The 247321-nt window shown below is 45.3% G+C and overlaps 3 protein-coding genes across 9 annotated transcripts; 1 reads left to right on the top strand and 2 right to left on the bottom strand.

Annotated features, from left to right (window-relative positions):
• Positions 1-16259: 16259 nt before the first annotated feature.
• FBXO10 (F-box protein 10) lies at positions 16260-73351 on the bottom strand. Of its 2 annotated transcripts, none has more exons than XM_046023763.1 (11): positions 73245-73351; positions 41808-42398; positions 38047-38880; positions 33444-33593; positions 31055-31191; positions 26856-26926; positions 24932-25084; positions 23500-23769; positions 21530-21843; positions 20257-20438; positions 16260-18109 (listed from the first exon to the last, which is right to left on the bottom strand). In XM_046023763.1, exons 2-11 carry the CDS (start codon positions 42390-42392, stop codon positions 17935-17937), a joined length of 2871 nt encoding a protein of 956 aa, XP_045879719.1. In that variant the 5' UTR covers positions 42393-42398; positions 73245-73351; the 3' UTR covers positions 16260-17934. The 2 variants fall into 2 exon arrangements, with proteins under 2 accessions (XP_045879719.1, XP_045879718.1); XM_046023762.1 differs by lacking the exon at positions 73245-73351 and adding an exon at positions 70322-70403.
• Positions 73352-85404: 12053 nt separating this feature from the next.
• TOMM5 (translocase of outer mitochondrial membrane 5) lies at positions 85405-90386 on the bottom strand. Its single transcript, XM_046021891.1, has 2 exons — positions 90180-90386; positions 85405-86039 (listed from the first exon to the last, which is right to left on the bottom strand). Exons 1-2 carry the CDS (start codon positions 90298-90300, stop codon positions 86005-86007), a joined length of 156 nt encoding a protein of 51 aa, XP_045877847.1. The 5' UTR covers positions 90301-90386; the 3' UTR covers positions 85405-86004.
• Positions 90387-101253: 10867 nt separating this feature from the next.
• Positions 101254-245239, top strand: FRMPD1 (FERM and PDZ domain containing 1). 6 transcript variants are annotated; one of them, XM_046021775.1, is made up of 17 exons: positions 152452-152527; positions 152793-152992; positions 196184-196288; positions 209527-209684; positions 210590-210692; positions 213617-213662; positions 221652-221759; positions 225281-225376; positions 229633-229758; positions 230613-230732; positions 231547-231683; positions 232982-233108; positions 233252-233347; positions 235285-235467; positions 236320-236467; positions 238384-239187; positions 242731-245239. In XM_046021775.1, the coding sequence occupies exons 3-17, from the start codon at positions 196188-196190 to the stop codon at positions 245109-245111; spliced, it is 4734 nt and encodes a 1577-aa protein (XP_045877731.1). In that variant the 5' UTR covers positions 152452-152527; positions 152793-152992; positions 196184-196187; the 3' UTR covers positions 245112-245239. The 6 variants fall into 6 exon arrangements, with proteins under 6 accessions (XP_045877732.1, XP_045877733.1, XP_045877731.1 ...); XM_046021776.1 differs by lacking the exons at positions 152452-152527; positions 152793-152992 and adding an exon at positions 101254-101430; XM_046021777.1 differs by lacking the exon at positions 152793-152992 and having other exon boundaries at positions 152447-152527.
• The last annotated feature ends 2082 nt before the right edge of the window (positions 245240-247321 follow it).

Below are 247321 nucleotides of genomic sequence, written 5' to 3'. Positions count from 1 at the left end.
AAACTTCACATGTTCAGTGGGCCCATGCTGTTCAAGAGTCAGCTGTAATTTCATGGTTTTCTACCAGGCACATGTATTACTTCTGTAATCCGCAGGGGTAAATGAGTTTTATTTAAGAAGAAGAGAGAAGCTACTGGAGGGTATTGTTGCAGCCTCAGGGCATTGAGAGCAAGATGGGCACATCGTTTATCTTGCAAATGTGAGGCGGGTAGTGTTCATAAGGAAGAGTGATCTTGGGTCCCTTTGTGTGAGTGGATTTATAGACGTGAAAGCTTTGGGGGAAGGAAATAGTTTTTTTCTCCCCTGAACTTTCTCGAGTGCTTAAAAAATGGGGTCCCAAGGAAGACCACCTTGTGAAATCTGTCTTGCTCTTCTGCCTGGTTTCACTCCTGCGCTCTGGCAACCCCAGATAACGGGTCAGAAACCGGCCCGGCATCACTGGGATCGAGGTCCCCATCAGCCCCAGGTAAGGGGTTCAGGGAGAGGCACGTGCATCAGGCGCTTTCTGTTGGGAAGGTTTATGTGGAGGCCAATCTGGCAGCACCTTATCCTGGGGACGTAACATTAGTCTGCAGAAAAAGAGATCAGAGCTGGGTAGAGTCTCTTTAAATAATAATAGTGATGCCTTTTGCCACACATCTCCAAAGAGCTCGGAGCAGTGCAGACATTACCTCATCATTAATTTTCAGTGTTCTTGGGTGAGAAGCTGATGGCAAGTATTATGGTCTCCATTTGGGGCAGAACGTAGCAAACGCTTCAGATAGTGGAGCTGAAGTCAGGAGTGGTTCTGACCAGACACTGACTGATAAAAAGATTCGAGATATTTTGGGGCATATTCTCCTACAGTTGTTGTACATTTCACACACATGAACTTGCCTTCCCGCATTTTGCTCCACGACATAGAGGGTCTACTGTGAGCAGGGTGCAGTGCTGAGCACTGTGGTTGGAGGTGAAGTTTAAACTCCTTATTCCCATGCTTTAGGCCTTCAGTGTTAGGGCTTCTACCTGCCAGTCCCACCCTAAGTCCCTCAACCCTTGGTCTCCCACATTCCTCTTCTAGTCTTCAGGGTCGCCTTGTGCCTTCTCCACTTCTATGCCCTTTCTGTGCCCTTCTCCCTAGCCCTGCTGGTGTCCCTGTCCTATCCTTCATGGCCTGTCCCCTGCCCCACAAAGCCTGCCCTGACACCACCCCACTGTATCCACAGCCGGACATGAGCTCCAACAGCAAACATCGCCAGCCCTTCTGCTGTGGCCCTTCCTAATCTCTCCTTGGTATTTTAGTGATTTCCTGCTCGACGACATTCATGACTGGACCAGGGATGATCTGGTCCATCCTTGTGTCTCTCTCAGTGACTTGCCCCCATTAGATATGCAAGTACTCATTGGACAAAGGAGTGAAACTGGCGGGGTGGGGGAGGTGCAGAGGACCAGGGGCACTGAAGGAACCCCGCTGGCCCTGCCTCCTCCTCTGGTGCTGATCCCTGAGGCTCCTGGTGGCCTAGAGGCCTGTTCTGTCCTCTCAGCACCCACACGCTGTTCCACCCCATCCTTATGGTTGAAGGTCATTCTCTCCATGGCATTCTGGAGAAACAGGAGAAAAGAGAGACATGAGGTAGTCTCGATCTTCGTGGACCTCGGTTGTGCAAGGCCTCCTCCCGCTGGGAGGGCTCTCTCCAGAGCCTTCTCCATTCCTAGCCAGCTCCAGGCTGGGACCGCTCCACCTGCGGCAGGCCATTTAATCTTCCTGTGGTGTCATTCCCCCATCTGTTGAGGGGGGATAATGTGTTTGAGGGTGACCTACCTCCGCAGGAGGCTTATCGACTTAATGCGGAGCTGTTCACTTTAACCCGAGGCGGCTGGGCAGACCCTGCAGGCCAGCCGGTGTGGACTCAGTACTGCAGCCTCGCAGTGGCCCGTGGCTGCCTTGGGACACCACGGATGTCACGTTCTCTGTGGCCCGTGGCCCAGCGGCAGTCAGGTTGCTGTCAGCGACGTGTAGGCTCTCCTCCCTGGGCTGGTTCAGGTGGCCGAGGTGGGGAGATGAGAGTGGCATCTGGAGGGCTTCTGGGGCTCTGCTGCTGAAGGGGGAGAGGCCAGACCCCCGTCGGGGGCACAGCTGGGGCTGCCCAGGATCCGCGGGAGAGTGGGTGACGGGCCACTGGGAGACCCTCCGACTTGTCCGTGTGGCCCAGTGATTTGCTTTACTTGGGTTCATTGACAAGAGATTGGAAGGTCATTGGAGACTCACCTTGTGGCTATGATCTCCTGGAAGGGCCTTTTCTCTTTAAAAGGAGCCCGCTGGGAGGCCCAGGAGCAGTGTGGGCAAGAGGGGAGGTGCCAGTGCCGGTGAGAGCGACCGATTTCTCTCCTTGGACAACTCCCCTCAGCTCTGCTCCACTGGTAAGTTGTGTTCTCCTTCTGGAACACGTCCTGCTTTCTGTAGATTATTCTCAGTAAGGGAGCTGGGCTTTTAAAAATTGTAGCGTTTTAAAAATTAAGTTTGTGATTCCAGTCACCATACAGTGCTGTATGAGTTTCAGGTGTGCAATAGAGTGACTCAGCACTTCCCTTCACCACCCTGGGCCCTCCTTAATCCCCGTCACCTGTGTCACCGTCCCCCTCCCCTCTCTGGAAACCATCGTTTTGTGGTCTATAAGAGTCTGTTCTTGGTTTCTCTTTTTTTCTTTGCTTATTTGTTTTGTTCCTTAAATTCTTAAACTTCTTTAATTCTTAAATATGAATAGAATTAGATGGTATTTGTCTTTATCTGATTTATTTCACTTAGCCCATACTTTGTAGCTCCATCCACATCATTGCGAATGGCAAGATTTCACTGGTTTTATGGGTGAGTAATATTACTAACTGTAGTATTTTTCCTATATATTTTAAAATCTGTTTCCATGGTATATTCTTGAGCTCTTATTCTGTGAAAACTGTTTAAGTGAAGGTTCTTTCAGTTTTTATAATTGCAACAATTTATTGCAATTATCTTCTCCAGCTTAACTTAATTATTTCTCATGTTTTCAGTTTCCAAATTGCGGTATCTTTGAGCATTTTTTATAGAAATGCATAATATTAAGTTTTAGAACTAAAATGCCAACAGGGTTTCAAATTGACAAGATCATAGGATGTAAGACCTGGCCCTGGACATCATTTAGGCTGAGCCTCTCTGAAGTTTTGATGGGCAGTGATGTTCAGAGGGTAACGAGCGCTCATGGTTACCCATAACCAGTGACAGAATCAGGACTCGAACCCCGGTCTAACTTCCTTGTCCGTGACTCTCCAGTCTACCCTATAGGATTTAGTGTCTGAATTACAAGTGAGAATGAAAAATCACGTTATGATTTTGCTTTTCCATGTGCCTTAATCTGATTAAAAATGAGTTATTTAGCTTCAGAAATGCCTGTCTTGGGGAACCAGGTGGTGGGTATTAGGGAGGGCACGTATTGCATGGAGCACTGGGTGTGGTGCAAAAACAATGAATACTGTTACGCTGAAAATAAATAAAAAAAAAAAAAACAGATTAAAAAAAAAAGAAGAAATGCCTGTGTCGTGTACCACAGTTGGTCCTCCTACCTGGATTCATTTGCCCACCTAGAACGAAGATCCTTAAAGTGTAGTCCCGATCAGCATTACCTGGAGCTTGGTAGAAATGCAGAAGCTGAGCCCCACCCCAACCTACAGACACAGAAACTCCAGGCCTAGGGCCCACCTGTGTTGTAACAAGCCCGAAGCCCCTTGGTAAAGTCAGAACCCCTGCCTGGCAGGACTTAAACCCGCCCCCTCCTCCGCCCCCCCCCCCCCCCCCCCCCCCCCCGTGACTAGTGCAGGGATGTGGGGGGCTCTTGTGGATTTCACGCTGTCCTCACTGAAGCAGGAGTTTCTCTCTGCTGCTGCCAGGTTTTTTTGTTTGTTTTTGCTTTTTTTGGTTTTTGTGGGGTTTTTTTGGTTTTGGGGTTTTTTTTTGCTGCTGCCAGTTTTTGCTGTACGTTCCCCCAGATCCCCTCTGCTTCCTTCCTTCTGCACAACCCACAGGCACAGGCTCACCCACACATACCCTGCAGGAGTGAAAGATCTGTGGGTAAATAATGATAGTAAATAGGAGATTTCAGTAGAAACGGGTTTGTTGACCAAACGTCCCAAATACTGGATGGAGTTCGAACGTTTCCTACTTGCTAGCCCTCTAAGCACCCTGATAAATTTGGCTGCTGCTGACCATATTGTACTATTTTTCTGCCATTTGTTACTTTAGTGCCTTCTGTTTGCATGACATATGTTTGGTGTGAGGGGAAAATGTATTTGGGTTTAGAGTTTACCAGGAGGTAGAGAGTATGTTCAGAAATAGCGGCAAGACAAGCCAGCTGGGGATAAATACATGAGAATCATCTGTAGTGAAAGGATGTGGAAGCCTAGAGATGGCGGGCAGGTGTGGTAGAGGGCATCGTGGAAGACTTCATGGAGGAGGTAGCATTGGAGTGAGTCCCACAGGGAGGCGGAGGTTTGACGTGGGGAGTTTGGGGGTGGGTAAAGGACATTCTGGGCAGAGGTGGGAAAAGATAAAGGCATGGCAGGGGTTCTCAGTCCATTTTTTGGGACCAGGGGTTATTTGAAAGTGATTCGAAGGAAATGAGGCTGTTCAAGTAGGTCAGTGCCAAAAGGAGAAAGATCTTCAAACACCCACTCAGGAGTTTGTTCTTTATCCTGAAGGCAATGGGGAGCCATTGAAGGGTTTTGAATGAGGGCAAAGCATGAGCAGAGCTGTGCTTTTAGTAACATTAATCTGTCATCAGAGTATGAGTTAGGAGGTGAAAGGGAAGTGGGGAGGCTTTGTTTTTATTTTCCAACTGTTTTGGGGCAGTATGTTGATACATTGAACCATCATCTTAATGTTTAATTAGGAGGTAATTGCTTTTCTTATGGTGGTCATTGGATTTTGATATAAGCTTCCAGGGCCTAGATTATTGTCCAGGGGAACACAGTTCTAACTCCATAATGAGGAATCTGCAAGAAAATAGAAAAGGCTTAATGGAAGGGCTTTATAGAAACTTCCAGAACTAACTCCTTCCTTCCTTGTTTTTGTTTCTAACATTTCTTTCAAACAAAAAGTTTGTATGCATTTTACGCAGTAATGGCCTGGTAATGTCAGGTCACATAAAATCTAAACAGCAAGCACCTGCAGTGTAGCTCGCGCTGCTCCTTCCTCCCCTGCCTCCAAAGCTGTCTTCCCTCAGTCGTGGACTGATTTTGTCAAAGCACCTGAACCTCGCTCATTTCCCAAGGATCTGCCTTCTTCCGGTGGCGGCTCCAGTGGGAATAGTTGTAGCAGACTGGGATGTCGTGAAGTTACAGAGGTGTCGTGATTTCTAGTATTTGTCGTGTAGGAAGACTCTGTTGCTGGTTTCAGAAGGGCGGTGTTTCTGGGGCCTGGGCTTTGGCTGGTCTGCTCCGTTGGTTTCAGTCATTGAGCCAGTATTCATGAAACATCGATTAAATACTGAAGACTCCTGGTGACTCAGACCCCCCAGGCCCTGCTCGCAAGGATGTTCCATTCCTGCAAGGGATATACATAAATAGTCAAAGGTAGTTTTGAGAGAGGGAAACTATGGACAAGCAGACAAGCCATGGAGGCAAGAGCTTACTTACACATGACAGTGACATGGGCAAAGCCTCAGTGGCAAGAACAAAAGGGAAGAGGGTCCACAGGGCTGGAGCTCCCTGGGAGGTGGAGCGCAGGGAGCTGGAGGACAGTAAAGAGGCTGGAGAGCCGAGTGGGGCAGCCTTGAAGGTCTCTAAAATGCACCAATCTGTGAAATTAGTAGCTACCATTTAGAGAATCCTTCTCACCAGGCACTGTTGTAAGTGGTTTCCATGCATTAACTCAGTCCTCACAACAAGCTTGTTCCCCACTGGGAAGACCAAGGTACCGAAGGGTTGAGGAATAGATCTAGTAAGTGAGAGAGCGGCGATCTGAGCCAGCAGGACTGGCTCCAGAGTTGCACTGCAGACCCTAGTCAGTTATCCTGAAAGTTACAGGGTGACATCATAGGGTTTGAGACAGCAGCAGAATTGCATCTTAGAAAAATTGTGTGGGACACCTGGGTGGCTTCATTGGTTAAAGTAGCCACCTCTTGGTTTAGGCTCAGGTCATGATCTCAGGGTCCTGGGTTCTAGTCCCGAGTCAGCCTCCTGCTCAGTGGGGAGTCTGCCCGAGGATTCTTTCTTTCTCCTCCTCTGCCCCTTCCTCATTCATGCTTGCTTGCTCGCTCTCTCTCTCTGAAATAAATAAATCTTTTAAAAAAATATTTATTATTTGACAGAGAGCACAAGTGGGCAGAGAGGCAGGCAGAGAGAGGGAGAAGCAGGCTCCCCACCGAGCAGAGAGCCCAATGCGGGGCTCCATCCCAAGACTCTGGGATCATGACCTGAGCAGAAGGCAGAGGCTTAACCCGCTGAGCCACCCAGGTGCCCCTGAAATAAATCTTAAAAAGAGATTGTGCTGTGGTGTGGAGATGACTTGGCAGGAGAACAAGACGGAAGCAGGGAGAGCAGGTGCTCCGTGACCCATGTAAGAGACCACGTAAGAGCCTGAATGCGTGTGATGGCAGCAGAGGTGGCCGAGGTGGAAATGCAGGAGATGTGGGGGTCACACAGCAGGGGCTGGAGAGTGGTTGGGTTTGGAAGGACAGTACAAAGGCTCTCAGACCAACAATGCCCTGGTTCCGGGCTGGGGAAGTGGGATGCTCACCATGAACATGATCAACATGTTCATCCTGTTCTGATGTCGGTGCCACAGAGGCGCCCCAAAGTGGGCTGGTTCGTGACCGTCCCAGGAGAACCGACCAGACCTCTGAGCTCTCTGCCAGACGGAGCATGGAGCCGAGGTGCAGACCTTCGACCCCTTCCAGGTCTGCAGAAGGGAGAGGAGGAAGTAGAGAGGGAAGGGGCAGGGCTGCTGGGGGATGCGGGCTCACCCGGTGCCATTCCCATGGGAGCCTGTGTTCTGTGCTTGGGGCTTTGATTCTCTTCTTAGAGACTCTCTGATCCCAAGACAGGTGTCATTGTGTGCAAACAGTAATAATGAAGATTTTTAAGAAAATGTGTCATTACTGCCCATAGCCAGCATCCAGATCAAAGTTGTTTTGTGTCTCCTGCCTGCTCTGCCCAGCGTCACTTTACAGTTGTGCCCAGAGCGTAGATGTGACTTTATCGCCGGTGGTTCACACCTGACATTAAAGTAACTGCTGTTTCTGGAATGTTTTACAGTTTCTTGACGTTTTTTGGTGCGTCATCCTCCAGAATGAGCCGTGACTTACCCATTCTCTGTAGTCAGTGTTTAGTTTCTCGTCCTTCGAGATGGTGCCTCACTGAGCTCCTGTGGCCTCGGCTTTTCCTCCCTTCCTTCGGCAGAATTCCAGCCATGGCAGTTTCCCTGTCCTTTCAGAGAGGGATGACCCCAACTGTGCACTTCCATATGCAGACAGGGCCAGAAGACAGAAGGCTTCTCTGGTTTCTGGGCTCTGGGGTTTCAGAGCTGGGGTGGCACTCACTGACCGTCGTCGGCACCGCTGCCAATGGCTGCCATCCCCCAACAGCTGATGCCGTTTCCTGAGTGGTTTGCTTTAAGGCGGGCAGTTGTACAGGAGAGAGAAGAGGGTTCTGGGCAGAATGCTTAATTAGGGCTTAATTAAGCCCGCCAGAGTGGCCTGTTGTACCCTCACGCAGGATCCCGTGGGGCAGGTGGCACCTGGTGCTCTGGGCTGTGTGACAGCCATCAGCCGTTCCCAAGCCCTGGGTGGTGATGGGCAGGATACACGCCATCCCACTGGTGGGCAGGAGCTGTTCCATAGGCTCCCCAGAACATTCTAGATGTCCTTGTCTCGTGGGCCCCACCCTCTGCCTGGTCCTGGCTGGGAATTACTTATCTGGGTGTCTCATGGGCTCTGTCACAGCCGGGACTGTCTGATGAACCTGTCTCTTGACTGCAGCCAGCACAGGCCTACCCGCAGGCGGTGCTGGATGAATCAAAGGAAAGGCTTTGATTCGGGACCCGATCCCTTGCCTGGCTGTGCAGATCCTGCAGACGAGAGTCTGAAGACCCAGGACTAGACTTGCAGAGCCTGGGGCCCCCAGTCCACGGCCAGAGCCGGCTCTGTGGGAGGATGTGAGACCTCTCCAGCCAGGACACAGCCCCGTGTCGCAGGTGGCAGAGGCTGGAGCTCTGTGGATCGGATGGGGCCCAGCTCTGGAAGCTGTTCTGTTTCTGGGCTGCACCCTGTGTCAGCTGATGGATTTGGGATCCTGCCTTCCTAGGAGCAGCGGTGGGCGCCCTGGGTCTGAATTTCCCAGGCAGGGTACTTGCTGTGGGTTTCGATTTGGGGGCCTGCGCTCTCAAACGTGCCCAGAAGCTACTCAGGGTTGGTTGGCGTGTAAGGATATTTGATGACTCGGTGGATAGTGAAAAACAAGTCTGGGCTTGGAGTTTAAGCTCCACCTTTTTGTGAATTATGTCCAGGTGGTTGTCAAGAGAATTTTTCTGAACCAGAGGAGGGCATTTGCAAAAACCGACAGGTCTACGGGGAGGGAAAGAGCTTCATACTGAATGTCAAGGGTGCACCAAAGACTGTGGGATCTGATGATGTCTGAGCTGGAAAGGCCCTCCCTGGGATGGAGCCCTCCCTGGATCCTCTGTGGCTGTGCGGCAGCAGGGGACAGCTGTTATCATCACCAGAGTCCTAGTCGCCAAGTGTGTGGCCCCTTTCAGGGTGGATCTCTTGGCTGTCTTGGCTGTGTTTGGCATGGGTTGGTCACATTCTTTTGGTAAAATAGATACATGTAAACTTCACCTTTAAAAAACCATTTAAGGGGGCGCCTGGGTGGCTCAGTGGATTAAGCCGCTGCCTTCGGCTCGGGTCATGATCCCAGGGTCCTGGGATCGAGCCCCGCATCAGGCTCTCTGCTCCGCAGGGAGCCTGCTTCCTCCTCTCTCTCTGTCTGCCTCTCTGCCTACTTGTAATCTCTCTCTCTGTCAAATAAATAAATAAAATCTTTAAAAAAAAATAAAATAAAAAATAAAAAACCATTTAAGAATGCTCCGTTCAGGGGCATGAAGTATGTTCACAATGTTGTGCCACCATCACCGCGATCTGGTTCCTGAACTTTCTCATCACCCCAAAGCAAACTCTGTACCCGTTAAGCAGAAACACCCTGTTCCATCCTCCCCTGAGTCCCTGGCAGCCAGTCATCTGTGTTCTGTCCCTGTGGGCTTGCCTAGATGTTCCATGTGAACAGAATCACACAGCCTGTCGCCCTCTGTGTGGCTTCTTCCACTTAGTCTACGTGTTTGAGGTTCATCTGGTCACGCGACCGTATACCTGACCTTTGAACAACGTGGGAGTTCGGGGTGCCCACCCCCTGTGCAGTCTAAAGCCAGCCCCTCCCAAACTTCTGACATCCTACTGTTGATTCAAAGCCCAAACAGCTGATTGACACATATCTTGTGAACACACAATGTATGTATTATGTAGCGTACTCTCACAGTAAAGTAAGCAAGAGAAAAAATGTTATCATTAAAATCGTATTAAAGCACATTTAAAATACTGCACTGTATTTACTGAAAAAAAAAAAAAATACATACGAGTGGACCCGTGCAGCTCAGACCCAGGTTATTTAAGGCTTGACTGTGTACATAGTAGGAACCTGATTTGTACCTAGTATCCTAACAGCAAGGCAATCTGGAAATCAGTGTGGCTTCCCAGCCTCTAGTGACAGGAAGGGCCCCCCAGGAGATGGCAATGAACACTGACTGTCACCTAATCTTATCTGCCATTGGGGCGACAGGGACGTCCGTGTCTGGAGGGGCGCTGTAAGGAGCAGGAACAAGCCTAGGGAGACAGGTACGGGGCTAGCACTCAAAGTGACATCTTCAGGGTGCATTTGAGGCAGTGGGAGTGGCCGAGGTCTGTGCTCTATAACACTGACAGCCAGGGAGCCAGAACCAGGACCCAAAGGAAGAGAAAATTCAGTTCTTTCCAAAAATGCAATGGGAAGAAGTTCACACAGCAGCTGGGCCCACCACGAAAGAAGACTTGGTGGAGATGAGTCTTGGAATAATTCATTCGGGACAGGTTGTCATTGAATTTCTTTGTGCTCTGGGATTGGTTAGCGGGCTGCTTCTGAGCCGAGGTCATGCCTCCTGCACGTGTTTTCCAGGCTCTGTTCTGGTCTGTGTCATTTGTGTCTGATCCTGGGTAGGGGCATCAATACATCCTTTGTCTCCCTCCAACAGAGGTGTGAGCAGGAGATCGAAATACCTTGTTTTCCTTTAAACAGTGGTGAAAATCAAGTATGTGACTGTGCATCAGAAAAGAGAATATCCTGATCTGCCTCTGGGAAGAGAACTCCTGGTGGGCTCATAGGGTAGAACGTGTTTCCGTGAATACTTGTAGATTCTGATGGGTGTGACGCCGTGAGACTTTATTTCCAGGAATGATGGCATCACGGCACGTGAGCAGGACTCTGAACTACCTCTGTGCCGGTGGGGAGGCAGCCTGTCTTCAGTCGCTCCCACAGAGGTGTGGGACTGACAGCAAATGTCTAGGACGGCAAATATATCCTCGTGTGGGCCGACCACAGGGGGACCTTGCCAAATGCAGGGGGTGTGTTCTCGGGGGTTGATGCTGTTAATAGTGATGAGGTCAGAGAAGTTATATTTAACACACTTACAGGGGCCCTGACCTGGAAAGAGCTAATTAGATAAAATTCTTCAAAGTGTCCCCGTTAGGGATGCCTGGGTGGCTCAGTCATTAAGCATCTGACTTCAGCTCAGGTCATGATCCCAGGATCCTGGGATCGAGCCCTGCATCAGGCTCCCTGCTCAGCGAGAAGCCTGCTTCTCCCTCTCCCACTCGCCCTGCTTGTGTTCCCTTTCTCACTGTATCTCTCTGTCACATAAATAAATAAAATCCTAAAAAACAAAAACCAAGGCACCTGGGTGGCTCAGTGGGTTAAGCCTCTGCCTTCGGCTGAGGTCATGATCTCAGGGTCCTGGGATCGAGCCCCGCATCGGGCTCTCTGCTCAGTGGGGAGCCTGCTTCCTCCTCTCTCTCTGCCTGCCTCTCTGCCTACTTGTGATCTTTCTCTGTGTGTCAAATAAGTAAATAAATAACATCTAAAAAACAAAACAAAAACAAAGTGTCCCCTTTTAAAAACTTTTATTTTTACATAATGTCCTGATTAGAAAACAGTTGCAAGAATGGTACAAAGAACTGTATATCCTTTACCCAGATTCTGCCACTGTTGATGTGTTGTCCCATTTATTATTTGCTTTATACATTTATGTATTTCTTTTTGAGCCGTTTGAGGAAATTTGAGAATAGCATCCTACCCTTTTCCCTGTCAGATCCGCCATGTGTTGTGTCTTTTTTTTTTTTTTAAAGATTTTATTTATCCATTTGACAGACAGAAATCACAAGAGAGGCAGGCAGAGAGAGAGGAAGGGAAGCAGGCTCCCCGCTGAGCAGAGAGCCCAATGCGGGACTCGATCCCAGGACCCCGAGATCATGACCTGAGCCGAAGGCAGCGGTTTAACCCACTGAGCCACCCAGGCACCCCTGTGTTGTGTCTTAAGAACGAGGACTTTCTGTTTCATGACCACGGCACATTCATCAATAGCAGGAAACAACAATGACCCCAAACTAGTGCCCAGTCCTGCAGTTTGTCTTCAGTTCTTGCCCATCACACGTGTCTGGTCTTGTCTAACCTCTCTGACACCGTTCCTTGGCCTTTGCTTTCTTGACCTTGATGTTTGAAGACTAAGGTCAGTTATCGTGTGGGGTGTCCCTCAAGTTGGGTTTGTCTGGGGTTTCCTTGCGTTTAGATTCAGGATGTACATTTTTGGCAGGAAAACCAGACATGCTGCTGTGTTCCAGGGGTGTGGTATCCCTGGAGAGGCACATGCTGTTTGTCCTGTACTTGTGGTGTGAACTTTTGTGACTTGTTTGTGTTCTCTCCATCACGAAGTCACCATGAGTTTTAGCCTCCATAGAGGATTCTTGGTGAATCAATTACCAGGATGGTTGCAAAATATTTTTTCTTATACAGAGGAAACCTTCTTTTCTCTCCTGTTAAAATAGTTTTTGTTCATTCAGTGATCAAGATAGACTTAGATTCTCATTTTAGTTTATGAACGTTGGTACTATTATTTAGTTTGATGTTCAGATTGTACCACACTTGGCCATTCTTAGTTCCTTCAAACTAGCTCCTGTAACCCCATCATTTTGAGGGTCCTTACTTTCTGGCCCAAGATTTTCCAGCCATCTTCTACTTTTCCTGCTTTAACCCTGGAATCAGCCTTCTAGCCAAGGAAGCCAAAAAGATAACACGAACGATGGGTCAAAACCAGGAAGTGAAACACCATCCTGACAATTAGACAGGATCTTTAGCCGCGCTCAGGCAAGAATAGTGTTCAAAGCAGATGCTGACAGCTGTGTTGTTGTGAGTTGCTGAGACTGCACCAGGAGGGCCATGCTAGGCTCAACTTCACTTAAAAACAATGCTAATCACATGGGCGCCTGGGTGGCTCAGTGGGTTAAGCCGCTGCCTTCGGCTCAGGTCGTGATCTCAGGGTCCTGGGATCGAGTCCCACATCGGGCTCCTCTGCTCGGCAGGGAGCCTGCTTCCTCCTCTCTCTCTGCCTGCCTCTCTGCCTGCTTGTGATCTCTCTCTGTCAAATAAATAAATAAAATATTTAAAAAAAAAAAAAAAAACCAATGCTAATCACGGTGGGTTGGTTCTGGAGCCCCATGGCCGTAATTGCACCTTGCAAAATTCTGGATAAGGGAGAAAGAGCTAATGGGATGAGCATGTTCGAATCAGGAGAAACTGCTTAGGGCTGGAACAGGTCTATCAGGGCCCATGGGAGCCTACTATGAGGTACCATTTGGAGAAGAGGCTTTCTTTATGTTGGAAGGAATGGGCCCCAGGATGCTGAGGACCAGGTAGGGTCATGTGCTATTCTAAGACACAATGCTGGCTCGTGTCTAGTCTGGCCACACCATGTCTACCACACCCTGTACTCAGGACCTCCTTGGGCCACTTGGGTAGGGGCCTCAACAGGATTTGGAGACCTGGACGAAGCTGTGTTGCTCTTTGTTGTGCTTGTACACTCACACCAGTAGGCATCAATGTCTGGGCCTGATTGGCCAGCAGGAAAGGCCAGGGAAGCCACAGTTTAAGCGGTTTGGGTGTGTGTAGGGGGCAGCTGAGACCTACTAGGCACTGGGCCAGGGTTAAGCCTTCACCTGGGACAACCCAGTGGAGGGGGACCCTTATTACCGCAGTCTGAAAGCAGATGACCTAGGGAAACACAGTACCCTTGGAGAATCCTATCTTCAGATCTGTAATTGCTACCCAGAGAGCTGGGAGATCCATCCTGAGATGCAGGACAGGACTCCTCCACTCCACCTTCGGGCTCTCCCAGACACAGCCAAAGCACCGGAGTGGGTCTCGAGCAATAACCAGGGCGGTCGATGGTCTGCACAGTGGCACATACGAGAGGAGGCCAGGAGCCGGGCAGCCCCAGCAGGCACGCAGAGAAGACGGTCCTCCAGAGGCTCCAGAAGGTAGAGACGCTGGGAGTGGGGGTGGGTTTATTTCTTCATCCATCCCTCCATTCATTCATCCATCTACCCACATATCCAACACTTAGTGAGTCTTGGTGTGTGCTGGGCGTAGAGGGTCAATAGGGCTTGATTTCACAGGGCATGGGGTAGGGGATCAGACAAATCAACCGATTTTTGCAGTATGGAGAGTTCAGTGCCATCATGGGGTAACGTGGGGAGGGGCGGACTACTGAGATTTGAAGGGATCAGGAACGGACTGATAATGAAGTAAGATCCTGAAATATGGGTAGGGTTTAGCCAGGGAGATAGATTTTGGCTCACTTGAGGGGACAAAAAAATTAGAACAGGTTCTTTTGGGCAGGTGTGGGCTGCTGCGTGGGATGGCCAGCCCTGCCCACTCGTGCAGGCTGCTGCAGGGCAGGCTCACTCCCACACTGCTCTCCCCGCCCCCCTGCCCCACGGAAGAGCAAAGATGGGTGTCCCACCACCAAATCGCTTGGGAGGAGTTGGCACCATGTGTGTCTCTGCTGTTCTTTTTTTTGTTGCCAAAGCTTTAGCTAATAGCCCTATCCACCCCTCTCCTGCCTATAAGCTCTGAACATTCGGCAGTGTACTTTTTCCTGCTGGGCCTTAGCAAGCATTACCATTCAGAGCCTTAGTTCTTTCTATAAAAAAATAGGGCAATGACCTCACCCAGTCGGCATTTGGCATGCTGTTGATATTTGATTTTTTTTTGAAAGATTTTATTTATTTGACACACAGAGATCACAAGTAGGCAGAGAGGCAGGCAGAGAGAGGGGGAAGCAGGCTCCCCACTGAGCAGGGAGCCCAATGTGCTCGATCCCAGGACCCTGGGATCATGACCTGAGCCGAAGGCAGAGGCTTTAACCCAAGTGAGCCACCCAGGCGCCCCGATATTTGATATTTCAATGCATCAAAATACACGAGGTTTTGCTGGTTAGGCAGTAACATATTTCCCCCAAATGTCTGGTTTCCATGGAGGGTTTTTTTTTTTTTTTTAATTTTATTTACTTATAGATTGATTTTCTGCTTGGATGATCTGTTACTGATGTGTTAAGATCTCCTACAATTAATGTATTCATATCAATATGACTATTTTGATTAACAGTTGGCTTATGTAGTTGGCTGCTCCCATTATTTACAATTGTTAGATCTTCTTGGTGGATAGTCAATTAAGAATGACGTAGTGTCCTTCTGTATATCTGACTACAGTCTTTAGCTTAAAATCTAATTTGTCTGATATGAGAATCGCTACCCCAGCTTTCTTTTGAGGCCTGTTGACATGAAAGATGCTTCTCCATCCCTTTACTTTCAGTTTGGATGTAACTTTAGTTCCAAATGGGTCTCTTGTAGACAGCATATGGACGGGTCCTGTCGTTTTATCCAGTCTGCGACCCTGTGCCGCTTCACGGGAGCATTTAGGCTATTCACAGTGAGAGTGATTATTGAGAGATAAGTTTTTACTGGTGTCATGTTGCCTGTGAAGTCCTTGTTTCTATAGATTGTCTCTGTAAATTTCTGTCCTTGGTCACTCTTGGATTCTTCTTTTATAGAACTCCCCTGCCTTAATATTTCTTGCAGTGCCAGCTTGGTGGTCACATACTCTTTTAAACCTTGCCAGTCTTGGAAGCTCTTTACATCTCCATGCATTTTGAATGTCAGCCTTGCTGGATGAAGTATTCTTGGCTGCATGTTCTTCTCACTTAGTGCCCTGAATATGTCTTGCCAGCCCTTTCTGGCTTGCCAGGTTTCTGTTAAGATTTTACTTACTTATTGAGAGAGAGTGAGAGAGAAGGTCAGAGGGAGGACAGACTCCCCGCGGAGCTGGGAGCCTGATGCTGGACTCGATCCCGAAACTCCAGGATCACGACTGGAGCTGAAGGCAGTTGCCCTCCACAAAGGTTTATTTGCTTGTGGATTACATTTTCATTTTAATTGTTTTATATGTGTATTAGAAAACAGTAACTTTGCATTTAATAGTGATGTAAACATTTCTTTTTAGTTCAGCAAAGAAATTCTTGGCTAGGATCCTGGATGGGAAAAGGACATTAGGGAACAAGTACTTTAACTTCAGGTAATAACGAGTCCATATTGGTTGATTTTGACAGACACCACATGAGACTGTAAGATGGTAAAGCAGGGAAATGCAGGGTGGGGGAGGGTAATACGGGGACTCTGGACTACCTATCTGCTCACTTGCTATCTGCTCACTTGTTCTGTAAATCCAAAATTCTTCTAAAAAACAATTTAAAAAGAGGATTTGAAGAAAAATATTAAGTACTGCCTTTCTTCTTAGATGGCATGCAGATATGGGAAAAACAAGTTCATGATCTCAGAACGTTCTGTACGCTGTGAAGTCCTCTCCTCCAGGTACTGTTTCTGCTCATCTCCACACAGCCCACGGCGGGTGGGGGACTGCAGTGTGATCCCTGACACGTGGCCATCCAGATCCTGGGACCCAGAAGCATGGGCACAAGCTGAAGGGACAGGAGACTGTGGGCCTCTGTCTCCTTCAGACACAGGAGCAGCGCCTCGGGAAGGCCGAGCAGGTGCCTGCACCCAGCCGCCCAGGAACTCTAGCACGTACCCAGACCAAGAAAAGTCCCCTGAGAGGGCTTCTTTTAAAATATAGAACTTTATTTTGGTTGCAGAGATTTTCATAAGCATAAGTTCACAGAAGAGTCATTACAAAATAACAAAGGCAGCATTTTGTACAGCGACTCACATTAGGGCCACCAGAGAAGTGCAAAGGACCGTGCTGGGACAGTGGGGGGTCGGTGCTCATGTGCCCACAGTCCTCAGGGGGAAGCCGGTGCTTCTGGCTCCCTCCAGCCACCCCCCCCCCGCCACCCCCCCCCCCCCCCCCCCACTCAGGAAAGCAGCACCGAGGGCCTGGAAGAACCAGCCTGGGAAGCCACTGGCAAGGTGCACAACAGCGCCCCCCCAGCAGGCTGGTGAAGGCCCCGCATGAAAGGCCAAGTGGGAGGGGGGTTGTTCCCGCTGAGCCAGTCCTGCATTCAGTCCCAGTCCTCATGCAGGTTCCCTCTGAGCCCACCTGGCTCTGGAACCCTCACACATTCACAGTATGGTTCCGTAAAGCCCTTTGGGAGGCCCTTCCTCCCCTCCCTCAAGCTACTGACCCTAACCCAACCCTGGACTGGGAACCCTGATTCTACTCTCTGGGAGTTTACAGGCAGGTAGGTGGGACAGGGATGGACTTAGAAAACCCCGAAGCAAGGCAGAAAGTGCTCAGTACCTGAGAGGAGGGCAAAGAAAGGGCAACAGAGCCTCAGTGGGGGAAGAGCATGGTCACTGCAGGGAGGGGAGCTCTGTGGAGGCAATGTCTCCGCTAAACCTCAAAGACTAGGCAGGACGTGACATGTGCAGATGACGAGAAGAGCATGCCAAGAAGAGGACAGTGTGTGGGCCAAGGCACAGAGTGGGGAACCGTAGTGGGGTCAGTAAAGGCAGACAGTTATCCATGTAAGAACACGGATACAGAAGAGGGGCCCTGGACACCTCCGTCTCCACCAGTGTGGGGCCAAGAGGGGCAGCCGGTGCGGGGGTGCGCAGGACCCAAACCCTTGCACGGCAAGCCCTGAGCCAGCATCCCCGAGTGTGGGAGCTCCCTGAGGGCAGAGTGGAGTCTCCTGCGTCCCGTCCCCGCCCCGCCCAGCGCAGTGCCTGGGCTGCTCAAAGGAAGCCTGTGTTTTTAGCATGTCCCTTGTCATCTCTGGGGCAGCTCTTCCAGAGAGGCTCCCTCCCCCTCACAGTTCAAGTTCAACTCCTGCAGCCTCTGCAGACAGCCGGGAGGGTGTGGCCCAGCAGGGATCAAGAGAGGCCCGGGAAAGGGGACAATTCTAGGGCTCCTTCCACCTCACTAGGCTCACCTCCTCCCTCAGGAGTCAATCTGCTCTTCCCTGACTCGAGTCAGGGTTTGGTGTGTAAAACCACACTTCTCTGTCAGTCACACAGAAAGACGTGACCGAAGCTTTAGTATCAGTTTTCCCCAACCCTTCATCACCTCTATGAGAGCTCGAGTGACAGGAAGCCCACCAATCTGTTTCTTTTTCTCAGTCCCCAGGAAGTCTGGAAGCCTGTTTTCTCTGGGGTACGGTGAGTAGGAGGACCGAGAGGGGGCCAGGAGTCCCTCAGATGCTGCTTCTTCCATCCCAACGTTGCCTTTACCTCTCAGCTCAGCCGAACACCCATCGGAGCCCGAGCGCAGGGTATGGGGTTGCTGCTCTGGGAGTCTGGACAGCCCTCCGGCCACCCCACTCCATGGCTCCTGTCCTTACAGAATGGTGCAGAAGACGCTGCGGTTGCTGTGGTAACCACCTTCCACGCGGGCTGTGATCCTAGTTGCCATGGCTGTCCCCTTCTGCCCACTGTGGGCTGCAGAGGGACCTCGGAGAGAGCTCTCAAGGTGAGGCCGTGCCGGTGGGTTCACTAGACGCCACGTGTCAGACCTGGAGGTGCAAAAGGACAGTCCATGAACTGAGGGTCTGGGTCGTTTGCTGAATGCCCCACACAATCTCACCTCTGGTTCAGGATCACTGGATCCAGGTGTAGGTGGTGGGACACAAGGGTGACGCTAAGGGACAAAAGTCCTGGATTCTAGTTCCAGCTATACTTGCAATTCTGCACAAAAGCTTGGAGCAGTTCCCTCTAGAAGCCTGAATTTCCCCATCTGTCAGGATGTAGAGAACATCAATGACTTCTCTTTCATACCAAACCCCGCCCAAATGTATGACATGCATGTACACAGAAGCTTTATTCCTAATCACCCCGAACTGCTTACACACCCCTCCAGCTGGTGAGCGGACACACGGCGTGGCACAGCCGCATAATGGAATGCCACCTGGCAACAGAGAGGGACATGTGACACCATAGGCACATGTCAGGTACACTAGGGTAAGTGAGAGAAGCCAGACCAGAAAGACCATGTACTGTATGATTTTTTTTACACGACATTGTGGAGCCTGCAAATCTACAGGGGACAGAAGCTGGTGAGTTTCCAGTCCCCCAAGTTCTTATGGAGATTATGAAGGGTCAGGGAAAGCTTTGCTCAGGGCTTCCTGTCATCTGAGTTACAAGGAACAACCTCTTAACACCATATCGTATTTGCTTTAGCCAGTGGCAATGCCTTCTGTGCATTTTTATGACGATGTTGCAATGAGCAGGACTGTAAAGGCGTGGAGAGCTGGAAGCTGGCTGCTGTGGGTGAGCGAGAAGCCTGCAGGTGTGCTCCAAGAACTGCTGGCATCGGAGTGTGGTCGCAGCCAGGGAGCCTGGAAAGGAAAATTAGAGCCCAACAGTGCCTGGGGGATAATGGCCGGCTGACAGCTCTGCATTTCTGTATCCTGGGGTTCCCCAAAGGGCCAGGAGGAAGCAGACCTCAAGGAGTCCGCAATATGATCTGCTGGGATGTAGGTAAAGAAGATTAGAATTTCTATTTTTTTCCTACATCACAAGTTATGAATCTATAAAACATACATATATGATGTTTCCTCAAAAACTATTTTTACAGAAAGTGTATAATTAAAAAAGGAACAGAGAAAAAAAGGCTCCATCAGAGGTTTCTGACCATGGACGTGGCAGGACCAGAGCGGACAGCATAACCTGGCAGGATGCACAGGACAGCCCACGGAGGCAGGGCAGGGACACAAGGCAGGAAGCTGGCGCCACAGGACAGGGCCATCAGCGTGCAGGAGTGAGGCCTACAGCAATGGCCGCCTTGTGAACCAGTACGGCAGCGAAGCAAGCGGAACACAGTCCACCCACAGACCAGTGCGACAGCACCCCTGGCAGCAGGGCCACAGGTCGGGGTGATGGCAGTTGGGAAGAGGAGGAGACCTAGTAACTGACTGACTGAACTGAGATGTTAGGGAGAAGTTGGTCGCAGAGGTTTTGCTGCCAGAACAGAGGGATGGTGAGGTCACTGAAATGGGGGACAGGGAAGGGCAAGGAAGGTTGGGGCAGAAGAGGGTGAAGTCACTGTGCTACACCGAGGCAGAGGTATTAACAAGTGACAGCAGCAGTGACAGCAGTTAGCATTTCGGGACTGCCTCCAGCTGCCCGGGTCATGTGACCTGAGTTTCTCGCAATTCGGTGCTACACTGCAGACACTGCTAACTGCATTTTTTTTTTTTAAAGATTTTATTTATTTGACAGAGATCACAGGTAGGCAGAGAGGCAGGCAGAGAGAGAGAGGGAAGTAGGCTCCCTGCTGAGCAGAGAGCCCGACGCGGGGCTCGATCCCAGGACCCTGGGATCATGACCTGAGTGAAGGTAGAGGCTTTAACCCACTGAGCCACCCAGGTGTTCCATAACTGGTTTTATTAAGGCTCCAGGTGCCGAGTAACTTGCCCAAGGTTCTACAGCCAGTGACTGGCAGAGCTGAGATCTGCACACCCAGACCCCAGACTCTTAAAGCCTCTTCCCTCCCAGGGAGGCAGGTACAGGGCCTCAGCACCGGCCTGAATAACCCGACCAGGGCCAAGAGCTGGTTGGACTGCGGGGAGCAGGGGCTGCCACAGTCACGGGGCCTGGCTCCTCCTGTGACCTAACTGTGGTTCTGGAAGATGGGTGGTTCCAGCAGACGGCAGACACTTACTTTTTCTTGAACACCAAGAACTTGTTGTTTTGCAGGACACAGTCCCTGTTGTTGGAGATCTGCTGAAAGATGGTCTTGCTGGTCTTGCCCTGGAAGATGATGTTCTCCTGCACCAGGGCCTTGGCGCGGCCCCGCACTGCAATGCCGTAGGCCCGGAACGAATGGATCCGGTTCTTGATTACCTGGGAGAGACCGTCAGAGCTTGTCACACCTTGGGGACTCCCCGACTGGTGAGGGGGCCAGGTAAGGGAAACAGCAGTTCTAAAACAGAGTGGTAAGAGCATGCTGGGGCAGCACTGCTCCATGGGAGCTCAGGGATGGCGATCGAGATCAAGTGGGGAGAATCAGGGAAGGCTTTCTGAAGGGGGTAACAGGTAAGCTGCGGGAGCTTACCAGATGTAGAGCAGGGGACAGCTGTTCCAGAAAGAAGGAACAACATGCAAAGGCCTGGCACAGAGGGGAGGTTGTACCAGAGGCAAGGACCATTGGCAACCTGAGGCCCAGCGTGTCTCCCCCAACCCCCCTTCCTCTGCTTCCACAGTTTTCAGATGTAGAGCCAAGGAATTCTTTCCTCCTTGCCTAAGCCACTACTCAAGAAGCTGCAGAGCCAAAAAAAAAAAAAAAAAAAAAAAAAAGGCTTTGGGATGGTAATTTCACGAGTGCAGGGACTGAGTTGGTCCGGCTCAACACTGAAACCCTAGCACCCAGCGCAGTGCTTTGCAGACAATTCTGGGGGAGACAGGCAGAAGAGCAGGTGCAAAGCACTGTGGGAAGTGCTCTGTGAGGTGGGGGTGGGCATAAGCACCCCTGACGTCCAGAAAAGGGGTACCTCAGACAGCCTGGGGGAATTAGGGGAAGCTTCCTGAAGGAAGTGATAGCCCAGGTGCAGGACTGAGGAGAGAAGGGAAGAAGGGTATGCAGGGAATAGTGTGCACATAGGCTCTCCTCATTAAGCACCTACTGCATACTCAGTCCTGTGGGAGGCAGTTCTGTTAGTGGGAGGGCTGAAAGAGCTCTAAAACTGACCTGGAGACCACAAGATGCCCCCAGTGGCAGCCCCACCCCGGCTCTCTGCTGGTACCTCCTGTCCCTCCTTCAGGGCTCAGTCCACCTGCCCCCTCCCGTGGGAAGACCCACTTGTGTCTGGGCAGGAGGAAGGATGTCCCTGATGGTGCCGAGTGCTTTGGGTTTCTCAGTGGACAGAGTGTGAGGGCTGTCCTATGGTTGAGCCCTGTGCTGCCACCATGAGTCAGACACACGTACACATACACACCTTTGTGTCGGACCTGGGCAAGAGCTGCAGCCCGCTGCCCCGGTTGCCAATGATGTCATTTTCAATGACGACGCTGCTGTCACCCTTGGTGATGATGCCATGGCCTCTGTTGTCATAGATACCATTGCCCCGGAGCTCCACCTTGCACTGGGCCTCGACCTTGACCCCACTCTGGCGGTTGCAGGAGATGCTGTTGTTGGCTACGCGGGTGAGCTGGCTACTCTGAGCCACTGTGATACCTCTGTCCCCATTAGCATGGATCACGTTGGTGAGGACGTGCAGCGCCTCACTGCTCTGGACGTAGAGGCCTGAGGCTACGGGTAGAGGGGTCGGGAGTAGGGTCAGCCCTGACAACACCAGTCAGGAAAAACCTCCATGCAATTGTGCACCCCGGGAGAGAGGTGAGGAAGAAGAGGCACCCACACTCAGAACCAGCCCTTGGGAGTTCCATCTTTCAAGATGTAAGATAAACTGAGTAGGAGGAAACCCAGGAACATCAAGGAAGCTCTGTTCCTTCTGAACTAAGTGCTCAGTAAACAGGGAAGGGTGACACAAGACTCCCTGAGCTCAGGGGCTCATGAGACCCAGGCTCTCCTTCTCTGCTCACATGGGTCCCGTGTCACCATCTTACTGCTGTGCATACCTCCTGTGACGGGGTGCTCACCACCTGTTACATCTGCCCATTCCACCTCCACACAGAGCTACCAGCTGGACAGTTGCTCAGTTTTGTTTTGGGACATTTCCTTCACAAGGGAAATTCCATAATTTTTGAATAGAAAAATTTATGAGCTAAATATCTAAAATATGTTAGAAATTTTGGAAAGAGCATAGTGTTTGGGGTTGTATATACTTAGAGACACTACATACTTTTAGGAAAAAAAAAGTATAAAACTCAGCAGGTGTAGAGCCACATGACTTGGTCAGGAAGAGACAGCAGGGCAGGGGGATCCGGGGATGATGAGGAGAGGACTCCCCAGGGGTGACATCTGCACACCACAAGAGCAAGAGACACCAGCAGTGCAGGCCAACAGGGGCCACAATGGGCTGGGAGTCTGCAAGTTCCAGCCTCTTGGTGCCAGTGCCTGCTGCTTCTCCTGGCCTGGTGGGAAGGGCGAACATAAATCAAGGGTCTGTGAATTTATGTGGCTTTGCCTGTCCTACAGACAGCAGGGCCACATGGAGAAAGCCCTGAACTGGGAGGGGACAGAACTCATTTTCGGTTGGCTCCCACTCTCCTTGCCCTATGCTAGTCCCAGGGCGAGAGCTCGCCAGTGCCCAGGAGCCTCCTTTTAACAAGACTGCCTCCATCAGCTGCCACAGTAGTCCTGACGATCAGCCAGGTTTGGGGACCCTGGACTTAGATCAACTTCAGATGCTTCTTTTCTCCCCTCAACTCAATAAACACAGTATTTATCAGTTTTTATCCAGTTTAAGATAACCAGTGGATTTAAAACACACTTATTCTCGATATAAGAAAGAAAAATCGAAAAACCATGATACGCCATCAACTGCAAATGCATGTCCTTAGATGTTAAAATGTGGATAATGTATCTCAGAACGGATTAGAAACATGATGCCGGGTGTGGGATTCGGTGGGGCAGGGGTGCTGACAGGAGTGGGGTTTGGCTCCTTGTCTCACATTCAGAGCCTGTCAGAGTTGAAACAGCCACAGAAACAGATCCCCTCCCAGGACCTGTAAGTGCCAGCGGGATGAGAGATGAGGGTCAGGACAGAGGGCACATTCAGAGTGGGCTTTGAACTTCAAGTTCTTTGGGGTGTGTGGATAAGGGGAAAGGGAATTTCAGGGAAGATAAACAGCATGAGCTACGCGGGGCTGGGGTCAGGACAGAATGGATTTACGTTTAGGGAAGGGCTGGGGGAGTGGCTGAAAGTAGACCACAAAACGAGAAGAGCGCCTCCTAAGGCAGGCGATGGGAGCACGGAAGGCTCCGGAGCAGGCAGGCACTCACCTCCATTGTGATTAATACTGTTAGACTCAACAAGAGCTGTGGTGACCGGACGGCGCAGTGGGTCGTCATCCTTCTCCAGCTCTGTCTCCCAAAGGACGGCATCTCCGTCCTCGCTGAAGTTCTCCTGCGCCCCGTGCCCTCCAGGGAACTCCCCAGAACCATCCTTCTGGCTAAACACTGCCACTCCATACAGGCCATTGTAGCTGACGTGGTTGCTGGTGACGTGGGGCAGGCTGGATGACATCATCCACACGCCACAGCCCTTATTAGCTAGGACAGGGAAAGGAGCTGGTCACGGACACTGAGCCACAGAGAGGCAGCACCCAGTGTCTCCCCGACGGGAGAAGTACTGGCCTGGGAGACGGAGGCCCTGATGTGCTAACGGCCTCAGACAAGCTTCTTTATGGCTGGAGGCCTCTCCTTCATACAAGAGGAATAACAATCAGGTCAGTTTCACAACCAGGATCATTCCATAGGGTTTAAAAGTGCTTGGGGCACCTGGGTGGCTCAGTGGGTTAAAGCCTCTGCTTTGGCTCAGGTCATGATCCCAGGGTCCTAGGATCGAGCCCCGTATCGGGCTCTCTGCTCAGCAGAGAGCCTGCTTCTCCCTGCCCTCCCCCCTGCCTGACTCTCTGCTTACTTGTGATCTCTGTCAAATAAATAAAAAAAAGCTTTAAAAAAAAGTGCTCTGAGAACTGTGTAGGCCACACTTCCAGGTGGGAAGACACAAACCCAGATGGCCAGCGCCAAAGGATCCTCAGAGTTCATCCAGCACAACCCTGTCCTGCAGAGAGACGGAGGTGGCCTCCGTCTGAGTCCCAACCCTACCCCTTCCTAGCTGCGTAACCTTGAGCGGGTTACTGAGCCTCTCTGTGTCTCAGTTTCCTCATCTTTAAAATGGGGTTAATAACTGTATCTACCTCAGCAGGCAGTCACGACGACGGAACGTGCAGCCAAAGCACCTAGCCGAGAACCCACGCCAGCTCTCGTGACTATTAGATGCAGTCCAGAGAGTAAGGTTTGCTCAAAGGCACAGCATGAGTGAGAACAGTTTCCTTTCCAGGGCTATCCTAGTTCTCCATTAGATTTCTAGTTCTCGGGAGTAGAACAAAGGTAAGAGGTAGATGCCCACGTGTCAGAGCCTACTTGGCCCTGTCCTCACACAACCCCCACCTTTTGCTATTTTAAACCACGATGAAGCTCCCTGCTTGGCTGACCCGATGCGTCACAAGGGGGCTTAGGAGAGGCTTCTGCATTCTGAGAGGGGCTGTGTGTCTGTGGCCTGAAACTGACACTGTCCTTCAGGGCATCTTTGAGGCCCAGGGACAGGCAGAGACTTTCTCAGGACCCACTAGCTAGAGATGGAACCTGGGCTTCCTGCCTCCCTGTCTGGGCCGGACCGCAGACCCCACCCCCTGGGTACGTGCCTCACCATAGATGGTGTTTCCTTCTATCAGTCCTTTGCCTTCATCCCCCACGACCACACCGTCTGAGTAGCCAAAGCAGATGAGGTTGCTCCTGAGGACCGGGACTCCTCCGCGGCGAATGTCTACGCCTCCCCACTGGTTCTCACGGATGACATTTTCTATGGAGAGGCAGAAGAGAGGATCAAGACCAAGGGCCACCCACACTGGCCAGGAAGACGGGGACATGTGAGAGAAAGGACCTTCTGAGCCAGGACACCCAGGCTGCACTGTCAGCAGTCACCGCTCCGAATCTTGCCTGGTGTTTGACTCTTCAGGGACCTGAGAGCTATTGGCTTTCCTCAAGGGCAAGGTCTGTAACTATCTTGTGCTCTCTTATATCTCTAGGTTCCATTGTATCCAGTGGCCTTCAGGACCAATGACTAAAAATAAACTGGCTTTAGAGTCCCTGGACCAAGGCCAGGCAGGGTTGCCTGTCCTGGGGGCTGTTTCTGGGAGGGCTGAGGCAGACGCCAGCCATTTCCCCGACCAGCCTGGGGAGGCACGAGCTGGTCCTTCCCAGCCTCAGCTCTGGACTGACCACAGCTTTCCTCTCCTCTCCTCATCCACCACTTCTCTGGGAGTCACTAGTCGGGGGGCTTGTGCTGGGACCTTGATGCCCCTGGCACGATGGCTGGGCAGACTCTCAGGCTCTTGGGACTGGAGTGCAATGGCTCAGGAGACCCTGTGTGACTGGTCCCTTCCTGCCTCTGTGACCCCATCCCACCCCTTGCCCCTTTCACCATACCCAGTCACACGAGTGATCTTCCTGCTCCCCAGGTGTGCTGACGGTGTTCCACAGGCAGCCCTGCATGGAATTCTGACTCTCTTCCCAGGCTTTATCCCATCACTCAGGTCTGGCTCACATGTCACCTTCTCAGCTCAGGCCTGCCCTGACCACACAATCTTAAATACCCACATAGTCCCTCTATCACCTTATTTTAATTAATTTCAATAAATTACACATAGTTTACATATTATATATTTATAAATAATAAAATATATAAAATAGATTTATGTAAATATATAATAAAGTTAATTATAATCATTTAATCTCTAAAGCACTTATCACCCAGATATGTTTCTTTTGTGTGTGTATGTGTGTGGTTTTGTTTGTTTTCCCCTCCTAAAATGTCAGTTCCTGACAGCAGGAACCCAAGGCAGCAGTTTCATAGATTCTGTTTTGTTCACTGCTGTATCTCCAGCTCCTGCATACAGTGTGTGCTCAATAAATGTCTGATGAATGACGGACATGTGGGTGCAGTCAGAGGGATTCACTGGACCAGTCTCTTATGCCCCAGGTATGCCTATGCTCTGTGCGGAGCCTACGGTCATGTACCACACAGACCTGATCCTGGTCATAGAGAATTTGCTGCCGTACAGGAGAGGAGACTGACCTTACACAGACCACAAAGAAAGTAAGATGTCCTACAGAGCATGCCTGCTGGGTACAGTGAGTGTCTGTGTGTGCAACAGGAGGGCAGGGCAGGCTTCCCTGAGGAAGGGACATTTAGGCTGAGACCTGAAGGATGGGAAGAGTTAGCCCGGCAAGGGGAAATGGGTCTGGGGTTCCAGAGCAGGCACAAGTCCATAGAAAAGACAAGAGGAGGGGTTTGGTCTGTGTGTCCTAAGTGTTTCTGACAGTGTTATGTGAGCCATCCAGGGAGATCCTATAAGCAGTGGGCTTGGCAAAGAGCAGACAGACACCCCCTCCCTGGGACAAGTGGGGCCAGTGCATGGGGCCAGCGTCCCGAGTCCCAGACTGCTTGTTCACTATTCAGAGGCGGCGGCCAGTCTGTCAAGAAGAAGGACTAGCTGGGGGCAAGGCCAGGGATGTTGGCTTGGCTGCTGGTTGCTCAGCTGGCCACAGCTCTAGGCAGTTCCCACTCCTACCTGTGATGAGGCCTTTGCCATTCTCATTCACTGCTATGCCAGCTGCACGGCCCTTGAAAATGTGGTTCCCGCTAAAATGGAAGAAGAAAAAGAGAGTAAGGCCAGACCAATGTCATGTGTCAAAACCAATGCCTGCCCAAGGTGACTTCTCTTTTTTTAAAGGTTTTATTTATTTGTTTGACAGAGAGAGAGAGCACAAGTAGGCAGAGTGGCAGGCAGAGTGAGAGAGAGAAGCAGGCTCCCCGCTGAGCGGAGAGCGCAATGCGGGACTCGATCCCAGGACCCTGGGATCATGATCTGAGCCGAAGGCAGAGGCTTAACTGACTGAGCCACCCAGGCAACCCTAAGGTGACTTGTTTCTTTTGTGGCTTTCCCCAGATGACTCAAGTCCACGGGGGCATAAAGCATTTTCTCAAGTCCTAAAAGCCAGGCATTTAAAAAATCATCAGTTATCCTAGAGACAACCTGATCCGGAACTAAACTTACAACTAGGCTATACGAGCACAACGATATTCAGGTTTCTATGGCCTCTCCTGACTATCGCTCACATAAAAACACCAATTGAAACACAGGTCATTGTGGTGCACAGGCGACAAGTTGTGGTAGTGTCAAGACTAGGAGACTGTGTTAAGCTTCTCTGGGCATGATTTGTGTCCAAAGCCTGAATCTGTTCTCTGCGTATAGTGACCCTACCATCTTCTGTTTGTATCCAACAGCTACTCATGACCTTTTCCGTTACCTTAACCACCACCTCTATGCACCAAATGACAACATAAAATGATGACATGCCTTAAAAGAAGAAAAGGAGAATTTTTTAAAATGGGGTTTTAAGAATACTGGACAATGTGGGGGGGGGGGAAGAATAACAGATAATGTGTAACCAACATGAAATCTCATGGGCTGGGTTAGCCACATGAGGAAGATATAGGAAAACACGCTCCTGCTCCGAGAAACACACAGCCCTCACTGCCACGGAAAGGCCTTGTGAATGAAAAACCCAAGCATCTGAAGGACATGCACTGCTTCCCAGTCTCTGCAACTTGAGTTCCCTGTCTATTAAAATAAGGCCAGTCACACCCAGACATCAGCACAGTTGGGTTATCCCTGGAGAATACACATTTGCTCTTTGTTATTTTTACTGACAGGAATGCTGTGATCTCCTTTCTTCCTGGAAGGGTAGCTGCCTCCTGTCTTGGGAGGTAACCCTCCCAACTCCCGACATGTGGCTGAAGGATTTAGGTCCAAGAATTTACCTGGCTCTTTAGAGCCTGATACAGGGCCTGGCACCCCACAGAACTTCACTGAGTAGATTTAGCTAAGCTTTCCATTTCTTAGGGCAGAGTCCAAATGGTTTATGTCCTTGGGGAAAAATCCCAGCAAATTATGTTGATGCTGGGTAAGCCAAATGTCAACTATGCCCACACCATGCATTTGAGTTGAACAAGTGAAATCCTCTGCTAAAAACATCGCCATTTTTGCCCTTAGATCTGGAGTGTGCTTTGATCTGGTTACAATTCAATCAGCAGACGGTTACTGTGGGCTTCTGGAATTCATGGTCAGAGACTATCCCTAGGCTAGGGCACGCCTCATCCATATTTCTGCAAGCTGTGCCTTAGAAGCAAATGCACGGGCAGTGGGTTCTCACTATAACTCTCGCTTACCTTCAGAAAGACCCCATGGCCACTTGGAGAAACAGGTCTGTGTGTGTACACAGGGAGGACAAAATAAAGATAAAAGAGGTATCAGAAAATGTTTAGGAAAAGGGGACAGATGATTGTTCTAAGAACCAAGGATGGGATATGTACTGAGGATGAGCCCTTCTGAGCCCTGAGCTTCCTTGCAGCCAAAGCAAAAAGAGAAACACAAGAGGTTACACAACTCTCACAACTTTCACAGGCAAAGAAACTCCTGTAGTTCGCCTTATCCAGGCCACTTCAGGGATCGCAAACTTGATTCTGTACCCTCCCCCAGGCCCACACCTTCTATCACAAAAAAAAAATGTATTCTCTCAAAAAGATTCTGTTGTTCTTGTTGTTATTTTTTAAAAGTTCTCATTTTTACTTGTAAGTGCTCTCTATAACCAGGGTGGGGCTGGAGCTCACAGCTGCAAGGCTGAGATCACACTCTCCCACCACCCGCGCCAGCCAGGCGCCCCTCACACAGATTCTGTCTTAAAAACCAGGACACCAATCTGACTATAACCAGTCCTTACTCAAAATTCTTCAACTGTTACCAGCACCCACAAGGTCAAGTCCAAACCTCCCAGATTGGTGTAGGGCTGCTATAACAAATTACCACAAACGTAGTGCCTTAAAACAACACCAATTTATTACTTTCTTGTTTAGGAGGTCAGAAGTCCAAAATGGGTCCTACAGGGCTAAATCAAGGTATCAGCACACATGTGTTCCTTCTGGAAGGTCTAGGGGAATCCATTTCTTATCTTTTCCAGCTTTCTTGGCCTCTAGCCTCATCCCTCTGACTTCTGCTTCTGTTGTCACATTTCCTCCTCCCAGCTCATTCTCCTGCTTCCCTCTAGGGATCCTGAGGATTACACTGGGCCCACCTGGATAATCCATGATACTCTTCCAATTTCAAGGTCCTTGATGAACACATCTGCAACCTCTCTTTTACCACATAAGATCCCATGTTCATGGGCTCCACGGATCAGGAAATGGATGGATCTGGAGAGCCATTATGCTGCATATCCTACTTGATATCTGAGGTTCTGTGTTCCAGGAGGAGCCTGCTTTGTAGGCTGATCTACTCACCCCCCTGACATCTTGTGGAAGACACACATTTGTTCCCATTTTTCCAGGACACACGCTGAAGTTCACTGCCGCTGGGCCCAGAATACCATCTTCCTGGCCACAAAATCTGACTTACCCACAGCTCAGTGTCAGCTCCCCTCATGCCTTTCCCTGACTCGCCCAGCTGGAATCGTGCCGCTTCCTCTGGAACTTACACGAAGGCCTAGTGAAGCACCCATTTTGGTGAGTCTCTCCTCCTGGTCATTCGTACGTCTGTCTTCAGCTTGAGACTAAATTCTATGGAGGAGAGGCTGTTCTTACACACTACGTCACTATCCCCTTACTTCTTACACACTACGTCACTGTCCCCTTACATAGAGAGTAAACACTTAAATGTGTATTAAAGGAATAACACACGGACAAACACACACTCTTCAATAATGCAATGATGGAAAAAGGGCTCTGGGACCACTAACTGTTTTCAGCAAGCTGCTGTAACAGCAGTGAAATAGCTGCCTAACAGTACTAGGACTGGTCCAAAAAATAATGGAATGTCAGAACAATGGAATGTTCTGAAACTTTCCAAAACTGATGGAGTCCATGCAACAATATGGAAGAATGCGTATGGAATAATCAACGGGGAAAAAACCCACTTCGGAAAGTATTTGCTGCACACCTGAGCCAGTTATTTTCCTAGAGCAAGACCTAACACATCGTGTCAGACACGTTCTCAAGCCACAGTGGACAGTTAGCTAAGCCCTGAATCTGGTCTCTGCTGCCTTTGCTTGTGTGGTTTCCTTTAGTAGGAATGTCCACTCCCCATTTCCGTGATGGTCCATGTGCTACCCATATTTCAGAGTCCAACTCTCGTGCCCTCCTGGAAACGAGGCCATCCCACATCCCCAGGTAGAAGGATTCCCTCGATAGCATCTGTCACAGTCTGCCACATGCGAGAGCTCGGACGGCAGCTCCCTGGCGCCGGCGGTGCCCCTGCCCCTCACACCTACAGCTCGGTCACAGCATGCTTCCGTGCTGAGGCCAGATCTTAACAGAACATCCTAGGTGGCCACTTTCAACCCAACAGACTTGTCGGTCTGAAAGCTCAAACCTTTATGCCATCTCTATCTTAGAGTTATTTCTGGTCCCACGTGTCCCCCACGCTAGAGTAAGCTTTGGGGGAGGGGGGCACCTTCGTTATCATTATCAGGGGTGCTCAGTACTGTCTGCTGAATGGAATGGCTACACCATGAACTGGAAGGGAATGCAAACGAAAACACTTGTGTTACTACAGTGGGATGAGGTTGGAGTCTGGTCTTTGCTTGTTCTCCTAGACAGCCGTGTTCATAAACAGAAATGTTTTCAAATGGAGGAAAGCCAGGGAGCAGGAAAGAGAGAGATCAGAGAGAAAAGAAGGGACCACGGGTGAGGATGGCCTAGGTACAGCACACATACCTCACGACTGGATTTCCATGGTACAGGATATAAATGCCAGCCTCCTTATTTGAAAAGATTTGATTGTTCCGGATGATACCTTTCCCATTGCCGAGGACGACAATGCCAGAACGAAGGCCGTGGTGGATCTGGTTACACTGCAAGGGAACACGAGACAGCACAGAAGATAGATCAGACAAGTTGGCAAGAAGCTGAGTGCTCAACCGCCGCCCCCCAGCCAGGCCAGGGTGAACACACACTACAGAGAGGACAGTGCCACTGAAGACTCCTGGTTAGCGTGGGACTAAGTGAACGGACCATGCTGCTGGCTCCGGCACACACGCACAGCTGTAAGGGACAATCTAGACACAGGCGCCTTCACCACCCAGCCCCTTGCTCTGCACCCGCAAAGCATGCCACTGAACGCTGCTGAGCCTCCAGAGCACCCCCCACCAGCATCCCCTCCTCCCATCATCTGGCCAGCCTGGACAACCCCGGGGCCAGGGAGCCCGCCTCTCAGAGAAAGGCAGCACCCCACCACACGACAATGCCGACCACGTGTCATCCCAAGTGGGCCACCTTCAAGGAAGAGGGAGAGCCATTTCCTATGCCTCACTTCCCATTCAGGGAGCCTGTGGAAAGGTGCGGCTCTGGGAGCTGACTGTTCCACGGGGCATGAGATCACAGAAGGTGTATGCACTACAAAGACCCTTAGATTATTTCAAATATCTCTTTGTACGAATGGGGAAGCAGGCCCGGGGTCACAGAGTGTGCAGCAGAGCCAGATATGAGACTTAGCTTCCCAGTTACCTGCTTCTGCACAGGGACAAAATTTTTAGATCATAATAAATGATAACAAAATGCTTTCGCTCTGCTAATTTACAGCCTAAATACATTCCTATACTTAAACCAGGAAGTTAGCGGTTTCTCTTCCAAAACGATTTCACAAAAACATAGTTCTAGCTTGCTTGAAAATGTTCCACACCGTAAGCTCTCCTATTCTTATTCACTTTCCAGATTTTCTCCTGAAGGATTTGGCAGACTCACCCGGGCAACCACTGTCTAACAGAACTCCCTCACAGGGTTGGAAAGCTCGGAGAGGGAAGTGTAAGCAGTGGCATTTCCATCCTCCACACCCTTTCTCGAAGCCAGGACAGAAACAGAACGCCCCCTTCCCTCTGCTAAACCCGCCTGTCCCCTCTGTCCCTAGGAGGCAAGCTCCTCTCATCTCTCTGGCAACAGTGGCAATCATTTCCTCAGCCAAGGCTGTGCATCAGACGCCAGCTGCAAGGCAGAAGTGCGGTGAGAGGAGGGGCTGAAAGAGGACACCGGCTAGGCATGTCTTTAAATATAGTTGGGAATTTCCTTCATCTGCCCTTTGCAAGGGCAGTCTGATACAATGGGTCAAGAACATCAGCCCTGAGTCAGACCGACTGTCAGCTCTGTCATTCGTTGTATGATTTGGGGCAACATCCTTAGTCTCTTTGTGCCTCAGCGTCTTCATCTATAAGGTGGGGATAACAGCAATTCTACCACAAGGGTTGTGAAAAGATTAAGCCATAAATAAGTAAACATATACAAAGTGCTTAGAGCAGTACATGGCATACCATAAGCACTACGCATAGGGTGGCTATGATTTTTTCAAGCCCATGAGAAGTGGGACACATCTACTAGTTCCTAGAAAATGTGTCTCTCAGGGAAGCCCAGAGTAGAAAAAAGGGCTGTTCTCTCACATCACTGGCCCCATATTCTACCATCTTAAGTGGCTTTCGTGATAGTGTAAAATCAAACTCACATGACCTACCCATGAAACAAAGAATCTTCAGAACTAAGTATCTTAAATGTCCTTCTTAAAATGAAGAATGACCTCACTTGGTGCTTTACTTTTGATCCAGGTGTCTGGTGGGGTAGATGTATCTTTATTTTCATCAAACTCAAAAGCCAACCACAGCCTATCAGGGCTGAGAACGTGCTCTGTGCAATTTCCCTGTCTACCCAGTCCTGCTTCTTACTGACAAGGAGACTGCAGGGAGGTGACATATTCAAAGCCATTCCTAATACAGAAAGAGGGAGGCACAGAGTCACAAGGACACAAGAGAAAAATGTAGGAGCCACTTGCAAAGAGGAAGCAATATAAATTCAAGATAGCGGGGCAGCTGGGTGGCTCAGTCAGTTGAGCATCTGCTTCAGCTCAGGTCATGGTCCCAGAGTCCCGGCATCAGGCTCCCTGCGCTCCCTGCTCAGCGGGGAGTCTGCAACCCCCCTCTGACCCTCGCCCCTTTCGCGCTCTCTCAGATAAAGTCTTTAAAAATAAATAAGCTCAAGATGGCAACATTTATTTAAATAATCTTAGAAAAGGTTTGAGAACCAAGCGCCACTCTGAAAAGAGCATGAAGACAGAGAGAAGTACCAGTATGAGTGGGTTGGACTTCTTCCGGATGTCTACGCCTGCCTCCGCATTGTGGTAAATGTTGTTCCCAGCGATCAAGCCTCCGCCCTCCAAGCGAAGAAAGATGCCTGACGCTCGGCAGCGGTGAATGTCATTCCTGAGCATGACGATCTAAGCAGAAACGAGAAAGCCATTTGTTTTCTTGTCACAGGTTTTTTAAAAAACCACTTGGGGAACACTTGAGTCCTTTTCTTACCATCTGCTGTTCCGCCCGCAGGCAAGGACTGTCTCTTCCCACCTTGTGTGCTCCCAGGAGCAGAGGGAGCTCTGTGCCCTGCTTGGCTTTGCCCTGCAGGCTCCTTACCAACCACAGAGCTGTGTGTTTGTTTGTTTTTTAGTAAAACCTAGACTGAAGGTTGGTCTGTGCTCCGTATTCACAACTTGCGAGCAGAATAACTGAATGATGGGATGGAAGGAGCCCTCAGAGAAGATGGGATTTGGTGGTCTTCAAACTCTATGTGGATTAGGGTTACATGAAGATCTCCCCAGGTTCTAAGGGCACAGCTACAATGAATGAAATCAAGTTCCCACATGTGCCTTTGCTGAAATTCACGTGCCTGAGAAAGCACCTGAGAATAACCTCCTACCTTCTCTTCCACTTTGTAAGACAGAGTCCTACTCTTGTCCGTTCTGAACCTTTCTTGGGTGTATGATCCAGGGATGGAAAAACCACCGATACTCCAAACTACGGGACAATTAGGAGTACTGGTACAGGGAGGCCTCCCTTAAACAAAGTACCACAACCCAGCGCACAGCTCATTTAAGGGCATGTACTGCCACTTACATTTTCTTGCCCTATTTAATAAGCATATTAAAAATTCAGAATACATTTGTATTATTTTAAGCAACTGTGTAATCATAATAAAAATATATTACATTAGGATAAGCCGTGTGCTACTAACAAACGATAGATTACACTAGAATAAAAGACTGGGAGAGATAAAGTAGAACGGAAGTATGATTCAAGAGAAGCCTTCTGTTTAGGATAGAGAAAGATGGTAAGAGCATTCACTGCTCCCACACTTCCAAGAATAGAATCAGATAATGTACAACAGCACACACTTTCTGGAACCCATCAGAGAACTGAGGTGGCAGGACAACCAACGAGCCTGAAATCCAAGGACCACAGGCCCCTCCCGGGAGACGAGCTGTGAGCCCGTGCTCGCCTGCGTAGATGCAGGTGCCCCAGGAACCAGTAAGAATCCAGCCACGCGTCTTAGCGAACTGTTAAAGGCCAAGTGTGACCTAGAGTGAGGGTACGGAAACTCTGCAAGCAGGTGTGTCTCTTCACTTCTCCAGGGGGTCTTACTAGGTGCTCGCGGGGAAAGACTGGGGACAACCTCCCTCATGGTGCAGGCATGGGGAAAGTTAGCATAGCCACTGTGGAAAGAGCACTAAGGCCCCCTTCGAATTTTCTCCCAAACCTTCCTGCCAAACAAGGCTGAAGCAGCTGGGGGAAGGGCAGCAAACCCTGCCACTCTGAAGGGAAAGGAAAAAACCCCACCTCGGCCCTGATCATTAGAGGCCCCCTCATGCTGGAGGTGAGGGAGCTACTTCCAAGACTCACTAGACACAGCGCAGCGGTACAGGACAGCAAGCCTACCACCGGCGCAGAGCCACAACTGAAAGCAGTCTGCTGCCGGGGGGCAAGGCCATGGAGGCGGCCCTCTCTGAGGAGCAGAGCAAAGCCTCCTGGCAAACGGGCAGAAGGTGAAGAACATGAAACCTGTGGTAGGTGGAGGATAATGAAAGCAAAACCTAAACCAGCACAATTCTCACCAGACGGACCCCAAACCTGGTCCTCTGAAGGCCTGGCAAAAGAAGAGGTACGTTCATCTCCACACATAAACGCTCCTGACCTCAGTCTCTATACATGACACACAAAACAGCAAGAAAAACACCGGGTTTCTTTTTGGCGCCCGAAGCAACTGGACTCTTTCTGCCAGTCTTACTCTCCTAGGGATATTCTAGAGGGCAGGGATGGGTGGCTGCCCTCTGGCCACCAGATCAAGGCTTTGCTCCCAGGCAGGCCCATCACCCTCGCCCACAGATCCCTGCTTGTATGAAGGCCACTAAGCATATAGTTGCACCTGATGCTGGATACTGCAGAGATACATGAATTTTTAGTCAAAAATCCTGAATATCAGTTTCTTAGGTTCTTTGCTAGAGACTCACTAGGAATTTATAGGCTGCACAATTCCTGCCAAAAGCCCCCGGAGACAATAGTTTAAAAGGGCTACAAGTAAGGCTGTATAACTTTTCACTTCTCCTTTTCCATGACTCCCAACTACCATCTGCTCCCAAGTCTGCCTGGCATGGCATTTCCCTCCCCAAAGCTCCAGAACCAGGTAACCAGACAGCATCTCTGCTAGATTCTGGAAATCCCCCAAACTCAGCTTCTCTGTCTCCATACCCTAATCTCCTATGTTCCTGTTGTTGTCTCTGCCACACAGGCCAGAAACCTAGGCCTCATGCCTTTGACTGCTCCCTCCTAAAACCCTCGTTTCCACCTTTCCAGAATGTCCTGTCCCCTCCTCTCCATCTCTGGACCACGATTTTCCACTGCCTCTCACTGATCTTGCCCCCGGACTCATTCCCTCCATTCCGTCCCCCAGAAAGCTGACAGATGAGCTTTCCAAATACAGATCTGACCACAGTTCTCCTCTGCCTAAAAATCTGTGAGTTTCCCTTGCCTTCACGGCAAACTCCAGACTCTGTGGTGAGACGTCTGTGCCTCAGCTGGCTGACCCCTGCTGACTCCCCCGTCTCCTGCAGCAGCCCTCAGCTCATGCTGCGGCTGCGTGAATGTGTGGTGTCCTTTCCCTCGTGTGGCCTTCAGGCACCCCTCCGCTGTCTCACAGCCTCACCTTGCCCAGGCACTGCTCCTCCAGGAAACCTTTCCTTGAGGCTGGGCTCCTACACCACCCACGGCACCTCTCACACGGGACTGTAATAGCGCTTTTAAAAAATAAACAAAAACATCTGTTGAGCACTTGCTCTGTACCGGAAACACTTTATGTCTATGACCCCAGTTAATCCTTGCCGCTCCTTGGAAGCAGATTGTACCGTTTGTCCCAAGGACACACAGCTAACAAGGGGCAGAGCCAGAATTTGACTCAGAAGCCACACTCCTAGTAACTATGCAAGAGGGAAGACCCTCCTGGGGGCTCAGACCAGATCCTATCATAGTGGTACCCGAGGGCGAAACGGTCACCCGTCCTCTGATCTGACCGTTCTCTTTATTCTCCACATAGCACTCTGTTGTTCTTTCAGGGAAACACCTCCTCAGAACCTCTTTGGAAGAGGCTGGGCAAACACAATGAAATGTGATGGCTGTTAGCCGTTCCAGCCGCCGGAGATCTGCAAGCCTCCCGTGACACGGGTCCGACGCCCTGGAGCTTACTAAGCGCTTCACCAGTACTACGGCATTGGTCCCTCACAATGCCCCAGTGAGAGACGCAAGGCTGGGAGGCTTCTTTCCATTTTTACAGAAGAGAATGGTGATGCTTGTGGTGAGTTGGTGGAGAGGTAAGACTCAAACCCAGGAGATAGATCATGCTTTCTTCTAAAGGCCATGTCTTTCCTTCCAGAAGCCTTTCCTGTGTCGACTGTCCTGCAGCACCCCAAAGAGCCCGCAGGATCGTGACGGCACCAGCAGCAGCACAGACTACTCTCAGCATCAAGCCCCAGTGCCTCGCAAAGGGGCTTTCCAGGCCCAGGGCAAGGTGGGTTCTGCTCACCTCCCCTGCCTTATTTTCAACCACTCCTTCATCCTCAGCATACAGCTGCACACCCAGGCCCCAGCACAGAACGTTCTGGCTGCCTGGAATGCCCTCACTCCACATCCTCTCACCCCATGCACGCTATTGTCCTCGGCCGTCCTCTAACTCATCCCACAAAGCTCGGATACCTCTCCGGGAAGCTTCTCCAGTGTGGATCAAAACCCGTGATCATGTGCCCCTCAATTTTCTCTCATCCAGGCTCAAGAGCCCTTGTCCCTTCTACTAGGCCTTGGGGACACGTTTGAGAAGCATCATGACATAGTGAAAGGAGCTGGAAGACCTGGGTTCTAGTCCCCGTTCTGCCACTAACTTGCTATGTGACCCTGACTGAGTCATACTTCCCCTCTGGGCCTGTTTCTTTTTCTGTAAAATGGGTATTCATCCTTTCTTTTTCTTTTTAATAAACATATAAGAATCACTTATGGTTTGTCTCCCTCCCAATCCCATCTTGTTTCATTTATTCTTCTCCTATCCCCCTAACCCCCCATGCTGCATCTCCACGTGCTACAAAAGTTGGGTATTCATCCTTTTTTTTTTTTTTTTTATAAATATATAAGACTTCTCTGTAAAATGGGAAGAATAGTTTCTGCTCTGTCCAAATCAGATGACGGGTGGAAGGTAAGCATGTGTTGTAGAATGAAAAGAGGACTTAAAAACAGCAAAACAGCCCCACCAAAGCCTTCCTGTGTACAGCCATAGGAACCTTCTCTCATTAATCAAAATCATGTTCCGAGTGACCCAGGAAGGCCTCACGGTCTGTAGAGTAAACCTTAGGACGGCACCTTGCTGTTATGTATACATCGCACTGCGTAAGTCAGGTTCCGGAAGACGTTTCCTTCCATCTTGGCTCGGCCATAGGAGCAAACGAAGACGCCTCCCTTCCCGTCCCGGAAGAGGCACTTGCGGATGAGGCAGCCCTGCACAGAGCTGGCCAGTGCCATGGCCTCCTTGTCCTTCTGCAGCTCCTGCTGCAGTGAGTTCAGCACGAGGCAGCTGGGCAGCTGAATGGATGCCCCTGGAAGTGGTGGGCCGAGAAAGGAGCCCCCCAGTACAGGGCGTGGGCCCTGCACTTGGTAGGACAGTCTGTATGTGAGCTGGTCCTCGTCCTCATCCTCACCACTAGGACTTAGGCCTCCATCGCTGCTGTCTGGAGTCTGGGCCACCCTTTCCCCATCACTGCCCACCTCTGCCTCCTGTGAGCCAGCCTTGGAGCCTGGCTTTGGGGAGGTAGAAGCTGCGCTGGTTGGGCTTTGGCTGCCCTCAATGACAATGTCACAGGTCCTTGGGCTCCAAGCCTGGTCCCTGCTCTCCAGGTCTAGGGACATTAAAGAGTCCGAGTCCTCTGTGGGGAGAACGCTGGGGGAGGACTTGATAAGTCCTACTAGATACTTGTAGGCCCAGTTCTTGTCTGCAGACGGGTGGCCCTCAACAGTCACAGAGTTGTTTTCACTGCCCACAAATTCACAGTTTTCCAGGACGCACAGAGGCACATTGTGCAGGAAAACATGGGTGTTTTTGAAGGTGCAAAACTTCACTTGGCAGGTACCTGGGCCATGGACCTGGATGTGCCCATTCTCGAAGTTGCAGTTGTCAAACTGCACATGACCGGAGGTTGTCTGAGGAAAGACAAGAAAGAGAAAGCAGATGAAACAGGGAACAGAACTGTTTCGCTAGTCAGTGCTCTAACTGCGCTTTAAGGAGGGTGGAGCCTGGAGAGGCCATTCATCTGGCTGATCCTGCTCTCCTCCTCCCCAAGGGCATGTGTCAGCCCCCACACAGAGGGACAGGGACAGGAAGCTGCTCTGAATCAGAGGGAGGAGAATTTGGAGTTGCCTGCTTTTCCCTCCTTCTGATCCCAAAGGGACCGGAAATAAATACAGGCAGGAAAGTTCACGCTCTGCAACAGGGCCCTTCCTAAAGACCTCAAGTCTCAGGTAAATTCCCCCAGTATTCAATTAGTGTCTAGTGAGAATATAAGCTTTGAGGGGTGAAGATGGGGACAAGGGAAGAAGCTGAATGCTCAGAGGGATGCTGGGTGAGATGGAGTCAACACGGTAACACAGAAGGTGAACCAGCAGAGCAAGCATCGCTCAAGGGAGAGCAGGAAGGACAGGAACTGGCTGCAATTGAGCACAACTTTCCTGTGTCCCATGAAGGGTGAGGGAGTCCCGGTTTGGTGTCTTGGTTACATGAAGAAAGTGTGAGATCGTGAGGGGTCTCACCAGGTCTCACCTCTTCAGCACAACTTCCCTTCCCCACCCTCTCTCAGCTCTGCAGCACCCCACAGAACACCAGCTGGGCATCTGAACTCGGGACAGAGCCAGCAAGGAGCCTGAGAGCTGACAGAAGACAGACCACGAGGGGCTGAGCCCTACCTGGGCTGGGACAGGCAGGTGCGGAAGCCCAGCCACAGGTTCTGGGAGAGTCCAGCCTGTGTGGCAACTGGCCCATATGTGTCTGGGGGCGGGGCAGAACAAAGGAAGCAGGCTGTGTCCCTAAAGATGGGGACAAGGTATGCTGCCACAGCCGGGCAGTACTGAGCAGTAGGGAAGAGCGGCTCTGGAGTCTGGCTGTACAGGAGAACTCCCAGCTCGGCTTCTTTCAAGTGTGTTACTTCGGACAGGACTTCATCTCTCTGAGGCTGCTTGTATGCAATACGGGGCTGCCGGCTAACAGAGAGCGAGGAAGAGAGCCGGGTGACTGGACATTAGCTACTGGGACCTGGGGTCAGGGACACAGGGACAGCAGAGGCTCCGCTGAAGTGGGGAGGTGCTGAATCCCATGCACCACTCAGTCGAGCCCCTTAGCTCCCAAGCCTGGCTGAGAAGCCCAATTACTCTATATTCCTGAAAAAGAACTGTTTCCGGATCTCACCCTAAATTCCGTCAGAAGGATATGAACCATAAAACGAGGGTGTGTTTCCTGATCCCACTGAGTAATCCAGACACATCCACCCTGAACCATTTTTACATTCTCTAGCAGTAAGCACCCTGGAGAGCTCATCTTAACCCCTATAAGCTTCCTTATGGCTGACTTAATTTTTTCCTGCTGCAATTTAAATCCATTTTCCTCTTACTGGGTCCTCTTTATAGATGAACACCAGCTCTCTGGAGATGCAGAGCCATTGCTGGGGTTCTCCTCAGAAGTCCCTGAAAACCGCTGTGAAATCACCCTGGCCTTTGTGTTCTACAGGCAAGGTCATCCTAGCCCCTTGTCCTGTTTCCAGTTAAAAGATGGTCACGGACAGAGCACTACTATCTGCCAGGCCTCACCCCCTGAGCATCTGCGACTGTGCTTCTGAGCGAGGAGAGGAGGCTGAAACGAACATATTCCTCTAAGAGTGAATGTCCTAGGAAAAGCGAAGGGTCTTGAATCAAACTCTTCTTCAGGACCTGCAGACCAGCGCAGGAGTTGTTCATCAGTCCTTCTGAAACATTCTAGACCTAAAAAACAGGCTTTGAAGTTTCCAAGGAACCCAGCATTATGTTAATTTCAAAAGTACTTAGAATTTGAGTTCTAACCTCACTAGTTATCCACCTGAGAAAGTTACTTAGTGTCTCTGAGCTTCAGTGCCCCTGATCAGCGAAATGGGGATACCAAGTCTATTGTCTACCACCACTGTTTGTTGTGGGGAACAAAAGAAGTCACAGATAGAAAGTTGCCTAGATTATGAGTATAGGCTTGGGTCCTAGGTCTGTCCCTTACTAAGTCTGAGACCCGGGTATGTCACTTAATTGTGCCGAGCCTCAGTTTGCTCATCTAGAAAACCAGACGGCACGACCCCTCTCTCTCATGGCTGGAAAGCAGACACCAGGCACATGGTTAAGTGCACCGTGGTCATAGGATGATCATTACTAACCCGAGAGACCATGTGTTGTGACAGATAGTCATAGTGGCAATATACTTATTACGACAGGTTAGAAGTCCAGATGCTATAATGTTTCCAGGCAATGTAAAGCCGTAGACTATTCTGCTGGGATCTACCCACATGTCAATACATACTGGGCTTTGAATACATCTGTGCTCTGTGTTCCTAGAAGGTAAGTGTGGGCTGGTATTTCCTGACCCTCTCCCTAGTCACCCCTGGTAAAAGTCTGACCTTCCCTGACCTTCCTCCACAGGGTGGGGCCAACGGGCTAAAGGTCACTGGTCCTGCATAGCCTCCCCTGGCTTTGGCCGTCTCTGGGCATGAAGTGTTCTCTGCTTCCTGTCACCATGTGGCACACGTGTGGACCTGGATTTCCCACCTAGCTACTCCACCCGCGGACGGAGCCAGTTCGTCCAGTGTGGAAGGAAAGAAGTACAAAGCAGTTTCGGTCTTGAGTCCTTGGCTTATTTTTTAATACAGTTTTGCCAAAAATAAAGCAGAATGTTGATCATTACTGATCTCTTATCCATTTCTCAGCTGGTGCAGAACTCAGAGGAGTGTGTTATAGGAACAAGAACAAAACCCTCAATTCCAAAAAAAATGGGGTCATAAACCCACTGTGAAGAGGCCCAAGTCAGGCCCAGAGAGGCCACCCATCTGGATGCGGGCACCCACCTTAAACATGAAGGGGGAGAACCAGGCCGGCATGAAGACAAGGTTGCACAGGCGTGTGGTGGAGCAGTGCTGATCGATGCTGGCGAGCAGGGCCACCTCACCCAGCTTGCCGTGCCCTATGATCTCCACAGGCACCTTCAGGATGATTTCACCCTGCTCTTCGTACACACCTGGAAACAGCACGATTCGGTCATACAGGCTGGCCATGGCCAAGGCACTGCCCAGGCTGTCAAACTCATGGCCTGGCCCAACGCTCAGGGTACGGCGTTCCCTCCTCCGGCGAAATAGAGAAAAGCAGACGGAGGACTCCAAGTCCAAGGCGTTCTTGGTCCAGGTCTTGGAGGCAAGGTAATGCTGCTTGAAGGCCTCCCTCCAAGACTCGGGCTCCACGTCAGGCTGATTGGGCCAGTTGGGGTGGCGGCATTCGGTGCATCCCAAACACAGCTGCCGCCAGCGGGTGCTGTCGAGACTGAGGATCAGCTCATACCAGGCCCTGCACACCAGGCTGCAGCGGCCCAGGTCAGGCAGGTGCAGGTAGGCTAGGATCATGCGCCACAGCTCCAAGGGGAGGCCGCCGGCCTCCATGGTCACCTGGGAGACAGACACAAAACAACAGAGGTTTTTGCTGACCCTGCTTACAGCTCTCCTTTCTTAAAATATTCCCTGCCTTCTCCTGACCCCAAAGGTATGCAAGGGAACAAGGCTTAGCCAGTCATAGGACTCCAAGTTAGTCTACATTGAGAGAAGAATGAATCAGAGACAGTAACAGAGAAAAGGGCAGAAACAAGGGGCATCCCAGTTTCTCTTCAGCACTCCAGGTCATGGCTCCAGCCTCTGCCCAAAACTTAGCTTTAGCTTTGCCTTTTGAATTCCATCAGCTAGCTCCGTATTCTTGTGATAAATTCTTTTTGTTCAAGATGGCTTCTTTGAATTCCTGTTATTTAAACCTAGCCAAAGCCCTCTCATTTATGAGTGTCCATTTCCCCACCTAAACACAAGGGGACTATGTTAGATGACCTAGAGCAACTTCCAAGTCTGAAACCCTAGAAAGTCTCTAGATAAGTAGGAACTAAACTTGAAAATAGGCAGACTTCACAACAGACTGTAATCAAGTTGTGAACCTCTTCAAGCCCTTGGTTTTCCTCTCCATTTTATGAGCATGATGATCATACCTGTCAGCTATCTAGGCTCAGGAAGGATGGAAGCACAAATGTGTGACTATGTCTACAAGAATTCTGAGCTTCATCGTAACAGGTCTGGCTTTAACTCTACAGATTAGTATTAGGGTCTGGTATGTAGGTTTCTCTATAACGATCACCTAGTGAGACTTTCCGAAGTCCTTGACAGTGCTGAAGAAAAGCCACGCTCTGGACTGGTAAACATCACAGAACAAAGGCTGGGTTCCTGGTAGCTGTGACTTCCTCACACGAACACTGCTTTATTCACAGCAGTCTCCGTGATACCCGTGTCTCCCATTCTTCACCTCCTTCTTTAGCCATACCTTTTCAGGCTTTTTCAGAGAAAACTTGTGGGATAGAGCCCCAGGTCAGACTGTGTCCAGCAGGGAGTCAGCTTGAGATTCTGCCTCTCTCTCTGCCCCTCCCTTTCCCCGGGACACACAAACTTTCTCCAAAATAAATAAATGAATCTTAAAAAAAGAAAAAAAAAAGAAAACCTAAGAAAATATGCAACCTCAGGATGGGCAAAGATTTCTGAGAACACAAAAGGTACTAATCATAAAAGACAAAAAAATAATGAATTGGTCTCTCAAAATTAAAATTTTCTGCTCATCAAAAGATACCATTAAGAAAATGAAAAGGCATTTGAAAGAATGGGAGTAAATCTTTGCAATGTACATACATGTCAGAGGGCTTATATTCAGAATGTATCAAGAAATCCTACAGCTCAGTAATTTAAAAAATCCAACAAAAAATAGGCAAAGGTTTGAACAGAAACCTCACAAAAGAAAAACGAGCAGGCAACAAGTTAAAGAGATGTTCAACATCATTAGTATTCATTACCTGATTTGTATCAAAACCATAACGAGAGGGCTGTGTGTCACACTCACTACAATAGCTGAAACGAAGAACACTGAAAGCATCAAAGCATCGAGATGTGAAGCACCCAGAACCCTCAGACATTGCTGGTAGGAGCATAAAACACTACAATCACTTAGAAAACTGTTTGGTAGCTTCTTCTGCAATTAAACACACACCTATGCTATGATCCAGGAATTCCACTCCTAGGTATTTACCCAAGATAAATGAAAATGAACATCTACACAATGGTTTATATGAGAATGTTTACAGAGGCTTTATTCTTAATAGTAAAACAAACAAAAAATCTGAAACCACCCAAATGTCCATGGCCAGAAGAGCGGATAAATAAAGCATGGTGTACGCATGCAATGCTACATTATTCGGCAGTAAAAGTGGATGTACTACTGATATATATATAACAGACAGCTGAGCCACAACAATAATGTTAAGCAAAAGAAACCAGCTGCAGAAGACAACATATTGTATGATTCCATACAGGTGAAGTTCAAAAACAGACAAAATCATCTACACTGAGAAAAACGGGAACAGCACTTCAAGGGGTCACATGGTGAAGGAAACGTTTACATCTTCACTGCTGTGTTAGTCATACACATGCAAATATCTGAAAAAACTCACTGGACTGCATTGCTTCTGTTCTGTGCATCTTACTGTATGTAAACAGTATCTCAATTTACAAAATAGTATAGATTATCATGTCTCCAGGCCTGCTCTACATGTCCAAGTTAATGGCACCATCACCTCCCACCTTGCCACCCCAGTCAGTAACTAGGGAAACCTCCCTGATTTCTTCTCTACTTCTCTCCTGCTCTCTCCCAGATATTCTCTCACATTGTGTGTTTCCACCTCCTTAAGCACTCTCAAGTTAGTCCATTCCTCTCTCCTTTCTCTGTCATGGAGTTGTTTCTGGCCTCACCATCTTTGGTTTGGATTCTCAGCCGGTCTCCCTGCAACTAGTCCTGCCTCCTCCATCCAATCCACTTCACATCCAGCCACCAAGGGAAGCTTTCTAAAATGTAAATATGGGTACGCCACTTGTCAGTCTAGAATTCCTCAATAGCTCCCCATGGCTTCCAGGATAAAAGCTAGCACAGATGACAGCTATGAGCTGGTCTATTTCTCCAGTTTCATCACTAATCTTCCTCCCACCTACCATCACTCTCCCAGCACCTTGCTCACAGGGCCTTTCTTCATCCTCTCTCCTCAGACATCAAGGGCCACTTTTGGCCTCCCAGAGCTACCTGAGAATAGTTCTACCACAGCCTTCTTAAAGTGTGAATCAAAAAGAGTACATGGTGATTCGTATAGTGATTTGTTTTATAAGGAAAACATCCTGCTAACCACTATACTGAAATCGGAAAACAGAATTTTGTCAGCTACTCTAGAAGCCTCCCCAGTGCCCCATTCCAATTCTCCCCACAAAGATAAACATATTCCTGATTCCGTAGTATCACTTCCTTAGGTCTTTGTGGTTTCACCATCTAAGTATACATCTTTAGATTCTAGAGTTTTACTTTTGTCCTCAGGTTTTTAGCTCAATATGTGTTTGGTTCTCATTCCACCCACAGGGTCCCCTTCCATCCCTTTCTTTTCAAGTTGCCTGTTAAAGCTCCTCAAACATCTGACCAGTCTCCATCTGAATTTTGCTGACTGCATGCTTTCTCATGGGAGAGTTCAACTTGTTGCCCTGTCTTCTGTATTTTCTGCACATTGGCAGCTGGATCCAGAAGCTTGATCAGACTCAGGTGCAATCCCTTTAGCAAGGGCACAAGTGGTATTGCATGTTTTTATCATCAAATGTCCGTAAGTCTGGCTGTCTTTTTTTTTTTTTTTTTATGTTAGTGTCCTCTCAATACCTAGTGCTCAATACCTAGATCCATGAATTCCCTGGAGGTAACAAAATGGTGAGAATTCTAATTATATCATTTGATTTCTTTGGTGAAGAAATTATATTAGGAGATGCTTCTCCTCAAATACCATTTAGTTACCCCACTGTACCATACCCTTAGGAAAGGTCTCTTTCATTTTCCAGGTGTCAAGACAATGAATTGGTTCCATGCATCCATTATTCTTTGAAGGTAACCAATCTGTGTGTGTTTAAACTATTACGATGAATTCATGGATTTAAACCTATTTTACAGGTTTAAAGTCTTTGAAACTGCTATTCATACTGAAGCTCAAATTGAGACATCTTTGGCCTCAATTTGGTTCGTCATTTTGACACAACCTCAGTAATCTTTGATAGCGTCCTTGCCATGTGGTATGTCAAGATGTTCCTGACTCAGTTTTTATATTTCCTCCCCAGACATGGTATTAGACATTTCTCTAAGAAAGAAAAAATTTTTTAAGGTTTTATTTACTTATTTGTCAGAGAGAGAGAGAAAGTACAATGAGGGGGAGTGGCAGGCAGAGGGAAAGGGAGAAGCAGGCTACCTGCTTAGCGGGGAGCCTGATGTGGGGACTCCATCCTGGGACTCTGGGATCATGACCTGAGCTGAAGGCAGATGCTTAACCGACTGAAAGTAGATGCCTTACCCAGGCGTCCCTCTAAGAAATATTTTTAATTGAAATTTTTATTGAGGTAATTGTAGATAATTACAGATTCATATGCAGTTATAAGAAATAATATAGAGAAGGGCGCCTGGGCGGCTCAGTTGGTTGAACGACTGCCTTCAGCTCGGTCGTGATCCTGGAGTGCCGGGATCGAGTCCCGCATCGGGCTCCCGGCTCACTGGGAGTCTGCTTCTCCCTCTGACCTTCTCCTCGCTCATGCTCTCTCTCACTGTCTCTCTCTCTCTCAGATAAATAAATAAAATATTAAAAAAAAATAATATAGAGAAATCTCTTATGTACTTTCTCAGTTGCCCACAGTGGCAACACTTTCCAAAACTACAATCACAACCAGCATAGTGACATTGAGACAACCCACTACCTTATTTGGATTTCTTTAGTTTCACTTGGAGTCATTTTTGTGTCCGTTTGCATTACATTCTATACAATTTTATCACCTGTGTAGGTTTGGGTATCCATTACCACAGTCAAGGCACTAAAAAGCCCTGATACCACAAGATCCTTCATGGTTACTCTTTTATAATCACACCTACCATCCTGATGCCTCTTCCCTGTTCTTTACTTATATATTTTTTTAAAGATTGTATTTATTATTATTATTATTTGACAGAGGGAGACACAGCGAGAGAGGGAACACAAGTAGGGGGGAGTGGGAGAGGGATAACAGGCCAGGCTTCCCATGTTGCTGGGAGCTAGATATGGGGCTCTATCCCAGGACCCTGGGATCATGACCTGAGCTGAAGGCAGACGCTTAACCAACTGAGCCACCCAGGTGCCTCTCCTCTTCCCTGTTCTTAATCCTTTATAACCACTAATCTGTCTTCCATTTCTTTTCTTTTTTAAAGAGATCTTAGGGGCGCCTGGATGGCTCAGTGGGTTTAGGCTCTGCCTTGGGTCCAGGTCATGACCTCAGGGTCCTGGAATCGAGTCCTGCATCGAGCTCTCTGCTCAGCAGGGAGCCTGCTTCCTCCTCTCTCTCTCTCTGACTGCCTCTCTGCCTACTTGTGATCTGTCTGTCCAATAAATAAATAAAATCTTTAAAAAAAGATCTTATTTATTAATTTGTCAGAGACAGAAAGCACAAGCAGGCAGAGCGGCAGACAGAGGCAGAGAGAGAAGCAGGCTCCCTGCTGGGCAAGAAGCCCAATGAAGGACTCGATCCTGGGCTCGATCCCAGGACCCTGGGACCATGACCTGAGCCAAAGGCAGCCGCTTAATCAACTGAGCCACCCAGGCATCCCCTGTCTTCCATTTCTAAAACACTGTCACTTCCAAGATGTCACATAAATGGAATCATACAGTACATAATCTCCTGGGACTGGCTTTTTTTTTCACTCAGCATAGTTCCTTAGAGATTCATTCAAGTTGTGTGCATCACTAGTCCTTTTCTTTATAAAGCTGAAGAGCATTCCATGGTACAGATGCGCCACAGTATGCATCTGCAGAATCTTGACAAAGGCATTCCCACGTGCAATTCCAACCCGTATCAAAAATAGGATATTGCCATCACCCCAGAATATTCCCTCATGACTTTTCTGTCAATTCCTACCCCAAATCCCAAGGGGCAAACACTGTTGTGAATTTTCCAGCATATGTTAGTTTTGTTTGTTCCAGAATTTCATATAAATGGAAACATGCAGTATGTATTCTTTTGTGCTAAGGCTTCCTTCACTTAGTATTACCATTTTGAGATTCATCTATTTTGTGGCATGTATCAGTAGTTCATCCCTTTTTATTGCTGAGCAGTTATTTCATCGTATACTATATTGATGTATTGCAGGCTTAAAAAATCAGTTCTCCTACAGATGCAAGACTGAACTGTTTCCAACTTGGGGCTATTATGAATACTGCTGCTGGGAGTATTCTTACACAAATGCTTTGTGGACATATATTTCAATTATTGGACTTTCTAATACATCCTTTGCCAAATATATGCTCTGTGAATTTTCTCCCCGTCTGTAGCTTATCTTTTCATTTTCTTGATGGTGTCTTTTGATGAGAAGTTTTAAATATCGCTGAAGTCTAACTCACCTTTTTCAAATGACTGATCCCTTTTAACCGAGAAGTTTTTGCTAATTCCCTTGTTGTGAAGATATTCTCCTATATTTTCTTCTAAATGTCTTGTGGTTTAACTTTTATATTTTGATCTATGATCCATCATGAATTAATTTTTGTTATGGTATGAAGCAGTGGCTGAAATTAAGTTATTCCAGCACCATTTGTGGAAAAGAATCTCCTCTTCCCAGTTGGGTTGCTTTGGCGCCTTTGTTCAAAATTGAATGACAGTAGTGTGGGTCTATTTCTGGGTGATTTATTCGATTTCATGGATCTATTTGTTAATCCTTGTGCTGGCACCAAACTAGCACTACATTTCTGACACTTTTCCTTTCCTTTTATGAATTGTACTTCTGGTGTCAAGTCTAAGAACTCTACCTCATTCTGGATCCTGAAGACTTTCTCCTACATTTTTTTCTTAAAAGTTTTATAATTTTACATTTTACATGCAGGTCTGTGACCTCTTTTGAGTTAATTTTTGATTAAGGTACAAGGCTTAGTTTGAAGTTCATTTTGGGGGGCTTATGGTTGTTCAACAGTCCCAGCACCATTTTTGGAAAAGCCTATCCTTTCTCCATTGAATTGCTTTTGCACTTTTGTCAAAAATCAGTTGAGCACGGGGCGCCTGGGTGGCTCAGTGGGTTAAAGCCTCTGCCTTTCGCTCAGGTCATGATCCCAGGGTCCTGGGATCGAGCCCCGCATCAGGCTCTCTGCTTGGCAGGGAGCCTGCTTCCTCCTCTCTCTCTCTCTGCCTGCCTCTCTGCCTACTTGTGATCTCTGTCTGTCAAATAAATAAATAAAATCTTAAAAAAAAAATCAGTTGAGCGATAGTACTTGGCAAGATGGTGGAGGAGTAGGAGACCTAAATATCATCAGGTCTCAGGAGTTCAGCGAGATAGTTATCAAACCATTCTGAACACCTACAAACTCAACAGGAGATAGAAAAGAAGAAGAGCAGTAATTCTAGGAACAGAAAATCGACCACTTTCTGGAAGGTAGGATGGATGGAGAAGTGATTCCGAGGCAATGTATGAGAAGACAGACTGTTGGGGGGAGGGGTAGGCTCCTGGCGAGTGAGAGAGCTGCATAACACAAAATTAGAACTTTTAGAAGTGAGGGATGTTGTTCCAGAGGCTAAGCAGGGGGTGGAGCCCTCATGGGGACAATGTGGTCTCAGGACTCGTGGGGTCACAAAAAGACCAGAGGTGTCTGAGTATGGCAGAACTCCCAGGTATCGGAACAGGGAGGCCGGCTACAGAGACTGAGCCAAGGAGGGTCTCTCAGCTCGGGGTTACCTTAAACCATGATCTGAGGCAGAGTCGGGCCACTACTCTTTGAGCAGGGACACCCCAAGTGGCAGATCCAGAGAGACCCCCTCCTATTCCTCCAGGAGGAACGGCACGGGAGTGTGTGGCAGGAATCTGCTGGGTTTGGAGACTCCAAACAGGGCTGTGCGCCAGAGACAGAAACGCTTGGTCACAGGCCAGGTGAGCACGGAGTGTGGCCAGAGACCAGGGAGACAGGAGTGACTGACTGCTTTTTTCTGAGGGCACACTGAGGGGTGGGGCCCCGAGCTCTGGGCTCCTGTAAGGTGGGAGATTTGGAGGCCGCCATTTTCATTCCTGTCCTCCAAAGCTCTACGGAAAGCATTCAGGAGCAAAAGCTCTCGAGAATGAACCTGAGCATATTACTTAGCCTGGCCCCTGGCAAGGGCAGTGCAATTCTGCCTCCGGCAAAGACATCTGAGAATCACGTGGCAAGAGAACCCTCCCCAAGAAGATTAGCAAGAATATCCACACGAGACCAAGTTCACCAATCAATGAGAACTGCAGAACTCCAGAGTTAGGGGAAAGCAACGCATAGAATTCATGGCTTTCCCCCATGATTCTTTAGTCTTTCAAAGTTAAATTTTTTAAATTTTGTTTTCTTTTTCTTATTCTATTTTTAAAAACATTTCCTCTTTCCTATTTTAACATTTTTAAACTATTTTATCTTATCAATATCTTTTTAAAAATCTTTTTCATGGGGCGCCTGGGTGGCTCAGTGGGTTAAAGCCACTGCCTTCGGCTCAGGTCATGATCTCAGGGTCCTGGGATCGAGCCCCACATCAGACTCTCTGCTCAGCAGGGAGCCTGCTTCCCCCTCTCTCTCTGCCTGCCTCTCTGCCTACTTGTGATCTCTCTCTCTCTGTCAAATAAATAAATAAAATCTTAAAAAAAAAAGCTTTTTCATTGTTATGTCGTATTTTATCCCTTCATTGTACTTAACCTTATTTTTGTATAGATATAGGTTTTTTTTTTCCTTTAAAATTTTGGGATACAGTTTCTTCTAATAGATCAAAATATACCTGAAATCTAGGACATGGCTTTGTTTTAGTCTCCAGCCTGATCACATTTTTTTCCTTTTTTCAATCAACTTCTTATCAATTCCATTTTAAGGATCTTTTAAAATTTTCATCTTTACAGTCATATTCCATCCCTTCATCACGTTTACCCTTAATTTTGTATATATATAAATTTTTCTTTCTTTAAAATTTTGGGAGGTAGTTTCTTCTTACAGACCAAAATACACTCAAAATCAAGTGTGTGGCTCTGTTCTATTCACCAGTCTAAAATATATATATTTTTTCCTCCTTTTTTTCTTTTTCTTCCCCCTTTCTTCTCTTCCCAGTATTGGGTCTCTTCTGATTTGGTTAGTGTATATTTTTCTGGGCTTGTTGCTACCTTTTTAGTATTTTGTTCTCTCATTCATCTATTCTTATCTGGATAAAATCACAAGATGGAAAAACTCACCACAAACAAAAACAAAAACAAAAACAAAAACAAACAAACAAACCCCCCCCCCCCCCCAAAAAAAACCCAAGAGATAGTACCAACAGTTAGGGACCTAATCAATACAGACATTAGTAATATGTCAGAACTAGAGTTCAGAATGATGATTACCGAGGTGCTAGCTGGGCTCAAAAAAAGCATGGAAAATACTAGAGAATCCCCTTCAGCAGAAAAAAGATCCCTTTCTGGAGAAATAAAAGAACTGAAATCTAACTAAGTTGAAATAAAAAAAGGTATTAATGAGGTATGATGGAAAATGGAGGCTCTTACTGCTATGATAAATGAGGCAGAAGAGAGAATTAGTGATATAGAAGACCAAATGGTGGAGAATAAAGAAGCTGAGCAAGAGACAGACAAACAACTAATGGACCACAAGGGGATAATCTGAGAGATAAGGGATATCGTAAGATGAAACAATATTAGAATAATTGGGATCTCAGAAGAAGAAGAAAGAGAGAGGGGCAGAAGGTATACTGGAGTAAATTTTAGCAGAGGATTTCCCTAATTTGGTAAAGGGAACAAGAATCAAAATCCAGGAGGCACAGAGAACACCCCCTAAAAATCAATAAAAATAGGTCCACAACCCATCATCTAATAGTAAAACTTACAAGTCTCAGTGACAAAGAGAAACATCTTGAAAGCAGCTCAGGACAAGAGGTCTGTAACATACAACAGTAGAAATATTAGATTGGCAGCAGACCTATTCACAGAGACCCGGTAGGCTAGAAAGGATTGGCATGATACATTCAGAGCACTAAACGAGAAAAACATGCAGCCAAGAATCCTATATCCAGCCAGACTGTCATTGAAAATAGAAGAGAGATAAAAAGCTTCCAGGACAAACAGAAACTAAATGAATTTGCAAAGAGAAACCACCCCTACAGGATATATTGAAAGGAGTCCTCTAAGGAAAGAAAGAGCCTAAAAGTAACAGACCAGAAAGGAACATAGACAATATACAGTAACAGTCACCTTATAGGCAATGCAATGGTACTAAATTAATATCTTTCAATAGTTACCCTGAATGTAAATGAGCTAAATGCCCCAATCAAAAGATACGGGATATCAGAAGGGATTAAAAAAAATGACCCACTGATATGCTGTCTACAAGAAACTCATTTTTAGACCCAAAGACACCTCCAGATTTAAAGTGAGGGGGTGGAAAACAATTTATCATGCTAATGGACATCAAAAGAAAGCTGGGGTGGCAATCCTTATATCAGATAAATTAGATTTTTAAACCAAAGACCATAATAAGAGCTAGGGAAGGACACTATATCATACTTAAAGGGTCTGTCCAACAAGAAGATCTAAAAATTTTAAATATTTTTGCCCCTAACATGAGGGCAGCCAATTATAAACCAATTAATTAAAAAAAAAATCAAAGAAACACATCGACAATAATACAATAATAGTAGGGGACTTTAACACCCCCCTTGCTGAAATGGACAGATCATCTATGAAACAAAAGGCTTTAAATAACACACAGGATCAGATGGACATCACAGATATATTCAGAATATTTCATCTCAAAGCAACAGAATACACATTCTTCTCTAGTGCACATGGAACATTCTCCAGAACAGATCACATTCTGGGTCACAAACCAGGTCTCAACCAGTACCAAAAAACTGGGATCATTCCCTGCATATTTTCAGACCACAATGCTCTGAAACTACAACTCAATCACAAGAGGAAAGTTGGAAAGAACTCAAATACATGGAGACTAAAGAGCATCCTACTAAGAATGAATGGGTCAACCAGGAAATTAAAGAAGAATTTAAAAAATTCATAGAAACAAATGAAAATGAAAACACAACTGTTCAAAATCTTTGCGGCACAGCAAAGGCAGTCCTAAGAGGAAAATATATAGCAATACAAGCCTTTCTCAAGAAACAAGAAAGGCCTCTAGTACACGACCTAACTCTATACCTAAAGGAGCTGGAGAAAGAACAGCAAAGAAAGCCTAAACCCAGCAGAAGAGAAATAATAAAGATCAGAGCAGAAATCAATGAAATAGAAGCCAAAAGAAGAGTAGTAGAACAGATCAAAGAAACGAGGAGCTGGTTCTTTGAAATAATTAGTAAGATTGATAAGCTCCTGGCCAGATTTATCAAAAAGAAAAGAGAAAGGACCCAAATTAATAAAATCATGAATAAAAGAAGAGAGATCACAACCAACACCAAAGATATACAAACAACAATAAGAACATATTAGGAAGAACTATATACCAGCAAATTTGACAATCTGGAAGAAATGGAAGCAATCCTAGAGTCATATAAACTACCAAAACTCAACCAGGAAGAAATACAAAACCTGAACAGACCCATAACCATTAAGGAGATTAAAGCAGTCATTAAAAATCTCCCCCCAAAAAAACACAAGAGCTCAGGGCCAGAGAGCTTCCCAGGGGAATTTTACCAAACATTTAAAGAAGAATTGATACCTCTTCTCCTTAAACTGTTCAAAAAACTAGAAATAGAAGGAAAACTTGTAAACTAATTTTATGAGGCCAGCATTACCTTGATCCCCAAACTAGACAAAGACCCCATCAAAAAGGAGAATTACACTCCAATATCCTTGATAAACATGGATGCAAAAATTCTCACCAAAATACTAGCCAACAGGATCCAACAGTACATTAAAATGATTATTCACCATGACCAAGTGGGATTTATTCCTGGGCTGCAAGGTTGGCTCAACATCCGCAAATCAATCAATGTGATCAAACACATTAATAAAAGAAAGAACAAGAACCATATGATACTCTCAGCAGATGCTGAAAAAGCATTTGACAAAATGCTTTCTTGATCAAAACTCTTCGACAGTGTAGGGAAAGAGAGTACATACCTCATTATCATCAAAGCCATCTATGAAAAACCCACAGTGAATATCATTCTCAACAGGGAAAAACTGAGAGCTTTTCCCCTAAAGTAGGAACAAGGCGGGATGTCCACTATCACCACCGCTATTCAACATAGTACTAGAAGTCCCAGCCTCAGTAATCAGACAACAAAAAGAAATAAGAGGCATCTGAATAAGCAAAGAAGTCAAACTCTCACTCTTTGCAGATGATATGATACTTTAAATGGAAAACCCAAAAGGATCCAATCCAAAACTGCTAGAACTCATACAGGAATTCAGTAAAGTGTCAAGATATAAAATCAGTGCACAGGAATCAGTTGCATTTCCATACAACAACAGCAAGACAGAAGAAAGAGAAATTAAGGAGTCGATCCCATTTACAAGTGCACCCACAACCATAAAATACCTAGGAATAAATCTAACCAAAGAGGCAAAGAATCTGTACTCATTAAACTATAAAGTACTCATGAAAGGAATTGAGGAAGACACAAAGAAATGGGAAAATGTTCCATGCTCATGGATTGGAAGAATATCATGAAAATGTCTATGCTACCTAGAGCAATCTACATGTTTAATGCAATCCCTATAAAAATACCATCAACTTTTTTCAAAGAAATGTAACAAATAATCCTAAAATTTATATGGAACCAGAAAAGACCCCGACTAGCCAGAAGGATGTAGAAAAAGAAAACCAAAGTTGGTGGCATCACAATTCCAGACTTCAAGCTCTATTTCAAAGCTGTCATCATCAAGACAGTATGGTACTGGCACAAAAACAGACACATAGATCAATGGAACAGAATAGAGAGCCTGGAAATGGACCCTCAACTCTTTGGTCAACTAATCTTTGACAAAGCAGGAAAGAATGTCCAATGGAAAAAAGGCAACAAATGGTGTTGGGAAAATTGGACAGCCACATGCAGAAGAATGAAACTGGACCATTTCCTTACACCACACACAAAAAATAAACTCAAAATAGATGAAAGACCTCAATGTGAAACAGGAATCCATCAAAATCCTTGAGGAGAACACAAGCAGCAACCTCTTCGACCTCAGCCACAGCAACAGAAATATCGCCACAGGCAAGGCAAGCAAGGGCAAAAATGAACTACTGGGACTTCATCAAGATCAAAAGCTTTTGCAGAGCAAAGGAAACAGTCAACAAAACCAAAAGAGAACTAACAGAACGGGAAAAGATATTTGTAAATGACATATCAGATAAAGGGCTAGTATCCAAAATCTATAAAGAACTCACCAAACTCAACACCCAAAGAACAAATAACCTAATCAAGAAACAGGCAGAAGACATGAACAGACATTTCTGCAAAGAAGACATCCAGATGGTCAACAGACACATGAAAAAGTGCTCAACATAACTCGGCATAAGGGAAATACAAATCAAAGCCACAGTGAGATACCACCTCACACCAATGAGAATGGCTAAAATTAACCAGTCAGTAAATGACAGGTGTTGGAGAGGATGTGGAGAAGGGGGATCCCTCCTATACTGTTGGTGGGAATGCAAGCTGGTGCAGCCACTCTGGGAAACAGTAGGGAGGTTCCTCAAAAAGTTGAAAGTAGAGGGGCGCCTGGGTGGCTCAGTGGGTTAAAGCCTCTGCCTTCGGCTCAGGTCATGATCCCAGAGTCCTGGGATCGAGCCCTGCAACAGGCTCTCTGCTCCACGGGGAGCCTGCTTCCTTCTCTCTCTCTCTCTGCCTGCCTCTCTGCCTACTTGTGATCTCTGTCAAATTAATAAATAAAATCTTAAAAAAAAAAAAGTTGAAAATAGAGCTACCCTATGACCCAGCAATCGCACTACTGGGTATTTACCCTAAAGATACAAATGTAGTGATCCGAAGGAGAATGTGCACCCCAATGTTTAAAGCAGCAATGTCCACAATAGCCAAACTATGGAAAGAACCTAGATGTCCATCAACAGATGAATGGATAAAGAAGATGTGGTCACACACACACAATGGAATACTGTGCAGCCATCACCTCCCCCCAACCCCAAAATCTTGCCATTTGCAATGATGTGCATGGAACTAGAGGGTATTATGCTAAGTAAGTCAATCAGAGAAAGACAATTACCATATGATCTCCCTGATATGAGGAATTTGAGAGGCAGGGCGGGGGGTCATGGGGATTAGGGAGGGAAAAAATGAAACAAGATGGGACCAGGGAGGGAGACAAACCAGAAGAGATTCTCAATCTCAGGAAACAAACTGAGGGTTACTGGGGGATTGCGGGGAGGGACAGGGTAGCTGGGTGAGGGACATTGGGGAAGGTTTGTGCTATGGTGAGTGTTGTGAATTATCTAAGACTAATGATTCACAGACCTGTACCCTGAAACAAATAATATATGTCAATAAAATTAATTAATTAACTATATAAACCCGGTTTTAAGAACCTTCCCTTTCTATTCAAGTTCCCTGCATCCATAAAGAAATTTTCATGTAGGGGCGCCTGGGTGGCTCAGTGGGTTGGGCCTCTGCCTTCAGCTCAGGTCATTGATCTCAGGGTCCTGGGATCGAGTCCCACATCGGGCTCTCTGCTGAGCAGGAAGTCTGCTTCCCCTTCTCTCTCTCTGCCTGCCTCTCTGCCTACTTGTGATCTCTGCCTGTCAAATAAATAAATAAAATCTTAAAAAAAATTTTTTTTCATGTAGAAATTCTTGAAGTTCCACTGTGAATAAAAAACTAAAGAATAAAAATCCCTTTTATTCCTGAGTTCATTTGTTTTGTAAATATAGCCCTTACAGAGTGTGGGGGTACTGGGATGAGAAAAGCTTGACAGGAGATGGACAACCTGGGAGAGCAAGAATTGAGCACTACTGCAGCTTACAGAGCTCAAGAGGAAAGAACATTTTTTTTTTTTTGGAAAGAACATTTTTAAACCAGACTTGGAGAGACTTACCCTAACAGTGGTTCTTAACACATGGCTCTTGGTCCTCTACCTCAGAATCACCCAGGGCCTGTTCCTAGCCCCACTTCAGATCTCCAGAATGAGAGTCTCTGGGGTAAAACCAGTTATCTGCATGCTTACCAAGCTCCCTGGTGACTGTATAAAAAGGGCCCCCATTCCCCACTTTGACACAGCACCCTCAATAAACATATCTCCTCAGCTTTCACCCCTCTCGGTGATATGGCCCTCCCTGTATCATCTTAAAGTCAGAAGATCTGGACCATGTTGTAGGAGACCTCGAGCAAGTCACTTAATGCCCTGGGCTTCCGTTTTCTCATATATAAATTGGAGACCCTGATACTACCCCAGAGGATTTCTGCAACCATGAGGAGATCCAAGGTCCACTGTGTTGGGAATTAGTGCTTTTTACCAACTAGTCCCAGTTTCCCCTCCTGGGTTATTGATAGGATCGCACTGGCCCCTCCAGTGTTTGGGTGGGCCACATGGCTAGTATTAATCAATGAGTTTTGAGCAGAAGGGGTGTGTGATACTTCTGGACTAGAGACTTAACTGCCTATGCAAGACCATCCTGAGTTCTGTTTTTCTCGGGCAGCACAACTGGCAACATTTGAGACCATGGCTACTCTGGGAGGACAACCAGCATCCCCATACTAACCTGAAACAGACACACATCATGCATAAAACATAATCCTCTGTTTTGGGTTAAGACACTGAGAATTTAGGGACTGTTACCACAGTATAACCTAGGCCTTCCTGACAGCATGTGAAAGTCTAAACGGCACTAGTAGGAAGCTCCCAGATACCCTGAGATGCCCATTCCATGGTTTGTCTGAAGCCACATTTAGTGAACTTCCCAAGACTGAGCCAAAATCTAGCTCTTAGTTACTTCTTCAGTTGGTCTCAGTTCTTTTCCCCTGGAGCCACTAGAGTTCTTCTCTCTTACACATGTTGCATGTTGGTATAGGCCTTGGATGCCAAACCTGGAAGCTTGTACTCTGTCTACTGTAGGTTCCTCAGGAGGAGAGTGGCCTGATCAGAGCTCTAGTTCAAGGAGATCCATCCACAAGAGGTAGGTCAGATAGAATAGTGATAGCAGAAATTTACAACTTAGCAAATACTAAATGATGGTTTCCTTCTCTCAGGATTATGTGAGGGCCTCCAGAGGATTTGGGGCAAAGCTGCCTGGCATGGAAACTACTGGAACTTCAGTTTTCTTAGGATTCCAAGAAGCCCACCCCACAGTGAAAGCTAAGGGTCTTGCGGCAGGCCTGTCAAGGGAAGGAAGATATGCCAGCAGAGGATTTCCCACCCTTCAGCACATGCCTTCCTCTAAACTTGGCCATGTCCCCAACTCTAGCAACATCCCACAGGCTTAATCTAGAATGAGGCTGTTAATTCTACCCCGAGGACCCCCTCTGAACTCAAAGAGGATTTCCTTTTATTCAGCTGTCACACTCCCTATTGTTCCATTGGCTTTATTTACTGCACCTTTATACTAATCCGTGGGGATCCATGCAGCAACAGGGATTTCTATAACCAGGTAACACTTAAAAAAAAAAAAAATGTATTCAAGTTTTGCCCTTCCTTTTTGCCAGTGGGGCCTCTGAGCTATGGAATTAAAAGTAACGAATGTCCCCTAGGGCTTGTGCACCTGGAGTGTGAGCCTGGAAAGAGCTGGAGAAACAACAGTGGGAACTTGTTTGGGACGAGAGGGAACAGGGCCTGAGGTAAGCCTCAAGTTGTTCCCTTTGTGTGTTCCCAAGAGTGTGAGAACTCAAGGCTTCTATGTGGCATCCTTCTAACTCTCTGAGTCACCGGGTACCCCCAGCCTCAGGGGGTGGGGCAGACCGCACCCCCTTGGGACGTGAGCCTCATAAGACTTGGCTCTCAACAAGCAAGCTCTACTGCTTCCCTGCGTTGTGACTTGAGCACATCCTTTAATCTCTCCGAACCTCTGTCCTCATCTGTAAACAGGCTCATGATGGCTGTCCTACTACACTTCATGAGCATTTTGAGAATTTCCAAAGAAAATCATTTATTCAACAAAGATTCATATATTGCTCACTGTCTCACTAGGCATTGTTCTAAGCACTGACAAACAGTAAACAAGTTGAAGTCCTACCTTTAGACAGAGACAATAAATTTAAAAAACAGTAACGCTATGAGGAGAAAATAAAGCAGACTAAGGGGCATGCGCGTGTGTGCCATTTTAGATACGGTTGTCAGGGAACAGGTCCCTGAGGAAGTGACATTTGGAGAGAGACCTGAATGTCATTTGAAGTCACAGGATGGGATGAGCTCACTAGAGAGAAAGAGAGAGAAGTCTGATGACCGAGTCCTTGCCAGGCTAACATCTAAAGGGCATGTAATGGAAAAGGACTCTGCAAAGGAGAAATCGGGAGTGAATATGCACAGAAGCGTGCAGGACTCTGGTCAACAGCAGGCACTGGAAGAGAAGCTTTGCTTTGTTTTGCTGTCTAGGCTCCCACTGCTTTTGAGAGAATGGGTCTGCTGAGCATCATGATGGGCAGGCAGGGTAGGGTCAGGACTAAAACCTCTAAAACTATAGAGATGTCTAGCAACATCTCTACAGTTCACTCGGGTTTGTGTGGGTGGGTCTGTGCAGCACGGGGGAGGGACATGCAGAAGTGCCCAGTTATAAGGACTGCCCATGTGACATGTGAGACAGTGTGTGCAGATGTACAGTGACACCTATATGAGGAAATTCATGGTGATGAATTATACACATTCTCTGCTCTCAAGGAGCTTATCTTTTTATAAATAATATCTTTTATTTATTGTCTGGCTCCCCTGAGCAAGTCCCGAAAAGCAGAAATTTCCTATCATTGCTTTGTATTATGTGTAGAACTCTGCCTTGTCCGTGGTAGGTGTTCCATAAACATTTATCAAAGGAATGACTCATCATCATCATCATCACTATCTGGTATATTAGAATAGCTGAGACTGTTTAATCCATTAGCCACTGAATTTGTACTGTGACAAAGATCCCTGTGGAGTAAAAAAAGAAACCTGAGTATGTCGTCCACACTGTAACGGAATCAGGAATAAGACGAAGACTCTATCCTCAAGTCTGGTAGGAGACAAAGCTATCTCTACTTCCCCAAAGCCCCCAAACCATAAAATCACTTTAAGTGAAAAAGTGCTCAGGAGTGCCATAAGAGGGAAAGCCTTTGTTTAAAGACTATAAATGGGACCTCCAGGTAGGGAAATCAGCCCATAATAACAGAGGACAACAAAACCAGCAGCAGCTACCACTTACTCAGCATGGATATCTGAAAGACACCATATTGAGCACTTTTCATGCATAATTTCATTCTATTCTCTCAAAATCCCTCCAAAGCTTTGCAACTCAGAGTGCTGTTCCTAGGACCAAGGAGCTGGTTAGAAACACCAGTTCTTGGGCACCACCCCGTACCCAGTGGATCAGAATTGGCATTTTAACAAGATCACCAGGGATCTTGTGTGTCTGTATGTTTGAAAAGCACTGATCTAAAGTATCACTGTCTTCATTTTACAAATGAAGAAACTAAGTCTGGGAGAAACTAATGTGGCAAATGACTTACCCCAAGTCACTCTGCTAGAGGGCAACAGAACCCCCCTGCGAACCAGGTCTGACCCCAAAAACTAGGTTTTTTTTTTTTTTTAAGATTTTATTTGTTTATTTGACAGACAGAGATCACAAGTAGGCAGAGAGGCAGGCAAAGAGAAGGGAGGAAGGGAAGCAGGCTCTCTGCTGAGCAGAGAGACGGATGCGGGGCTCCATCCCAGAACCCTAGGACCACAACCTGAGCCGAAGGCAGAGGATTCGACTCACTGAGCCACCCAGGCGCCCCCCCAAAGACTAGGTTTTTAACCATTAACCCAAGCTTCATGGACAAGCGGGCCTCTCAAGAGCGGCACTCTGAGATATGGGTAGGGCTGGGGCATGCAGAGAATCCAGGAAAGGGGACTGCAGATAGAGGAGGGTGTCAGCAAAGTCGCAGGGTAAGAAATCTCTAGCCAGGCTGAGGACACAGTAAGAAGCTGTCTGGCAGCAGCTCCAGGAGTTTGAAAGGGTCAGGAAGAAAGGCCAGCTGGATCAATTCACAGAGCTCTCGTTAATTTTGCAGGCAGGGGGAAGAGTCCCAGTATAAAAGGCCCCCTATCCCTTATCTGAGAGGACTCAGATAAAAAGGATTCAGCAGGCTTTTAGTCTGGGTTCTGCCTCTCCCTCATTGGGTAATCTTGAGGGCGGGGGGCTTCATAACTCTGCTGTGTACATTATACAATGAGCTGCCATGTTCTTCATTGTTTACTAAAGAAAATACACGTACATCCTACCTATGGGAGGCCATATCAGTATCAAAGTGGCAGGAATTTTGCTTTTAATTAAAAAAGAAAGGGGGTAGGGGAGATGCTAGGACAGCTAAGAACCCTATCTAGAGGGCGCTTGGGTGGCTCGGCCATTAAGCATCTGCCTTCCGCTCAGGTCATGATCCCAGCATCCTGGGATCAAGCCCTGCATCTGGCTCCCTGCTCAGCCCATAGCCTGCTTCTCCCTCTCCCGCTTCCCCTGCTTATGTTCCCTTTCTTGCTGTGTCTCCCTCCGTCAAATAAACAAATAAAATCTTAAAAAAAAAAAAAAAGACCTCTATCTAGAATTGATGAAGGAAAAAAAAAATACAACTTCCCATGTTATGAAGCACACCAGTGTTATGAATTTACACCAGTGTAAATTACTACAAACTAAATTAATGAAGCAACTATAACAGGTTAATTTTAGATCTTTCTTCAAATCAAAGTAAATGTCTCTCAAGTTTTGTGGATTTTTTTTTTTAAGATTTTATTTATTTATTTGACAGAGGTCACAAGCAGGCAGAGAGGCAGGCAGAGAGAGAGGAGGAAGCAGGCTCCCTGCTGAGCAGAGAGCCCGATGCGGGGCTTGATCCCAGGACCCTGAGATCATGACCTGAGCCGAAGGCAGCAGCTTAACCCACTGAGGCACCCAGGCGCCCAAGTTTTGTGGATTTTAAAGTACACAGAATCAAATACTGTAAATCAAGAAAGAGCCCTGTATACATACCTATACATATACTATTGGAAATGAGACAAAATTTAAAACTTTGAAAGTGACAAAAATCTCAGCTGGGCTTTTCATAATTTCTTTAAGCCTCAGCCCTCCTCAGCCTGAAAAATAACCAGCTGTTTCTTATTTTAGCTTTGAAATTTGATGGCATAGACCAGAAGGCTCTTCTGATGCATGTTTAGTGGCGAGTGTGGCAGGAAGCAGTAAAGGCTCTCTCTCCCTCCTTCAACACCCTGACCATTCATGGTAGTTCACCTATAGAGTGCACTGGGTTGGGTATTCCAAAACCTGGGTTTTAGTCCAAATTCTCATCAACTGGGTGACCTGGAGAGGGCAGGGAATGGTGTGTTGAGGGCTTACTAAATGCCAGGTACCTCATATATGTCATCTCAGTGAGCAATTACAGCAATATAAGAGGCAGGAGTCTTCTTATCCCCAATTCCAGGAACAAAGTTACTCCTTTTATTTAGTTAGTAAGCTGTGGTTCCTCACCTGGACTGAGTCTGGAGCCTCTGTTCTTTCTGCTGCAGCGGCCTGCCTCCTAGTTCCCTTCCTGAACTTCTCTGGTTCCTAAACTTGTGAAATGATGGAGGAGGACCTTCTAAACTCACCACACAGACACATAAACTCACAGATCATGAAATAAGGATGAATTTAATCCTGCAATTAAGCATTAGTGCATGAGATTACTGGGGCTCCTCCTCCTGGGAGGAGCCCCAGTAATCTCTCCTCTGTGGAGAGAACACCTGATCAGAACCTTTCCCACTACCTCCTGACTCCCACGCCACGACACACGGCTCTCATATTTCTCCTTAATTGCTCTCAGCTTGAGGCAATTCCACACCAAGTGATTGTTACTTTACACCCAAAATTACACATTCAATGGAGTCAGACCATCCTGTGTTTGAGCTTATCTATAAAATTGGGGATAATAATACCTTAGGGAGTTGTTGTGAGGCTGAAATGAGAGAATGGATGGAAATCACTTAACATCGTGCCTGACACATAGTAAACACACAATAAATGGTGATGAATTCCTTCTCTCCTGACCTTTTCCTGTCCCTAAATTCCTTTCTTTCATTGTAATACATTTGAACCAAACCTCCAATATCTTAGAAAAAAATTAATTATAGGCAATAATTTAGGGTTTTCTGTTGTGAGGTAAGGAACAAGGAGACCACAGAGGGAATGGAGCTCACTGCCAAGCCCACTGCCCTGCTCCATGGCCAACAATGCAGACACTGATAGCCGGCGAAGCAGTGGGTGTATTATTTGTCATCAAGCCGACAAGTTTTGTGGCTGCTAACCATCCAATGACAAGAACAGTGAGATTTCTTTTCAGAGTAGTCATTGGCGGTAACAGAAATTCACCCACGTGGGCACTGCCCCCAAGTTCTGAATATCTGTTCTAGTGAGTCTTCTGATCTTAGCAAGTGCAAAAGAAGGGCTTAGCATATAAACCTATGTGGGCTAGTGAGGATATTATGGAATAGGATCACAGTAGGGTTGGATCTTCCAGAGTGTAGGATGAAAGGTTTGGATCCACAACTGCCCCATGGGGTTGCCTGTGGGGGCTCACCACATGACTCAGCCATCCCTCATGGGTCAGCTCCATTCTCCTTTTACCTGGAGTCTGTAAACACTTTTCTCTCTCTCAGTGCTTCTGCCTCCCCATAACACCAGCTAGCCAGAACTCTTCAAAAGCCTGACTTTACATACCATTTCAGCCTCAATTTCTGTAGTTAAGTGCTCTTCCACAATCCCCAGTTCAAATTTCTACGAACATGCATCTTTGTTTTCCAGTAGCTCATATCACAGGTCGTTGGTAAGCCTATGAATTGGCCATTCTTGGGTCTGACATTTGGCTCTGGCCCACGAAATTCTGACTAGGGAGTAGGAATAGAGCAAGAGCTTATGGGAGAAAACATGGTTATGTGGGGCTGACATGAACAGGAGTAATGGATGTAGACGCTGCTCTTCGAAAGGCCCGTGGGAATAGCCAGCACCACAGCTGACATGCTGAACACACGCCCACATACTAGACAGCCCACACTAGCTCTCTGGTCTCTGCTACTGTGGACCACAAACAATGACAAAGCACTGCCACTGGCATTGGTTGGTGGGTGAAGGAACTGCCTGGCCAGATTCCTCCTTTCCTATCAATGGGCTCATGAAGATGTGATGTCTTCTCCCTTTTTCTTGTACAGATTAACTGAGTTAATTCCAATCACACCCTCTTCTTTCTGTGTGTTACTCTTCCAAGTCACTACTCGGCACAGTGGACTGAGGTAGCTATAATTTTTGTCTGCCCAGCACACCTTCCCTCTTCTGGTTCCTCAGAGGAACTCTGTTCCCACTCCAGTTAGTCCATTTATTTAGAGGTGGGACTATCATTCATAGTGCCTCAACCCTCCACCTCATACTTGACCCAAAGCAGAATCAGAAGATCCCATCAGTCCTGCCAGCGGTGGGGACAACTTGAAAGAGTTCACTTGAGGAATGAGGCCAAATTAAGACACTCAAGGCTGAATGACTGAGAGAGACGGAAAGGGGGATACTCCTAAAAAATCCTAAAAAGATTTTTTGAACCCTTGGATCCACTATGCAGTTTTACTTTTTATTTTGTAAAGATTTTATTTATTTATTTGACAGAGAGAGATCACAAGGAGGCAGAGAGGCAGGCAGAGAGAGAGGGGGAAGCAGGCTCCCTGTTGAGCAGTGAGCCCGACGCGGGGCTCCATCCCGGGACCCCAAGACCATGACCCGAGCTGAAGGCAGAGGCCCAACCCACTGAGCCACCCAGGCGCCCCACTATGCAGTTTTATAAGCAAACAGATTTTCTTTTTAAAGTCCAGAGAGTCTAAAAAGGTGATCACTTGCAACCAAGAGTCCTGACTGGGGCGCCTGGTAGGCTCAGTGGGTTAAGCCTCTGCCTTCGGCTCCGGTCATGATCTCAGGGTCCTGGGATCGAACCCCACATCGGGCTCTCTGCTCAGCGGGGAGCCTGCTTCCTCCTCTCTCTCTGCCTGCCTCTCTGTCTACTTGTGATCTAGCTCCTTGTCAAATTAAAAAAAAAAAAAGAGTCCTGACAAAATCATATTGTTTTCTCAAATTCTTTGTTCTCTCACCTTTTTCCTCCCTCATCACATTCATTCTGTCTGTGGGTCCTTAACTGACTCTACTCAAAGCTGACACACTGTGTTACAACTAGTCTACCACTAAGCAGGATGGAAAAAATAAGAGATCAAGTGGTCTAAGGTCCCCGTACTGTCCAAAAGAAGAGCGGGATATTTATCACCTCCATAACTAATCAACTTCAGTTAAATTAAAATTTCAAAGGTAACCATTCAAAAAGAGCAAGAGCATAATATCCAAACTAGAAGGAAAAAGAGCAAATGACTAAAAATATTCCAAAAAGAGGGAAGAGCTAAAGCAAAATGGAGTACTAGCAAGACAAATATATTCAAAGGATAAAATATTAAGGCAAACAAACCTACGTACATCAGTGGTGACATTAAGAAGGACCAAATTTTCCAATGAAGAGATTAAGAACAGGTGATAAAAAAGCAAAACGCGGGGTGCCTGGGTGGCTCAGTGGGTTAAAGCCTCTGCCTTCAGTTCAGGTCATGATCCCAGGGTCCTGGGATCGAGCCCCGCATCGGGCTTTCTGCTCAGCAGGGAGCCTGCTTTCCCCTCTCTCTCTGCCTGCCTCTCTGCCTACTTGTTATCTCTGTCAAATAAATACAATCTTTAAAAAAAAAAAAAAAAGCAAAACGCACATGCTATTTATAAAAGACATATTTAAAACACACAGCACAAAAAGAGTAAAACTGAAAGGATGGGAGAAGATATACCTTGCATAGATTAACCAAAAACGAATGGTGTAGTTACACTGGTATCAGATAAGCAGAGTTTAAGTCCTCCCCCCACTCCCTAAATCAACCAACCATACAAAAAAATCCACCATTCTTTAACTAGAGATGAAAAGGGCAATCTTAAAAGGTTAATTCACCAGGAAAATATAGCAAGTTTATATTTGTATACACTTAATATGGTTCAAAGATAGCAAAAAAATAGAAGGTGAAATAAGCAAATTCATAAACTTAGTTGGCTATTTTAACACATTTCTCTTTGTAATAGCTAGAATAGGCAAAAATAAACCCAGAAGATGTGAATTAATAAATCTGACCCAATGGAATACAGAACACTGAATCCAGTAACTGCAGAAGTCACATTACTTTCAAGCACACATGCAACATTTATAAAAATGGACCATAAACAAAGCCTTAATAAAAACTTCAACAAATTTCAAAGGATTAAAATTATATACAACAAGCTCATGGACCATAATAAAAGATAACCAGAAAATACTCGTATGTTTGAAAATTAAGAAACACATTTCTAAGATACCTATGAGTCAAAGGGGAAATCACTATGGAAATTAGAAAATATTTAGAAATAAATGGCTAAAATACCACGTATCAAAACTTATGAGCACCTACTAAGCAGTATTTGCAGGAAAACGTGTAGCCTTTTTAAAAAAAGATTATTCGTTTATTTGATAGACAGAGATCACAAGTAGGCAGAGAGGCAGGCAGAGAGAGGGGGAAGCAGGCTTCCTGCTGAGCAGAGAGCCTGATGCAGGGCTCGATCCCAGGACTCTGGGATCATGACCTGAGCTGAAGGCAGAGGCTTTAACCCACTGAGTCACCCAGGCGCCCGGAAAATGTGTAGCCTTAAGTGGAAAGAATCAAAAGGATACAAACGAGGGGCGCCTGGGTGGCCTAGTGGGTTAATTAATAAGTCTTCAACTCAGGTCATGATCCCAGGGTCCTGGGATGGAGCCACACAACAGGATCCCTGCTCAGAAGGGGGCCTGCTTCTCTCTAGACCTACAGCTCCCCTGCTCCTGCTTTCTCTCTTGCTCACTCTCGCAAATAAATAAATGAATAAATAATTTATAATTTATATAATTTATATATCATATATAATTTATGTATTATATGCAATTTATATAATATATAATTTATATATAATTATATACATATAATTTATACATAATATATTATATATTATAATATAAATATATATTTTATATTACATAAATTTATAATTTACATAATTATTTATTTATTTATTTATTTATTTGAGAGAAAGAGAGGGAACACAAGCAGGGAGGAGGGGCAGAGGGATAAGGAGAAGCAGACCCCCCACTGAGCAGGGAGCCCAGTGTGAGGCTCAATCCCAGGTGCCTGGAATTATAACCTGAGCTGAAGGCAGAGGCCCAACCCGCCGAGCCACCCAGGTGCTCCTAAATAAATAAAATCTTAAAAATAAATAAATAAAAACATTTTTAAGAAAAGTAGAATGAAAAAAATAAAAGAGCAGAACTTAATGAAATAGAAAACCAGCTTACTATGGAGAATATCAATGAAGACAAAAGTTGTTTCTGTGAAAGGAAATGCTACTGAAACTAAAGAAGAGTAAAAGGGAGAAACGTAAAGATGAAACTGTAACAAAAAGGGGCACATCACTACAGATGTCACAGATATTATAATAAAAAGGAATATTATAAACAATTTTATATAAATAAATGTGAAACCTTTAAAGGGACCAACTCCTGGAAAAATATTACTTAGTAAAACTAAAGAAGAAAATTTAAAAACCGTCAGAACCATTAAAAATATTGAATCTGTCGTCAAAAATAACACAACAAAACACAACAAACTTCCAGAACCCGGTGGCTTTATCACTGCACTCTCCGAGCATTCAAGGGACAAAGGAGAGGAAACTAGAATAGACACAGATGAGGAAGGTAATGAGCAGTAGTTATATTTTTTTGCACTGGCTGTGGCAGCAGGATTGTAGTTTGTTCCACTACCCTTCCTCTTGTAAATTTTCCCAGAAATTGTGACCAACCAGAATCCTGGACCTGTATCTGGGTGGACTGAAAAGAAAAGAATGTATCTCGGGGCACCTGGGTGGCTTAGTCGTTAAGCGTCTGCCTTCAGCTCAGATCATGATCTCATGGTTCTGGGATTGCGCCCCCATCAGGGCTGTCCGCTCCCTGGGAAGCCTGCTTCTCCCTCTCCTAATCCCCCTGCTTGTGTTCCCTCTCTCACTGTTTCTTTCTGTCAAATAAATAAATAAAATCTTAAAAAAAAAAAAAAAAGAATGTATCTCAATGGAATGTAGAGAATACTATTAGTAACCCAACCAGACTCTCCACTAGCCAGGACACCCAGCCTTCTCATAGGAGTGTCAGTTGATAACCCGCAAATGTCCCTTCTCTGGAAAACTGCCACCTCACCTGGTTATACCAGTCTTCCCCTCCTCCCCCATCCTGCTTCCCTCATTCTTCTTTTCCTGAGCACATTTCCCAATATACCACTTGAATAAGAATCCCTATTTCAGGCCCTGCCTCTTAGATCTAAGATCTAAGACATCACTATTTAGGAGGGTGAAAAGAGAATCGCAGAGTAGGAGAAGATATTCTTAAAACATATAATTGACAAGGGACTACGAACCAAAATACATAAAGAACTCCAACAAATCAATAAGAAAAACTGATAAACAGGCAAAAGACTGAATAGGCAATTCAGAAAAGAGGATATCCAATTAATCAATTAAACAGTGCCCAACATTAGTAGTAACCAAGGAAAAGAAAAGTAAAATCACAAAGGATATTACAGACCCACGAGAAGAGTTTAAATGGATAATATTAGTATATGCAAGGATGTAAAGCAACTGGAACTCTGACATACTGCTGGTAGGAGTGTAAATGGTTACAATCACTCAGAAAACTGGCATTATCTAGCAAAGCAATTCCACTCCGACACTTATTACCTACAGAAGCTTCACAGAAAATGTCTACGGATGTTCTCTTCTGCACTGTTCTTGGTAGTCAGAAGCTGTAAGCAACACAAGTATCTATAAACTATAGGACACATAAGTATACTGTGACATATATCATGAAACAGCAATGAAAATAAGCATGGTAACCTCATGGATGCTGCACACAAACAAAGCAAAAGAAAGCCAACACAAAACGCACACAGCATGAAGTTAAAAAAAAAAAAAACTAGTAAAATTATACTCTTTAGGGATGCAAATATAGGTGACAAAACTACGAAGAGAAGCAAATGATTATCATGTAAGTCAAGGTAGTGGCTTCTGGGAAGGAGGTTATGATTTGGAAGCGGTGCTACTGAGTACTGGCAATGCTCCACTTCTCGACATGGTGGTGGTTCCATGTATATTTCTCTTAGAATTGTTAAACTACACAACCATTTGTGAGGTTTCTTTGCATGCACTATTATACCTCATATTTTGAAAGTTTAAAGTAAAGACAATGAGGGGGCGCCTCGGTGGCTTGGGTCATGATTCTGGGTTCCTGGGATTAGCCTTGTGTCAGGCTTCCCTGCTCAGGGGGAAGTCTACTTCTCCATCTGCCCCTCCCCCAACTTGTGCAGTGGGGGGGGGGGGCGGCGGGGACCTCGTGCTCCAGCTCTCCTGCACTCTCTATCTCAAATAAATAAAGTCTTAAATAAATAAAGACAATGAAATACACATACCAACTATTGTTTGATTCTTTAAAAAGTTGAGGGAACTTGATTTTTAAATTAAAACCTAGCTCTAAATCCCTAACAGAGTACATGCCATTTATATTTGCAATAGAGCCTACTTTTCTTGGGATTATGGGTGGAGAAAGTCTGGGAACAGGTATGTGCTTTGCCAAGAGACACCAGAGGATCCTTCTTCTATATGAAAAGCTGAGTAGGCATCCAAAGTTCTAGGGTAGCTATCTGCCATTTGAAGATTCTTGGTAGGTAGAATCCTGGAGAGGAAGTAGAACCAATTTGCCAAAATGCCTTGGGTTAGGGTCAAGAATGGACTGAGCCTCCAAACCCTGATGAAAGGTTTGACAATAGGGTAATCTCCTGAGGGGTCTGCAGTGACCCTGATCAAGGCTACTAGCACAAAAGAGCCCCAAATCCCCCTAAAGAGTACTCACTAGAGGACAGGCGGAAACCAGCCTGGTGACATGCTCAACACACTGCCCAGAGTGTGGTGCTTCAGGGGAAAATGGCTAAGCATGGGAGCACAAACTAAGAAAGCTCTAACCTTGGAATCCAAGCATGGGATCAAGCTGGCAGGAAACTGGTCCAATAAGGGCGCTGAGCAGCAGTGACCGCACATCCTTGGAGCGTGCAGGATAGCTCTTCAATAGTGATACCATGTAGCTGTGTCAGAAATAACAATGTGGGTGGACTGCCCAGACCCTGGAGTTCTCTCTCCTTTGGAGAGTGGAAGTCAGAGTGACTTCTTTGGATTGTTTAAGCCCCATGGGAGCTTGGAAGTGGGAGACATTGGAATTCTCACCAAAGAGGGCATTAAAAGACTTGGGAGATTACTTGGAAAAGTAAAGAAGTCTGACTACATTAGACCCAACTGGTGAAATGAGACATACAGGTTAAACATCTGGAATAGACAAAATCTTAACGAAATGTCTCTACTATCTACCTTCATACATGCACCACGTTTATGAGTAGGAAAGTAATATATCACCCTGAGCTAACAGAAGGAGGGTACTGAGAGAAATTAGCACTCATTTCAAAGTCCATGATAGGTGACTTAAGAGAAGGTTCATTCATTAAGGCAGACTGAAAGAACATATGCTTCTGGTACCATCTATTACTACTATGTGACTGAGACATGTAAAGGGAACTTGTTTCTTTTACAACTTTCTTGAAAAGCATCTTAATATATGATATCTTCTCTCTTTCTCTAAAAGTAGTCTCCATGCCCAGCATGGAGCCCAACGTGGGGCTTGAACTTACGGCCCTGAGATCAAGACCTGAGCAAAAATCAAAAGTCAGACACTTAACTGCTTGAGCCACCCAGGTGCGCCTACTACGTGAAGTCTTCTTTGTTGCCCAGGACCCTCCCTCCCATCTCTGAGACCTCTCCCTGGCTCCTTGTCTACACCTTTATCAGAAGCTCGGATCTGCTCTTGCAGATGGTAATGCACTCAGACAATCCCTCCAAAGATTCCCAGTTCCCTAAACCAGGGTCTTTGTCTTTATCTCTGTTTCTACTTGGTCCCATTCCTCTTGGCTATGGCACCAATATATGTTTGTTAAAGGAAAGAATGAAGGAGGGAAAATGGAGGAAGGAATAGTATGAATACACTGCACTGAAGAAAAAAAAACACCCCAAAAAAGAGAGGACCACCACCAGAAACAGAAATCCACAGTGAACTGGGGACTGCTTGACCATGTATTACTTAACAGCTACTGTGCTATCATAAAAACAATTCATCTGATAACCATGGAAACCAAAACGAAGGCAGTGTGGCGAGGGTGGCTCTTTTCAGAAATCTAAAAACAATAAGAGGCCTGAAACCAGAAAGACAAAGAAATCCAAGCGCTCCAGGCCAGAAGGAAATCCTTTCCTAAAAGCCCTGACAAAGCAGCATTTTCTTCAGTTTCTAGAGGCTTCAACAAGGGCTCAGGGACCTCCGTGACTGATCATGAAATAATTCAGACCTCTCTGTGCGGTTCTGTCCCTTGGGGCCAGCTGCTAAGAGGAAAGCTCACTGGGAGACAGAACTTATTATTATTATAAAATGTACTGAGAACCAGCAGAGGGAGATAAATAGATTTTCCTCTTGCTCCTAGTAGGTGTACAAGCACATAGTAGGTCTCCATAAATACTTGCTGAATAAATGAATTAACAAAGAAATCAGGGAAAGCACAGAGTCTGGTTAACAGTATGTGTTCTTTCTACCACCCAGTGCCAACATTCTGTCCAGCACTGAGAATTCAAGTCCTGTCCTCATTCTGGGTCCAGTTTCTCCCTGTGCAAAATGAGACAGCTGGATTAGACAGTTTCCCAGGCGTCTTCCTACTCGAACAGTCAATCACTGTACTGTGCTTTTCTTGGTGGCAGCACATGCCTGGCACTTTTCTTTCCCCTCAGAGGGAATCTGATACCCATCTGCTCCAGTACATGAATGTTCCCATCCTGCCTGACTCATTTGGTAGGAACAACAGGTTCACATGCCAGTTGTAAATGAGAAGGCAGAGGGGGCCCAGAAAGAGAAAAGGGGAAACGATCCCACTTGGCCTCTTTCCTACGGAACCCAAACAGTACTCTTTTTAGGACTAAATATATACAACTGAAGTGTGATTATTCTAAACACCCCTCATGTGAAGCACTCTCTAGCTTACCAAATAAACTGAACAGTATATGAATAATTGAGCACTTTGGTGCCAGACACTGTGCTAAGCCCTTTGCAGTGAACCTCACAGCAACCTCATGAGCTAAGTACTATTATTATCTACTTTTAACAGATGAGGGTTTTGTGTGGCTCGAGGTCACACAGCTGGCAAGTGGCAGAACTAGGACTTGAACCCAGGTCTGACTGACTCCAGAGTTCGGCTCTTCAAATGGCTTTCCCACCTGAACTCCAGTGTAGTCCGATGAGGGAGGCAAGGCAGGTGTTAACACTCTCCAGGTGTTACCACCTGGAGAAACAGACTCAGAGACTTGCGATTTGCAGAGAATACACAGGACGCTTAATAGTAGGTGCCCGGCCCCAGATGCCCCTGCCTTTCTGGGCGAAGGCTCTTCCCACCCCCAGAAATCTGCTTCCTCCTCTGCGACTTCACTTGCACACTCGTAAAACCTCAAGGCTGAAGGCAACCGCGGAGCTCCACTTTCCTGGCCGGCTCGTTTTACGGGCTGGGAAAACGAGGCACAGCTCTCCTCCGGCGCGGCAGAGGCTCCAGGTGCCAGCAGAGTGCGGGAGCGCCGGGCCGCGGGCGGCCTGAGGACACCCTCTCCCGGTCCCGCCAGGGCCAGGTGCTCAGCCTCCGCCAGGACCGAGAGGCGCCTCCTCGGCGAGTCGCCCTCGGGAAGCGTCCCACGTTTTCACAGGCAGCCGCCAGGCGCCCGGGCCGCCCCCTGCTCGGCGCCCCGGGCATCCCGCGGACGCAAGCGGAATAACTTCGCCGTCAGCCTCCGCTAGCCGGCCGCCGCTTACCTCTCCGGGGGCTCTCCGGGGCGCTCGCCCACAGCAGTCCGGGGCCGCGGGAGCGTGAGCCGAAGCGCAGCCCAGCAAAGACGCGAGGACTGCGGCGCGCGGCCAGGGGGCGGGCGGACGCGCAGCGAGCCCCGCCCGGGGGCGGACAGCTGCGGGGCTCTTGCGGGCGGGCGCCGTCACGTGACGCACGAGGCGGGGGATGCCGGGAGCCGGGGCCGGCGGCGGGGGCGACGCTCCCAGACCACCGCGGAGGGAAGAGGAACCGGGAGTCTCTGCAGGGAGAGGGCGGGGAGGGGAGCGAGAGGGAGACGCCAAGGAGACGCTTCGGATGCTGCCAAGTCGAGCTTGTGGAAGGACGGTTACGGCTTCCAGTGCGTGCGTGGCCTCAGAAGGGCAGAAATAGAATCAGTGGGCGGAATTTGCAGAGAGGTATGGGGGTCAGTACCAAGAAAACTCTTCCAGTCACCAGTTATCTGTCCGGGTAATGGGCTGCTCCAGGAGGTGGTGAGCAGCTCGTGGGTGTGCACGCAGGAGCACATTCAACAAACTGACTGTTGACTGTAGGCCAGGCAATCTATTGGGAGTTTATATTAAATTATTATATGTGGGGCGCCTGGTTGTTCAGTCGGTTAAGCGTTTCCCTTCTGCTCAGGTCATGATCCCAGGGTCCTGGGATCCATTCCACTTGGGCTCCCTGCTCTGGAGGGTGAGGAGGGGGGCTGCTTCTGCCTCTTTCATGAATAAAAAAATATTTAAAAAATAAATTATTTGTATAGTGTTTAACGCAATGCCTGGCACACAGTAAATGTTGCACAGGTGTTAGTTGTTGGTGCCAGTGTTGATTACTATGGGCACAGAAATGAATGAAACTTCTATGGTTCCTGTCCTCCTAAAGTTAATTGAGTTCTTGAGTGGGTTAGATAGTCATTAATCACTATCATTTTTAAAAAGTGTATTTAAAGTCATGGTAAGTTCACCGAAGGAAACCTGATTTTAAATTATGGGGCAAGATGAGGTTGGTCAGGGAAGATTTCTCAGAGGAAGGTTAAGGAGTGAGCCAGATGGAGAAGGGGCACAGAAAGCCTGAGTGAAGGTTTTTAGGTGGGGTGAATGAGGCAAGGCAGGGCAGAGGAAAGAAGATTGCTTTTGGGGTAAATTGAAGATGTCCAGTTTGTCTGAAGCTTATTGTGTTAAGAGAACACTGTAAGTGAAGTTAAACAAGTAGGTAGGTGCCAGATCATGCAGCACTTAGTAGGCCATGATAAGGATCTTAAAATTTTATGTAAAAGGAAGCCATTGAAGTGGTGGAGGGGGGTTTGATAACTTTTTTTAAAAACTGCCAGCTACTGTGTGGATAATAGAAAAAAGAGTGGAAGCAGGGTTAAGACCTGGACTGGGGTATTGGTAGTGAAGATAGAGAAATGGATTTGAGATCCTTTTTGGAGGCAGAGTCAAACCAGTTTGATGTGGGCCCACGGAGGTGCTATTTATTGAAATGGTTAACTACTGTAAGGGGAACATACTTGGAGGTGGGAGATCCAGAAATCAATTTCGCATTTGTTAAATTTAAGATACCTGGGTCACCAAAATGAAGTGATCAAAAAAGCAGTTAGATATAGACCCCTGGATTTTAATTAATTTTTTAACGCAGGGCTTGAACTGACGGCCCTGAAACCACAACCCAAGCTAATATCAAAAGAGTCAAATACCTAATGGACTGAGCCACCCAGGCTCCCCATAGACCCCTGGATTTTGTAAGAGAATGTCAACTATAGAAATCTAACTTGAGAATCCTGTGAAAACAAAATTTTTGCACTGGACTGAGCTGACTCTTGTGGTCCCATTGATCTCTGTACTGGTTCTATAGAACGTATTCTATAAAAATGTGTTCTGTTATTACCACATGATGAATTTGGTATTACAGATTCTGGATGAGGTCCAAGTTACCATGCAGCCGCCTTCCTTTATAAATTGAAACAAAACAAAAAGCACCCTAAACCTAAAGCCAACAATTTCTTTTGAGCAAAGACACAAAGCTGTACACATAGTAGCCAGATAGAGTAGAAAGAGCACTCTGACTTGGGTCAGATCAGAACAGGGGTGGTTCATGCTACAGTGAGCTGGATGATTTATCTTATTGATGACTGGCAAAGCTATGACACGTTTAATCCTTTGAAAAGTGTCCCATTGTATGAAACTGGCCGTCTAGATATATGTCAATAAGCAATCAAAAGCCTGACTTTCTGCATTTGTGCCAGCCAACATTGTTTTGGTGTTTCTACAGAACAGCTAAGCCCTTCAAGAGTGCAAGAGCAGCTCTCTCCAAGAGTGTGCTGTCCACCATTAATGGCGCAAGACTCGCTTGTAACATGGAAAATGATTTTAAATTGAAGTACTTAAATAAAAGAACATCATTTGTAAACTGCAGTTGGGCTCTCCCTCCTTTCTGCCTGCACCTCTTTTGTGTATGCCTCTGTCCTCCCACTTGCTGGTCTACTGACTTCTCTCCCCCGTTAGACTAGAGAGGATGTGTTCACCTTTGCAGCCCGGCATAGCTGGTAATTATTGTAAAATGAATAGGTAAACGTACAGCATTTCCTCAGCCATGTGAACTTCACTGACCTCACTTTACAGAAAAGTAAGGCTGTGTGATTTGTCCAGAGTCAATGTAGTAGATGTATCCTCCTTTTCGGCTGCCGGGTTATCTGAACTCCCTTCCTGCATTTGGGAATTCCCCATCTTCAAGCTTGCTGGGTAGGAATCCAAGCCTGCCTTTCACTATAAAGGCTGAGATCCAGGTATTTTCTCTGCTTCTTCACATGACCCTGACACTACAGATATTCTCTGGACTACGAATGGGGTGCCAGAGACAGCAAAGTGGAGACCTGGAATAATTCTCTTTGGTAAGCGTGGCAAACACAGCAAGATGAAGTTCTTACAGCAGCACTGGCTGTGGTGAGAGTGCAGGGTTCTGGGCCTGTGGCTTTGGTTAAGTGGTGGCATCTAATCCTCAGCAGAGACGGTGGCATCTTCACTGCACCAGACTGTGTTGAGTGATCAAGTAACCACGGGTGATGTTCCAGGTGCCTAGTCTCTGAGCCCGATTCTCCAGGCCTCCTGGTGATGCTAAATATCTATAATCCTTTCACTGAGTTCTTTTTCTCTCCAAATCTACCTAAACTGGATTTGGGTGTTTCAAGTTAAAAAAAAAAAAAAATCTGACTCATATAGTCATATAATTAAGAGCAGAACTGAAGCTATTACCTAGGACTTTTAACTCCTGATGCTAGTGCTCCTTCCTAACACATAAATCCTTACCCTCCAACAACCTGTTTTTTACGTTATATATTAGTATCTTTCAATCACCCTTTGCTCACCAAGTTTATCCTTTTAATGCCAGTTGATTAATGAACATTTCAAACGACTGCGTGGTGAGCCAGCTGCCAGCACACGTTTGAAATGCAGCAGTATCATTGTCAGTACAGCTGCTTATGTAATTAGTTTTTTTTTGCGTTTTTATCCTTTATAGACATAAATGGAAAATGAACACACTATTACTAATGTGGCTGAGAAAAAGATGAAAATTATCAGACACGCTTAAAGCACATCTTTAGCCTTAGAATGCTTACCGCATGAAAGCCAGCTGTGTTTTATTTGTGAAGATAACAGTTTGAGAATGTTTCATAAACCATTTCATCAGATAGTGGGTTTATAAGACAAAGTGATTTTGTAACGTTTTTTCGTCTCAGTAACAAGTCTATTCAACTTTTATATACATGATTTCTATGTGTTCGTGAACTTGTATAAAGCAAGTGGCACCACCTTCGTGTATCCGTAATACTAGTTCACGCAAGTAGCCTGTAAGTCCAACCGTGCCGCCTCCTGTGCGATGTCCGTAATGCAGAACAGGGAAAAGATGTGGTGCTTTATTTTCATTTCTTACTGTAGACTTCAAGAAAATAGGTTAATGATGGCTGTTCTGGTGTAATTTGCAACTGCAGTATATACATTAGCCAGCAGATGTCAGGGTGTGATCTCTCTCTTAAGACTAAAGTGTGAGAATAAAACAAACAGGAGTTTCTGAAAGGACTGCAGGTTTTCTCACTCCTCTGTGCTCACACACTTGGGTCACACTGGCCACCTTCCTTCCTTAAACAGATAGGCTTTAATACTGTTTCGAAGTCTCCCCATTCTTTTATCTGGCCAATTGCTAGTCATCCAATTTTACTTGATTAATCACTTCCTCAGGGAGCCCTCCCTGCTTCCTCCCCAGCCCAACAGGTCAGGGCTCCCCTATTTCAAGTTCTCACAGTTACTGCCGCATCACCCCGCAGCAGTTTGTAAAATATGCAATTACTGATGAAATTAGGTAATGTCTGCTACCCCTGCTAGACGGTAAGCCTCTTAAGGACATGTACCATGACTGAATTCCCTTCTGTATCACTCAGCTACCAGTACCTGCTCCTCTGTATCACTGGATAAAATCTGTGCATGGGAACACCTCCACCAAACAGAATGGGAATTATTTTTCTGAGGCCTATACAAGAGGTATTGCCCAGAAAGCTACTAATTTTTCCACCTCCAATCCAGCAGTCATTTATTCAGCCCCTTCTTTGTAAAGATTATATGTGGGACAGAAAAACGGGAGATAGCACTTGTATTCAAGTAGTCTTTCAGGAAGAGAGAAAAAGACAACAGAAACCTTATTTCCCCATAGTGGCAATTCCTGCTATAAATTACCCATGTTCAGATTCTTACTCGTTTCCAATGAAGAGTCCCATCTGTGACCCAGCCCACCTTGGTCACAGTAGCTGTTAGGGAGTTCGAGAAAGAATCCTTCTGTTTCCAAACCTTTATCCTAATCTGTCTGCCCAAACAATTCTTTTGACAATACACTTTTAGGTTTTTTTTTTTTTTTTAAAGATTTTATTTATTTATTTGACACAGAGAGATCACAAGTAGGCAGAGAGGCAGGCAGAGAGAGAGGAGGAAGCAGGCTCCCCGCGGAGCAGAGAACCCGATGCGGGGCTCGATCCCAGGACCCTGAGACCATGACCTGAGCCGAAGGCAGCGGCTTAATCCACTGAGCCACCCAGACGCCCCACACTTTTAGTTTTTAAGAACAGCACTCAGACTCCCCATCAGGTCTTCACAAGGCTAAATACCTCTAATTTTTTCAACCACTTCTCTCATGGCAGACTTTCTAGTCATCTCCAGTACTCTACCAAACTCGACTCTGGCAAGCTGGCAACTCTTGAAGCTTCTGTCAGATCTGGAGACCTTAATGTTGTGATTTACAAATGCAACCTAAAATTGCTTTTGTTTTCAGTTTTGACTCTTATTCCTAAATCAGTCCAGAATTTCAGAATTGGAAGAGGCCTTAAGGTCAACTCACTTATGGGTTACCCAAAGCGGATCCTGGACCGCTTTGAAATCACCTGGATGCTTTTAAAAAAAAGAGATTCCTGGGCTCCATCCACAGCCAATTCTAATTCAGTAGATTTTTTTTTTTTTTTAAGCTTCCCATGTGATTTGGTATGGAGCTTGTTTTGGAAAGCACCTCTGTACACAATGCCTGGCATTGCCTTACAGAACATACTCACTACCAGTGTTCTTTTCTGTTATACTTGAGCCTCTCCTGTGGCAGGGAGCCCACCACCAAGAGGTACCTGTGTATGAAAATCCTTCCAAACGTTCTTAGTATGCATCCTTTGATTCCTAGGTATCTGACACCTGGCACCCATTTACTCTTAAAATTGCATGTGAGGGGCGCCTGGGTGGCTCAGTGGGTGAAGCCTCATGATCTCAGGGTCCTGGGATGGAGCCCCGCATCAGGCTGCTTAGTGGGGAGCCTGCTTCCCCTTCTCTCTCTGCCTGCCTCTCTGCCTACTTGTGATCTGTCAAATAAATAAATAAAATCTTAAAAAAAAAAAAATTGCACGTGAACAGATCAGTTCCTCATAAACAGGAAGATACATTTACCTTACAGTCCCAACACACAAGTATTAAAGATGTGTTACTTTACCATCTTTTTTAGACACGAATCAGGAAGAAGGAAATAAATGATATTTTGATCTGTGTTAGCTAACACAAAGTTTAGTTAAGAGTGCTTGCTAACAGAAGTGTAGGTTAGCATAAAGAAGAAAAATAAGGGGCGCCTGGGTGGCTCAGTGGATTAAGCCGCTGCCTTCGGCTCGGGTCATGATCTCAGGGTTCTGGGATAGAGCCCCACATCCGGCTCTCTGCTCCGCAGGGAGCCTGCTTCCTCCTCTCTCTCTGCCTGCCTCTCTGCCTACTTGTGATCTCTCTGTCTGTCAGATAAATAAATAAAATCTTAAAAAAAAAAGAAAAATAAGATGTTAAACTCAATGCCTTTCCCCTCAACACTTTAATAGCAATCAGTATTGTTACTAAGCTAGTAACAATATTTTATTAATAACTTTTTAGATTTAGTAGGCTTAAAATCTTATTTGCACTTTTACTTTCATGTTCAGTAAAGATTCTTTGTTATTTGCTTGAAACCAGTGAAAATAATGGTCATTATGAAAATTGAGTATAAATTTTAGTTGATGTAAAGATGCAATAGTAAGCCTATTAAGTTGTACTCAGAAGTATACTGAAGTTATATAAAAGCTGAATTTTATAAATATTAAGATGAACAATTCATTAGATCATTTCCTACATTCCCCTGCTCTAATTCTTACCTACCATATTTCTTAAAACATTTTTGCAATATTTTTATTATTTTAAATTATCTATGTATCGCTTCTCTCACATCAGCTCAAATGATCAGAGGCAATGCAATTTGAATTCTGCGAAGAAAAACACATGCAGTAGGAGTCTCCATGTTTCCGCACTGTCCCATAAAATTAGTCTTCAGTCTCCTGGTATCATGAACATATTTGCCCTTGGAGATTTTCTTTCCTCCTAAATGAACATATAAATTGGGGGAGAGTAAATTGTGGTAGTATGTCAGATGTGGTCCTAGTCAGACCATGCCATACATACTTAGTCGTGAAACCAACAGACTCTAATATACTATCTCTTGTGCCAACAGCCTGAAAGGCCACACACTGGTGAGATTTCTCCCTTCAGAAAACAAACAAAATGAATGGATCCTATTTTGCAGAACAGGACCTTTTATCTACACGGAAAGTGGAGGAAAGACATCTGGGGCATACAGAGGGCTTTAGGGCTACTGCTCTGCCACTCCCACTTTTGCAGTTGACCTCAGCAGCACTATTTTTCTTCTATTTTCTTCTGTCCATCAGCTCCTTCCTGCTGTTTCCTCCTGATCCATTTAGATGCTCTTGTGCATTATTTCAATTCCTCCCTGACCCTGTCATTTCACCTCAGCCATGTGGCGAGTCCCAAACCTGGACGAACCCACCTCTCCACCCTCTCCAAGCCTGCCTCTGGACAGCAGAGCAGTGCCAGAGAAAAAGCAAAAAGCCCACATTCAGGCACTGCAAAGGCATAATCCTCTATCTTAATTGGGCTACTAATCTCATCTGACAAGCTTAGCTCTTTCTTGTTAGCTTACTCTTGCACTTCCCACAGCTACTTAAAAACTTCTCTACTCTAATTCCATTATTTAATGACCACAGAGTGCCTATGAGGTGCCAGGCAGTCTTCTGGGTACTATGATACTACAGTGAACATAACAGATGAAATCCCTATCCTCACCAAACATATACTAAATGAAGGGAGACAGATAATTAAAATAAGTAAGGAAAATACATTAAGTGCCATTAAGAAAAATAAAGGAGGGGCTATGGAGTCCTGGAGAGGTTATAATTAAAAAAAAAGTTTTTGAAATAGTAACTATGGAAAAATCACATATCTTAAGTATACAACTTGCTGGATTTTCACAAGATGAAACATCCTATAACTTATAAAGGAGTTGGGAAAGGTCCCACTGAAAAAAATGCCATTAAGCAGAGACCTGAAAGAGAGGGAGTGAGACACTTGAAAATCTAAGGGAAGAGCATTCCAGACAGAGAAAATAGACAGTGCAAAGGCCCAGAGGCAGCATGTCTAGTTTGTTTGAGGAAGCAAGGCCAGTGTAGCTGGAATGCAGTGAAGGAGGGAAGAGTCATTAAAGACGATTTCAGAGATACAATGAGGACCAGACTGTACAGAACCTTGTGGACACCCAGAACGACTGGGGCTTTTCTGAGTGAGATAGGAAGCCATTAGAACATTTTAAGCAGGAGATACAGTTTAAAAAAAAAGAGAGAGAGAGAGAGAAAAAGAGTTCTGAGGAATGAAGCCTAGGGTCCTGTAAGTTTCAGGTTAGACATAAAGAGGTCCTACAAAAGAGTCTGAAAAAGAGAGGATAAGTGGGATAGAAAGGGTGGAGAGAGGAAAAATTAGGAAACTAGTGTTCTGGAAGGTCTGCAAGGTGGTTACAATAACGAAACAGTGTGTTGTGTGCTACAGACAGAGTGAGACAGGTCAGTGTTAACCTTGACAAGAGCAGTCTCAGAGGATCACTGGGGATGTAAACCTATTGGGACTGGGTTCAAGAGATCACCAGAGAAAGGATATGAAAATAAACCACTTTACTGAGGCATTTAACTATGAAAGACAGCAGAGAAATGGCATGGTAGGTGGGGAGGGGTGAGGATTCAAGAAGACTATGGTCGATGTTGTGGTGAACCACCCAGATCTCAGCTTTAGGAACAAGACACTCATTCCCCCAGCAACTAAGAGTTTTGGCTGCTGACAGTGCAAAGCTGCACTGGTTTACGTATTGTCTATGGCTGCCTTCACACTGCAAGAGGAGTTGACAGAGCGCAGAGCACACAAAGTCTGAAGTGTTTACCATCTGACCTTTCACAGAAGGTTAAAATGTCTAGCTGATTTCGTTTCTGTCCTATCTATAACACTCTGGTGCCTGATCTTATAGGTAAAGAGATGTGCTTAGTCACATTCCCCCCACTAAAAAGTTTTTTTTTTTTTTAAAGATTTTATTTATTTATCAGACAGAGAGAGAGAGAGAGAGAACACAAGCAGAGGGAGCAGCAGACAGAGCAGGCAGAGGGAGAAGCAGGCTGCCTGCCAAGCAAGGAACCTGAAGTGGAACTCGATCCCAGGACCCTGGGATCATGACCTGCACTGAAGACAGACGCCCAACCAACTGAGACACCCAGGCGTCCCTAAACGCTCATATTCCTACACTTGTTCTTCCTTCCAAATCTAGGCCCAAGTTTGCCCAGCTGTAAACTACTGAATACACTGTGACTGAAATGCTAACTTACTTCTCAGAAGAACTTCAAAGAGCAATGATTAAGCAGTTTAAAAATGAAACTCAGGGTGCCTGTGTGGCTCAGTGCATTAGGCCTCTGCCTTCAGCTCAGGTCATTATCTGAGGGACCTGGGATCAAGCCCCGAATTGGGCTCTCTGCTCAGCAGGGAGCCTGCTGTCCTCCACCCCCACCTGCCTCTCTACTTGTGATCTCTCTCTCTCTCACTCAAATAAATAAATAAAATCTTAAAAAGAAAGAAAGAAAGAAACTCAGTGGTAGCAGGAAGAACATTAACCTAATTGAGGAGAAAGATTCTAAGATCAGATCCCTCTACAAAACCTGTTTGTGGGGGCGCCTGGGTGGCTCAGTGGGTTAAAGCCTCTGCCTTTGGCTCGGGCCATGGTCCCAGGGTTCTGGGATCGAGCCCCACATCCGGCTCTCTGCTCAGCAGGGAGCCTGCTTCCTCCTCTCTCTCTGCCTGCTTCTCTGCCTACTTGTTATCTCTGTCTGTCAAATAAATAAATAAAATCTTAAAAAAAAAAAAAACCTGTTTATGGGTTAGCATTTTCTCAATTACCTGCATTTCTTTCTATGCTCCATTTTAAGTTTACAAAACTCAAATCTGCTATGGTTCTTTACTATTTCACATCACACATTCAAACGAAATGTATATACATGGCCAAATGTTTTCTGATGTACTGTGTCCGAATTGTTTATTACAAGTATTAGATTACCCCCCTGCCTGAATTTTAAAAAGTCAGCAATAAAAACTGCACCATCACATTTTCCTTTATTCTAGCCTGAACATATGCTAGAATCCAGGATAACAATCATACAACCCAAGAAAAGCACTTAAAGATAGGATACAATAAATAAAAAATTAAAAGTCCCTAAATCTTGGAAAGCTACTATTTATTAGCTACCAAATCTTCCAGAGTCTCAAACTCCTCATCTGTAAAATTAACAGTTCTTAGTGAATTTAAGTGTTTGCTAATGTTGAAGTCTGTATACAATTAGAATATAAACATGCTATCTCACAACATCTGAAAATATAAATGAAAACCACTAATGCAGTGAATGCTAGCACAAATCACTTCTAATCACCTTCTACCAAACACTAACCATTAACAATAAATAGCATTTGGGGCACCTGGGTGGCTCAGTGTGTTGAAGCTTCTGCCTTCGGCTCAGATCAATATCCCAGGGTCCTGGGTTCGAGCCCCGCATCGGGCTCTCTGCTCAGCGGGGAGCCTGTTTCCCCCTTTCTCTGTCTCTGCCTGCCTCTCTGCCTACTTATGATCTCTGTCTGTCAAATAAATAAAATCTTTTAAAAAAACCAACCCACAATAAATAGCATTTATCCAATGTCAGGCCCTGCACTCCTGGCTCCACTTGTATTCTTTTACTTTATCCTTACACATTCTGAAGTAGACAAATGTTCCCCCCACACTAATTTTACAGGTGAAGAAAATGAGATACAGAGGTTCGGTTGCTAAAAGTCATCCATCTCCGTGTTGGAATCAAGGCACAAAATCACATCTGCTTGTCTTTAGAGCCAGTGACTGTGACCATGGTGCTATATACCACACCTCCTTAGGTCAGGAATGGATATAAATTACCAAAATGAAACACAGCAACACAGGGTAAAAATACATGCTATTTGGGCAAAGATGGTAGATCAAGCACATTCATCTACTTCCACTGCCTCCTGAAATTCCATTAAATGAAAGCAAAGATTTTCATCTTAAGGCATAAATCTAAAAGAATGGGAAAAGAAAGGAGACAATAGCAGCAAAAAGCTAGAAGCTGGAAAGCAGATGGACAATTAAACAACATGGTAGCCCCAAGAAAACGGAATCTTGAGTCAGCAGTAGAAAAGCAAAACAAACAACCCAACTTACATCAGAGAATCCCTATAAGGTCCAGGAACTGGTGTCTTCCACTATCTTTGGAAGTAGGAGCAAAGGGGTAGACACTACAAAAAGGACTGGTGGAAGGTTTAAGTATTCATAATGCTCTCTGCAACTCTATGTAGCTAACTAAGCAGCCTCTTTTGCCCACCTCCCTCCCCAAATTAGACGTTTATTTTCTGAAAAGGGTAAAACAGAGAGTTCTCTGGATTGGAGATGCTAGGCAGTTATGGGCAGAGGTACTGTACTCAAAACGGAGACTCAAATGCATTCCGGATGTGAGATAAAGAAAACAAGATACAGAAAAAAAGAGATCCAACATGGGAGAAGAGGAAAAGGAATTCCTGGAATTGCCAGTGAGTGGAGATCCAGAACACAGCACTACACCTAAGACATAGGAGACCACAGTTCAGACTGGGACAGCTCAGAAAGCTCCAGGAAAGACTTATTTGCCAAGATGAAACAGGATGCCTAGTGAAATTGAACACTGTGATCAATTTAGACATATGGCAAAGGATCTAGTTGATTTAGTTTAAGTTTTAAGAAAACGAAGCCAAGGAAAAACAAAAATACGTACAGGAAAAGAAAACAAACAGCATTTAGAGTTGTCATGAAATTGATTCACACAAAAGCGCACTAAGTACATCGGAAGGAAGAAAAGAGAAGCAGTAAGAATGACGGAGGTAAGGAAAGAGTCCTAATCCCTCCACACATGGAGAAGTCAGTAGGCAATGTCTAAAAAGAAAAATCATAAAATAACAATACAATCATGCTATTTAGAGACATGAAGGTAAATACTGATACAATTAGCTAAAAAGAGGTGACTGCAGTGTATCCGGGAAGAAGGTTAGGGACTGTCCTCTTCCCCTAATAAACTCAGAAAACGGACATAAAACAGCACTTTTTCCTTTGGTGGTGGTATAGATGGATTCCCAGCATCGCGGAGCAATGTTGCCTTTCACAAAGACTGCTTAACAATAAAATAATGTCAGTCAACCCTTCAGTCCAAAACAAGAGGAACTCAATTTAATGTAGTTTGTAATAATTACAATACTAAAGAGGTCTGCAGCAAAAAGAAGGTTAAGAGAAATAAAATCCCAATTTTTTCCTTCGTTGCTACTTTAATTAAAAATATAGACTGATGGTCCCGTGTTCAAGTGTTGTTGGGGCTGTGTGTTGGCTTCTGTAAAACAAAACTAATCATAAGGAATTCTTCAACATACATACTCCAGACAGAAGTAAAAAGGTAAACAGAAATGACTAACAAGACAGTGCTATTGTAGACATAATTCCCTTATAATTAATACTTGCTAGAAAATGGACTTTGACATTACTTACAATTATATCAACATTCACAGAGGCTGAACATCACAGGCATATGGGTGTATTATGACCCAAGATGTCTTTACTTCCCAGGTAGTTCTAAATTTTAGCTATGAAGGTCAGTCACGAGAGCCAAACTTGTTCTTAACAAGTAAAATTTTTATGTCCATTCAATCCAAGAGTCTCTTACATATTTCTGGGCCTATTCATTTGTAGATAGGAGTAGAAATTGTAACTGGGTTCCTCATATCATGCATTCACATGTGGTGCCCATCTTCATATGCTGTCCAATTTCTTTAGGATAAAAGGTGCTGAAAGAAAAATAAACCCAGAATTTCAGATCTATTAGCCCACAAGTTACATTATGGAATTTATAAGACTTGGGGGGGGGGATCTTACAGGTTTATTAGTTCACTACATTTTTAAAATGACTCCAAATAATGGCCAAGCCTCTCCTTGCATAACCTAGCAAAAGAGACTCACTGTCTTTCCAGTGTCATGAAGCTCTGACTATTCTAAGGTTCATTCTTACACCATATACAATCTTCTGTTTAGGTAGTTCTCTCTCTTAGGACCACTAAGTAAATTCAATCTTCCTTTCAAGAGACCACACCTTTTACTTTGGGTGATTTAACTGTCAAAGAAACAAAATGCTAGGAGAAACAAACTGGCATTTTTTCACCTTTTTAAACATATTTAAGGGGGCGCCTGGGTGGCTCAGTGGGTTAAAGGCCTCTGCCTTCAGCTCAGGTCATGATCCCAGGGTCCTGGGATCGAGCCCCACATCGGGCTCTCTGCTCCACAGGGAGCCTGCTTCCTCCTCTCTCTCTGCCTGCCTCTCTGCCTAGTTGTGATTTCTCTCTGTCAAATAAATAAAATATTAAAAAAAAAAAAAATTTTTTTTAAACATATTTAAGGGGTGCCTGGGTTCAGGTCAGTAGAATGTCTGACTCCTGATTTCAGCTCAGGTCATGAGCTCAGGGTCATGAGACTGAGCCCTGCGTCACGCTCCCTGCTCAGCAGTCTGCTTGGGATTCTTTCTCTCCCTCTCTTTCTGCAACCTGCCCCCCAAATACATAATTAAAAAGAAAAACCCATAATCTCACAAAACAAACTGAGGGTTGCCGGGGGGGGGGGGTCGGGAGAGGGTGGTGGGGTCATGGACATTGGGGAGGGTATGTGCTATGGTGAGTGCTGTGAAGTGTGTAAGCCTGGTGATTCACAGACCTATACCCCTGGGGCTAATAATACATTATATGTTTATAAAAAAATTTTAAGAAAAGAAAAGAAAACCCCACATATTTGAAAAAAGCAGAGGGTGGGAGAAAACAGCACTGCCCTGGGGAAGGAGAAGAGCTAGACACAGATTTTGCTTCTCCCACTAATTAGCTATGTATCACTTATGCAATCCAAATCACATTATGATACAGGCCTACTTTAGTTCTTATAAGGGTACAAACAGAAATGGCTAGAAAACAAATATAATGCCATAGGGGTCTAATGAAGTGTTATTACTGTCTGTATGAAAGTGCTATCACTAATCACCAGGACAATGCAAATTAAAACCACAATGAGATACGACCTAACATCCATTAGGACGGCTACTAACAAACTGTTGGGAAGAATGTGGAAAAACCGGAACCCTGGTGCACTGCTAGTGGGAATGTAAAATGGTACACCTGCTATGGATCACAGCATGGTGGGTCTTCAAAAAATAAAAAATAGAGATATCTGCATATTCATGTTATAGCAGCATTATTCACAGTGGCTAAAATGTAGAAACAATCCGGATCCAAAGATGGATGAATGGATAAGCAAAATGTGGTATATGATGGAATATTACTCAGCCTTAAAAACGAAGGAGACTCTGACATATGCTATGACATGGCTGAATCTCAGGACCCTATGCAAAGTGAAGCAAGCCACTTACCAAAAGACAAATACTATATGATTTCACTTCTATGAGAGCCTTAAGAAATGTCAAAATCATAAAGTTTCAGTGTTACAAGATAAAGAGCTCTGGAGATGGATGGTGGTGATGGTTGTACAACATTACGAATGTATTTAATACCACCGAACTGTACACTTAAGATAGTTAAGATAAATTTTGTTCCACATATTTTACCACAATTTTAAAAATTAGATAATAAAAGGGGCCGAGACCAAAAAAGCTGCCAGAAGGATCCTCTTTCTCAATACCCATACTAAAGTAATGAACCATAATGTTGACATTAAACTGAAAATACTGAGATCTGCTAAAAGCTGCCAAGTATGTCCAGATATTTCTAATTCCTCTCAGATGAAAAATGGTAACATCCATCATATGAATGGATAAACAAAATATGGCATATCCACAAAATGGAATTATTTGGCAATAAAAAGGAAGGAAATACTAACACGTGCTACAGTATGGATGAACCTTGAAAACATAATGCAAAGTGAAACAAGCTAGACACAGTAGGTCATAGATTCTATAATTCCATTTACATGAAATGTCCAGAATAGGCAAATCCATAAAGAAAAAGCAGATTAGTGGTTGCCAAGGGAAAGTGAAGGGGAAAATGGGGAATGACAGCTAATGGGCATGGTGTCCATTTTATAGATAAAGAAAATGTTCTAAAATGCATTAACTCTGACTATACCAAGAATCACTAAAATTACATACTCTTCATTTTTAAAATTTTTCTTTTAAATAAAGTATAATTGACATACTATCCTACTAGTTTCAGGTCTATGTCCTAGGGTTTCAATATTTTTAAAACGATCCCCACAAAAAGTCTAGCTACCACACAAAGTCATTACAGTATTGTCTATATTCTCTATGCTGCACATTGCACCCGTGTGACTTATTTCTCTCACAACTAGAAGTCTGTACCTTTTAAAACTTTTCCCCTATTTCAATATCGCCCACTCTACTCCCCACTGGCAATCACCAGTCTGTTGTCTGTATTTATCACACTCTGTTTCTATTCTGTTTTTGAAGATTCCACATATAATTGGAATCATACAGTATTCATCTCTGACTTATTTCACTCAGCTTAATAGCCTATAGGTTCATCCATGTTGTTGCAAATGGCCAAGATTTTTATGCCTAAGTAATATTCCATTGTATATACACACCGCATCTTCTTTGCCCACTTATCAAGAGACACTTTGGTTGAACTGTACACTTTATTGGTGAACTGTATACTATGTGAATTATACGGTCATTTTAAAAGTGGTAATGTGGGACAGTATTCTGTACGTTTGTTTTATTTTTTTTAGAAAACCAATTCGTATCAGATACAAAGATCACTGAAAAGAAGCAAATGTTTTACTGGCAGCTAAGTCAACAAAAAAGGAAGAGGAGAAAGTAAGCTGGGAGTTGCAAAAAGCCATTGAAGGAGGAGGATTGGTGTTTCTGTTCAACAGGGCTCCCTCTCCTGGGGACGCAGGGTAATACCTTAGTCAGGGATCGGGTACCAGGCTTCAGTAAGCTCTGGCCTAGGCCCAATTTGAGCCTTCTGCGGGATGACCTTGGTATGGCCTTCCTTTATTTCAACCATCCCTGCCTCTCCACCCAGACTTGTCAGCAATACACTGCAAGGTGCAATGAAGAGAGTACTGAACTGAGAATTGGGTACTGGGGTGCAGGTCACTTCTGAGATTCGTATCAGTAAAACTACAGAAGTGATCTACAAAACTGCACCCCTCTCTAATATTCAGTGTCCCTTTAAACTCAGATACTTTGTGTTAAGACCCCCTTTGAAAGGTGAGTTCTCATTCGCAAAAAAGATATACAGAATGTTAAGCCCGGCCTCCCTCAAAGCGTTACCGTCAAGACCAGCTAACGCAAATACGCTTCTGCCAAACGTAAATTCAAATAAACCTTCGGGTATTATTATTAACCCTATAGACTCCTACTTCTTTTTTCTCATTCCTTCAAAAAAAAAAGTAAAAAACAATTATTTACTTCTCCCTCTGTACAAGTAAGCAAAAGAAGCAAACCTTGTATTTCAGAGAGATCAGCATTGAAGGAAAGAAACTTGATATTAGGAGCTCTGGACTCTAGACCAAGAGCATTCACTGAATCGCTGAATGACCTTGAGCCAGCCATTTCTCTACTCTAGCTCTCAGCTTCGGTCGGCAAAACGAGGGAGCTGCTCGGGAGGGGAGCCAAGGGGAGAGCAAGGAAGAGGGTAATAAACCCTGAAGCTCTTTCAATTCAAACGCTCTTACCGCAGGGCGAGGCGGGATGATCACCCTCACAGTCCCGGCCACCGCGTGGACTTCTGACCCTGACCCACAGACCCTAAGTCGCGCCTGCGCCCGCTGATCTCGATCCCCATGTCCCACTCTCCCCGCGACGGCTCAACTAGCTCAGCTCGCGGGCCCCCAGAGAACCAGAGTTGGGTGGGTGGTGTCCGCGAGCTCCCCGCGGTCTCATGACCGCAGCCTAGAAGGACACTCACTGACTCGCAGCAGGGCCACGTAGATGAGGAAGTTCCGTATGGACGAGAGCACATCTTCGCGCATCTTCCGTTTCATCTCCTCGGGGTCCAACTTTGGCGCAAGGCCCTCGATCCGGAACATCTCGGCTTTGCCTCCCCGGCTTCCAGGTGCCACGCTCTGCTCTCCTCAGAGGCTGCCAGGCGCCCGGAACCGGCCCCATCCCATTTCCTGTTCCCGCCTGTCATTTTCGCGCGCGGCGACGGGGAGCTGCGAGGGACAATCCTCATTCGTCCGAGAGGTTCTGCAGCGGGCTGCCTGAAGGGGGCGCCGTAGTCTCAGCCACGCAGGACTCCGGTTCCTCCAGGTTGTTTTGAGTAAGCTTTGTCTTGAGCAGGGCGCGGTACGCTGCAAAATGCTTTTACGCCTCCGAGGGGTTGATGCTCGAAGATACCACCATAAGTAACAATAGCTACAGTTCTGTCCACGAGTTAGGTATTCAAACCTTCGTTTCCTAGATGACAAAGCTGAAACACAGAGAGCTTTGAAACAACTTGCCCAAATATACTTTAAAATACCTTAGGGGAGAAAAGTGTTGAGGAAGGGAAATGAACCGGTATTACCAAAATGTTGAAAATTGCGTAAACTGTTGATTAATATATCATATTAATTATCCTAGTCTTTTTATTTTGAGCATGTTTGAAAATTTTCCAAAAGTTAAAACAAAAAGGTGAAGATGATGAAACTTGCTTGTGATTACACAAGTAGTATATGCAGTAGTTTTTTTTTTTAATGTTATTATCATCCCCATTCTATTTTATATAAATATATATACACACATATATACTCTATGCCCTACCTGGGGCTTGAACTCAGGACCCTGAGATCAAGAGTCTCATGTACTGACAGAGCCAGCCAGGCACCCCTGCAGTAGGGTTTTGTATTTAGATTTGTGGGACCCAGACATAAGAAAGTTTTAAACTCCATATTATTATTGTATTCTCATTTCTGGCATTAACTGATCCTTATAGATGGGCCCGAGAATACAGTATATAAAAAACAAGTTCAGCTCCTTTAAGCATTTTACAGATGAGAGGGGGCTGAGAAACCAAGTGCACTGCTTACAGTCATTCTGCTAGTGATGGGCAGAGGCAGGGTACTAATGCAGATAATTATAGTGCCAGAATGCACTCTCTTTCCCCTGCACGCCCCTGCTCCTCTGTTAGTCTTTTAACCATTAGTGCCTGCCTGGATGGGCATCACTGGAGTCAGTAGGTAGAGGTTTAGTGCAATCAGATTTCCGGTCACAGAATCATCAAAACAGTGCAGCCCCAAATTTTGCATGCCAACTAGCCATATATAATTTTTAGACATAAACCAGATGACTGAATTGCTCACATAATTCAAGACCAGAATGTGCCTGGGGCGTCTGGGTGGCTCAGCCAGTTAAGTGTGTCCGACTGTTGATTTTGGCTCAGATCATGATTTCGATGTTGCTGGATTAAGCCCTGCCTTCAGCTCCATGCTGGGCCTGGAACCTGCTTGAGATTCTCTCTCCCTTCTCCTCTATCCACCTCCCTTCTCCCCCTCTCTAAAAAACAAGAAACAAAACCCAGAATGTGCCTTCCTGACTACACACTGCATAGCAACAGTGGGTCTAGATAAGTTAGAACAGTCATTTACTGCAATAACTGATAACTAAAGCATTGCTGCCTACCTTCCTGATTGACAGAATGCAAGACGTTGGGGCAAGAAAGAGAACTCATCTGCTTGTTCAGGCTTTGGTAATCTCTTCTATCTATAATTCATGCAGTGGAATACTGGAAGCAGCTCTGGAATGGAAGGGGCTGTTCCCAAGGAGCATCCTCCATCCAACACTTTGAGAGTACTGCACTGACAATAGAAGGCAGCAGGGGCTGTGGAAAGAACCTAGACAGGAAAACTGGAGACATGGCTTTCAGATTTGGCACTGCCATTCTCAAGCCATGTGACCAAGGATGCGTCTCTGTTTCAGTACAACTCCATTTCTTTAGTTGTAAAGGGAGAAGACACAATTAAATGCACTTTAAAAAAAAAGATTTTATTTACTTATTTGACAGAGAGAGACACAGCGAGAGAGGGAACAGAAGCAGAGGGAGTGGGAGAGGGAGAAGCAGGCTTCCCACAGAGCAGGGACCCTGAGATCATGACCTGAGCTGAAGGCAGCTGTAATGACTGAGCCACCCGGGTGCCCCTGATTAAATGCTCTTGAAAGTCCGGTTCAGTTTTAACAGTCTAAGCATTTTGAATTCTAATTGTGTCATCTAAGGCATTCTGGTCTGGGGTGTGTGGATGTCAAAATATGATCAAGTGTGGTCAGACATTGAAACAGCCAGCGTGTAGCCAGCAGTAGGAAGAATGTAACCATAAGGCATATCTCATCCACCTGAACAGTGAGGCAAAATGAGCTGGAAAGGAATGAGTTCTTAAGTGATTCCAGTAACTAAGATCCCGATGCTGACAGAGTTTAGATAAACAGTTCTCATATAGAACTACTGTTTTTTCTTTACTGAGATGCTTTTGAGTAACTTGCTTGGATTCACAAGGAACCAATGAGGGGAGAAATTCACAAAAAATCATGTATCTTGGTAAAAAGATCCAATTTTTAGTACTTGGATTTCATTCATCCAATGCTGTATAAAGCAGCATTTGTTGACTGGACAGGTGATCGGTGGCAAATAACTGACCTGTTAGAGGGCAACATTATTCTCCTAACAATTTTCTTTGAAAGGTGTGGTGCTTGCCAGCCTACCTGTGGAGAGACAGGAACGTAGCGGATAGAAATAAGGAGCAGTCGGCCTTGAGGTGAGGAACTGGTTCTGATACAATCTGGGAGGGTGAACTCTTTCTGTTCCAGAAATTTTCATCCTCATCAACCGTCGTCCCCCTTGCATGGCTCCTCCATGGGTAATGGAGGAAACTCATTAAAAGAGCTTAGGCTCCTTGCTTTCATTGTTGGGTGCCCCTCCTTTTACGGCCTGTAGGTGGTGGTATTCACTGGCCCTCCGTTTAGGTGCGGCAACTGGGGATCACACACTCCGGAAGTTAGCACTGGGGTGAGCTGTGCCACAGCCTGGACTCTTCATTTTTTTCCTCATTGGAATAACGAGGGGATTGGGTCTAATCTTTAAAATCACTTGAAGCTCAAAAATGCTGAAAATATGTGTTCATCTTTCCTGTTCTTCCTTCATCACCTTGTTAAAAGGTTAGAAGCAACGGATTCCCTATGGTTGTGCCATGAAAGGCAACGATGAAAAGTAGGCACACATAATTTAACATTGATATTTGCAGTCTGATCATTGAGGAAATGGTAGCTGATGTCATAGCCTGTCTTGTTTTCCATTTTGATCCCAGGAGGGATTTAGGAGCTATTTCCTTTGCCTCGACTTCCCAGACAGTTTGCACACAAAGGTTCAGTGCGCACAATTTACCCATCAGAGAATTAAGTGTTTTAATCCCATCATTGGGGAGGAATTTGTATTTACAGGGCCAGAGATTGACAGATGATTCATGACTAGGGAATAATTCTGACACATAATCACAGGAACTTTGTGGTTTCTAATGCATTGGGAGTTGTAGGCTTTGGCTATTGAACAGTTCAACCCCTTCACTTGACAGATGAGGAAACTGAGGCTCAGAGGGAATCTAGACGTATAGCTAGTTGGGACTAAGGTAGGTCTCTGGGCTCCCAGTCCAGCACTTCTCCCCATGACCTTGCAGATTTCAATACTTTGTGATTATTCTCGTTGATGATCTTCCACTCAGAGGTAAGGATTGGAAAAACAGGGTGTTGTTTGACCTCGGCTTGGGAGGGACAGGAGAAAGGGTGGCTGCTATTGATTAAGAGGCTGACAGCAGTCCTTCTTTCCATGTTTCCACTGCCATCAGCAGTAGCTAATCTGGACGGTGTCGTTAGAAAACTCCACATGTCTTCTTCCTTACTCCGTCAGGAGACGAACATGGTCTGGTGTTCCCAAAATCAGCTTTGTTTTGAAGTCCCCTCAGGACCCACCATGAATGAAATAAAGGTTAGGATCAGGGAAGGACTGCTCTGTGATCGATGTTAACCAGAATCCTCACCCAGCAGAGGGGATAGCTTACTTCTAAAAATTACTGCCCAACAAGAGGAAGTCCTTTTGCACTTAAAAAAAAATTTTTTTTAGATTTTTATTTATTTATTTATTTGACAGAGAGAGATCACAAGTAGACAGAGAGGCAGGCGGGGAGAGAAGCAGGCTCCCTGCTGAGCAGAGAGCCCGATGCGGGACTCGATCCCAGGACCCTGAGATCATGACCTGAGCCGAAGGCAGCGGCTTAACCCACTGAGCCACCCAGGCGCCCCCCCTTTCACACTTTAAAAGAGGAGTAGAATTTTGATAACCTTAACCTCACTGGCATTTGCTTACTATAATACGCTATTCTCGGTTCTAATTTTTAGGGCTTTCTTATCTGGATGATTCATGAGTGTTTTATCTTTCCAAGTAGATTAGAAACACCTCAAATACAAGGAACACACACTTTAATCATCCAAACAACGGAACAGATATTTGTACACAATAAAAACTCAGAAAGTACCCTCTGAGTGGATGAATGGATGAACTTCATATCTGCTAACCTTTAGAACCAAAGAACTGCTAGCTTTGTATATCACACTGAAAGGAAATTATCCCCCAAAGAAATTTACCCCAAATCCTACATAATATTTTTAGCGATTTATTTTTCCCTGTTTTTGTATGCCTTGTTTTTGTTTACCTAAATAAAAATCATAAATAATGAATTTTAAATACATTAAATAATTTTTACATATCAGAGGAAAGATTAAAGAAAACTTTAAATTTGACTTGCTTTAATTTATTTATAGCAACATAATTATATGAAACCATATATGATATAACCACATTATACTTTTAATAACTTCTTTTGTCACAAAAGTACATGTTTATATTTATACAATTTAGAAAATAAATACTTTTTTTTAAAAGATTTTATTTATTTATTTGATAGTGAGTGAGAGAGAGAATGACAGGGGAGAAGGTCAGAGGGAGAAGCAGACTCCTCATGGAGCTGGGAGCCCGATGTAGGACTCGATCCCGGGACTCCAGGATCATGACCTGAGCTGAAGGCAGTGGCCCAACCAACTGAGCCACCCAGGCGCCCCAAAATAAATACTTTTTTAAAAAGATTTATTTTTATTACTTATTTGAGAGAGAGAGAGCATGAGCAGGAGGGCCAGAGGGAGAGGGAGAGACAGACTCTCAAGCAGACTACCCGCTTAGTGTGGAGCCCAAGGGGAGGGCTTGATTTCACAACCCCGAGATCATGACCTCCGCCAAAACCAAGAGTTGGACGCCTACCCAACTGCACTACCTAGGTGCCCCTAGAAAATACATAATTAAGGGCAAAAGAAGAAAAGAACAATTCCTCTTAATCCCACAACCACTACTGATATATTGGTGATCATTCTGTCCGCCTTTCTTCTTCTAGTGTATACTCATGTAGCTAACTCTCTCTCTCCCTCTCTCTCTCTCTCTCTGTGTATGTATATATCTACAGACCACAGATATATGTGCTTTTTTTTTTTTACAAAAATGGGCCCTACAGCATATGCTATTTTAGCTTACATGTTTCATTTAAGTTATATTGTCCGTCTTCCTAAATCTTTAAACAGTCTTCTAAGCATCATTAATTGTGGCTGTATGGTATTCCACTATGTAGATGTACCAAAATTTATTTAACTAATCCTCTCCCTTTAGGCATCTAATGTGCTTTCATATTTTATCCATAAATAAATTCCAGGGAAACTGATTGTAACACTATCTTTGTGCACACATTAAAAAATTCTCTAATCATTACAATCATTACCTTAAGTTCAGAGTTCTCAGTTCTTCCTAGTGAACTTCTTTTTTTCCTGAGGAAAAAGCTCTCTATGGCCAAGAGTGTAGGTGTCAGACCTCTAGACCTTTGAGAACTACAAGCTGGGTGTGGAAATTTTTGTTTGTTTTTAGAGGAGGTTTGCTTCCTTCTGCTATAAGTTCTAATTATTCTGCAAAAGGAAAAGTAAAACATACTGAAAGTCTTAGTTTGCATTGACATTATTTAGAACACATAATAATTATCAGACATCTCCCTGCGGAGATGAGAGAGCTGGTTTTGTACCTACTTCCACCCCAACCCCATTACATAAAACACATATATATGCTAGGAAATGTGTTTATACAGCTGGGTAGTTTCTTGTTCCTTCAATATAGTTCCTTTCTTCTTTCAATAAAAAGTGCCTGTTTCTTTTTTTTTTTTTTAAGGTTTTATTTATTTGACAGAGACCACAAGTAGGCAGAGAGGCAGGCAGAGAGAGAGGGAAACAGGCTCCCCGCCGAGCAGAGAGCCCGATATGGGGCTTGATCCCCCAAAGTGCCTGTTTCTTAATAGTAGGTGCTCTATTAATTTTTATAAAGTGAAAGAAAGGGGAAAAATAATTTTTTTATGGATTCAATGATTATAAGTCCAGTCCTACACTGATAGACAAGTTCTCAGCCCATGTTCAGAGCCCTTTGAGAAAGCAAGAAGGGAGCTCTTTGAGTCCAGCCTCCCCAGGAAACAAAGGTAAAGCCATCAGTATCCATTCTCCACACCCTGTCCCTGACATTTTCGGGATGACAGACCTGCCTGATGAAAGCCAATGAATAGATACCTAGAAATGTATTTTCTCATTTTAGAAAGAAAGAGCTTCCTTAAAGTAGGAATACATTTTGTTCTTGCGATTAAAATCAAATTGCTATGTGTTGTACCAATTGTGAATGAAAGAATGCCCATCTTCCCATCACATAACATTTAGACTTCAGTTGCGGAGAATAAGGGCCACGTCTTATTAGCCGTATTGTGTGAAATCTTATCCTAACCATCTTCTCCAGAGCATTTCTCAAAGTCCTTCTCTGATGCTTGGCCCCAACATCCCACAACCCTGCTCCTGCTTGAACATCGGCCATGGCAGGGAGCTCACACTTTACTGGGTGGTTCCATCCATCTGTGGACAGGCAGTTTTTTTCCTAGGAGCCAAAAGCTGCCTCTCTCTACCATATCCCCCTGGTTTTAGTCATGTCTTCCTGAGTGTCTGAAGCAAGTCTGATCGTTCTTCCTTATGGTTGTGTCAAGGAAGCTTGGGTCTTCCTTTATGCTTGTTTTCTCCAGGCTAAAAATAATTTTTTGCAGAATCCTCTTAGAATTTTCCAGTTCCCCCCTTATTGACAACCTTAACTTTTTGAGTTAGCCATGATGGACTGATTTACTCTGAGCTGTCTGGCCTCACATCCTCTCCACAAACTACTTCCCTGTTCCTCTCCCCCAACAAAGGGGACATACTGAGTCCCTGGCAAGGACCTATGGGATTCAAAACCAGAGACTCTTTATTCCTTACTCAGAGATTATCCTTGGACAAGCAGGGTGTGCCTGGGTTATCTGTCTCTTCCCTCAGGGTCCTCACAGCGCAGGATAGAATTCCTGGGCCATCCGTTTTAGCTCCTGGCATTTGCATGGTAAAATGAAGGCCGGCTGTAGGGAGTAGTGTTTTGCAGTAGGAAAAATCCGGACTCTGGAGTAAACTTCCAGCTCCTCCAGGAAGTTGTTTTGAGACCTTGTGCCTGAAACCTTTCTGGGCTTTTGTCTCTTCATTAGTGACAGAGAGATCTAATATCTACTGCAAAGTATTGTTTCAAAATCTAAATAAAATGATATCATTAAAGTGCCTCGCCTATGGTGGGCATTCTTTAAATGGTAGCTATTACTAGTTGTAAGATATAATTTTTCTCTAGAAAAATCGTGGCTTTGGCGATATTCCAAATGGAACAAGTAGTTTTTTTACTGCCACAGTACCTACTCTGCTTCGTCAGCTTCATTTCAGTTTTCTCTGGCCTCTGGTTCACAGTAAATCTTTGTCAAATTATGACCCACACACCTGGTTCTCTTGTCCTTACCTCCTATTCATTTTGCAGCCCGAGGACAGACTGGACTTCTGGCCCCACCGATTCTCTGAAACTGCTTCCTTTCAGGGAACTCCTTATTGCCAAATCCAGGGTACCCTTGTGGGCCTGTACTTGCCTGCAGAATTTGACACTATTGGCCACATGACTCTTTCAGGAAAGCTCTCCCCACCTAGCTTCATGGATACCACCACGTTCTTCTGGTTTTTCTCTAGATGCTCCTCATCCTCCTTACACAGCTCTTCCTAAGGTCAACTCCTAAATGTCCACTTTCTTTCTTTTTTAAAAAAAAGATTTTTACCTACTTATTTGATTTTTTTAAAAGATTTTATTTATTTGACAGACCAAGATCACAAGTAGGCAGAGAGGCAGGCAGAGAGAGAGGCGGAAGCAAGGCTCCCTGCTGAGCAGAGAGCCTGATGTGAGGCTCTATCCCAGGACCCTGGGATCATGACCTGAGCTGAAGGCAGAGGCTTTAACCCACTGAGTCACCCAGGCGCCCCCTTATTTGATTTTTTAAAAAAGATTTTATCTACTTATTTGAGAGAGACAGAGATAGTAAGAGGAGCAGGATGGAGAGAGTGAAGCAGGCTCCCTGCTGAGTAAAGAGCCCAGGGCTGGCTCGATCCTAGGACCCGGAGATCATGACCTGAACAGAAGGCAGATGCTTAATGACTGAGCCATCCAGGTGCCCCAGCCACTTTCTTTTTTTTTTTTTTTTTTTTTTTTAAAGATTTTATTTATTTATTTGACAGAGAGAAATCACAAGTAGGCAGAGAGGTAGGCAGAGAGAGTGAGAAGGAAGCAGGCTCCCTGCCAAGCAGAGAGCCCGATGCGGGACTAGATCCCAGGATCCCGAGATCATGACCTGAACCGAAGGCAGCAGCTTAAACCACTGAGCCACCCAGGCGCCCCCCCAGCCACTTTCTTAAAGGTTCTTTCCTGGACCCTCCTCTCTTCTATTCTCACGGACAGTCTAGTCTGGCTTCAGCTGCCATCCTTAAGCTAATGATTCACCACATATGTCTCTACCTTGTAATTCTGTCCAGAAACACAGACCCGTATACCCAACCAACCTATTGACTTCACTGATTCCTTGCATGTCCCATGGGTACTTCATACATCAATGTTCAGAGGGCAACCAGTCATCTTAACTCCTGTGCTCTGTTGCCTAATGACCGATATCACCATCCAGTCCCTCTTGCTGCCAAAGCCGGAAATCTCCAAGTCAGTCTTGAGCCTGCCTTCTCCCCTTGGCTCTATATCTAATTAACCAACAAGTTCTATCAATTCTGTCTCCTTACTATCTCTAAAATTCATTATACTCTTTTTAGCCCTTCCAACCACTCCTTTTGCTTGGGTCACCCACCAACTGGTCTTCTTTCTCTCTGCAACCGTGTTTTCTGCCCTGCAGTCTAACTAACCTTTTCAAATATAATTTTTATACTCTCAGTCTCCTGGACAAAATACCTTAATTATTCCTCATGGCGCTCAGGAAAAAGTACAAATACTTTGGCCCTGTTTAGAAGACCTTTTACTGGCGGAGGTGGGAAATTGGAGCGGGGTGGGGGGAAGACTAGAGGAAGAGCAAAGAAGAGGTACCTCCACCTCCACATACTGCAACTGGCTGTTTCCAGAATTCATCAAACTCCTACTTCCGGTCTTTGCATATGTTTTTCTTTCTGATAGAAATGATCATTCCTCTCTTTTCACCAGGGTGACTCTCAGCATCATTCAGAAATCACCTCAGATGTCGCCTCCTTCAGAAAGTCTGTACCACCCAGAAGCCACATTAAAAAAAAAAAAAAAAGTCTCTACTAGTTTAAATGGAATACTATGCAGCCATAAAAAGAGAAATCTTGCCATTTGCAATGACGTGGGTGGAACTAAATGAAATAAGTCAGTCAGAGAAAGACAATTATTGTATGATCTCACTGATACGAGGAATTTGAGGAACAAGGCAGAAGATCATAGGGGGAGGGAGGGAAAAAATAAAACAAGATGAAACCAGAGAGGGAGACAAACCATAAGAGACTCTTAATTTCAGGAAACAAATTGAGGGTTGTTGGTGGTTGGTGGGGAGAGATGGGGTGGCTGGGGGATGGACACTGGGGAGGGTATGTGCTATGGTGAGTGCTGTGAATTGTGTAAGACTGATGAATCATAGACCTGTACCCCTGAAACAAATAATACATTGTATGTTAATCAATACATACATACATAAAAGACTTTAATCATAAAAAAGGTCTCTACTAGTTTAGTTAAAAGTCATGTGCCATGTTGTTGGCTACTCAGTTTTAAGAAATGTTTCACAGTAAGAGGTGTTTACAGGATGAAAAACTGCGGTGAGGGATATATAGGAACCCTCTGTATTATCTTTGCAACTTCTCTGTACATCTTAAAACTATTCTAAAACAAAAATATAATTTAGAAAGTCTCTACTAACCCCCTTGCTTAGCTGCTGCTTCTGTGTTTTCTAAGACTTGTGCATGCTGTCCTAGAGTCAAAGCACTTAGCACAGCATCTGGCCACTGTCTGCGTGCCTGTCTCCTCCACTGAAGAAGGATGGGAATCATGCTTTCCTGTTTGTTTATTCCTGATAGCATAATGCCTCGCAAATGGGAAATGTTCACAAAGTATCTCCTGAATAAATTTCTGTTGTTAGATAAATTGTTTTGCGGGGGGGGGGAATACCAAGCTTTCGTTGGAGGGTAATCTGAAATTATAGGCCTAGAAAAAAGGACTTAAAAGCATCAGAGATTGACCCGTAGGCTCTGCTTGTTTCTCAGCATGACGAACTTGGCAGACATTGCTGGATACACCTGAACATCTCACGTGTCCCTGCACACTGCATATGTTTCCAAGGGAGTCACGTGACGTTCTCTCCTCTGCAGGTAAAGAGCCTGGGGCCAGCTGGGCTGGGTTAGTTCACTCTGGGTGAGCCTCACAGGCTCCTGGCACATCCCAGGAGGGTGTGGACTGTGGGGCGAATGCATGAAAGCCAGCTAGGGCAGAGAGCACGAGAGCCAGTGGGAAGAAGAACGGCGCTGCAGGGAGACAAGTCTCCAGTTTGGCAATTCGAGTCCCAGCTCTTTCATTAATGAGCTGTGTGACCTCAGCCAAGTGTCTTACTCTTCGTAGGCTCTAGTGTTTGTGTTTAAAATGAAGGCTTGGATTAGCTGGTTTCCAAAGTCCCTTCCAGGATTGGTGCTCTGGGGTTCTGTGATCAGCGTGTGGTGTGGACACGAGTGGAAGGAAGCAGGTGAGTGAGTACCAGGAGGATAAGGGCAACTGAACCTTTGCTTCCAGGCCAGCCGCAGTCTTCAGCAAAAGGAAGGCAAGCTAGGACAGAGATTTGTTTAAAATGTCCTGGAAGTAGAGACCTCTGGGGCACAACAGCACACCATTGTGTTCTTGAGGATCTAACTCAAATCTGTCCGAAGGAAGAAATTCCAAGGATTTCTTGGAATTCACCTGGGTGAAGGTGGGTGGCAGAGCAGTGGTGATTTTCGCTTAATAATCAAATGACCACATTTGGGGAACTTTTTAAATGTTTATTGGTGAATAGTTTTGATTATTTCCTTTGCATTGAAATTACCCAAAATGTTGGGGCGCCTGGGTGGCTCAGATAGTTGAGCATCTGCCTTCAGCTCAGGTCATGATCCCAGGATCCTGGGTTCAAGCCCAACATCCGGGTCCTTGCTCAGCAGGAAGCCGGCTTCTCCCTCTGCCTGCTGCTCCCTCTGCTCTCTCTCTCTCGCTGTGTCAAATAATAAATGAAATCGGGGGCGCCTGGGTGGCTCAGTGGATTAAGCCGCTGCCTTCGGCTCAGGTCATGATCTCAGGGTCCTGGGATCGAGCCCCGCGTCGGGCTCTCTGCTCTGCAGGGAGCCTGCTTCCTCCTCTCTCTCTGCCTGCCTCTCTGCCTACTTGTGACCTCTCTCTCTGTCAAATAAATAAATAAATAAAATCTTAAAAAAAAAAATAATAATAAATGAAATCGTTAAAAAATTTTTAAAAAATTATCCAAAATGTAAATGTTAGAGGTGATGCAAGGAGTACCACCAGGAATATGGCCGGGGCAGGCCGGCATGACAGCAACATGTCTTTTTGAATGAAAACATTAGGTGGCTGAATTGAGATTATTTGGAGTGTGAGGCTATCAAGTCATAGAAATTCAGAATTGCCTTAGCCAAGTTAAAAAAAAAAAAAATCCTGTTTATTTTGAAGTTTATCCGTCTTCAATGGATAGTAGTGGCTTCAATAACTAAAGATTTCTTGGGAAGTACAAGGAAAAGTATAGTATGTATCTGCCTAATTGAACAAATACTTTATAACCAACAATTAGTAGTTAAGAAGATTTAGTATTCAGTGGAAAGCTTAGGGTGAGTAGAGAAGAAAATAACATCATGATTCAGAAAAATTCCTGGGAAGATTCTTTTTTGCTGACCGTTCACTGGTATCCACATTTCTGAGAGGTGTGTGGAAACTCCTGCCTTTGGGTCTCAGAGAACTGGAAATACGTGGGCACAAGGTATTCTCAGATTCCTGGCTCATATGACTCCTTTCAAATCTGTTCGTTCCTCTGTGTTGACCAAGAGTTTCCTTTCCTTCTTGGAGAAATACTTACATAATGAGTCAGTTGGGTTCAGAGAAGGTAGATGGTCCCTTAACCTCTTTAAAGGCTTTGGATTTGAACCCTAGTGGATAAGGCACCAACCAAGGGTTAGTGTGGAGATGAGTCATTCTTGGCCCTCAGGATTGGGATGGGCCCGGAGCAAAGAAAAACCTCTCCTGAGAGATGAGGAAACCTGTCAGATGCAGGCAGAATTAAGGGAAAAGGGCCAAGTTCTAGGCTTTTGGGGAAGAGGAGCCAAAAGTCACAAATAGTAATAGTTAAATTTATTAAGTATTTGTTCTCTACCAAGCATGGTTCTAAATCATAATGATCATCATCAGAATTGTAGTTATAGGGGCGCCTGGGTGGCTCAGTGGTTTAAGCCGCTGCCTTCGGCTCAGGTCATGATCTCAGGGTCCTGGGATCGAGTCCCACGTCCGGCTCTCTGCTCTGGAGGGAGCCTGCTTCCCTCTCACTCTCTCTGCCTGCCTCTCTGCCTACTTGTGATCTCTGTCTGTCAAATAAATAAATAAAATCTTTAAAAAAAAAAAAAAAAGAATTGTAGTTATAATTCTCACACCAACCCTTTGAGGCAGGCTTGTATTTCCATTTTCTAAATGAAAAACTCAGGTCCAGAGAGAGAATTCACCCCAGTATTTACCCAAGGATAATCACGTGGTGAGTCGTAAAGTCAGAACCCAAACTCAGACAGCTCCACGGCAGCCTTTGCCTTTAACCGCTCATCCCGTGGTGCATATACAGCATTTCAATGTCGTGTGTGACTCACATTCTATGCTTCCAGCATCCATCCTGGGGCTGAGAAGGTAATGGGTTCTGTTGAGTGTTCCTGAGCTGAATGGAGCCCAAGAGACTCAGCTTGCCCAATGAGAAGCCTGGAGTCTGTGGGGAGACCCTGCTTGGCTCAACACAGTACTGAGAAATGCAGGATGCTAGCCGGTACCTGGGGGCTGGTGGCAGAAGCCCAGTCCAGCCAGCAGATGAAGGATTATGGGCAAGATTCTCCCTTATTGCACAGGAAGGAAAAAGAAAACCATGGACATTCCGGAGCCTGGGGCGAAGGGGTATGAGGAAGCAGCTGGGTCATTCCATAACATGTCTGAGAACTCGCTCTACACCAGGCCCTGTGCTGGGCAATGGCACACTCTGTGCTCGGGAGGGGCCCCATGTTAACACTGAGAAGGGCTGCCTCTATCTGATAGGACCCCCCAAATTGCCTTAGGGTCTCTGTCCTGTTTTGGAGGGCCAGACAAAACTAGTTCGAAATCCCACTCTTTTTTTTTTTTTTTTAAGATTTTTATTTATTTATTTGACACAGAGAGATCACAAGTTGGCAGAGAAGCAGGCAGAGAGAGAGGAGGAAGCAGGCTCCCCACTGAGCAGAGAGTCCGATGCGGGGCTCGATCCCAGGACCCTGAGACCATGACCTGAGCCGAAGGCAGAGGCTTTAACCCACTGAGCCACCCAGGCACCCCCGAAATCCCTCTCTTGGTGGGATTTTATATATTCAGCCCAGGGTCCTCTAACATGTATAATTTTCAGATGAACTTTCTGGATTAAGGATGTCGGGGCTAGGGGCCTGCTTCCCCATCTCTCTCTGCCTGCCTCTCTGCCTACTTGTGATCTCTGCCAAATAAATAAAAAATATTTAAGGACGTCGGGGCTAAGGTGGTGACAAGCCTGGGTAGTCAGAACTTGTGAAAGGACTCTGCACTTAAAATGGCTGGAGAGATTGTTGAGTAAGAGGGAAGACGGAAAGAAGAAAGAAACCTGCTCCCATAGTCATAAAACTCGAGGACCTACTTATCCTTGTAGGGACACAAGGGAATTTAATCTTAGTGTAAACCATGGAGACTTCTTTTGGTATCAAGACTTCTCTTGAATACAGGAGAGATATTGGTAGGCTGGGGACTCATCTGGTGATCAAGGTGATGTCTGGTTGCCTGAGCAGTCCCAGTTTATGCTTGTTATGCTGGTGTAATCATTTATGTTGCCTTGTTTCATTTGGGAAAGTATCCTGGTTTGGATGATTAATTTTATGGTCAGGCCATCCATGCACACCCCCTCCCCTGTATTATTCTAGTGAGCCTGGGTTCTGAATTTTAAGCCCAATGGATATTGGAGCATAAATACCTCTCCCTAGAAAGCTTTTTCCTCTATCACCACCATGTCTGAATATGGACAAAATGATTTCCTTTTCCTCCTCAGCTTGGCTGGAAAAATATAAACCCAAAATTTATTTTTAAAAAATGAGTAAGGAGGGCACCTGGGTGGCTCAGTGGGTTAAAGCCTCTGCCTTCAGCTCGGGTCATGATCTCAGGGTCCTGGGATCGAGCCCCGCATCAGGTGCTCTGCTCAGCGGAGAGCCTGTTTCCCCCTCTCTCTCTGCCTGCCTCTCTGCCTACTTGTGATCTCTGTCAAATAAACAAATAAAAAAAATGAATAGGGAACAAAAAATATTTCCTTTAAAATAGAAAAACACACAGGGTACAAATTCATTATGTTCTTGCCACAGATTGACTTGACTGGCTCGGGTTAGAGTCACCAGTTCTTGGATCTTTCAACTCTCCTGCACCTAGAGCTCTGGGGCACACAGCCAGAGAGGGGCTGGGGTGAGGTTCCTGTAGGGAATGCCCACATCCCGCTGGGCTATGGGACCCTGAGGTATTAATCCCTGAGGTGTCCTCTCCTGACTCCTGGGGGAAGGAGAGAAAAGAGTTATTTTCTCCTGCCGAGCCACCCCCTCGGAGATCCGCTTGAAGCCTGGTCACAATGAATGTAGCAATTATTAGAAACTTGCAAAAGGATCAGGGAGAAGGAATGAAATTGGTGTTTCATGGAGTTTAATTGAGCATTACCCTGCTCATTAGCGGCAATCAACTCAGTTTATGTGACCTCGTTTACAGATGGAAGAAAACAAGGATTCAGGGAAAGAGCCTTTCTTTTGTGTCCTTTCCTCTCTCCCCTCTCAATAGCCCATCTACCCGTCTGTGGTGGTGTGCTGCTGTTGCTAAATCCATCAAAGATCCGTGATTGTACGTGACCTTAGTCATCTGTTTGTTATAGACTCATTTTTGCACTGTTTGAACCATTTCATCACCTCTTCCCTTTGGATACAGACGGAGATTAGGCGGATCATTAATAGATAGTTATGGAGCACTAGTTCTGTCATCCATGTAGAAGAGAATTACAGGGTCAAGGATTTTACAGTTACAATTCAAAGAGATATAAAAGGAATGAGAAACCTCAGACATTGTTTAGGTTTTGACGCCAGAAGCTCATTGCTTCAAAGATCGGGAACTGTGTAATAAAAACCACACCAGCTCTGTTTCCACTTTCTCAACATAAAACAGCTAAAAGATCACTGAATAAATTAACACGAGATAGCAAGGGTGTGCTTCTCCAGGAAGGTTCCTCTAAGAAGTTTGCTATTTCAGGAAGACAGGAGTCGTGGCCTTTGTGAATCAGTTTTAAAAGGAGCCAGACCAACTTGTGGCCAGTGATTCCATCTATAGCTACTGAAGTCAAGACATGATAAGTGGTCATTTATTATGTGTCCTTCCACTTGAACCTCCTTTGTCACAAGGGCCACGTGAGTGGCCTGGGAATGTCTTCCCTGCAGGGTCCTTCCTGGTGTTCAATTTCTTCCGATAAACTGCTTCCTTCTCCACATCAGACCCTCTCTGAAACCTGAAAAATTTCTGGATCAATGGAGTAACGTACTGGTTATTTAAGAAATGTGACATTAAGCTAACTAGGAAGACTGTTGAGTGCAGGCAAAAGCCTTCCAGATTTTAAAATCTGAGGGCTACAGACCAATTCCAATAGCACTGCCATTGCTCCAGACTCTTCCTCTATAAATCACCCAAGAACTGACACCAGAGACAGTGATCAATCTTACAAGCAACCACAGTCATAACTTTATAGTAATGATAGAAACACTGACTGAGAGAGTTTAAGTTTCCCCTAAAATAATGGCTGATATGTCTCTAGGACATACTGAGAAGTTAACATGCATTGTCTTGTTTCATCTTCCCTGTAGGAACCATTATGGAGGCATTATTGTATTATCATTCCAATTTCACATGGAAATATTATTATGACCCAACCTCCAGAATTCCAGACCAGATATCTCTGTCTGCTCAGCATCTCTGTTCGGATGTGTAATAAGCATCTCAAGTTGAAAATAATCCAAAACTTGGCTCCTGATATTCTGCCTCTTATTGCCCTACTTCCAACAAACTCATACCCCTTGGGTATTCCTCATCCCAGAGTTAAAATCCTTTAACTCTCCTCTTCTGCTCCCACATGACATCCAATCTGGTCAACAAATTCTGTAGCTTCAGCTTCACACTGTATCAGAATCTGGCCACTTCTCCCCCCTCCACTGCAACTTCCTGCGTTCGAACTACCATCTTCTGGCACCTGGATGATTGCAATGACCTCCTTCTGCCCTTGCCCGCTTTGCATCTATTCTCCTCACCGTAGCCAGAGAGTTCCTGTTAAAATGAAAGTTCAAAACCCTCCAGCAGCTTCCCATCTGACTCAGAGTAGAAATCAAACACCTTGCAATGGCTACAAAGTCTCATCAGGGGCCAACTTCTTTTTTGATCTTTACCTTGAGTTTACCGACTCTGAATTTTATGAAATCGTTTGTTCGTATGTGAATCTGTGTGTTCTCCTGGGGAAAGCCCACATGGCTTGTTACCAGATTCCTGAAGGAGTCAAAATCTCCCCAAAGCTTAAGAATCACTGCTTGGAGGAAGCCTCACTCCTGAAAATCCAATTTAGGGCACCTGGGTGGCTTAGTGGGTTAATCCGCTGCCTTTGGCTCAGGTCGTGATCCCAGGGTCCTGGGATAGAGTCCTGCATCGGGCTCTCTGATTTGGCGGGGAGCCTGCTTCCTCCTCTCTCTCTCTGTCTGCCTCTTTGCCTACTAGTGCTCTCTGTCTGTCATATTGGAAAAAAAAAAGAAAAAAAAAAGAAAATCCAATTTAAAGAAGGGATTTATTAAAATTGCAACATGATTTGGAAAAGACTTTTTGTTGGATGAAAGGATCACTGGAAATGTCTTGTGTGTTTGCAACATGATAAAATTGACAAAATTAAATATATGCACTTATTTTAGGAGAATCTTGGTGACCCAAGTGTATCATTTCTAAGAGGATTCAGAATAAATCCCCCTTGATAAAATCTATGTGTAACAAAAAGATGTTTGAGCCTCTAGCTAACAGTTCTCTAATTTCAAATAGTCTCAAACCTGCATGCATAGCTTTGGGCCAGTTATGTGTCAGGTGATGTATTTGGAAATATTTTTTATATATTTCAGTACCCAGAAGCTAATGCAGAGCATGGCACACAGTAAGCCCTTGATTTCTGTCTTCTGTATTCTCTTCTCCCTTTATGTCTCCTCCTAGAATTTGTAACATTTCACAGATCTGGTTTTAATGAAATTGAACAAAGTGATTCTGTCAGCCAAGGAGAGAGACCAGTGATGATTCGAGGTGGATCAGCCTGGATATTGGTTCTTGAGCCGCTGAGACCCTAGCAATGCAATTCTCTCCTCCACTGGACACCAGCATGTGTGCAAAAATATGTTGAGGCCCTTGTCTTTTGCCTGATTCCTTTGACTATTTATAGGCATAGAAACCCTGACCTATATCCCAAGGGTGTCGTGTAGATTAACCAGTGAACCATAATTAATTGCAAAGTAAACATTAATTGTTGTTATCACTGTCAGTTCCGGTCTGGGTTCCTGACCTTGAGGGAGAACTTGCTCATACAGTGGCTGTCTGTGGGATTGCAGAACACCTCACAGACTTATGAGGGATGAGACCTTCTTTGAAGTATGTTAGGAGTACTCCAAACTATTTTAAAGTACTTGAGTTCATGCTGGAGAAATGCCCTGTTTGTAAGTGACTGCAGGGAACCAGGTCACTGTCCCTAACATCAGAAGGGCTGCCATGGGGCAGAGGATGTGGATTTACCCTTCATGGGCCCAAAGGGTGGAATTAGGACCAGTGGGGAGGCAAAAGTTAGCCCAAGAGTGGGAGGAACTTTAATACCTAGAGAAGTTCAACCGCAGAACCAGCTGCCTGAAAAAGCAGGGAGTTCGATTCAGTCAGTCATGGAAAAAATCAAGCAAAGTTCAAGCAAATCAGTTACCTGCCATGTGCCTGGCATTGTTTTAAGTGCTGGAGGAATCCAACTGAGAACTAGGCAAGTACCATGCTCTTAGAGAGCTTCTGGTGTAAGAAGGAAGATAAATCCATCCATCCATCTGTCTGCCTGCCTGTCTATCCAACCGTCCAACCATCTGTCCATCCATCCATCCATCCATCCATCCATCCATCCATCTATCCATCCAGTCAATGAATATATATTGATCATCTACTATGTGGCAGACATCTTGGCACTAGGGATACAGCAGTGAACAAAACAAAGATTTTTGTTTCTTCTCATGGTAGGTGATATTGACAATAAGAACCCCTAAAGCATGAAGTTAATGTTGCCCTTTGAGAATGACTTTTGGAAAAGTTAACATGAAACAAAATCAATTGGCGAATGGGGACATAATTATAACTAAAAAGGGTTAAATACAACATATAAGATTATACTTTTGTATGGCATAAAGGAAGTGGTCTGCCTGCAGCTAGAAGACAGGGGTCAGAGAAAAACATCTGTGAATTTGTTCCTAGCATTATCTGAAGACAGATAGTCAACCAGAGACTGAAGACACTAGTCTGGCCTATGACATTGGCCATGGAGATTATTCAATTTATTCTCTTTCAAGCATCCCCCCCCCCCATCTCTTCTGGCCAAGTCCCAGCTCAGGTTTTGACTTAAATTTAACTTTCCCAGAAAGACCTCATCTGCACTCTCACAGTACTATGTACTTCTCCTTCTTTTCTTTTTTTTTTTTTAAGATTTTATTTTTAGAGAGAGAGAGAGCACAAGGAGCAGGGAGAGCAGCAAAGGGAGAGGGAGAAGCAGACTCCTCCAGAGCCAGGAGCCTGACATGAGGCTTGATCCCAGAACCCAGAGCCAAAGGCAGACACTTAACCAACGAGCCACCCAGGTGCCCTTGTACTTCTCCTTCATGGCACTTTTCACAGATTTGATTTATTATTTCTTAGTGTCCATCTTCCCCACTGGACTGGAAGCTGCAGGAGAGTAGAAGCCCTATCAGTCTTATTCACCACAATATCCCACTGCCTAACACATAGATGCACTTAGTAAATATTTGTTAAGTGACTGAATAAATAAATGAAAGACTGAATGAATTTGATTTCCCAGGAAGATTTTCCTATAAGGGAAGGATGCTTTGAGCCAAGAGAATGACATTTCTTTCTGGAATTCCTAGAGCCCTCCTCTTATGGCAGAATTCTCGCATAAGACAGAGAAAGCAGGTGAAGAGGAAATGAGCTATGGGACTTCAGAGATGGAATAGCAATTAGGGAAGTGGTTGTGGAAGTGCGGGCACCCGACCTGAGTCTTGAATCAAAGATGAGATTTGGTCTGTGGAGTGGAGGGACGAAGGGAAAGAAGTCATTCCAGCCAGAGATAGACAGCGTGAGCAAAGATATCAAGTGTGGAATTCAGAGTGCATGTGGAGAGTAATGGGACCCAATGTGGCCAGGAAGGCCAAGGTCCCAATGAGATAGGCAGGATGAAGAGTTTGGACTTCATCATCATTGGTAGGCTTGCCATAGAGGGAATACTTGCACTGCATGGCAGGGGTGGTGGTGTCAGTTCCTTTTGCAGTGTTCCAGAAAGAAATGGTGTCAAGCAATGACCAGGATGGGATGACTCCAGAAGAAGGTTAGCTGGCTGTCTCCCTAATGGTCTTCAAAGTGAGGTGTTACCTCAGTGAACTCGTAGGGTCCAGGTTCTGGTCCTCTGGCAGTTAAGCTCAGAAATCTAATTTGTCAGCATTCAAAGGTAGATCTAAGCTCACAATGCTGCTGTATATAGCCTAGGGTGCCAATTTAGTAATTTATAAGGAAAACTACAATTGCTGAAGGTATGGAATGTTCAAGTCCTACGACAAGACCATTCTAGCCCTGTAAGCAGGCTATATAAGAAGTCATATTATAATTACATGTCAGTTTATTAACTCACAATAAGAAAGAAAATTGCCAAAGGCTGCCCAAGTTCAATGGCTAGTGTATTCATTTCCTATAGTTGGATATACATGGGAAAGCAAACTCAAATCAGATTGCTCAATAAACTTACCATTAGGACAAGGGGAAATCATTAAAATGATCTTTAGAGACATCTGACCTAAACCTCTACAATAGGAAGATACTTCTCACCAAAATTCCCTGGGTCACCTTCTTAACCAGAGCCCCTCTAACCTGGATGGTATTAGATTGGTAATGCCAAGGTTTGCTTATCTGACCTCCTTTCCTTGTGTTTTCAGGACTAGTCAATATCTCTTTTGACTGATGCCTTCCTTCTTCAGCTGTATTAATACTTTCAGTCAGCGACACCTGGGTGGCTCACTCGTTGAGTGTCTGCCTTCGGCTTAGGTGATGGGATTGAGTACCGCATGGAGCTCCCTGCTCAGTGGGGAGTCTGCTTCTCCCTCTCCCTCTGTTTCTCCCTCTGCTTGTGCTCTCTCTCTCTGACTAATAAATTAAAATCTTTAAAAAAATCTTTTAAATCGTGTATAGGGGGGCGCCTGGGTGGCTCAGTGGGTTAAAGCCTCTGCCTTTCGCTCAGGTCATGATCCCGGGGTCCTGGGATGGAGCCCCGCATCGGGCTCTCTGCTCAGCCGGGAGCCTGCTTCCTCCTCTCTCTCTCTGCCTGCCTCTCTGCCTGCTTGTGATCTCTATCTGTCAAATAAATAAATAAAATCTTTAAAAAAAAATAAATCGTGTATAGCAGGAGTCGGCTGTGGCTGGAAAAAAAAAGTTTCAATCAGATTTTGTCAAGTTGTCCCAGTCTTGAGAACCATTCTGTTTCTTTAAGGGGACTTAGCAGATCTCTGCTATAGTCAATTATGTGTTGGTGTCCTCATTAAACTCTCAGAGGACAATCTCATTTCTAATTCTTTCAGGATCACTCAGGGTTGCCCCTAGTACTGACAATACTTGCCAGCATTGAGATTCTAGGGCACCCAAGCCCCAGATGGCTTAGAAAATCTTATTTAACATTGTCAGAATCTCACCAACTAGATATAACCTCAGCGATAATAGCCCCTGCCATTCCATTCATGTGTTTCTTTGCAATCAAAACACATGTTCACATCTGTTATTTTATTCAATCACTCTAAGAACTCTTGAGGTAACTAGGGCAAGGGTTGGAGTTGTTCATGATCACCTAGTTAATAAAAGGCAGAGACAGAGCTTAGACCCCAGATTACTTCTGCGTACATCCTGCTGCTTCACCAAGAAAGAGAAGAGAGTTTTCTTTTAAATTCCACCTACATTGAAAAGAACAATCAAATAACACTATTATTAGTTTTTCCACTGGAAGGTCAGGCACAGAAGTCAGGTGTTGTTGAGGCTTAGCATGAAAACCATGATTGAGGTTTTAGTATCAGAACTAGGATTTGATTAGCAGTAGACATGCTAATCCCATCCCTACCGCAAGGAAGCAGAACAGAGGGGTTTGATGGACCCCTGCGGGCAGAGCTGGCCAGAGCAGTAGGAACAAAGACCAAGTCACAGACTGGAAGGGCCATCAGTGAGTCCAGAGCTGGAAAAGAGAAGGCCGGTGTCCCTGAGGGATATTGCTACCAAGCTGCAGGGAAGATAGGGTAAATGGCCCCTCTTTGCCTTTCTAGAATGAAAACGTTCTTTCCCCAAGCACGGCTGGCTATATGAGGATACATTCTTACTCTTTGCTTTCTTGTCCCAGATTTCACAGAGCCCACCTTTTTTTTTGATAGTGACTATTAATGAGCACCCACACTGGGCCAGGCTGGAGACTAGGTATATTATTTTGCTCATAACAAGCTTGAAGATTCTATTGTCTCTATCCTACACCCAGGCAACGGTAAGCCTTAGAGGTTGAGTAAATTGCCTCAGGTCATTCATGAACATGTGATGGAAACAGGGTTCCAACGTAGGTCTGTTTGGATGCAAAACTTGAGCTTTTCTCATTGTGTTGTGCTGACCCTTAGTACACTCATGTCTCAGAAGGAGATGTCACAGTTCAGGCCTCTTCTGTCCTTTATTCCTGCTGGCCAGAGTAATGAGAACAAGAGACAAGAGAAAAGCAGAAAGTGTTGCACTCAGTATGTGCTAGAGCTGGACCGCCTGGGTTCAAATCCAGACTCTACCACCTGCTGGCTTTGTGACCTGGGGCAAGTCTTACCTCTCTGTGTCTGTTCCCTCACTTGTAAAATGTGGATAATAATAGTCCTTACTTTATAGAGTCATTGTGAGCATAAAATATGGTATTATAACAATAGTGCTTAGAAAAGCATTTGGCATATAGTAAATGCTCAATAAAATTAACCATCGTCTTTTGATTAAATTGAGGTCTTGGTCTCAGTCCAATCTGACCCCTTCATTGGATTTGCGAGAACCCCCCAGTCTCATTAATTCTATAATTCTAAGCCTTCTCTTGACGTGGGCCTCTTTCTAGGTGGGTCCTCTTAACCATTTTAATAGATCTCTACAGTATAAATATCAGACTGTAAGGACCTATTTAGAAACTGTCCCTGTTGGGACGCCTGGGTGGCTCAGTTGGTTGGGCAGCTGCCTTCGGCTCAGGTCATGATCCCAGTGTCCTGGGATCGAGTCCCACGTCGGGCTCCTTGCTCGGCGGGGAGCCTGCTTCTCTCTCTGCCTCTGCCTGCCTGTGCTCTCTCTCTCTCTCTGACAAATAAATAAATAAAATCTTAAAAAAAAAAAAAAAAAAAAAGAAACTGTCCCTGCTCCCCTTCCCCCGGGGGATTTACTTGGAGACAAGTCCTGGAAACCAGCTCCAGGTAAGCAAAGGTAACAACTTCAGGTTAACAAAGCTCCAGGTAACAAAGCCCAGATACAAGTGTGGGTCAGGCCAGGTGGAGACATCAGCTCAGTGGGGGTTTGCATACTGTCTCCCTGGTTACCAAGGAGTAGGGACCCCCGCCCTCTGGGAGCCTTTTTGGCACCAATCCTAATCAAGGTGTAATGGGCTGGTTCTAATGTCTACTAGGGTAAATTGTAATTCAATTGGTCACCTAGCATCACTGTGGAGTTTCCTGTGTGTGTTACAATTTCATTGGTCACCTGTGCGTGGCCAGGCCCGGCCGCATGGCCTTTGCCCCTAAAAGCTAGTCTGTGAAACAGAGAAGGGTCGCCCTCTCTTGTAACGGGTGCGGCCCCGAACTTCGGTCTGATTCTCGATGCTTGGTGCGAAATTAAGCTTTGCTTGACCTTCACTTTGATCAGTCTCGCTCCTTTAATCACCGATCCATTATTGGGGTGCCCATTTTTGGGGGACCTAACAAGACCTCATCTAGAATTCAAGGGTCACACTGTGGGTGGTGCCTACAGTTTGCCATCGCTGTACCCTCCTCCTCTCTTTCCTAGAAATGCCTGACTAATGTGACTGTGGGTTTACTGGAGAGTTACTCTAGCATGGGTCCCAGCCACCCTCTGATCTTTTGCATTCTCCATTCTTTGGATACATTGAAGCTCAGCAGGCTCCCTGAGTCTTCTTAGCCAGTGATGTTCCAGATGCCAGAGCTGTCAGGAAAGGGTGGGGCAGCCCCAGCTGACTCCAGGGAGGAAACCAGGCCTGTCCACCCAGACAACTGCAGACCAATTAAAATGGTGCATGAGCTAATTAAGGACCGAGAACCAGGCATCACTGCTCTGAGGTGCTCCCAGATTGCCGGCTTAGCAGAGCCTTGGGCAGAATCCTTCTATGACTTGGAATTGGATGATTTGGTGACAAGATTAAAACAAAAAGAACGAAACACCTGCAAAACATAGATTCATATATTTAAATGGAATCTTTAATTCAGTTCGATTTCAGACATATTTGCAAAACCTTTAGGGCAGAGAACAGTGCCGGACATTGTGGGGACACAAATGGGTGACTCTTGGTCCCTGAGGGTATCAGCTCTCCATCCCCACTGCCACTTCTCGCCAGCACCTACGGGCCCTCCCGCCTGGACTATTGCAGTCACCCTCTTACTGGTCCCCCATCTCTTATCTTTTCTCAACCACAATCGTACCAGATGACTTTAGTCACGTACTCCCCACTCAGAGTGGCTTCCCACTGCCTATACTTTAAGTGCAAATACCTCACCAGTACTTAAAGCCCCACAGATTGGTCCAATTTAGTCTTCCAAGGTTTTCCTCTACTTACATAGTTCTCCTCCACCATGGATCCCTACATGTCAGCCTTACTGGTCTATTACAACTTCCTCAAACACACTGTCTTCATTTTTTTCTCCATTTTCCTACTGCCGCTGAACCAGTTCCAAAGCAGAGCGTGCCTTCCTTTTCGTGTGACTAGACAGAGCTTGCTTTTTCCAAAGCTCAACTCAATGCCACTTCTTTCCATAATGTTGGCCTTCTGTACTGGGATGTTGTCCCAAGGAAGTGGGTCTGGGATCGGCTTTGTCATTTTCCTCCCCCACAGTGTAGCTAGGACAGTACTCATGGGGGGTGAATTATACTGAATGGAATGGAGGAAATAAACCCAGCCCGAAGTGACTGATGGAAGCCAAAATGCCACAGGGTTCTCTGACAGAGATCTAAGGTGGGACAGAATTGGGGCTGGAAAGGAGATGAAATATATCAGAACAAGAAAGACCGGAAAAGGGTTTGTTGTTTTATGTAAACCTTCCCTGATTCTCCTCCTCCAAGGCCTGCCAATCCCTCCTGATTCTGCCCCAAACTGTGGTATTCACAACCCAGTACTGTAATTGTATGCTAATTGGTCTGATTTATTTTCTAGACTATAAAATCCTTGCGGGCAGAGACCAAGCCTTAATCTTTGTGACAGCCTTGTATCAACTTCCAGGCTTGGCACTTAGTAGGTGCTCAACAAAAATGTGTGAGGGGAGCAGGAGGGAGGAAAAAGAGGGTGGGAGGGAGGGAAGGGAAGGTTTATTCCTGTAGAGATGGGACAGGATGAAGGCTATGGAGAATTGAAGCCAGAGGCATAATCCTAGGTGGGGATCCTGCCTTGTTGTCTTTGGAGATAAGCATGAAACAAGGAAGGTGCTCACTTGCTGCTTTCCGTAGGTGCTGACCCTGAGTGATAAGAAAAAACCCTTGTATTCCCAGGTCCTTCCCCCACCCCCACCCCCGCGCCAACCCCTATCCTGGAATTGGTGCTGGTACTTTCCTCAATAGAAGAAAATGAGGAGGCTGTTGGCAGCTGCCCTCCATCCCTATTCTGTAACAGAGAGTCCTTATGATTGCTGGAGATTTCACCAGCTTGAAGACCCATCAAATGGCCACCTAAGGTAGCTCTTTAAAGAAAAAAAAAAAATCAAAGGCTTCTAGATGAAAATAAATTCCTTTTCCCTTGCTTCTACACAGATAGGCAGAATTAGGAGTGGAACACCCACTTTTCTCCGCGCCTCCCCCCCAGTCAGAGCACCATAGATAGCACAGGGGAAAGAGCGGGGCGTCTGACATGCCCGAGAGCCAAGCATAACTAGCATTTTCACGCTTCAGGCACACAACTCAAGATGAGTGCCTTAATCACTGAGGCTCGTTTTCCTCATCTACGAAATGGGAATCATTAGCATCTTTTTCACAGGGCTGTTGTGGGAATATCACATGCCATAAATAACTTAGTCCAGCGCCCAGCATAGAAAAAGCCCTAAGTAAATGGTAGCTATCGATCATCACAATTATTTAAAAAAACTATTTAGGGTAAGGATTCAAGGACTTAGTGAAGTAGACAGCTGTTACATGATATTTCAGAAATCCTGTGAGATGTTCCAGTTGTCTGATAGAGCAGTTTCAGAGTCCTTTCAACTCCTCTTTTTATTTTATCCTGTCCATATGCCTGTGTTTATATGCTAGAGGAAGTACGTTTTTGTTTTTTGCTTTTTGTTTGTTTGTTTGTTTGTTTTTAGCAATAATTAAATTCCTTGCTGGCTCCTATTTATCCTCCACTTGTTTCCTACTACTCCTGGCCCTTATGTCTCGGGAACACGTGATAAAGCACCCCCTGTTCTAAAACATCTAAAAGACTTGTGTTTGCAATAGCTTTGTAAGAACTTTGCAACTTGAACTTCGAGGAACCCAAAGCCAAACAGACAGCATTCTATGCTTTGGGTTAAAAAAGTTACTATGCTACTGAGAGAATTTGACTCTAATATTTTCATTATTTACTATAGCTTTTTATGTTTAGTCAGTTTGCTTGTTCTTCCTTTTGGTACAGAAAGTGAAAACCTGGGTTTCCTGGGTGGCTCAGTTCTGTTAAGCATCTACCTTTAGCTCAGGTCATGAACCACTCACACTGGGCTTCCTGCTCAGCAGGGAGTCTGCTTCTCCCTTTGCCTGCTGCTCCTCTCCACTCTGCTACTCATCCTCAGTCTCTCTCTCTCTCACAAATATAAATTTAAAAAAAAAAAAAAAGTGAAAACCTTTTTTTTTTTTTTTTTTCAGACATGTCTACAATGATAGGTGGAAATTTGTGGAGAGAGAACAGTTGGTTCTTCTTCATAACATTTGATAGCAGGAAGGTAAAGAGTAGGAAAGATGAGGAGGACAAAAGAGGTAGGTAACAGGAACAGTCTACGCTAAGGTAGCCCTTCAGTAACTGTTGGCCAAATACGGGAATTGGTTGTACCAGACGGTTAGACTACAAGTTGCCACAGAGAATCAAGACACAGTCGCTATCAGGGAGCGAAATTGTGGCACAGACCACCCAGAAGAACCTGCACGAAGGATTTATTTAGCAGGAAAATGGTTACATGATTGTTGGGCTCTCACTCAACATCAAGGGTCAAAGGATACTACTGTGAAGACTTTTGAGGAACATTTCTCTGGAGGGAGCAGTGAGTGTGCTAAGTGCCACTCCTGGTCCCACAGAGTAGGGGATGTGGATGCCCACCTTATCTCACCTGGCTCTGAGGACCACTCAGAGCTTGGGCTGTGTCCTGCAGTTGGAGGCCCAGGGGACTGGGCCTGAATCCCACCTTGGAAATGGACAGAAAAAGAGAACAGTCTGGCTCTTGCTTTAGCAGCAAAGCAAAGGAGCTTGCAGCGGCTGGCGGACTGGCCAATACTCCCAGAATCTGTTAGATCCAAGAATGCTCCCAGGAGCGGATATGGCTCCTGCAGGGGAGGGCCTGAGAGCTGTTTACTACCCATTCCATAGACAGGCCTTGCTGAGAAGCCAGGGAAGAACGGCCTGATTTCTAGGGCCTGGGGCAAGAGCTCCTGCTTGAATGGATTGCTTTTGTTTAATTAAAGAATCCTCAATGAGAGACCACCTGGGGAGGGGGACGGGGCTTGGAGGAACTCCCAGTGATACCATACAAGACAAAGTCCTTTCTAGAAAACTGCTACCCAGAGAGAGTGTGATGCCTTGTTACCAGGCTCCCAATCAGACAAGTGCTTTCTGCCACTTTTCCTCTCCTTCTCTCTTTCTCTAGGAGGGGGTCAGCACCCCAGTTAGCAAGATGGGCGTGTAAAGAAGGGAAGAGAAGATTCCAAGCCTGGTTTCCCATCTGCCGAAAGTCCCTTGAATGAGATTAGAAGTTTCTGTTACCATGTGGATGTGGGCATTTTAATTTACTGAATCAAAACTGTATTTATCGGGGCGCCTGGGTGGCTCAGTGGGTTAAGCCGCTGCCTTCGGCCCAGGTCATGATCTCAGGGTCCTGGGATCGAGCCCCACATCGGGCTCTCTGCTCAGCGGTGAGCCTGTTTCCCTCTCTCTCTCTCTGCCTGCCTCTCTGCCTGCCTTTCTGTCTACTTGTGATCTCTCTTTCTGGCAAATAAAAAAACAAACAAACTGTATTTATCATTGCAACCTCGAGGGAAGGAAGGACTTTTGTCTCTTCAGGACAGATGACCTAAGCTCAGGGGCCTGCTGGAGTTCCTGTCTATGGCAGAGGAAGTTCTCTCGCCATTCCACCCCTGATATGTTTAAAAGGCAGTAGGAAATGAAAAATTGGGTTTTCATTGTATTTCATGAGATTGGGTTGTTCAAATTACTGGCTGCAGAATGGGTATTATAAGTGTTGTTTATATTGGGATGAACTGTGATTTCAAATTTAGGCCTTTGAAAACCGAATTCTTTGGGGGCCTGGGTGGCTTAGTCGTAAAGCGTCTGCCTTCTCTCGGGTCATGATCCCAGGGTCCTGGGATCAAGACCCTCATCAGGCTCCCTGCTCAGCGGGAGGCCTGATTCTCCCTCTCCTACTCCCCCTGCTTGTGTTCCCTCTCACTGTGTCTCTCTCTGTCAAATAAATAATTAAAAATCTTTGAAAAATGACCAAAAAACACACGGAATTCTTGTAACATTTTATTACCTTTGGAAGGGACACCGTTGTGAGTGGCAGCTTATCCTGTAGCTCTTAGATCTGGTAAGATCCTATATTGAAATGCACCACTCTGCCTGGTTCCTATTCCGTCCAAAGCTGGAGCGAGGGGAGTGTCAGCAAAGTCTATTCGTTAGGCCCCTAACGTTTTACCCACAGTGCTTCCATGACCTGCTTAAAACCTCGGCCAGCTGTTGGACGAGAAGGTGCTGAGAAAGCATTCATACTCAGGTTTGTCACTGAGTTACAGAACTGGCTGTCTGCTTATTTCCAGGGACAGTCTTGCTTTAACAGTAAAAGTACCTGAGTTCAAAGAAGGATGTCCTTCGTGGTGGAATTTGGGCATCTGCAGCAGGCCAGTGTCCACAGAGATTTCCTTGCGAAGGGGCATCTCAGCTCCTTGGGGACCATATGCGACATGTCCCTGAGCTCTGGGCATTTGGGCAGCTACCCAGGTCTATACCGTACTCCAGCTTCCCTTGACTGAGGGAGCGAATGTAAATTTCTTAGTATCCCAAAGGGCTAGAAGCAACTGTGACACACCAGGCAGACACAGTCTAAAAATCAAAGGTCTAGCCCCTCACAGGGCATCTCTTCTTTCTCCTTGTCTATTTCCACCTGCCGAGAAGCATGTCTGCTTCAGATCCTATCAGTCCCATCTAGCAACCGAAGCAAAAACTCTCGCCTGGCCCGAGCTTTTTCTGTGGGTTCGAAATGATAAGAAACAGCTGTCCTCGGATTAATGCCATCATCCCTGTTATGATTCAGCCATTCAGCTTGTGGCAGCAATTGTGTGTTAGATGAATGTCTTTCTAAATTCAATCACCCCAAAATAAATACATTGCAGTAGCCTCATTAAACAAAATTGGATGCAAGGAAAGGATGGGGCTGACTGATAGGAAATGAGAAAGAAGTAGAATATTTCAAAGCTGCACGCATCCAAATGCCCTTCAGAAACCTCTTCTAGGACCTTGTTCAGTTTCGGCATCTCTCGTTTTGTTTTTCATTGTTGTTGTTGGTGGTGGTGGTTTTTTTGGTTGTTGTTGTTTTGTTTTGTTTTGTTTTTAAAATGCTTATGTATGTGGTACCACTTTCTCCAAAGAGATTTTTTTTAGAAGAGACCTTTTAGGGGCGCCTGGGTGGCTCAGTGGGTTAAAGCCTTCGCCTTTGGCTCGGATCATGATCCCAAGTACTGGGATCAAGCCCCACATCGGGCTCTCTGCTCAGCAGGGAGCCTGCTTCCTCCTCTCTCTCTGCCTGCCTCTCTGCCTACTTGTGATCTCTCTCTGTCAAATAAATAAATAAAATATTAAAACAAAAATAAAAGAGATCTTTTAAAAAATGATATGGTATATATTCATATTAAGAAAAGGTTATACAGAGGAGCCTGGGTGGCTCAGTGGGTTAAACCTCTGCCTTCAGCTCAGGTCATGATCCCAGGGTCCTGGGATCGAGCCGGGCATCAGGCTCTCTGCTCGGCAGGGAACCTGCTTCCCCCTCTCTCCCTATCTGCCTGCCACTCTGCCTACTTGTGATCTGTCAAATAAATAAATAAAATCTTGAAAAAAAAAAAGAAAAGGTTATACAAAATAGGCAAATATGCTGATAAGTTTATATGCAGCATCTCGTATGTGACGTTCAGCATACGTTATCCAGCTTGTTCACCTTATTCCGATGATTTTAAGGTCTCACCACTATAGGCACTGTGTTAGGTGCTGAGGGGATGTTGAATCTATTCATCCGAAAGATATTTACGGAGACCTCCTCTGTGCTATGCCCTGTGATCATCATTTGGCGTACTACCATGAACCAAACTGCCGCTGGTTGGGAAAGATGCTCGGAATGGGGAGTGGGATAGGACCGATGCAGATAAGTATACTGAAAGGTCCAACTTCCTAAGTGCCATAAGGGAGAGATGCAAAAAGACCCAGGAGAATTTAGGAAAAAGTGGTTCTTTATCTCTGTAAGGAAACAGAAAATCTTTAGGCAGGAGGCAATATTTGGGCTGGACCTGGAAGCCTATGGACAGTTTCAGAGTTAAGGCCTTGCTAGGCTAAGGGAATGTTGTAAATAAAATTGACGATCATGTATTTTGGTGAGGGATTGGGGAACAGAGAGCACAGATGCGCAAGGGGGTGTTGTAGGTAAGTCTGGACACACAGGTGGGAGCCCTGCATACTGGCTAAGGAGCATGAACTTTATGCTGTAGTCATTTGGGAGCCTTAGCAGGAATGACAGGATCAAAATTGTGCACCAGGAAATTTAATCCAGTGGATGGCCGTGGATAGAATTGATTGGAGGTGGGGAGGCGTTAGGGATGGAAATCCACTCAGGAGACCATCAGGAAAGTTCAGGCCAGGGATAAACAAGGGCCCAAGGTAAGATTGTGGGAAATAAGCCCTGGAGAAACATACATTAATTATTAAAAGGGAAAAATCAATGAGTTCGTGACTGTGGATGTCTTAGGCTCACTGTGTTTCTCTGGGTATTAAATTTATTTTTACAGGTTAGAGCTATGGGGGAGAGAGATGTGCATGATTCAGGGTCCTAGCAGGGAAACAGAATCTAACTGAGGTGGTTCAAGAGATTTTAAGGAAGGCACCATTTGCAGGGGTGTGGGTGGGATTAAGGAAACACCAAAAAGGGGAGGTGGGGCGTCTGGACATTAACAAGAGGAGAAAATTTAGCACCCCTGAAGGGAAAGGGGAGAAAATGATATTACCAGTTTCCAATGAGAGTAGGAGTCATGGGGTGCCGTGGTCTAGAAAGGACAGTCAGGAGAACAGGAAAGAAATACCCTTACCTCTCTCTGTTGTAGCCCTACGGGGTCCCGGTTCCTCTCACTGGCCAAACTCTACTGAAAAGGGGACTAGCTTCAGGGATGGGCTTTTCAGGGTGCGGAGCAGGGGGGGAAACATGAACAGAAATATATATAGGGCAGAGGGGAGGGGGGAATAGTTGGAGAATAACCAAGATACAGTGTTAAGTGGTGCCATATGTTAGGTATCTTTAATGTCTTGGGGCTTCTTAAATCCTAGGGATTTCAAACCGAGGGGTTTCATTATGAGATCTGATTCTAATTGATAGTTATACACACTTGATCATAAAAACAGTAATAAAAATCTAAGTAATGAAAGGTGGAACCAGGCTTGGGCACATAATTTCACTGTTGAATCTCAGTTTGCCTGTAAAACGATGCTATTAATTCCTGCTCTATCCACTCTGTAAGGTACTTATGAAAAGAAGGTGAGGTAAGGATTATAAAAGTGTTTTTCAGATTAATTTTTGGCGTAAATCACCAGCAAGATATGTAGGATCATTATTGTCATCTGGGATTGTTTCTTTCTATTTGTGGCGCCCTCCCCCCAACCACCCCAGCACAGTGTTTGGTCCAGAGGGCTGCTCAGTCCCTGTCTGTGGCATTGAATTAACTTCACTTCTGACCACATACCCTTTCTCTCATGATTCATGCATGACCTCTTTCATTCAGCTTTGATCCTGTGAGGGCTTTTTACCTCTTCAATGTATCCCACCGCCCCAATAACCTGGCAGGAAAAATACTAAGACCCCTCAGGATTAAAATCACTGGAAAATATTGAACTTCTCTTCATCAAGGGAAAGTTCCATCCCATGTTCTTGGAGGGAGGCCTTGTTAGGAGTTTTGACCACGTACCCTGGGTTCGAATGTGGGATTCATTCCCTGAATTTACCAGTTGCCTTCTCCAGCTTAAGACTGCTAGGTGCACGGATTTGGAGGAGGAGGCAGTTTGAAAGATGGAAAGCCCTTGGAAGCTGTATGAGATCTTGAAATCCCATGGGTAAGAAGACTGGGTTCTTGTGCTGTAATTGCTTTTCTTAGTCTGGCCTTCGGGGACCAGCCCTAAATGAGATCTCCGGCTGGTTCCATCTCCAGTACTTATGATTTTGCTTTCAGATCTCTGCTTCTGCTGAAGTATGTTGGAGGAAATGCAGGCAGAGAGCTAGCTCCCTGCTGGGAAGTCATTTGAGGGAGTCCTGTGCCGTGCTCACTGCAGCAAACCCAGGGAGACTCCTGCGTGGTCAAGAGGGCTCCTCATTTGGTCCCATGGCAGCATGGACACATGCGGCTCTCCAAGGGCCTCTCTCTCCTGAACCTTGACTGGTTCTTCGATGTTTTAGGAGATCTACTGGCCATGGAACTGTGTCTATGTAGTATGGAAACAGCGAAACAGCCAAAGGAACTGCAGGTGAAGGCCAGGGAGAGGCAACAAGGAGGGTGGGGAGTGTGGTGTGGGTTTCACCCTGCAGCCATCTGGGGAGAGAGGGGCCGTCTCCTCCAAAGAAGGCAGCTCCTGTGTCCACGGCTTTGCCCCTCTGTGCCCAGCATGCTCCCCCTTCCTGGGCTGGCCGTGTGAGCGGTGCTACCCAAAGTGTGGTCTGCCGACCAGCAGCTTCAGCAGCACCTGGGAGCCTGCTAAAAAGGTAGATGATACACCTCACTGCAGAGCTACTGAATCAGAACCTCTGGGGGCCACGGTCTGGAAATCTGGGTTTCAGCAAGGCCCCTAGAGGATTTGTGCACACTTTGGAGTTGGAGAAGCACTGGTTTTCGGTGATTTAGAGGGTGCAGATCTTGAGAGGAAAATCATATGCAGAGAGGTGACTCTAAGTTTGTCTTCATTCCCCTTAGAGTACTAGAGATTCACACGGAATGGGCTTCTAGAACAACTGTCAGTTCCTCTGTCTTCCAGGCCACCTTTGCTAATCCAGTTTTTCTTATATTTGCTCAGAGATGTTTATGTCAGTGCCGATGGTCCCAAAGAATCACTCTCCATTCTGGTAACTCCAGCTCGAAACAGCAGTCTTCCCGTTCCTCTGAATTCCAGCCCAATCCCTTTACCTCAGTTCCCAGAGCTGTAGAACTTCCCTTGTCTTTCTCCTTCCTGGATCAAGGGCCTCGTAAATCCCAAAAGACCACTTTGCCTTTCCCCCCCTCCCATCTTTTAAGTTTTTCTGTTTTGTCTACCTTCTTTAATTTCTGAAATATAACTTTCCTGACAAAATTTTATTTCTTCTTCTATCCCTGGCATCTTCCCACATCACTGTCCTCTGTGTGGGTCCTCCCCTTTCCTCCCTGGTCATTGTTGGGTTTCCATTTTAAGTAATTCAGTTCTATTTCATGATGCCTTCCTCTGAAGTGGGTTACTCGTACATAATCTCTTTAGTTTTGGGATGCTGGGTAGCATAGGGTACATACCCAGGCACTATGATGAAGTGGCTAGATTTGGGCTGGGAAAATCTACAGCCTATTCTGGCTCTAAGGTAATGGGAAGAATGGGAGATTCCTAAGAGTTCTCAGCAGGATTCAACCAGGCTTAGGTTCAGCTCAGTTCAACTAACATTCATTGAGAAGCTACACACAGAGGAGGACGTGTATGGGGTGTTCAGGAACAGGACCATGATGTAGAATGGCAGGATGAGGCTCCAACAGAAAAGAAAACCTAATCCTGGAGGACCCCAGTTACAAATGAGGCATGTTCCTTGGCACATGTAGACACTTAACGTCTTTGTTAAGTGAAGAAAATGATTTCTGGACGAACAAGCCTTTGATTATGTGTATTTTCTCAACTAGTCGCTGTGCACTTGGGTTGCCACAGAAAGTTCTTTTTGGGAGTGTTTTCTGTTGTAGGGCTCTGTGCACCAGCACTTCCAGCCCTACTCATCTTCCTTGTGCTTCTGTGATAATGGATGGGGCCGCGGCAGGATGCAGGATGGAGTCTTCCTGGAAAATGTGAAGGAGACACTTGGACTCAAGACAAAAAAGAACTTGTAAACATATTAGTCTTTGGGGAAATCTTACTGAAAATTGCTCTGAAGAACATAGACTGAGAGGAAAAGGACAGAGACAAAGGAAGAGTGAGGAAGGAGAAATCCGGTTTTCAAAGCAAGCAGAAATAATGGCTTAGATTGGGTGGGTTTGTGGCACCAGGAAACCTAATGACCCAAGGAGTCTCATTTGATCGTTAGCAACTATCTTTAAAATTTAAGCATAAAACTTAAATTTTTAGGTGTAAAGTGCTTATTGGACCATTCATCCTTCCTCTCTGGGATGGCAGCTCCTCTAGCTAGCCGAGAGGAGGCCACATGGTGTAGCGTCATCAGGAGAAGGGACTTAGGTCTCCCGGGTCAGCTTTACCATAATCTTAGTGTGTAATCTTTGGCAAGCTCCTTCCCTTCTCAGGGCTCTGGTTTCTTCTCTGTAAAATGAGTAGTTTAGACTAGGTCAGTGGTTCTAAATGCATGGTCCCTGAACCAGCAACAACAGCATCATGTGGGAACTTGCCAGAAATGCAAAATTCCTACCACATCAGAAATGCCCTCCAAGGTGATTCTGGTGCATGCTCCAGCTGGCCGCTCCTTGGACTAGTCATTCTGGGTTTCTATAAATGAAGTCAGGGCAGCCCATGAAGAGCAGATGCGGTCAATGGAGGCAGGTGTCCGTGCGCTAGGCCACTGAGACACAGCTTCTTGGCAATGGAGAGTAGTGGACCTGCTCTGCATGGAGTGGGCTGAGCCACAGCTCCCAGCCTTCCCTTGTTCCATGCCAGATGGCCCATCGTAGGCACACTAAGTGTGTGTCCAGAACACTAGCAAAGCAGAGCGACCCACCAATGGTAATTTTGTTTGGAAAAAACGTGATACTTGATGTTTTCCAAAAGACATTCAAGTATTCCTCATGGGAAACATCAGACTGTTGTTAGACCCCTTTACATTTAGTTTACAGCTTAGTGCTTTTGAAGTTTTTTTTTTTCATTTTTACTTATTTGACAGTGAGAGAGATCACAAGTAGGCAGAGAGGCAGGCAGAGAGAGAGGAAGGAAAGCAGGCTTCCTGCTGAGCACAAGCCCCATGCGGGGCTTGATCCCAGGACACTGAGATCATGACCCGAGCTGAAGGTAGAGGCTTAATCCACTGAGCCACCCAGGCGCTCCAGCTTAGTGCTTTTAAAATGTATTTTGAAATTCTCAGGACAGGGATAGGGACATGATGGGCACTATATAGCCTTTTCAAAGTTAGGGTACTGAACATTCTCTGTCCTGCTCTGCCTTTCTCCTTGCTCTTCCCTAAGGCATGCAGTAAGTAATTCACCATATTTCATAGACTCTAAGAAGCTCCTCTTTTTTTTTTTTTAGCTTTATTTATTTATTTTATTTTAAAGAGAGAGTGCATGAGAGCAAGGGGAGGGGCAGAGGGAGAGGAAGAGTATCCCAAGCAGAGTCCGTGTTGAGCTCATGATGAGACTTAATCTCACAACCCTAAGATCACAACCCAGGCCAAAACCAAGAGTCAGATAGATGCTCAACTCACTGAGCCACCCAGACACCCTTAAGAAGCTCCTCTTTTTACCTCTGAGACTAGGAGGTATCTTACAATTAGTGGTGCCTTAGGTCCAATGAAATATGGTGTATTGTTGACAATGTTGATGTTCCTTAGAAACCATTCTCTGTCAGGCTGTCACCCATATCCTTTCCTGAGGTCTAAAACTCTTGTTTAACCTTTGCATCTGGAATGAAAATTCATGGCCAGGGTGGACCATGGTTTAGGCATTCTGGCACACTCCCGCAGACTTGGTTCTTAGTAGAGCTCCCACCACTGTGATGTCTTTTAGGTTATTCAGCGCTGGGGATCAGCAGCTTCCCCGAGGCAGTTGACTCCTTTTGGGCAATGATTAACGTTCTGGAAGACAGTGTAGCGGTGGAAAACGTCTTAGATGCACACCTGTCATCAAAGAGCTCCCATTGTAGTGGGCAGAACATAAAAGTCAACAAGGAATAATAACGTAATATGCTAAATGCCATAACAGAGGCAAATAAAAACTTCTACAGGAGTGAAAAATGGAGTCGGTGTGGGTTAGTTGGGTGTGACATCATGGAGAGGTGACAGATCTTTGCTCTTAAAGAAGGGTGGATGGCTAAGTGGAAAAGGGAAGACAAGAACAGCATGCCTGAATGTACTCAGGATACACTTACAATGGGTGAATTTTGGCGTATGTAAATTAGACCTCAGTGAAGTTGTTTTTAATACCTTTTTATTTTTTTAATTTAATTTAATTTATTTATTTGACAGACAGAGATTACAAGTAGACAGAGAGGCAGGCAGAGAGAGAGGAAGGGAAGCAGGCTCCCTGGAGAGGAGAGAGCCTGATTCGGGGTTTGATCCCAGCACCCTGGGATCATGACCTGAGCCAAAGACAGAGGCTTTAACCCACTGAGCCACCCACGCAGCCCTTTAATACCTTTTTAAAGGAGAGAGCTTCAAGCCTCGAGTGCGAGGTCCATTTGGGAAGTGATGAGCCAAGAGGGTGCTGTGAGTGGTGAGGGATGAGGCAGGAGGGTTTGGTTGTCATCAGATGGCTCAGTTTCATCTGTCATACTAAGGAGTTGAAGAAATTTAAGAGAGGGTGTTGAGTAAAAAACAGAGATTTGGAAATCAGCAGGATAGACTGTGAGGCTGTGGAATTTGGCACTATCAGCCAGAAAAATTTGCTGTCATTTAGCAATAAATGTAATTCTGATTTCCTTGGCAGCCCAGGCAAAAAGAAATGTGTGGTGAGTTAGATAGCTTTCATTAAGTGATAAAGGGAAGCTGATCAGTTTGTCCAAAGACACAAATTATTTTCCTAGTGCTGAATTGTAAGGAATTTCTAATGTGCACTTTCATACTGGGATCTTTGAACAGCACAGCTTCAAATAATAATTTCACATTTCTTTCTACTAACTCCGGACTCCTTGGCGATGGTAACTGTTTGACTCATCTGTGTAACTCTAGAAGGCAGGGCTCAGTAAGTCCAGTGGAATGACCTAGTGACTCTCAGAAGCAGTGGGAGGCTCCGTGCTCAGGACCCTCTGCTTCCTGGAGAGGAGCCTGACCCAAACTCTAGCAGCTGGTGCTGTGCTCAGTCATTAAGGACCCACAGGGCAGACAGCATTGCAGTGATAGTGTGGAAAGAGATCACCCCGCAATTAACCCATCATGGGACTTTGGATTAAGGTCAACCACATGCAACAGAAAATCTAAAATAAGAGTGGCGTTAGCACAGCATGGATTAATTTTCTCTCGTGTATTTTCACAAAGTGAGCCCACCCTTGTGACCAGCAACCAGAAAGAGCAGAACATTAGTCAGAAGCTGTCTTGTGCCTCCTTCTGGCCCTTCCTAAGGGTAACTACTGTCTTAACCTCTAACACACACGGATTAGTTTTGTCTGATTTTGAACTTTGTTAAATGAAATCATTAGTATGTACTATTTTCGTTTGACTTTTGTTTTAACTTCTTTTATTGTAAAGTCATATATAGGGGCACCTGGGTGACTCAGCTGGTTAAGTGTCCGACTCTTGGTTTCAGCTCAGGTCATGATCTCATGGGTGGTGAGATCGAGCCCTGGGTTGGACTCCACACTCAGCACGGACTCTGCGTGAAATATTCTCTCTCTCCCTCTGCCCCTTCCTTGCTCATGCACTCTCTCTCAAATAAATAAATCAATCCTTTAAAAAGATAAATAAGTAAAGTCACATATAGATATGGAAAACTACAAACAAATATGTCATGTAATGAGTTCTTACAACCTAGATCAGATAACAGAACCTCGCAGCCAACCCAGGGCCCTCCAGGTGAACACCGCAAGTCTCAAGTCCATTCCAGGAAAAAGTGATCACTCTTCTGCGTTCAGAATGATACAAACCTTAGAATGAGTTTGTTTATAGTTCTATCACCTAACTCTGCATCCCTAGACACTGTATTTTAATTCTGCCACAAAAGATCTTGCCCACTGAAGTTGATTATGTCCCTTAAATCTCTTTAATTCACCACAAGTTGCAAGACGGTGATGTTCTATCATTTCTCTCTTACTTACAAGTTGGAGCAATTTTGATTAAGAGATGTTTCCCTTCGCCAAATGTTTTGTTACTCCGAGATATTGTCAGCACCGTACGAGCTCCTGAGAGTAAGCTGTGCGCATCTCTTCCCAGCTCTGTGTTCATCGATGTCGCATTGGTAACTTGAAATTGACCACGGTAGGGGAATTTACACCATGGAAGTTGGCAAATGATATAAATAAGGGCTTTCCCACCCCATCCTCCCTTCAGAGAGTCAATTGTTAGACACTCACCAGCACACAACTGGGTACAGTTTATGTGGGCAAGACAGGTTAAACACTCCACTCTTCCCCTTTATTTACCAGCTTTCAAGGCAATGAATTATTTCCCTAGCATTTTCCAAAGATGATCCAAAAGGATTTTTGTATCATTATGAATTTATGGATTTAATATCTTAGGTGAGTTTCAATCTAGTGCTCTTATATCCTTATTGAGGCTCAGATCGTCTCCCACTTTGGCCAGTGTGTGCCTATGATAGCTGGGGCTCCCACGGCTAGTTAGGCCTGTGATTTGTTTGAGCTGATAGCCACCATCTTACTATTTGTTTTCCATTTGCCTCACATGTTTTATACTCTTTACCCTAGTTTCCCTCAGCTTACTTTGGTTTAATCAATTATTTTTTATTTCTTTTTCCCCCTCTCTGAACTTCTTAATTATACATTCTTTTATTATTATCTTAGTGGTTACTCTAGAGAGTACAACGTATATTCAGGCTGCTCCTTTTACCCTTTGGCTCCCCAGTCTCTAGCACAGGTTTCCATCTTCAAGGTCACCTCATGGTCCCAGTGGCTGCTCCAGCTCCAGCTATCATATTCACATCCCAGACAGCTGGAAGGAAAAAATGGGAAAGGGCAAAAGGGGGCACTTCGTTAAAGAGCTTTCCGGGGAATCTCTTCCAATGACTTCCTAAATCTTAATGGACATCTTTATCTGCAGTGCAGGCTAGGAAATGTCAAGTTTCAGTTGGGCACAACACCCAAAGCTATGTTAGTAAGAAGGAAGTGCAGGATACCAGGTAGGCAGTGTGCAGTTGCCACATTGCTCTTTTTCTTTAGACCTCATCCAAAAAAGAAGGCAGCTAGACTGGAAAACAGCTAAGGCAATTTAAGAATCCCAAGCATAGTCAAAAATACATTTACACCTCTGCCTCCTTAGTAATTTAATGACAAATCAGCAAACATTTTTTCCTTAGTGAAAATTCTGTGTTACCTTTCTAACCTTTCTAAAACACATTTTTATGTTGTGAAGAAAATTCAGTGTCAGAATCTAATAGAGAAGTAAGCCATCCATCAAAGCTCTCCATCTGGCTTCAGGAAAACAGTGTCCTACGCCCTCTCTCCCTGTTTCTTACAATGATCTGTATTTTGTCATCAAACATTTTTGAGGCAAGAGACTCTTCGAATACTCTGGACAAAGAGTGTTAGAGGAGTGATGTTCAAGCATCTCAGAAATGCAGCTGAATGAGAGCAATGCCGTGATGTGTGTGTAGACGGGGATGGATGGTGTAGAGGCAAGCATGCCAAATTATAAACTGAGAACTGTAGGGCCCAGAAGGACCTCACATGTCACCAGTCTTTCTTGTAAGGGAAAGAAAGAGAGGAGTTAGGGCTTTCTGGAGAGTCAGGTTTGAGTAGAGCTGGCTACAGATCAAGTTGTTCCCGTCTGAGGGTAATACTGAGTCACATCCACCACCAACACCACATTTGATGGGTCCTAGGTTCGCTCTCGTTGGTTGTAAAGTCAGGCATCACCACCCTTGCCAGTGTAGGAGGGGAAGAACCCTAGCCTAACACGGACGTGTGACTTCACTCCTGAAGTCTTCCTTCTGTTGCCTCCAGCTCTTTTTCCCAGCCATCTCCAGGCCCCTTGGTTGTGGCTGTGCCCCATGAGACCCACAGAATAAGCCCAATTTTTCTTGTACCATGTGGGCCTCCAGAGAATTGAAAAAATCCATCATCTTCCCTCATATTTCTGACTTTTCCCCCCTCTAAGAACTCCAGATCCTCATTGGGGACTTGTAACTATCGATAACACCTTTCTGTAACAGAGCACGTCTGTGGGTGTTCGCCTCAGAGTAACCAGGCATCTGAAGCTGTCCTGTTACACACCTGCTAGGGGCTTGTGCCCAGAGATGGCTGCCTTGTGTGTGTCCTAGAGCACATTCCCATGAGCTGAGGGTGCCGGTGCTGCGGCAGCCCTGCGGAGGCTGGAGGCCCAGGGACGGAGAGGCCCCATACTTTTCTGGGTTTCCTGAAAAGACTGCCTTTGCTGACTTGGATCCAGATTTTAAAGTTGTGGGGCAGTTTGTGAACAAACTAAGAACGCTTACCATATACTACAAAGATGGCCACCATGAGACAAGTAGAAACTTCCATTTGTTTTCCTGGTAATGGCGAGCAGGTGGGTCCAGCCATCCAGAGGCTAGTTCCTCCAGAAACCATAACTTGTGAAGTCTCTTATCCAGACTGGGACTGGGTGTGTGTCCTAGATACAAGATAACCCTGGGGCACCTGGATGGCTCAGTGGGTTAAAGCCTCTGCCTTTGGCTCAGGTCATGATCCCGGGGTCCTGGGATCAAGCCGGGCATCAGGCTCTCTGCTCAGCAGGGAGTCTGCTTCCTCCTCTCTCTCTGCCTGCCTCTCTGCCTGCTTGTGATCTGTCTGTCAAATAAATAAATAAAATCTTTTTTAAAAAAATAGATACAAGATAACTTCCCCATCAGTGACTCCCAGAGTAGCAGAGCTGGGAAGAAACGTGGGGAATTACGTGGTGGACCCCTCTAGGGATGAGCAAATGATGCATACTTATATCCACTGTTCCCGTCCAACATCTATTCTAACGGGTCACGCAGATCAATAGTCCATTCTTCCCCTTTACAAAACAGCTGTTTCCATGGAAAAGAAATCCATAACCTTGGTTAAGAAACTTCCGCCCCCCCAGAACACTGTTTCTTCATCTGTAAATTGAGGGGGGGTGTCCTCAAAATATCCAAGACCTGCTTCAAGTTCCATGGCAGGTGAGACTAGAGTCAGAGATTTGATCTAGGGATAGGATCCAGGTGTTCCAGGCCCCAGCCCAGGGCCAAGCATATACCCCTTGCCTCCTAGCCTCTTCTCACCACCACCTCCGCCCAACACACGATGAAACAGAAAGAATCTTTCCTTGTCTTTTCAGAACTGTGTAATACAATTATTCTGATTACTACAGAGAGCACTTACCACTAAACACAAGGATTCATTTTCTGTAATGCTGATATTTCATATCAGGATCCTTTTAGGCTCAATTAGCCTCATGGAAGATAATGGAGGGCAGTTGCAATCTGCATTTTTAAATATACATGTGGTTGTTTAGACATCTTTTGTTTGTTTCTCCGTGCTGTTCCATGGGAGAGGCACGTGTAAAGGTGCTTATAAAAAACTCCTTGTTAGTAATGAAAATGTTGTCTGATTAGCTCAAGTACTGACGGCAAGACTATCGGGCCGGTGCTTTATATAGGACACCCCTGAAATCTGAAATCTGAGCAACATTCAAAGAGGACCCAAGACCACAAACTTAAACTGATACATTTATCAATAAATATCGATAAATACATGAAGGCCTATCTTAGCTTCACTTGTTATCAGATAAATGCAAATACATTTTTAAAGTAATGGGATATCATTTTGTTACCTTTAAAATTAGTAAAGAAGTTGTTGTTGTTGTTGTTGTTGTTGTTTCATGATGCTTAGTTTGGCAAAGGTGAGGCAAAATGGCAGCCTGTACATGCACAGTGAATCTGAGCATCCCTCCTGGAATGCAATTGAACAGTACGCATGAAGAGCCCTTTGACTCAAGAATTCTACATCCAGGGGCGCCTGGGTGGCTCAGTGGGTTAAAGCCTCTGCCTTCGGCTCGGGTCATGGTCCCAGGGTCCTGGGATCAAGCCCCACATCGGGCTCTCTGCTCAGCGGGGAGCCTGCTTCCCTTCCTCTCTCTCTGCCTGCTTCTCTGCCTACTTGTGATCTCTGTATGTCAAATGAATAAATAAAATCTTTAAAAAAAAAGAATTCTATATCCATCTATCCATCTACATATCTATCTGTCTATCTATCCATCTGTCTATCTATCTTTTTAAAGATTTATTTATTTGAGAGAGAAAGAGTGAGCTCACAGAAGCAGGGAAAGGGGAAGAGAGAGAGGGAGATAAGCAGACTCCATGCTGAGTGGGGAGCCAGACACAGGGCTCATCATGGGGCTCAATATCATGACCCCGAGTTCAGTACCTGAGCCGAAATCAAGAGTTGGTCACTTAACTGACTGCGCCAACCAGGCGCCCCAAGAATTCTACTTTTAGAAATTTACTCCAAAACCAAATCAAGGAAGCAGATGTCGATTTATGTACAAAGGTGTCCATCATAGTATTCTTTAGGGGAAAATTGGTAACAAAATGCCTAAAAATAGGTGAATGATTACATAAATTACAGTATGTCTTCACAAAAGACCATTTTGAAGCATTACCGATCATGGTTTTGGAAAGAGTTAACATGGAAAATATTAGGCTATCATGTCAAGTTAGAGGAGTAGAATACAAAATTGTATGCCAAGTAGTGAAACAAATGAAACAAATTGAACAGAGTTAAAGATGATGGCATGTGGTGAGATGATGGGTGCTCTTTTCGAAACTTTTGCGTATTTTCTAAATTCTCCCACGGATGTGTATTATTTTTTATAATCAGGAAAAACAGGCATTATATAAAAGAAAAGAAAGGCCCAGGGCTAAGGTAAATTCATGACGGTGTCTAGAGTAGAAGTGCTTGCTGAGGCCAGAGAGGTCCACCTTGCCCTTCGCAGAGCAGCTCAGAGACATCCTTATTCTGACGCGGAGCCCCAGTGGACAAGGAAGTCCAGTACACACGAGCACACCTTCAGCTAGTTGTGGCTTCACCCCGCTCTTCCCCAACACCACGTGGGGCTGCTTTCATGAACTCAGCCCCTCACTGCCGAACCACTTAAGCACTTCTCATTCTTCAATGTTTCACAAATGTTTCAGGAACACTGTGTTCTAAACTGCTCCTTCCTTCAGCCCCTCTGAATCCAGACTCTGCCGCTGGGAAGAGGTAACAAAATGCAGGGAGACCCCTGCTCCCTCCCAGAAGAAAGAAAAATGCATCAGGCTTGCCTCACCTCCGTGGTCTGGAGGCAGGGACACCTCAGGGGCTAATGTGTGCCTGCCATTCCCCACTGGCTTGACCCCCCCCAACCCCCCCCCCCCCCATCCAAGGAAGAAACTCTAGCAGGGAGCAGGTTGTAACAGCAGTGGAGAGGTGAGAGCAGCCTGCTACACTGCCTGGAAAGCCACGTGCTCAGCTTTGGGTAGTGCTCTCTCCAAGAAATCCTGGGGATCAGGGAGGGTCCAAAGACAGGAACTAGGATGAGGAAGGACCTTTTCTCGAACAATCTGGGACTCTGAGGGAGCTTGGCTGGAGAAGTGAGGACTCTGAGTATTCAAATATCTCAAGAGCATCTAGAATGAGAGGGGTGAAACCTACTTTACCTGTGACCCTAATGATAGAAGCTGAATCAGCAGGCAGAACCCACAGGGAGGCAACTTTTGGCTGAATACAGACACATATTTGGACATCATGTGCTGAAAACATTTTTGTTGATTATATAATATTTGCACATGGTAAAACATTCAAAAGCCACAAAGGGATATGCAGTCACAAGGAAGTTGTGTTCCCCTGTCTCTCTCTCAGCCACATGTCAGTCCCAAGCTCCACCCCTGCCCCCAGCCAAACTACCCACCGTCCCCTCCACTGGGCAGCCAATATTGGCAGTTTCTTGTCTATTCTTCCAGAAATAGTCTATGGCATTCTTTGGTCTATATACAAGCATGCTATAAGCACACACTATAGATTATTCTCTGTATATCTTTTTTATTCAAAACTGTTTAAGATTGTTCTCTATTAACCCATAGAGTACTATCCACTTCTTGTCTTCTTCTTTTTAATAACTGTATGCAGCTCTTGGTGTGACTAAATTATCATTTACTAAGCTCTCTTCTTAGCATTTAGGGTGCTTCCAGTTGCTAGCCATTATAGAAAACACTGCCCTGAGTATCTCTGTATGTGTGGAACACATGTGCAAATACATTTGTAGAATTAATTCCTAGAATTGGAATTGCTGGGTTAAAAGATCTCTTCAATATAAAAATTTAAAGGCATTTAATACCATTATGCAGTTCAAAATTCAGAAGACACAAAGGGTGTGTATGTGAGAAGCTAACTTTCATTCCTGTCATTTGGCCTTCCGGTTCTTTTCCTCCTAGTCAACCAGTGTTCTGAGTTCCATGTATATTCTTGAATAATGATTTCCTTCTCTTTCTGAAAGTACAAATGGTAGCACATTGTAGTCATGATTTTGTGCCTTGCTTTGAAAAAATTAACAACATATCATGAAAATGGTTCTCAGTAGTAGTAGCCAAAGAGCTTTCTTTTTCTCTTTTTTATTGGTATATGGCATTTCATCAAATGCCTGTGTCATAATTATGATGGGCATTTTGGTTGTTTGAAAATGTCTTGCTATTGGTACACATTTAAAATTTTTTCATAGCTATTGCCAAATTGTCCTTCACAGAAAATGTACCAATTTACCCTCCTGTCAACAGAATATGGATTTGTTTTCCAACATCTTCAACAGCACATGTATTATGAAACCTCCAGTCTTTGCAATTGTGATAGGTAACACATGCTATCTCAGTGTTGTCTCTATTTCCATATCTCTTATGAGTGAGGTTGAGCACTTCTGTAGCTGAACCATTTATAATTGCTTAACCATAAGTTAGCTATTCCTATCTTTTGCCCATTTTACTACAGGGTTGTTGGTCTGTTAATTATTGATTTTTAGAAACTTCACATATATATATATGTATACGCACACACACACGATGATAGTATCCCTTATTTGTCATCTATATCATAAACATTTTTCTTAATTTTTCATTTATGTTTTGACTATGTCTATGTTTGTTTCCCTCATGCAGGATTTTTTAATTTTATGTAATAATGCCTATTCGTCTTCTATTTAATATTTATGACCTTTCTTGCTCCAAGATTAAATTAGTCTGTATTTTCTTCTAGCACTTTAAAGGTTTTACCATGAAAATATTGCATTCATTTGGATTTTATTTTAAAATGAAAAGTAAGATATAGGAAATAAGATAGGGATTCAACTGCTTTATTTTTTCAGAGCATCATATAATTTATTTAAAATTCAAGAGTGCCTGGGTGGCTCAGTCGGTTGGGCATCTGCTTGGACTCAGGTAGTGGTTTCGGGGTCCTGGGATCAAGCCCCGCATTGGGCTCCGCACTTGGTGGGGAGTCTGCTTCTCCCTCTCCCTCTGTGATCTCTCTCATTTTCTCTCAAATAAATAAATAAAATCTTTTAAAAATACACTTCAGAGCTGTTTGAGGGTCAGGACTATGTGTGATTCACCTGCGTTCATCATAGCACCTCTTACTAATAATAACTAGCAATTGATGAGAGCTTACTAGGACCAGGATGTCCATATATCTGTGTGCTGAATGACTCCAAAGTTCTTGAACCTTCCAGGGCACTACTCCCATTATAGCACAGTGCCTTACCCATACTTTCCCAATGAATAAATGTAGATATATTTAACTTGGGCCACATTAGTCTTCAAAGCACAGCAATTCATGGAACCCAGTCAGTCCAAGTAGATGGCTCTGTGCATCCAGCATGGGGTTGGCCCATTGCTTTGGGCTAAGCATTGCTCTGCCACTTAACCTCTGACCTCGAAGCCTCTGTGCACCTCTGTTTTCCTCATCTATGAAATGAGATAACAAAACCTAGCTCAGAGGAGTGTCGTGAAGGTCAAATAAGATACTGACTGCATAAAGCATAAAGTTGTTTGTTTGTTTTTAAGATTTATTTATTTGAGACAGAGAGAGAGAGCATGCAATTTGAGGAAAGGGCAGAGAGAGAGAATCTTCAAGCAGTCTCCCTGCTGAGCACAGAGCCTGACATGGGGCTTGAACTCATGACCTACGAGATCATGACCTGAGTGGTAGTCAAGAGTCAGAGGCTTGACCGACTGCGCCACCTAGGCGCCCCCTGAATGCATAAGATTTTGAAGGACATCAAGGTGCTGTGCCTTAAGGGATTATGGCTCAAGCATGGATAATACAGATACCATTAATGGCACACGCCTAGTTATATGTCTCTTCCTGGTAGGACTGAAAGAAGAGGAGGCTGGACAGAGGACAGAGTTGTTGGGAGGTGGGGCCTGTAAGTAGCTATTTCTGTTCCTTAAATGACCATTCTCTAGGCGTAGACTGAAATTCCCCCTGGAGTCCCACTAATGGACACATTAGTATCAGTTGACAAAGTACCATATGCTCTAAAATGTTCTCTCATTAAGCTTCATGGAATGAGGCAGGAATTCGTGGACCATTATAGGACATCTTCTATGACTTTAGCCTCTAGTAAAACCATAAGCTCTGGAAGGTCAGGCTGGGCCCCCAACTATATGATGATGCACAAAACATCACTTATTTTAAGACAGAAGTTCTATAAAATCAGGTTATTCTTGTCTTGTCAATACTAGAATAAAAAAAAAATCTTTTATTTTTGAAAAAATGTATGTTTGGGGGCACCTTGGGTGGCTCCGTCATTAAGCGTCTGCCTTCGGCTCGGGTCATGATCCTGGGGTCCTGGGATCGAGCCCCACTTCAGGATCCCTGCTCAGTGGGGATCTGCTTCTCCCTCTCCTACCCCCCTCCCCCGCTTGTGTTCTCTCTCTCGCTCTGTCTCTGTCAAATAAATAAAAAATCTTAAAAAACGAAAGAGAAAAATGTGTGTTTTAATCATGGATTATTTTGTGAACACTTGCTGTTTGGTTTCAAGCTAATCAGCAGGTGTAACAGTCACTAATCAGGGTCTAGATTTTAAGAATGCATGGCTTCTCCAGTGTCATGTGGTTTTTCATACTCCATACCTTAAATTTCAGTACTTTCAGCATTCCTTCACAAAAGCTATTATCTCTTTTTATATTAATCAGTCTACATTTTTTAAAAAGGGGAAAAAAAAAGAGAAGACAGACTGAAGTTCCACAAATTGTGAAAGAAAAGGCAGATTTGAAGTCCTTTTTTTTTTTTTAACATTTTATTTATTTATTTGACACAGAGAGAGATCCCAAGTAGGCAGAGAGGCAGGCAGAGAGAGAGGGAGGAAGCAGGCTCCCCGCGGAGCGGAGATCCTGATGTGGGGCTCGATCCCAGGACCCCCAGACCATGACCTGAGCCGAAGGCAGAGGCCTAACCTCCTGAGCCACCCAGGTGCCCCACAGATTTGAAGTCTTAAGACTTGGAAGTTTCTTTTCTCTTTCTTTCTTTCTTCCATTTTTTTTTTTTTTTCCCAGAAAGAGAGCGGGATTTGGGGATGAGCAGAAGGAGAGAGAGAATCCCAAGTGGGCTTGGGGCGCCTGGGTGGCTCAGTGGGTTAAAGCCTCTGCCTTCAGCTCAGGTCATGATCCCAGGGTCCTGGGATCGAGCCCCACATCGGACTCTCTGCTCAGCGGGGAGCCTGCTTCCTCCTCTCTCTCTGTCTGCCCCTCTGCCTACTTGTGATCTCTGTCAAATAAATAAATAAATTCTTTAAAAAAAAAAAAAAAAAAAAAGAATCCCAAGTGGGCTCCACACCCAGTGCAGGGCCCGCGTGGGACTTGATCTCAGGACCCTGAGATTGTGACCTGAGTCGAAATCAAGAGTCAGATGTTTTGTCGACAGAGCCACCCAGGCATCCCAAGATCTGGGAGTTTCAAAGTGTGTAATAATAGCAGCTTTTTATCAAATGTCTACAATACCCTGATTCTCTGCTAAGCGCTTTATTTACCCTTATATAATTTAATCCTCACAACACTTCCCAAGGTCAGTATTATCTGTTTATTATGATGTGAAAACTGAAAGGTTACATTAGTTGTCCAAGGGCGAGAGCTGGTATTCAAGCCACATCTGACTCCACTGCCCAGATCCCTCCTAGAACATCCCTGAAACAAAAAAAAGACTAAGACACAATGTCTCCGTATGCAGTCCACCATAACAAAACATGAATAAAGCCTTGTTTTTAACAAAATCTGGGTCATACCTCTCTCTCCCTATCCTACACTGAAGATGGGAGAGAAGCCTCCAACATGCTCCCCTGTGGCCAGGACCTCTCCAGGTCCTATTTTCAGAATTCAGGGTTGTAGAAGAGTGTTTTAACTGAAGGAGTCTAGGCTAGCAACACCCCTAGATCTCCCTTCAGTCAGTCTTTCTCTGCTTTTCCCTGTCTTCTATACTGGGCTTCTATTTAATAGGATCTGAGTAAGGATTCCATGAGTCTGCCCTTCACTAAAGTTAGAAAAACACTAGGGGCACCTGTCTGGCTCAGCTGGTAGATTGTACAACTCTTGATCTTGGGGGTGTAGGTTTGAACCCCATGTTGAGTGTAGACATTACTTAAAAATAAAATCTTTTAAAAAATTCCTTCAGCTTCAGATACTTAATAAGTCAAGGTGCCATAGGGGCATCTGGCTGGCTCAGTCATGAGACTATTGATCTCAGAGATGTGAGTTCAAGCCCCACGTTGGGTGTAGAGGTTACTTAAAATAAAATAAAATAAAATAAATACATGAAAAAAAGAGAAAACTGGTGTAGCCCAATTCTTTCCTTTATAGGTGCTACTTAGACCCTGTGGGCTTGAATAAAATCACCAAGAAAGGTGATTTTCTCTTTAAGGTTTTAATGACTGGGTCACTACAGGGAAACTGTAGAATGATAAAGACAACCGTCATGGGAAATGTGTTCCAAGAGCCTTTCTGGCTTATTGATCCAGTAGTGGATGGTGGCTAACCCGGTTCAAATTCTGGCTGTATGACCTACTACTGGATTATTTTGAGCAAGTTACTTAACTTTTCTGAATCTCTTCATCAAAAGGGATACCCTAACGCCTGCTTGTTGGGGTTTTGTGATAATTAATAGTGTATTAAAATACTCAGCATGTGGGGTGCCTGGGTGGCTCAGTGGTTAAGCGTCTGCTTTCAGCTCAGGTCCTGATCTCTGGCTCCTAGGATCAAGCCCTGCATGGAGCCCTGCATTGGGTTCCTTGCTCAGCAGGAAGATTGCTTCTCCCTCTCCCACTCCCCCTGCTTGTATTCCCTCTCTTGCTGTGTCTCTCTCTGTCAAATAAAATAAAATAAAATAAAATAAAATAAAATAAAATCTTTAAAAACAAACAAACAAACAAACATTCAGCATGTAATAGTTTTCTTTCCCATCCTAATAACTCTTAGCATGTCATTCTCTGGGAGTTCTCTTCTCACTCTCCTATTCAGGGAGCTAACTTGTACTTACCCTAGTTTCCTTCATTTCTTTTCCTGGGTTTGAATCTAAAGTCTTAAATTCGTATTTATTAAGTGACCTCGGAAAAGTCTTCTCATGTGTAAAATGAGGGTCCTAATAACATATACCCCGTAGAATTATAAAAATAAGATGACATGACCTGCTTAGAACAGTGACTAATAAATATTAGATCTCAATAAATTTTAGCAAGGGCAGTTTGTGGGGTCCACAAAATAATTCTGGAAGACTTTCTTGCCTTCATAAGTAAACTAGTCACATTACCTGGAAGCTTAGGATCTTTATGCTTTATTCTTGGAGTTCAGAAATTTCACCACGGCATGTTTTTAAAAGCCTGTCCTACCAATCTCTCACTCTCTCTCTTTTAAAAAAGATTTTAGAGGCGCCTGGGTGGCTCGGTTGGTTGGGCCACTGCTTTTGGCTCAGGTCATGATCCTGGCTGGGATTGAGTCTTGAGAAGGGCTCCCGGCTCCATGGGGAGTCTGCTCCTCCTGCTGACCTCTCCCCTCTCATGCTCTCTCTCACTCTCTCTCCCTCAAATAAATAAATAAAATCTTTAAAAAAATTATTTATTTATTTGAGAGAGAGAGGGAGTGAGCAAGAGAGAGAGAGAGAGCACATGATGGGGGTGGGGAGTGGTGGAGGGAGAGGGTGAAGCGAGCCCAACGTGGGGCTCAATCTCAAAACTCTGAGATCATGACCTGGGCTTAAGCAACTGAGCCACCCAGGTGTCCCCCAATCTGTCTTTTAATTGATATATTTAGACTACTTACATCTACTGAAATTACTGAAATATGAGGAGTCAAGTCTGACATTTTGTTATTCATTTGCGCCCCCCCCCCGCATTTTCTATTCCTGTTTTGCTTACTTCCCGCAGAGTACTTGAACAGTTTTTTAGAATTCCAATTTGAATTGCCTATAATGTCTTTGAGTGTATCTCTGTATAGTTTTGTGGGGTTTTTGGTTTTTTTTTTTTTTTCTGTCAAAGGTAAAGTTAGGCATACATAACTTATCACAGTTTACTGATGCTGTCATTTTACCACCTCAAGTGAAAGACACATTTGGGTCCCTTTACCCTCTCTCCTTTTTAAAATAATTGTCTTAACTATTATATATGCTGAGAACATCCAATAACATTATAGTTTTTGTTTCCAATACCAAACATAAATTAGAAAACTCGAGGAAAGTGACGTTTTATTATATTAACTAATATTTTTACCCTCTCCGTTAACTTCCTTTATTGCTGATATTCCAAGTTTTCAGCTTGTTTTTTCAATTTAATTTTATTTTTTCAGTGTTTCAGGATTCATTGTCTATGCACCACACACAGTGCTCCATGCATACATGCTGTCCTTAATACCTGCTACCGGGTTTACTCATCCCCCCACCCCCATCAAGTTGTCAAATTATATCATTTTTTTGTGTGTTTGAAGAATTCCCTTTAGTCATCCTTTCAGGGGAGTTTCATTGGTCACAATTTCCCTTAGTTTTTCTTCATCTTAGTTTCTCACTTTTGTTTCTGAAGGATATTTTTACTGGATATAGAATTCTAAGTGGATGTTGATTTTCTTTGCACATTTGAAAAATGTTGTGCCACTTCCTCTGGCCCCCATTTCGAATGAGAATTTGGCTGTCACTGGAACTGGTATTCCTCTGTAAGTCACTTTCATTTTTCTCTGCTATCAAGATTTTTTATTTTTTGTCATTAGTTTTCAGGAGTGTAATTATGATGACTTGATGTGAATTTCTCTGTTTCTTTGAGTTTCTCCTTTCTGGAATTTGCACAACTGATCTAGACTTTGCCAAATTTGGGGAATTTTCAGCGATTATTTCTTCAATTGCTTTTTCAGTCCCACTTTCTCTCCCCAGTCCTTCTGGAACTCTGATTATATGAGTGTTAGATGAACTTTGTTCTCCTGTTTTCCCTAATCTATTTTCCTCTCAGTTGTTTGGATTGGGTGTATTCTATTACTCTGTCCTCAAATTCACTGATTTTTATCCTTTGTTACCACCATTCTACTATTGAGTTTTTCCAACGAGTTTTAAACTCCTTTTCTTGTAATTTCCAGTTACATAATATCCATGTGGTTATTTTCATAACATCTATTTCTTTGTAGATATTTCCCATGTTTTCATCTGAGAACTCATGATTGCTTGTTGAACCATTTTTAGGATGGCCACTTTAAAAACATTGTCAGATAATTCGAACATCTGCAGCTTCTCCATTTCGGTGTCTGTTAACTGTCTTCCTCTCACTTAAGGTGACATTTTTCTGGTTCTTGGTATGATAATGAATGGTAATGAAAATTGCATCCTGGACATTTTAGGTATGATGTTATGAGATTCTGGATCTCATTTGAATTCTGTTTTAGCAGGCCTCAACTGACACTGTACTAGTAAGGAAAGAGAACCCTGCATAGTGACCTCTGGGTGGGGATGGAAGTCCAAGTCCCCATTCCATCTCTGCTGACACCACCTGGTGCAGAGTGGGAGATGTGTCTTGTGAGCTCAGGACAGGGGTGAACATCAAAGTTCTCTACTCAGCCTCCACTAAGCAGGGGTGGGAGAGTGGGAGTAAGAACGTTACGTGAAATTTTCTACTCTGGGGTTTGGCTGGAAGGGGGTACCTGTTGTCACAAAGTCTCCTGTCTTGTTAGGCTGCCCTTTTCCATTCCTTTGGCTACAGGAATCAGACTTTTCTTGAGGCCCCCTTTTTTTTTTTTTTTTTTTAAATCTGTGCCTGTTGGCACTTCCTAGTCGTGGGTTTCTCTAGTGCCTGGTCTGGGATATATAGGATGCCAAAAGAAAACTAGGGAATTGTTGCCACGTTGTTCTTTGAGTCCTGAGGTACCTAGTTGGTCTGCCTTATTTCTCCATCATTCAGAATTTTCTTATGTTTGTTTTATACATAATGTCTAGAGGTTTTAGATGTATTTAGCAGGAAGAATAGGGAGAAATGTGTTCCTCTATCTTGTCCAGAACTGGAAGTCCTAGGTATGTGATTTTATTTTATTTTGTTTTATTTAATATTATTATTAAAAAAAATTTTTTTAAATTTATTTATTTGACAGAGATCACAAGTAGGCAGAGAGGCAGACAGAGAGAGAGGGAGAAGCAGGCTCCCCACTGAGCAGAGAGCCTGATGTGGGACTCGATCCCAGGACCCTGAGACCATGACCTGAGCAGAAGGCAGAGGCTTAACCCACTGAGCCACCCAGGCACCCCTATTTGATATTTGATATTATTTTTTTAAATTGTTTTTTAAAATTATATTTAAAATTAAAATAATATTTGATATTATTTTATTGTATTTTTTTAACGTAATCTCCACACCCAACGTGAGGCTTGAACTTACGACCCTGAGATCAAGAGTTTCGTGCTCCATTGACTGAGGCAGCCAGGTGCCCCCCTCCCCATGGTATGTGTTTTTAAATTAAGACTGGGTAGCATTCAGTGAGTCTCTTCTATTTAAAAGTTCCCGTTTCTTGGGGCGTCTGGGTGGCTTAGCGGGTTAAAGCCTCTGCCTTAGGCTCAGGTCATGATCCCAGGGTCCTGGGTGGCTCTCCGCTAGGCGGGGAGCCTGCTTCCTCCTCTCTCTCTGCCTGCCTCTCTGTCTACTTGTGATCTCTGTCAAATAAATAAATAAAATCTTTAAAAAAAAATAAAATAAAAGTTCCAGTTTCTTAAAGTCCCTAAAATTTTCTTCTATCACTTCTTTGGTGATTGCTTCACCCACTTATTACTTTTGCTCCATTTGCTACTCTACCATGTGTCTATCTGAGTAATTATGTTTAATACTATGTGTAGATTATATGTATATTTCATCCACATTTTTTTTTTAAAGATTTTATTCATTTACTTGACAGACAGAGATCACAAGCAGGCAGAGAGGCAGGCAGAGAGAGAGGAAGGGAAGCAAGCTCCACGTTGAGAAGAGAGCCCAATGCGGGGCTCGATCCCAGGACCCTGAGATCATGACCTGAGCTGAAGGCAGAGGCCTTAACCCACCGAGCCACCCAGGTGCCCCTATTTCATCCACATTTTTAACCTTTTCACTCATAATTTCCATTTCTTCGTATTTTTGGTTTGGTACTGTGGGATTGTTCTCCTTTTTCATCTTTCAGGTCATTAAATCTATTTTCAGTGTTGTTCATTCTATTTTTCACTTCCACAATGAAAATGTTTAAATTAAGAAATTGACTTTTAAACTTCTCAAAACCATATGTCTTCGTTCTGATTCTGTCTTTCTAATCTCTACTTGAATATCCTTAAGATTCTTATTTTAAAAACTTACCTTTTCTTCTTTTAAATCTGTCTCAATACGAGTCCTCTTTTCTAGCTCTTTAGCTTGGTCTTCTTCCTTCAAGCTATGGAGTCTCCTTAAATAGCCTCTGATCTGCTCTGGCTGCTCATGTTGGCCCCTGGGCAAATCAGGGTACTGTGGCCTCTTGGGTAGGAACAGGGCAGCAGTCATGAAAGCAAAGGAAGCTGATGCTTCTCCAGTGGCCTCGCGTTGAATGAGGCTGGTCAACTGGGCCCACCACGCTGAGGTAAGGTGGGAGAGATCTTCAGACACCCCATATGAATAGGGAAGATTGGGCTGCTATGTGCCATTGTGTAGGTTGTCTACTGTACAAGGGTACTGGTTGAGAGGATCAGCAGGACTTCAGATCCACTTGCTGAGCTGTGTACCATGGTGTGGCATTCTATCCGCCTGAAGGAAGGGAACATTCTTTTCTTGTTTTCACAAAGGCATCTGAGGAGGGGATGCTTTTTTGCTAATCTACTGTATGTACTAGTAGTGGCCCTGGGAGGGGTAGTTTGGCCCAACTGTGACATTCCCCTCTAGGGAGACAGACCTCAGCAGAATCAGGGGTCTTTCCTCAGGGCCGTGTGCAGGAAGTGGGCAGGGGCGGTTTCTACTCACCTGAGAAAGAGTTCCACTCTGATAGGGCCAGCTGGACCTCTTAAGTGGCCCCAGAATCCAAAGGCTTCACCGTAGGCTCAGTAGCAAGGCAGGTACTTCCCAGGTTCCTGGGAGCTGGTCCCCCCACAGTTTTAAATAGTGTGGCAGAGACGGCAGCCTTCACCAGCCCTGCACTGGTTCGGTCTCCCTGGGTATGTGTGACCTCTTCTTTATGTTCCAGCTCTAGGCCCTCACATCCTACTCTCTCCATTCCCCATATGTCTCACAGCATGACTTCCCTCTGTAGGGAGCCGGCTGAGAGAGGGAGTCAGTTAGAGGATACAGCTAGAGGATACAGGCCCCCGTCTTTAGAGGATTCCCCCTGGATAGTCATCCTAAAATGATTTATGAAATTTCTCCACATTATGATTCTGTTTCAGCCATCTTCCTCCCCACAAGGGGAGAGCTCTCTTACCCAGGAAAACTTGGATTTGAATCCCCTTTCCAGCTGTGATCTCATATAAATCATTTGACTTCTCTGAGCTCAGCTCCGTTTCTTCTTCTGTAAAATGGGGATAATAATGTTTGTGTTGCTTAACTCAGGAGCTATTGAGAGAATACAATGAGATGATTACTTTGTCTGGTGTTTTATAAACAGTAAAATGCTGTGAAAAGTAAAGGAACTGAAGAAAGTAATGATGGCGGGATGGTGGCATCTGCCCGTTGGGCTGTGGGGGAGCCGAGCAGCAGATTCAGAGCAGAATGGAGCGTGTGTTAATCAGAACAGATGTAGTGACAAGACCGGAGGACGGCCATGCTAGACCCCGCCGCAACCTCAACGGCCTGCCATTGGAACTGATCTCCCAACAGCTGAGCCAACAGAGAACTAGAGAATTTTAAAAAGAATTAAAAGGAAAAAGCTGCTAAAGCCACTCCTCTATTTTCAAAGCCGAACACTGAAAGATTTATTGTCTGAGGAATGAGATTAAAAGCTTGTCCGACAGGAGACGTAAAGAACTCAAATATTTTCAAAAAATTGTGATAATCCTTCCCAGCTCTATCAGATCCTTTCCCTCTGTTGCCAACCCTGTCATGAAGTCCATTGCCATGAACAAGAGATTAGAATATCAATTTTATCAAGAAGCAGAGACTGTGATTAGGGGAGGGAAAGAAACGCAAACAGACAGGGCTGATTGGGAGAGCTGAGGAAGAAGTCCAGAAAGGAGACATGCTTACCACATCCCCATCTCCCACCCCTCCTAAAAAAAGTAAAAATGGGTCATCTTTAGGAGCATGATTGGGGTAAGTGATCAGACATAGTTTGGAGAGTACTGGGAGATGGGGCTCTCTTCACTAATACACAGAAAATGGACTGTCTCCCCTAACTCCCTATTTGCTGTATTTTATGGTGAGCTGGACAGTTCATTTTTAAGAAGCGAGCAGTGAATGTCCGCTTCTGTGTCCTAGAATCTTGGGAGTAAGAACATGTTGTTTTTATGTCATCGTTTCTCTCTGTAGAGCAACAGTTTACTTGTTCTCAAGAGGTAATATAATCCTCGTGATAAGCGCCCAGTTTCTTTTGCAGAGAACAGCCAGACCGCTCTCTCTGACGAGGTCACACTTTAACTTCTTTAATCTCAAAGCATCTTTCGGTTTGGAGCTCAGGGAGCTCGGTCTATAAGGTATCATTCTCTCCTTTTCCAGCAGAGGAGGCAGTAGCTCCGAGAGGTGATGTGACTTTCCCCAAGCCACACAGCGGGATAGGGACAGAACTGGGTTCTAGAACTCTAAAGCTCTGCTTTTCTAGGAGCACCTCGCCACAGGTGTAGCCTTGGATCACATACAGGGCTATTTCTAATGGTCTACCTGCAGTACTCCAGTGGTCCATGAGTCTTGGCTCACCTTGGTCTCAAAGAAACTGTCTTTGTTATAGTTCAGGATTCAGTAGGTCTTGAATAGTAAAGATATGTACTTGTTTTTTTTGTGGTATAATAACACTCTTATAACCAAACTATTCCATTCCCCATCCAGTTGCATTTGTGTTAATGCCGTTGTACGTCAAAAGGCATGAGTCCACAGTAGGCGGTCAATGATGTTGGATGAATGACCTTTGGGAGGCCCTTAAGGAATCGTGTCATTTTAGGTCTAAAAGAAACCTCAAAGATCATTCGGTGTCATTTCTCTTCTCCTCTGGAGCCTGAAGAGTGAGGGAACTTGGGCAAGTACGAAAATGGTACGAGATTCCTTTTTTTTCCCTCCTGTTTCCCAGACCACTGTTCATTTTTTCACCTGCACTGCTTCTCATTAATTTTATATGAAGGCATTAAAATGGCCAACGAACTTATGTTCTGGTAGACAAAATAGAAGTTTCTAACATCTCCTTTAAAAATGTTATTCCCTACCAAATGACAGGGACAGGTTTAAAACATTTTTTTTTTAGCCGTATGGAATTTGATCATTCCACGGAAGAGCAGAAACTTGTCCTAAATCACTACAGAGAGTAAAGCTGAAATTTGAAGCAGTAAACGATTCTATTTTGGGAACAATAGATATAAAGTCAGGAAGAGTTAGGCATTCCAAGAAGGAAATTGTATAGAAAAGCTAACGATTAAGTCCGCTCTCAGAAGTATTTGAATGCAAAGGAGATTAATACAGATAAGGGGAAGGTATGGGCACTTAGCAGATAACAAATGGCACACTCAGGCTGTAGAGAAAGCAAAACTTTTAGCTGAAATGGTACTTATGGGAAATAAATCCAAACCTCAGATGTTTTAGTCAGGAAGTCTCATTAGGATGCAGCACAGCTTCTCATTATGGGTTATTACATAGTGTCACTAAAAAAAGGCGAGACATCCGAGAGGGACAAGGCGTGATCAAATAGCCATATGAGAAATTGCAGTCTTGCTGTATCTTGTTCTGTGTTAATATTGGATCATTTGATGGTATACTGTCACCAAAAATGACTTCAGAGTGACAAAAACAGAGATTAAACGTGATCTAGATTGAAATGACAGCTTTTAGGGTAAAGTTCTTTTCAGAATCTTCTGTATATTTTATTCATCAATTTATTTTTTCATTCAACAAATATCTATAGAATCCTAGGAAGACAAAAATAAATAAGGTAATTGTCTTTCTCAAGGAGGCTTTGGGAAGGCAGACATGTAAATAAATTATTGTAATGCGGTGTGCTTGGTGCTTTATTTGAAAAGTAGCCCAGCCGCAAAGGAGGGGCTGGGGAAAAACTTTGAGCAGGATTTAGAGCAGAAAGAATTTGACAAGTCCTAGGAAAAGCCAGGAAAGGAGGAAGTCTCCCTGGGTTAGGCATTAGCTTCTGCAAAGCACTTAGCCGGAGGGGATCTAGAATCCTGGGTGAGGCCCAGCACTACTACTGCTGGGCTTCAGAATCTTAGGTCAATGGCTTCACTGCCTGGAGCCTCAGTTTCCCTCTGTGAAAAAGCTGCCTGGGAGTCCTCAGTGCGTACACTGAGCAGAGGCACTACTAAGGCTGGTTGGCAGGGAGAAACAGTGTTTTACCTGTAGTCCCTCTTTTCAGTAGATCCCTAGGTTTTAGGTAGTCTCATTATGCTCCCTGTGCAGAGGAAGACACAGAGAGCTGAGGGACTGTAGAACTTGCTGGAGTCAACACAGATTAACAAGTGGCTGGCTGTGCTGGGGTTTGAGGAAGGGCCCTTTGGCTGGGACTGTATTTTTTAGCTCTATGCTCCATGTCTTTCATTGCATAAACTATTACGTGTAAAGCACTTAAAACGGTGCCTGGCACATAGTATTAAATTAATAAATTGTAGCTATTTTAGGGTGCCTAGGCGGCTCAGTTGTTAAGCATCTGCCTTCGGCTCAGGTCATGATTCCGGGTCCTGGGATGGAGCCCTGCATCAGGCTCCCTGCTCAGCGGGGAGCCTACTTCTCCTTCTCCTGCTCCCCCTGCTTGTGTTTCCTCTCAGTCAAGTAAATAAATAAAATTTTCAAAAAAAATTATAGCTATTTTTACTCTTGTGAAATATGTTGTGCCCTAGGATTTGGCATGAGGTAATAGGGTGACATCTGGATGGGGCTGTAGCTGTCAACGGGTCAGATTACTGAGGGCTTCATGCCATGCCAAGCATTTAGGATTTTATCACAGGGTCAGGAAGAAACAATGGAGGTATCTTGAGCCGAAGAGTGACTTGTCAGATTCATGTTTTGGAAAGATCCCTGGCGGCATGAGGAAGATGAACCGCAAATTGGCTAGACAAGTTGCATTTACTGCGGCTTCACCGAGAAATGGTGAGGTTCCAACTATGTATAAGTAAGGCCCAGGCAGCTAGCAAGATGAAGAGGAGACGTGGATAAGAGGTGTATAAGTAAGGCCCAGGCAGCTAGCAAGATGAAGAGGAGACGTGGATAAGAGGTGTTAAGGAGACAGTTGACTCGACTCAGTGCCCAGGCGGGTATGAGTATCAGGAAGCAGGAAGAGTCTAGAACATTCCCTTTGGTTTTGGTTTCAGGGTCTGACAGGCAGTTAGTTCTCTGCGTTTGAAGCACAGAAGAAGGTCCAGGTTGAAGCCATGCATCTGCTCTGCTCAGTGAGAGAGAAGAGACAAAAGAGACCAAGAGGAGACATGAGCAACATTTGCATTTAACCAGCTGGCAGACAAGGAAGTCTGAGGGAGAAGAGTAATCAGAATGGGAACCTGGGCAGAGAGTGGCAGGAGCCAAAAGGTGAAATTGCTTATGCATTAAAGCTCCTGAAGAGGCAGATGCTTCTGGCAGGGGCAGCTAGGAAATGGAGAGGGACAGGACACAATTCCGTGGGAGAAATTTGTACTCACTGGACAAGAGGGGTGAGTTTTTGTTTTCCTTTCTGACAAGTGCCCTCTTCAGTCTTTGATAATCTGCATTAGGGAAAGTAATTTGGTTCTTAATCTTTATCTACAACACATAATCTTAAAAAATTAAACTCTAGTTAGAGATAATTATAGATTTGCATGCAGTTGTAAGAAATAATGTGGACAGGTACAACACTGAATTTTTTAGAAGCTTACTTCATTTCCACCATGGCTTCAGAATTTTCCATTTTTTGTCCACTTTCCTGAATGATGCTTATTCTGAGGCAGAGTTTGGGTCACTGTATCTACAGAGGAGACAGGAAGCGGGAGACGGGAAGCCGACCCCAAGGAGTGAAGGGCTAACTCAGCCCATGGATCTGGGTGGCAGAGGAGCTGGGGCACCGAGAGAAGACAGATTTTTTTTTTTTAAGATTTTATTTATTTATTTGACAGAGCGAGATCACAAGTAGGCAGAGAGGCAGGCAGAGAGAGAAAGGAGTACGCAGGCTCCCTGCCAAGCAGAGAGCCCGATGCGGGACTCGATCTCAGAGATCGAGTGATCCCCTGAGATCATGACCCGAGCCGAAGGCAGAGGCTTAACCCACTGAACCGCCCAGGCACCAGAGAAGACAGATCTTTGAGGCACTGAGGGCAAAGAGATCTTGCAGGTAGCTAGGAGGCCTTTCAAAGACAAAGAGCCTCTGAGGAGAGAGGTTTTGAATAGAAGCCTGGATTTGTAAGTAAAAGGTAGAGAGGAGGTAGGGGCCCAGTGCCTTTCTTCAGGTGGGCCAGGAATGTTCCAATGGCTACAATGCTATTTTTGGTTTGTTTTGTTTTTTTGATGAAGGACACCCTTATTAGCATGCATTTGTGCTCCATTCCATCACCAGAGTGACCTAACATTCCAACCTGATGGGGCCCTTCCCTACTCAAAACTCTTCCTTGTCTTGCTTCAGCTCTCAGCTCCCTCCTTCCCTCCCTGGGATCCCTTTCATCTTTGGGTCTTTGCTCTTGTGGCCTCTGCCTAGAAAGCTCTCTCCACACTTCTCCCTTTGACTGCACAACCTCCTTGGCCGTTCCAGGTTTCTGTAGAGCCAGCATGCTCTCCAGGAGGCCTTCTTCCCTCTCTCAGCCAGTGCAGGTGCCCCTCCTTGGCAGCCTGGGATCACATTATTGTTAGAAGAAGTGTGTTGATTAATAGCCGTTTAGACAGTACATTCGAGAGGGCATGATAGTGCTTTATTTGAAGCTGTATCTCCAGTGTCCAAAGCCGTGAGAAGATTCTTCAGCAAGGAGAAGTGTTCTCAGGCAGAGGCATGGGTTTGGGTCTGATGTATAGAGAGGTGGTCGGACGGGAGGCAGAATAGTAGTTAAGATGGCCCAGGGAGTCAGAAGGGGGCTGAGTGACAGTCCCAGGGCACCCCAGCATTTTAGGGCTTTGGGATTTGAGGGTCCCGCAAGGGGACCAAGAAGGAGAGGTTCGAGAGCTTCAGGAAAGCTGAGGGACCCCAGTGTTCAGGGATGAGGGCCGTAGTGCCGAAGTGGGTCCACCTCTTCCATCCTCCCACAGCCCTCAGCTCCTTCTGCTGAGAGGAGGGCAAGTTGGGGTCATCTGCAACACTCCCCCCCTCTCCCCCCCAGTCCCTCGTAGTTGGAGTTCTTCGAGAGGCCTTGCAGTATGACAGCCAGAGGAGGGGTGGGGTGAGAAGGAGATCTTTCGTTGGGACTCTTCTGGATTCCAGCTCCGGCCCCACTGCCGCCGGGCTGGGTGACCTTGGGGAGCCCCTTTCCTCTTTCAGCCTCAGTCTCCCCGTGGGTACTCGGCGGACGCTGCTCGCCCAGGTGGGGAGCCGCGGAAGGCCGGCGGAGGCAGGGCCCGGGTGGGAGCGGGACCGCCCACTGCGGCGGGCCGGGACCTCCGGGGCCCGCGGAGGCGGCGCGCGGGGCTCCTCCCCCGGGCCGAGGGTCGCGGCGCCGGCAGCTGGCGGCCCCGCAGCTGCAGCCTCAGCACCTGCCGCGGCCAGACGGCGCGGGCGCGGCCGGCCCCTCCGCTCCCCCCTCCGGCTGCAGCCGCCGCGCGGGAGGCGGAGCCCGAGCCGAGCCCGAGCCGAGCCGCTTGCCCGAGCCTTGCCCGCGTCCGTGCCCGCCGCCGGGCGGGGCCGCCCCTCGCCGAAAGCGTCAGCTCTCCCGGTCCGCGTCCGCGCGGGCGGCGCCTCCTCTGCAGGTAAGGGTGAGGTCCCGGCGCTGCAAAGTTTTGGGGGGGACTGACGGTCTACGCCCCGGGCCTGCGCCTCCGGGAGCAGCAGGCTGCCTGTCCCTCGGCTTCCTCCGCGCCGCCCTCCGCGGTGCGCTCCGTTTGCACCGCCGGCCCCGGGTGACCCGCGCCCGCCTCCAGTCCTCGTGTTCCCATCGCTGTGGGAGGCGCGTCCGCGGGCTCGCTCAGGGCCTGCAACGGTTAAATCTCTCACAGTATCAATATGTTATTTAAGTTTTGGAGATCTGCATGGTGGAGTGCAAAGAGCGGCAAACCGGAAGGCGGGAGACCTGGGTTCAGGTGCGGCCACAGCCAGCGCCAACTTTCTGAATGACCTCGGACCAGCCAGCCCTGCCCCGTCTCGATGGCCACACCTGGAGTAGGATGGGTTCGCCGGCGATGGTCATCTGAAGTGCATGCCTGTGTTGCCATTTTGTGAGTCAGGGGCAACCCTGAGTGTCTCAGCTCCAGGGTTCCTTGGGACAGGGGTGGAACCCACAAAGATCAATCTGGGCCGGGGGCGGCGGTGCGGGGCGGGGGGTGGGGGTGGGGGAGAGGTGGATCACGTCGCTAACCAGCTGCAGTTTTGGCTGAGTTGTAGGGGGGTTGTTGAGCCAGTCTCTGGGAATAGAGGATGCTCCCAGAGCTAGGAGTCTGGGCCCTGGCTTCTGGTGACCCCTCTGCCATCCGCTGATTGTGTGACCTTCAGCAAGTCCCCCCTCCTGGTTTTGCTCCCCGCCCCAAGTGGGGAGGGAGGAATGTGCACTAGGTGATGGTTGTGGCCCTTTCGTGGTAGAGTCTGGAGAGTTAGAATCTTCCAGGTCTCTCCATTTAGGATTAGTTTGGGTAGAGGAACTCTTTCACTAAACATCCACCCAGCACTTGCAAATCGGAGTTTAGAAAATAAAGGAGGCATTTGCGGTGTGCTTTGGGAGTCCCGAAATAGACATGGCAAGGATTGGTGAATGTTGGCCTTCCCTCCTTCAGTGCTTTGGACCATCATAAAATATTCAACAGCATAATGATTTGTTTTCAGAGTGGCTTATAGATCAGGAAGCATTTCTGTTTGTGAGTCAGTTATTTTTGTGAAAACCTCAAAATAGTTGTTTGGGGGAAAAAAATAAGGCACTGTTGTAGGGGTCCTGGCAGAGAGGCCAACATCTACTTATTTCTAAAGTGATGTTTTCCAATCAAGATGACATAGAAAATCACTCTAAATCAGGCGTTCTTTAGTGGGTGTTCAACAGGGCATAGTTGGAGAGGCCTACAGTTTGGCCAAGTCCGTATTTTCCAGGATGGGTGCATTCTGGTGCAGCTGGGGCAGAACAAGCATGAGGTAGTTAGCTGACCTCCTAGAAGGTGAGCTTTGTTCTTTTTGCTCAATCTGTCCCCCTTGGGCTGCAATTAGCGTCTCCCCAGTGTGTGGGTGAAATCCATTACTATGAAAGGGTTCTTATGGAAGTGATTTTATTATTTTATTTCCTTCCTTGACTTCCTGGTTTTGAGTTTCAAGCTTTATGAAATCAGAGAACTAGTAAGATTGTGCTTTGTGACTAGGACAGGAACACGCCGGAGTTGTGGTACATAGGTTTGCCTTTCCCCAGCTGTACTCTGTAGCTGAAGTTAATTTGTCCAGAGCCTTTGATGGGTCAGGTGCAGTAGAATGTCCCCTGTCCTTTCCCTCTCCCTTCTTCAGGGGTTCGACAAGCACTTTCTCACCACTCATTCAGGAGGAAACAAATAGGAAAAATACCGGTAGGCCTTCCCCTCCAGGAGCTCAGGGTCTAGTGAGGAAGAAAGAGGAAGATACTTCAGGTCATTCTGGAAGTTATTACTGGGCATCTCAGGGGACACCGAGGAGGGCACATTCGAACTGGGGATAATGGGGAATACCGCACCACAGAAGGTGGAAGGAAGAAGAGGATTTCAACAGGTGGTGGAAAGTGGCAAGGCCCTTTTAGGTCGAGGAACTAGTGTGAGCGAAGCTACAGGATCCGGAAAGCTCAGGACCCAGATGGAGAACACCGGGACAGGTGGGAGCAAGGAGAAGGCAGAACACTTCAGAGCAGAGGACAGTGGGGAGAAGCTCAGGCGGCTCACAACTTGGGCTTGAATCTACACTGGTTTGGGGATATTGGGCTTCTGAACTTACTTTTTGCATTAGTAAAGGGGGAATAATAATTCCAAATGCACCAGTTTAAATGAGATCATGTATAAAGTGCCTAACAGTGTTTGCACAATGATAGAGATTTAATAATAGTTTCTTTTATTAGAGTGTTCACAGGCAAGCTCCGTAAGTGTTGCTAGTCGCCACTGAAGTAAATGAATGGTGCCTTTTGTTTTAGCATAGGTATTGACTTGGAACCTCACCATCGGACTGGACGTCCTGTGCCAGGGCAATTTGTATTCGAGGTACATCCTGATTCAAGAGCAGGGGGTTTTTGTTCTTCGGGGGTGCTCAGATCAGACACTGACATCAACAACAGACAATGCCCTGTAAATACTGTTAGGTGGTGGGAGGCCAGAGGGAGGTTTAATCAGAACACGCAATCCCTGCCTCCCACAAGCTTATCACTGTGTGCTCAAGGACTCAGGTGGGGGGATTTGACAGTCAGACACAGTTATAAATACATCGGCATTGTCCATGTTTTCTGGGAACCATCTGCCTTAGTGTGAGTTGCTGGGGATTTATAGTACCAAGGAGGAGACTAGGATAGGAGGGTGAAGAAGGACATTGCAATACTTTATGAACCCGTGTACACCATGAGGCAGCCATAATACTGTCCTGCATTTGTTCATGCAACACCTACTCATAGAACACCTTCTCTGTGCCAGGCAACCATTCTAGGTGCTGCAGGAACACACTAGAACCAAAGAGAAGATACCTGCCTTCCTGGAGTTTATATTCTAGTAGGAGACCATGGGAACACCGTGAATGAGTAAACCCATAAATAATTACAGGCTGGCTAAGAGCTGAGAAGGAAATGAGCAGGGTAAACTGAGAGAAGGTGCTGGGGGTGGTGGAGGAAGGCCTGCCTGAGTCAGTGGGAGCTGAAGGAGAGAAAGAGCCAGTTGGGACTAGAGCTGGGGGGCAGGAGCGGGGTGCAGTTCAGGTCAGTAAGAGGCTGTGCGGCTTTGGCGTGAGAATGCAGACTCTGGGCCACAGCATCTGGATTTGAATATCGGCCCCACTGACAATTAAGTTTATTCCACTGTCAGGTTATTTAATCTCCTGGGTTTCAGTTTCTTCCCCATAAGCTGGGCATAATAACCCTACTTGATAGAGTTGTTTGGGAGTTAAATGAACTGATATATGTAATGTACTTGAAATAGTGCCAGGTATGTAGCAAGCACCAAGTGAAAGTTAAATTAAGAGGGTGGGTTGACGGTGAAGGAGGGAACAGCAAATGCAAAGGCCCTGAGGTCTGAAAGACTGTGTGTGTTCTACGACCAGACAGGCTGTGTATGTGGATATTACCCCCATAGTTATTGGAAGACACCAGAGCAGGTTCTCTGCTCCTTCAGGACAGAACTAGGTTTTAGGAGTCCTGAAAAGAGGAACATCCAGCCATAGTACCCTTCCCTGCCAGGTCAGGCCCAGAGTGGTGTGGTGAGCTGCTGCCCACTTTGGGAACATCCCACTGTAGATCCACTTCTTTAAGATCTCTTCCCCTCCCTCCCTTCATCTCTCCTTTTCTTACCCTCCCGCTCCTGCCCCTTCCTTCTTTCCTCTCTGTCCCTCTCTCCCTCACCTCTTCTCCCTTCCCCCCATCTCTTCTCTCTGCAAGCCATGAAGACTAGAGCCCCTGGAATGCTCACTCGTGCAAAATGGAAATATGCTTGGTGTCACCAAAGCCAGCCTTGCCCACCTGCTGTGTGATACCCTCTGGCGAGCATCCTCCCACTCCCATGGAAATTCCATGGCGAGCATCCTCCCACTCCCATGGAAATTCCATGGCACTGCGGGGGGTGGGGGGCGGTGGGCACCACATAGTCATCTACTACCTTACTCTCTCCCTTGATCCCTCTTGGCTGACATCCAGTCACTCACCAAGTCCTGTCATTTTTACTTGCAAAACCTCTCTCAAACGTGTCCCCACATTTCCATTCTGTCTCTGAACATCAGCCCTCTGTTTTGTGTAATGGATGGCCCAGAGACCTGCAGTGGGTCTCCTGTGGCTGGATAATGAAGTCCAGAGTCCTCAGGCTGGCAGACATGACGGGCTGTCTCCATCAGTTCTCTCCATTCCGCCCCCCTCCCCCAACTCTGTCCTCCACACTTAATCCCTCCAGCATTTGCCTCTCCATCTGGCCCCTCTGCCGGCATGTACCGCAGCCCTGGTGGTCATGCCCACGCCTGAGGGCCCAGCTCAAACCCTGTTTGCCCTAGCAGCTGTCTTCCGGACCCCCTCATCCCAGGGTTCTCATCTTCCCCTGAGCTCCTGCCGCATTCGGTACCGCTCATAGGGAAGCCATCACCATCAACCGTGGAGGATTTTGTGTGCGGTCACTTTCGCTTGTGGCCATGGCCTTGAGAAGTCCCTGGGAGGCCAGACACAATGTCCCTCTGATGTCTGCCCCACAACCCTTCTCACAGAGCCTAGCCCCAGTGCAAGCTTGATACGTGTTTGCTGTAACGGATTGACGAAAGCCTGCGATTTCCCTGAGATCTGAAATGGTTTGAGTCATGCCAGAAACACGATGCTGATGCTCAGGGCTTGGGGTCCCCAGCTGAACGCACTTGAGACATTCTGATGCCTTGAAATGTAGGTCTTTCTTTCCATGAAGAGGCGATGTCACTTCAAACATGAGTCTGAATTTTGAATTTAGCTTTCCAATACGGCCTATTTTTAATTGATATACTATGTAAAAAAGGAATCTCCAAGCTAGATAAACTTATCAATAATTATCTATATCATAAAAGGATGTTTTACCTTACCGAAAGATCTGGTATGGAAAGCTTTCAAATACCGAACATGACCATGAACTTAACCCCATTCAGTATATAAAATTTTGATTTATGCATAGCTGTTGTAGCCGTACTTCTACTATAGTCTAAGATATGCACCAAACTTAATATGCATTCATGGAAGAATAATGCTCTCCTTGGGTAACTACAGATTACATTATGCAGCCCTGCAAATATGAGTGGTTTGTTTGTTTTTTTTAAATAATGAACTATCTGCCTGAAGGACAATGGAAAGCCCTATTTGGTGCTTGGCCACCTGGTGTGAGGGCAGTAACCATTGATTTCACTCAAGTGACCCAGTATTTTCAGGGACCTACCTGATGTTTGGAGACCCTTTTGCCGGCGGTTAGAAGTGGTTTGGGCTTCCAGTCATTTCACAAGCTGGCTGATAAATGATGTGTGTACTTAACACTGGTACTTTTTTAGAAAAAGCTGGTGGGGGGGGGGGAAGACACTAATTACAAGCTAATCTAAAAATATGAAATATGGCAAATCTAAAAATATGAAAGTCTATTGCTTTGACCTCTCTTGAGGAGTGATCTGAGGAGCTCAGCCATTTCAGTGAAAGGGTAACATGGCAAATTTTCAAAATCCTGAACGGAAAGAGCTTCAGAGGAATCATCCGGATGTAACAGTGCTTAGTTCTCTGAGATTTTGACTTAAGAGAAGACAGATGTGCAGGCAGACGAGAAATGCTGGCTTCCTGTCCTCTGAGTATCCAGAATGTAGGGTGTAGGCTAGCATTTGTTACAACCAGCGATAACCATACTCCTCCTCCCCCACAAAAACCCCCTCCAAAACTAAGTTTTGAGCGGTAACATAGGTAAGCCTCTCTGGTACTGCTTTGTTGTTTTCTTTGTTTCAAATGTAGTATTCAGAAGAATGCAAAAGGAAAAGCAGTTATGAAAATAAACATGGAGTGTCTGTTCTTTCTGATTTTCCCTGGAGAAGGACATCAAGCCCAAAGCTCCCTTGGTACAGGGACATAAGCTTTTGGCTTCTGGTCAGGTTAAAGGGTGATGTCCATATGGACATACACGCTCTCCCTCTTTCTTCTTCTGCTCGGTGTCAGAGACATTTGTATACAGGAGCAGGAAGAATTATTTCTTTCCTGAGCTCATTTCTGGATGGTTGCATTATTTAGTTTTTTGTTTCTACAAAGGCTGTGTAATAAGTTCCTTAGTTAGAGCACTCCTCGTCTATATGCCAAAAGCCCAGACGCATGAGAAATATTGTACAGGATATTTTAACCAACAGTCATAGACCTCCAAACAGAGTTGCCAACTCCGGAGATGATCAGCTATAGCCTTTTCTGGTGCAGGAATTCCCCTAGCACACCCAGCCTCTTTCTGCTTGGACCTGCCAATCCCCGAGGCATTTCTCTTCCATTGTCAGTTGGCTCTGATTATTAGAAAGTTCTTCGTTATGTTGAACTAGACTTTCTCTCCAGGCTGTGGCTGCTCCATTGGCCTCGATTCTGCCCTTTGAAGCCCCACACAAAAATCCATTTCTTCTTCCCCACGATGGCCGTTTAAGCCATTTGGACAAAGACAGGTCCCCGAGGCTTCACTTCCTAAATCAGAGCATCCCGTTTATCCAGTCCCCTGTAAAAGGCAGAGCAAAGAATTGGACACAATGGCCATGCAGGTGAGTCTGACCAGCGTGGAAGGGAGCAAGACCTTGACGACCTCACTTCAGAGTCTGGTTTTTTTGCAATCGGCACAACCTGAGACCTGGTTAGGTTCCCCATGGGCACCCCCTAGAGTTTGCTGGGGAACCACATGCACGCTGGTGGGATGTAGAGGAGAGTGTCCGGGACTAGTGGCTGATGTGGAGTGGCTCTGGGTGAGGCAGCCCCCTCTCTGGGACCCAGATCCCTCATCAGTCATAACTTCTCAGGCGCTATATTAGTCTCCCGTGGCTGCAGTCACAGATCACGGCAGCCTCAGCTGAAAAACAACAGACGTGTGTTCTCTCACAGTCCTGGAGTCCAGAAGTGAAGTCAAGGGGTCAGCAGGGCTGCACCACCTCGGAAGGCTCTAAGGGATTTTTTTCTCTGCCTCTTCCAGCTTCTGGTGGCTGCCGGCGTTCCTTGACTTGTGGCCAGTCACTGCCAGCTCTGCCTCCCTAGTCCCATGGCTGCCTCCTGTCTGTGTCAGATCTCCCCCTCCCTCACTCTTATAAGGACCCTTGTCATTGCATTTAGGGCCCACCTGGATAAACCAGGCTAAGCTCCTCACAAGACCCTTCACTTACTTTTATCTGCAAAGATCCTTTTGCCAGTTAAGGTGACATTTGTAGATTCTGGGATTGGGGTGTGGACATTGTTCTCAGGCCACCATTCAGCCTTTGGCTTTCTACTTTCTCTCCTCATGTGACTGTCTTCTCTGGCCTGTATTCGAGCCCAGCTGTCCGGGGTCCCCAGGCTCAGGTTTTCATTCTGCAGGTTTCACGTGTCTTCCTTTCTTCGGGATGGTGGCTGCTGCTCTGCGGGGCTGTGTCCTGCACATGTGGCCGGTCTTTCTGGTCCTTCGGTCCTCATTGGCAGGCCCTGGCTGGTCAGTGGAGTTTTTATCAATGGGAAGGAGAAGCTGTGGCTATTAAAATATTCATGACCAGTTCTTAGACTTAGGGGAGATCTCGTAGTGAACGTGCTCTGGATAGAGAAGGGACTCAGAGCGGAAGAGCCAATGTCCTTCCATCTTCCCTCCAATTCAGTCCGAGATTGGCTCATTGAACTTGAGGCAAATTATTTACATTCTCTGCACCCAAGTACATCTATCTTTCTGCGAAAGACCAGGAAATGTGTCTTCGCAGCTTTCAGAGTGTGTTGGAGCATGATCGTTTTTTAGGTTGCCTGTCTCGGAAGGTCACGGCCCTTTACCTGGAGTCTTAAGTCATTGCAGGCTGATGGGGCATCCAAATGCAATGCCAGTAAAATAGACTTTTCTCCAAAGAGGATCACTTTGTTTGCAGTCAACATGCCAGAGGGCCAAAAAGGCCTAGGGCAGGCAGGAGTGTTGGGTCTGGAGAAGCTGGTGCTGGAGCTGAGGAGAAGCCACAGGAGGACGGTGGCCCGAGGAGGGGGTCTAGCCCTGAGCACCTCTAGGCTCTGCTTGGGGTTCACACCTGCCCAGAGCGTCCTCCTTCACTGCTGTTCCTGTCGGTTCTGTGTGCTTTGCTGAGAAAGGTGTGTGCAGGGTTGGGGGCAGGAAGGAGTGGCGAGGAGGGAGGAGGCTGATGACTCAAACAGCCCTGCCCCGCCTGCAGCCAGCAGCAAGTCTTTGGAGGGCAGGGTGCAGTGTGATGCAGAGACTCATGAGAGCCCTGGCGAGGGCTGGCCATGCCTTGGGTGAGATCCAGGAAGGTTTCCAGGAGGGACTGGCATAGAGCAGTGCATTGAAAGTACCCTCAGTCATGTCCCCCCTCCCCTAGGACTCCAGATTGCCCCCCTCCTGGGTCATCTAACCAGACCTGACCTGGAAGAATTTCCAATTTGAAAAGGACCTTCAGGATCAGCTAGTGGGGCAGCTGTTCCAACTTCACTGCTTGGAGCTCTAGGGCAGGGGTGGGGGAACAGTTCAGAGAACTTGGCTTCTTATTTTGCTTGCGTGTTTAAAGAACAGTAATTTCCCATTTTGACAAGGCTGGAGCTAGCCGCCTAGAAATATCTTCACATCAAAATGCCCTGCTGGGTCTCGGAAGTCTTTTCTAGGTTGGAGGGGCCCCTCCCCCGAGGTGCTGAGGGGCAGTTCCCTGTAACCGACCTCACTTAATCGTGAGCCTCTACTAGGCAGGGGTGGAGCCTGGTTCAGTCCAGAGCCCAGCAGATGGCCCGGTCCTGGGTACAGGCTCAGTAAATGGTGCTGACTGATGAAATGAGAGACGTGGTTATGATGGCTGTCTGTCTTGCCTCTGGCTCCAGCTGCCCTCAGTGCTCTTTCCAGGCACCGGTGGTACCCTGCCTATGGCCCGGCTTCTGGGGTTCTCTGTCTCATACCTGCTTCTGCCTGTCAGCGGGTACTAGCAAGGGCTGGTGCCTGTTCTCTGTGCTTTCAGGGGTCAGGGAGGCTGCAGACCTAAACTTCAGGCTCCAGAGGTGCTGTCTGGGGTCCTGGGTCATGGGTAAGGCCTCCTATAAACTTGGTCACTCGGTCTACCTGGCTCTTCCTTAGTACCCTATAGCCTCAGGACCAGAATCAGAGAGGCACTGGGAGCAGAGGCAAAGTCCTGGGGCTTTTGACTCCGTCAGACCTGGGCTTGCTAGCTGTGTGGACTGAGGCACATAACTTACTTGCTTATTCTGTTGATGATCTGTGAATGGTTATACTTAGAGAAGATGCGAGGAAGACACAACCACTGTCTTCTGCCTATCTGTGGCAAATATTCAATAAAGGTTAATTTCCTTTTTATATTATCCAAAGGGCTATCAAGAAGAGAGACAATTTTTGTGGGTTAGAGGCTGTCTGAAGCCAAACTTCGTTTTCCCCCATCCTTTCCAAATTCCATCAAGCCCTCAGCAGCCTCCTAATTCCTCAAGCAGCGCTAACATCTTTGATTTCTTTCTCTCTGGTACCTACTAATTATTATCAGCTCTCTGTGTATTTTTGAAGAGGTTGCTTCCCTTGTCTGGGCCTCAGTTTGTTTTTTTTTTTATTTGTAGACTGGGTTATTTCTAAGACCTTTAATAGCCCCTGCACTGCATTTAATTCCACAACACAACTCAGTTTCACATAGAGCAACCACTATGTGAAGGGTGAATGTTCTAGGCCCCAGGGCACATAGGAATGGAGAAAGTCATCAGTCTTGTTGTAGAGGTCACAGCCCAGTGTGGGGACAAACAAGGGAAGCTATGTGATAAAAACTCTGGAAGGGGATGAATCCAGAGCTGGGGGATTCCAAACCAGAACAGGGAGAGACTAGTCCCTTGAGGAATGTATGGGCTCTTTGCCCCCAGGGAAGAATTATCTAGAAATGTTTGTTGCTGGCATGAAAGCATTAATGATGGAGACGGGTGGCATTAGAATTTTCGCTTTGAATTGGAATTATCAGATGGAAAATCCCAGCACAGATAGCATGGATTTGGGGCCTTATTTCCTCTCTTCCTCTGGCTTTCCTGCAAAGAAAAAGAAACCCAAATCTCCAGAATATATTGACCTTTACGCACAGAAGCTCTTGGGATACGCAGCGTCGTTTAACAAGTACCGTTTTTGTGTGCCTGAGAAATGTCTAAGCAGATGCAAAATTACATGCCTAAAGAGAATTAATCTATTTTTTGTCATGATTGTGTTCAGAAGCTAATTTCCAAGGACAGTTTCAATTTTCCCAGCCGTCTGGATGATGTGAGAAGCACACAATCAGTGCACTCCCATCCCTTCTCCTCTATTTATTCTGCCCCATTTAATCTGATTAGATTCTATAAGCTTTATTGATTGTCTATTATAAGTTAAGCCCAGTGTTGAAAGGCTGTGGGTATGACAGACTATATCACTATCCAGAAGTTTCTTTCCTAGCTGGACTGATACGACTTATGCCCAGGAGTCAGCAAACAGAGCCATCTATTCATTGCGGATTGCTGAGTACATTGGTGTGAGTGCCAAGATTTGGCTCCAGGCAGAGAGGTCTGGGAGAAGGATGATGAGGATGGTTCTCAAGAAGGTTTTTGGAGGCGTCTGCATTGGAGATGGGCCAATGATTGCAAGCTGAGTCAAGGTGCAGGGAAATGAACAGGTTGGCAGGTGAATTCAGCAAGAGCCAACTTTTCATTCTCATCCTCAGCCTCTCATTCTCATGTCATAAGAATGGAAATAACACCCAGGTGGCCAACAGATATATGAAAAGATGCTCCACATCGCTCATCATTAGGGAAATGCATATCAAAACTACAGTGAGCTTTCACTCACACCTGTCGGAATGGCTAAAATTAAGAACACAAGAAACACGTGTTGATGAGGATGGAGAGAGAGGAACCCTCTTGCACTGTTGATGGGAATGTGAACTGGTGCAGCCACTGTGGAAAACAGCATGGAGGGTCCTCAAAAAGTTAAAAATAGAATTATCCTGTGATCCAGCAATTATACCCCTGGATATTTATCCCCCAGAATGCAAAAACACTAATTCAGAGGGACACATGCACCCCTATGTTTATAGTAATATTATTTACAATAACCAAGATATGGAAGCAGCCCAAGTGTCCATCTGTAGATGAATGGATAAAAGATGTATATATACACAAGGGAATGAAATCTTGCCATTTGCAATGACATGTTTGGAGCTAGAAAGTATAATGCTAAGCAAAATAGGTCAGTTGGAGAAAGATGAATATCATATAATTTCATTCATATGTGGAATTGCTCAGTCAGTTAAGCAACTGTCTTTTGCTCAGGTCATGATCCCAGGGTCCTGGGACTGAGCCCTGAGTTGGACTCCCTGCTCAGCTGAGAGGCTGCTTCTCCCTCTGCCCCTTTCCCCACCCCACTCATGCTCTCTCTCTTTCTCTCCCTCAAATAAATAAATGAAATCTTAAAAAAAAAAAAAAAAAAGAAAACAAATGAACAAAGGAAAAAAGAGAGAGAGAAACCAAGAAACAGATGCTTAACTATAGAGAACAAATGAATGGTTATCAGAGGGGAGGTGGGTAGGGGGATGGGTGAAATAGGTGATGGGGACTAAGGAGTGCACTTGTGATGAGCACTGGGTGATGTTTAGAACTGTTGAGTCACTGTATCGTGCACCTGAAACTACTGTGTTGTATTAGTATGTTAACCGAATGAAAGTATTCCTTTTTCATACATGATACTTCAGCAGGCCTCAGGACCTTTGCTCATGCCATTCCCTTTGCCAAGCCTGCTTTTTCCCTTCATCTACCAGGAGAACTGTGATTTATCTTTCAGTTTGTGTGCACTTCTATTCAGGCCTCATTGACTCTCCCTCCCTTGGCTTCTTCTCATAGTGTTTTATTTATAGTTCTTTCTTAGTATGGTTCCTGGAGCATTCCAGACCCCCAAGAGATATCAAGTGAATAAACTGATGACTGAATAACTGATTATTAGGTTTTGTGGTTGGCTTAACTGCTGGAAATGTGAAATGTTTGCTGAGAAAGGAGTGGAGGGCCCCAAGGTGAAAATGTGGGTGGTGGGTACGGAGCCAGAAGACCACTAAGGTGGGGTAGGGGAAACAACCTAACAACCTTTAGAGAAGGAATAGGATATTGGGTTTCTAATGAGTACAGTGCACATGGGGTGGGGGGGGGGAATAACTCTGGGAAAAAAACACTGTAGACACAGAACATTTGAGGAAAAAAATCTTTCTCCAGAGTGATCAAAGAGGACAACAACCCAAGTGAGGGCAACACTCCCTTTATAAACTTACTAAGGTAGGGGTCAGTGAGCAGTTCAGAGAGGTAGCTCTTCCACCGACTGAGGGAGTGAGCCGGCAATAGCCCTTCTGAACGGCAATCTGGCTAGACCTAGAGCTGTGAAAACTTGTGCAGTTTTTCACCCAGCAGTGCCACTTAGGAATTTATCCTAAGAGAATAATTAGCGGCGTATATGCGATGATATATCTCAACATTGTGATGCAGACTTCGCTAAAACAGACTAAATGCCCTACAATAAGGGGTTAGCTTTAAATACAGCATTCCTATCAATAGGATATCTGAATTAATATTGTACAACCATAAAGACATAGGTAAATGTTTAAGTGGTATTGGTCCAGGAAAAAAAAATGGGCTATAAACCGGCATATATGGAAAGTTCCCAATCATGTTGAAAATGTGTATTTTCACACGAAGAGGCTGGAAGGGTAATTAGCAACGTGTAGAAGGTAGCAGATAGTTTTTACTTCCTTCTTTCCAAAGAAGAAGAATTTCAAAATTTTCTACCAGACACATGTATTACTTTTATAATGGTGGGGGGATGAGGAGTATTTGGGAAGAAGAGAGAAGCTACTGGAGGGTATTGTTAGAGCATCAGAGCATTGAGAGCAAGATGGGTACATCGTTTATCTTGCAAATACCAGACAGGTAGTGTTTTCATAAGGAAGAGTGGTCTTGGGTCCATTTGTGTGAGTGTATTTATAGACGTGAAAGCTTTGGGGGAAGGAAATTGATTGATTTTTTTTTCCCCTTGAACTTTTGAAATTATTCTTTCCACTCCATTTGTAATTGAGCCCGTGGAGGTATTCTTACTTCTTCCTGTCTTGGGCACTGCATCAGACCTAAAAATGTCATCTGGCGTAGGATGTGGGTTTTGCCAAAGTGACCCCCCCTTGAAGTCTTCACGGGACTCTCTCAAATGCTTAAAAATTGGGGTCCCAAGGAAGACCACCTTGTGAAATCTGACTTGCTCTTCTGCCTGGTTTCTCTCCTGCGCTCTGGCAACCCCAGATAACGGGTCAGAAACCGGCCCGGCATCACTGGGATTGAGGTCCCCATCAGCCCCAGGTAAGGAGCTCAGGGAGAGGCACATGCATCGGGCGCTTTCTGTTGGAAAGGTTTATGTGGAGGCCAATCTGGCATCACCTTGTCCTGGGGACGTAACATTAGTCTGCAGAAAAAGAGATCAGAGCTGGGTAGAGTCTCTTTAAATATTAATAATAGTGATGCCTTTTGCCACACATCTCCAAAGAGCTCGGAGCAGGGCAGACATTACCTCATCATTAATTTTCAGTGTTCTTGGGTGAGAAGCTGATGGCAAGTATTATGGTCTCCATTTGGGGCAGAACGTAGCAAACGCTTCAGATAGTGGAGCTGAAGTCAGGAGTGGTTCTGACCAGACACTGACTGATAAAAAGATTCGAGATATTTTCGGGCATATTCTCCTACAGTTGTTGTACATTTCACACACATGAACTTGCCTTCCTGCATTTTGCTCCACGGCATTAATGAGGGTCTACTGTGAGCAGGGTGCAGTGCTGAGCACTGTGGTTGGAGGTGAAGTTTAAACTCCTTATTCCCATGCTTTAGGCCTTCCGTGATAGGGCTTCTACCTGCCAGTCCCACCCTAAGTCCCTCAACCCTTGGTCTCCCACATTCCTCTTCCTGGTCTTCAGGGTCTCCTCGTGGCTTCTCCACTTCTGTGCCCTTATCTGGGCCCATCTCCCCAGCCCTGCTGGTGTCCCTGTCCTATCCTTCATGGCCTGCCCGACAAAGCCTGCCCTGACACCACCCCACTGTATCCACAGCCGGACATGAGCTCCAACGCCAAACATGGCCAGCCCTTCTGCTGTGGCCCTTCCTAATCTCTCCTTGGTATTTTAGTGATTTCCTGCTCGACAACATTCATGACTGGACCAGGGATGATCTGGTCCATCCTTGTGTCTCTCTCAGTGACTTGCCCCCATTAGATATGCAAGTACTCATTGGACAAAGGAGTGAAACTGGCGGGGTGGGGGAGGTGCAGAGGACCAGGGGTACTGAAGGAACCCCGCTGGCCCTGCCCCCTCCTCTGGTGCTGATCCCCAAGGCTCCTGGTGGCCTACAGGCCTGTTCTGTCCTCTCAGCACCCACATCCAGTTCCACCCCATCCTTGTGGTTGAAAGTCATTCTCTCCATGGCATTCTGGAGAAACAGGGGGAAAGAGGGATGTGAGGTGGTCTTGAGCAGGTGACCTCTCTGCTTCCATCTTCGTGGACCTCGGTTGTGCAAGGCCTCCTCCTGCTGGGAGGGCTCTCTCCAGAGCCTTCTCCATTCCTAGCCAGCTCCAGGCTGGAACCGCTCCACCTGCGGCAGGCTGTGCGAGGCCGGGCAGGCCATTTAATCTTCCTGTGGTGTCATTCCCCCATCTGTTGAGGGGGGATAATGTGTTTGAGGGTGACCTACCTCCGCGGGAGGCTTATCGACTTAATGCCAAGCTGTTCACTTTAACCCGAGGCGGCTGGGCAGACCCTGCAGGCCGGCTGGTGTGGACTCAGCACTGCAGCCTCGCAGTGGCCCGTGGCCGTCTCGGGACACCTCTGGTGTCACGTTCTCTGTGGCCTGTGGCCCAGCGGCAGCCAGGTTGCTGTCAGCGACGTGTAGGCTCTCCTCCCTGGGCTGGTTCAGGTAGCCAAGGTGGGGAGATGAGAGTGGCATCTGGAGGGCTTCTGGGGCTCTGCTGCTGAAGGGGGAGAGGCCAGACCCCCATCGGGGGCACGGCTGAGGCTGCCCAGGATCCGCGGGAGAGTGGGTGACGGGCCACTGGGAGACCCTCCGACTTGTCCGTGTGGCCCAGTGATCCACTTTACTTGGGCTCATTCAAAGGCGATGGGAAGGTCGTTGGATACTCACCTTGTGGCTATGATCTCCCAGAAGGGGCCTTTTCTCTTTAAAAAGAGCTGTGAGGGGGCGCCTGGGTGGCTCAGTCGTTAAGCTTTTGCCTTCAGCTCAGGTCATGATCCCGGGGTCCAGAGATTGAGCCCCACATCGAGTCCCACGTCAGGCTCCATGCTCAGCAGGAGGTCTGCTTCTTCCTCTCCCACTCCCCCTGCTTGTGTTCCCTTTCTCACTGTCTCTCTCTGTCAAATAAGTAAATAAAATATTTTTTAAAAATTAAAGTTGAGAATAAAAATAGCTGTGCGCTGGGAGTCCCAGGAGCAGCGTGGGGAAGAGGGGAAGTGCCAGTGTGGGGAAGAGCTGCCGATTTCTCTCCTTGGACGACTCCCCTCAGCTCTGCTCCACTGGTGAGTTGTGTTCTTCTGGAACACGTCCTGCTTTCTCTAGATGGTTTATAGAAAGGGAGCTTGTTGTTTTATTTGAATTGTATTTTTTTACTGTATATTTTAAAATCTATTTCTATGGTATATTCTTGAGCATTTATTCTTTGTGAAACCTGTTTAAGTGAAGGTTCTTTCAGTCTTCGTAACTGCAATTATTTCTTATGGGTTCTTCTCCAATTTAACTGTTAATTTTTTCCCCATGTTTTCAGTTTCCAAATTGCAGTGTTTTTCAGCATTTTCTATAGAGCTGGCATAATATTTGGTTTTGAAACTAAATTGCCAACAGGTTTTCAAATTTGTGAGATCATGGGATATAAGACCTGACCTTGGACATTGTTCAGGCTGAGCCTCTCTGAGGTTCTGATGGTGCAGTGATGTCCTGAGAGGGTAGCGAGCACTTATGGCTACCCAGCTAACCAATGACTAAGTCAGGACTCGAACCCAGGTCTCCTAACTCCCTTGTCTCTAACTCTCCAGTCTACCTTATGGGATTTATTGTTTGAATTACAAGTGAGAAGGAAAAAAATCACTGTCTGATTTTGTTTTTCCGTGCGCTTTAATCTGATTAAAAATGAATTTTCTAGCTTCAGAAATGCCTGTGTTGAGGGGCACCTGGGTGGCTCAGTTGGTTTAAGCATCTGCCTTTGGCTCAGGTCATAAATGATACCAGGGTTCTGGGATCGGAACCCCTCCCACCCCACCCCCGAGCTTCTTACTCCCTGCTTAGTTGAGAGGCTGTTTCTCCCTCTCCTCCTCCTCTTTCTTTCTCTTCCCCTCAGCCCCATGCACTCTCTCTCAAATAAAATCTTAAAAAAAAAAAAAAATGGGATGCCTTTGTCATATACCACAGTTAGTCCTCCTACCTGGATTCATTTGCCGGTCTACAAGGAAGATCCTTAAAGTGTGGTCCCTATCAGCATTACCTGGAGCTTGTTAGATATGCAAAAGCTGAGCCCCACCCCAACCTACAGACACAGAAACTCCAGGCCTAGGGCCCACCTGTGTTGTAACAAGTCCACAGCTACTCGGGGAAGTCAGAACCCCCGCATGGAGGGACTTAAACCCGCCCCCTCCTCTGCCCCCGTGTTTGACACTAGTGCAGGGACGTGCTGGGCTCTTGTGGATTTCGCGTCCGCACTGAAAAAGGAGCTTCTCTCTTGCTGCTGCCAGTTTATGATGATCATTCCCCCTCCTCCCCTCTGCTTCCTTCCTTCTGCACAACCCACAAGAACACGCTCACCCACACACACCCCGCAGGAGTAAAAGATCTGTGGGTAGTAAATAGGAGATTTCAGTAGAAACGGGTTTGTTGACCAAACGTCCCAAACACTGGATGGAGTTTGTACATTTCCAGACTTGCTAGCTCTCTAAGCGCCCTGATAAATTTGGCTGTGGCTGACCATATTGTACTGTTTTCTTCCATTTGTTACTTTAGTCATTCAAAAATCTTAGTGCCTTCTGTTTGCATGACATATGTTCAGTGTGAGGGGAAAATGTATTTGGGTTTAGAGTTTATCAGGAGGTAGAGAGTATGTTCAGAAATAGCGGCAAGACAAGCCAGCTGGGGATAAATACATGAGAATCATCTGTAGTGAAAGGATGTGGAAGCCTAGAGATGGCGGGCAGGTGTGGTGGAAGAGGGCATCGTGGAAGACTTCATGGAGGAGGTAGCATTGGAGTGAGTCCCACAGGGAGGCGGGGGTTTGACATGGGGAGTTTGGGGGTGGGTAAAGGATATTCTGGGCAGAGGTGGGAAAAGATAAAGGCATGGCAAGGGCTCTCAGTGCATTTTTTGGGACCAGGGGTTATTTGAAGGTGATTCGAAGGAAATGAGGCTGTTCAAGTAGGTCAGTGCCAAAAGGAGAAGGATCTTCAAACACCCACTTAGGAGTTTGTTCTTTATCCTGAAGGCAATGGGGAGCCATTGAAGGGTTTTGAATGAGGGCAAAGCATGAGCAGAGCTGTGCTTTTAGTTACATTAATCTGTCATCAGAGTATGAGTTAGGAGGTGAAGGGGAAGTGGGGAGGCTTTCTTTTTATTTTCCAACTGTTTTGGGGCAGTATGTTGATACATTGAACCATCATCTTAATGTTTAATTAGGAGGTAATTGCTTTTCTTATGGTGGTCATTGGATTTTGATATAAGCTTCCAGGGCCTAGATTATTGTCCAGGGGAACACAGTTCTAATTCCATAATGAGGAATCTGCAAGAAAATAGAAATGGCTTAATGGAAGGGCTTTATAGAAACTTCCAGAACTAACTCCTTCCTTCCTTGTTTTTCGTTTCTAACATTTCTTTCAAACAAAAAGTGTTTGTATTCATTTTACGCAGTAATGGCCTGGTAATGTCAGGTCACATAAAATCTAAACAGCAAGCACCTGCAGTATAGCTCGCGCTGCTCCTTCCTCCTCTGCCTCCAAAGCTGTCTTCCCTCAGTCGTGGACTGATTTTGTCAAAGCACCTGAACCTCGCTCATTTCCCAAGGATCTGCCTTCTTCCGGTGGCGGCTCCAGTGGGAATAGTTGTAGCAGACTGGGATGTCGTGAAGTTACAGAGGTGTCGTGATTTCTAGTATTTGTCGTGTAGGAAGACTCTGTTGCTGGTTTCAGAAGGGCGGTGTTTCTGGGGCCTGGGCTTTGGCTGGCCTGCTCTGTTGGTTTCAGTCATTGAGCCAGTATTCATGAAACATCGATTAAATACTGAAGACTCCTGGTGACTCAGACCCCCCAGGCCCTGCTCCCAAGGATGTTCCATTCCCACAAGGGATATACATAAATAGTCAAAGGTAGTTTTTTTTTTTTTTAAGATTTTATTTATTTATTTGACAGACAAAGATCACAAGTAGGCAGAGAAGCAGGCAGAGAGAGAGAGCGGGGAAGCAGGCTCCCCGCCAAGCAGAGAGCCCGATGCGGGGCTCGATCTCAGGACCCTGAGATCATGACCTGAGCTGAAGGCAGAGGCTTTAACCACTGAGCCACCCAGGTGCCCCTAGTCGAAGATAGTTTTGAGAGAGGGAAACTATGGACAAGCAGACAAGCCATGGAGGCAAGAGCTTACTTACACATGACAGTGACATGAGCAAAGCCTGAGTGGCAAGAACAAAAGGCAAGAGGGTCCACAGGGCTGGAGCTCCCTGGGAGGTGGAGCGCAGGGAGCTGGAGGACAGTAAAGAGGCTGGAGAGCCGAGTGGGGCAGCCTTGAAGGTCTCTAAAATGCACTAATCTGTGAAATTAGTAGCTACCATTTAGAGAATCCTTCTCACCAGGCACTGTTGTAAGTGGTTTCCACGCATTAACTCAGTCCTCACAACAAGCTTGTTCTCACTGGGAAGACCGAGGTACGGAGGGGTTGAGGTATAGATCTAGTAAGTGAGAGAGCGGCGATCTGAGCCAGCAGGACTGGCTCCAGAGTTGCACTGCAGACCCTAGTCAGTTATCCTAAAAGTTACAGGGTGACATCATAGGGTTTGAGGCAGCGGCGGAATTGCATCTTAGAAAAATTGTGTGGGACACCTGGGTGGCTTAGTTGGTTAAGTAGCCACCCCTTGGTTTAGGCTCAGGGTCCTGGGATCTAGCCCTGAGTCAGGCTCCCCGCTCAGAGGGGAGTCTGCCAGAGGATTCTCTCTGCCTCTGCGCCACCCCGCCCCCCGCATTCATGCTTGCTCAAACTCTCTCTCTCTAACTCTTTCTCTCTGAAGTAAATAAATCTTTTTTTTAAAATATTTTTATTAATTTGACAGACAGAAATCACAACCAGGCAGAGAGGAAGGCAGAGAGAGAGGAGGAAGCAGGCTCTCTGTGGAGCAGAGAGCCCGACGTGGGGCTCGTACCCAGGACCCTGGGATCATGACCCGAGCCGAAGGCAGAGGCTTTAACCCACTGAGCCACCCCGGTGCCCCTGAAGTAAATAAATCTTAAAAAGAGATTGCGTTGTGGTGTGGAGATGACTTGGCAGGAGAGCAAGACGGAAGCAGGGAGAGCAGGTGCTCCGTGACCCATGTAAGAGACCATGTAAGAGACCTCATAAGAGCCTGAATGCGTGTGATGGCAGCAGAGGTGGCCGAGGTGGAAATGCAGGAGATGTGGGGGTCACAGCAGCAGGGGCTGGAGAGTGGTTGGGTTTGGAGGGACAGTACAAAGGCTCTCAGACCAAAAACGCCCTGGTTCCGGGCTGGAGAAGTGGGGTGTTCATGGTGCACCTGATGTCAGAGCCACAGATGTGCCCCAAGATGGACCGGTTTGTGGAGAACTGTCTGACCTCTGAGCTCTCTACCAGTCGGAGCATGGAGCGAGGTCCAGACCTTCGACCCCTCCCAGGTCTGCAGTGGGGAGAGGAGGAAATGGAGAAGGAAGGGACAGGGCTGCTGGTGGGCGCTGCCATTCCCCTGGGAGCTTGTGTTCTGTCCTTGGGGCTTTGATGTTCTTCTTAGAGACTCTCTGATCCTAAGACAGGTGTGATTGTGCACAAACAGTAATAATGAAGATTTTTTTTTAAAGATTTTATTTATTTATTTGACAGAGAGAGATCACAGGTAGATCGAGAGGCAGGCAGAGAGAGAGAGAGAGAAGCAGGCTCCCTGCTGAGCAGAGAGCCCGATGCAGGGCTCGATCCCAGGACCCCGAGATTATGACCCGAGCCAAAGGCAGCGGCATAACCCACTGAGCCACCCAGGCTCAATAATGAAGATTTTTTTTTTTTAAATATTTTATTTATTTGACAGAGAGAAATCACAACTAGGCAGAGAGGCAGACAGAGAGAGAGGAAGAAGCAGGCTCCCTGCAGAACAGGGAGCCCGATGCGGGGCTCGATCCCAGGACCCTGGGATCATGACCTGAGCCGAAGGCAGAGGCTTTAACCAACTGAGCCACCCAAGCGCCCAATAATGAAGATTTTTAAGAAAATGAGTTGTTACTGCCCATAGCAAGCATCCAGATCAAAGTTGTTTTGCGCCTCCTGCCTGTCTCCGCCCAGTGTCACTTTACAGTTGTGCCCAGAGCATAGATGTGGCTTTATCATCTATAGTTCACACCTGACATTAAATCAAACGCTTTATCTGGAATGTTCTACAGTTTCTTGGTGTTTTTAAACCGGTCATCCCAGAGGATGAGCAGTGACTTGCCCATTCTCTATAGTCAGTGTTTAGTTTCTCATCCTTCGAGATGGTGCCTCACTGAGCTCCTGTGGCCTCGGCTTTTCCTCCCTTCCTTCGGCAGAATTCCAGCCATGGCAGTTTCCCTGTCCTTTCAGAGAGGGGTGACCCCAACTGTGCACTTCCATATGCAGACAGGGCCAGAAGGCAGAAGGCTTCCTGAGAGCTGCTCTCTGGCTTCTGGGCTCTGTGGTTTCAGTGACCCCCACTGACCGTCGTCGGCACCGCTGCCAATGGCTGCCATCCCCCAACAGCTGATGCCGTTTCCTGCGTGGTTTGCTTTAAGGTGGGCAGTTGTACAGGAGAGAAGAGGGTTCTGGGTAGAATGCTTGATTAGGGTTTAATTAAGCCCACCAGAGTGGCCTATTGAAACCTCACATGGGGTCCCCAGGGGCAGGCGGCACCTGGCGTTCTGGGCTATGTGACAGCCATCAGCCATTCCCAAGCCCTGGGTGGCGCTGGGCAGGACATACACTGTCCCGCTGGTAGGTAAGAGCCATTCTGTAGGCTCCCGGAACATTCTAGATGTCCCTGTCTCGTGGGCCCCACCCTCTGCCTGGTCCTGGTTGGGAGTTACTTATCTGGGTGTTTCATGGGCTCTGTCACAGCGGGGACTGTCTGATGAACCTGTCTCCTTGACTGCGGCCAGCACAAGGCCCAGCCGCAGGCGGTGCTGGATGAGTCGAAGGAAAGGCATAGATTTGGGACCCAGTCCCTTGACTGGCTGTGCAGATCATGCAGACGGGAATCTGAAGACTCAGGACTAGACTTGCAGAGCATGGGGCCCCCAGTCCACGGCCAGAGCCGGCTCTGTGGGAGGATGAGAGACCTCTCCAGCCAGGACACAGCCCCATGTCACAGGCTGGAGTTCTGTGGATTGGGTGGGGCCCAGCTCTGGAAGCTGTTCTGTTTCTGGGCTGTACCCTGTGTCAGCTGATGGATTTGGGATTCTGCCTTCCTTGGAGCAGTGGTGGGAGCCCTGGGTCTGAATTTCCTGGGCAGCGAGTGTACTTGCTGTGGGTTTCGATTTGGGGGCCTGCGCTCTCAAACGTGCCCAGAAGCTACTCAGGGTTGGTTGGCGTGTAAGGATGTTTGATGACTCGGTGGATAGTGAAAAACAAGTCTGGGCTTGGAGGTTAGGCTCCACCTTTTTATGAATTACGTCCAGGTGGTTGTCAAGAGAATTTTTCTGAACCAGAGGAGGGCATTTGCAAAAACCGACAGGTCTACGGGGAGGGAAAGAGCTTCATACTGAATGTCAAGGGTGCACCAAAGACTGTGGGATCTGGTGGTGTCTGAGCTGGAAAGGCCCTCCCTGGGATTGAGCCCTCCCCTGTCCCCTGTGGCTGTGTGGCTGCAGCGGACAGCTGTTATCACCAGAGTCCTAGTCGCCAAGTGTGTGGCCCCTTTCAGGGTGGATCTCTTGGCTGTCGTGGCTGTGTTTGGCATGGGTTGGTCACATTCTTTTGGTAAAATAGATACATGTAAACTTTACCTTTAAAAAACCATTTAAGAATGCTCCGTTCAGGGGCATGAAGTACGTTCACAATGTTGTGCCACCATCACCGCGATCTGTTTCCTGAACTTTCTCATCACCCCAAAGCAAACTCTGTACCTGTTAAGCAGAAACACCCTGTTCCATCCTCCTCTGAGTCCCTGGCAGCCAGTCATCTGTGTTCTGTCCCTGTGGGCTTGCCTAGATGTTTCATGTGAACAGAATCACACAGCCTGTCGCCCTCTGTGTGGCTTCTTCCACTTAGCCTACGTGTTTGAGGTTCATCAATGTTGTAGCATGTGTCAGTATTTCCTTACTTTTTATGACTGAGCAATACTCCATTGTGTGGACATACCACAGTTGTTTATCCATTCATCCACTGATGAACCTTTCGGTCGTTTCTATCTTTTGGCTCTTGTCTGAACATTCATGTAGAAGTTACTGTTTGAACATCTGCTTTCAACTCTTATGCGCATATACCTAGGAGTGGAATTGCTGGCCCAATGGCAGTTCTGTGTTTAACTTACTGAAGAGCTGCCAGACTCGTCTCCTTCCCCCTTTGAACCTTTCTTCTCTCCAGACTCCTCTGGTTGCTCTTGAGCCTCCTTGACCATTTCTTCTTAGTTTTCCTCATGACTCCTTTGTGTCTTCAGTCCCTCACATGACAGTTCCACACAGGGCTCCTTTAGTCCTTCCTTGGCTCCACTCAGTTATCCTAGCAGTGCTCAACTATATAGTTGCATATTTCCATACCAGGGGCTCCTTTAACAAACCCTGCCGGAGCCCTTTTCCAGACCAGTTAAATCAGCATCTTTGGACAGGTGGAGCCTGGGCGTTGGTGTTACTGAAAGGACCTCAGGGATTTTGATATGCAGCTCCTTCCAGGATATTTATTTATTCTCATGGTTTCAACCTGATGACTGTCCAATTTTTTTCAAAAAAGGTTTTATTTATTTATTTGATGGGGAGGGGCGGGGAGAGCAGCAGGCAGAGGGAGAAGCAGGCTCCCTGCTGAGCATGGAGCCCGACCTGGAGCTCAGTTCCAGGACCCTGAGATCGTGACCTGAGCCGAAGGCAGAGGCCTAACCCACTGAGCCACCCAGGCACCCCATGAATTTCCATTTTTTTTTTCAGTTCCAACTATCTACTGAACATATCTCTGAACATTCCTAAGTACCTCAAGTTCAGCATCTCTCAACCAACTCATCTTTCCTCCCAAACCTGCCCTTTTCCCAGTGCTTCCCCTTTTGGTGAAAGGGACCACCTTAACCGGCCATCCAAACAAGAAACTAAAGTAATTTGTGCCTTTTTTCTCTCTGATAACCCAATTTTCACTGATTGATTCATTTATTTAATAATTCATTAGCTAGTAGTTAGGAATAAGGGCAATTGGAGAGAAATGCAGTATAGGATTTTATGTTAAGATATAAAAGACACAGATGATACAGTTAAATAACAATACAGATAAGACAGTAACCTGAAATTAACATTATTATAACTGCCGTTATGAAGCACTTTCTGCATGCCATGGGTTCTGGTAGTACTTCATATGTATTATCTGATATGCTGGCATACAGGTGAAGTCAGCCCACTTCATAGATGTCAGTACGGGTTCAGGGAGGCTGTGGTATTTTTCCAAGGATGTGTGGTTAGCACATGGCTGGCGAGAGTTGGAATTAGTATCCAGGTCATGCCAGGGCCCATGCTCTTGGCATGAGAGGTCACTGGGGAAGAGCCTTGAGCCCAGCAGCACTGTCAAAGCATGGAAGAAGGATCAGGATGTGACCACCAAATGAGATCACTGGCGCCCGTGAGAGTGTTTTGAAAACCGTAGAGGATGGTGCAAAAGCCTTTGCTCGCATCTCTGCAGATGGCTTCTTCCATTCTGCTCTGAACTACAACTAGGTGTTTCTACTTCTGATTTCCTTGGTGAGTTGCAGACCCCATGCAGGCGAGAACTGTGCTGGCTGTTGTCTGTGTCCCCCTCTGCCCCTGTGCAGGGGATGGATGTGAGAGTGGGCACCGAGGTAGAAAGGCAAGCAGGAGCCATGGCACTGTTTGTCCAAGTGTGTCACAGCCAAGAGATTCAACTTAGAGGGTTTGGAAAGAAAGAGAGAGGAACTCTGTGGCCCTCTGGAGAGAGGAGTGGAAAAACCCATAATGAGATCTCCAAGTTAATGAACTTCAGCTTGACCCCAGACTTGTAGCCCCATGGCACGGATAATCTGATTCTTTTTTCTCCCAGCACTTACACTTTCTAACATTCTTAATCAGTTTCCTTTGTTATGTTTATTGTTTCTTGCCTCCTGCAAACCTCAGCTGGAATGTAAGCTTCATGAGTGTGTCAATATTGTCTATTTTGTTTTGGACCTTTGTTCCCCACTTCCCCCAGGCTAAGCAAACATTAATTACTGTCCGCTGCTGTAGATTTGCCTAGTCTGGACTTCCTTATGACTGAAATACTGTGAGCTGTGGCTTCTGGTGATGTGCTCCTTTCATTTTAGCACAGTGTTGTCAAGGTTCATCCGTTCCTTAGGCCCTTAAGTTTATTGGTAGGAAAATCGGGACCCAGAGAAGGAAGGGACATGAATTGGGTCCTAAGTCCTGCTGGTAGCAGAGCAGGAACCCGACTGCAGAGCTTCTGTGTCCCTACCCAGTGCTCTGTTCCTGTCCAGAGTGGAGACAAGGGGCTCAGCGCCACAGCTGATCCAGCACTGTTATTTGCCATCCCCCTTCCAGGCGGCTTATGGGGCTCCTTTAAGCATAGCCGTGGTGAGGAGACACCTTGCAGATAGCCTGACTGTTCTCACTGTAATGTCCTTTCCCACATCTGTTCCAGGGCTCACTGTCCACCCCATAAAGTGGATAACTTGTGTGACTAGCTTGCAGTCTTCTGCGTGGAGTGGCCCGGGAGTCCGTGCCCTCCGATCACTGCATGAGAAAGGCACAGCCTGGGTCCCTACAGGTACTGCCCGTTCCTGTTGTCACCCTGTAGCTCTCAGAGGGCCATGCGGAGGCCATCTGCATTGAGTTAGAGAGGAGGCTACGCCCTCCGTCAGAGATGCCTAATCCTCTTGGGCACAGGTGAAATCTGAGTGGCATGACAATGCCCCGAAATCATGTTTCCCAAAGACTTGTCTTTGTGCCACATGGCACCCAAGATGGTTTCAGGCGACACGAGGATGAACATTTTTAAGGAGTGGCATATTTATTTTAATGCGTACCATGAAAAAAGCATATCTGGCATGATCAGACCTGTGATCTCATGAATATTATTGTTTGGGCTACAGAGGGAGTACCACACCACAGATTCTTCTTGACACAGATCGTGTATGCTACAGGTGTGATGGTCCGGCTGTTTGCTGACATGGCACGAGCCGTGAGGACAGCCTAAGGTCAAGTGTCATTTGGGGACTGCCACTCTGGGGTGATGGTGATCCATGGGACTTTCCCATGGGCCTCCTGCTGCATCTCCTTTATACCTGCAGAGGCTCCTGGTGACCAGAGCTCCTTTATATGGCTGATGGATTGAGAAACTTAGGAGAGCCCGCCATGAGACACTGGTTCATTTACTTGTTTATTTCCTTAGGTCTATGATCGTTTTTTTGTTTTTGTTTTTGTTTTTGTTTGTTTGTTTTTTTAGGCATTCAGAGCCCTTTCTATTTAAAAAAAAAAAAAGGGATTACTGCTGAAAACAGAGACTGAAAGAGGGGTTAGAAGGGAAGATGGGGGAGGAACAGGAATGACGTGTGGTGTTATTTCAAAATAGATGAAAATTTAACTTCTGACTCTTTTCATGACCACAAATGAAATGACTTGTGAAGTCAGACTGTTGGAGGCTGTGTTGCAGTGAACAACTTGACTCAGATTCCTACGTAGGGAAGAGAGAGTTCCTGCTCCTTCCTAAGGCCCTGGTTGCAATTACACGTGAGGACTAATAATATGGCATGATGGGTTCCCCTTCCTTTCTCACCTTTCTCTTAATTCTTCTTAGAATAGTAATGCAGATGTGAGACCCCAACCCATTATCTCTTCCTGAACTGGGATCACTGAACTGAACCAAGGCGACATCAAATGATTGACGTTAGAAGTGTAAATAGGATTTTCCCGAAGTATCTATAAATAACTTTTTCTTTTGCCTTAGAACGCTCAAGAATTAAACTTGCCTCTTCTCCTGGTGTACTGATCTTGCCATAGCATTTAAGACATCTATAAACTGCCATTATTCAACAAATGTCAGTGAGCTCAAGACATTCTGCTAGACCCTTGCAAAGAAACAGGACACCTTTCTCCTACTGTTAAGGAGCTTATAATCTATGGGACAAAAAACAAGACCTAAATCCATAGGAAGTGAGGAAACATACAACAAGAGCATAGATGAGTAGGTCACAGGTTGGACAGAGGAGTAAGACATAACACAGCTGCTCTGTGATTGGGGAACTAGGAAGGACATGGTAGACCAGTAGGCAGAAATCCATCCTGGATGTAGTGGAGCTTCAACTGGGTTTTGGAGGTTAGATAGGATTTTAATAAGTCTCAGAGAATGTGGAGATCATGAACAAAGGCACAAGGAGGGGCCATCTAGGGCCGTTTTAAGGGACCAAGAGGCATCGGAATGGAGAATTACATGGTAAGAGGAGGATGGGGCCTTGGATCCCCTTAGCCACTTTGAAGTTCTTTAAGAAGTCCAAGTTCCTTGTCCTCAAAAGGAGTAGTTACAGATTCCTACCATGTGGGGTTGTCATGAGTAGTAAATGATATGCTGTAGGCCATATACATGATAGTTTTTCAAATTGGTCAGAAGACCCAGTAGTGTGAGATTGAGTAGAACAGTTGGGAAGCAGTTTGATTTTGGGGAGGGGAGCCTTGAAGTACCTAAGGAGGGAAATGAGGAGATAATACAGTTTTAGGATTGGCAGATACTTAGAGAAATTCACTGCTAAGACAAAAGAGATTGCCAGAGGTTTGGTAACTTATATAACTCCAGACTTAATTAGAGACAAAGCCAGGAAGAGAAGGGAAGTCTCCAGACTTTTAGTTCAGCACACTTCTCAGCATTCCCTAGGTTTGATCTAGAGAGATGTTAGAAATGCAAATTCCTTGGCCCCACTCCAGACCTACTGAATCAGAAACTCTGGGCCCCAGCAGTTTGTGTTTCTAATATTTTTTAAAAATTTTATTTTAGGGGCAGCTGGGTGACTCAGGTGGTTAAACATCTGCCTTCAGCTCAGGTCATGATCTCAGGGTCCTGGAATTGAGGCCCACATTGGGCTCCCTGTTCAGGGAGAGTCTGCTTCTCCCTCTCTACCTTCCCCTGCTCCTGGTCTCTCTCTCTTACTTATTCTCTCTCTCTCAAATAAGAGAAAGACAGAATCTCAAGCAGACTCCCTGCTAAGTGTAGAGCCTAATATAGGGCTTCATCCCAGGCCCCCGAGATCATGACCTAAGCCAAAATCAAGAGTCGGACACCCAACTGACTGAGCCACCCAGGTGCCCTGTGGTTTGCATTTTAACCAGCCCTCCAGATACTTTAATGCTTTTAGGGAACCAGTGTTCTTGGTTTTGCTAAGAAGGAATAATGCAGGAAGGAGGATATGAGAAAAACAGGTTCCTTATTGGAGTTAGGGTATTACTTAGCAGCACAGGAAAAGGTGAAACTCAATGCCAGAGGTAAACTTCTTTTTTTAAAAACTGAGAAAAAGTTTCACATACCATAAAATTCACTCTTTTAAAGTGTAGAACTCTGTGGTTTTTAGTATTTCACAAGTTTGTACAATGACCGCGGTCTAATTCTAGAACATTTTCATTGTCCCCCAAAGGCACCCCTTACTCATTATTGGTCCATTCTCCTTTCCCCCCTTCCACATAGCCTCTGGCAACCACTGATCAGTTTTCTAGATGCATGGATTTGCCTATTCTGGAAATTTCATATAAATGAAATCGTATAATATGTGGTCTTTTGTAACTGGCTTCTTTCACTTAGCATGTTCTCAGGTTTCCATGTTATAGCACGTGTCAGCAATTCCCTCCTTTTTATGGCAAAGGTAAACTTATACTTACAACTTTTGCCTCAGACAAATTTGGTGATACAACTGAGCTCACACTACTTTTCGCTAGAAAAGGAGATTTCTCTTGGTAACATTTGCATAGAACTTTATAGCTCTCAAAGAATTGTCACAAGTAATATAAGCCTTAAACCAACCCTGGAGCATAGCTGGGCAGTCATCATTGTAATTGGTTTTACAGATGAGAAAACCAGCTGAGAGGGAGGTGTTCTGTGCTGGTCTGCTGTACCCCCATGGCCATTCATTGATGGTGAGTAGGAATTTGGTGGGTGACAGGCAGGGCATGTGGAGGAAGCAGAAGAAACAGCATCTGCAGGGGCATGAGAATGTGAGAAGGCAGGACCTATTTGGAGAACAAAGAGTAATTCAGTTCTGCTGGAGGGTCCTGTGGGAGGAAGATGAGAGAGACAGGTGGGCAGGGGCCAGATCACAGAAGGCTTATCTGCATAAGCCAGGAGGGAGGAGGTGGGCTGGAATGGCTGAGTCCAGTTCCAGAAACAAGCAAGATAATAGGATTTGGAATTTCAGTTCTTGCCACTTATTTACCATGTGCTCTTGGCCAGATTACTTTAACTTATTCTTGCCTCAGTTTCCTTTTTATAATGAAGGTTGTCAGAAGCATTAGATGAGATAAGGCTATAAATTGCTTAGCCCAGTGGCTGGTTCATAGTAAATGTTAGTATTATTAACGTAGTTGTGTTGTTGATATTATCGTATTTCCTGAGCTCAGACTTTATCCTAAAGATGAAGAGGGAACCATCTAAAGAGGAAGAGGGAAAATGAGTCACATGGTTAGAATGACGCGCTATACCCCTTTGGTAGCCATGGGGAGGGCAGACTGATGGAGCATAAAACTAGAAGCAGGGACTGGCTAGGGGGTTGTTATAAGAAGTCCCAGTCAAAGTTTGAGTACGGCTGTAGCACTAAGAAAGGAAAGGAAGTGAGAAATTAGGGTAACTGGAGGCAAAGTCCATAGAACTTGCAGACTGGAACAATGTGGGGCATGAAACAGGGTGAGTCGAGAATGACTCCCAAATTTTGGCATAGGCAGTTAGGAAAATTCAACGGTAGTCTCCTCAACAAGATGTTCTATTTGGAGGAGGGGATTTGAGGAATGGAGCAAAGAAAGATGGTGGGTTCTCTTCTAGATATAACTGGCTCAAGTGCTTATGGGACATCTTGTTGAGATCCTAGAGAGGACTGGTTCCAAAGCACCTAAAACTGTGGGAGTAAATGGCATTGCTTATGGAGAGTGTTTGGAGCAGTGAGTCTCAAACTTTGCTGTACTCTAGAATCACAGGGGTGGGGGAATTGTCATTAAAAACCCCCAGTGTCTGGCTCACACCCTCAAACATTTTGATTTAATTGGTTTCTAGGATATTATGATCTGGGATTGTTAACAGTTCCCTAGGTGATTTTAATATGTGGTAAAGTTTGGGAGCCACTGACTGAGAAATGGTAGATACCATTTATTTAGATGCTATCAGAGCTGAAAACCAAAACCAAAAATTTGATAATGGGGGAAGAGGAGTTTGTGGAGAAGGCTGAATATGATGTATGTAGTGTGAGATGCTGAAGGCAAATAAGACTGATGTCACAGGAGCCAAGTGAGGAAGATCAAGAAGTTTTACTACTTTCTGTGTATCAGTTTAAGAGAAAAATGGTAGTCTGGTCATTTATTCCTGTTCTTATTCAAAAGGCTGGATATTTGCCAGGCATCTTGGTTTCTTGTGTGTGTGTGTGTGTGTGTGTGTGTGTTTCCTTGCATCAACAGTTTATATCATTGGACTTTATGTATGTTGGATATTAAGTATTGTAAAAAAATTTTATTTTTTTTCTGTTTATTATTGGCGTGTAGAAGTTCCACCATCCCATTTTGTATTCCATTCATTCATTCGTCATCTATTTATCTAACAAAAACTTATTGAGTTTATTGAATATCTATTTATGTTGGGAGCTGGAGATACTAAGATGACTAAAAGAAAAACCTCTGTTTTAAAATTTGGAGGGGAGAGATGGGGACGCCTGGGTGGCTCTGTCGGTTAAGTGTCCACCTTCAGCTCAGGTCCTGATCTCAGAGTTCTGGGATCGAGTCCTGAGTTAGGCTTCCTGCTCAGTAGGGAACTTGCTTTTCCCTCTGTCTGCCCCTCCTGCTTGTGCTCTTTGACAAATTAATAAATAAAAACCTTAAAAAAATAAAATTTGGGGGGTATATAATTATCTTTTTTATGTTCCAAGTTTTAATTATTTTTTTTTAAGATTTTATTTATTTATTTGACAGAGAGAGATCACAACTAGGCAGAGAGGCAGGCAGAGAGAGAGAGAGGGAAGCAGGTTCCCTGCTGAGCAGAGAGCCCGATGTGGGACTCAATCCCAGGACCCCGAGATCATGACCTGAGCCAAAGGCAGCGGCTTAACCCACTGAGCCACCCAGGTGCCCCCCAAGTTTTAATTATTTAAATTCTAGTTAGTTAACATATAGTGTAATAATAGTTTCAGGAGTTAAATTATTTATAATCTGCCCAAGACCAACTTACAATCTGGATGATCTCACCTCCTAAATCATAGACTCCTAGAAGGCACATATGGATTTAGTCTCCATCCAATTTTGACTGTCCCCTCTAGGATCCCTGGCCTGCTAATATCTTTTGTAGTTTTGTATACCTTGGTTATGAAAAGCTCTTTCTCCTTCGAGGCAGTGTGGTGCCCTTTTGATAGCTCTGATTATGAAAATGCTTTACAAGACGGACAAAATAAATAAAAGTTTAAAGCTGATTCCACAATTTCATGGAGATTGGTGACACTATTCTGTGTACTGTTGTGTATGTTTTAAAATTTCCTTAAAAAATAGAAAAGGTCTTTTTTTAAAAAGATTTTATTTATATATTTGACAGAAAGAGAGAGACAGTGAGAGTAGGAACATAAGCAGGGGGAGGGGGAAAGCAGGCTTCCTGTGGAGAGGGAGCCCGATGTGGGTCTCGATTCCAGGACCCTGGGATCATGATCTGAGCTGAAGGCAGATGCCTAATGACTGAGCCACCCAGGTGCTCCCCCAAATAGAAAAATTCTTTATGTTGAGTTGAAATTTGTCTTCTTTGACTTTGATGATTTGTCACTTTAGGGCTGTTCAGAACCAGCCCAGATTCCTTTTACAGATATAGTCCATTCCAATATTTGTGATTGTTTATAAATTCTCTTAAGTCTTCACAACTGAACAATTTTGCCTAGGTTATTTTTCTCCAATATTTTGAAATTGAGTCCCATATACAGTCATGCCACCTGGTGCCACTGATGGTTTAAGTGCCTTTGCTGTATTTATCTCTCACTTGTCTTTCATGTTACACTGGCTAGCAACTCCAGTATTGCAGTGAACATTGTAATTTTATTTTCTCTTTTAAGTGGAATGCTTCTCTTTTTCTTTCTAAAATAATATTGAATGGTCCATGTTTTTTTTTAATCAAACAAGGTTAGTGTCCAGTATCTGTGATCATTTTACTTTATTATTTTTTGTGAGATAAAATATATTAATAGTTTTCCTTAATTTGACATATTCTTTCTCAGGATAACCAGCTTTATTCCAGTATGTTATCTTTATAATGTGGATTTTGCTGGATGTAATTTCTTAAAATTAGGAAACCAAGTGCATTAAGAATGCCCTATGTAGAAGTAGAGAGAATAGTAAAATGAACGTTTACATACCCATGTCCCAGCTTCAAGAATAATTCACATTTTCTGGCTATGATCTTATTTAGGAATTTTTTGAGTATATCATGAGTGAGATTGACCTATATACCTTTTAAGTGAAATTTGTCAGATTTGTAAATGCAAGACTATAGGGGTGCCTGGGTAGCTCAGTGGTTTAAGCATCTGTCTTCGGCTCAGGTCATGATCTCAGTCCTGGGATCAAGCACTGTGTTAGGCTTCCTGCTCAGTGGGGAGTCTGCTTGTCCCTCTGCTTCTCCCCCGACTTGTGTGAACTCACTCTCTCTCAAATAAGTAAATAAAATCTTTAAAAAAATTAAAAAAGATACAGGGCTATCTTTTCATTATTAGAAGAATTTGGTAGCGTGCTATCATTTTCTCTGTTGAAGAATATTCACAGTAACACATCACATTCTATGTAGGGCCCTTTTCCCTCACAGAGTTGGTTTTTTTTTTTTTTTTAATTCACTTTCTAAATTTCTTCTGCAGATATATAGATTTACTCAGAATTTTTCATTTCACATTTTCAGTCCTGGTTCTTTGCTTTTGGAGGTGAAGGTGGTGAACCGCCTCAGTTTCCTGGAGTTGACCAGCCTTGTGGAAACCACAGAATAAATGAGCTACCGTATGCTGTCCACTTTGCCACATAGCTCTCAGTACCAGGCACCTCCCACCACCGGTCAGAGGGAAAAAAAGCAGCCTATCCTAACATGAAGGCAGGGCCGCATTTCACTCATCGCTTGTTCTTGGTCATCTGCGCTGAGTGTGTTTTCAGTAAATGGGTGTTTCCTGAATTGGGGTTTGTTTTTTTTTTTAAACAAATAGTATCTTCGGCCCATCCAGGAAAAACCAAAATCAACCCCTTATTTTCTTGGGTTCCCAGAGGCTCCCAGGGGATTTCACTACTGAGCTTCCTATTTTTATCTTCCTCTATGGGTCATATAGTCTTCTTCTCTTAAGACTGTACATGGAAAGGGGGCTCCTGGGTGGCTCAGTGGGTTAAGCCGCTGCCTTCAGCTCAGGTCATGATCTCAGGGTCCTGGGATCGAGCCCCGCATCGGGCTCTCTGCTCTGCAGGGAGCCTGCTTCCTCCTCTCTCTCTGCCTGCCTCTGCCTACTTGTGATCTCTCTCTCTGTCAAAGAAATAAATAAACTCTTTAAAAAAAAAAAAAAAGACTGTACATGGAAAGTATATATCTTCCGCTATTCCCAAGGAACTGGTCTAGGAAAATCCGTTGATAGGTAAGAATGATAGGTAAGTTTGATGTGGAAATCTTGGAAGACACCATTCTGTGAGGCTGACCTTGTTACTCAGGAGTCTGCCCCTCAGGAAAATTGAAGGACTCACTAGGAAGATTCTAGAAAGATGCATTCCTAATATATCTTCCAAAGCCACCCGTATTTACTTATTTAAATTCCTTGTGCATAACATGTATAGCACTCTCTATTATTTTTTTCTCTTATGTTTGTCTGTCTTTGATCATTTCTCATTTTGTTAATAATAACTGGTACCCTTGGTTTATTGGCTTTGTCAATCTTTGTAGTTCTTAACCCACATTAACTTCGTCTCTATTAAGTGAAATTTTTTTTTTTTTTTTTTTTTTAAAGATTTTATTTATTTATTTTACAGAGAGAGATCACAAGTAGACAGAGAGGCAGGCAGAGAGAGGGAAGCAGGCTCGCCGCCGAGCAGAGAGCCCGACGCGGGACTCGATCCCAGGACCCCGAGATCATGACCCAAGCCGAAGGCAGCGGCTTAACCCACTGAGCCACCCAGGCGCCCCTATTAAGTGAAATTTTATACTAACTTTCTAGTTTATTCCTGCTTTTGCTTTAATTTTGTTCATTCACTCATTCAACAAACATTTGTTGAGCCTAGGTCATGGATGCTGGGAGAATAGAGATAAGACATTGTCTCTATGCTCAAGTTGCTGACATTGTAATAAAAGGAGAGAAGAAATCCTGAAAGAAAAAAGAAAACACTAAGTTGACAAAAGACCTTCATTAGCAGGTTTAAAAAAAAAAATCACATAAGGGGGCACCTGAGTGGCTCAGTAGGTTAAAGCCTCTGCCTTCGGCTCAGGTCAAGATCCCAGGGTTCTCGGATCGAGTCCTGCAGCGGGCTCTCTGCTCAGCAGGGAGCCTGCTTTCTCCTCTCTCTCTGCCTGCCTCTCTGCCTACTTGTGATCTCTGTCTGTCAAATAAATTAAAAAAAAAAAAAAGAAAGAAAGAAAGAAAGAAAGAACAGAGTTTCAAGTATCGCTTGTAAAGCATTTACATTCTCCAGAGAGAAAAAGAGCAAACTTGAGTGATAGGTAAATAGTTTGCTGCCAAACATGGGCCTAATCCTTTCTTTTCCAAGTGATCATATTCATTTGCTCTTTTAAAACAGGTTTGAAGGATGATTCTTCAATCTTTGAAATTTAAGAACTTCACTTGCTGTGTAAAGAACCTTCCTCAAGGCATATATTGGAGAGTTGCTTTTTGTGCTCTTTGTATTTGAAACATATTTTTCAGCTCAAGAAATTTACATTTGTCTCTTTGATTTCAATTTCATGCATTGTTTTTATCTTTTCTCTGCTAGTCCCTAATATTTTTAAGTTGAATATCCCCACTCTTTTCTATGTCTGATAGCTTCACTTGAATTGCAAGTTTTATTTTAAAATTTCAATTTCGTGTTAAGTGATTTTTGGCTCTTCAGTTTTTTTTCTATCCTTAGCACTCATTATTTTCATTTCTTAATAACCAGTATTAGTTGCTTGAAGTCCTTTACTATAACCTCTTTTATTCCTTTTGAAGGATTTATATCTTTGATTGTAAATGTGCTTTTAAGATAGCTGTCTCCCTGGTGTCTTCTTCTCCATTTGCAAAAATGTTTTGAGTTTGCCTTTTCATATTACTGGTTCTGGTTCCAGACAACCAGAAGTGTGTTTTGTTTGGGGTTTCATGCCCCTTATAGGATTTTGCCAAATTGGCGTGTGCCCAGAGGAAGGTGATCTAAATTGATCTTGTCATACGAAGAACGCTAGAAGGAACTGGGGATGTTTATTCTGGGACAGAGGAGACTTGAAGACAACAGGATTGCTGTGTTCAAATCCAGAAAGGCTGATGTATAGAATAAGAAGCTGATTTCTTTTAGATGGTGGTGAGGGGTGGGGAGAAGTGGTCAGAGGGCAGCTCTACCGGTGAGGACTGAAGCTGCATAGAGGTAGAAGTTAGCTTTACGTAAAGAAACTTTTTAGCAATCAGGTGGGTCCACCAGTGAATGACAGGACATTTAGAGGCTGGATGACTTCTTGGCAATGGGATTGCAGAACAGAGTCCAGTGTTCGGAGATTATCTGGGCTCTTATTTTCTTCCATTAGCCCAGCAATCCAGAGGCTAATATTAAAACCATTAGCAGGTCATTTGCTTGACTTAAACTCTCCTGCTCAGACCTTGCTGAGTCAGGGAGCACTTTAACGGCTTGGTTGATGTAGTCATTTGTTTGTCTTCAGGGATCCCTGGATGAAGGCATGTGCCTACCCACAGTCCAGATATTAATGCAAATTAATTCTTATCATTAAAACCATATATGTTTCTATGAATCAATTAGCTAAATTGTATTTGGCAGCCGTTTTTTTTTTTTTAAAGATTTTATTTATTTATTTGACAGACAGAGTTACAAGTAGGCAGAGATGCAGGCAGAGAGAGAGGAGGGGAAGCAGGCTCCCTGCTGAGCAGAGAGCCCCATGTGGGGCTCAATCCCAGGACCCTGGGATCATGACCTGAGCCAAAGGCAGAGGCTTTAACCCACTGAGCCACCCAGGTGCCCCTTGGCAGCAGTTTTGTAACAACTCCTTGTAAGTAACCATTGCAGTTTGATGACCTTCAAAAGGAATGGAAAATGGTGCCTGGGTGGCTCCGTCCATTAAGTGTCTGCCTTCAGCTCAGGTCATGGTCCCAGGGTCCTGGATAGTGTCCCGCATGGGTCTCCCTGCTCAGCAGGGAGTTTGCTTCTCCCTCTGCCCCTCCCACCACTCATGTTTTCTCTTCTTTCTCTCAAAATAATTCTTAATTATCTTAAAATCTAAAAATAAAGTCTAAGAAAAGCGGTGGGGGGGATGGAAAAGCTGTTGGATATGTCTTTTTGGCTATATTTGAGATCCTTGACATCTCTGCAGTCATTTGGAGACTAAAACAACAGAGGTGGGAGATTTTGTACCCTCTGGTGCTGTGGCTGCTTCAGGATTTCCAGCTGTCCAGGTGATGTGGGTCTTCGAATTTCAAGACAGAGCACAGCAAATATCATCTTGGTGGGTTTCTAGATCTGTTAGAAACCTCAGGCTGCGTGAATGGAAAGAGGCATGGAAGCTATCTAGGCCCTGTATTCCATTGCAGTGTCCCTCCTACATCCAAGTAGTTAATTAGTCTCTACTCAGTTACATTCCCAGACCAGGATATCGCCAATTCTGCAGCAAACTCTTTCCATCCTCGGATCATTAGGAAAATTAGAGATGTCTAGACTTAGCCTAAGCTAGGGTCTCCTGCTCTGTGGCATTCCTCCATTAATCTGTGGGGGAAATAGGAAAGTAACAAAAAAAGAAATATAAGTGACCACAGCTTATGTAAAATGTCCAAATGTACTTAGTAATCAAATAACTTCAAATAAAAAGCATAATGAGCTCTGATATGGAAAGATGTCCATGATATATTTGCATGTTAAAAAATGGGAACTACTGAGTTTAGAATGATTCTATTTTTGTGGACTGTATATTTTAATATGTGTAATACAGATAGGTATAAATTCAGAAAAAGTTGGTGTGAATACTCACCAAATACTTTATGTAATTTTTAACCTGGATAGAATTATGCATACATTTACTTTTTTTCTATATTTTTCAAAAAATACATATTTCAACCAATAATTAGATGCTACTTCCTATCCTAGTAGCAAATATTTTTTAAAATGAAAATATTCAGGGTGCCTTTGTGTCTCAGTCATTAAGGGTCTCCCTTTGGCTCTGGTGATGATCCCAGGGTCCTGGGATTGAACCCCACATTGGGCTCCCTGCTCAGCGGGAAGCCTGCTTCTCCCTCTCCCACTTCCCCTGCTTGTGTTCCCTCTTTCACTGTCTCTCTCTCTCTCTGTCAAATAATAAATAAAATCTTAAAAAAAATGGTAATATTCAGTGTTCACAAAGTCTGACAGGGAGTGAAAACTGCTACCTTCTTGGAAGTAATTTGACAGTACACATCCAAATTCTTAAAAATGACACATGCTTAAATTCATTAATTTCAGTTTGAGGAATTTTTCCCAAGAAAATATCTGGAAAGTAGCCATTTACCATGAATAAGGATGTTCATTGTGAAGCTTTTATAATACTGAAAAATTGGAAATAGCACAAATGTCCAAGGATAGATTTACTAAATAAATTATGACATGGCCAAAGAAAATAACACTATATAGCAATTTCAAATGATGATGTAAATGCTTAAATATTAATGTGGAATAAAATTCATGAACTATTAAATGGGAAAATTATATCTCATTTGAATAAAAATATGTAGCATCTATGAGCATGGAAAAATGAAAAATTAACCATTGATAACTCTGGGGGGTACAATTATAGGTGATTTTATTTTCATATTTTTCTCTGTGTTTTTACTATAAGCATATGTTCATTTTTTTTAATTTAGCTAAAATAACTAACTATAACTAAATAGTTAAAAAGGATAAAATAGTACTAAGGGCTTCTAATAGAAATCGACAGTTCCTGCCCCAGTCCCCCTTAACATCTAATTTCTTTTCTTAGAGGCAACCTCTTTCCACTCGTTTAGCTGTATCTTCTGATTTTTCCCTCCATAATTCTGAGAAATGTGCTTATATTACTATTTCCTAGTTTATTAATTTTAGACATTATTTATTATGGTGGATGAGGACTTAGGTCTTATACCCCTACACTAGCTTCCCTCCATCATATCCTCCCCAAATCATATCAGCTGTTTTTGAGAAATCATTTTTCAGTGTTTATATTTTTATGACAATGTAAATATTGTTCATTTCTGAGACAAATGATGAGCTAAAATTTGGTTTCCTTGGGCACCTGGGTGAGTTGGCTCAGTGTCCAACTCTTGATTTTGGTTCTGGTCATGATCTCTGTCCGAGTCATGAGATCGAGCACCATGTCAGGCTCTGTACTCAGTGGGGAGTTTGCTTGAGATTCTCTTTCTCCCTCTTCCTCTGCCCCTCGCCCTGCTCATGCATTCTCTCTCTCTCAAAATACATAAATAAATCTTTAAAAAAATAAATAAAATTTGGTTTCCCTTATTATACATTTTGTTTTTATAATTCCCTATTTTTGATTTGCTTAGTTTTCCATGTGCTTATTGCTAATTCTTTTCATATACTCTCTGACAGCCTCTCACTGAATTTTTCTGCAGAAACCCTTTAAAAAAAAAAAAAAACCCTTTAGATAATCTATATTCATTTTTTTTCCCTAAGACCTCGGTCTTCATGTACCAGTCTATAAAGTTGCTATCTAGGTCTCATGTACAGGTGTTACCGTAGTACATCCCTTCGTAGTCATCCTGGCTGTTCCCTGTGCCTCTTGTCTGTATTTCATCCCTAATTTCCTGGGTCCCATTTCTTCTTTGTTTATTTACTTCCTGGTTGTGCTAAGCTTCCTGAGAAAGAGTATATGAAAGGTAAATTTTTTGAGACATGAACATCTGAAAACCTCTCTAATATTTGATTGGTAGCTTGACTGGGTATATAATTCTAAATTGAAGTGATTTTTTTATTTTGAAAAGATTTTATTTATTTGACAGAGAGAGCGCGCAAGCACGGGGAGCAGCAGGCAAAAGGAGAAGGAGAAGTAGGCTCCATGCCGATCAGAGAGCCCAACACAGGGCTCAATCCCAGAACCATGCATCATGACCTGAGCTGAAGGCAGATGCTTAACTGACTGAGCCACCCAGGTGCCCCTAAATTGAAGTAATTTTTGAAGGCATGGCTTTGGTGTTTTTAAGCTTCCTTTGTTACCGCGAAGTCTAATGCCATTTTTATTCTCAATTGTTTGTATGCAATCTATTTTTTCTTCTGGAAGTTTTAAAGATGTTCACTGCTTTTAGTTTCCGAAATTTTACAGTGTTATTTCTTTTTTTTTTTTTTTAAGATTTATTTATTTATTTATTTGACAGCGAGAGAGAGAGATCACAAGTAGGCAGAGAGGCAGGCAGATTGAGAGAGAGAGGGAAGCAGGCTCCCCGCCAAGCAGAGAGCCTGATGTGGGACTCGATCCCAGGACCCCGAGATCATGACCCGAGCCGAAGGCAGCGGCTTAACCCACTGAGCCACCCAGGCGCCCTACAGTGTTATTTCTTGATTTGGGTCTTTTTTCACTTGTTCTGCTGGGCAGTTAGTCGGTGTTCTTAATCTGGAAACAGGTTTTTCAGGGAAATTTTATTAAATTATTTTATAATTTTCTCACCTCCATTTCCTTGTTCTTTCCTTCTGGGATTCCTATTAGATGACAATTGGACCTCCTGGATTGATACTATACATTTCTAAGCTTCTTTCTTTTCCCTGTCTTTGGCTTTTGGTTGTTCTTTCGCCAATATTTCACTGACTTCACTCACACTCTCAACTTTTTAATTGAACTTTTAAATTCTAGCTATCTTATTTTTAATGTTCAAGTGTTCTTATTCTCTGCTCTCTTTTTCAAAGAAAATACTCTTCTTGTTTCATGGATGTAATATCTTTTTAAGGATCTATAATTTTTCTTCTGTTTCCTGCCTCGTCTCTTTTTCTTCTGAGTTCTTCTGTTTGATGTGTTTTTCATAATGTCAGCTTTTCTCAACTAGCCATTCCTACGTAAGAAACTTTGTATGATGTGTGGGGCTCACTGAATAACAGATTTCAATGTATGATGATCAGGCAGCAAGTTGCCATAAGTTATCCATATTTGAAGATTTTTTCTGTGGTTCTTTTCGGTTCTCCAGAAAAGGATTCTCTAGTCTTTTGCTTGGGATAAGGAGTCCTAGCTGCCAGTATTTTGGGAATTGGGTGAAGGAAGAGACTGAAGGCCTTGTCATTCAATAAAAAGAGTTTTACTGGGGCGCCTGGGTGGCTCAGTGGGTTAAGCCACTGCCTTCCGCTCAGGTCATGATCTCGGGGTCCTGGGATCGAGTCCCGCATTGGGCTCTCTGCTCGGCAGGGAGCCTGCTTCCCTCTCTCTCTCTCTCTGCCTACCTCTCTGTCTACTTGTGATCTCTCTCTGTCAAATAAATAAATAAAATCTTAAAAAAAAAAAAAAAAGTTTTACTTAATCCTTCTATTTTTCAATCCTGTAGTCTCTGTTAAACCTGGTCTTCCTAAGTCTGGAGATTCTCTGGTTTGATTTCTCCAGAGAATAAGACTCTTGTCTCTAGTAGGGTAGAGAACGGGTGGTTGTCTAGGTGGCCAAGTGGCATGGACTGGGACCTGTGAGTAAAATTGCTGCCTATTGATAGAAATCCATTTCCATATTTCCAGTCCTATACTTCATTCCTGCTTTCTCCCTTATCTGTTGCCTCTAATTCTTGAGCCATCTTGGTGAAAATCAGCTCATTTTTCATCAGAATCCCTCTCTGAAAGCACTTAGGTTTCCATTTCCTTTGCTCTGCTCTCCTCCAGTTTCTATCTTCCCAACATTGTCTGCCTCTCTCATCTATTGTCTTCTCTCTTGTTTCTTGTATTCTATGGGTGTAATCCCTTTTCTAGTCCCTTGCTGTGATTTATAAAGTTTGGGAAGGAGAGGAGATTAAGACATAGTTTGAATTGACCACGTTTAACCAGAAATTTACTGTCTCTTTTATAATGTAAAAAAAGGGAGTTGCCTAAAACTGAAGGCAGCATTCAGGTCTGATGTCCCTACTGTAGAAAAAAGCTAGACTGAGGATTCCTTGATCTGAATGGCCTGTTTTTGTCCATTAATTTGTATTTGGCTGCCATTTAACTGAGAAGTATAAATCTCCCACTTGCAAAGTGGTCAGGTTGGGTGTCCTGCTTTCATTTTTTATGCCCTGACTAGTGCACTCCTGGGTAGATCCCACTATTACTCTGTTGATTGCTGATAGATTCTATTTGCTAACATTTTATTTATTACTTTGCTATTCACAAATTGAGAGATTATGTTTTTACTTTCTGGCACTTTTTTTTTTATCAGAATTGATATCAATGTTACACTGGCTGCTTAAAAATATTTTGGGAGACTTCCTTCTTTATATTCTAGAACAGCTAAAGAAGTATTTGGTGGAAATTTGGGGAAAAATACACTAAACTGGTTAAAAGTATCATGGTATCTGGGATTGGATCCTGGAACAGTAGTGGAAAAACTGGTGACTTCTGAATACAGTTGAGAGTTTAGTTAATATTAGCAGACCAGGGTTAATTTTGAAGAACATAGAATGACTAGGTAAGAGGTTAACATTATGGAAAGCTGAATGAAGGATATATGGGAACTCCTTGTATTATTTCTGAAACCGCTTTATACATCTAAAATTAATCTCAAATAAGAGTGCCTGTGGCTCAGTTGCTTAAGTGGGTGCTGTCGGCTCAGGTCATGGTCCCAGGATCCTGGGATCAAGCCCTGCATTGGTCTCCCTGCTGGACAGAGAGCCTGCTTCCCCCTCTCCCTCTGCCTGCTGTTCTGCCTACTTGTGCTCACTATCTCTCTGTCAGATAAATAAATTTAAAAATTTAAAAATTCCAAAATAAAAAGTTTATACTTAAAACAAAAATATGACCAGAATGAATTATATCTTTAGATTTGGGGTTTTTTTTTAAAGATTTTATTTATTTATTTGACAGAGAGAGAGAGAGACAGGGAGAGAGGGAACACAAGCAGAGGGAGTGGGAGAGGGAGAAGCAGGCTTCCCGCTGAGCAGGGAGCCCAGATAGGGGGCTCAATCCAAGGACCCTGGGATCATGACCTGAGCTGAAGGCAGATACTTAAGGACTGAGCCATGCAGGTGTCCCACATCTTAGAGATTTGTAAGAATTCACATTTGTCTATGTCCTCTGTCCATGCCTGGAACTTTTTTGTAGGGGTGGCTCTTTATCAACTTTATCTTCTATGTTAATTGCCTTTTTAGATTTTCTGTGTATTATAGGGTCATCTTTATATCATTTATATTTTCCTTGAAAACCATTTGTGTCATCAAGGTTTTAAAATGTATTTGTGTAGTGTTAAGCAATATAATCTCTGATAATTCATTTTTATTTTCTCTGTATCCATAGTTATTTCCCAATGTCATATCTTATGTTGTGTGGTTATTTATTGGATTGTGAAATTAATTTGGTGAATTGAGACCAGTATTTTAAAAAGTGAAATAAACTAGAACAGAGAAATATGAACATATACTGTTAATGAAACTTTAATCTCAAGCACATGTATTGTTTTCTTGGTAACCTGACAATATCTATCAAAGCACAAATGCATATAACTTTTGACCTAGCTGTCCCTCTCTCGCTGTCTCGCTGTCGATTTGGGAACTTATCCAGATATGTAATTGCATACATGCAGAAATGATGTATGTACAACATAATTCACTGCAGCATTATTTATAACGGCGAAAGATTGGCAGTAATCCAGATGTCTACCAAGAGAGGATTACTTTTTAAATTACAGTGCATTCTTACAGTATAATACTCAGGGGTTGTCAAAAAGAATGAAGAAGCATTCTATGTATTGATGTGGAAAGATACCAAGGATATATATTTTAAGGAGAAGAAAGCACAGTGCAGAACAAGGTATATGATGTACTATCCTTTGTGTTAAGAGGAGGACATATAAAATCTTTATTTATATTTGCTTATGTGGACATAAACCCTGGAAAGAAAAGGAGAGCAGTGATTATGAATGAGTGTGGGAACTGGCTGGATGGGGGCAGCATAGAAGGGAGTCTTTTGACTACCTTTTAAAAATTATTATTTTGGCAAGAACACACTTAACATGAGAATCTGCCCTCTTAATAAATTTTTAAGTGTGTATATACAGTAATATATATCTTTTCTGTATAGTCTGGGGGGTGGTTGAATTATACAAATGAATTATCTATTCAAAACTTCAAAATATTAAGCAAAAGAAGCAGCAATCAGAACAGGCATTGTGTGATTAGAATGGTTCCATGTCCTCGCAACTCCCAGTGTAGGCAGAACTGATGTAGGCAGAACGCACACATGGTTGGGGGCAGTAAGTAGTGTCATGCGGTAAGGGGCATCTCTTAGGATGGGTCACAGCCACAGTTTGAGAAACCTTCTCTACTTCATTCCCTTACCCTTATATTTAACTCCTAAAGATTGCTAATCTGTTTCCTTCAAGACTACCCCTTAGGTAGTGAGCTGCTATCAAGTTGTTCACTCTGGGAGCCCTGATGACCTGTTTGTATTAATGTCAAAGAAAGAGTCCTAGCTGTTTGATCAGCATGTCATTAAATGCGCAAATACAGGAAACACTACGATGATTTGTCAGAATCCTCTTCCAAATATTTTGGTTAGCTTCTTAAGAAAACTCTCCTTCCTTCTAGGTAAATGGAAGAGGTGGAGACCAGTTTGTTTCAGACTCGGAAAGCCCACAGAATAGAACAAATGGTGGCGAGATGGCTACGGCGTTCACGGGACAGCTCAGCCCGGTAAGACTCCTGGGCTCGCAGAGACTTCTGCGCCTCAAGATGTGGTGTCCCTGCAGGAGGAGGGGTTGGGCAGTCTCGGCGGCACCTGGGGATCCTGTCTCCAGTTTGCTCTGTTCTTGCACCATACAGCAGGGGAGGCATCAGCAGATCAGCGATTTTGCTGGAGCGCCTTGCTGTCTGTCCCCCTTCCAACTCTTCCCTCTGTGTCTCTCCACATACACCCACAACGTATGTTCCCACCAGACTCAGACACACACTTACAGAGACAAACACTCTCACACAGATGGAGTTACACACACAGGCACACTCATCCATCCTCCTGTGGAGTATGCACTCCTACACTTGTGAACACACACTCGCACATGCTCTCTGTGTCTCCCTATGTCTCACACACATCCCTTGCCTTAGTATTTGCAGTGAGGGTCAGGCGATCTGCTGTTTATACTCTTACCCCGTCTTTGTTTCCAGCAGCTGTTCCTTCCTTGCGGTCCCTGTTTCATTCCAAACAAAATAAAATGAAATCAAATACAGATCTGATTTGACTGCTACAGGAGAACTTAAAATATGTTCTGTTTCAAAGCGTTCATTTTCCATCTCAGATTTCCCATCTGGCCCTGCCACAGAGATGAAATACCATGGGTCAGGTGTTTCTGAGACGCACATTCTTCCATAGGAGCTGGAAACAGCTGTTGTGCTGCTGACCAGAAAACCTTGCTCAGATCGGGCTGCCCTGCAGCCAAGGGCTGGGATGCACACATGCCCGTGGGGAAGCAAGGCTGGTAGTTAGCCTTGTGTTACAGTGAAAACACCTGAGGCTCACAGGGTGACCTATTTTAGATCATCCCAACCCCCTGTTCAGAAATTGTTGATGGGTCCCTAGTTCTTAGAGACTAAGCATTTTTGGTTTGGCATTCAAGGCTTTCCATGATTGACCTACAGTTCTTTACAGCTCTTTGCCTTACTGCTCTGTTTCCTTTGTATCACACTCCAGCGAAAGGAACTATCATTGTTCCTCGACTCCAGGTACCACCTCTTCTTTCACTCATCAAACCAGAGATCCTGTCTGAGCCCAACTCCATGCATATAGAACCCACCCGCAGCTCAAGTCTGGTTGAAATACTCCGTCTTCCAGGAAGCGTTCCCCAGCCCATAGTTAGACTTTACCACTCCCGTGAGACCCACAGCATTGGATTGCCATTGGCAGTGTGCTCCTCCTGGTGTGTTCAACTTATTTGAGCACATCTCTTTTTTTCCTTCTGGATGGTAAGCTCTGAGCACAGGGAAAGTTTTGGCTTCATCTCTATAACACAGAGCTGACTGAGTCCCAGCAGACTGATTGCAAGTGGTCAAGGAGTACTTGCTTGTAAGTGGGGAAATGGCAAGGTACATTGTTTCCTAAAGTGGATTCTGCAAGACCTAGTCCTGTGTTATGCTGCTCCACTAAAGGTTTGGAAGTGACGTAGCCCATGCCCTGCTCCTGTCCATCTCTGCTTGCATTTTGCACACAGTGCATTTTAGCACATTAAAGGCTCTGTGAATTCCTGTGGAAAAGAGACTCTAGGGATGCCAGCGTAGCTCAGTGGGTTAAAGCCTCTGCCTTCAGCTCAGGTCATGATCTCAGGGTCCTGGGATCGAGCCCCATATTGGGCTTTCTGCTCAGCAGGGAGCCTGCTTCCCCCTCTCTCTGTCTACCTCTCTGCCTGCCTCTCTGCATACTTGTGATCTCTCTGTCTGTCAAATAAATAATAAAAATCTTAAAAAAGAGGGTGCCTAGGTGGCTCAGTGGGTTAAAGCCTCTGCCTTTCACTCAGGTCATGATCCCAGGGTCCTGGGATCGAGCCCCACATCGGGCTCTCTGCTTGGCAGGGAGCCTGCTTCCTCCTCTCTCTCTCTCTGCCTGCCTCTCTCCCTACTTGTGATCTCTATCTGTCAAATAAATAAATAAAATCTTAAAAAAAAAAATCTTAAAAAAGAGGAGAGACTTTAGCTTAACGGTGCCTAAATATTTGACGCTAATACTCTGTAATATCCTGCTTTTCTCATAATGTAAATAAAAAGTGACACTGCCCTATAGGAATTTTTTAAAAGATTTTATTTATGTGAGAGAGAGCATGAGCAGAGGGAGGGTCGAGGGGGAGGGACAGAAGGAGAAGCAGATTCCCTACTGAGCAGGGAGCCTAGATGTGGGGCTCGATCCCAGGGCGCTGGGATCCTGCACTATCTGAGCCAAAGCCAGATACTTAACTGACTGATCCACCCAGATACCCCAGGAAGTTGTTTTGTCCAAAAAATTTTTTGAGATATATTTTTCATATCATGAAATTTACCCACTAAGAGTATATAGTTCAGTGATTTTTCATATATATTTAGTATATGTGCAAGACTGTGCAACAATCACCACAATCCATTTTTAGAACATTTTCAATGCCATGAAAAGAAACCTCACACCCATTAGCAGTCAGTCACTCTCCATTTGCCTCTCCCCCAGCCCCAGGCAGCCACCCGTGCACTTACTGTCTCCGCAGATTTGCCTGTTCTGGGTACTTCACATAAATGAATCATGTACTACATGGTCTTTTGGGCCTGGCTTCTTTCACTTAAGCCTTACATGAACAAGGTTCATCCATGGTATAGCATGTATCAGTGTTTCATTTTTATTACCAAATGATATTCCATTATGGAATATTTTCTTTGTCCGTTCATCAGTTAATATGCACGGGGGTAGTTTCCTCTTCGGGGCGATTGTGAAGAACGCTGCTGTGAACTTGTGTGTGCAAGTTTTGTTTGACCATATGTTTTCATTTCTCTTGGGTATATCCTTGGGAGTGGGTCACATGGTAACTTGATATTTAACCTCTCAAGGAGCTGCTAGACTGTTTACCAAAGTGACTGTACCATTTTACATTTGCACGAGCAGTGTGCGAGGGTGCCATGTTTCCACGTGCTTACCCATTCTTGTTATTCTCTCTCTTTTCTGTTGTGGCCCTCCTAGTGTGGGTGAGGGGCAATCTCACTGCGGTTTTGATTTGCATTTTCCTGATGGCTAATGATGTTGAGCATCTTTCCCTGTATCTCAGCAGTCTTGGTTTCCAAGTGCAAGAGAAAGAGAAGCAAAAGAGGGAAAGGTTCCTAGCAATATGCATGGAAGACATCATTCCTGTGTTTCTAGGACATGTGTGATCTTGGTTCAGTTGCTTCTCATCTCTAGTCTCACAACCTTGATACGGCCTGGGTTCTTGGGGTCCTCAGATTACCTAAAAATGATGAAAAACTGAAAAGCTGAGTTTGGGGGAAATAATTGCAATTTCCCCAGAGTGGAGAAAATGGTACCACCGACCACCAGCTGCTTAAGAAATCTGAGAGTGATCCTGACTTGGTCTCTTTTGCTCACACTCTGCACACACCCCACCAGCAGCTCTTGTCCGTCTGCCTTCCAGCGTTATCTCCTATCAGTCCCCCTCTCTGTCCCTGGGGCCACTGCCAGTATCACTTAATTCTCTGATCCAGCCTATTCTCCATCCTGAAGCCATAGTGGACTTTTCAAAATATACACCACACCTGCCCCATGTACTCACCCCTCCGTGCCCCAAAATGGTCAGCGGCTTGCTGCCATTGTGCCACGGCCTGTGAGCCCTTTACGATCTGGCCCCAACCAAAGTCTCCAACCTCATCTTGTTCCTCCTGCTTCCTTGGCATAGCTTACCTGCCACATATGAGACCAAGGACTATGGCTGTCTTGCTTTACAAAGTGTCTTCAGCCCTGGAAGACAGGTTCCATAGACAGATGTTCTGTAGATTTTTACTGATTAAGGGCTTTCATAATGAGGAATTAACTTATTTATTAAAATATATTTAGGGATGCCTGGATGGCTCAGTTGGTTAAGCTTCTGCCTTCAGCTCAGGTCGTGATCCCAGGGTCCTAGGGTTAGGCTCCTCGCTCAGTGGGGAGCCTGCTTCTCCTCCCTCTGCCTGCCGCTCCCCCTGCTTGTGCTCTCTTTCTCACTATCTCTCTGTCAAATAAATAAAATCTTTAGGGGCCCCTGGATGGCTCAGTCGGTTAAGCGGCTTCCTTCCGTTCAGGTCATGATCCCAGAGTCCTGGGATCGAGCTCTGCATCGGGCATCAGGCTCCCAGCTCGGAGGAGGGCACGCTTCTCCCTCTCCCTGCTTGTGTTCCCTCTCTCGCTGTGTCTCTCTCAAGTAAATAAATTAAAAAATAAAATAAAATTTTTTAAAAAGAGAGAAAGAAATAACTAACCCCACAAATGGTCACTGTGACATGTTTTGAAGTTCTGTATAAGCAATAAAATCTACTTAATTAGAGGTACAATACAAGAATATTACATCATAACCTAATTTTTAACCATTTTGCTTTGAACTAAATTGTCATCTTTTTATTCACTTTGTATAGCTATAGAAATGATGACCTGAGAAAGACTAAGGTTTGAAAGAGTGGGGGATGTATTTGAGAAGGGACATCCTAAAGATTTATAAATTACATGAAATGTTCTCTGCTTTAAGTTAGGTAGTGTTTACACAAGTGTGTGTTTTATAATTCCTATTTTAAGTGCACACAGATGTTTTATGTCGTATATTGCAGTTTACTGATACATATTTAATATTACTCTTAAATTAGAAAGGAAGACAGACTTAGTGAGTGGGAAAGGAACACAGAGAGTATCTGGGAGGCTGTAATGTTCTATTTCTTTTTTTTTTTTAAGATTGTAATGTTCTATTTCTTTTTTTTTTTAAGATTTTATTTATTTATTTGACAGAGGTCACAAGTAGGCAAAGAGGCAGGCGGGGGGGGGGGGGGGCGGGGGGGGCGGGGAAGCAGGCTCCCTGCTGAGCAGAGATCCCGATGCGGGGCTTGATCCCAGGACCCTAGGATCATGACCTGAGCCGAAGGCAGAGGCTTTAACCCACTGAGCCACTCAGGTGCCCAAGTAATGTTCTATTTCTTGACATACACACATGTGCACATATATATAGTATAATATTTTTCACAATAAAAATCATCTTGTATCCAAAAAAGATAGCATACTTTTCAACTTAATTATGCCTTTTTTTCCTCCTACGAAATTTTCAGCTTTTATGTAGTTAAATGGTATTCTCTTAACGATTTATTTGATTGCTTCTAAGTTTAGAAAATCCTCAGCCCATCATCAATTCAATTAATTACCTGTTTAATTTAATAGCTTAAACATCTTATGTTTAATTCTTTAATTTGGAGTTTATTTTAGGCTATGAAATAAAGATCTAACTTGATTTTTCCCCAGATAGTAAGTAGTTATTTGCCTCACCATTGACTGTGAGTGATCTTTCCTTTCTTTGATGATTTATGGCCCTTCTTTTTATCATCTGTGAAATTCCTCTTTCTGTGAGTTGGACATTGGATCTCTTTCTAGGCTAACTATTCGGTAGCATTGATCTGCTTATTTTCACACCCTTGTATTAAATTTTCAATTTTTTTTTACCCTTACCTGCAATTCCTGCATATAAACTTTAGAACAACCCAGCATAGGATTTACTGAGTTCTCTTAGGCTTCATCTAGAAGTATTCATTTTATAGAACCAGATTAAAGAAACATGAAGGGCCTGATGCAGCTTGGTGCTTGGTGCTAGGTTTTATCCTCAGGACTTAAAAAGATTTCTTTCAACTTACCTGGAATCTTAATACTAATGAACACACACACACATGTTACACATGCACATGCCCACACACATCCACACAGGTACACATGGACATACCTCCCCGTGTGGCTGTGCACGGGCGTTGTGCTATCTTCGTGTTGGGAGCCCTCCTTGTTGGTTTTGCGTGTTTTCCAAATGTACTTGTTCACTACAACCAAGAGAAGACTATTTACCCATTATAGACATGGCCTTCCTTGGCCTTTCTAATATTCCTAATCATGTAGAAAGGCCACTTCAGGTGTCAACTTTTGCTTCTTGACCTATGGGCAAAAGGGGGAAGATCAAGAACAGGCTGGAAGGCCCCGGCACTGCATTTTCAGAGTTGCCCTCATCTTCTGAATCTCCTTTTTGAAGTAATGGTAGAATAATTGCTTCTCTCAATGGTAAGCCTTGGCCCTGTAGCATATACTCCCAGTCCTTCATTGGATGGTCCCCAGAAACTGTCATAAGCAAAGTCCTATGATTATGACTACATGCTACCTTTCTTTCTGGGGGGGAGGGGGGACTCCTCCCTCTATTTCTGCTTTCTTTGAATCAACCTTAGATTAAAAATCCAAGGCCCACACATGTTGGGCTTAAACCACACTTTAGCTTTTAAACTCATTCAAGCTCCACATCTAATACAGTGTTTAAACATAGATTCATTTTTTTTTTTAAGATTTTATTTATTTATTTGACAGAGAGAGATCACAAGTAGGTAGAGAGGCAGGCGGAGAGAGAGGAGGAAGCAGGTTCGCTGCGGAGGAGAGAACCCGATGCGGGGCTCAATCCCAGGACCCTGAGATCATGACCTGAGCCGAAGGCAGTGGCTTAATCCACTGAGCCACCCAGGCGCCCCTAAACATAGATTCAAAATAGTTTCTCCACGTCCTGCTGGAACTCAGAGGTGAATTCTTTGTTGTTACAGGATAGAAGTAAAATATATTTTCTGATACACCAGAGAATAGATAAAAAGCCAGAAAATATCAGAAGCATAATCTCTTTCCATGTGGTATTTTTTTCCTTTTCCAGTGTTGGTCAATTTGGTATGAGTGAATGACCCATAAAATACAGAGTTTGTGTCCATGAGGCTACTTTCATCATGAAAGTAACGTGTTGTTGTTTTCCCCTAGTCCTGCTGTGGGCTAGATCCGTTCCACAGCGGAGCCACTGGTCTTCTGCTGTTCCAATGTAAAATCATCAGAATGACCTCAGATGTGTGGTTTGAAGCCATTACAAAGGGAACCAGAAATAGGTTTCTGGATTATCAGTGCTCAATCTGGTATTTGTAAGATGCCTCAGAGGAGGAAATTTAGCTGCAGAGAGCATTTTCTTCAGCTCCCTGTCCAATATTAAACAGTCTTTGTGAGGAGAAGCCACAGTTTGGTCATGTTCTCAAGCAATTCCTTTCCAAACAAAAGCTGAAACGTGGCCTTTGGGAAAAATGTCAAACGCAGACTTTGGACCAAAGCCACTGACACCGTGCAGGAATAAGTCAACACAGTGGGGCCTTGTTTGTCTACCATTGTTGAGGAACGTACCCTTCTCAAGGGAAAAGTCAGATAACTGAAGACTATCCATTTGAAAAGCATCCAAATGGATTCTATTTTAACCCTGTGGTATGGTTTGCTTTTCTTTTATTTGTCATATGTTAGTAAGCCTTGTTCTATGCCTAGCTTTGAGTTTGGCACATGGGACAAAAAAAACAACAACACGGTTTTTGCCTCACAAATTGTAGTCTAGAGAGGACAAGAGACTTCACGTTGGTCATTGCAAATATTATGTATATTTCTAAAAGAGATGTGCATGTTCTGTGGGTATGTTCAGCAGAAGGAGATAGTTCTGCCCAAAGCAGAAGACAGAGTAGGGGTTGAGCATGTTGGGTAAATTTCTGGAGAGTGTGTGTTGTAAGGGGTTATGGCACTGAGGGGAGGATTCTAGGTAAAGGGAGGAGCTTGTGCAAAGACCAGTGTATCTGAGGAACTCAAAGGAGACTAGTTTGGCTAGAACAAGAATATCAGGAGAATGAATGGCTTGGTTGTTGAGGTTAGAGTGGTGGACCAGAGCTGTATTAAGCCATATCAAGGATTTTGGATGAGGCTATCCAGTCAAGGGAGACATCTGATCAGGGTTACATTTGTAAAATCAGTCTGGGTACTGGATGGAGAGGTATTCAGGAGAGACAAAAGTGAAGAGTGAAGAGACCAGTTTGGAGACTACTGGAGAAATCTATCTGCAGGACAGGTAATGGTGGCCTGAAATGGAATGGTGACTGAGGAGACAGAAATGGACATCCTTAGAAATCTTTTGGTGTTGTGATTGATCAGATAGTAGGGATAAGAGCAGGATAAAGTCGAGAATGACTCCCAAGAGTCCTCGTGATACCATTCACTGAGCTCTGCGACGTGGAGAAGATGCATCCTAGTTAGTCATAGGGCTGAGCTGTATTGCCAATTAAGCAAACAAAGGAAAATGACAAATATTGAACTCTGTTACTTACATTCAAGTTGTCTGCTATTTATTAATGGTTATGTATACATTTTCATCTTTGCCAGTCATTTCAAGTACTGTTTTTTTTTTAAAGATTTTATTTATTTATTTGACAGACAGAGATCACAAGTAGGCAGAGAGGCAGGCAGAGGGCTCGGGAAGCAGGTTCCCTGCTGAGCAGAGAGCCCGATGCTGGGCTCAATCCCAGGACTCTGGGATCATGACCTGAACCAAAGGCAGAGGCTTTAACCCACTGAGCCACTCAGGCGCCCCACAGAATTTTATTTTTTTAAACTGACTTACCTTGGGGTGCCTGGGTGGCTCAGTTGGTTAAGCTTTGGACTTCTGCTCTGTCATGATCTGGGGGTCCTGGGATCAAGCTCAGTGTCTGGCTCTGCACTCAGCAGGGAGTCTGATGGTCTCTCTCTTTCCCTTTGCCCCTCCCCCCACTTGTGCTCTCTTTCTTTCTCTTTCTCTGAAATAAATAAAATATATTTTTTTAATATTTTATTTATTTGACAGACAGAAATCACAAGCAGGCAGAGAGGCAGGCAGAGAGAGAGGAGGAAGCAGGCTTCCTGCAGAGCAGAGAGCCCGATGCGGGGCTCGATCCCAGGACCCTGAGATCATGACCTGAGCCGAAGGCAGAGGCTTTAACTCACTGAGCCACCCAGGCGCCCCTCAAATAAATAAAATATTTTTAAAAAATAAACTGATTTACCTTATTTTCAACGGCTTTATTGAGCTACAATGTTCTTACCATACAATTAACCCACTTAAAGCATACAATTCATTGTTTTTTTTGGTGCATATACAGAGATGTACAAGCATTACCACTATCCATTTTGGAAGATTTTTTTTTCACCTTAAAACGAAACTCCGTGTATATTGGCAATCGCTCCCCATTCCCTCCCAGAATTCTCCTTCTCTTAGCCGGCAACCACTACTTGTCTCTATAGATTTGCCTATTCTGAACATATTCCGTAAGTGAAGTCACACAGTGTGTGTTTTTCTGTGTCTGGCTTCTTTCACGTAATAGAATGTGTCCCAAGTGGATCCCTGTTACGCCATGTATTCGCATTTCATTCCTTTTTGTTGCCAAATAATATTCTGCCGTGGAATATTTTCTTGGTCATTTCATCAGTTAATGTACATTTGAGCTCTTTCCACTTTGGGGCTATTATGAATATTATTGCTATGAACATTTGTGTGCAAGTTTGTGTGGACATATGTTTTCATTTCTCTTAGGGATATACAAAGGAGTGGCTTCGCTGGGTCATATGGTGTTCAAGGTTTAGTCTTTTGAGGAACTGCCAGACGATGTCAGGGTTCCATTTTCTCCACATCTTCGTCAACACTTGACCTGTCTTTCTGGTTATGGGCATCCTAGTGGGTATAAAGTGGTATCGCATTGCAGTTTTGATTTGCCATTCTTCTCATGTCCTTACTGGTTGTTGGTATGTCTTCTTTGGAGAAATGTCCACATAAATCGTTTGCTCACTTTTTAATTGAGTTATTTTTCTTTTGCGTTCTAAGAATTCTTTATATAGTCCAGCTGCAAGGTCCCTATCAAATATATGATTTGCAAATGTTTTCCCCCATTTTGTGGATTTTTTTCACTTTCCTTATTGTGTCCTTTATTTTTTTTAAGATTTATTTATTTGAGAGAGAGAGAGAGCACATACGAGCATGAGTGGGGGGAGGGGCAAAGGGAAAGGGAGAGAGACAATCTCAAGCAGACTTGCGCTAAGCTAAGTGAAGAGCTGGATGTGGGACTTGATCTCTTGATCCCTGAGATCATGACCTGAGCCGAAATCAAGAGTGAGATGCTCAAACGACTGAGCCACCCAGCAGTCCCTTAACTGTGCCCTTTGAAGCACAAAAGTTTTTAACTGTGATGAAGTTCAGTTTATCTCTGTTTTCATTGTCGCTTGTGTTTTTGGTATGTATCAGCCTGGCTCCTAATACACATTCAACTAATCTATTTCAATGAGTTAGTGAAGGCTTTTTGAGCCTGTGTTTAGTGCTTTTATCCTGTAACTGCTAATCTTTTTTAGCGCCAGCAATCCTCTTTACTGATCATTTTCTAGTGTACTGTCATCTTCCGTTTAAAAACAAGTGGGACATCTCCATTTCCTGTGTTTACTATGCCTCTTACTGTTTTTCCTTCTCTGATAACTATCATGTGCATTTTGCCCCCCCCCCACGTTAAATACTAGAAATGTCTAGGGTATCCTTCCTGTTGCTCTTTTTAAAAAGAACGTAAATGTGTGGGGCGCCTGGGTGGCTCCGTGGGTTAAAGCCTCTGCCTTTGGTTCAGGTCATGATCCCAGAGTCCTGGGATTGAGCCCAGCATCGGGCTCTCTGCTCAGCAGGGAACCTGCTTCCCGAGCCCTCTGCCTGCCTCTCTGCCTACTTGTGATCTCTGTCAAATAAATAAATAAAATCTTTTTTTAAAAGTCAACAAAAAATTCTGGGGGGAAACTGGTTACGATAAAAATATATGAAAAATGAGTATAAATACATGCAGTAAAATACCCGGATTTCACAGGCTCAAAGCAAGAGAATTGACAACTTACACATAAAGAAATAAAGTCAGTAAATAACATGGAAAATGCACAACCTTATTAATTAAAGAAGCACTACTGAAAGGGCTACAGAGTACTATTACATGTCAACTAAAGCACCAAATATAAATAAAAATAATAAAGCCCAACATGTGTGGGCCTTGGGATTTAAAGCTGACCATATAAATAAGCTATTCAACCTCTCTAGAAAACAATTAGAGAAATTGTAACATGAATTTAAAATTTGGTCATTTTCTTCAACCTTCTGTTACCATTCTGACTGCCATTCCTCAAAGTAATAATGTCAAACAAAAAAAATAAATTATTATTTGTATTAGACCATGAGCTCCTAAACGACAAGGGTAGTATCTATCTATTCTGTGTTCCCCAGGCCTAGTAAAATCCCAGAATAGACTGCCTCTTAAATATTCAAATATATTTGTCATAGCTTCATTTAGAATAGTGGAAAAATATGAAGTAACTCAACAGAGTATAAACCAAGCATAACAAAGAATTACTCCAAGACTCTTCATCAGTGAAGTATCACAAGCCTCAGAACTTTAGACACACATGGAAATATAGCTTAGAACATACCCTTTCAGGGCATCCTCTAAACTATAGTTCAGATTCCCTTCCTAAGGGAGAGCTTGGATTATTCTAGACCTAAATTCTTGAGTGCTGAGGGAAGATCTTTTGCCCACAGGAGGCATTTGTGCTTACTAGGTGAATATGTGCGCAAAATACTGTATACAGAAAGCAGGATACAAAACAGTACTTGAGGGGCTCAAGTGGGTTAAAGTGCTCAAGTGGCTCAAGTACTTGGGTGGCTCAGTGGGTCTCTGCCTTCAGCTCAGGTCATGATCTCAGGGTCCTGGGATCGAGCCCCACATCGGGCTCTCTGCTCAGCAGGAAGCCTGCTTCCTCCTCTCTCTCTGCCTGCCTTTCTGCCTACTTGTGATCTCTGTCTGTCAAATAAATAAAATCTTTGAGAAAAAAAAAAAAAGAACATAAATGTGATTTTTGGCACCCAGTATACTATATTATTATTTGGAAAGGCCCTTTCGTAGCTTTAAGGTTTTGTTTTGTGTTGTTTTTTAATCAGGGATGGCTACTGGCTTTATTCACTGTACATGTTCAGTTTTCGTTTTCTTCCCTCTCATTAGATCTCTCTGCAGACACTTCTCTGTGTGACCCCTGTGCTTGTGTAGGAGAAATCCTCTCTTTGTCTCTAAGCCGGCTGGGTCAGGTCATCATCGGGTCAGACAGCTTAAATCAACTCTAAGCTGGGGTGTGAGAAGCTCCTTGATGGATAATGGGCATGAGGTCTTGTACTTGGCTTTGTCCCATGCATTTTAGCTCCCTGAAGCAGTTTTTGGGTTCCCCTATTCTTGTTGAAATTTGAGATCATTATCACTGACATGTGATTTTCAGATAAGTGGGGTCCTGTTGCATTAAGCAGAGTTCCTGACAGTATTTGGTAAATGGATGAGAATAAATGATAGGGCTTAACGGCAGAGCCCCTGGGGAGCTGTTACTCCTCCACATTCTGTCATTTATTATGACAGTAAATGCCTCATCTCGTCCCCATTTGACCCTTCTCAGAAAGGACCACTGACTCGCAGGGGGGAAACGTCATTTGCCACAGACAAATGAGAAATAGCTCCCGACTTGTGGTTTTGAGAGAAAGAAAATACAGACTTTCAACTTACCTACTCTTAGATTTATTGAGAACATACATGTTTTTAAAGATCACTCTAGGGGGAATGAATCTTCACTCTCTGGGATTTCCTGTTGGAATCCTCACAGTTACCTAGTTGAAAGGGAAGTGGAATTCATCAGAAAGCACAAAAGAAAAAACAAAATCACCAAAGGAACTATCCATCTGTGGAATTAGTCAGCCTCAGACATCTAAACGGAACAACACTTCCTTCCTGTTCACAGTCCCTGTTTTTCCTCTTCTGTGCTTCTACTGAAGTGCTGCCTCCTGCCTGATGCCTGGCCACGTGTACCTGCATCCCTGCTTCCTTGTGTCTCTGCATCACCCCCCACGCCCTCCCTCCACCGCATCCCCGCATCCCTGCATCCCTGCATCCATCCACTCTGCCGCAGCTACTGAATATCTTCTGTGCCAGGACCTGGGATATGTAGATATACCCTCGACATCTCTCAAAGTGCAGCTCGAATGTCCCCTCTTCCAGGCAGCAAATGCTTTCCTGATTTTTTATCCCACAACCCACAAAGTTAGAACTGCTCTCCTCCTTCTCTGAGTGCCCAGAGCACTTCACGACCTCTGTTCTAGAGCCTGGTACTGTGTTCAACTGGGTGTTCCATGCACCGGTGTCTGTGCCTTACTTAGCCCTCTCAAGAGGAGCTTTGGGGTGTTCTCCGTGCTTCATCTCCCTCCTCCAGGATGCCTAGGGCTGTCCCGGTTTGTGACCACTACTTACAATCCCCTCTGTGTGTGTGTGTGTGTCTCTCTCTCTCTTTTATAATACTCCTTCTCTTCCAGGGCTAAAGTTGCCGCAGCTGATGGGACCCCCGGGATCCCAATCCAGACCCTCACGCCTGTGAAACACACAGTAAAAATAGACAAAGATGCCCTCCTCCAGGACTATGGATTTCACATTTCTGAGAGCCTTCCCCTCACGGTGGTGACTGTCACAGCAGGTAGGGGTAGACTGGGAAGCAAGAAAGGAGTTTGGTTTTTCAGGAGGGGGAGAAATAGCCCTGGATCTCTTCCCATCTCTCTGTCCTAGAACATAATTTCAAAAATGCTACCGCAGGGAGTTAGAAAGGGCATGTCTAATTCTGACCTAATTCTGGCTAGAGCTTTGTACCTTTCTTTGGTGCTGAGGTGGGGGTGGGGGGAAGCCCAAGTGCACCTGCTGATCGGAACCCCAGGTTCCTGCTGGCCTGGAGCAGGGCTTTGCCCACCCGTGGCTCCCTAGCCAGTCTCGGGGTAGTGACAGTATTTGGATCAGCTGGACCTCTTCTCTGAAACCCTGCATGGTCCGAGCTGGGGAGAGTTGCTGGCCAGAGAGTAATAGAAATTATTGATTTGTTTTCACTTGAGTCTTTGTAAGATATAGGCTCTATCAAGGCGAAGAAGAGCAGGCTGGAAATGTCTAGTATTTTTTTCCATACATTAGCTGTGTATTGATGTTAGATCTGGACTTAGTTAAAATCTACTAATTTCAGTTTATACACACACACACACACACACACACACATATGCGCACACACACATACACACACACACACACACACCCAGAGTTCTTTAGAGATGAATGCAGTAAATGGCTAGCTCTGTTGATTCTGGGGGTTTCTGCTAGTTTTCTTTCTCAAGACAGTCTCCTACTATCCCTTGAAGGTGATGGATGATAGGTACATTATTCACGTTTTGTAAACAGGAAAATAGATCCCTGTGAGCCCAAAGCTGGGTGGGGGGTAGGAAGGGGGGTGAGCTGGTGCCCAGGGCACTGGATCAGCCTCCCATTCACTTATACTACAGTGACACACAGGGCCTGGGCCCTCCTGGCGTGAACACCAATTACTTCTTCTCTGTCCAACAGGAGGCTCTGCTCATGGCAAGCTTTTCCCCGGTGATCAGATCCTCCAAATGAACAACGAGCCTGCCGAAAGCCTTTCCTGTGAACGAGCAGTCAATATACTGAGGTACTAAATTGCCTCCGTTACCCGCAGAGTCACACAGATGATCACAGAGCAAAGACGGGTGACAGGAATGACATCATTGATCTCCCCCCGGGGTTTTAGTAGGGTCTCTTCTCCTTGAAGTGGAGGCAGCAGCCTTGTTTGAGAATTTGGTCTCCGTCACTGTGTGTGTCATCTGTCTAGAAAAGGGATTGGGGAGGGGGGACAACCCCCTGCTATGCTAGGCACTGCACGAGGCACAGCAGGCGGTGGGGTTAAGAATAATACATGGAGGGGCGCCTGGGTGCCTCAGTGGGTTAAAGCCTCTGCCTTTGGCTCAGGTCATGATCTCAGGGTCCTGGGATCGAGCCCCGCATCGGGCTCTCTGCTCAGCGGGGAGCCTGCTTCCTCCTCTCTCTCTCTCCCTGCCTGCCTGTGTACCTGTGATCTCTGTCTTTCAATTAAATAAATAAAATATTAAAAATATTAAAAAATATTAAAATATTAAATTAAAATAGTAAAATAGTAAAAAAAAAATAATACCCAGTGAGGATTTCCGGGGTTGTTCTAGTGTGATGCTAAATCTGTCAGTTCTTCTTGAACCCTTCTGATAGCTCTTCTTAAATTCCTGGTTGGTATATTGTAGTTTCACTGATATGACAGAGGCCACCTTCTGCCCAGTGGCATCGTGACTTGTGTCGATGCCTCGCCTTCTGTCTAGACCGTGATCTCCCTCAGAGCCAGCACACAGTGAGTGCTCAGTTGAATGAGCAGTGATTGCTCACCCTGGTTTTAAGACAGAAAAAGGTCAGCGATAGGCGTGAAGAGGGCTGACAGACATCTTGTAGGCCCCTACAGCCTCCGTCATTTTTCAGTTAAATTAAGAGACATGAGAAATAGAGTTACACGAAAGCCAACTTGAAGATACTTATTATGCCTTTTTTGGTGAGTGGTGTTGGGTGGTTTTCATTTCTGGGGGCCTATTGTGGACAACACACACTGAATGATGAGTAAGAGGGACAAAGTCAGAGTGAGACAAAATGAAAAGGCAGGATACGGTCTCCGCCCTCAGGAGGCACACAGTCTCTCTGTGCAGAGACACACACAGAGGCAGCTTACGGTTTACAGAGAATCCATCAAAGTGTAGAAAATAGTATCCTTTCAACCAAGCCCGATATTGCTTCCAGATTGCCAGAGGATAAGTTGAGTGGGTGGGACAGCCCCGATGGGATTTGATGATTTCGTTTCTACAGAATGAAGCATGGTGATGGAAATCATGAAGTTTGGTTTCTCAACTATCGGGTGATTTTTTTCTCAAAGATGATCAGTGCTCGCAAATTAAGTTTAGATTTTCAGTGACACTAATATTTCTGCCAGTCTAGATCAAACTCTGACTAATAAGCAAAATTATTCTCAGTTTAAAACAGTAGGCCAGAATGTGGGTGTGTGGGTAACATTGAGCCTGGCCTGTTTCCTGAGCAGCTGGGCAAGGAGCCCTGTGGGGCCAGGGGAAGGCACTCCCCTCACACCGCAGACTGAGAGTACGGACTCGGACTCTCGGGTGCACCCGTGTGAGGTTGAGGGCAGACACTGCCTCAAGAGCAGCAGAGGAAAGGGGCTGTAATGGCTATAGATTCCTCCAGCCTTTGGGGAAACTGGGTTTGACAAAACAGAGGAGTCCAGAAGGATTTCAGCTGTACCTTTAGTGCTGGGTAGAATTTGGCCCACAAGAGTGGAGGTGAAGGGTGATCCAGGCAGAAAATTGATAAGCAGGAATTACCAGGTGGGGTCAGTTTGACTGAGGCACTAGATGCCTACTAGAGGAAACTTCTGGGAAGTAAGGCCCACAGGGTGAAGGGTCTGGAATGCTGACACAGCAAGTTCAGGTGTCAGTCTCCGGGTAGAATAGGGAGGCACTGAGGACTCCTCAGCAGGGCTGGGACTTGTGCCGGAAATCTGTGCTCTCTGTCATACACTGCAGGAATCCCAGGACCCCAGGACTGCTTTTTTTTTTTTTTTTTAAGCTTAGTTCCCAGGGCCATTGCCACATACAAAGAGAAAAAAATCAAGGAAAACATGGTACAACAGAACCTCTCTACTCCCTCCAGATATCTGGGGGACCTGAATGTCCTTTTGAGAGCACTTGGACCTTGGTTTGTTGTGGATTATCTTGGGAAAGGCCTGTTCTTGTATAAAATGGAAAAGAGGCAATCCCTAGACACTTCAAAACTGCAAGTTGATTTTACCCATTTTTTTTTTTTTTTTTTTTTTTTTTTACCCATTTGAGGAAACAACACACCAGCAGCAATTGGCCTAAATGTTGGACTAAATGACTTTTCTCACTTTGAGAATATGTAAGATGATGACAAGACAGAAATGTCTAGTATCTTGATATGGGATTCGGCTCATTGCACTGATTTTGTGGGCCCCAACACTGCGAGCTGGTTGGCCTTTAGCTGATAAATGTGATCCGCATTCATTCATTCAATTTAGTGAAATGTTTAGCCTAAGTTGTCTGAAACAACAAACTGAGTTTTCTGTGTTATTGCTATGTTTTCTCATAAAAACATTTTTTGGACATAAACCTAGCCTAGTGGTCATACCAACTGCATGAGTTCCCCATCATAAAGACTAAATTAAATCTAAGTGACTTAACTAAGTGGCTGTAGGTATATACTAGATGGTAGAGGCAGGTGTCTGAAGAATCCCTCAAGGTTGGCGGGGGGAGCACTCTGGGACAGCTTCAGCTCCTGTGCGGACCCTTGCTTCCCTCTCATCTTTCTCAGTTTTGCTGAGCCAAAGAAGCTGAAGCAAATTAGGCTGCTTTGTAATTCTGCCAGTCTTTTTGACCCTGACACACATGCACACATCATTATCATCATCATCATCATCATCATCTAAAGTCATGAAATGGTTTTATTTTTTATTCTTTTTTTTTTTTTTTCCAGGGAAGCTGAAGACTCTCTTTCCATCACAGTTGTTCGCTGCACATCGGTAAATCTCTTTCTATGTACTGTTAGTTTTACCTTTCTCAGTCCCAAGACCCCAAATCCCCAGTAGGATATCAGTTAGAGAATAAACAGGAAAGGCAAGTGGCAGAAGGGACAGCAGCCAGGCAGTGAGTGGGCGGGCAGTCACTGTTGCCTGAAGATAGCCGATGTGTTGGTGCTGTGGAGGAGAGACAGTTATGGGTCGGCCCAGGCTTCCAGAACTTGTGGTGTAGCCAAGGAGACAGATCTAGAATTATGCAGAGCGGGACGATGACAAGGGCACCATACTGCAAGCGTTAAGTTTATGTGTTATGACTTTGGGCAAGTCATTAACTTTTCAGTTTTCATTTCTGTAAGACAGTGATGATGGCAATAATTGTCTTGTCTCCTTAATGGGTTATTTTGAGGGCCAAGTGAGGTGTTGGATGTGAGTGTCTTGTCAGTCCTAAGCTTCATCGCAAGGCAAGGTGTGGCATGGACGGTATGCTGAGAGGAAATGGCAATCCTAAAAACCACAGGCCAAGGAGCCCTTTCTCTGTGATACAGGGAAAAGTACATAATCAAGTCCTGAGAGAAAGAACTACTAAGGAGAAAGCATTGACAGAAAATTCTCATTCTGAGAGACTTTAATTCATATCTCTTAGCCTTGGCCAAGTAAAGATAAAATAAATAGGGGCATGGAGAATTTTAGTAATGCATTTAATAATCTAATGTAATTGACCACCTACCACTCTATCAAGAAAACTCAATAAATTCCCCAAATGAGAAACTATATAAGTCTCTTTTCCAGAATATAGTGAAATAGAAATTAGTAACTACCAAAAACTTAATTAAAACTGTCCAGCCTTTTGGAAATAAAAATGCAATCTCCCCTGGGGCGCCTGAGAGGCTCAGTGGGTTAAAGCCTCTGCCTTCGGCTCAGGTCATGACTCAGGGTCCTGGGATCGAGCCCCGCATTGGGCTCTCTGCTCAGCAGGGAGCCTGCTTTCCTTCCTCTCTCTGCCTGCCTCTCTGCCTACTTGTGATCTGTCTGTCAAATAAATAAATAAAATCTTTAAAAAAAAATGCAATCTCCCAAGTAAAGATGGATTCAGACAGAAAAGCAAAACTGCCATTATAGAGTAGTTTGAAGAAAATTTAAAATTGGAAGTGTGCTCTTTAAAAATTATGTGCAGTCAAAGCTATACTCAAGAGTAAAATGTATAGCTGTAGGTGATTTTATTATTGAATAACGAAGTAGATCAAGTGAATATTTAGTGCAAGAAGTTGGAAGAAAAGATTATAAAACAAACATAAGACAAAATAAAGAAAACTAGAGAAATCAAAATCTAAATGATACTTTGGGAAACAAAAATTATAAAGTTGATAAATCCTAGTCAGTTCGTTAAGGGAAAAATAAGAAAAAAGGAAATCTGCAAGGAAAAGAAATAGGTGGACCCTATCCTATGTGAAAGAAAGTAGAATATTATGAAGGATGTAAACATTTTTTAAAAATGTAGAAAGAGAAACATACCATGTTCTTTGATGGGAAGACTGTTATGAATACATTGGCTGTTCTTATATTAATGTATATTCTTACTGCAAATTCAAACTCCCAATGGAACTTGTATTTGGATTTTGGCAAAGTTTATTGAAGTGAGAATTATCAAGAAAATCTTTTTTTAAAAAAATAAGATTTTATTTATTTATTTGACAGAGAGCACAAGCAGAGGGAGTGGCCGGGAGAGGGAGAGGAAGAAGCAGGCTCCCTCCTGAGCAGAGAGTCGAACTCCGGAATGATTCCCAGGACCCTGGGGTCATGACCCAAGCTGAAGGCAGATGTTTAACTAACTGAGCCACCCAGAAATCCCTTATCAAGGAAAAAAAAAAAGGTAATGAGGTGCTTGGGTGCCTCAGGCAGTTAAGTGATTTCAGCTCAGGTCTTGTTCTCAGGGAGGTAGGATCAAGTCCCTGAGCCTCTGTGCTCAGTGGGAGAGTCTGCCTGAGGATTCTCTTTTTCCCTCTCCCCGCCCCTCCACCTCTCTCTTTCTCAAATAAATGAATAAATCTTTATAAGATAAAAAAAATTTAAATTTAAAAATTTTTTAAAAGAGTAATGAGGATGGCCCTGGTATAGTCGATTTTAAAACTAATAAAGCTAAAATAATTACAACAGTATGATATTGATGAAATGGTTTGACATGTCAGTGTAATCAAGTAGAAAGTCCTGGAATACGTACTGATATAGGAATATAGTATGTGAGGGGCACCTGAGTGGCTCCGTCAGTTAAGCAGTTAAGTCTCTGCCTTTGGCTCAGGTCATGATCCCAGGGTCCTGGGATCAAGGCCTGCATTGGGCTCCCTTCCCTCCACCCCCACTGCTCCCCCTGGTTTTACCTCCTCTTTCTCTGTCAAATGAATACATTAAAAAAAAAAAAAAAAGAATTTAGTTTGTGAAAAATATGGCATCCCAAATCACTGGAAGAAAAGATAATTATTTACAAAATCATTCTAGGATATTTCTTTAAGTATCTGAAAAAAAAATAGTCCCATCACACCATTTGATGTAATAATAATTACCTATAAAAAACATTAAAATGTAAGCAATATGAATGAGTGTCTATCTGGCCATTGGTTATGGAAAGAATTTCTAACTATCAAGGGAGTGGGAAGAAGCACAATGAACAAACAGCTATTTGATTATGTGAAAAAATTACATTTTTCTGGTCTAAAAAGTTCAGAACACTAAAAAAGCAAGGAAATTGTGGTCCCTTCTCATTGTTGACAAGTACTGTTTTTTGTTTTTATTTCTTGGAAATAAAATAGGGAAAAAAACCACTTAAGTAAGATTAAGATGTTTGCCATAAATATGACAGACCAAATGTTTTATGGACAAATAAACAGAGATTCTTCTGAACAGCATTTGTCTATGAAATAATGTGAAACCAGTGTGTAAAAAACAGTATACTGAAAGCTAATTAGTATAAATGGTGGTACAGGTGGTAAGAGATTCTTTTTATTAAAAAAAAGGGAGAGAGATTCTTTTTATATAATTGATCAGTATCTTTATAGAGAACATCTTAATCTTAATTATGTGGGTTTTTTCCCCTGTTGTTTTCAAGAAATGAAAGCAAAACACTTGTTAGGTAAATAAGAGGGAACAACTTATGGTTGTATCCTTTTAAAAATGAAAAGCGTAAAGAGAGGACAATTAACATGTTCCAGGAGGACTCTGGAGATTCCTCCGAGGTTCCCAAGCAGAGGAGGGTGTGAATGTTGTGCTCCAGGGGTTCTGGGGGGGAAGCTGATATTGGCCCATGGCCTGAGAAATGGCCTGAATGTTGTCCAGCCCACTCAGCCTCTCATCAGGAGTTACATGATCATAAGACGAGTGATCATTTATTCTTACATCAACAAGGATGCTCATCTTTGCCATCACAGGTTCTTAGAGTTCTCAAATGGCTTGAAATTGATTAGGAATTCTAAAATCCAAAATTGGGGGGGGTGGGGCTTGGCTGACTCACTCAGTAGAGCGTGAGACTCTTGATCCCAGGGTTGTGAGTTTGAACCCCATGCTGAGAATAGAGATTACTTAAAAAAATCTTTAAAAAGTTGGGGTTCCTGGGGCACCTGGGTGGCTCAGTGGGTTAAAGCTTCTGCCTGCAGCTCAGGTCATAATCCCAGTGTCCTGGGATCGAGCCCTACATCGGGCTCTTTGCTCAGCAGGGAGCCTGCTTCCCTTCCTCTCTCTCTGCCTGCCTCTCTGCCTACTGTGATCTCTGTCTGTCAGATAAATAAATAAAATATTTAAAAAAAAGTTGGGGTGCCTGGATGCCTCAGTCTGTTAATGGTCTGCCTTTGGCTCGGGTCATGATCCCAGGGTTCTGGGATCAAGCCCTGCATCAGTCTCCTTGCTCAATGTGGAGCCCAAGTCTCCCTCTGTCTGCCACTCCACCTGCTTGTGCACTCTTTCTTTCAAATAAATAAATAAGGGACACCTGGGTGGCTCAGTCATTAAGTGTCTGCCTTCGGCTCAGGTCATGATCCCAGTGTTCTGGGATCAAGCCCCACATTGGGCTCCCTACTCAGTGGGGAGCCAGCTGCTCCCTCTCCCACTCCCCCTGCTTGTGTTCCCTCTCTTGCTGTCTGTCAAATAAATAAATAAAATCGTTAAAAAATAAATAAATAAATAAATAAATAAATAAAATCTTAAAAAAAAATAAAATGAAATCCAAAGTTGGAATAGTAATTACTGTTTCTGTAGGACTTGGAATTTTATGGGGAAAAAATATATATGTTTAATTGTAGAGAGCTGTATTTTTATTTGTGGTTTATAATGTGTCAGATGCTTAGCTGACTGAGCCACCCAGGCGCCCCAATCCTGTTGTCTTTATGAATTGACATTGGCCAGTCTAGGGCAGAGAATGGTAAAAAAGATACAGAACTTTTCAGCTTGTCCCTTTCGGTGTCCTTTTAAGCATTAGCTCTTAGTTCAGCAAAAACATGCACAGAGAAAGTCTGTATCAGCTCAGGTATTCTACTCTCTGATGGATTAATTTAGAACCCAGGGAGCATCTAAATATCCTAGAATAATGAGGACCTCATATTCTTTAAAGTATCTCTTTTTAATATTCGTTGGCCCAAGTGAGTGGTTTGCAATGTCTTTTAGATGCCAAAGTATACAGCAAGCAGAGCTCCTGTTTGGTTATAAAAGTATAGGACCCGCGGCGGGGCCTGTGGATTGGGCATTTCTGTGACAGAGGGTGTGTTCTTCCTCAAAGCGGCTAGATTCATGGTTGGGTGGTTCCAGATATGAGAGAGATCCTTCTTCCCTCTGATTCCCACCAACTAATGCTCGTCAGGGCAAGTCTACGTTGTATGAAATAGATTAGCAAAGGTTTGAAAGAAAGCAGGCTGTGGCCTCCTCTCCAGACTCACTACTGTTCCATCAACACTCTTCATCTGTGATGCTTCTCTGAGTTCTCACTTCTCTGATAGCTCTCTGCATAGATCCTGGCTTCACGGTGGCCTTCCCAAATGGTGGCACCCAGAAAGGAATACAGTTCCACCTAAGGTCAACGTGTGAAAGTGCCCAGGGAATGGAGAGAGCACATCTGACATGCACCGAAAATGCTAGCGAGGTCCAAGATGGGGTTAAGATTTTAAGAGGCCCAGTCATGCTGTTGGCTTGGGTGAAACTTGTGGTTGACTGAAAACTGAGGTTTTGATTCCAAATGAATCACTTCCAAGCCATGCTGTGCTATTGATTTTTTTTTTTTTTCCTCAATGCCACACTTCACAGTAATCCCTGTCAAATCATGTTGCTTTGGCCCAGTGTTGTGGCATGCTGAGATTTGACAGTCAGGGAATTACAGAACTGAAGGGTATATTTGTACGGTCATCAGCTGTACTCATTCTCCCTTCCTGTCAGGATCCACCTCTTCCCATGCCTCCCCTACTTCCTCCAAATCCCCGGCCAGTTGATTTTCTTTAGTCTGATCCAGCTCTGGGTCTCACTCTTGCAGGATTGCTGTCCCCAAGGCAAGAGAGAATACCAGTTTGCCTCCTCCTTCCACCCACCACCACGGATTCTTTTTCTCTCTGCATCTCTCCCTGTTCTGCCCCTGGTTTCTCATTCCTTTGATTCTCTCTCCATCTCTCCCTGTTCTGCCCCTAGTTTCTCATTCCTTTGAATGACAGTTGTACCTGTCACTTTGACCCCTCACTTTTTTACTCTGTTCCCTTCAGCTCTTGACAGCCCTGCCCTCTTATACCTTCTCAGTGCTTCTTGTTAGTGGTATTTTGGCCTCTGGTCCTTAGAAGCCCCTGCCCCTCAATTTTTCCACACACCTGTTTTAGATATCTAGTTTCTTTATCTTGCCTCCCAAATTTCTGCTGCCTGAGATCTGATGATACCTTGTAGCTCTGTATCATTCACAGGTTTGGCAAGTACACATTCTCTGACCTCATCCAAGCCATTGCTAACAATCATTGTTGGACGCTGAGCCAAAGGGAGCCTGAGTTGCTGAGTTAAATCAGGACAATTTTGAGCGTAGGTCAACTAGTCTTGAATCCTCCTAATGGCTCTGCATCTGGCCTTCTCCACAGGGGGATTATAGGAGACCTTATCAAATACTTTGCAAGAATGAAGGAAAACTACTATATCCCCAGGACCCTGCCTTACCAATCTGGAATCCCATCTTCAAAAGAAAAATGAATTTGGTTGGCTCTGACTTATTCTTGGTAACTCCATATTGGTTATTAGTGATCCATGACTAAAAGCTCTCTGACCACCTTTTATCTTGAATTCTGCCAAGAAATAATGACAAGCTTACCAATATGTGTTTTCCTTAATCTTCCATGTTCATTTTCTAGGAAACTTGATACTTAAGCATCTTTAGTCTCCTGATATTTCTTCCATTTTCTCTTCTGTGGATGATACCAACTGTTGTGTGTAATAGTCTAGGGGCCCCTAGATTCACTGGTATAGGTGTCTTGAACTCATTCAAAGCATCTGGTAATTTTATCACCAATTTTGGGTTGTAACTTTCTTTTTCCCCTTATTGCTTCTATTTCTTCTAACTGGAAAAATCATTCTGCTTGAAAAAGAAAGCAAACAGAGGTTAAGTAATTTTTGAAGTTGAGAGATTACCATATGGGTATACCTCTTCCCTGGGAACATTGTTATTTCCCCTTCTCCTTTTACTAAATTTTTAAAAAGCAAACTATATATTTGAGATACTGAATCATAGTCGTGAACCCTGTTACACCAAGGCTCTAGTTATCTGTGAGATCAAATTTATCTTGCATTAAGAATTCAAGGTCACTTCTGGGGCACCTGGGTGGCTCAGTGGGTTAAGGCCTCTGCCTTCTGCTCAGGTCATGATCCTGGGATCAAGCCCCGCATTGGGCTCTTTGCTCAATGGGGAGCATGCTGCCTCATCTCTGTCTTTCTCTCTCTCTCTCTCTGCTTGCCTCTCTGCCTACTTGTGATCTCTGTCTGTCAAATAAATAAAATCTTAAAAAAAAAGAATTCAAGGTCACGTCTTCACTTCAGGTGCTTAATGGCATTGGTCTGTTGATATGTGAGGCCATGAGCATGGTTTCCTATAGTTTCTCTGACTGTTGTTATATCTCTCTTTTATGTCAGCTACATAAAATGTGGTCCAGAGCTCCATCTTGAGACTCTTAACACATGTCCCTTTCTAGAGCCTGGCGTAAAGGACTAACCAGATCAAGAAATGGAGCATGCCGGGCTGGGAATAACATATCAGGATTCCATCCAGGAAGATCACATGGTTGGTCTAGATCATGCAAGCTTGCTGTTCACTGTGTCACAATGTAACCTCCTATGGTCTAGGCTAGGGGCTTCATCACATACTCATACCAACCTGTGATGACTCTTTCTACCTCTGGGGAAAGAGGGTACCACCGAAAAGATGAGAAGGGCAAAGAGCAGCCAAGGATAAATCACAGGGGCCAGAGCTTCAGGGATCCCTGGAGTTATTCGGATCCAACTTTCCCATGGTCCATTGGAAAACTAAAGGCTGGGGAGGAGAGATGACTTGGCCAAAGTCACATAGAGTTATTTTGTTTTGTTTCTCTCTCTCTCTCTCTCTCTCTCTCACACACACACACACACACACACACACACACACACACACAACTGGTTTACCTCTCTAAGAATTTGTGTTTGAGGTAGTTCTCACAACTGCTGAGTAGCAGAACTCGGGCCTTCTTGTTCGTAAGCCAGTTTTTGTCTTTGTCGTACACAACAATGTTGCTAGCGTACCGAGTCCTTGGCTGTTCTCAGACACATCAGAGCATTGTCCGGGTTGGGATCCCTAGATGTTATGAAAAGAGATGATTAGTGGGAGGCTGTCTTCCTCTGTCGGTTTTAACGGCGGCCTCAACAGCTGTCAAGGTTGGTGCTTTTGTTTTTAAGAGATGAGAAGGTGCGTCATGGCTTTTACAGAAGTCCGGTTCTAAAATATGTCATGGTAATGTTTTGCAGGGAGTCCCCAAGTCATCCTTCCTGACTGAGGAGAAGAGAGCCAGGCTAAAGACCAACCCCGTGAAGGTGCACTTCGCTGAGGAAGTGCTTGTCAGTGGACACAGCCAGGTGCGTCTCTAGTCAGGGCCTTGAAATCACTCTCCGTGAAGCTGGTGAGCCGCCTCTTGGCACCAACCTCTTTGAGATTCTAGATTCTTGCAGCACAGAGGGGATACCGAGGGAGTGTGGTAGGTTTGCTAGAGGCTCTGAGCACCCTCGGCAAGGTGCCTGCAGACTGTGGACAGGGAGAGAAGCACGGAGTGTGGCTGTCTGTTATTCTGGGACTCCATTCTCTTGCCCATGAGATGCCAACAAGTTCTAAATGATAATTTCTCATTTTGAACCTTCAAACCTAGTGTTCCTGCTGTATCAATATCAATAGTAGTGGTGGGAGTGGTACAGACTGGCTTTCCCCCCGCCCCCCATGAACCCAGTATGTGTTGAACTTCTGTTATATGAACCTGAACTTTTGGGGCACATAATTCTTAGCCATCACGATATCCAGCAAGGGAGGTATTTTAATACACGAGGAAGCAGAGGTTTAGAGAGTTTAAGAGAATTAACCTCTGAGATCATAAACAAGAGAATCTACAAGCCAAGTCTGTGTGACTTCAGTTCTTTTGTTTTTCCTGGAACACACCGTCTAGTCCTTTTCGATATGGAGACATCCAGGATTGGGGGTTCAGAGGACAAATTTGTAAAGGGAAAGTATTGGCAGGAGTTTGATATTTTTAATGTGGACTGTTGGATTAAAGACTCATTTATTCATAGTTTATACATTTTCTTCCCGATGGTCTGAAGCTATTGCCATTCTGAACTGAGCAATCAATGCTAGACTTCGAAGCTCTCAAGTCAGAGCTTGTCTTTATCTGGTCTTCTTGCTGTAGGCACCAGCAGATGGGGCATTGTGGCCATTTTAACAGAGGGCCCAGAGTCCTTATTTTCTACCTCGCCTGCTACTTAACAGACCTGACCTTCGTTAGACCTGAGAGTGGAAGGTAGATTTGTTCATGAAGGGGCCAGTGGGAGGCCTAAGGTGTTAGAAAAGACCAAGACCTTGTCACCCGGCCATGTTTGTTTCTCTGTGTGTCCATGTTTGTGGAAATGTGTAGCAAATTTGTATAGCAAAATAAATTTAGATGCAGTGTGTGTTTTTAGGAGTAATACACAGTGACGAGAAGTGGGGGCTAGAATCAAATCATAGGACAGGTAGAGAATAAGAGTTCTGCAAACATGAATCCCATCACTAGGATCCTCTGTTAAAATAGCTGCCATCCCCCACTCACTTGTATTGTGAGAAAACCAGGTGAGGACAGGTTTTGACCTGAACTGGCTACAAAATCTGTTTCAGAGTTTTTGTAGGGGTGAGAGTTTAGAGAAAGAGGGTTCTAAAAAGGTATCTCTGGGGAGACTTGCGGTCAGAGCACCAAGTCTCTGTATCAGTCACATAAGGCAGAAACAACAAAACCAGTGAGAGTTCATCCCTGTGATGTACCTATTAAAAAGTGATAAAATTGAGGCGCCTGGGTGACTCAATCAGTTAAGTGTTCAACTCTTGGTTTCAGCTCAGGTCATGATCTCAAGGCCGTGGGATCAGTCCTGCTTAGGTTCTGCCCGCAGTCAGCGGGGAGCCTGTTGGAGATTGTCTCTCTCCCTCTGCCCTGCCCACATGTACTCTCTCTCTCTCTAAAATAAAAAAATAAATCTTTTAAAAAAATAAATAAAAGATGATAAAATCCGTCATTAACCTTTTCCCCTGAAAGCAGGATAAGGCCCCAGAAGAATTTAAAATAATAAGCTAACACTTGCAAAATGCTAAACTTTGCTAACAGTTTAAGAAATGCAAAGGGAGACATGAAAAGTGCCGCTTCACATTCAGTAAATGAGCACAAATAAAGAAAACAAATGGAAGGCCTGATACTGACCAGGGAGCCACGGTCATGTATTAGCTGGCGGCTTTGTCAGTTGGTTTCATGTCAGAGGGAAAAGGCAAGCATAACGAATGCCATAAAAAATGTCGCCCAAGGATCACATTCCTATCAATTTAGTCTATAAAATAATTTAAATGCAAAAATCCCTGTGCTCAAAGATATCTATGGTACTGCTATTTAGAAAAGAAAAAAATTTTTTTTGAAAAGAATGCTCGAGGTCTAGGGCCAATGAAGGCTTAAATCCATTCTGAGATTTCAAACCGATAGAACATTAGAAGTCCATTAAAATCACAAACATGAAACTCCCAGGAAAAAGTGGATGAAATACGTATCGAGTAAAAAATAAAGATAGAAATCATGCGTGCTCTATTATGGCCACTCTCTAAAAACGATTTATGGGTACAGATAAAAATTGGAAGAAGCCTTAGAGAAAAGTAAATGGTGGTAGTTATGTGATGCTGCCGTGGTTGTATTTTTTTGGTAATCCCAAATCGTGAAGTCCCATGGAAGAAGGTTTGCCCTTGGGAAATCCAAAGATGAAGGTCATTCTAAACACCCAAAACCAGATAAGTGAGAGGAGAACAGAGAGCAAGCAGTTTGCGGTCCCCCATCCCGGATGGTGAAGCCAAACTGTGATCCGAACATACCCCCCCTTTTTGCCGTAAAACTACTGTGGTTTTTCTTAAGTTATAGAGTGAGGAGTGTGAGTCTTACCAAAAGGATAAGAGTCCCCTTGCAGTTAGAAGATACAAAATTCTCATCTGAGGTGGATTGTCTGTTTTTTTTACAAAAAGATGATAGGTTTCTCTACCCAGGTGGGCTTTATACCCAAAGTCTTTGAAGAGATTAAAGCTGGAGTTAGTTTTAGCTCAAATCTTGGGACTCTGGAATGGCTTGCTCACTGATTCTGGAGGACACCAACCCCCAGGGCCCTCTTGATTTGCAGCTAAACACGCAGGGGTCACTTTTATGAGGCCCAGCCTTGGGGGGATTCTCTAATCCCAAAGGGAACATTCTCTTGCCTTGCCCAGGAATTCTGGCTGGCCTGGGGTTACCTACCACAGATCAGTCCTGTGCCCACTTTCCAAAAAACCCACCAAGAGTGGCAGAATCCCTTAGGAGAGTCCACAAGTCTGGGGCGATGGTGGGGACACATGAAGGTGGGAGTGGTCCCTTGCTCTTTGGGGATGCTTCACTACAGGGGTACAGCAGGAAAATGGGGGTGGCTGTGAGGGAGCTTCCTACCACACTCAGCCCCCCGTCCAGCCCCACCAGGAAAGGTCCTCTGGGGAGAGCATGTGTGCTTGTCATCTGACTTACTAAATTGTATCCCATGAGGGTAGACACCAAAGGAATTGAAGTGGCTGCCTATGGTTGTGAGACCGCATACGGGCTCATGTGGTGCCATCGGCATGCTCGTGATGGGCTCACATTTCATGTCTGACACTTGGATATCCCTGGAACGTAGCATTCCTGCCTCTGTGTGGTATCAGCTGGGTCCTTTGGAGAAGTCTCCAGATGGCAAGAATCAACCCACAACGTGGTGAGGGTTTTAGGGAGGATCCTGCTCTCCACCCTGGGTGGGGCCAGGGAAGCGGAGGACTTGGCACACCCCAGGAAAGGAAGGGCCAGTTTCAACCCTCCTCTTGTGTTTTCCAGGGTAATTCTCTGCTGTGCATGCCCAACGTGCTCAAGCTGTACTTGGAGAATGGACAGACCAAAGCTTTCAAGTTTGAGGCAAACACAACGGTGAAGGTATTAAGAGTGAACTGGAGTCTCTTTTCCGGGGAGAATTTGGCTCCCAAGACCCCCAGGCACCTTGCCCTGCAGCTGCCTTGGTGTTCCTACAACCATTAAGGTCTGGGTACCTGTAATAAGCCAACCACTGTGTTATCTCATGAGTCCTACAACTCCCCAGCAAGATGTGTTTTTATTGCCGTCTTCCAGGGGTGGAAATCAGGGCTCAGAGGGATGAAGTAGGCAAGGCCTATGACAACTTGTAAGCCTTCATTCTGCCTTAACCACTGGGCTCGTTGCCTCTTGTATGTGACTCCACCCACTACCGAAAAGACTAGGACCGCTAAACACTCAAGCAACGTGTCCGAGCAGGCCCGAGCACGTGCATATTCTGTTCTGGGTCGAAGACCTTTCAGCTTATGTGTAACAGGCTCCTCCATGTGAGGGAGATGGTCCGGGCTGAGGGTACAGACTAGGTGAAACGTGGTCTTGTCTTCCAGAAGCTTGCCGCCTAGTTGAGGGAGGTTGGACACTCAAGGAGCTCCTGAGAGTCCAGGGCAGGATGAAATAGGGGCTGCGAAGAGAGGGACAAGGACGTGCTCTGCACTCAGGGGAACGACTACCATCTGCCCCTTCCTTTCAGTATGTCAGAGGAGGCCTTGCAAAAAAAGCTGGACCCAAGCTGAGCTTTGAAGGGCAACCGAGCATTCAACAGGGCAACCGAGCATGCAACAAGGGAAGGTGGAGGACAAGGCTGTTGGTGGAGGTGGGAGGGCACCCATCAGACCTGAGGAAGTCACATGGACTAATGCAGAGACCCAGGAAGGCAGGCGTTGCCTAGGAAGTAGTAATCTGTCTAGGGGGACTGGAGCCCAGGCCATTTTCTCGTAGGAGGAGCGGGATATGGCGCAGGCTGGCTGGCGAGGGTGCTGAGTGACAGAAGACAGAGTTTGGATTTTATTCACAGAGAGTCAGGAGTTACACGACAACTTCTGAACAAGTTAGAAGGTGTTAGAGCGAGGCTCCGGTGAAGAGGCAGATAAAGGGGGTTCAGCTGGGCCAGTGCAGCTGTGAGTAATGGACAGTAGCTGAGACACACACAGACACACATTCTCACACACACTCACACACACGTATCCCACATGCACACATGCATGCACACAGCCAGTGTCCCTCTCTGTCACTTTCCTTTGGCGATTCCCAGAGCTGCTCCAAATACCCCATCCCATTCTTGGCTCACTGTGACGTAGGAGAAGCCAGAGAAAGCTTCTGTGAACTCGAGAAGGCTTTGCTCAGAGAAGGAAGAGGAGGGAGGAATGGATTTCCTAAGTGTTTACTACAGGCCTGCTGTCCTGGGCACTTCCTCATGGGCTATCTAATCTAAGACCATCAGTATCCTTTTGAAGAGACAAGTGTTAGCTACCATTCTGTGGATGAGAACACAGGCCCAAGAGACCCTTCACATTGTCAAGGTCAGCTATCTCATAACTGGCTTCAAACTTGGTCTGTTTCTGAACCCTGCACCGGAGCTTGCCAAACTACCATTCTGCACCAAAATTTTGCAAACGAATCAGACAAGGTTTCTACCTCTGCCATCTTTGATCCAAGTGCGTTGGAATGGAAGGCATGACTTATTGAAAGTGAGTCCCACTTTGGTGGCCAAGAAGAATTTGAGAGGGTTTACAATAAAAGCACACACCACAGGGGAATTAGATCCCAGGTGATAGAGTTGGGGAAATGAGCAAGTTTTTATTTTAGCTGGTATAATACTTGTTAATTGTACTTATCTGTAGTAACCAAATTTTTATAAATCTTTTAGTTCCTTATGACAGAGAGGGGTGAGGGAGGATATAAACAAATCCTGTGGGTCAAAAAAAGGAAAAATCACTGTCTGTTCATGATTGACTTCTCTTCCCTACCTCCCTTTCATGGGAAGCAAAGTTCTTACAGAGAAATCTCCCTTTCCCTAAGTCAAGAAAAAGAATATGCCATCCCACCCAGTGAACAGTTGCGTGTCTGCAAAGCTGTCAGGGACACAGCAATATATTATCCAGGGTCATTCCCAAAGGGAGCCCAGAGACTGGGGCTGGGATGGGGGGAACGCAGGGGAGCCTGGGGATAGCTCATAGTGCACTGAGAAATGTGCAGTGTGCTCAGAGTCATGAATGTGGGATGTGAAATTGGTGTGCTGGGGCCTCGGGGCAGAGACGCCTGCCAGTTGGAGACTAAGGAGAAGCCTCTGGGAAGGCCAACTTGGAAAGATGGACAGACTGTTGACAGGAATAGATGTAGCATGTGTGTGAAGACAGTGTGAAGACAGGACTCCAGACATGGGGAATGGCACCAACAGAGACCCAAAGACGGGAACATTTGACAGGAGTAGAGGGCTTGTCCACTCTGGAAAACAGCATGGAGGTTCCTCAAAAAGTTGAAAATAGAGCTACCCTATGACCCAGCAATTGCACTACTGGTTATTTACCCCAAAGATACAAAGGTAGTGATCTGAGGGGTACATGTACCCCAGTGTTTAGAGCAACAATGTCGACAATAACCAAACTGTAGAAAGAGCCCAGATGTCCACTGACAGATGGATAAAAATATATATATATATATATCTTCTTTATATAAGATATATATATCTTACAAACATATAACATGTTATATGTACATATGTTTATATATATTTATAATACACAAGTGTGTACGCCCAATGGAATACTACTCAGCCATCAAAAGGATGAATACTTAACATTTACATTGATATGGATGGACCTAGAGGATATTATGCCAAGTGAAATAAGTCAATCAGAGAAAGACAATTATCATATAATCTCACTTTTCTGTGGAATTCAAGAAACAAAACAGAGGATCATAGAGGAATAGAAGAAAAAATTAAGATGAAATCAGAGAGAGAGACAAACCATAAGAGACTGTGAATCATAGAAGACAGACTGAAGGTTGCTGGAGGGGATGGGGGTGTGAAGGGATGGGGTTACTGGATGATGGACATCAAGGAGGGCATGTGATATAATGAGCACTGGGTATTATATAAGACTAATGAGTCACAGACCTGTACCTCTGAAACTAATAATACATTATAGGTTAATTAATTGAATTTAAACTTTAAAAACGGGGGGAAAAAGAGTAGAGGGTTGTGAGCACAGTGCATTGGAAGAGGCAGGAGCAGATCAAATGGGGGAAGTGAATTGGCACCTGATATCGGAGAGCTTTGGGTGTTAAGCTGAGGAGTTTGGATTTGGGTTAGCAGACCATGGGGGTCCCTTATTCTTGAGCAAGGGAGTGCAATTAGTACATAGGCAGTCCTAGGCTTAGCAACTTCCTGTAGATCAGGAGTCAGCACTCTTTTTCTGTAAAGGGTCCGATAGTAAATATTTCAGGTTTTATAGGTCAGAGGGTCTCTGTCACAGTTACTCAACTCTGCCACTGTAGCAAATGGACATGTTGTGTTCTCATATGAGTTTAATTACAGAAGAAAGCAGTGGGCTGGATCTGACCTGTGGGCTGTGGTGTTCTAACCTCTGCCCTAGATGCAAGGTGGAAGTCAGATGGGTGGCAGTGGTCATTAGGATACCACCCTGCAAAGTGGAGCATTGGGTGAGCTCATGCCACAGTAGACATGGGAGCATGGCGAGTGGGACAGAGTCAGGAGATGAGTCTCCATCAAGACCAGTGCAAAGCAGGCATTTGATAATGTTGAGTTACGGAAGCAGAGAGATTCTTCAGGACATAGTCACTGGCGAGTTATGGAGGGTAATAGAACAAGTGGAAAGAGAGGGTCTGGAGGAGCAGGTCACACCTGAAAGTTTGCCATTTACAAAAGCTGTGCTTCTGGCAGGACATCTCTGGTGAGTCTGTGATGATTATTTACTTGAGTGAAAATTTCCTGAACGCCATCAAATGCCGGGCTCTAGAGCACAGGACAGGCAAGATTCATGGTCTCTTCCAGAGACCCTGAAGAGAGGCATAAGCCCCCAGGGGGTTGCTTCACCCTTCCAATAACACAAAACAGGATGGCTTTTCGGGTGGTGCTGGAGCCCCGAGGAGAGGGGAGCCATGGGTGGAGGGGCATGAGGGGCGAGGAGAAGTCCCACAGGTTGCCTATGAAGGTTCGGCTGCCTGCATTGGCAGTGGACCTGTCAGCACACGGCACTGAGGAGCAGAGAGGAGGTCAAGGTGATCCTCCCTGTTCTGTGCCTGAGCTTGAGGGCCAGCCTGCCCCTCAGGTGACCCTTGCGCCTCTCTGTGCCTGGCAGGACATCATCCTCACCGTGAAGGAGAAGCTCTCCATCCGCAGCATGGAGTACTTTGCCCTGGCCCTGGAGGAGCAGTACAACATCTCACGGCTGCACCTGCTGCACGAGGAGGAACTCATCCAGCAGGTACACCTGTTCCTTGTGCAGAGATCTGGGCCGGGCAGATCTCTCGGGGATAGGGCTCAGCACATGCACAGGGTTGACGCACTTTCTCGTGCCCTCACTCAGCCTGGGGATGACAGGGCAAGCATCAGGACTGATTTTCATTGAGGTATAGGGGGGTCCCATTTTGCAGATGTGGAAACAGTGACTTAGAAAGGGGAAGGCGACTTACTGAAGGTAACGAAACCAGTGGCTCCCCATCTTTCTCTTCCAGCTCTGATGATCTTTGAGAAGTCAGGGAACCATTTGTTGCTGGGTCTGAGCCCTTTTTGGAGACTCACCTCCTGAGCAGGACCCTAATGGACGGACAGGGCACAGTCTGTCTGTAGCACTCAGTCTTTTAAACATTCAGTACTTTGTTTTACCAGCTTTTTAACCCTTCTATTCCATTAGCATTAAAAAAGAAAGTCAAAGGAAATCCCCAAGACTGTTGAAGTAGAAAAAAAAAAAAAAAAGGTGAGGTGCATAATATAATACCAATGTATACTAGACTATTATTTGTGGAAAAGAAAACGGTACACACATGTAGAAGCCTATAAACACAGAGATTGAAAGGGCACCTAAGAAACTGCAAGCAGATTTCTTTTGGAAAGGGGAGCAATTTGATGGGGTCAGTGGGAAACTTTACCCTTTTGAGCCTTTTACATTTTATACCCATGGGAAAGTCAGCGGCAAAGTTCTGCAGCTGTCTTTGGAGGCACTAAGATAGAAATCTCCGGGGACTTTCATTATTATTATTTTTTTTTTAAGTTGCTTTGTGGAGTAGCTGTGAGAACAAAGGCGGTTAGAAGATTAACTGTATGGCCCTTACCTTGCAGGTGGTGGAAAGGGAGGAGTCACATGACTACCGCTGCCTCTTCAGGGTGTGTTTTGTTCCCAAGGACCCCCTGGACCTCTTGAAGGAAGACCCTGTGGCCTTTGAATACCTCTATCTGCAGGTGACTGGACCAGCCCTTCCTAAAATAACAGTCCTTGTTCTCAAAGCTGGCATGGGTTATTTTGAAAATGAGCTTGAGGCAATGAAGCAATTCCCTGGTAGGGATTATCTGAAGGGGAAGAGGCCCGATCATCCCTCACAAATTTCCCTTTCCCTCACCGAGTTGCTATGTTAGGACACTTGCTCTGTATTAATGAAATTTAGGCTCAGTCCTCATTCTGAAGGATACATTTTCTACTAAAATTTAGAATTATGGTTTTTATGGCTACAAGGGGACTTAGTGCTTCAAAGTCTTATTTTAGGAATGATGAAACTGCGTCTTGGGAAGTTCACATGATCTGCCTGGGTCATGCGTTTGGTGGAGGAGCCAAAAATTGGTTCCTTGACCCCTAGCTTGGTGTTCCCCCTACTTTGGCTGCTCGGGTGAGATTTATCATGTCGTTTTCATCCTGATGAAGAAGAATAATTTGGGAGGCATTACTGTTTTACAGATGAGGTAACTTACACTAGGTGAATTACCTTGCCCAAAACTTATAGATACAGGGGCAGCAAATAGCATCACTGCATTATGGTTGTATACTTATACTGCTGTGTCCTCGCACCTGCTTTCATATGTTACCCAATTTAAAACTCACAGAGACTGCGGAAGGTCGATTTGAATATCCTCGTTTAGCAATGGGAAGACACCGATGTTCAGAGTCTTAGTAAGTTAGCCAAGGTCACACAGCCAGGTCTCAAAGCCTTTCCCTGGAAAGAACTAGGAACACAAACCATCTGTTGTTGTCTCCCAATTCCTCTGATGTCATCTCTTCTAGAGCTGCAGCGATGTGCTCCAGGAGCGCTTTGCTGTAGAAATGAAATGTAGCTCTGCACTCCGCCTCGCAGCCCTGCACATCCAGGAGCGGATCTACGCATGCGCTCAGCCACAGAAGATCTCTTTGAAGTACATAGAGTGAGTGGCAGGGGACTTCTAGGTCCCATCAACAGCAGCTGTGTTGCATTTATAACTTGGCTGGCCCCCGGCCAGGATGGCCAGATTCCACAGAAAGCTGATACTCACCTACCTACCCATCTGTCCATTGCCTTTCCATCCATTTCTCTCCCCACTGTCTCTGACCCAACCCAGCTCCCCCCGGTGTCAGAATCTGGCTGCTCCCTCTGGGGCAGAAGGCAACGGCAGATGGAATGACATAGGATCCCTTTGTAAATTCCCACTTCCTGAGAGAATGTCTTGGGAAATCAGTCGACAGTGTCAGTGTAAAGCTCTTCTGAGGGTGGAAATGCTTTGGAAATTAATTTTGTGTGAGCCTCTTGTGTTGCGTTATATTCCTATTAGGGCAGTTTCAAGTCCTGGGATTCCAACACCTCCTGAGTCTTAGCCTAAATTTTCATTTTGCTTTGGGCATCATCACACAGGTTTGTTAACCCACTCACCCAATCTCAGCTCTATGTCTGGACACCAAAATCAATGGGGAATCATATTTTAAAAATGAAACAGAAATGAAATACTGGATTATATCTTTAGGGAGTGGAACCTGAGAGTCTATACTTTTAACCAGTTTGTTGGGGGAATTTTGAGGCTGTTAGCCTGTGCCATTCTGAAGCATGACCTCAGGGATTCACAGGTGCTCTGTGTTGCCCCATGAATGTACGTTATACATGTGTGATCGTTATTTCTCATACATGTTGTAGAAAAAAAAAGACTGAGATCTGTTCTGATTAATAGAATATCCTACCACACTGGGGCACCTTGTTGGCTTAGTTGGATAAGCGTCTGCCTTTGGCTCAGCTCATGATCCCAGGGTCCTGGAATCGAGTCCCGCATCGAGCTCCTTGCTCAGCCAAGGAGCCTGTTTCTCCCTCACCCTCTGCCCCTCCTGTTGTGCTCACTCACTTGCTCTTGCTTTCTTTCTCTCTCTTAAATAAATAAATAAAATCTTAAAAAGAAAATATCATACCACATCAAAAGTAATCAGCTCCCAGAAAGATAGGTGGGGTTTAATTCCTAAATGGCTGTGGTTTTTGTGGAGCGAGAGTATGTGTATTAAATATATATAAATACAAATATATGACATTTATAAATTTTATGTATATTTATACACATATGTATATTCATAGTCTGTATCTTCTGTTGAGAAAGCTCATGATTGCAGTATTCTGGGAACACTCAGTTCCTGAAACAAATGTAATTATGCTTTTCCTTAGAGCCAAGTATACTGTAAAAATGGTGTTTCCAATATCTCATGGCAGGAAGGACTGGGGAATAGAGAACTTTATATCTCCAACTCTACTCCGAAACATGAAAGGCAAAGACATCAAGAAAGCCATTAGCTTCCACATGAAGAGAAACCAGAATTTGCTGGAACCCCGGCAGAAGGTAATATTGTGGCCTCTGTCGACACTAACCCTATCCCCACCCCCAGCTGTCTGTTGTGAAACCTCAGGGAATGCATTTCCAGTATTGTGTGGATTTTAGGCAAGCGAATAACTCTAACTTAAGTCTTTTTTCCCCTATTTAAGCAACTTATTTCTGCTGCCCAGCTACGTTTAAATTATCTACAGATCCTTGGGGAACTCAAGACATATGGTGGAAAAATCTTTAATGCTACTCTAATGGTACGTATTCTAGAAATGTGGACCCCCTACTCTCATGAGAGACCGTAGAGGTCTCTGAAGATTAGTGTGTCTTTTAGCCTAAAACTCCTAAGCACTGTGTTATGTACTAGAGTTTGGGAAGCAAAATATTACTCCATCAGGGAGTGTTTATCGTGCTTGGTGCCAGCCCTGTGACAGATACTGGGGGAGGCAGAACTCAATAGGACATGATTTCCACCCTCAAACAATGAAACAAAATACCCAGGCCAAGCGAGGCCATGAGAAAGGCACAGGACAGGTGCTGTGGAGTTTGAAGACAAAGGGCAACCCTGCCAGCTTCGGGTTGAGTATGGTGGGGAGAAAGGATTAGGGAAAAGCAGGAAGGTTGGATTTGACCAGATTTCAGTCTGGTGGAAAGGCATTCTGAGGGAAGGGAAACGTATGCAGTTTACTCTGGAGCTTTGGGTTTGTGAAGGTGGAGAGGAAGAATGGGAAATTGTGAAAGAAAGACGAGAATGTTAGATGGACTGGTGGCCTGGGGTCCTGGTTGTTCAGAAGGGAAGAACAGAGGGTGGGTTTGGGAAGGGAAAAGAGAAGCGAAAGAGTCCTCCCCTCGGTGCTCCTTCCTCCCCTGCCTTGCTTTCTGGAGCCCAGGCCTAGAGTTCTGTGCTTTCCAGTAGTCAGTGAGTGGCGGGCTGTGGCTTACTGGAACTCTCTCCCACGGCATGGTCCAGACTGCCCCAGAACCCCCGAGCACAAAACCAGACAAGTTGCCCATTGAAGGGTTTTTTAATATGTTAACAAAACTTGTTTCAGGGTGTATTTGGTGTGCTTCTCTGTCATTTACAGTGGTGGGTCGGTTTAATCTGATTGCTGACCTACCACTGTAGACAGAAAAAGAGAATCAATGTTTGGAGAGAAAGGAAGAGCATCAGATAGGGGATGGGAAAAATAGTCGAGTCTTTGTTACAAGTAGGTGATGAAAAGGTGGATAAGAGACTAGATCACAGAAGGCAAGGCTTAAAGGTACAAGAAAAACTTCCATTTCTCCCACGGGCTAATCCTGTCGTCTTCCAGCTGTCAATTTCCTGTCCCCAGCCCCTTTGACTTTTCCTATCTAGGGTGAGAACGGTAGTGGGAGATATCAGCCACATCGAACTGGCTCAGGGTGCTTGCTGGGCACGAGGGTCTACCAGCATAGATAAATACCGACTCTGTTGTCAGGGAACTTAACATGAACGTGACATTCAGATACGAATAATTACAGTGAGAAGTGGCAGCTCAGTGCTATCAGACCAATACAGAGGCTGGGGTGTGGGAACAACACAGAGGAAAGGGGCTATTCTGACTTGAGGAGACAGATTAAGCAGATGTTTCTCAGAGGCAGTACATTTTGATGGAGTAGCATCCATTTGATGGAGTAGTTTTTGTTTTTGTTTTTGTTTTAAGTATTTCTTATATATTTAATTGAGAGAGAGAGAGAGCAAGAAGGAGCGGGGAAGAGGGAGAAGCAGACTCCCCACCAAGCAGGGAACCCCATGTAGGACGTGATCCAAGGACCCTGGGATCATGACCTGAGCTGAAGGCAGATGACTGAACCACCCAAGGTGCCCTTGATAGAAGCTTATAAAGAGGAGTCAGGATTTCAGTAGGGCACGGTATGAACGTGGGCACATAGGTGTGAAAGCACAGGTTATATTTATGAAACAGGTAACAGTCCTGTGGTTGGGCTTTCTGCTGTGAAGCGTCTCGTAGGAGATACACTTACACTTAATTTAGCTCTAGATGGGGCCCAACTTGGGCCATTGCTTAGTTTGGTCGTCTAGGGAAGAGGTGGTGAGGGAGGATCTGAAATCAGAATCATGGAGTTTTGCAGAGAGAGGTATCATGTCTTGCACGTGCAATGTATTTTCACTCACTCACGAATGCAAACTAATTCCTCTTCCACTTGGATGCAGTTACAGGACAGAGAATCATACATTGCCCTTCTAGTTGGAGCCAAATACGGGATTAGCCAAATTGTCAGTAGCAAACTCAACATCATGTCCACGTTGGCAGAGTTTGCAAGCATCAGCCGTGTAGAGCTGACGGAAGAGTCCGAGAAAGTGAGCATGGTCAAAGTCTATCTTCAGGATGTCAAGGTAATGCATGGGGAAGAGATTTTGAATCCAGCTTCTGGAATTTGGGGCTCAATTATCCTAGGGTTGTTTATGAGAATATGGTTATTAACAGAATCTAATATCCAGCATTTGCCGAAGAGGATGAATCATCCATCCTATATCATCAAAAGGAAAGTAATAAACAGGATGCATTTTCCTGGGAAGGTCCTGAAAGGTTTTTTTTTGGTTTTTGGTTTGGTTTGGTTTTGGTGTAAACTGAACTTGGAACATATACTTTCCTGATGGACTTAGAAACTTAGATGGGCGCCCCAGTGATTTTATCACATGCATGGGATCAGAATAGCTGCCCAAGAGTTTTGAGTGGCAGCAATGAAAATGGGTAAATGATGTGGAGTACTTCCCTAGCCTCTCTGCCAGGTCCTACATTGTCCCTCCTTTGCTTTAATTCTGACGCACTCAAGGATTTGTTATTGTGTTATTATTTTTTTAATCACCCTCTTCTTCCTTCTCCATTTGCTTTCCCTTTCTTTTTCCAGGTCAGGTCTTGAAGGGTCTTGACTGCGTGAATGAACGGGGGGGGGGGGGGTGTTGGGATGAGGAGGCTGGACTAGGGGCTGAAGAGGCAGGAGACATTGTAGAGATTCAAAGGGAGGAATCCACTGTGTGTCTGTGAGCGTGTGAGTATGTGCGCGTGTGGTTGTGTGTATGTGTGCACATGTGCATGTATGCTTATTTCGAGTCTTGCCAGTGAGAATAGGAGACCCCAGGAGGCCTGCCTGTGGGCCATGGCTGGACTGACTTGGAATCTCTCATTGGCCCCATGTGGCCTTGTTGTCAGTCGCCCTTTACATAGAGCTCTCATTACCTTCAAAGGTTCTGACATTGCTACTGGAATCCAACAGTGCAAAAGACCTGGCCTGCCTGATTGCTGGGTACTACAGGCTGTTTGTCGACCCAGACACCCCCATTTTCCTCTGGCCGGGAAACAAGCAACAGGTGCACCGCGTATCTGCTGAAGAAGGTGAGGAGCTGAGGCTTGCTCGTAAGGACAGAGCCTAAAGGGAGGGAGTGAATTGAGTTGAGCTGAGACTTCCACCCAAGTGGATGAAAGCTTTTTTTCCCCATTTACTTCCTGGTAAACAGTTGATTTTTCTAAAATCCTAAATAGAGAAACTTTCTTTGTAGCTGGGAGTCCCCTAAAGCCACGAAATGCCATTGAACGTCTCTGATTCCCTGTGGTATCTCCTAAAAACATCTCTAAGATCCACTGTATTTTTGTCTTTATTTTAGGGAAAAAAAAGATATCATTCATTTATTCAGCAAGTACAGATGACCTAGCTTTTTATTCCACATCTAGGTGCTCTGCTGCATTCCCCTGAATTATAATAGAAATTCTCAACTTTGCATGTTTAGAAGAAGGGGTTATCGGAGATAGAAGGAAATCAAAATCATATATAAGGAACGAAGTAGTGGAGGCCAGATGAAATGAACAGTCTCGCAGGCCAGCTCCCAGTTTCTCGCAGGCTTTGCTTCAGCACTGTTGGTGCAGCATTTTCCCACTGGTTTGCTGATAAATGTTGCAACACTCCCACTACGGCTAATTTCAGGCTACCAGCATGATGTCACTGAATGAGGAGATGGGAAGAGATGCCCAGTCGTACAACGTTATATAGCATTTCCTCCATTTGGATCAAATAGGCATAAAAAAATCTTAAGAGATTAGATGATAGTAAGATAAAGTAAAATAATGAGGAAGCGATGCGTTTTGGGTACTTGTTTTGGTTTTAACATGGTTTGTGAACAGGGGATGGTATCTTAGAGTCTAATCAAACAATGCCGAGTGGGAACAGTTGGGCAAGTCTGGTGTGGGAGGGACTGCTTCTGCTGGGGCAGGTGGCAGTGGGAGGGAAGGCCCTCTAGAGGGGGGGATGTTTGAAGTAGATCTTGAAAGACTGATGGAGTTAACTGGCAAAGAAGAGAGATCATTTGAAGCAGAGGAGACAACATGGGGGCTTGACACAAAGGGCAAGGTCATGATCTATGAGAAGCTCTGTCAGTGGGTGGAGCATGTAAAGACTACAGGGGGTGATCAGGCTGCTAAGGAGGGCTGGGGCCACACCGTGAGGGGGTGACTAGGCTGCTAAGAAGGGGTCAGGGATTACACTGTGAGGGTATGACCAAGAAGGGGGGGGCACAGTATGAGAGGCCTTGACTCCCATTGGAGAGCTTCTTCCCTATAGGCAGAGGAAGCCATCAGGGGGTTTAAGGAGAGTATGATGTGATCAGGGAGATGTTTTTAGAAATATCACACTGCAGGCTATGGTAGAAGGGAAACTGGAGACCTGATTCACTGCCTTCAACCTTCCTGCCATGAATCCTTCGGGAGGACCAGCAGCTAGATAAGTTTTGACTGTCCTAAAAGCCCTGTAGCACCAGTGGGTCCCCAAGGCCAGGCTTTAAAATGGTGTCAACCTAGCGGCCTCAGAATCCCACCTAAGGTTGCTAAGAATACAGATTCTCAGCCCACATTCCCTAGATAGTTGACTTAGTACATCAGGGTTAGGGCTGAGGATATGTTTGATTTTTTTTTTTTAAATATGATTCCGCATCTGGGGACAGGACAGAGCTGGGGAGGGGTCTAGCAGACCTGGGTGACACTGTCCCTAGCAGAGTGAAATCCAGCCACATAACCTCCAGGTTTCCATGAACACATAGCTGTCCTCAGAGGCAGTCCTGTCTCCATTATGCAGTTCAGGTCGGTGTGTGGGGAGAACATGGGCTCCGGAATCCCGTGGGTCCTGAGTGAACCGGTACAGCGTGATTGGGGCTGGCCGCTCTGGCGAGTGGGAGGGCAGGCAGAGTGAGGCGCGGGAGGACATATGCCTCCGCCAGTCCCTGAACGCTGTCGCATAACCCTCGGGGTCCCTTGTGTTCCAGGCTATGAGTCTAGGGCATGCAGCGACTCTGAGGAGTCCTCTGAAGTGGACTGTGTGCTCGAGCCCCTCTCCGATGGACACCTGCCGAAGCTGGGCCCTGGCAGACCGCGTGTCAAAGAGGAGCCGCCTCCTGGGGACAGTCCCACGCCTGAGGTGGCCAGGAGGGGCCCGAGCATCTCCGGGGCCAGCATGACAGACAGCGCCGAGTCCGAGGCGTCCGACTCGGCCAACACGGAGAGCCGAGGCTGCAGGACCAGTGGTTCCAGTGAGTCCATGGAGGCCCTGGAAGAGGATGACCTGGACGCTTGCTCTTCTAGCAGGTCTGGCTTCTTTCGCTCTAGCACACCGGGCTTCCCAGAGACTCCTGGTTCCAACAGCCAAGACGAGAGAAGCAGGATTGAAACCAGGGGCTTCCTCTGTCTCCTGGACCTGGCCCAGAGAGCCAGTCCTCTGTGCCCAAAGACGGAGTTTCCTGAGAGTCCCGCTCCTGACACTTTCAGCTGGGGACCAGAACTGAGTGCAGTCAGGCTGGACCCCAGGCTCTATGAGGGCAGCCGGCCCGACTACTACAGTCTGTGCTCCAATGTCTCCCTGGCCAGCCACCTCAGCGACAGCTCAGAGAGCACAGCTTCCCGCCAGGGTGGGGGCCTGCCAGCCTGGGCTCAGCAGGGCTGGACTGAGGCCCAGCCCTGCTCCGCTCTGGAAGCCCTGGCCCCACACCTGCCGTTGGCCTTGGAGGATGGCAGCTCGGATGAGGAATACTATGATGCTGCTGACAAGCTCACACCCCCAGACGCCCTCGCAGGTGAGCCCTCCCGAGCAGGTCTCCAGACTGGGCAGGCAGCTCCTGAATACCCAGCAGGGTCAGGGACCAAGCTGGAAGGGAAAACACAAGTAAAGCAAGGTCCTTGTCCTTGTTTGAGAAGGCCCAAGGCTGTTTGGGGGGGTGGGGCAAATTATAAGTGCCATAACTTCAAGTCAGGGCTACAAGGGAGGTTCAGAGAAGTGTAAGCGATCAGAGATGGGAGGCACTAATCAACAATGGGAATCAAGGAGGGCTTCCCAGAAGAGGTGGCAAATGGACTGGGCCTTGTGAGATGGACAGAATTTACACAGAAAAAGGTCTGACAGCGCTCAGCAGAGGGAAGTGCTGTCATTGAGACTGACGCTACATTAAATGAGGCTTTGAAGCAAGAAGAACCTGATAGGCCACTGGAGGCCCCTTAAGAGACTCAGACATAAGAAAAGGCAGAGGATCTGTTGGTCCTATTTCTGGTTCCTTATCCTTTCCTCCACAGAGAGTGTGGGGCTTTCCACATAGAGCGACTTCCTGAGTTGACTTGAGATCCTCGCATGACACACACACACACACACACACACACACACTCTCTCTCTCTCTCTCTCTTTCTCTACATGCTGAAGGAATAAAAATTGGAAAATAGCACACAGACATTGATGATGACCCAGCAGGAGCTGGAGAAGTCCTTCCCTGTTGTTCCCTCCCCTCCAGAGGTTTCCTCTTATTGGTAGAAGAGAGGCCATCCTGAGTAGCCCCCATGAGGCCCCTTGAGGTCCTCTGTGACATGGCCTCTTTCTCTCTCTCTTTCCTTCCTCCTGAGCCCTCTTTCAGTATACCTACCACACAGACCTCCTTGCTGTTCTTGAAGAGTGCCATGCTCTTTCCTACTTCTGGCCTTTGCCATGCTGCCCTTTCTGCCTGAAACACGCCTCACCCAGATCTTTGGCTGCTAATGCCCACTCCTCTATCAGGCCCCACCTGGAAATTCACTTCCTCTGAAACATGACCGATACCACCAAGACTAGGGCTATGTTTTCATTGCCTCCTGGGGATTTCCTGCCTAGCCCTTAGATTGCCTATAATTGTCTATTTATTTGTGTGATTTTTGTGTTGATGTTTCTCTTCCTTGCTAAAAACAAACAAACAAACAAACAAAAAAAACACCAAGAATTCCTTAGAGTATAGAAACTGTATGTTTCACACAAAGCCTTGTGTGCCCAACACATAGTGCCTGGCAGTTTTTCTCAATGAATGAATGAACTCTCTGCCATCTTCCCTGAGTTCATTAATTGACTGGACTCCTAGAGAAGGAGACACTGATGAGCAGGTTTCCACTGTTCTCCAAAGAACCCAGCCAACTGCCATCCACGCCCTCGGCTTTGCCTTGCTGGGCTGGCCATTGTGCAGGGGTCAAGATAGGGGCACAACAGAGACCATCAGTCAAGGTCTTCCTTTATAGGAATCCAGCTGGATATAATGTCCATACTGGACACTCCTCTTTCTCACAAGCAGTCAGTGAAGGGCTGGGGAGAGAGCCCAGAATTGGAACCTCTGAGCCTAAGTTTTGGTCTGGCCCCTGACTCACCATGGGAGCCTCTCCCTTTTTCCGCCTCAGAAACACGCTTGGTGAGTGGTCGTAGGTGGCCTAGGGTAGCAGTTCCAAAACCTGGGTAGGCATCAAAATCACCCAAGGGACCAGGTTTAAATACTACACCTTTTTGGCGGTAGCCCCCAAGATTCTGACTGAGGAGGTGTGAGGAGCAGCCTAGGAGTTGATAAGGTTGTTGTTGTTTTTTTAAGATTTTATTTATCTATTTGACAGAGAAAGAGATATCATAAGTAGGCAGAGCAGCAGGCAGAGAGAGAAGGGGAAGCAGGCTCCCCGCTGAGCAGAGAGTCCAATGTGGGGCTCAATCCCAGGACCCTGAGATCATGACCTGTGCCGAAGGCAGAGACTTCACCCACTGAGCCACCCATGCATCCCTCGATAAGGTTTTTAATGAGGTGCAGCCAGATTGGAAACTACTGGTCCAAGAGCCCTCAGATTCTCAAGGGCTGGGATATGATCCTGATTCCCTCTGGCTGATTCCCTGGACTTCTTCACAGAGGGCTTCTCCATTCAGAAAGGTCCATCCTGGTATTCACAAAACCCCTCATACCTGTGAAGTTGTGATTTTTTTTTTAAGATTTTATTTATTTGAGAGAGAGAGAAAGAGCCTGTAAGTTGGGGGGAGGAGCAGAGGGAGATGGACAAGATGACTCTGTGCTGAGTGCGGAGCCCAACACAGGGCTCAATCCCACAACCCTGAGATCACGGCCCAAGCTGAAACCAAGAGTCAGACGCCTAACTGACTGAGCCACCTGGGTGGCTGGAACTGTGACACTCTTTGTGAAGAGAAAGCTCCCTCAGAATCCTCACACATAGTGGCCATGAGACCAGGGGTGGTGGCAGCTCGTGTCACTGACCTGCTGTTAGACACAGACTTTGTTCTGGGAGCTTGATATGCACCGGTTCGCTGAACCTGTGTGGGAGTGCAGTGCTGCCCATTAGCGCAGGCACTGACTGACTTGGGTCGATGTAAGCACAAAGAAAGAGTGTTAGAAAGATGTCAGATAACTTAAAGAATTGCTAGCAAAGGGGGCGCCTGGGTGGCTCACTGGGTTAAGGCCTCTGTGTTCGGCTCAGGTCATGATCTCAGGGTCCTGAGATCGAGCCCCGCATCAGGCTCTCTGCTCAGCGGGGAGCCTGCTTCCTCCTCTCTCTCTGCCTGCCTCTCTGCCTACTTGTGATATCTCTCTCTCTCTCTGTGAAATAAATTTAAAAATCTTAAAAAAAAAAAAAAAAGAATTGCTAGCAAAGGTGTAGAGCTGGCAGTTAGCATGCCCAGAGACTGTGTGACAGGATTCCTCATTGTTATCAAGAGACTGCTGCTGCAAAGGATGGGCTCTGTTTATTATTGTTATTATTATTATTTTATTTTTTATAAAAGATTTATTGACTTATTCTGCAGAGAGAGAGAGAGAGCCTGATGTGGGGCTCAATCTCATGATCACAACCTGAGCCAAAACCACGAGTCGGACACTTAACTGACTGTGCCACACAGGTGCCCCTTATTATTATTATTATTTTAAATCTATGTGTTCAAGTGCAAGAATCTAGGAAATTTGTGGCTGACTTTCTAGGTTCTAAATCTGGCTACTTGGCTGATTGTGGATAGGGAGCTGTCATGAAGGGTTCCAACAGACTGTAACCACTGGGGAGATTTCATTCATCTCATTTTCATTTTGGTAGTGATTTTTATTTCATTTGCTACTGTGACCAAAAGACAAGAAAATGGGTCGTGGGCAACCAAGAATCAAAAAATGTCTCCCACAATTATTATCCCCATTTATTAGATGAGTACACCGAGGAGGTCAAGATTTAGCATGCCTAAGGTTACCCAGCCCCGCCAGGATTTGAACCCAGGCAACCCTGAGTCCTGAACCCAAATTCTCTAAGTCTCTTTGTTTTTCTTTGTTTCATATACTCTTTCCTTTCTTGATTCTTAGGGCCCAGAGCTGTTCCTGCTGCAGAACCCTGTGCCACAAGTTTAAAGAATAAAGGTAACACGTGTGCCCCTGAGGACAGCCTGAATCCTGGGCCACATGGAAGAGAACCAAGCAGAAGGGGAGGGGTGAAGAAGTATGCCAAGACACTGAGGAAAAGAAGGTCTTTCCTGCAGACTGACTACACCTGTCAGGTCTCATTTCCCCTGGTGCCCTCAGCCTCTCTGGAGAGTGTGGACGATGTGTGCTACTACAACAGGGAGCCCTATCTGGCCCTCAGCGCACCATCCCCAACTGTGTCCTCTCTGCAAGACATGCAAGGTGAGCCTGGCCTCCTAGAGACAAAGGCCCTGGGGCTGCTGGGCCCTTTGAGGAAGACCAAGAGCAAAAACCCAGCCTCCCGGGTCATGGAGATGGAGCCCGAGACCATGGAAACCAAGTCAGTCATCGACTCCCGAGTATCTTCTATTTCTGCCATTCGCCTCCGGATTGACCCCAACCATAAAGAGAGTTCTGGGGATGCCCCCCCGACTGCCACTGTTGCCAATTCCCTAGCAAATGCCCCTCCCTGTTCCAACCCAGGCTCATCTGGTGCAGATAATGCTCAGGCAGAGCCTTCCCAAACCTTGTCTCCATTTCAACAGTCGGATGGGAATGCCCCCAAAGAACTCACCCTGGAGCTTGGGGACGGCACCTCCTCCCTCTCCAGTGCTGACCTAGACCCAGATAGAGGCTGCCTGCCCATTAGCCCAGGACCACGTGATGCCTCTCAAGCAGACACTCTAGAGCCAGGGGGAGTCCGGTTGGAAACAGGACCGGGTTCTCTGTTTACAAATCCTATGCAAGAAACTGCCCCCAAATGCACAGAGCCTCCATTGTCTCCTCCAGTCATGCCTGGAAGTGAATGTGGAATAAATTCAGGAGAGAAGACGGCTTCTTTCCCTATGGAGGAGGAACAACCAGGGCAACTACCCCTGGGACATGATGGAGAAGTTACAAACAAAAACGGCACCAGCTTATTTCATGATGGGTCTGGGCAAGATTCAGGTGACGCCAAGGGTGACCTTTCGAACGCTGTGCCACAGACTACTGGTGTCAGTGCCCCAGCTGGTAGAATAGTAGCATCCCTCTCCTTGAAGTCTCTTACAACAGAAACTGAGCAGATCCTGCCACCTTCCCCCACGGATCCCAGAGGACAAAGCAGAGAAACCCTAAACCAAGCCTGCCAGGCTCAAGACCAAAAGCTATTGGAAGAGCTGGATTTAGACCCTGACTTCTTGCTTGGGAACCAGACCATTCCATCAGTCTTCCCTCTGGAGGGGGTCAAGACCAAGCCACTTAACCATGTGACAGGGGAAGATACAGCCCCTAGGGACCCTGCGCCACAGATCTCTTTTAATCCAGGCCCTTCTCTGCCAAAGGCACTAGCATGTCCCCAAAAGGAGCCCCACTTAGAAGGTTCAAACCATTGTTCCCTGTCTGAAAACAAAAGCAAAATCCCTAGCATCAGCCTTCCCGCTGAGAAGTCTTTCCTGTGTTTTGCCCCAGAAAGCCATCCTAAAGTTCCTGCCCGCCTCAGGATGGCCACGTCTTTGGGGTTTGTGGGTGCGAATGAAACGGTGGCCCCCAGGATTGGGATGGAGCAGTGCAGCTGCCAGTTCTCGTATGCTACGTGCTTCCGGGGCCTGCAGCCAGACGCAGAGGAAGAAGACAGGGACTTGGAAGTGCACCCCACAGCCCCCCTCACCTCACCACCCTCTGCAGGCAGCCGGCTGGCCCTGCCTTGGAGGCCTGCCAGGGCCCACAGCTGCAGCGCTGAGCCCCTGTCAAGGAGGAGCCACATCTGGCCAGAGTACTGCTCCAGGGCTCTGAGACAGCTGAAAGCTGTCCCTGCCAGCAGCCCAGAGGGCTTCAGGCAACTCACAGAGAGCTTACTGGAATTACAAGATATTCTAGAAGCTTCCTGGGGGAATGGGAACAGACATCCCCCCGAGAAGTGCAGCTGGCACTTTTTAGAAAGCCGGAGCCGCCTCTGCATGGGCTCCCAGAAGCTCCTGTCGAGCTGTCAACATGTGATCCGAATGGACCAGTCCCCCGAAGAGATGCAGGGCGCTGTGCGGGACACCTTCCAGCACCTGGTCCAGCTGGCCAGCCTGTGCTTCCAGTTCACAGACTGCAGCCGCTGCTCCGGCCGCCACCGAGAGGCGGCAGGGAACCTGAGGGATGTGGTGTACACGTACCATCAGTTCGTGGAGGCGGCTAAGCTGACCTGCGAGAGAGGCTACCACGACCTGAGTGTGAAACTCTTGGCCCGTCAGTGCACGGCCCTCACGGCTGCCGTGTTCTGTTTGACCCAGAAGTTCCGGGCATCCGCTGCCCTATGAGTGGGCTGCTGGCCCGGGCTCCCACCCTGCCCTGGACACTTTCCTGAGAAGCCCCTCCATTCCTCTGCCCAGCCCTCCAAAATGTTTCCTAGAGTATTTGAATAAACTGCTGCTTCATTCCTGGCCTGGATCATCGTGATGATAAGTTTGGGTCAAATCATTCACTTGTATTCATTCAACAAACATTCTTTGGAGACCTCCTCTGGGTCAGGCCATGTGTAAGCACTTAAGGTATAAAGATGAATAAGACAAGTCCCTGCCCCTGGTCAGGATGCTCACAGACCCTCAGGGGGATACAGATAAGGGGACTGGCCTCAGGAAATTGTACCCTACTAGGAGTTCACTCTGGGGGTATAGTAGCAAGAGGAACTCACAAATTCTCCCAAGATGATAGGGATGAGGGAGGAAGGTTGGGGGCCAGTCACTGAAAAATGGTCTTGACTGCTCAGATCACATTGATTTGACAATAACCTTCACAAATAGGAGTGAATACATGTATTTGATGGATTCTACCTTCATAAGGACCTGTGCCCCAGCAGGCCCGGTATTCTTGGCCGCCTCACTAAGACAGGCACAGGTTGCCACTAGGTGGCAGTAAGTCCCTTAGTTGCCTGGTGACCTCCACCCACCAGAGTGTGGTCTGGTCTTCCTCAGAAATTGACTGCACACTTGAATACCGCACCTTTTTTCTGTTGTAAACATCTAAAACGGCAAACATGAAAACCCTGAGTCAGATTTTCCTTTTTTTAAGAGTAATATTCAAGCAAAAGAAATATAGTTAGTACCTTTCTCACTGATCCCAGTTGAGCCAGTTAATCCCACTTAATCTTAGTGGGACATTGGACAAGCTACTTAACCCCACTGTGCTTTGGTTTTCTCTTTACGTATTAAGAACTCCTGCTTTGCAGCGTAGCAATCTAGCAATCTAGTGAATACTTGGTAAAAGCCAGTAATAACCCCCAGACTCCATGGATGCCTCTCCTAGGGTGAAACCATTTCCTACATTTCATCTTCAGACTCCACGAAAACTGATTTCAAGATACCCGTGGGATGTCTTTCCTCTGGCTTCTCTGTCCAGGCCAAAGCTGGCTTAGTCGCTCACCTGTGGCTACTAGAGCGCATTCAAGGGGTCCTTTTGTCCTTCTGGTACTCCTGATCAGGTGTGGGTCTGCACTGGGCCCCCTAATTCCTCTCCTTTACCCAGAAGCAGCAGGGGACAGAATGAGAGTGTTAGGTACCTAAGATCTTGGCAATCAGAGGAAATCAGTTTTGGGGAGAAGATATTCTCTTCTTCCTTGTTACCTGTTACTTGTTAACTAATCAGTTAACCAGTCCTTGTGCCAGGAAAAAGACTGATTTCCTTAGAGGCCTATTTCTTCTCACACAGTAGTTTGAATAACATTTAAATAAGGCTCTCAAACATAGATTTGAAGTGCTTTTGTGGCCATGAAAAATAGGAACCATAGGACACTGAAATAATAAACATATGATGTTAAACAGGATTTGAACACTCTTAAAGCAGAAAGCTCTGTGAAGAGCTGCATAATCTATAGGTTTGCAAGTTAAAGGAAGGAGCTCAGGACTTCAACTCAACCAGGGATTGATCCTGGCAGTGTTCTTATAGGCACTGCTTTGGGCCTCAGTTTCCCTAACTGACAAAAGGAACTACTACTAGTCTCATTTAGTGAGGGCCTCCAGTGTGCCATACCTTAGACACCTTGAATACATTTTCTTATCAATGGGACAACACCCTAAACTAGAGATTGCTATGTGATGCCCATTCAGCATTATTGTGAAAAATAATCACGAAGGCAGGAAGAAGACTGTGAAGCCTCTGGCACAGGCACTCAAATGTTTATTTCTGTCTTTCCTTGCTCCCTCCCCCCTCAAATCCATTAACTTTCTTGAGTTGCTACTGTATGGAGTTAGCAGTTTACTCTGCAGTTCCCATAAGGAATACTAAGTTCCAGAAGTTCCAGGAAATCCCTCATTGTTGAGAAGCTACAAGGAGGGGTGGTGTGGGGGGTGGTCCTGTTCAGCACTTTCTTTGAGATACACAGCCTCCTACATGAAATGGGCAGAATGAGGTGCAATGCAAGAGTCCATTGATTCATGACTAAGAAATTAGCAGACATTTACACTTCGCCATCCTTTTCCCACTCACCATCACATTCACTGATTCCTTTCTTTTTTTTTTTTAAGATTTTTCT

Source organism: Meles meles, chromosome 11 (genome assembly GCF_922984935.1).
Source record: "Meles meles chromosome 11, mMelMel3.1 paternal haplotype, whole genome shotgun sequence".
In the NCBI taxonomy this organism is placed as follows: Eukaryota; Metazoa; Chordata; class Mammalia; order Carnivora; family Mustelidae; genus Meles; species Meles meles.
The sequence above is the reverse complement of the archived record's forward strand: the minus strand, read 5'-3'. Positions and strand labels throughout refer to the sequence as shown.

Bases quoted from the DNA above. Each gene is read 5' to 3' on its own strand.
- FBXO10 (XM_046023762.1), bottom strand. From the start codon at position 70,396: ATGTGCGGTCACTGCTGCTCAGCGCCCTTATTGGACCAGTTTCCTGCC. The intron at 33,594-38,046 runs GTGCCGTCCTAA...GTTTCTGCTTAG, and splicing joins GATGTATACATAACAGCAAG to ATCGTCATGCTCAGGAATGA. The intron at 31,192-33,443 runs GTACTTCTCTCT...GTTCCCTTGCAG, and splicing joins AGTCCAACCCACTCATACTG to TGTAACCAGATCCACCACGG.
- TOMM5 (XM_046021891.1), bottom strand. From the start codon at position 90,300: ATGTTCCGGATCGAGGGCCTTGCGCCAAAGTTGGACCCCGAGGAGATG. The intron at 86,040-90,179 runs GTGAGTGTCCTT...TTTTTCTTTCAG, and splicing joins CGTGGCCCTGCTGCGAGTCA to CACCTTTTATCCTAAAGAAA.
- FRMPD1 (XM_046021776.1), top strand. From the start codon at position 196,188: ATGGAAGAGGTGGAGACCAGTTTGTTTCAGACTCGGAAAGCCCACAGA. The intron at 209,685-210,589 runs GTAGGGGTAGAC...TCTGTCCAACAG, and splicing joins GGTGGTGACTGTCACAGCAG to GAGGCTCTGCTCATGGCAAG. The intron at 213,663-221,651 runs GTAAATCTCTTT...AATGTTTTGCAG, and splicing joins CAGTTGTTCGCTGCACATCG to GGAGTCCCCAAGTCATCCTT.